Source organism: Ranitomeya imitator, chromosome 5 (genome assembly GCF_032444005.1).
Source record: "Ranitomeya imitator isolate aRanImi1 chromosome 5, aRanImi1.pri, whole genome shotgun sequence".
NCBI lineage: Eukaryota > Metazoa > Chordata > Amphibia > Anura > Dendrobatidae > Ranitomeya > Ranitomeya imitator.
Genome location: NC_091286.1, coordinates 315,299,981 through 315,579,606, shown reverse-complemented (window position 1 = coordinate 315,579,606; position 279,626 = coordinate 315,299,981). Strand labels below are relative to the sequence as shown.

At 43.8% G+C, this 279,626-nt stretch overlaps 3 protein-coding genes across 6 annotated transcripts; 2 read left to right on the top strand and 1 right to left on the bottom strand.

Moving 5' to 3' along the window:
* The first annotated feature begins 51,428 nt into the window (after positions 1–51,428).
* Positions 51,429–51,791, top strand: LOC138637744 (uncharacterized). The gene has a single exon (XM_069726656.1). It carries the CDS (start codon positions 51,429–51,431, stop codon positions 51,789–51,791), a length of 363 nt encoding a protein of 120 aa, XP_069582757.1.
* A 4,450-nt stretch (positions 51,792–56,241) lies between these two features.
* Positions 56,242–252,751, bottom strand: USP45 (ubiquitin specific peptidase 45). Of its 4 annotated transcripts, XM_069726318.1 has the most exons (19): positions 252,302–252,353; positions 234,227–234,329; positions 230,348–230,492; positions 230,054–230,223; positions 223,737–223,840; positions 222,169–222,269; positions 176,368–176,504; positions 150,627–150,719; positions 147,416–147,546; positions 101,141–101,228; positions 82,440–82,521; positions 82,055–82,146; positions 76,712–76,768; positions 69,444–69,569; positions 65,292–65,922; positions 64,253–64,350; positions 63,996–64,082; positions 63,199–63,352; positions 56,242–58,251 (listed from the first exon to the last, which is right to left on the bottom strand). In XM_069726318.1, the coding sequence occupies exons 4-19, from the start codon at positions 230,129–230,131 to the stop codon at positions 58,121–58,123; spliced, it is 2,190 nt and encodes a 729-aa protein (XP_069582419.1). In that variant the 5' UTR covers positions 230,132–230,223; positions 230,348–230,492; positions 234,227–234,329; positions 252,302–252,353; the 3' UTR covers positions 56,242–58,120. The 4 variants fall into 4 exon arrangements, with proteins under 4 accessions (XP_069582419.1, XP_069582416.1, XP_069582417.1 ...); XM_069726315.1 differs by lacking the exon at positions 230,348–230,492 and having other exon boundaries at positions 252,302–252,751; XM_069726316.1 differs by lacking the exon at positions 230,348–230,492 and having other exon boundaries at positions 252,331–252,456.
* On the top strand, positions 252,531–265,480 carry LOC138637539 (thiosulfate sulfurtransferase/rhodanese-like domain-containing protein 3). The gene is made up of 4 exons (XM_069726319.1): positions 252,531–252,728; positions 259,414–259,587; positions 261,981–262,140; positions 264,688–265,480. The coding sequence occupies exons 1-4, from the start codon at positions 252,641–252,643 to the stop codon at positions 264,752–264,754; spliced, it is 489 nt and encodes a 162-aa protein (XP_069582420.1). The 5' UTR covers positions 252,531–252,640; the 3' UTR covers positions 264,755–265,480.
* The last annotated feature ends 14,146 nt before the right edge of the window (positions 265,481–279,626 follow it).

The following is a 279,626-nucleotide window of genomic DNA, read 5'->3' as shown; positions in this document are numbered from 1 at the left end:
TGATCTGTCAAGACCACCACGCGATGCTTGGCTCCTTCAAGCCAATGACGCCACTCCTCGAATGCCCACTTCATGGCCAACAACTCACGATTACCAACATCATAATTACGCTCAGCAGGCGAAAACTTTCTAGAAAAGAAAGCACATGGCTTCATCACCGAGCCATCAGAACTTCTTTGCGACAAAACAGCCCCTGCTCCAATCTCAGAAGCATCAACCTCAACCTGAAACGGGAGCGAAACATCTGGCTGGCACAACACAGGGGCAGAAGAAAAACGACGCTTCAACTCCTGAAAAGCCTCTACAGCTGCAGAAGACCAATTGACCACATCAGCACCCTTCTTGGTCAAATCACTCAACGGTTTAGCAACAGTAGAAAAATTAGCGATGAAGCGCCGATAAAAATTAGCAAAGCCCTGGAACTTTTGCAGGCTCTTCACAGATGTCGGCTGAGTCCCATCGTAAATGGCCTGGACTTTAACAGGGTCCATCTCGATAGTAGAAGGGGAAAAAATGAACCCCAAAAATGAAACCTTCTGAACTCCAAAGAGACACTTTGACCCCTTCACAAACAAGGAATTCGCACGAAGGACCTGGAACACCATTCTGACCTGCTTCACATGAGACTCCCAATCATCCGAAAAGACCAAAATATCATCCAAATACACAATCAGGAATTTATCCAGGTACTCTCGGAAGATGTCATGCATAAAGGACTGAAATACTGATGGAGCATTGGAAAGCCCGAATGGCATAACCAGGTACTCAAAATGGCCCTCGGGCATATTAAATGCTGTTTTCCATTCATCACCTTGTTTAATACGCACAAGATTATACGCCCCTCGAAGATCTATCTTGGTGAACCAACTAGCCCCTTTAATACGAGCAAACAAATCAGACAGCAACGGCAAAGGATACTGAAATTTGACTGTAATTTTATTAAGAAGGCGGTAATCAATACAAGGTCTCAAAGAACCATCCTTCTTGGCCACAAAAAAGAACCCTGCTCCTAACGGTGATGACGACGGGCGAATATGACCCTTCTCCAAGGATTCCTTTATATAACTCCGCATAGCGGCGTGTTCTGGCACAGATAAATTGAACAATCGGCCCTTAGGAAACTTACTACCAGGAATCAAATTAATTGCACAATCGCAATCCCTATGAGGAGGTAGGGCACTGGCTTTGGGCTCATCAAATACATCCCGATAATCCGACAAAAACTCTGGAACTTCAGAAGGAGTGGAAGATGAAAAAGACAAAAATGGAACATCACCATGTACCCCCTGGCAACCCCAGCTGGACACAGACATAGATTTCCAGTCCAATACTGGATTATGAACCTGTAGCCATGGCAACCCCAAAACGACTACATCATGCAGATTATGCAACACCAGAAAGCGGATATCCTCCTGATGTGCAGGAGACATGCACATGGTCAATTGGGTCCAGTACTGAGGCTTATTCTTGGCCAAAGGCGTAGCATCAATTCCTCTCAATGGAATAGGATACTGCAAGGGCTCCAAGAAAAAACCACAGCGCCTAGCATACTCCAAGTCCATCAAATTCAGGGCAGCGCCTGAATCCACAAATGCCATAACAGAATAGGATGACAAAGAGCAAATCAGAGTAACAGACAATAGAAATTTAGACTGTACCGTACCAATGGTGGCAGACCTAGCGAACCGCTTAGTGCGCTTAGGACAATCGGAGATAGCATGAGTGGAATCACCACAGTAAAAACATAGCCCATTCCGACGTCTGTGTTCTTGCCGTTCAGCTCTGGTCAAAGTCCTATCACATTGCATAGGCTCAGGCCCATGCTCAGATAGTACCGCCAAATGGTGCACAGCTTTACGCTCACGCAAGCGTCGATCGATCTGAATGGCCAAGGACATAGACTCATTCAGACCAGCAGGCATGGGAAATCCCACCATGACATCCTTAAGGGCTTCAGAGAGACCCTTTCTGAAGATTGCTGCCAGGGCACATTCATTCCACTGAGTGAGCACAGACCACTTTCTAAACTTCTGACAATATATCTCCGCTTCATCCTGACCCTGACACAGAGCCAGCAAGACTTTCTCTGCCTGATCCACTGAATTAGGTTCGTCATAAAGCAATCCAAGCGCCAGAAAAAACGCATCAACATCACGCAATGCCGGATCTCATGGCGCAAGGGAAAATGCCCAGTCTTGAGGGTCACCACGTAACAAGGAAATAATGATCTTTACTTGTTGAACAGGGTCACCTGAGGAGCGAGGTTTCAAGGCAAGAAACAATTTACAATTATTTTTGAAATTCAAGAACTTAGATCTATCACCAAAAAACAAATCAGGAATTGGAATCCTAGGCTCTGACATCTGATTCTGAACCACTAAATCTTGAATGTTTTGTACCCTTGGAGTGAGATTAGCCATCCAAGAGAACAGACCTTGAATGTCCATGTTTACACCTGTGTCCTGAACCACCCAGAGGTAAAGGGGAAAAGAGAGACAAAACACAGTGCAAAGAAAAAAAATGGTCTCAGAACTTCTCTTATCCCTCTATTGAGATGCATTAGTACTTTGGGCCACCTGTACTGTTATGACCTGGTGGTCAGGACAATAATGGACCTGGTGGTTAAGAGTACACGGAATGACCTGATAGTTACTGATAATAAAGGACGAGCTCTGGGACGTGGGAACTCTGCTGACCGCAATCCCTAATCCTATCAAACACACTAGAAATAGCCGTGGATTGTGCCTAACGCTCCCTATGCAACTCGGCACAGCCTAAGGAATTAGCTAGCCCTGAAGGAAGAAAAATAAAGCCTACCTTGCCTCAGAGAAATTCCCCAAAGGAAAAGGCAGCCCCCCACATATAATAACTGTGAGTAAAGATGAAAATACAAACACAGAGATGAAATAGATTTAGCAAAGTGAGGCCCGACTTACTGAACAGACCGAGGATAGGAAAGGTTACTTTGCGGTCAGCACAAAAACCTACAAAAAGACCACGCAGAGGGCGCAAAAAGACCCTCCGCACCGACTCACGGTGCGGAGGCGCTCCCTCTGCGTCCCAGAGCTTCCAGCAAGCAAGACAACAAAAAAAATAGCAAGCTGGACAGAAAAATAGCAAACCAAAGAAATACAAGCTGGAACTTAGCTTCTGCTGGGAAGACAGGTCACAAGAACGATCCAGGAGTGAACTAGACCAATACTGGAACATTGACAGGTGGCATGGAGAAAAGATCTAAGTGGAGTTAAATAGAGCAGCCTGCTAACGAATTAACCTCGTCACCTGTGGAAGGAAACTCAGAAACACCCACCAGAGGAAGTCCATGGACAGAACCAGCCGAAGTACCATTCATGACCACAGGAGGCAGCCCGACAACAGAATTCACAACACAAGTCCATCTCCAAAGACCTGAATGTTCCTGTGTCTACCGTGCACAGTGTCATCAAGAAGTTTAAAGCCCATGACACTGAGGCCAACCTCCCTAGATGTGTACGGAAAAGAAAAATTGACAAGAGATTTCAACGCAAGATGTGCGGATGTTGGATAAAGAACCTCGACTAACATCCAAACAAGTTCAAGCTGCCCTGCAGTCCGAGGGTACAACAGTGTCAACCCGTACTATCCGTCGGCGTCTGAATGAAAAGGGACTGTATGGTAGGAGACACAGGAAGACCCCACTTCTAACCCCGAGACATAAAAAAGCCAGGCTGGAGTTTGCCAAAACTTACCTGAAAAAGCATAAAACGTTTTGGAAGAATGTTCTCTGGTCAGATGAGACAAAAGTAGAGCTTTTTGGGCAAAGGCATCAACATAGAGTTTACAGGAGAGAAAAAAAGAGGCATTCAAAGAAAAGAACAGTGTCCATACAGTCAAACATGGCCGGGGTTCCCTGATGTTTTGGGGTTGCTTTGCTGCCTCTGGCACTGGACTGCTTGACCGTGTGCATGGCATTATGAAGTCTGAAGACTACCAACAAATTTTGCAGCATAATGTAGGGCCCAGTGTGAGAAAGCTGGGTCTCCCTCAGAGGTCATGGGTCTTCCAACAGGACAATGACCCAAAACACACTTCAAAAAGAACTAGAAAATGGTTTGAGAGAAAGCACTGGAGACTTCTAAGGTGGCCAGCAATGAGTCCAGACCTGAATCCCATAGAACACCTGTGGAGAGATCTAAAAATGGCAGTTTGGAGAAGGCACCCTTCAAATATCAGGGACCTGGAGCAGTTTGCCAAAGAAGAATGGTCTAAAATTCCAGCAGAGCATTGTAAGAAACTCATTGATGGTTACCGGAAGCGGTTGGTCGCAGTAATTTTGGTTAAAGGTTGTGCAACCAAGTATTAGGCTGAGGGTGCCAATACTTTTGTCTGGCCAATTTTTGGAGTTTTGTGTTAAATGATCAATGTTTTGCTTTTTGCTTCATTCTCTTTTGTGTTTTTTCATTTAAGACAAATTAAATAAAGATAATAATACCAAAGAATTTGTGATTGCAATCATTCTCAGGAAGAAACTGAGTATTATCTGACAGAATTGCAGGGGTGTCAATACTTTTGGCCATGACTGTATAAAAAGGTTCTTGCCCAGCGCAAGGCGGGCTGGATTGTTCGTGTGGACACTATGGCGCCCAAAGGACTCAATGAGTCTCTTAGCTTCTCCTCTTTCCTCTAAAACGATATTGTGGGTCTTGGTGGTACCGTGGTTTAGTTTTTGGCGGTCTACCAGACTCATATTATTATGACTTTTTTACTTTTTCTCTTCTTCTATGTATGTGTTTTCTGCGTTGGTTCTTTCTTGGCCCCTCCTTTGTTCTAATCTCCCCTTTGAGTGAGCTTCCATTTTGGGATGTTCCCCTTCTTGTTATGGTTTTAATTATTGTTTTTATTCTCACTTTATTACTTTTGTATGTTTTTTAGCCATATTCACCTAAGGATTGAGTCACTGGCATCCACCATATACTCTGTGATCATTGTTTACCGGGATGGACCTCCCTCTCAAAACATCTTGAGGACGCCTTCTCTTCATCTATTCTTTTTAACAGATACCGATTATGAAAGTTTGTGCGGCATATTTTGCTTGGACTATACCATCTTATTGATTTATACGCCAGAGTATATCTGCCGCTCGCATATGTAATGTCACCATCTTTTTGCATTTTGTTTTATGTGACGGTTCATGGGGCTGTTGTACTGGCATATATTGCCTGAATTATATCATTTGTATCTACTTATACTTGTGGTTCTTATATATTGACATGTCGGCATTTATCTCTTGTTCATATCAGGTATCTGTTATATCTTTATATGTGGGAGGCCCTTTTAATTCAGTAACCGGTTTCCCGCGGTAGTGCGCATGCGTCGTGTTCCTTCCCCTGTTCCCTGTCGCAGCGGCGTTTCTTTTGCATCGCGCGTGCGTTCTGGATTTTTTCCAGGCGCTCCCGCGGTGCATGACGCCTTCTGCGACGCGGCACTTGGCATCGAACACGCGCATGCGCCGCACACGCCGCGGTTATTGGCTGGTCACTTAGCATGTGACCGATCACATGGTGGTGTGCCGGCCTTATTTAAAAGCCGCCCGACTCATCCAGCATCATCCCCTTGATAAAGCTAATCAATTTGTGGGCGAAACGCGCGTCGGGGGTTTTAGGAGACCATAATGGCACAGTGAGTAAAACATAAAAAAACTTACAGCGGGACTAATGTGGTCTTTCTCCCAGCATATTAAAGAGGCAGTAATGGCACAGCGAATATAAAAATCGTAGAGCAGGACTGCCACAAGAGATTGCCATGACGTGGCGGGGTGGCTCAAAGAATTGATCAATTGTTTGCTAAATATCTCATTTTGATATACAGTCAGAATTTAATATGCGCATTTGCGCTTTTCTAATTGCGTTCTGACCACAAGCAGCGCTGGCTTCTCTCTTTTTTGTCGTGTTCCTTCCCCTGTTCCCCGTCGCAGCGGCGTCTCTTTTGCATCGCGCGTGCGTTCTGGATTTTTTCCAGGCGCTCCCGCGGTGCATGACGTCTTCTGCGACGCGGCACTTGGCATCGAACACGCGCATGCGCCGCACACGCCGCGGTTGTTGGCTGGTCACTTAGCATGTGACCGATCACATGGTGGTGAGCTGCAGCATGTGCTACATGTTCACAGATCGACCAGAAGAAGAATCCAATTTCACCTGTCAGAAGTGTAGACTAGTGGCCCTTTTAGAAGAAAAGGTGCGGGGTCTGGAAGAAAGAATAGCAACTTTGAAACTCATCAAAGAGAATGAAGACTTTCTAGACAGAACAGAAGCATCTCTACTGGTCACAGAAGGTGCAAAAAGTGTCAGAGAACCTCCAAAAGCAGATGAGTGGAAGCATGTGACCAAAAGAAGCAAGAAGACCATGGAGAAATCACCAACCACACAACTGAAGAACCGATATCAAATCTTTGTAGAGGATGAAGATGGCACACCTAAGAATGAAGCAATACCAGCAAGCAAAAAAGAAAAGGGCACACAGCAACAAGTGACAGCAAAAAGTACAGCCAAGAAGCAACGAAGAGTGGTGGTGGTGGGAGACTCACTACTGAGAGGCACCGAAGCAGCTATCTGCAGACCGGACATAACTGCAAGAGAAGTATGCTGCCTTCCAGGTGCGATGATCAAGGATGTGACCGATAGGATACCAAAGCTCTTCAGCTCCAAGGACGTCCACCCATTTCTTCTGATACATGTTGGCACCAATGACACGGCAAGGAAGGACCTACCGACAATCTGCAAGGACTTTGAAGAGTTGGGGAAGAAAGTAAAGGAACTGGATGCACAGGTAGTTTTTTCTTCTATCCTTCCAGTAGATGGGCATGGCACCAGGAGATGGAACAGGATCCTTGATGCAAACAACTGGCTAAGACGATGGTGCAGACAACAAGGATTTGGATTCCTGGACCACGGTGTGAATTACTGGTATGATGGACTCCTCGCCAGAGACGGACTACACCTCAACAAACCTGGGAAACACACATTCGCCAGAAGACTCGCTACACTCATCAGGAGGGCGTTAAACTAGAAGAAGAGGGGACGGGAAGAAAAACATTAGACTCGAACAAAGACGACCCAGGAAAACATACTCAGAAGGGAGGTAAGAACATTTCTAAAACAATCCACAGTGAGGAGATTGGAACAAAACAAAATCCTCTAAACTGCATGCTCGCAAACGCCAGAAGCCTGACAAATAAGATGGAAGAACTAGAAGCAGAAATATCTACAGGTAACTTTGACATAGTGGGAATAACCGAGACATGGTTAGATGAAAGCTATGACTGGGCAGTTAACTTACAGGGTTACAGTCTGTTTAGAAAGGATCGTAAAAATCGGAGAGGAGGAGGGGTTTGTCTCTATGTAAAGTCTTGTCTAAAGTCCACTTTAAGGGAGGATATTAGCGAAGGGAATGAGGATGTCGAGTCCATATGGGTTGAAATTCATGGAGGGAAAAATGGTAACAAAATTCTCATTGGGGTCTGTTACAAACCCCCAAATATAACAGAAAGCATGGAAAGTCTACTTCTAAAGCAGATAGATGAAGCTGCAACCCATAATGAGGTCCTGGTTATGGGGGACTTTAACTACCCGGATATTAACTGGGAAACAGAAACCTGTGAAACCCATAAAGGCAACAGGTTTCTGCTAATAACCAAGAAAAATTATCTTTCACAATTGGTGCAGAATCCAACCAGAGGAGCAGCACTTTTAGACCTAATACTATCTAATAGACCTGACAGAATAACAAATCTGCAGGTGGTTGGGCATTTAGGAAATAGCGACCACAATATTGTGCAATTTCACCTGTCTTTCACTAGGGGGACTTGTCAGGGAGTCACAAAAACATTGAACTTTAGGAAGGCAAAGTTTGAACAGCTTAGAGATGCCCTTAATCTGGTAGACTGGGACAATATCCTCAGAAATGAGAATACAGATAATAAATGGGAAATGTTTAAGAACATCCTAAATAGGCAGTGTAAGCGGTTTATACCTTGTGGGAATAAAAGGACTAGAAATAGGAAAAACCCAATGTGGCTAAACAAAGAAGTAAGACAGGCAATTAACAGTAAAAAGAAAGCATTTGCACTACTAAAGCAGGATGGCACCATTGAAGCTCTAAAAAACTATAGGGAGAAAAATACTTTATCTAAAAAACTAATTAAAGCTGCCAAAAAGGAAACAGAGAAGCACATTGCTAAGGAGAGTAAAACTAATCCCAAACTGTTCTTCAACTATATCAATAGTAAAAGAATAAAAACTGAAAATGTAGGCCCCTTAAAAAATAGTGAGGAAAGAATGGTTGTAGATGACGAGGAAAAAGCTAACATATTAAACACCTTCTTCTCCACGGTATTCACGGTGGAAAATGAAATGCTAGGTGAAATCCCAAGAAACAATGAAAACCCTATATTAAGAGTCACCAATCTAACCCAAGAAGAGGTGCGAAACCGGCTAAATAAGATTAAAATAGATAAATCTCCGGGTCCGGATGGCATACACCCACGAGTACTAAGAGAACTAAGTAATGTAATAGATAAACCATTATTTCTTATTTTTAGTGACTCTATAGCGACAGGGTCTGTTCCGCAGGACTGGCGCATAGCAAATGTGGTGCCAATATTCAAAAAGGGCTCTAAAAGTGAACCTGGAAATTATAGGCCAGTAAGTCTAACCTCTATTGTTGGTAAAATATTTGAAGGGTTTCTGAGGGATGTTATTCTGGATTATCTCAATGAGAATAACTGTTTAACTCCATATCAGCATGGGTTTATGAGAAATCGCTCCTGTCAAACCAATCTAATCAGTTTTTATGAAGAGGTAAGCTATAGACTGGACCACGGTGAGTCATTGGACGTGGTATATCTCGATTTTTCCAAAGCGTTTGATACCGTGCCGCACAAGAGGTTGGTACACAAAATGAGAATGCTTGGTCTGGGGGAAAATGTGTGTAAATGGGTTAGTAACTGGCTTAGTGATAGAAAGCAGAGGGTGGTTATAAATGGTATAGTCTCTAACTGGGTCGCTGTGACCAGTGGGGTACCGCAGGGGTCAGTATTGGGACCTGTTCTCTTCAACATATTCATTAATGATCTGGTAGAAGGTTTACACAGTAAAATATCGATATTTGCAGATGATACAAAACTATGTAAAGCAGTTAATACAAGAGAAGATAGTATTCTGCTACAGATGGATCTGGATAAGTTGGAAACTTGGGCTGAAAGGTGGCAGATGAGGTTTAACAATGATAAATGTAAGGTTATACACATGGGAAGAGGGAATCAATATCACCATTACACACTGAACGGGAAACCACTGGGTAAATCTGACAGGGAGAAGGACTTGGGGATCCTAGTTAATGATAAACTTACCTGGAGCAGCCAGTGCCAGGCAGCAGCTGCCAAGGCAAATAGGATCATGGGGTGCATTAAAAGAGGTCTGGATACACATGATGAGAGCATTATACTGCCTCTGTACAAATCCCTAGTTAGACCGCACATGGAGTACTGTGTCCAGTTTTGGGCACCGGTGCTCAGGAAGGATATAATGGAACTAGAGAGAGTACAAAGGAGGGCAACAAAATTAATAAAGGGGATGGGAGAACTACAATACCCAGATAGATTAGCGAAATTAGGATTATTTAGTCTAGAAAAAAGACGACTGAGGGGCGATCTAATAACCATGTATAAGTATATAAGGGGACAATACAAATATCTCGCTGAGGATCTGTTTATACCAAGGAAGGTGACGGGCACAAGGGGGCATTCTTTGCGTCTGGAGGAGAGAAGGTTTTTCCACCAACATAGAAGAGGATTCTTTACTGTTAGGGCAGTGAGAATCTGGAATTGCTTGCCTGAGGAGGTGGTGATGGCGAACTCAGTCGAGGGGTTCAAGAGAGGCCTGGATGTCTTCCTGGAGCAGAACAATATTGTATCATACAATTATTAGGTTCTGTAGAAGGACGTAGATCTGGGGATTTATTATGATGGAATATAGGCTGAACTGGATGGACAAATGTCTTTTTTCGGCCTTACTAACTATGTTACTATGTTACTATGTTACTATGTTTAGCAATTAAGGCCACAATTACTGTCTAGACACTAGATAAAGACCACCAATGGCTACAAGAGGGTGGGTGTGTAGGGTATATATACACTGGCATAGATGAATTCCTCAGATTTTCCTTGTGTTTCCAGCATCAAGATGGAGCGTCCTATGGAGAGTATCTACATGAATATGGAGTTGGATTTTGCCTTGGCTAATGCTTATGCTATTGCCTATTACGAGCAAAGGAAAAGGGATAAACGGAGAAGGAGTCATCGGCGCTTTTGGCTACACCCTATCGTTGAAGTGCGGGAGACCCGTGGAGCCTACCATTGCTTGTTTGGCGAGCTAAATGGCAATCTGGAAAAATATTACGAGTATACCAGGATGTCTCAAGACAGCTTCCGCTATCTGCTGCGTCTGGTGGAAGGAGCCATTACCAGGCAGGACACACAGCTCCGGAGATCAATTTCTGCTGAGGAACGGCTGTTGGTGACTCTACGGTACGTATGTAGCTCTGAACGACTGATATGTTCTTCCCTTTTTTTTTTTTTTCTTTAAAAGTTGTTTGGGGTTGGTTGGGTATGGTAAATGTACAATGTACTTTAATTTAATTTCTTTATTTTTCATCTTGGCAGTTTCCTGACAACCGGAGAGACCTTAAGATCCTTGCATTTCCAATTTAGGATTGGAGTCTCCACACTTTCGGGAATTATTGCCGACACATGCCGCGCTTTGTGGGACAATCTCCGGGATGAATTTTTACCCCTCCCTACAACAGACATATGGGAGGCCAACGCCAAGAGATTTGAACAAGTGTGTTCTTTCCCTAACTGTATTGGAGCAGTGGATGGGAAGCACATTAGGATTATAAAGCCAGCAAGAAGTGGATCTCTTTTTTACAACTACAAAAAATATTTTTCCACCGTGCTAATGGCAATTGCAAGTGCGGACTGCAGGTTTCTGGCTGTGGACATTGGAGCATTTGGCCGTGCAAATGACTCGCGTACATTTAAGGACTCTGATATGGGCCAAAGGTTGTATGGGAACAATTTTAATTTCCCCAAGCCACGGCCTCTTCCCAACACCGAAGGCCCGGCAATGCCATCTGTTGTTGTTGGGGATGAGGCATTTCAAATGTGTGCCAACCTATTGAAACCGTACTCTAGTCGGGGCCTGGACCACACCAAAAGTATTTTTAATTACAGACTGTCCAGGGCCAGAAGAACTGTGGAGTGCGCCTTTGGCATCCTGGTCTCCAAATGGTGTATTTTAGGATCCGCCATTAATCTTAAAATTGAGACAGTGGATGAGGTGGTGAAGGCTTGTGTGGTTCTCCACAATTATATTATGGCCAAAGAGAGACTGAACGTGGAACTCGATGAACCCATACCAAACCCATTGCCCGATTACCAGGATCACCCTTTGAGAACAACTGTTGAAATAGCGCAGATGAGGGATCGATTTTCATCCTATTTTGTATCTAATGTTGGCCGTGTGTCATGGCAAGATACAATGGTGTAGTGCTTATGTTTTGTACTCTCATACTTTGTTCAGCTTTTAAATCTAAAAATAATATCTTTACAGTGCAAAAAAATAATATGTATAATGCTAAAGATTGATACACTATTATGTCGAAAAAAGGTCACCAGTAAAGGTGCCCAATGTAATGTTGTTACATTTGGCAGCTACCTATATGTAAATATTTTTTTCTTTTTGACTAAACTTACTCTATTGTGCCCTTTTAAAAATTGCTATCCTTTTTTAAAAAATTTGTGTTTAACCCCTTCATGACCCAGCCTATTTTGACCTTAATGACCTGGCCGTTTTTTGCAATTCTGACCAGTGTCCCTTTATGAGGTAATAACTCAGGAACGCTTCAACGGATCCTAGCGGTTCTGAGATTGTTTTTTCGTGACATATTGGGCTTCATGTTAGTGGTAAATTTAGGTCAATAAATTCTGCGTTTATTTGTGATAAAAACGGAAATTTGGCGAAAATTTTGAAAATTTCGCAATTTTCACATTTTGAATTTTTATTCTGTTAAACCAGAGAGTTATGTGACACAAAATAGTTAATAAATAACATTTCCCACATGTCTACTTTACACCAGCACAATTTTGGAAACAAAATTTTTTTTTGCTAGGAAGTTATAAGAGTTAAAATTTGACCAGCAATTTCTCATTTTTACAACGAAATTTACAAAACCATTTTTTTTAGGGACCACCTCACATTTGAAGTCAGTTTGAGGGGTCTATATGGCTGAAAATACCCAAAAGTGACACCATTCTAAAAAATGCACCCCTCAAGGTGCTCAAAACCACATTCAAGAAGTTTTTTAACCCTTCAGGTGCTTCACAGCAGCAGAAGCAACATGGAAGGAAAAAATGAACATTTAACTTTTTAGTCACAAAAATTATCTTTTAGCAACATTTTTTTTATTTTCCCAATGGTACAAGGAGAAACTGAACCACGAAAGTTGTTGTCCAATTTGTCCTGAGTACGCTGATACCTCATATGTGGGGGTAAACCACTGTTTGGGCGCACGGCAGGGCTTGGAAGGGAAGGAGCGCCATTTGACTTTTTGAATGAAAAATTGGCTCCACTCTTTAGCGGACACCATGTCACGTTTGGAGAGCCCCCGTGTGCCTAAAAATTGGAGCTTCCCCACACGTGACCCCATTTTGGAAACTAGACGCCCCAAGGAACTTATCTAGATGCATAGTGAGAACTTTGAACCCCCGGGGGCTTCACAAATTGATCCGTAAAAATGAAAAAGTACTTTTTTTTCACAAAAAAATTCTTTTAGCCTCAATTTTTTTCATTTTCACATGGGCAACAGGATAAAATGGATCCTAAAATTTGTTGGGCAATTTCTCATGAGTACACCGATACCTCACATGTGGGGGTAAACCACTGTTTGGGCACATGGTAAGGTTCGGAAGGGAAGGAGCGCCATTTGACTTTTTGAATGAAAAATTATCTCCATCGTTAGCGGACACCATGTCGTGTTTGGAGAGCCCCCGTGTGCCTAAACATTGGAGCTCCCCCACAAATGACCCCATTTTGGAAACTAGACCCCCCAAGGAACTTATCTAGATGCATATTGAGCACTTTAAACCCTCAGGTGCTTCACAAATTGATCTGTAAAAATGAAAAAGTACTTTTTTTTTCACAAAAAAATTCTTTTCGCCTCAGTTTTTCATTTTCACATGGGCAATAGGATAAAATGAATCCTAAAATTTGTTGGGCAATTTCTCCCGAGTACGCCGATACCTCATATGTGGGGGTAAACCACTGTTTGGGCACACGGCAGGGCTCGGAAGGGAAGGCGCGCCATTTGACTTTTTGAATGGAAAATTAGCTCCAATTGTTAGCGGACACCATGTCGCGTTTGGAGAGCCCCTGTGTGCCTATGCATTGGAGCTCCCCCACAAGTGACCCCATTTTGGAAACTAGACCCCCCAAGGAACTTATCTAGATGCATATTGAGCACTTTAAACCCCCAGGTGTTTCACAGAAGTTTATAATGCAGAGCCATGAAAATAAAAAATAATTTTTTTTTCCTCAAAAATGATTTTTAGCCTGGAATTTCCTATTTTGCCAAGGGTAATAGGAGAAATTGGACCGCAAATGTTGTTGTCCAGTTTGTCCTGAGTACGCTGATACCCCATATGTGGGGGTAAACCACTGTTTGGGCGCACGGCAGGGCTCGGAAGGGAAGGCACGCCAATTGGCTTTTTAAATGGAAAATTAGCTCCAATCATTAGCGGACACCATGTCACGTTTGGAGAGCCCCTGTGTGCCTAAACATTGGAGATCCCCCACATATGACCCCATTTTGGAAACTAGACCCCCAAAGGAACTAATCTAGATGTGTGGTGAGGACTTTGAACTTCCAAGTGCTTCACAGAAGTTTATAACGCAGAGCCATGAAAATAAAATAAAAATTTTATTTTCTCTAAAATGATTTTTTAGCCTGCAATTTATTATTTTCCCAAGGGTAACAGGAGAAATTTGACCCCAAAAGTTGTTGTACAGTTTCTCCTGAGTACGCTGATACCCCATATGTGGGGGTAAACCACAGTTTGGGCACATGTCGGGGCTCGGAAGTCAAGTAGTGACATTTTGAAATGCAGACTTTGATGGAATGCTCTGCGGGCGTTACGTTGCGTTTGCAGAGCCCCTGATGTGGCTAAACAGTAGAAACCCCCCACAAGTGACCCCATTTTAGAAACTAGACCCCGAAAGGAACTTATCTAGATGTGAGGTGAGCACTTTGAACCCCCAAGTGCTTCACAGAAGTTTATAACACAGAGCAGTGAAAATAATAAATACGTTTTCTTTCCTCAAAAATAATTTTTTAGCCCAGAATTTTTTATTTTCCCAAGGGTTACAGGAGAAATTGGACCCCAAAAGTTGTTGTCCAGTTTCTCCTGAGTACGCTGATACCCCATATGTGGGGGTAAACCACTGTTTGGGCACACGTCGGGGCTCAGAAGGGAAGTAGTGACTTTTGAAATGCAGACTTTGATGGAATGGTCTGCGGGCGTCACGTTGCGTTTGCAGAGCCCCTGGTGTGCCTAAACAGTAGAAACCCCCCACAAGTGACCCCATTTTGGAAACTAGACCCCCCAAGGAACTTATCTAGATATGTGGTGAGCACTTTGAACCCCCAAGTGCTTCACAGACGTTTACAACGCAGAGCCGTGAAAATAAAAAATCATTTTTCTTTCCTCAAAAATGATGTTTTAGCAAGCAATTTTTTATTTTCTCAAGGGTAACAGGAGAAATTGGACCCCAGTAATTGTTGCCCAGTTTGTCCTGAGTACGCTGATACCCCATATGTGGGGGTAAACCACTGTTTGGGCACATGTCGGGGCTCGGAAGTCAAGTAGTGACGTTTTGAAATGCAGACTTTGATGGAATGGTCTGCGGGCGTCACGTTGCGTTTGCAGAGCCCCTGGTGTGCCTAAACAGTAGAAACCCCCCACAAGTGACCCCATTTTGGAAACTAGACCCCCCAAGGAACTTATCTAGATATGTGGTGAGCACTTTGAACCCCCAAGTGCTTCACAGACGTTTACAACGCAGAGCCGTGAAAATAAAAAATCATTTTTCTTTCCTCAAAAATGATGTTTTAGCAAGCAATTTTTTATTTTCTCAAGGGTAACAGGAGAAATTGGACCCCAGTAATTGTTGCCCAGTTTGTCCTGAGTTCGCTGATACCCCATATGTGGGGGTAAACCACTGTTTGGGCACATGTCGGGGCTCGGAAGTCAAGTAGTGACGTTTTGAAATGCAGACTTTGATGGAATGGTCTGCGGGCGTCACGTTGCGTTTGCAGAGCCCCTGGTGTGCCTAAACAGTAGAAACCCCCCACAAGTGACCCCATTTTGGAAACTAGACCCCCCAAGGAACTTATCTAGATATGTGGTGAGCACTTTGAACCCCCAAGTGCTTCACAGACGTTTACAACGCAGAGCCGTGAAAATAAAAAATCATTTTTCTTTCCTCAAAAATGATGTTTTAGCAAGCAATTTTTTATTTTCTCAAGGGTAACAGGAGAAATTGGACCCCAGTAATTGTTGCCCAGTTTGTCCTGAGTACGCTGATACCCCATATGTGGGGGTAAACCACTGTTTGGGCACATGTCGGGGCTCGGAAGTCAAGTAGTGACGTTTTGAAATGCAGACTTTGATGGAATGGTCTGCGGGCGTCACGTTGCGTTTGCAGAGCCCCTGGTGTGCCTAAACAGTAGAAACCCCCCACAAGTGACCCCATTTTGGAAACTAGACCCCCCAAGGAACTTATCTAGATATGTGGTGAGCACTTTGAACCCCCAAGTGCTTCACAGACGTTTACAACGCAGAGCCGTGAAAATAAAAAATCATTTTTCTTTCCTCAAAAATGATGTTTTAGCAAGCAATTTTTTATTTTCTCAAGGGTAACAGGAGAAATTGGACCCCAGTAATTGTTGCCCAGTTTGTCCTGAGTACGCTGATACCCCATATGTGGGGGTAAACCACTGTTTGGGCACATGTCGGGGCTCGGAAGTCAAGTAGTGACGTTTTGAAATGCAGACTTTGATGGAATGGTCTGCGGGCGTCACGTTGCGTTTGCAGAGCCCCTGGTGTGCCTAAACAGTAGAAACCCCCCACAAGTGACCCCATTTTGGAAACTAGACCCCCCAAGGAACTTATCTAGATATGTGGTGAGCACTTTGAACCCCCAAGTGCTTCACAGACGTTTACAACGCAGAGCCGTGAAAATAAAAAATCATTTTTCTTTCCTCAAAAATGATGTTTTAGCAAGCAATTTTTTATTTTCTCAAGGGTAACAGGAGAAATTGGACCCCAGTAATTGTTGCCCAGTTTGTCCTGAGTACACTGATACCCCATATGTGGGGGTAAACCACTGTTTGGGCACACGTCGGGGCTCGGAAGGGAAGGAGCACCATTTGACTTTTTGAATAAAAGATTGGCTGGAATCAATGGTGGCGCCATGTTGCGTTTGGAGACCCCCTGATGTGCCTAAACAGTGGAAACCCCTCAATTCTAACGCCAACACACCCCTAACCCTTATCCCAACTGTAGCCGTAACCCTAACCACAACCCTAACCGCAACACACCCCTAACCACAACCCTAACCCCAACACACCCCTAACCCTAACCACAACCCTAATTCCAACCCAACCCTAACCCTAAGGCTATGTACCCACGTTGCGGATTCGTGTGAGATTTTTCCGCACCATTTTTGAAAAATCCGCGGGTAAAAGGCACTGCGTTTTACCTGCGGATTTACTGCGGATTTCACCTGCGGATTCCTATTGAGGAATAGGTGTAAAACGCTGCGGAATCCGCACAAAGAATTGACATGCTGCGGAAAATGCAACGCAGCGTTTCCGTGCGGTATTTTCCGCACCATGGGCACAGCGGATTTGGTTTTCCATAGGTTTACATGGTACTGTAAACCTGATGGAACACTGCTGCGGATCCGCAGCCAAATCCGCACCGTGTGCACATAGCCTAATTCTAAAGGTATGTGCACACGCTTCGGAAAACGCTGCGGATCCGCAGCAGTTTCCCATGAGTTTACATTTCAATGTAAACTTATGGGAAACAAAAATCGCTGTACACATGCTGCGGAAAAACTGCACGGAAACGCAGCGGTTTACATTCCGCAGCATGTCACTTCTTTCTGCGGATTCCACAGCGGTTTTACAACTGCTGCAATAGAAAATCGCAGTTGTAAAACCGCAGTGAAATGCGCAGAAAAACCGCGGTAAATCTGCCATAAATCCGCAGCGGTTTAGCACTGCGGATTTATCAAATCCGCTGCGGAAAAATCCGCAGAGGACCAGAATACGTGTGCACATACCGAAACCCTAACCCTACCCCTACCCCTACCCCTAACCCTACCCCTACCCCTAACCCTACCCCTAACCCTACCCCTACCCCTAACCCTACCCCTAACCCTACCCCTACCCCTAACCCTAACCCTAGTTCTAACTCCAACCTTAGTGGAAAAAAAAAAAAATTCTTTATTTTATTATTGTCCCTATCTATGGGGGACAAATGGGGGGGGTCATTTACTGTTTTTTTATTTTGACCACTGTGATAGATTATATCACAGTGATCAAAATTCACATTGGAACGAATCTGCCGGCCGGCAGATTCGGCGGGCGCACTGCGCATGCGCCCGCCATTTTGGAACATGGCGGCGCTCGGGGAAGAAGACGGACGGACCCCGCCAGGATCGGTAAGTATAAGGGGGGGAGATCAGGGCACAGGGGGGGAGATCAGGGCACGGGGGGGCGTCGGAGCACGGGGGGGGAGGGATCGGAGCATGGGGGAGAGTGATCGGTGTGCGGGCGGGTGGATCGGTGTGCAGGGGGGGTGGATCGGTGTGCAGGGGGGGTGGATCGGAGCACGGGGGGGGGATCGGAGTGCGGGGGGGTTTGATTGGAGCACGGGGGGGTGTGATTGGAGCACGGGGGGAGCGGACAGGAGGACGGGGGAGCGGAGCACAGGACGGAGGGGAGCGGGCCACAGATGGGGGGGCGATCGGTGGGGTGGGGTGGGGGCACATTAGTATTTCCAGCCATGGCCGATGATATTGCAGCATCGGCCATGGCTGGATTGTAATATTTCACCATTTTTTTAGGTGAAATATTACAAATCGCTCTGATTGGCAGTTTCACTTTCAACAGCCAATCAGAGCGATCGTAGCCACGAGGGGGTGAAGCCACCCCCCCTGGGCTAAACTACCACTCCCCCTGTCCCTGCAGATCGGGTGAAATGGGAGTTAACCCTTTCACCCGATCTGCAGGGACGCGATCTTTCTGTGACACAGCATATGCGTCACAGGTCGGATTGGCACCGACTTTCATGACGCATACGCTGTGTCACAGGTCGGGAAGGGGTTAATAAACAATTTTACAATTCACAAAACTCCATTTGCCTACCAACAGCTGTCGTCAAAAATGTTCAGAGGTGATCACCATCTCCCATATTTACTCTGCTAAAACACCGTACTTTTTTGACATGGCCGTGTGTTCGATAGTTGAGCGAACTTCATCGGCTCCCTCCTTGGCAAACTGTCAAGCTTCCAGACTAGTTGGCTAGGGAACACGGCTTCATTGAGCGCACTGGCTGATCAACAATTTTCACCCACCGCAGCAGCATGTGTGGCGGGAGTGTGACAGGCACTACTCATGCATGGCGAGGCCAACAAATCGGCTACAGTTGTTCATGTGTTGTGCCAGTCACACATCCTTGAAACATCTGACAGCGGTGACGGACATAAAGCAGATCAACCGCACCCATTGAGCCGGGTCCATATGCAAGTAGTTGAAAAGTGTGTCTCTGATAACCCACTGTCATTGCTGGATCGGCGTATTAGACGCCAATCCAGCAATGTGCTTGTACCCAGGGTAAAGACCGGGTTTACAAAGCGCAGTGCTGCGATAGTAAACCCATATTTACCCTGGTTACCAGGGTGATGCCGGGGGATTTCGGCATCGTTGAACACAGTTTCAACAATGCCGAAGTCTTTACCCTGATCGTTGGTCGCTGTAGAGAGCTGTCAGTGTAGCTCCCCAGCAACCACACAACGACTTACCAACGTTCACGGCCAGGTTGTATCGCTGGTCTTGATCGTTGTTATTGTTTTAATTACCTTTCCTGTATGTGGACAATGTCATTTTTGTTTTTTGACCACCTAAAAACTATACTTAAAAAGGGACAAAATAGTGTCTGACATTGCATATATGAGGTATATAAAACACTAAATGTGTGTAGACGTCGCACGGTGTGAGTTGCCGATACTACAGTTGCCAATAAAAACCAAAATTGATAATAAAAAAACAATTTTATTTGGGGGAAACAGAAAAAAAGGGTGGAATAAAACTAGGGGCTATCAACTGTAGCAACTAATGGGGATTGGTAACTCCCTGCTTCCGAATGGCGAGAGGAGGAAGCAGAGGCTATAGAGGAGCCATAGTCCAGTAGACTCGAGGGCAAGTCCAAGGCATCATCATCATACTGGGGGGAAGATACTGCAACCACTGTAGGGGAGGGAGAGGCAAAACTAGTCTGCTGGATCGTGACTGGCTCTGGCTGCTCCTGCTGCGGCTAGACCCTGGCCGCGTTGAAGGTGTCTGTGTTGGAGCAGCCAGAGCCGCAGAAGCTGTTCTCCTTCTCTTCTTCCTCCTTCTCGCTTCTCCGGCGGCGGCTTCCCCAGCAGGACGGGTACGGGAGGTTGAGGGCCTAGCAGGAGCAGGACTTGGCGGATCAGTGTGGTACTGTCTGAGGTGGCGTCCCTCAGCACGCGGACCTCGGTGGAGTGGATGGAGTGGCTGTGCAGCAGGAGTCGGAGTCATGGTAGACAGCGACGGCACTACGGGCAGTGCAGTCGCTGACTGCATGATCCGAGCCTGCTGAAGAGCACTCATGTAGGCATTGTTGCAGGCCTGCATCACCGAAATCTGGAGTTCCGGCGTAAGGTGTTCCACCATGCCCTTTGCAATGGCACTAAAAAAATGTTTTGCCGGCCTCGAGAGCTCGGATTCCATTGAATCAAGGCGCCGGTCGATAGTGGCCAGACCATTCTCCATTCTATCTCCCAGCACCTTGAAACAATTCTGGAATACCTTGCCCAAATGAAAATACTCGGGCATTAGCGGCCTGTCTGCGGCCCGCTGTCGCTGGCGTGAATAGCCGAAGGAAGGAGCGACAGAGGCCTCGGTCAGGGGAACACCGGATGGACCGGCTGCCGGTTCTCCAGAAGGTTGTTCAAGCCTGCTCTCGCTGTGGGATGGCTGTGACGGGTCAGATGGCGATTCATGAAGGCCCGCTCCAGAGGGCCTATCAGGTTCGAGGGTGCTGCTGTGAGTTCTGTAAAAAGAAGAGGAAATCATTAGTGTGGAAAAAATACCATCACATACGCCAACTCCTGTAATAAAATAAGGTTAACATTGCATTACACAACAATAGATTGCAATCCTCTGTCTCTATTTGTCTGTCCTTCAATCATTCGCTGATTGTTATCACCAGCTGCTGACGAGACCAAACTGCGAGTGGCCTAGTGCAGAAGAAAATGAGCGCTCCTTCCCGCTGCCAATGCCTTTTCGCCCACATAGTGAACACTGTCATCGCCGAACACACGGCTGGCGTTTAAATTTTTTTCTAAATAAAAAATTGGTGTCATAAACTCTATAGTATTGACGCTGCCTATGCCGCATCAATATTAAACAATTTAAAGTTACTTTGATCTTTAAACAAAAAGAAATGCTATGCTTGCACGGTAGTTGCATTTCAGACAGACAACTACCATTCTTTACGCTGATCGCAGGACCTGCCATGACGCCACGCCAATGTGATTGAGACGTAATCACAATTCATGCTATCAGACCTACACTGGCTCGGAACGGAACATGTCATGGACTACAAGGACTCACGCGGCTAACTAATAAAAAAAAATGGATGTGCAATTTACCATGGCACTAGGGAAAAAGTACTGTGGATGACCAATATACTACGTGTACTACGTGGATGGGCTATACACTATGTGGCTGGTCAATATACTATGAGGATACGTGGCTAGGACATGTACTATGTGCCTGCGCAATAAACTTTGTGGCCTCGCAATATACTAGGTGGGTGCGCAAGGTTATACGTTATTGGCAATGTACGATGTGGATGTGTAATGCTATGTGCCTGTGCAATATGGTATGTGGGCATGCATATTGTGCAGTACCAGATACGTTAAATACTTACTGTCGGCGGGCAAGGATCGGTCTCATGAATTGCAACGCCCTGCTATATTTGTAGCGAATGGACCTTCCCACTGCAGCACCACTTCGAACCTTCTCCTCTTGACGAAGGACCTTATTGAAACGGTCCTTCATGGATCGCCATCTGGTCTTCAACTTTTTGACTGTGAATGCAAAACCAAAAAACAAAAATAAAAGGTTAGATATTTTACATCTCAATATGATCACACAACCGTGTGCGATGCAAAGTTGAAGGCGTTGATTGCATCGCACACGGTTGTGTTCCTGGCCAGATTGGTCTGATTGGAGTTTAACAAATACTTACCAAAGTTTGATTTTTCCGTAGTGGATGCGCTGTCAAAGCCATCCCACAGCGTTTTTGCCACCTCTACCCACATCCGCCTCAAAACAACCTGGTCCGCATGACGGGGGTCACGGGTGTTCCACAACGGCCCACGCTCCTGTATGCTGGAGATTAGGAGGTCCACGTCTATCGACTCGCTGGTCCGTTGTGAAACCTAGAATAATAGAAAAACATAAAGGATATGAAGGCTTGTACAAATTTACATCAAACACCACCACCACCCAACACCACTCCCCGAGAAGAAAAGGAATTAAGAATAATGAAAAAAAAAATTTTGTTTTCAAGAACACTAACTTGCCGTCTTGCCGCCACAGCTTGTCCCCGATGTCGCTGGTCCTGCTGTGTCCCTTCCTCCTCACTTGCAGAAGACTATAAAAATAGATTAAAAAAAATTAGTGCCAAGTCTGCAAATGACAGTGAATAATAAGCATCTGTACATAATTACTCACTGAACTCCCCTGCGCCGAGTGGCTTGATGGTGAGTCCGTCGCCATTCTTGCAATTAAAAATTCTGCAAGGAAAAATTTAAACAAATATTACACTATTTCAAAACACAGCCACATACAAGAAAAATAGAAAAGAAAATAAAAAAAATAAAAAAAAACATCATTATATAACGGACTGTTCACTCATAGGACAATGCAAACTCAACTATCGCTGATCATACCACAAAACCAAACATTGTAATAAAATTTAATAGCAGATACGACACAATCCAGAGTATAGGAAAAGGTGTCATCCAGAATAGACATAAATAAATAAAAATTTAACTACAAGAGCCCCCTATGTACAAACCTCCCCCTCCCCAAAACAAATTAACCTTTATTGTGTACAACAAAAATAAAAAAAAAATACAAAGGGCCAAAAAATACCAATCTAGTCTAAAACGCCATACTTTACAATAAAATATAGCAAGACATGAGCCAAGAAAACGCCAGACGGTTACCCCCAGAAATAGAAACAAGAATAAACACATACACCAGAAATATACAATAAAATTGAAAAAACAAAAAGGAACAACCGCATGATAACTGAACAACCCAAAATACAAACCAATGCAAAAAAAACAAGGCCGGAGACAAGAAACGCCATCATATCAAACGCCAGAAATACATAAAAATAACAAATTTTCAATAAAAGCCCACATTCGCATGACCGTACAAAAGCACAGACCAAATATTGCACATCTTTCATTCAAAAATCAAGAAATAAAAACACAGAAAAAGGCAATGAAAAATTATGATACTTACAGGTTAGAAAGCAGATCCTCACTGGTGTCTCAGGTGTCTGATGTGTCCTTGTGTCCTGATGGCAATTTAAAGACCATGCCAGCCCCTTTTCTTTATATATGTAGTGTCTTGTAGGGTCTTATCAGTGTCTACACACAGTCTAGACACTAATCCTATTTTTTGATTAAAAGAACGCATGCGTCGTACAACGCACAACAACGCAAGTACATGCGTCTACTGCGTCGCCAATGCAATTCAATGGGTTTTTGGATGCATCGACGACACAAACACGACGCAAGTGCGACGCATGCGTTTTTTTAAAAATTTATGACGCCAGAAAAATGCAACATGTTGCGTTTGCCGCGACATGACCTGTGCGCTGAAACGACGCATGCGTCGCGAAACGCACCGAAACGCATGAAAAAAAATGCACATGCGTCCCCAATGTTAAAGATAGGGACGCATGACGCGTGCGTTGTTTTGCGGCGACGACGCAGCGTCCAAAGACGCGAATGTGAACGTAGCCTTAGTGAGGTCAATCATGCTATGAAGAAGGTGTCCCTTATTTAAGGGTGAAGTCAGGACATGTTGTACATGCATTTCTCCTTTAAAGTCCAAGAAATATGGGTCATTGGAGACATTGTTCAGAAGAACTACGTTCTTAGATTAAAAAGTTTATTGGAGAGGGTAAAACTTATAAAGAAGTGCAGACAATGATAGGCTGTTGAGCTAACATGATCTCCAATTCTTTAAAATAGAAAGCCAAACCAGAGAGATGTGGAAGAAAATGGAAGACTACGATTGAAATGGACGGAAGCATAGCCAGAATGGCAAAGACTCAGCCAATGATCAGCTCCAGGATGATCGTGACAGTCTGAAGTTACCTGTGAGTACTGTGACAGTTAGACATCATCTGGCCTAAAGAGAAATGGAGAAACATTTTGTGGACAGGAATGCTAAATCGTCATAAAAAATAGTACAGATTATGAGTTTGTAAAGACAAATGCAGACACTATTTTTTTTAACAGCCCAATGTTAATATTTTGCTATTTTCTTTAAAGTAGTTACAAATTTTACAATAGACAAATATAGGGAGGTCCCAACACAACATACTATAATTAGGATAACTGTTTAACATTGGCCACTACTTTAAAATAGTATTTTACAGTTGAAACTAGAAGTTTACATACACTATATAAAAAAACACATATGCATGTATTTCTCAATATCTGACATCAAATCAGAATAAACCTTTCCCATTTTAGGTCAGTTTGAATTACCATAATTATTAATATTTGCCAAATGCCAGAATAATGAGAGAGAGAGAATGTTTTAAGACATCTTTATTACTTACTGCAAAGTAAAAGTTCACATACATTTCATTAGTATTTGGTACTCTTGCCCTTAAACTGAATGACTTGGGTCAAACGTTTGATATCCTTCCACAAGCTTCTCACAATAGTTGGTCAGAATTTGGGCCCATTCCTCCTGTAACTGATCCAGGCTTGTAGGTTGCCTTGTTCGCACCTGCCTTTTCACCTTTGCCCATCAATAGGATTGAGATCAGGGCTTTGTGATGGCCACTGGAAAACAATGACTTTGTTATCCTTAAGCCACTTTGTTACCATTTTGGTAGTAGGCTTCGGGTCATTGTCCGTTTGGAAGACCCATTTTCGCCGAAGCTTTAATCGCTTTCTGACATTAGACGTAATAATCCGTCCATGTACCGTGGGTCTATCTGACCAGTGATGGATTATTACGAGTGCACGATCGCCCGCGCAAACAGGTGATGCCCAGGCGATTGCCGCCGGGTGTCAGCTGATTCAGAAAGCTGGCACTAAGTGCCAGGAGTGGTCTCGCACCGCTTCTGGCACGTCTACCCCCGAATGCTGATATCAAATGAGATCGCAGCATTCTAGGAGCCAAAAGAGGGCTGACAGCCCCTCTGCCTTTGGATCGGAGACCCCGCTGCATGATGTGGGGTCCCAATCTTTGCTGTGATGACACGACGTCATCATGATGACATCCGGGTCACCAGAAGTAGGAAACATGCTGATTATGCATAGTGCACGATCAGCATGTTTCTCTGTCAGTGCAGAGCTGTCAGTTTGTACAACATGGAGATGCTACTGCCCATGCTGTAGATCACCATGCTGTAGAAGTGATCAGCCTGCTAAAAATGATAATCCCATAGTGGGAAAAAGTAAAATAATTGTAAATTTAAAAAAAAAAAAAAATCATAAAAAAAAAAAAAATATTGTATCTGTAAATAAATATTTGCATGAAAAAAATCCAAACAATAAAAGTACACATATTTGGTATCACCGCGTCCATAACGACCCGACCTATGAACCTGTCCCACTAGTTAACCACTTTATTGAACACCATAAAAAACACAATGCTTTATCATCATACCGCCAAATAAAAAGTGGAATAAAACGCAATCAAAAAGACGGAAATAAATAAACATGGTACAGCTGAAAACATCCCGCAAAAAAAGCCACCATACAGCTCCATCACCAGAAAAATAAAAAAGTTATAGTCCTCAAAAAAAGTGATGCAAAAATAAGTATTTTGTCTGTAAATTTGTTTTTATTGTGTAAAAGCGCCAAAACATCAAAAAAATATAAATGAGGTATCGCTGTAATCGTACTGACCTGAAAAATAAAACTGCCTTATAAATTTTACCAAACGCGGAACGACATAAACACCCCCCCCCCCAAAAAAAAAAAATTTCTGAATTGCTGGTTTTTGTTCATTCTCCCTCCCAAAAATCAGAATAGAAAGCAATCAAAAAACGTCATGTGTCTGAAAAGGTACAAATAAAAGCGTCAATTCGTCCTGCAAAAAACAAGCCCTCACAAGACTCTGTGGGCCAATATATGGAAAAATTAAAGCTCTCAAAATACAGTGATGCAAAAACTATTTTTTGCAATAAAAAAAGCGTCTTTTAGTGTGTGACAGCTGCTAAACATAAAAATCCAATATAAATTTGGTATCGCTGTAATTGCACCAACTGTAGAATGTAAAGGTACCTTCACACTAAACAACTTCACAACGATATCACTAGCGATCCGTGACGTTGCAGCGTCCTGGCTAGCGATATCGTTCAGTTTGACACGCAGCAGCGATCAGGATCCTGCTGTGATGTCGTTGGTCACTGCAGAAAGTCCAGAACTTTATTTCGTCGCTGGACTCCCTGCAGATATCGCTGAATCGGTGTGTGTGACGCCGATTCAGCGATGTCTTCACTGGTAACCAGGGTAAACATCGGGTCACTAAGCGCAGGGCCGCGCTTAGTAACCCGATGTTTACCCTGGTTACCAGCGTAAACGTTAAAAAAAACAAACACTACATACTTACCTTCAGCTGTCTGTCCCCGGCGCTGTGCTTCTCTGCACTCCTCCTGCATCCTGTGTCAGCGTCGGCCAGCCGGAAAGCAGAGCGGTGACGTCACCGCTCTGCTTTCCGGCCGCTGTGCTCACAGTCAGTGCAGGAAAGCAGAGCGCCGGGGACAGACAGCGGAAGGTAAGTATGTAGTGTTTGTTTTTTTTAACGTTTACGCTGGTAACCAGGGTAAACATCGGGTTACTAAGAGCGGCCCTGCGCTTAGTAACCCGATGTTTACCCTGGTTAACGGGGACCTTGGGATCGTTGGTCGCTGGAGAGCTGTGTGACAGCTCTCCAGCGACCAAACAGCGACGCTGCAGCGATCGACATCGTTGTCGGTATCGCTGCAGCGTCGCTCAGTGTGAAGGTACCTTAAGCCCGCAAGGGCAGGGTCCTCGCCCCTCTGTATCAGTCCGTCATTGTTAGTTTGTTTATGTTAAATATTAATTATTCTTATTTTTATTCTGTACCGAGCACATGGTTTCTTGCTGACATTATCCAAAGCTATTTCTGTGTATGTAGCTCAGAGTATAAGTTAACGCCATATACAGGGAACACGTGATCAGTGTTGAGCATATATAAACGTCTCTTAGGAGGGGGTGGGGGGCTTTTTGTCACGTGGGACGGTCACCTCCCTTCCTTCACCATCATTCTCCATGGACATGAGACAAGACACGAGGAACAACAGCTGTTAGCTACTCCATGCCATGATGACTTCAGACTTTCACACAGACAGATGACTTCTACCTTTTAAAGATGAGTAACAGGAGAAGCGCTGATATCTACACATGGACACTCTGTTTGTAATTGTTTCATCTACCTTTTATGTTTTTGCTGCGATGGTGGATAACTCAATAAACCACTATACTTTCGTCAGAATATCATGACATTTTTCTTTTAAGAATAACGCACCTGGTTAAGTCTTGATTAGATATTTTTGCGCAATGACGATTTTTAACATTTGGCCTAGCCAGCCAGTTTTGATTTTTTGTGCTATTTTTGCGTGAATTTCCTTCTTCTTGCACACGGGGGAAGACAGAAGAGTTCCGCTAGATTGTGCAAGTATTCAGGAATTCCACTTCAAAATTTCAAGTCACAAAGATCTCACAAGAACCTACGAATGACGGAGACTAACAGGTGTTGTACGGATTGACAGCAAGCACTGGTAGTGCTGAAGATAGATGAGCTAAAAATAGCCGTGCTGAAGTCCGGAGCCCAGCGTTGTAAAAGCAAAGGGATTACAAGCTGAGATTTCAAGGTAAGACAAATGGATTTGATAAATTCATATGCTAAATCAAGTCAGATAGACTTTGTAAGTTTGTACGGATCAAGCTTAGAAATATTTTGGTCTAATTTATTTTCAGAATGCAGAACTGCGAATTTGAATTTAGATTGTAAGCTAATGTCTAAGAAAAAAGAAAAAGAGCAACTTAAAAATATTTTACATATGGTTTATGTATTTAACGAGTTTGTGACAGAGAAGTCCAAAAAAGACAGTGTAGAAAGAATTTTTAAGGAAACTAATGATGTTCCCAAGATTGACTGTAATGAGAAGAGTGAGAAAGATGTGACGCACGTATCTGTAATGACGATGACCACCCAAAGTGACATTGACTTTGTGACACAAGATGAAAAACAAGATGGAGGAAGTGAAGGAGACATGACAATTGACAAAGATGATCTACGAGGGACAGATGTACCATTGCCCTTAAAAATAGACGACTCAGAGGCCCAACTCCAACTTAAATCTAGGAAAATCCTGCTAAAATTATGCAAAATCATTCCTGCATATGATGACAAAATCCATGTGTGCAGAAATTCAGAGATATTTGAAAGTTTTGCTGATAAGTTTGATTTGACTAATCAGGAGAAAAATAATTTGTTTAAAATTTGGCTGCCAGTAACTTTTATGAGAAGATATTCATTAGAAATGCAGAATGAGGAGTATGAAAATATGACTGATGTAGAAAGATTAAGAATTTTGATTTTCTGTGGATTGAAAGAAAATTATCCAGATCTTGATATTCTTCTAAAATTGAAGATTGGCCAGGAAGAATGTACGTTTACTTTTATGGCCATTTTTGAAAGGATTTATAAATTGGTCTGTACGAATTTGAATCAACAATCCATGATAAATTGTTTTGTAAACAAATTTAAATTCTTAAATCCTGTATCTCGTATAATTGCTACACAGAAAAATTCTTTATACGAATGCGCCCAATCCCTTGATTTTTCTAGAAAACACGAGAATCTTGAAAGGAAAACACATTTTACTAAGTTTTTGAAACCAGTCAGAATTCAATCTTATCAAAAGCCAAAATCAAAATCTCCAAAACTGATCCAAAATCAAATCTATGAAGTACGAAGAAAATTACATATTTGCTACAAACCCTATGAAAAGATTCAGGAGTCTATTAAAGAAATTTCTCTGAAAGATTTAAAATCTGAAGGCTCAGATCTGTCTGTAAAGATGGCGGAGACTGACAGACGGAAGCAGGTGAGTATCCCAGGGGGAGCTCAGCTGAACACTCCATTATCACAGCAGCTCTTCAAAGAGTCCATAGGGTTAAAACTGACCTTACTAAATACAGCATTTCAGATAATCGACAGAGAGTTACATTTTGGGATAGGAATTGGCTAAATATGTAATTATATTATATGATGAGTTATACAATGTATTATTTATTAAAATGTAATTATTCTATTTCAATATAATTCTGCAGTTATATATATTAATATAGTATACAGTAAATACTGTAGCATATTTGTATAAATAGAGATTATATTAACTGCATTTTTATATATATAGTGAAATAATTAAAATATACTCCAGTAAAAAATATTTAGAATTACAATTAAATACATTTATTAAATATATACATATGTATAAGATATTTAAATTATTTTGTTTTGAAATAAATATGAAATTAACCTTTATCTTTCATTTCCCTTAGAATTTTACTTTCAAAGCGAGGATTGAACAAAAAATACCTGTTTCATGAATTTATGTCTTATTCACACAGGAAGTTATATTAACTGCATGATTTATATATATATATATTTAACACTTAAAATAATATATCTAATAACCTAAAAATGTGTGTACTACATGTTTTTCTGTAACATTATGTTTTTTTTTTTCCTCCCACTGCATGGTGCATGGTGTGACATATGTGAGTTAAGAAATATCATATAGCCTTGTTTTTTAATTTTAGGAATTTTCCTCAGCCTATACATTCAAATGGATTCCTGTACCGAAATAGCGTTGGAACATTCAACTCGGGTTTCTTGTAAATGGAGGAGTCCTTTCTATAGGTTAAAACATACTGTTAGATAATATTTGGGGAATATTCAAAGGAATATTAGAATACTAAATTTAATAGATTACAATGCGCATTTATTGATAATTAGGATACAATATTTTGGGTTAATATACATGTTTTTTATTCTTTGTATGTGAAATGTATTGTGAACGTCTATGTGAGTCACATGTGACAGGTGAGAGAACATATGAGCAGCTGCTGAGTGAACTTGACATGAGATGTGATGTAAGAGTGACCAGAGCGTGGTATGTGGAATGTGGATGCACAGTTTGACTGAGGCCTCATGATTTATGGTATGTCAGAAAAAAAACCCAACAACTGTGTGTTTAAAAAAAATAATAATAATAGGATCCAGTTAAATTATTAGAATATTAAGATATATTTAAATATTATTATTCAACATGTAAGCAACATATATTTCTTTAGTTATTATTATTATTTAATAAGTACAATAACACATCAATATGGTTTATCAAGGAAACCTACATTTAGAACATTTTTTCCTAATGATAATTTTTTCATATTTCAGTGTTTTTTTATATTTACAGATGAGTATACATCTTCAAACAAATATATGGCACAAGTTGATATGACAGTTATAAAAATAATCATTTTTCACTTGGGTTTTTACAAATTAATTTTTTCATAAAATAATATTTTTTGATATTAAGGGGGAAATGTGTTTTTGATCCTGATCACATCATCACATTTCATCAATACCTCTTCTTCACACATTTTAATAAAGAAGAAATATTAATAAGGTATTATTGGGTACAATAACAATAAATATTATAAATATCATTTTTTTCTCTTATGAAGGGTATTCTATGCAAAGTTGCATAATTTCAATATTTTGGTAATCCAAGGTTATGACAACATCTACAAAAATATTAAGGGAATGTGTTACTGAGACATAATCTCAGCATTTGTCATCAACATATAAAGGCCTTATTTTTATTTTTTATTCTCATTTTTATTTTTCATTTTTTTTCCACTTTTCTTTCAATTTTTATTTTTCATTCTTATTTTTCATCAAGGAAAAATCAATATTTAATAGAGTAATGTCTACAAGCATATTGCTTTATCAAATATAGTGATCATATGGTTTCATTATATAAGAAATGTTTCAATTCCTGAGTTAAATACAACAATTCTTTCACTCATTCATTCATTTATTCATATATATACTTATTTTGGTTCATGACTATACATACTTACATATTATTGGTCTACTGAACATAAATTAATAAAGTTTTAATAATAAATATCAGCACTTGTTACATAAAAGACACACTGACATCTATGGGTTCAAAAAGAAATTACACCTATGACATAAAAATGTCCAATCACATGAAGAATATGGTAAATAATATATCATTTATTGTTATTATTATTATTATTTTATTTTCTAAATATAAATTTCATATTAATATAATTTAATAATTATATGGATATTATTGATTGCTATGGTACGCTGTGATGTTATAAGTTAGGGAAAAGAACCAGATTTGGTATAGAATAGGGAATGAAGACTTCAATCAAGATACCGGAGATACGTTAATAAAGACTTTACATTTTTCTAAATTCAATTGATTCTTAAAAATTGCAAGAAGAAAAGCCGTTATCCAGAAGTTCCACAAGGTAACAATGCTATGATTTCTGAGTAATAATAGACTGTGTCAAATACAATTCATGTCACCATTCACAACTACAGCATCCATCACTGACAACTGAGTACAGTATCAAAGATGAACTGTGTTATTACGTTCTTATCACGATCCAGTGGTTTCCTATCACCTATAAGACTTCCATGAAAGCTGGTGAACACTCAGGTAATTGTCAGGACGCTACAACCCTGACATGTGTCCTGTGCACTAAGGACTGGTTATGGTGCTATGTTTGGCAAGGAAGAGTCAATGTAACCCTTGCTGTGCTGACCAAAGACGTCACACCTGTTCCAAGACCAGTGCGGACGATATGAGGATTCCAGATGATTTCCAAGGCGAGCCAATGTAAGTCCAGGTTTCTAAAGGTGACACTGCACAGATATTAAAGCTTCATTTCATCTATGAACTTTGTTTTCTTATCAACATTTGAATTTATGGACTTTGATTGACACATGACACAAGGTCTCTACATATCTACATGCTATCATCTATTACAAAAGACATATTAAAGATTGTTTGAAAGAACCAAGAAGAAGAACCAAGATGAAGACCAGATGACATCAGATGACATCACACCTGAGATGCTTCAAGTAGATATAGGGAAGTATAATATATATTTTATATGAATATTAGTCATGGCTTACCATAACATGAATTACCATAACATGAATTTACATATCATTATATTATTGAGAACATATAACAATATTATTATTGATATTATTTATTACATCATTTTGCCAAAGAAGAAAGAAGATTTTATTAATATTTTAATTTGAGGGTTCCAATCAATGTCTGTCACCCTCAAAAGGGGGAATTGTTAAATATTAATTATTCTTATTTTTATTCTGTACCGAGCACATGGTTTCTTGCTGACATTATCCAAAGCTATTTCTGTGTATGTAGCTCAGAGTATAAGTTAACGCCATATACAGGGAACACGTGATCAGTGTTGAGCATATATAAACGTCTCTTAGGAGGGGGTGGGGGGCTTTTTGTCACGTGGGACGGTCACCTCCCTTCCTTCACCATCATTCTCCATGGACATGAGACAAGACACGAGGAACAACAGCTGTTAGCTACTCCATGCCATGATGACTTCAGACTTTCACACAGACAGATGACTTCTACCTTTTAAAGATGAGTAACAGGAGAAGCGCTGATATCTACACATGGACACTCTGTTTGTAATTGTTTCATCTACCTTTTATGTTTTTGCTGCGATGGTGGATAACTCAATAAACCACTATACTTTCGTCAGAATATCATGACATTTTTCTTTTAAGAATAACGCACCTGGTTAAGTCTTGATTAGATATTTTTGCGCAATGACGATTTTTAACAGTTTACTGTAAGTGATATCTGTAATTTGTATGTAACCCCGTCTCATGTACAGCACCATGGAATCAATGGTGCTATATAAATAAATAATAATAATAACAAATCAATGCACAAAAAAAAGTAAGTTTTCACTCAGATCCATCATCTGTCAATGAAAATATAGGGGGATTCCGTTACTGGTAGTACAAAGACTGTAGAAAAGCGGTATGGCCCCCAAAAAATCCAGCAAATTTTGCACTCCCAGATACAAATGCCCCTTTCACTTCTGAGCCCCATAGTGTGCCTAAACAGTAGTTAGCGTCCACATTTGACATTTCTGTAGAAATGAGAGCTAACTTAATTTATGGGGTTCATGTCTCCACGAGCACAAGCTAGGCACAATGTATGGGCACTGTAACATATAGGCACTACAATTTATGGGCACTGCAATGGAAAATTTACAGTTCTCACTCGGCATCATTCACTGCTGCTTGTTTCTGGCAATCAGCCATGGAGTTAAGATGGTCACTGCAGCTGTAGACAAATTCCCTAGAAGGGGTGTAATTTCCAAAATGGAGTCAATTAAGGGGGGAGATTCTGCTCTTCTTTTTGTTCTCCAAGAGTCAAATAGTGCTCCTTTCCTGTGGCTAAGCAGTAATGTGTAGACAAAAATGTTGTATTTTCATATTCAGCAGAAATTGTGGGACAAAGTTTAGTGCCATTTCACCCATTTCCCCTTGTGACACCGTAAAATCTGGGGTTAAAACAATTTTTGTGGTAAAAATGTAATTATTGTTTCTTCTAGTTGGTAAAATGAGGTCATTATGGGGAAGTTCTGCTGTTCTGGCACCTCAGGGACTCTGCCAATGCGACATGGCAGCTTCAAAAATTTCAGCAAAACGTGCACAATATGGCGCTCCTTCCCTTCTGAGCTTTGCACTGCCCTTCGAAAGTAGTTTTCAATCACATATGGGGTAACTGTGTAATTAGGAGAAAATGCTTCTAAGTGACTGATAGTACAAAGGCTTTGGAAAAACCCTATATTTCCTCACCTCCCCCTCCCCCCCCCCCTCCAAAAAAAAAAAAAAAAAGAAATCCGGCTAATTCTGAACTCCCAAATTCAAATGTCTCTCACTTTTGAGCCCCACAGTGTGCCCAAATCCAATTTAGCATCCACATGAGTGGCATGTCTGGCATTTCTGTAGTGTAGAGAGCCCGCTTAATTTACAGGTGCATGTCTCCAGAAGCACAAGCTCGATATAATGTGCGGGCACTATACTGTATTGGGCACAACAAAGACAGATTTACAATTTTCACTTGACAGCATCCACTGCTTTTTCTTTCTGGTAAACATCCATGGAGTCAAAATTGTCACTACACCTGTAGATAAATTCAGGTGCAATCTCAAAAATGTGGTCACTAGACAGGGGTTTCTGTTCTTCTGTCACTTAAGGGCTTTGCATATGGAGTCCACAAGCTATTTTATGATAATTTCTTCTCCAAGAGTCAAATAGCATTCCGTCGCTCCCGAGTCTGGCTAAGTGGCTAAGCAGTACTGTACAGCCAAATATGGGTCATTGCCATTTTTACCTATTTCGCTGTGTAACAATGTAAAATCTATTGTTAAAGCAACATTTTTGCAAAAAAATTTAATATTTTTTCACTTTCCAATGATATAACATTCTGTGAACCACCATTGGTGTCAATAAGTTTACTGCACCCTTAGATGAATTCATTGAGATGTGTAGTTTGTAAAATGGGGTCACTTATGGGGGGTTCTTCTGTTCTGGCACCTCAGAGGCTTTTCCAGTTGGTCATGACATCCCCAAACCATAACAGTTACCGTATGTACTCGAGTATAAGCCGACCAGAGTATAAGCCGACCCCCCTAATTTTGCCACAAAACTCTGGGAAAACTTAATGACTCAAGTATAAGCCTAGGGTGGGAAATGCAGCAGCTACGAGTAAATGTAAAAATAGATACCAATAAAAGTAAAATTAATTGAGAAATCAGTAGGTTAAGTGTTTTTGAATATCCATATTGAATCAGGAGCCCCATATAATGCTCCATAAAGTTTATGATGGCCCCATAAGATGCTCCATATTAAAATATGCCCCATACAATCCTGCAAAAAAAGTTAATAATGGCCCCATAAGATGCTCCATAGACACATTTGCCTAATATAATGCTGCACAAATGTTGATTATGGCCCCATAAGATGCTCCATAAAGATATTTGCCCCATATAGTGCTGCACAAACCTTGATTATGGCCCCATGAGATGCTCCATACAGACACTTGCCCCATTTAATGCTCCACAAACGTTAATTATGGCCCCATAAGATGCTCCATAAAGATATTTGCCCCATATAGTGCTGCACAAACGTTATGGCCCCATAAGATATTCCACACAGACATTTGTCCCATACAATGCTGCACAAACACTAATTATGGCCCCATAAGAAGCTCCATAAAGATATTTGCCCCATATAGTGCTGCACAAACATTGATTATGGCCCCATAAGATGCTCCATAAAGATATTTGCCCCATATAGTTCTACACAAACGTTGATTATTGCCCCATACAGACACTTGCCCCATATAGTGCTGCAAAAATGTTATGGCCCCATATGATGCCCCATACAGACACTTGCCCCATACAGTGCTGCACAAACGTTGATTATGGCCCCATACAGACACTTGCCCCATATAGTGCTGCACAAACGTTGATTATGGCCCCATACAGACACTTGCCCCATATAGTGCTACACAAACGTTATGGCCCCATAAGATGCCCCATGCTGACACTTGCCCCATATAGTGCTGCACAAACGTTGATTATGGCCCCATACAGACACTTGCCCCATATAGTGCTACACAAACGTTATGGCCCCATAAGATGCCCCATGCAGACACTAGCCCCATATAGTGCTGCACAAACGTTGATTATGGCCCCATACAGACACTTGCCCCATATAGTGCTGCACAAACGTGATGGCCCCATAAGATGCCCCATACAGACACTTGCCCCATTTGCTGTTGTTGCGATAAAAATCAAAAAAATCACAATCACATCTCCGTCGCTCAGGCCCCCGTCACTAACCACGTCACCGCACCCTCTGACCTCAGCGTCACTGCAGAAGATGCTGAAGACGGAGAGGTGCCCGGAATGAGGAGCAGGTGAATATCGCGCAGCGCTCCCCCTCCCCACTATACTCACCTGCTCCTGGTGCGGTGCAGTTCCTGCTTCCCCGGCGCTGCAGCTTCTAACTGTACTAAGTGGTCACCGTTACCGCTCATTACAGTAATGAATATGCGGCTCCACCCCTATGGGAGGTGGAGCCGCATATTCATTACTGTAATGAGCGGTACCATGTGACAGCTCACTACAGGAAGCTGGGGTGCCGGGAAGCAGGGACCTGCAGGGACCGCACCAGGAGTAGGTGAGTATGATTTGACAGCCCCCGCTCCCCTTCCGACCCCTGGGTATGACTCGAGTATAAGCCAAGAGGGGGACTTTCAGCCCCAAAAAGTGGGCTGAAAATCTCAGCTTATACTCGAGTATATACGGTAAATCTGCACTATAAAGTGGCACTCCTTCCCTTCTGATGTTTCCACTGTGCTTGATGTAGGGTATTGACGCACTCAGGAGAAATTGCACAACAAACTGTGTGGTCCAGTTTTCTTATTAGCCTTTATAAAAATTTATGGGGCTAAAACATTTTAGCAGTGAAATGTAATTATTCTTTCTTCATTGCCCAATGGTACAAAAAATTCTGTGAGGCACATGTGGTATCAAAATGCTCACAGCACCCCCAAGATGAATTCATTGGGGCTGTATTTTGTAGGATGAGGTCACTTACAGAGCAGTGGTCCCCAACTCCGGTCCTCAAGAGCCACCGACAGGTCGTTTTCAGGATTTCCTTAAGGTGATGGAATTCTTGCCTTTCCAGGTAGTGCAATTATCACCTGGGCAATGCTAAGAAAATCCTGAAAACATGACCTGTTGGTGGCTCTTGAGGACTGGAGTTGGGGAACACTGGTATAGAGGATATTAGCCAGAAAGAGTACTGCCGAGAGCAGGCGCTCAAACAGGAACAAGAGATACAGCAATACTAAGGACATACTGAAAACATGTCCAGTTGGTGGCTCTTGAGGACCGGAGTTGGGGAACACTGCTTATAGAGGGTTCTGCTGTTGTGGCATCTCAGGCATTCTGCTAATGTGACATGGCACCTCAAAGCATTCCAGCAAAATCTGAACTCTAAGGCCGGGGTCAGACCTAACGTATAAAAATACAGTCCATTTTTTTATGACCGAGATACACAGAAAAGTTCCTGAACAGTGATCCGTATCCGTAATCGTTGCGATTTTGTTTTCACCAAAAATTATCTGTGGGACATCCATATGGCATCCGTACGGCGAGATTTTCTCGCCGGCTTGCAAAATGGACATAGAATGGATCCATGGGCACAAATCGTGAAAACATATATACAGTATATATGTCAATGAGACACACACACATATATATATATATATATATTTCATACAGAGCTAGATAGCAGAAAAGTCGGCAATTGAATTACTGGCCCGCCAGGATATGAGACATGGTTTACATACAGTAAACCATTTCATATCTGTTATATTTGTACATATCCCTCACTAATAATGTTAGTAGTTTGTGTGTGTAAAATTTGGGAGCTCTAGGTGTTCAAATAAAGGGTTAAATCACAGAAAAAACTGGAGTGGGCTCCCGCGCAATTTTCTCTGCCAGAGTGAGAAAGCCAGCGACTGAGGGTAGATATTAATAGCCTAGAGAAGGACCATGGTTATTGCCCCTCCTCCCCCCCTGGCTAAAAACATCTGCCCACAGCCACCCCAGAAAAGGCACATCTGTAAGATGCGCCTATTCTGGCACTTAGCCTCTCTCTTCCCACTCCCCTGTAGCGGTGGGATATGGGGTACTAAGGGGTTAATGTCACCTTGCTAATGTAAGGTGACATTAAGCCAGGTTAATAATGGAGAGAGGTCAATAAGCCACATATTCATTATTTATCCAATAGTAATAAAGGGTTAAAAATACACATACACATTATGAATAAAGTATTTTAATGAAATAAACTGATGACCTTTGTCTTCTGAAAAAAAGGAAAATAAAAAGGCAACACTATCCCATACCTGACTGTACAGCGGACATGTCCCACGATGTAAATCCATCTGAAGGGGTTAAATACATTTACAACCAAGAGCCTGCTAATGCAGCCGCCCTGGCTGTAAAAACTGGGGAATGAATGGAATGCAGCGCTCAGCTGTGATCAGAGGTATAACACATTTGCCTCCGGTCACTGGTGTCGACAGATGGGACTACTGCTCCCATCATCCGACGCCTGATGGTGCTAGAAACAGCGAGAGCAGAAGCGGCTGATGGGAGTATTCATCAGCCAGCTCCTAGGCTGTAAATAATTTAAAAAAAAACGGAGTGGGTCCCCACACCGTATTTTTTTAAATTATTTAATTTAAAAATAAAGTAGGGGGATCCCCCCCCATTTTTGACCATCAGCCTTGCTAAAGCAGACTGCTGGGGTTGGTATTTTCAGGCTGGTAAGGAGCTATAGATATTGCCCCCCAGCCTAAAAATAGCAGCTCTCAGTCTCCCAGAAAAGGCGCACCTATTAGATGCGCCAATTCTGGTGCTTTGTATGGCTCTTCCCACTTGCTCTGTAGCGGTGGCAAGTGGGTTCATATCTGTGGGGTTGATGTCACTTTTGTATTGTTCAGTGACATCAAGCCCATGGATTAGTAATGGAGAGATATCTATAAGACACCTCACCTACCCATTACTAATATTATAGTCGCATGGTAAATAAAGACACAGCCAGAATAAAGTTTTTTAGTTGAAATAAAACAAAACTTACTTTTTTTTATATAAAATAACAAATACAGTTATACTCACCTAACGCTTAATTCCATCAAATCCCTCGTCTCCTGTAAGAAGACAAAAATAAAAAACAACAATATCACCCATCTCTCCGTTGTTCGGTCCCAAGCCATAATCCATGTCTGGGAGATAAACAGTTTTAAACCTGGATGGTAACAAGACGCTCCCATGTGCCCAAACAGTAGTTTACCCCCACATATGGGGTATCAGTGTACTCAAGAGAAATTGCACAAATTATATGGTCCATTTTTTTCCTGTTACCTTATTAAAATGGAAAAGTTGGGGCTAAATCAACATTTTTGTACTGTAGAAGTATACGGCACTCCCTGGTTTGGAGTTCAGGTGCCTGATTAGAATTCCAACCTGTGTGTAAGTGAAGAACTGGGCACTCAAATTTGCAGTGAAACAAATTCTTAATAGTGTCAAGGTGAAAATATATATCTTTATACACTTTTGTACTTTTATATTTTCTTATGCTGTGAAACAAAAAGTTTTTTCCCTTTGCTTGCTAATGCAAATGTAACTGTATTTAACATGGCTGCCAGTATTCACCTTTGCCCTAGTTCTGCCTCTGATGAGAAGCAAGTTTCACATTCCAGAAGCTAAGTATCATTTCTGTTGAAGTCGAAACTTAAAGTGACGTGGAGAAAGGAGGATCCATCAGATGACGTCAGGACCAACCAGAGAGACTGAATACTAGACATATTGCTTAAACCTCGCCTAACCCCGCCCTCTGCACACCTTCCCCCAGTAGACCATATAATGTTGTGTGTCAGGAAATAAAGAGTTCAGTTGCTGTGACGTTGCTACACCTTGTAGACACACGAGCATGCACTGAGTTTGAACCAGCCTTTGTCTGACTCATTCTTATCCGGTACCAATGCTCACATAATCTAATTTGGAATGACTGGTGAAGGAAGGATATTGTCGTGACGACCCCGAGATTTTGGCGCAACCAACGTGGGGAGTGGCCCGCGATCCGAGACCCCCTGGACCCATGCCTGGACGTCCGTGGATGACACTCGTAGTGGCTGACCTCGAGGACTGATCACCCTCCAAACACGGTAAGTGGAGATCATACACTCTGTGTCACACTTGCTAGTGTTTCAGCCGTTATTGGTTAGTCTGTGGTCTCCTCGGGTCTGGGGAGTGACCGGTTGAGTGGTGAGACCGAGCGCGATCCCGTGCCATGCTTCGAACCAGCAACTGAGAGACGTCTCACTCTGCGCGTCCTCGTGTACACACCTCCTCCACCGGTCATTGTACTCCATTCAACCACCCTACTCGTGACTATTGTCTAGTAGCGAAATAGAGTGAAAGATTGAGAAGTTTGTGGATTGGGGGCGGCTTAGAGGAAGGGTAGGAGACGCAGCCTCTGTGATATTGTACCAACTAGGTAATTAAGACGTCCCGAGAGGGGACCACCTGTATTTCTGTGGAGGGCTCTCACTAGGAGACCGCCTCCCGACTGTTTAGAATATCGTGACAGGGCAGACTGTAATCACTGGTGTTCAGGTTAGGGAAATATCGAGCGCGAGGCTCTTTATTCACGTTGAACGAGAGGTTCCGTGTTTAGGACACAAGTGTTGTTGTCGCTGTCAGCGATCCTGAGCTGCAGCAGGGCGTAGTATTCTGTGAGTCATGTTGCGTCTCTTAAAGCAGAAGTCCGTGCCCCACAAGTTAGATGAGGATGCTGTGGAAGTCAAGACATTAGTAGAGTCACGGGAGGGCAAGAAGGCAGTCAAGAATGTTGAGAGGTTGTACAAGCATGTAGGATTGCCCTCGTCAGGGAGATTGCAGCTGTCTACATGGCGCAGTCTCATAGAAAACAAAAAGGGCATTTTGAAAGATAAAGGATTGTTAGAACAAGCGCAAGCTCATCTGCGAGTTGCGCGAGGCTTAAAGAACGAGGGATGGAAAGAGGTTGATGGAGAGGGAGGATCAGAGGATGCAGAGCCCGTGTTTGGTTATAAAATACCTCAATTATTGGTTTTTCTAAGGTGTTCTGGCATATGAATTGTGTGAAGGTTTCGTAGAAATTAATTGAGTCTGAGAACTGCTGTATTCTGTTACTGTGTGTAGGACACCCGATGGGGGAGGGAGTCAAACAGCTGCGCTATTGTTTTTCTTCTTTCTGTGTTGAGGAATGCTGTGATGTTCTGATCTGTTCTGTGTTTCTGGTATGGAGGGGGCGAGTCGCTGTTTCCTCTCGGAATTTTCTATCCTTGTGTAGTATGTGCAATAGTACAATATTGTATTGAATTAGAAAGAATTATTGTAAGTTTAAAGTGAAATATGGTGTCTTGTTTTAGAAGGAAACTTGTAAGAGATCGTTTGGTTATCAGTGTAATTGAAAGATTGGCAAAAGATTCATCTGCTTCAAGTTGAGTGGTTGATATATATATAGCAAATTAAGGATTAACAGAGGACGTGAATTCGGATCTGTTTTTGTTACGTTGAAAAAAGGAAAGTTGTCTATTACTATGACAAAAAACTGGATGTTTGTGGTGCAGGAAGGAACTGAGAAAGTGACTGAGATTAATGTGTTGGGAAAGCAAACAATAAGAAATTTGGTACAGGGAGGCTCCCTGTTAGGTAATCTGGTCCCTCCCCAGGAAATTAAGCCTCTTCTCCCGACTGTAAGCTCTATGCCACTTAACTCCAAAGCTCCAATATATCCTGGACTGCCGAGAAGTTCTATGGGCGTCTTATGGTAGTATTTACAGATCTGTGGTTTTCACTGTATAATAAAGCCCATTCACACGTTTTTGTGGTAGCTTTGATGTCCGAGCTTTAAATCTGAATTGAAAGAGGCAATAATGTCAGTTAGACCCGACATCGAGAATTCCACTCCGGACGATGCATTGAAAAAAAAAAAAGTAGTACAAAGTTTTCAGAAGAACTTAACCCATTCTGTATCAGCAGTAAAATTAGAGGTTAAATCAGCAGCTGCAGTGATTTTTTACTCGCTCTCTAGCCCCCGCAGCTTCAAGGACACAGCTCCCTTCCTTATCAGTGGCCCAGGCTCCAGCTCCAGCCCCCCTCCCTTACACAAATCCAGTCTCATACTCCAATATCCATTTTAACCCTATGTCTGGAAATCTCCCTCCCAAGCCTCGCTATGTCAATTCTCAGATCAAGAGCTTGTTTTAATTAGAGTAGATGGCAGACCCAATAAATATACTCTCACAAAACCCATCCCGGTGGGACCTTTCCCTGAAGTTATTGTTCAGTTCGTAATCTCTCCCTCATGTCCGGTAAATTTACTGAGGGCAGATTTATTATCACAGTTCCGCTCCAGAGTATAATTCCAAGATGATGGTCGAATGGTATTTATGTTATATAACCCCTATGCAGATGAATATAATGAGATGTGTATCTTACATGCCCTTTCCCAATCAGTTTGCAAAAAAATATGGGCGAGTGTTTTTAACCCTGGCAGTTAGAATATCCTTATGTCACGCTGCTTCAGTATGTGGGTAATCTTTTGTTGTGTGCACAGACAGAGCAGGAAGCCATTGTTGCCACTGTTAGCCTTCTCAAGTATCTGGCAGATCTGAACTGTCGGGTTTCGGCCTCGAAACTTCGGTTCTGCCTTGGTCAAGTGATATTTTTGGGTCACTGTCTCCTTCAGGGTGCCAGACACCTCACAGACGAAAGAAAAATAGCCGTCAGCTCCCCTCCATTCCCAAAAGATGAGACTGAACTCCAGCGTTTTCTTGGACTATGTACTTATTGTTGTCAGTGGATACCAGACGCATCTCGCATAATGCTACCTCTCTACAATACCCTGAAAGACGGTTCAAGATATGATTTTTGCAGATTCCACACTGGATACGCTGTTACTACGGAAGATACTGTAGTGCACGGAGCTGCACTCTCTCCCTGTCAGCACAAGAAGTAGAACGTCAGGCTCTGTCTACGGCATGTGTTCTGGCCAAAGACAGGCGGGCTAATATATACACGGACTCACAGTATGCATTTGGTATTGCTCATGATTTCGGAGCTCTATGGGCCAATCTAGGGTTTATTACTACTGCCGGGACTCAGTGGAGAATGCTGAAGCTGTTAAAACTCTCATGGACTCAATCAAATTACCTACCCAGGTGGCCATTACCAAAGTTAAGGAGCATGGTACTATGGAACAGTCCACAGACTGTTGGTAACGCCTTTGCGGATATGCAAGCAAAAAGCTGCTGCTTTCCTACCCGTTGAACTGACCACACGCTCTCAGCGTAAACAGTTACAAGAAACACTGACTCTACAGGAACCTGATGATCTATGCCAGACTGAGGTTTTCTGCCGGACCCCGCAAGACCGCTTAATGACGATGCAGAGAATGTCTCCAAAGGAAGAAGTGAAGCAGTGGAAGGCTGATGGAGCACGTATGGACAAAGGTCTCTGGAAAAAGGACCAACTTGTGTTTCCCTAAGCGGATGTACCCTGCTATTGCCACGTGGGCACATGGGCCCACACACCGAGGAAAGAACAGGCCCTTGACCTGGTACAAAAATTCTACTGGACTCCAGGTATTTCTACAGTCCTGACAGCACTCAACCATGCATGTAATATCTGTCAGACCTGCAATCCCGGTCAACTTCAACGTGTACCACCGAAGCATCTTGCTAAGCCCGACTATCCTTTCCAAAAGCTCCAGGTGGACCACATCACGTTGCCTAAGTCTGGAAGGTATGAATATTGTCTGGTGGTTGTCGACATGTTCTCCAGTTGGCCAGAAGCATTCCCCGTTACCAACGTGACTGCAAAGACCACAGCAAAGAAACTGGTGATGGAAGTCAAATGCAGATATGGTGTTCCAGAAGTTGTTGAAAGTACCAAGGCCCGACCTTTTCTTCTCATGTGTATCAGGAGGTTCTGACAATGCTTGGATCCACTATAGCCCTCCATATTCCGTACTCTCCACAATCCAGTGGGAAAGTTAAGAGGCTGAACGGCACACTGAAGGGACAATTGACCAAAATGATGCAGGAGACTACGGCTCCATGGCCAGGGCTCTTACACATTCATACTACCCCTATTGCAAAACATGGCCTGTCCCCATATGAGATATTGTTTGGTGCTAGGATCTCAGTTGCAAATTTCCAGTCTCAGTAGTTGTCAGAAGAAACTGACCGTGCTGTTCAATATGTTATTCAGCTTAGTAAAAATGTTGCTAACACCCATGTTTTAGTTTCTTCTTCCATTCCAGATTCAGCAGAAACCGACACTTGTCACAATTTGAAGCCTGGTGGTTTTATGGTCGTGAAAAGCTATGTCAGAAAACACGGACTAGAACCCTTGTACAACGGTCCCTACCAAGTCTTCCTCATCACTCCTATGTCAGTAAAACTTGAAGGAAAGAGCACCTGGATCCACGCTTCACACTGTAAAAGAGACCGGACCAGCGCTTAGTCGCAGCAGTGAATAAAGAAAAATGTTGCTGTTGATTTTGGTCCTGGGGGCCATCCTCGCCCCTACCTCTTCGGCCCCTATTGTAAATAAGAATTCCGGTGCCACTATTCTCTGGGTAAATCTAACAGCCCCGGTAAATATCTGGCGATTTGATTTCTGCGATGTAGTCAAGTGCCCCGAGACTCAACGGGTGGTAGAGGGAATCATCCAGTATTGTATATGTGTTACCAGAGGTAACAATTGTACTAGGAAGATATTTTCATAATGTGTTTAATCGTGAATACTATGGGAATTTGGGCCATATACAGCTCCAGGATATTAGCCTCAAACCAACAAAGGCCTCCGTTACCAGTACAACTAAAACAGGCCTAGGTGAGCGTTTGCAAATTATAGTTAACGAAGTAATCCCCATTCCAGGTCTCAGTTGGCAAGAAGTTTTCTCCATAGTTAATTCCCACGACACTACAGGTACACCAGTAGGGGTCTTCGAGACAGGTTTCTGCAAAGAGAACAGTTCCCTAGATACTGACTTGCTAGCTAATCATACACAGTATATGTACGACATTTATTGGTTATGTGGAGATGGTAAGCTCCGTCCTAGGTTGTCTAATGCCTGGACAGGTCAATTTACCCTTGTTAAACTAGCTATGCAGTTCAAGATTTTACCTTGGGATCCGGAGACACCTGATGAATATACCAGAAAGAGGAGAAGTCTCGATCAGCTCCATATGAGTTATGAAGAAGATCCATTAGTATATGTTGATGCTATTGGAGTGCCAAGGGGAGTGCCTGACCAATTTAAAGCCCAGAACCAGATCTATGCTGGCTTTGCTTCCATAATCCCACAGATGCAGATTAACAAAAATTTTGATTGGATCAATTATATATATTACAGTGAACAAAGGTTTGTCAATTTTACCTGTGATGCTTTCCAGGGTATAGTTGAGGAATAGCGCCCTAACACTAGAATGACCCTCCAAAACCGACTAGCCCTTGATATGATCTTAGCTGAGAAAGGAGGAGTCTGTGGGATGGTGGGAGAGGAATGTTGTACATATATCCCTCAGAACTCTGGGGTAAATGGAAAGACCATGATAGCCCTTAAAAAGATAAATGGGTTAGCAGCAGAATTAAAAACTAATGCTGGAGTAGACACATCATTCTTTTCCGGTTGGTTGGGTGGGCTCAAAGGATTTCTTCAACAAGCTTGTCTGGTATTGATTGCCATTCTTGTAGTTGGAGCGATAATCCTCTGTTGTGTTATTCCCCTGTATAAAAAGGTTATCACTGAGGCAACTCCGACTGGCACCTTCCTCAACCAAGAAGTAGACCCACCAGAGTACGATGGTACTGATCCAGGGGAGATCCCTAAGTACGTCCCCCTCAAGAAATTAAACAATACCCTCTATTCTCAGATGTTGCTAAGAGATTTAGTTTAGGGACAGCGGGAGAACTCCATATGGACAGCCTCGAAGGATCTTTCTTTTTAGGGAAAAACTTAGTGTTTAGGGGGGATTGTCAAGGTACACTTTTGTACTTTTATATTTTCTTATGCTGTGAAACAATAAGTTTTTTCCCTTTGCTTGCTAATGCAAATGTAACTGTATTTAACATGGCTGCCAGTATTCACCTTTGCCCTAGTCCTGCCTCTGATGAGAAGCAAGTTTCACATTCCAGAAGCTAAGTATCATTTCTGTTGAAGTCGAAACTTAAAGTGACGTGGAGAAAGGAGGATCCATCAGATGACGTCAGGACCAACCAGAAAGACTGAATACTAGACATATTGCTTAAACCCCGCCTAACCCCGCCCTCTGCACACCTTCCCCAAATAGACCATATAATGTTGTGTGTCAGGAAATAAAGAGTTCAGTTGCTGTGACGTTGCTACACCTTGTAGACACACGAGCATGCACTGAGTTTGAACCAGCCTTTGTCTGACTCATTCTTATCCGGTACCAATGCTCACATAATCTAATTTGGAATGACTGGTGAAGGAAGGATATTGTCGTCAGGGCCGGCTCCAGGTTTTTGAGGGCCCCGGGCGAAAGAGTCTCAGTGGGCCCCCCCCCTTTAACACATACCCGATTTATGATGCACAGATATGGCAGAGAAATGTATAGTACAATGCCAGATTTCACTTCTTACATGAGTGACAGCTATTGTAAATTCTGCAGTGTATATATACAGGACAGGAGGAGTGGTACTGTGCAGTGTATATATACAGGAGGAAAGGTGCTGTGCAGTGTATATATACAGGAGAGGTGCTGTGCAATGTATACATACAGGAGGAAAGGTGCTGTGCAGTGTATATATACAGGGGGAAAGGTGCTGTGCAGTGTATATATACAGGAGAGGTGCTGTGCAGTGTCGTGAGCAGGGCGTTGTTGTATCAGAAAATCTTTTCTGTTTTGAGTTTTTCTATGAAACAAAGACTTTTCTACATAAACAACGTTGTTTGGTTTTGCGGCCCTAACAGATCTGTGCTACAAAGTAACATCGCTCGGGCATTAATGAGGGACCTGATGCTGAATCCTTTCCACAAACCCTAATGACCCAATTAGTGCCCCGTCATTAGAAGCTCATTAAACGCCTCCCTGTCCCGAGCAATCATGTACAGTATGGGGGGATCCTGCAGCCCACCCGTGACTGCTCCATACCATACACTGCCCTCTGTCGCACTCACTATTATCCTGTGCATTTCTCCTTCATCGTTACCCCATGTTACACTTGTCACCCCCCACTACAGAGTAGCAGGGCAGCCAATGTCACCCCCTCCCGGACCCTAATGGCAGCAGGAAATGTCTGCTCCTCTATTGGGTTGGAACCTGATTTAATCAAGGAATAATGTGGATTTGTTGCCGGTGGCTGCAGGGGAAGGGTTAAGTGATGCCATGTCCTTGGTGGGAGCAGTGGCAGCTGCTGGGACCTGGACAGACACAACCAACGTTGCTGTGACTGCACAGTGTGACCTGGAGGAGAGAAGCTGAGACTCCGGAGCAGAAATCACCCACATGCCAGCACTGGGCAGAGTCCCTCCAGTCACCAGCCTGGGGCCACGGGGCCCCAACCTACAGCCCACATGGCAGCAGCTCCCCTTCCTCCTGGCATCTGGTTAACCCCATTTATGCGGGTCAGATTGTTATATTTAAGCTTTAGCTATAACCTTCATACAGATGGGAAGGGGTTAAGCTTCTTCCTACCCCACTGGTGCAGGTTTGGTGCAGCATGCATGTATTCTGGGGTTCTGGGAGAGCTGGGTGGCTGCAGGCTGCACCCCACCAGCTGCTCCTCCAGACATCACCCACATTTTTAGGCAGCAGAGACAGACAGCAGCAGACTGAGCCACAGGACCAACTGCAATTATTGCTGGATACCTTTGCACTCTGGTAGGACTAGCTCCTCCGGAATCTTCCTGATAAGTTCAGCTCAGCAGCACTGTCTGCAGCCAGCCAGGGGCCAGAGCAGAGAAGTGCTCTCTCCGCCCACAAACAGTCACGCTGGCTGCCTTCTCTTAACCCCTATGTGTGCCTGCCTGGCTGCACTGACTGAGTGAGAAGATGCTTGTGTCAGAGCTGGCACATAGGGGTTAAGAGAACGCAGCCAGCAGTGACTTTGTGGGCGGAGAGAGCATGTTATCTCCTGCTCTGCTCTCCCAGCTGCTAGTGGGCCCCCCTTTCTTCCCAAGGCCCCGGCATTTGCCCGCTGTGCCGGGTGCTGACGCCGGCCCTGATTGTCGTGACAACCCCGACAATAGCAATCCAAATAGTCATAATTGACGTTGCAGTCTTAGGATCTGGACCTTCAGAATAGTTTGCTGTTTGGTGTCCTCTTGTATTCTGCCAGTGCGAAACACTGATGGGAACACGACATACGGCGCTACAGAAATGCACTTTTCCCACATTTTGTGGCAAAGTGTTCATTTTTAACTTCCACACTTCTTTAATTACTTTGAAGTACATGAATGGTTAATAAATGTCTTGAATGTGGTTTTGAGCACTTAGAGCAGTGTCACGTTTGTGTATTTTCTGTCGCATTGGCCCCTCAAAGTCACTTCAAATATGATTTGGTCCCTAAAATTGGTTTTGTAAATTTTGTTGGAAAATTGAGAAATTGTGGATTAATTTTTAACCCTTCACACGTTTGCCGAGATCACTTTTTTAAATTTCTCAGTGCAAGTCTGAGACTTAGAATAATGCTTCATAGGTTTAATCTGAGTCTCATATGACAAAGTAACCCCCTCTCCACACAGTAGGCATTGTGTGATGGGGCAGATTACAAATGCGGTCACGTGAAGCTAGAACAGACCGAAGCACCGCTGAAAATGGCAGTTGATAACAAACGGTGAGCATGTTACTACTCATACATACTCACAAACTTCTACCAATTGGAGAAATAAAAAGTTACTGAAGCGATTCTTTAGGCTAAGTGCACACGTTGCAGAATTGCTGCGGAAATTTCCGCGGCAATTCCGCAGCTCCTGCCGCATGCAGAATTAGCATGCGTATTCCTGCTAAACATTAGCGTTTTGCAAGCGTAATTAGTTACAGATCGCTTGGAAAACTGATTGACAGGTTGGTCACACTTGCCAAACATAGTGTTTGACAAGTGTGACCAACTTTTTACTATTGATGCTGACCATGCAGCATTAATAGTAAAAAGATCTAATGTTAAGAATAATAAAAATAAATAAAATATGGTTATTCTCACCTTCCAACGACCCCCAATCTCCTCAGCGGTGCACGCGGCGGCTTCCGTTCCCCGGGATGCAGTGTGCGAAGGACTTGGGATGACGTCACGTGACCGCGAAGTCAGACTCTGACTTGCGGTGGACACCGTGTCCTGCCTTCCTTCTCCCTCCCGCAGCCTTTTCTGTGATTTGATTGGCCAGTCTACGGCCCTCCACTATATTACCATCATTTTCTCTTATATCCCTTATGCTGATGCAAATGGCCTTTATAAGGTTTTACAACCCTACACACCCATTCTTTGCTATCATTAGCACACTGATGAAGGTCCTTGCAGACCGAAACGTCTACTATTGTATGTATTAAATACCCCCGTTTTTGCATCACATTTATGGAGTGTGCAAAGTATAATTATTTCAGAGAGCCTGATGACACTTGTGCATGGGTCTTTAATCTCAGTAGGTGTTGTGTGTATACATGGTGAACTCCACGAGTACCAGACAGTGGAGATCTCATTTGTTACTCCCTGCAGGGAAATTAAACATGTGGTGGGGGTAGTGAAGACCCTTCTTTATGGGGCTGTCCTGGGAAGGGATTTGCCCCTCTTCTGGTCGCCATGGAAAATTAAAATTAACCCTCCCTGGGTAAATGTTATTCTGGGTGCAGAACCCGAAGATCACAAATAAGGGATCCCTGCCGTAGGGGTCACCAACCTAGGGACAGAGTGTAACCCCGATAGGTTTTCCCTAGAGGCATTGGCAGGAGAGGTCAAGGAGACCGCATCGATCCCTGTGTCCCCTTGTACGTTTGGGACAGCTCAGCTCCAGAATCTTACTCTGATCCTGGCATGAGAAAGAGTAATTGAGGTAAATGGGGTGGCTCAGCAACCAGGTACGGAGACGGTGTTCCCACATATAGTCATCAACCAGGTGTTACTATAAAGGGTTAATAAAATCCAGGACGAGGTGGTAGAACTGGTAGTGCTCCAATCCTACCATCAGGCAGTGCTCGAAATGGCTAACACCCATAAGCTGGGAGGGCACGTGGAAGCAAAAAAGATGCGGTAGCACATATTGCAGCATTTTTTTGGCCTAGGGTATATGCTGAGGTATGGAAGTATTGAGAAACATGTCCCGAATGCCAACTAACCTCACCCACCACAAAGGCATTATAGAGGTACCTTTTGAGTGGATTGCGATGGATCTGGTAGGGCCGATAGTAAAATCTGCCCAGGGCCACCAACACATAGTAGTGGTCGTAGACTGCGCCACCCAGTACCCGGAGGCCGTTCTGTGTCGGCACACCTCACCCGGGAGTTGTTTGCCATGTTCTGTCGCCTTGGGCTACCGAAAGAGATCCTTACTTTTCAGGGGACTCCTTTCATGTCCAAGGTGATGAAGGAAGTGTGCAAGCTTCTAAAAATAAGACAGCTGCGCACATCTGTGTACCAGCCCCAGACTGACGGACTAGTCGAGCTCTTCAACAAAAACCTCAAATCCATGTTGAATAAGGTAGTGTCCAAAGATGAAAGGGATTGGGACATGTTGTTGCCCTATTTGATGTTCGCCATTTGCGAAGTACCGTGGGCTTCCATGGGATTTTCACCCTTTGAGCTACTGTATGGCAGGCATCCTAGGGGTCTGCTGGACGTAGCCAAAGAGATGTGGGAGCAGGAACCTATGCCACATAAGAGTGTCATTGAGCACGTGGCCAATATGCAGGACCGGATTGCAGCGGTTATGCCTATAGTAAAAGAGCATTTGTTGGATGCTCAGGCAGCGTAGGGCCGCACAAGTAACAAAAAGGCCAGGGTTCCGCTCCTTTAAAGCAGGAGATCAGGTTTTAGCCTTGGTACCCACCGCCGAGAGCAAGCTTATGGCCCAGTGGCAAGGGCCACATGAAGTTCGGGAAAACTTGGGGGGGAAGTAAACTACCGAGTTTACCGGCCTAGAAAAGAAAACCTGAACAGCTGTATCATGTCAATCTGTTGAAAACGTGGAAGGACTGGGAGTGTATGCTTATGGATGTGACTCCAGACATTACATCTGGGGACCCTCCATATTGGGCCGGACGGAGGCCGAGAGAGAGGTAAAGATAGGAGACATGCTCTCGAAACAGCAGTGTCGAGAGGTGCGGAAATTAGTACAAGAGAATAAGGATGTATTGTACTACCCAGTCATCTGTACCTCTGTCAACCAGCATGACATTGTCACTAAGCCTCATGTAAGGGTATGAATGAAATCATATTGTGCGCCTAGGTCTGGAGACAAGCCATCGCGAGTAAGGTAAAACAAATGCTTCAGCTAGGAGTAATTGAGGAGTCCTGGAGTGACTGGGCAAGCCCCATTGTGCTAATCCCGAAGCAGGACGGATCATTACGGTTCTGTAATGATTTCCGTAAGTTAAACAAGGTGTCGAAATTTCGATCTTTATCCAATGCCCCGGGTGGACGAGCTGATCGAGTGACTGGGTCAGGCCCAGTAGTTTACCACGCTTGATCTCACCAAGCGTTATTGGCAGGTGCCTCTTACGGAGTCAGCAAAAGAAAAGACCGCCTTCATAACACCGGAAGGTCTGTACCACTATGTCGTCTTGCCCTTTGGAATACATGGGGCACCAGCCACGTTCCAAAGCCTGATGGACATAGTGCTAGAACCCCATCGGAAGTATGCATCAGCGTACTTGGATGACATCATCTTTAGTACTGACTGGCATACCCACTTTTTCCAGGTACAAACGGTAGTATTCTCTCAGAGCCGTGGGCTTGATGGCAAATCCCAAGAAATGTGCAATAGGGTTGGAGGAAGCCCGCTACTTAGGATACGTGATCGGGTGTGGGGTTATCGAACCTCAAATAAATAATATCGAGGCCATAGAGAATAAGCCCCGACCTGTTACCACCAAACAGGCGAGAGCACTTCTTGGCATTGTTGGGTATTACTGGAGGTTTATACCTAATTTCTCTGGGAAAACAACACCACTAGCCGATCTCCTAAAGGAGGAAAAAAAAAAATTGGTCACGGTGCAGTGGAGCCCTCAAGCGGAGGAAGCATACCGGTCTGTGAAAGTGGCGCTGTGTGGACAACCCATCCTCATCAGCCCCAACTTCAAGAGAGACTTCATTGTGTAGACGGATGCATCTAACATTGGCCTAGAGCGGTCCTGTCGCAGGGCAGGTGAACGGAGAAGAACATCTGGTCACCTACCTAAGCAGAGAACTCACACCGGCCGAGAAAAATTATAGCGTAGTGGAGGAGTAGTTGGCCATTAAGTGGGCCTTGGAGTCACTACGCTATTATTTGCTAGGTGGACCGCTTCACTTGGTGACAGATCATTCATCCTTGGACTGGATAAGAAGTGCCAAAGGGAGGAATGCTCGGGTCACCAGATGGTTCCTGTCCTTGCAAAATTTCAAATTCACTATGTAATATCGCGCAGTGAAGTCGCAGGGAAATGCGGATGCCCCGTTACGGGGCCCCTTCAGGGTGACAAGTGTTCAACCCCACAAGATTGAATGGGGGAACATGATAGGCAGTGAGGGGGATCATATGCGAGGGTCGATATTAATCCCCCAGAATGCGTATAGAAGCATAGAGGCCACTGGAGTGCATTGCAGTCACAGGCATAGCTGTGATTGCAGTGCAAAATAATAGTTTGGACTAGGGCAAGTTATTTGCCCAAGGCAGATTTAAGAAAACCCGGCATGGGCTTTTATTTTTGGAGCAAATTTTTGGTAGTGAGGCAGTTCGCTCCCTCCAGACTGGATCTTACAAGTGGGCCCATGGTCGCAGATTCTATTTAAAAAACCCTGCAGCAAGGGTTGGGTGAGTCAGTTTTGGTTTGCAAACTACAGGGCAGGTGGCTCTGCAGCGTCCAGCTGGTGTGAAGAAGCATGGAGCCAAGTGAAGCAAAAACACCTCGCATGACACGGCGGTGCAGTCGTCCACAGCAATTGGTCTCTGATACGTACGGTCTTGACTCCCTGGCTGTGATCCGGTGGATACCATTTGTTTTTCATTTGTAAGTTTTGGACATTACCCCTTCATGACCTTGGGATTTTCCGTTTTTCAGTGTTCGTTTTTTGCTCCCCTTCTTCCCAGAGCCATAAATTTTTTATTTTTCCATCAAAATGGCCATGTGAGGGCTTATTTTTTGCGAAACAAGTTGTACTTTTGAACAACATCATTGGTTTTAGCATGTTGTGTACTAGAAAACAGGAAAAAAATGTTTTTTGATTGGCTTTTTTACTAGGTTCACTAAATGCTAAAACTGACCAGCCATTATGATTCTCCAGGTCATTACGAGTTCATAAACACTTAGGTTCTCTTATCTAAGTGGTGAAAAAAAATTCCAAACTCTGCTAAAAAAAAAAAAAAAAAAAAATGCGCCATTTTCCGATACCCGTAGCGTCTCCATTTTTCATGATCTGGGGTCGGCTGAGGGATTAATTTTTTCCGTGCTGAGCTGGCGTTTTTAATGATAGCATTTTGGTGCAGATACGTTCTTTTGATCGCCCGTTATTGCATTTTAATACAATGTCGCGTCGACCAAAAAACCTAATTCTGGCGTTTCATTTTTTTTCTCGCTACGCTGTTTAGCGATCACGTTAATCCGATTATTGACTGATCATGCACAATAGTGACAGACTGAGTAAATTAACTTAAGTAGAGTAAAGGTACCTTCACACTGAACGATATCGCTAGCGATCCGTGACGTTGAAGCGTCCTGGCTAGCGATATCGTTCAGTTTGACAGGCAGCAGCGATCAGGATCCTGCTGTGATGTCGTTGGTCACTGCAGAAAGTCCAGAACTTTGTTTCGTCGCTAGACTCCCTGCAGACATCGCTGAATCGGCGTGTGTGACGTCGATTCAGCGATGTCTTCACTGGTAACCAGGGTAAACATCGGGTTACTAAGTGCAGGGCCGCGCTTAGTAACCCGATGTTTACCCTGGTTACCAGCGTAAAAGTTAAAAAAACAAACACTACATACTTACCTTCCGCTGTCTGTCCCCGGCGCTGTGCTTTCCTGCACTGGCTGTGAGCGTCGGCCAGCCGGAAAGCACAGCGGTGACGTCACCGCTGTGCTTTCCGGCCGCTGTGCTTACACAGCGCAGAGAAGCAGAACGCCGGGGGACAGACAGCGGAAGGTAAGTATGTAGTGTTTGTTTTTTTAACTTTTACGCTGGTAACCAGGGTAAACATCGGGTTACTAAGCGCGGCCCTGCGCTTAGTAACCCGATGTTTACCCTGGTTACCGGCATTGTTGGTCGCTGGAGAGCTGTCTGTGTGACAGCTCTCCAGCGACCAAACAGCGACGCTGCAGCGATCGACATCGTTGTCGGTATCGCTGCAGCGTCGCTCAGTGTGAAGGTACCTTAAAATCCAGCTCCATTACTCCAGAATACTTTGCAATGACTGCAGCGGTGTCTGTTCATTACAATTGAAGGAGCAGCACTGGAGCATAAATTGCCTTTTTATAGACTAAAAAACTGTGTAAAGAAAACCATTATCCATTTGCACATTATATTATTTCAATGGAGATGTATTTTAAAGGGAGTTGGTTAGCACTAAATGACTATTCAAACCAAGTACAAGTGCTCGGTGCACCCTTGGCATAGCCAAACATTTAAGTGCATCTTTCCACCTACTTGTTTTCCATCTCTCTCTCTCCTTTCTTTGGCTCTATAAAACCAGAGCTGTCAATCAAAAGGGAGGGGTAGAGACAGAGGGAAACAAGTAGGTGTGAAGGTGCACGTAAATGTTTGGCCACACCAAGGATGCACTGAGCGCCTGTACTTGGTTTCAACAGTCAATCAGTGTTGACACGGCCCTTTTGAGGGTTTGTGACTACAAGATTCTTAGGTCCATGATATTTAGACTGTAAAGCTTGAGGATTTGGCTTGACTCTTCTGACCATCTGGTCTTATCTCACTGATAATAAGCTATATAATCATGTACTACTAGTAGATAGATGATTTAGACATTTTGACTTTATCACTTTTTTTTATAAAGACAATTGTTAAATTTATTGTAAACTGTTAGGACATAAGGAAATGAGAGAGTGGAGAACAACTGCTCCTGTGGATTCATTATCCGCCATGTGATGCTTTAATTCCTCAGCAGATGATCACTGGTGTTTCGAAAGCTGGATATCAGTGATCTGCTGACCACAAGACCACCTTCAATACCTAAAACAGAAGTCAAGGTAAGCAATTCAAAATACCAAGGCCGAGAAAGGCTACAGCCTCGCTCTCAAAATAGATGCATAAATGCTAAATTTATATGAGCTGATGGAATACTCCCATATATATGAAAACCAGAAGAAATGGAGTGAATGAAAACCTTCAAGAGTATCAAAATCCAAAAAGTTTTATTGAACAAAATAACATACATGAAGTATAAGCCATACATACTGGCAGAAGGAGGGGAATAGGTGTGGAGACAGAAAGGGAGAGAGACAGACACAAAATAGTAACCAGAGGTAAGTAAGGTCACAACCCATGTAAAAAAAGTATAAGGACATAGGTAGTAATCCACCGCGGTTAGTCCAGCTTACCCATTGTATCTGGTAGTGTCAGTGCGTCCCCCTGCTGATCCCCTAGGGACTAACCGAGGTCGATATACGAGTCTGGTGTTCCATTGAATGCTTAATTTTTTGACTATTCACCAGTCTCTTTGCACCTTTTACTACCTATGTTCTTATACCTTTTTTTTTTACAATGGGTTGTGGCCTTACTTACCTATGGTTACTACTTTGTCTCTGTCTCTCTCCCTTGCTGTCTCCACACCTATTCCCCTCCTTCTGCCAGTATGTATGGCTTATTCTTCATGTATATAATTTTAATAAAACTTTTTGGATTTTACTACTCTTTGTGGTTTCCATGTACTCCATTTCTTCTGGATTTCACCTTCAATACTGAAAAGTCTACTTTTCATCACCTTCTTTCTTCTCAGGTGGTGAAAAGTAGACAAAACAATGGACTACTTTTAGACATGATTAGAAATAAAACACATTGCACAAACGGTAAGGATATTGATTTATCTTTGTCTTGTAAAGAGTTTCTAAAACGGTTGCCGATCAAAAATCCATGTTGCTTTTTTTTCCTCCCTGTTCTCCAGACTGAATTTTGTTTTAAAAACTGCAGGGCCTTTACTCACCCTCCACAGGTCCTGCGATGAGTCTCCGCCACTTGTAAGCGCTGCAATGTCTGCAGCGCTTACATGATGCCACCAACGCTGCAGCCAGTAACTGAACAACGTCGGCCAGTTGATTACACAAGTTGAGGAGCTCAGTTAGAGGCAGCACAGTGCTGTCGACAAGACATCAATGGTGAAGACATCAATGCTGCAGACAACAGTCACTGGGAGCAGTTGTGAAAGCTTAGTGCTTGATACAGCGACAGTGAGTAAAAGCAAAGTTTGTTTTTTCTACAAAAAACTGCAGCCGATGAATGGAGTTTTGGACAACCAGAAAACCCCTCTAAATTATTATACCAAGATCCTGCAAAAATGTTCTGCCTCTACTCACATAAAAAAAATGAACACATCACAACATTTAAAATGAGAACCATACATCAGATTTACTTGTCAAATATAGAATTTTATTTACACGTTGGCGTCTATTGTATTTGCGTCATGTGACAGGTCAAGAAAAAAAACAGCAAATTAGACAACAATGTAAACACAGAATTTGCAAAGTTTACATACCACATCTAAAAATAAATAGCACTTTTGAGATAATTATATTTAGTTTCAAATAAAATATCAGTTCTTAAAAACACAGCAGTTTTCATTGTGCAGGAATAACATTGCTTACTAATTACATATCTTTCAGTTTAAAAGGATTAAGGCGGAATCAACATCCTGGGGAAACCCTACTGGACAATATAAAAGGGTTCCCCTGCTTGGGAACCCCCTTAGTTAGCCAAAACAGTATTTCCTAGCAGCACTGCCCATGGTTCCACACTGCTTTTGTGCTTTCCAAAGAAGATTAAGTTTGGCTCAGAACATCAGGAGGCCAATTCAAACTATTTTTGCCAATTCTGGTGTAAAACGGTTCTAAATATTTCTGATTAGAGAAATAGAGAAATCTTCTTGTGGTGGTAGCAAACTTATTAAGAGGTGCAGTCTCTTCATTAGAGTGAATCTATCAGTAGGATTAACTCACCTAAGCCTTCTATTTGATCATGCAAGTCAAAAAAGTTTGAATAAGATGATACCTTTATATTTGCAATCTGATGTAAACGCAAATGAGCAGTTAAGATCTACAGGAGCGACAGAAATCTTCCCAAGAGTCTACCTTTGGGGGCGTGTACTTCTTCCCCCTGTATGACATTGACCAATCATAAGAAGGCAGCAACATGCAGTAGAAAAGACAACAGCAACTACATTAGCCTAAAGCAGGTATCTTAGTGTGATCTATAATCTGCTGGGAAAAGAGAAGAGAGGAACGGGACAGTACAGCAGAGCTGAGGTCACTTCTATCAGTTCTCCACCAATAGTGCTGTTAGCTGTACTGCCTCTCTAGCCCCAATAAAGGCTTTTGGTATGAAAGCTGAAGAAGTGTTAGTAATCACACTTCTTTCCAGGCACTTTGTAATCAAAAACAGGTCTGCAGTGAGGAGAGTAAACTGTAATTAAATGTATCACAGTGAGAAACCTTCTCTAAGCTATTGTGGTGGGGTGGTATTTTTTCCCTTGCATGTTTCTGCTCTATGATTGGTCAACATCATACAGTGACAAGAAGTACATGCCGTCAGAGGTAGACTATAGGGAAGATCTCTGGAATAAGACATCGGATTACAGATATCAAAGTATCATCTTATTCAGCTTCTGATGATCTGCATGCCCATATAGATGGAGGGTAAATCATAGTTTTTCCTCTAGTGCTTCTACATGTAAAATCCATGTACAAAATAGGCTGAACCTGATGATTTCAGTGGGACCAGCAGACCTTTCAATATGAATGGAGGCCTACTGACTCTCCTTCAACACAGATCTTATTATAGAGATGGCAGAATTTTCTCCACAACTATAATATACGTGGAGGATGTTGAAGATGGCGTAGATATACTAATACAGTTTAAATTAAAGGCAGCAGGCAGAACAATTAATCCCGTGGCACATACTGTGTGATAGACTTGGTGCTTTTTGATGGACAATTAGGGTACATTTACTTACAGTAAGCCAAACTAACATAGTGTAAGTCAGTATTTTACACCCAAATTGTGGTACACAGCACTAACATCTGGTGGATTTTAAGACAAAGCTTAGCCACATGCCTCGGCTCTAGTCCAGTGCGAAAAGTGTGGCATGAACACGGATTTCCACATTTCTGGCATATTCACCATAGTGCACTTGTCCCATTGTTTCATGCGGTCAGATGAACAGCAGCCTTTTTCCCTTCTTTGCCTGTATTGTAAGGTGCACACCAGGATATGTAATCTGTAAAACTAATTTTAACACAGTCTTTCGTAAAATAAAAGATATGCTTGTGAGCTGAGAACTCTGGATTCAGAAACCACTTGTACATGTGTATCGCTGACATACACCCACTGGCTGGAAGGTGACATAGCTCCGTCCTTTGATACTACAAAGCAAAGAAAATGGCAAGTAAAACTTTATTCCTCATTTTGACACAAACAAACGTGAAGTTCAACGCTGGCATATACTGGGCATATGAAAATGTCTTTAGTTTCCAAAATATAGTACAATATTGACACATCTAAGAAGTGCCTTCCTGTGACATCACACTAGCGCCTTGTGGAAGCCCTGATTGACCATATATTTCTCTTGCATGTGTAACATTACATGCCTGTTATTCAAATTGAAAACAAATATTCAAGATAAATGCACAGGCTGTGCCTAACAGAGTGAAAGCAGCTTTTTCGTTATCACTGTGGCTCATGTAGGGTCAAGCATAACATCGATTTGCATTTTCCGTTAGACAGCCACTTTCAGAACCTACTGTAGGTGTCACAACGCTGCTGTCTGGTATCCCAGGACCAGGGGCTCCTTCCCTATCCCTAACGATATGGGCGCCCTAGCTTGCCCTGTTCCCCAAATTACTTGTGATGGCGAAGACACCAGGGCCATGTACCTTGCCTTAGCACTTGAATCCGCCCTCGGTTTGTAACCTTTCCCCACCCAGGGAAGAGGGGGTAGTAGTGTACCATAATTCATTAACCAGACTAACAAGGTAATACGAACAGGAATAACAGAAAATACCAATCATACAAATATACACACACATACAACAGAGGAATGCACCAGGGAGTGGAGGATGGGGTAAAACTAAAGTAGGACAAGAAGGCAAATAGCACACACCCAAAACCTAGCAACAGACTCGGATAAATCCACCAAACACCTTCTCAAACAACACCAACAAACCACCAACTCCTAAACATGCCGAATGATACTAGCTCTAACAATGAGTGCTTGCCAGGGCCCAGATTATATAGGAGATGGGAGTGGCAAACCGTGAACACCTGAGCCTTCATGCAGGAAAGTTTCCAGGAGCGCCACTGTTTAGGTACATCAGGGGGTCTCCAAATGTGACATGGCGCCCACTATTGATTGATTGCAGCCAATTTTGCGTTCAAAAAGTCAAAGTCCCATCTGAGCCCTGCCATGCGCCCAAACAGTGGCTTTTCCCCACATACTGGGTATAGGCATACTCAGGAGAAATTGCACAAGACATTTTGTGGTCCATTTTCTCCTGATACCCTTGTGAAAATAAAAAAAATTTGGTTCCAAAGTAAATTTTTTGTGAAAATAGTAAAATGTTAATTTTTTCCTTCCACATTGCTTTAGTTCTTGTGAAGCACCTGAAGGATTAATAAACGTCTTGAATGTGGTTTTGCGAACCTTGAGGGGTACAGTTTTTAGAATGGTGGCACTTTGGGGAATTTTTTGGTACATTGACCCCCCAAACTCACTTCAAATGTGAGGTGGTCCCTAAAAAAAATGGTTTTGCAAATTTTGTTGGAAAAATGAGAAATCGATGGTGAACTTTTAACCCTTATAAAGTCCTAGCAAAATAAAAAAGTATGCTCCCCAAATTGTGCTGATGTAAAGTTGACATGTGGGAAATGCTATTTATTAACTATTTTGTGTGACAACACTCTCTGATTTAAGGGTACAAAAATTAAAAGTTTGAAAATTGCAAAATTTTTGCCAAATTTCCATTAATAAACGCAAGTTATATCAAAGAAAATTTACCACTAACATGAAGTACTCACCAGATACAGTTGTGCAACAATGCTGAAACACACAAGAGCTGCTGCTCCACGTGGAGAGCTAATTCCAGAGCAACCCCTGGAAAACCAGTAGTAAATGTGCATAGGAGACACAGGAATGTGTGGGCACTGGTGATATTGGGGATATTACTTTGCATTTTTAGGATACTGCTCATTAAAAACATATTTTGTGCTACAAAAATGATAATGCAGTTCTGACCCAGTTTGGATTCTTCAGTTAATTACCTATAGGAACCAAACTGACTCCAAACTTGTATTTTTATGCAATGAAATACTTGTTTTAATGACAGTAACCTGAAGAAGGAACCTGACTAGCTCCAAAGCGCGAGTACTTTTGTGGATTATTCACAAATCTCAAGGCAAGATATACATATGAATAAATAAATAAATCAGAAAAAAAATTAAAAAGACAGAGAACGATTTCTCAACCATCACCACTATGTATACCAAAATGGACAAAGTGACAGACAACTCGGCTATTGCAAGCAAAGGAACGAGAACAAAAGAACCGAAATAATGCCCAATAATTTGCTGAATAGTGATATTTATTAAGGTTATGGAACAACACAGGGTAGGGGGGGGAAACACAATACCAAAAAGACTGCACTATGCCAGGGGACGAACAAAAACCGATTTCAATAAACTGGTAACACATAAAACTGAATTGATTAAAGTATTTAATTAACCCCTTACCGGCATCGGACGTACTATACCGTCCGATGCCGGCTCCCCTGCTTTGATGCAGGGCTCCGCGGTGAGCCCGCACCAAAGCCGGGACATGTCAGCTGTTTTGAACAGCTGACATGTGCCCGTAATAGGCGCGGGCAGAATCGCGATCTGCCCGCACCTATTAACTAGTTAAATGCCGCTGTCAAACGCAGACAGCGGCATTTAACTACCGCTTCCGGCCGGGCGGCCGGAAATGACGTCATTGCCGACCCCCGTCACATGATCGGGGGTCGGCGATGCTTGTATATTGTAACCATAGAGGTCCTTGAGACCTCTATGGTTACTGATTGCCCGTCGCTGTGAGCGCCACCCTGTGGTCGGCGCTCACAGCACACGTGCAATTCTGCTACATAGCAGCGATCAGCAGATCGCTGCTATGTAGCAGAGCCGATCGGGTTGTGCCTGCTTCTAGCCTCTCATGGAGGCTATTGAAGCATGGCAAAAGTTAAAAAAAAAAGTTTAAAAAAATGTGAAAAAAATAAAAAAAACATAAAAGTTTAAATCACCCCCCTTTCGCCCCAATCAAAATAAATCAATAAAAAAAATATCAAATCTACGCATATTTGGTATCGCCGCGCTCAAAATCGCCCGATCTATCAAATAAAAAAAAGTATTAACCTGATCGCTAAACAGCGTAGCGGGAAAAAAACTCGAAACGCCAGAATTACGTTTTTTTGGTCGCCGCGACATTGCATTAAAATGCAATAACGGGCGATCAAAAGAACGTATCTGCACCGAAATGCTATCATTAAAAACGTCATCTCGGCACGCAAAAAATAAGCCCTCAACCGACCCCAGATGATGAAAAATGGAGACGCTACGAGTATCGGAAAATGGCGCAATTTTTTTTTTTTAGCAAAGTTTGGAATTTTTTTTCACCACTTAGATAAAAAATAACCTAGTCATGTTTGGTGTCTATGAACTCGTAATGACCTGGAGAATCATAATGGCAGGTCAGTTTTAGCATTTAGTGAACCTAGCAAAAAAGCCAAACAAAAAACCAATGTGGGATTGCACTTTTTTTGCAATTTCACCGCACTTGGAATTTTTTTCCCGTTTTCTAGTACACGACATGCTAAAACCAATGATGTCGTTCAAAAGTACAACTCGTCCCGCAAAAAATAAGCCCTCACATGGCCAAATTGGCGGAAAAATAAAAAAGTTATGGCTCTGGGAAGGAGGGGAGCGAAAAACGAACACGGAAAAACGAAAAATCCCCCGGTCATGAAGGGGTTAAAGGCAAACTCATGTCGCTCATTAACCCCTTTACCCCCAAGGGTGGTTTGCACGTTAATGACCGAGCCAATTTTTACAATTCTGACCACGGTCCCTTTATGACGTTATAACTCTGTAATGCTTCAATGGATCCTGATGATTCTGACATTGTTTTCTCGTTACATATTGTACTTCATGATAGTGGTTAAATTTCTTTGATATTACCTGCGTTTATTTGTGAAAAAAATGGAAATTTGGTGAAAATTTTGAAAATTTCGCAATTTTCCAACTTTGAATTTTTATGTAATTAAATCACAGAGATATGTCACACAAAATACTTAATAAGTAACATTTCCCACATATCTACTTTACATCAGCACAATTTTGGAACCAAAATTTTTATTAACCCTTCTGGTGCTTCACAGGAATTTTTGGAATGTTTAAATAAAAATGAACATTTAACTTTTTTTCACAAAAAATGTACTTCAGCTCCAATTTGTTTTATTTTACCAAGGGTAACAGGAGAAAATGGACCCCAAAAGTTGTTGTACAATTTGTCCACAGAATCATGCGAGGTCTTGTTTTTTGCGGGACGAGTTGACGTTTTTGTTGGTAACATTTTCGGGCACGTGACTTTTTTTGTTCGCTTTTTATTCCGAGGCAGAAACGCCGGCGCATGCGCGGTGTCTGGTTTTCCCAGACGTGCATTGCGCCAGATCGCGCCCGAATTCCTGCGCATGCGCAGTGCCGCCGAGAACAGATTTCTGGCGGGACCGCCCACAAGATGGCGCCGTGCTTTGCCGCGCATGAGCGCTGGTTCTCAGAACCCCCGCGTGTCCCAGCGGCGCAGGCTAACGCTGGGAGGCCGCACTGGCGCTACCTCCTGCTCCACAGAGGGCCCCCCCTGGGATGCTGCTGCTGCATATTTTTTATTACCCGGAGAGGCGGCCGTGCTTCTCCTTGCCGCCTCTCCCCGCGCACCCTATGGCCCCTGACCTCAGCGGTGGCACCTCAGGACACCACACCAGCCGAGACAGGGGTCTGAGTCGGACTGATTGGGCCCGGAATTCCCACGACGAGGTAGGTCTTCTGTAGGTCTCCCATCAAGGACAGGAAACCAAACTGATGCGGGAGAGAGGTACCGCCTTTTTATCTGTAGGTTTCCTGTCCTAGGTGGGCGGATCCCCTCTCTCCGTGGTGCCGTCATGGGGGACAGAGAAAATTGTTTGATTGCTGCTTTATCCTCAGCATGCACACTTTGCCAGGTTTAATAACCTTAATAACCATATTATAGTGGCTGTGGGGTTCAGTAGTCGATTTGGATGTATACTGACCAGATGAATACTTGACGCCACTGATGTTATCCAACTCCCTTTTGGAAGGTATCCGGATCTTCACATATGCAACATAATGTCCTCCTTTCATTGACCCGCTGTGCTCTACTACTCCATAAAGACTGTACCGAACCTGTTTTTCTTCTGAAATATTCTATGTAGGTGCAAAGATAAAGGTTAGCTCATGAATAAACAAATCACTAAAAGCATCAATAATGGGAAACTAAATGCTAATAAATGTGCTAATATGTGAGACACTTGTAGACAGGCTGTTCAGTTTCTGTTAGCTTTCCCACACAATACACCACTGATCGGACATGTGATTTGGCACCAAGACAAATTCACATCACTTTTGCACTTGTTCCCGGGGTGATCCTTAATTTTTTAACCACAATATCTGGATGTGGGATTGTTAAAAAAAATAAATAAAATAAAGTCCAACTAAAACCTTTATGTGATCTAACAGTGTAATTTACTATTTAGTCATAGGTCAACGCCTATAAACTCCTTATATGTTTAAAAACTGCATATATTCACCAATATCAGGAACGTTTTTCGGGGGTCAAAGGCAATTCAAAAACAAGGCAATTTCAGGAAACTCAAATTCTAGTATCCTCTTTTTCCATTGCTGGGCAGCGTGTATCGGACATAGGTGCCATATTTAGATATTTAGTTACCACTGCCTAAAATTGCAGACAGTAGGTAGATGCTAAATATGCCCTTCTCCATTTTATTCACCAAAGCGCACAGTATAAACTATCAGTTTGTGTTTGATATAATGTGTTAATATGCCATACCTTGCAGGTCACAGAACAAAATGGAGCCAGGTCGAATATAAAGGGAAAGTCCACATGCCTATTGATTTTACGGAGCGTTAACCCATTCTGCATCAAAACAAAATTTCATTCCTTGTTAGTTTCAAAGGAGGAACAATTTAAAAGAAATCCGATGATGTACAAGCTACACTTTGTTTGTCGTTTCATTTTAGTGTACTACAATTATACCAATATATATTATGGTGTGTGCTCCAATATAGCCAAAGACTACATCTTACCTGACAAAACCTTTTCAAGTGCAAAATGAGATTGGCCGGCACTGCGGATATTAGGAGCTGTTTTCGAGCATTGGTATACACACTATCACGCCTCTCGTCTAGAAGATGTGAAAAAAAAAACTTTGGTCAGACAAATGATTGTGCACATTGAAAATGCATACTTGTTAAGAGAAAAAAGTCTCCCCGAGACCCAATATTCTGTAGAGCATAGTAAATGGGTTTTTATTTGTATCCTAGGAAGTCATGGAAAGGGAACCTGTCAGCTAATTCATGCATCCCAAACCATGGGCAGCATGAATCGGAGCCAGACATGCTTTTCTCAAAACCACTCTGATGACGTTTCAGAGAAAACCGTTTATAGATCCCTGTATCATTCTAGTTGATAGACCATTTCTTCCTATGTTCACACATGGGAGAAAAGTATCAATCACACGGAGCAGAGAAGACTGATCTTTAAAGTATGTTTTCCCTAAAACGCAAGAACATTAGAGGAAATTGTGCAAACAGGCTCCGGTTCATGCTGCATGTGGTTTGGAATGCATGAATCAACAGACAGGTTCCCTTAAATGAGATTTTCTGGAACCTGGATATGGATGGGCCATCTTAAAGAGTAGGCCATTAATATAACATTGGTGGGGATGGGGTGGGGGTTCCTGGCTCCATTTCAGATCAGCTGGGTGTTACACTGAGACCACCAAATTTCTTATTTTTTCAGTGATCGTTTCAATAGGCAAAACTCTACATTTTGTACCCCTACAGGGCTTGGCGGGGAATAGAGCAGGAGTGACAGAGGCTTCATATCTACAGCCTCATTTACACATCAATTCAAACACGGATTTCTTAGTAACAGAGGAACCGACTGGCTATATAAAGTTGTTGCTGGACTTGTCGTTGAAAAAGCTACATGTGCTTGTAAATAGTTTAGGGGGTGAGATTCCCTTTAAGCTTTATTTATAAATCTGGAAATCTCTACTCTAGGACACATGGTTTGGCAGAATTGAGAGCAGCTCTGTAGGGCCCTGTGACGCAGCCCCGTTACCTGTAGAGGGAGCCTTCCTCTGATCTTCCATCCGGTTTTCAGCGCACGTCTCACACAGCAGCTTGTTGTTCCCCATTAAGAGCTCGACAGATGTGAACTGGTAGAGACAGGACTGGACAGAGCATTCTTTGGAGCTGGTTACGTAGCCCTGGGAGAGTGTTTGGAAGGCATTTTGTGGGTTCGGGGATGGCACACACTTTGCATGTGAACAAGGCTGATGGTTTGTGCTGATCCCATCTTTACAGGATTCCAAATTCTCTGCCATTTCATTAAGGTTGAACTTGGCTATAGAGCCAGTGACTGCACCAAGGCCAACGTTGCCATTAGTGGACTGTGGACTGTCCACCGATGCACGCGCTTTACGATTATTACATTCCCGCTTTGCATCCATCTGAATGAATGACATTTCCCAGTCTGAAGCCTCACTATCCGCATCTCCACTGCTCTCGCCATCCCTTTCACCGCCATCTGACTGGCTGCCAGTCTGTACACTCCTGGAAGAAGACTTTAGTTCTGGTAATGAACCATCTCTTCCATCCCGCTCAGACTGATCCTCGCCTTCCTCGGTATAGTTACTGTGTCTGTTCTCAGAACTACATTTTTGTGACGCTTTCTGTTCTTTTAAGTTATTCTAAAGATAAATTAGATACGGTGAATATTAGCAAGTTTCTTTCAAATCAGAACACAAGTGCAAACATTAGGGTAAGAACATTTTTACATAGCCTGAGGAATGCATTTACGTCAAACTAAAAGAGGAGGTCAGCCGACAAGCATATTTAAAGGCAACCTCATCTGATGTAGGGGCAGACTGCAACGTGTCACTGGGCTGCTTGCTGCACTGTTTTCTCTGCTGAGCCCTGTATAACCCCCTGACTGGCAGCTTTCTACATACATTATATATATACATACATACACACGTATATACAGTGTTCATGAGAACAAATATGGAGGACTACATGACAGTAGCGTTATTATTTCTCTAGTAATAATCTCCTGCTGATTTGATGTTATCAAAACTACAGCTAGCATCCCAGTAAGTGACACATCACTTGAATCAGGGTCCCTTGTGTCTACATTATACAACAATCAGCTCCACCTACAAACCATATAATTGGTCTACTACAATACACAACTAAAATTTAAATATTTTCATTGAATAATATTAAAACACAAAATTTTAAAAATGATTACAAAAGCAGTAAAAAATAGAGAATTCAAGGATTCATAAGCACACCTGCACAACCCGGATTGAGTTTAGGGATTCAAGTCACTTTGTACAAAAAACAGTAATTCCCCCCAAAATAATCTGGTATAAAAAGGCAATGTCAGGGCTAAACTGTCCCAGCGAGTACAATCAAAATAGTATTCTACGGAGTATAATAAATACCATGATGTGTCCAGTTGAATAAGTAACCATGACCGTACATGGCAGAATGACTAAGTGGTTGACCCATACTATTAGTAGATTCCATTCAGCCCTTACCAATCAGAGAGTACTAGTGCTGGACCTGAAGGTTGTCTACAAATATTAATATTTATTAATTACCGTAAATACAAATTTCCCATGAAATATCTACCCATTACACCATTTGTTTACAATGGTTAGACAGTTCCTAATGGAAATATAAGAATAAACTGACAAATGGGTGTTCCCATTCCATAACCATGTCAAAAGGGCATAGTTCCATACACTCTGTCATTGTCTAATCAACAGCAGAATGTTGGCACTATATAAAGTGGCATGTGAAAGTATTCATCCTCCCACCCCGGCATGTTTCATGTTTTGCTACCTCACAACCTGTAATCTCACTTGTTTTTTTGGAGGGTTTGCATCAGTTCAAGTAAAGAACATGCCTACAACTGTGAACATTTGGTTTTCTTTTCATTGTGAAGCAAACAACAAATAGAACAAAGTAACTGAAAATTTCAGTGTGCATAAGGCCAGGTTTACATTGCGTTAACAGCAGTCCGTTCAACACATGCGTTAACGGGCTGCTACTAACGCAAGTGCCGACATTCCATCGCGCTAGTGCAGATAGAGCTAGCAGATGCTCTATCTGCGCTAGCAGTGACGGACCCGGAAATGCCGCAGCCCCCGACCCAGGGTCCGTCACTCAATGACGGCACATCGCAAGCGCACGCCCATTGTGGGCGTGCGCTAGCGATGCGTCCGACATTGGACTTAATGGCGGCGTTAACGGGCTGCATTACAGCGCGTTATGCCGCGGTGTAACGTAATCCGTCTAACGGACGCCACTAGCGCAATGTGAACCCAGCCTAACTATTAACCCCCCTAAAGCCAGTACTTTATAGAGCCTCCTTTTTCAGCAGTTACAGCTGAGCTGCAAGTCGTTTTGGGAAAGTCTCTATGAACTTTCCACATCTGGCCACTAGGATTTTTACCCATTTGTCAGAGCAAAACTGCTCCAGCTCCTTCAAGTGAGATGGTTTCCTTTGGTGAACAGCAATCTTCAAGTCTTACCACAGAGTCTCTGTTGGATTAAGGTCTGGGCATTCACTAGGCCACTCCAAAACATTTACACGTTTCCCCTTAAACCACTCGAGTGTTGCTTTAGCAGTATGCTTTGGGTCATTCTCTTGTTGGAAGGTGAACCTCTGTCCCAGTCTCAAATTACTGACAGACAGGTTTTGCTTAAAAATACCTCTGTATTTTGCACTATCCATCTTCCCCTTGATTTGGACCATTTTCCATGTCCATGCTGCCGAAAAACACCACCACATGCTGCCACAACATGTTTCACTGTGGAGACGGGGTTCTTGGGGTGTTGAGCTGTGTTGGTTTGATGCCAGACATAGTGTTTACCTTCGTGGTCAAAAAGTTCAATTTTGGGCTAATCTGACCACAGCACCTTCCTCCATACAAATGTCTCCCACATGTCTTTTGGCAAACTCAGTATGAACCTTACAATTTTTGGTGTAAGGCTTTCTTCTGCTCACTCTTCCATAAAAGCCACCTATGGAGTGTACAGCTTATTGTGGTCATATGGACAGATACTCCAGTCTCTACTTGAGAACTTTGCAGCTGCTTCAGGGTTACCCTCTGGTCTCTGTGCTGCCTCTCTGATTAATGTTCTCCTTTCCCAGACAGTGTTGGTCGGCGGCCCTCTCTTGGCAGGTTTGTTGTGGCACCATGTTTTTTCCATTTGATAATAATAGATTTGATGGTGCTCTGGGGAATCATCAGAGATTGGATTTTTTTTCTTTTACAACTCAACCCTGACTTGTACTTCTCAACAACTTTCTCCCTGACTTGTGTGGAGATCTCCTTGGTCTTCATGATGTTGTTTGGTTAGTGGTGCATCTTGCATAATGGTTTTGCAACCTCTGTGGCCTTTCAGAAAAGGTGTGTGTATACTGACAGACCACGTGATACTTCAATTGCACAGAGGTGGACGTCCTTTTACTAAGCATGTGACTTATGAAGGTAATTGCTTGCAGCAGATATTTTTAGGGACTTCACCCCTTTTGCGATGAATACATATACACATGCCAATTTTTAGTTACTTGATCCCATAAATTGAATTTATAACTATTTTTCTCAGTTTACTAACTTAGACTATTTAGTGCTGAGGTATCACACACAAATCGGATTACAAAAATGTCTAAACATAGGTTGCAATGTAACAAAATAGGCAATAAACCAAGGGGGGGAGGGATGTATATAAAATCAAAAAAAGTGGAATGGCACCAGGTGTTTCCTCCACAAATAAAACAAAACGTGGAGTTTGCCCAAACCTCAAGCAACCAGCGCTGGAGTATGGATCAAAGAGACTCAGATGAGAACCACTGCGGCATGCAATAAGCAAAAGCGTTGGGGTGGTGCACAACATAAATAGCAATGTTAATCCAAAAATGAAGAAGAATGAAGTGGCACTCACCCGATGTTGCTATATGAAAATGTCCTTTATTCAGAGCATACACTCACAGACATATAGTGGAAACGGCCGTCGTCCTCTTGCCTCCTCCTGCACCTCTCTCCTCACCAAGCCGCCTCTCCACTATATGTCTGTGAGTGTATGCTCTGAATAAAGGACATTTTCATATAGCAACATCGGGTGAGTGCCACTTCATTCTTCTTCATTTTTGGATGTATATAAAACGTTGTTATACAAAGGTATGAAATATCCTTACATTGTTATTCACTTCAGGGTCTGTCTTGTGCATCCTCCCTGGTGAGTTGTCATTACAAGGATATGATATACTATCTTGAGTCATTTTGGCTTTCTGTCCTTTTCCAAAGATTACAGGTTTGGAGACCTAAGTTAACATCATAAGAGAGAAATATAGTTTGCCGTTCACTGAACAAAAGAGAAGAGTGAGAAGAGTAGATTGGCATACTCTGAAGACACGTGGTGCTAGAAAAGTGAGGACAAAAAGGACACAATGGGCATGTAAAGAACATAATACACTTTCAAATTAAAAACCCATTTTTGGCTGTACTCCTGCAGTGTTCCTGGGTAGACTCACATTGACTTCTGCAGGACAGAAAGATGGTGATGCTAATGTAATATTAACTGCAGCTCTAGGCGATGAAAATCATACTGCACAAGTTCTTGCAGAGCTCTTCCATGCCATAGAGGTACACTTGTTATGGCTACAGGTGGTGTTAGACGATGTTGAAGCATCTTGGTTATACAGCATACCTCAACAAGGCCCTCTATTTTACTCAGTCTGCTTTCCTCTCTAAGTACAGCTCACTTGGTGCAGTACCCGTGCCCCCGGCCTGCCTAGTCTCTCTTCACCGATGGTTCCAAATTCAGCCTACAAGCAGCCTCTATCCACTTTTTCTCCTGTAACGTCTCAGGGTTCCCGTTTTTTTTTTTATCAGATAAATTTTTATTGAACATAATAAATGTTATCTATTCATACAACAAAGTGCATTTGTGTTTTTCATTTTAACAAGAAAATATACCCCTTCTCCCCCCTCCCTCCTTCAGATAACCAACCCCAACTTTCCCCCCTCCTCCCCAAGAAGATCATTTTTATTACAGACAAATTGTATTATTAACATTATTTACCACAACCTCTTAATCATTCCCATTTAGCCATGGCTGCCATAGCTTTTGAAAAAACCCCATCCTATTCCTCTTGGTATAAATGCTTTTTTCGAGCTGGACAATATGATTCACCTGTGCGGTAAATTCTCGTCTGGTTGGAGGTTCCTCCCTAATCCAGTATCTCGCAATCACTTTCCTTGCAACGAAGAGCAATCTAGCTATTGCCATTTTGGCAGTTTCATCGGCCGACAACTCCTCCACATACCCAAGTATACAAACCACTGGATCCCTGGGAATCGCACATCCATAAAGCACTCCAATTTGGTTCAACACTGCTACCCAATATGAAAAGAGCCTGGGGCACACCCACAACATGTGGAGCATACCCGCCTCAGTCTGAGTGCACCTAGGGCACTCAGAATCCAATCTCACTCCGGCTTTGAACAACAAGTCAGGTGTCCTATAGGCCCTATTAACCACATACAATTGCGAGAGTCTCCCAGGCTCACTCATTGACAATTTAGGTATGTATTCCAGAATAGACCCCCATTTGTCATCGTCTATTTCCCCCAGTTCGGCCTCCCATTTTCCTCTAGCTTTAATCGGGTAATCCTCCAAGAATGTGTGTAGTAAATCCCCATATACTTCCGATATAGCCCCCTTTGTTCCATTGTTATTTAGAATACAGTCTAACATGAGATCTTTCTGAACCACTATGGGCCCCCTCTTCCTCTGTGCCTGAAAAGCGTGCTGAACTCTCCTATATTGATACCATTTTAATCCCGGAAACTGAAATTCCTGCCGAAGCGCATCATAAGATCTAAGACTCCCACTGTGAATCAATTGTCCTAATAGCCTAATACCCTTTTCTCTCCATTCTCCCATTCCTTCCATATGGTTAAATTCTTGAAGAGATGAGTTATCCCAGATAGGTGAAAATTCCGTGAAGCCCCCAATTCCCCTAATACGCTTCAGCATCTGCCATACTCTATGAATTAAATTCATGGTGGGAAAGCCATTCCCCAATTTCCTAAATAGTCCTGATTCCAGACCCAAACTCAAGGGCCATACCCCGCTAATATGCACCAGACTACTGTGACCCATTTCTTCCACTAACCCTTTCCCCCATCCCCTAAGATGTTGGCTCTGTGCAGCCAGAAAGTATAACCATGGGTTGGGTAACGCAAGCCCCCCCTCATCTTTGGGTCTCTGCAAAGTCTCCTGCCTAATCCTCGGGCTCTTCTTTCCCCACACCAACTCTCCAAATATCGATTTCAGCTTACGGAATGTTCTCATCGGGATCCATACCGGAGAATTATGTAGGACATACAGGATCTGAGGCATCACCACCATCTTAAGGAGATTTACTCTTCCTACCACTGACAAATTTAGCTTACTCCAAGCTGAGATCTTAGTGCGTATCTTAGTTACTAAAGGCTCGAGATTAAGTTCCTCAAATCTAGTTAAGGGAAGAGCTACCTGCATCCCCAAATATTTAAACTGAGTGACCACCCTTAATTTTGTATCTTCTTCCACCTCCCTTGTACAATCCACTTCTCTATCTATCTGCATAACGCTCGATTTGTCCCAATTAATAACTAGCCCTGAAATTTGCCCAAATCTCTCGATTAATGCTATTACATTTCTTAGTGGTTCCCCAGAGCTCTCAAGGAAAAGCAGTATGTCATCTGCATATAAGGCGATTTTTTCCTCCATCTTCCCATATAAAAACCCTTTCACCATTTGAGACCGTCTGATAGTCGCTGCCAGCGGTTCCACCGCCAAAGCAAACAGCAGCGGGGACAACGGGCACCCCTGCCTTGTACCTCTAAAAAGCTGAAAGCTGTCTGACATCATATTGTTCACCCTGATTTTGGCCACCGGAGAGGAGTATAGGAGTCTCACCCATGACACAAAGACTGGCCCAAACCCACAACGACTCAGCACCGACCACAGGTATTGCCATTCTATACTATCAAAGGCCTTGTGTGCATCGAGGGAAACCACCACTCTCTTGCCAGCATTATCAGCCGGTATTTGCATATTAAGAAATAGCCTTCTCAAGTTAATGGCAGTTGATTTATTAGGCATAAAGCCTGATTGGTCCGAATGAACCACTTTTTCTATCACCCGGGTCAGCCTGTTCGCCAGGGCCTTAGCCAGAATCTTGACATCTGTCGTTAGGAGTGATATCGGCCTATATGACTCCGGCAATCTTGGGTTCTTGTCTGGTTTGGGGATGACCACAATAATGGCCTCCCTCATGGAATCAGGCAATATACCCCTCTCCAGTGACTCCTCAAAGACCTCCAACAACTGAGCCATCAGCTCCTCAGCAAAGTTGCCGTATATTTCGACAGGAATGCCGTCCGCCCCCGGCGCCTTCCCTCCCGCCATGGACCTCAAGGCCCCCTCCAATTCCTCCACCGTAAACGGCCTATCCAACCAGTCTCTATCCTCTGTCTCTATTCTAGGCAAGTCTGCCACCTCTAAGAACCTGTCAATTTCTTCTTCTCCCTGTTCCAATCGTGATGTATATAGTTTGCTGTAAAAACCCTTAAATCCTTCCATAATTTGGGCCCCCTGTGTAACAATACTGCCATTTTCCAATTCTAGGGCATGTACATGTGCCGATTCCCTTTGCGCCGATGCCACCACCGACAGCAGATGCCCCACTTTCTCTCCCTCCGCATAAAATGCCTCTCTTTGGAAATTCCTTGTCCTTTCTGCTCTACGTAAGTGTAACTTATTCACCTCCTCCTGAGCCTTCTTCATACGTTTTATGGTGTCCTGTGAGCGCAGATCATTCAATGCAGCCTCCGCTACCTTCAATTCTTCCATTATCGCTTTATCAGATTCCCTTGTTCGTGTTTTGTGCCTAGATATCTCTCTAAATAATATCCCCCTCAAGAATGCCTTCATGGTATCCCACACCACATATTTCGCTGCACTACCTTTATTAATTAGAAAGAACTCCTCCAGCTCCTCCCCTATCTTTCCCATATCCAGAATTTGCAACCAGAAAGGGTTAATTTTCCACCCCCGCTTAGCTATCTCCCCCAGGCTTTCAATTTTCAGTGTTACCACAAGCGGACTATGGTCCGAGACTACCCTAGCCATATACGCCACCTTCTCCACTAGCCCGTCCATTCCTTCATTGCCCAGGGCCAAATCGATGCGAGACAACGAGCCATGTGTCGCCGAATAGCAGGAAAAGCAGTACGTGTCAGTGTTACGGACTCTCCACAGATCCCTCCATGCTACTTCTTTCAAATAACTACCAAACGCTGTCTCATTCCCTTCCGCCCTCAGCTGTGCGTGTTGACCCTTATCCCAGTGATCGTTAATAATGTTATTGACATCTCCCAATATAAGCAAAGGAACTCCTCCCCATCTACCGGCTATATTAAGAATTTCCTGCAGTTTTTTCCCCGAGTACGGTGGAGGAATATATACCGACACTACACATATCAATTTAGCGAATACTTTACACACTAGGAATACATATTGTCCATCACTGTCTATCGTCACCTCCACCTCCTCAAACGGTACGTTCGTGTGCACCAGAATCGACACCCCTCTAGCATAGTTCGAGAACGTCGCATGGTACGCCCTCCTCACCCATCTTTTATGCAGTATATCCACTTTTTCTTTTACTAAATGGGTTTCCTGAAGGCATATCAGCGAGGGCCTCTGTTTCAAGATATATTGCAAAATCGCCGTACGCTTTGTATTGTTTGATAGACCTCTAATGTTCCAGCTCAAAATTTTAACTTTATCTCCCATCATATTGCCAAACAATGAAAATATTCTTCTCCCATCCTTTGATCTTCTTCCCCCCTCCCCTAAACTGACCCCTCCCCCCCAAACCTCCCCCCCATCCCTCATTATTACAAATTAACCTAAACCTTACCTCTCCCTCCCTCAATAACCTCCTCCCTCACAAAACTCCTACTCCCTCTCTATATGAGAAAAAGGGGAACGTACTAACACTCCTACCAGTGACTTAGAAGCCGACACTCACCCACAATAAATTTCCCACTATCCAACAGTCGTTCCCCTCCCCCCGCCCATCTGAAACATAATGTAAAAACAGTTGCGCCGCCGAACACAACCAAAGCGCACTAGTCCTTCAAAACAAGTTACTCCAGTATTCTGTCACAGTGAACCCGTAGCTCAGTTAATTCTGTCAGATGAACACTTTAGACAGAAAATCAATCCTGATCCTCCTCAGCGGTTCCCTTTCGCTTCAATACGCTTCGCGTTCAGATCCAACCAGTGTGACACTTCCTCAGGGCTCTGGAAAAAGTGGACCTTATCCATAGCCACCACGCGTAGTTTTGCCGGATACATCATAGAATAAGCCAGGCCCAGTTCACGCAGACGTCTTTTAGTCTCTCCAAACTTCATCCTAAGCCTCTGCACAATTGTGGAATAGTCAGGATAGATGGATACTCGATTTCCATCGATGGTTAATTCCTCCATATTCCTGGCCTTCCTCATCAGAATATCTCGGTCTCTATAATTCAGGATTTTAGCCAGAAAAGTCCTTGGAGGGGATCCAGGGGGCAAAGGTCTGGACGGCACCCTGTGCGCTCTTTCAACCGCGAATAACTTAGTGAGACTATCTCCTCCCACCTTAGTTTTCAACCATGTTTCAATAAATTCCGTGGGGTTGTTTCCTTCTGCCTTTTCAGGCACACCAACAATTCTCAAGTTATTCCTACGTGAGCGGTTCTCCAGATCGTCAGTTTTAAGCTCCAACTCTGAAATGCGCTGGATGTATTTTTTCTCCCTTTTAGTCATTTCGGCAATTTGGTCCTCCGCTCCCCCTACACGTTCCTCTAACAGTTCAACTCTCCCCTCCATTTTGTGCATGGCTGAGCGAAACGAGGAGACCTCCCCCTTCAGGCCATCCACCTGAGCAGTTAGGGTTGTTAAAGCAGTCTTGCAAGACAATATAGCAGAGAAAATGTCCCTCAGGGTCGGCTCCGCAGCCTCATCAATACATACAGTTCCCAGCTGTGCTGCACAATCCAGGGCCAGCCCAGCCCCCTTATCTAGTGGGGCATTGCTTATGGCTGGTGTTATGGTGGGTGCTAAGCAGGATTCGCTCTCCACCACCTCCCTCTGTGCCCCAGCCTGCTCACCCGTCTGCTCCACTGAGTCCACTGCTCCTCCTGTCACCTTTCCTTCAGCTCCTTGCATCATCCGTCCTGCCTCCTCTGTTCTGGCAAACTGCTCCAGCTTTGCTAGTATTTCTAGCCGCTTCTGGTAAGCAGCGCCTGCCTTTGCCGCCTCCTCCGCTGCGCTGTCGGCGCCATCTTGGGAGCGCGTGCAGCCGGCCACCCCGGCTTCTTTCTGCCTTTTGCGCGTCATTTTCCCCCGGCTCCTGCAGCGCGCTTTTCGCTCTCCCTGCTCCCCGGCCACTCAGGAGCTGCTCCTCCGGTGTTTGGCGTTCGGCGGCGCCTTCAGAATCACTTAAATCTCCGTTCGGGCAGCGGGAGAGGTCCGGCAAGCGTCCTCTCACATCTCCTGCTAGGCCACGCCCCCCTCAGGGTTCCCGTTAACCCGCACCTATACCTCTTGGACCTCTGAGTCAGGACCATGGAAGCTGAGCTTGACTGTGTTTCCAGACTTTCTCCTCTGACTACCCAGCGGTATTCGTATCCAGACAGCCACGTGTTCTATCCAGTTGCAGGCTTGCTATCTGTATCTTGTTTTCACACACACACAAACTGCAGTCTAGTCTGTCACGCTCCCCTTATCTGACTTGACTCCAGTTAATGGCCGTTTGTGAACGATCCGGTACAATTAGACGGCTCCCATCTATGAACCATTGGAACAGGAACCCCAGTGAGAGCTACTTACTGTCTCCAAATGGCTCTCAGTGGGGTAAAATGACAATGATCAGCAGACAAAACTCCGCCAACCCAGCCATTTCATTGGTTAGCTGTAGGTGTAAGGGACTTCAGATACAAGTGAGGGTGGATTCCGAGGGTGTTCGTTTGTGGTGAACTTATATGGGCAGCATGTATCAGGTACTGGCTGTGTTAAGTCAGCCATTAAGTCAGCCAGGTAAGTCCGACTCTGAAACACTACGGTGTTTGAGAGAAAAACATACATTAAGAGCTGCTGGTGACTGAGCGGTGCTGTAGAATAGTCAGACAGGTGCGTCCCTGGCAGCTTCTCCCAGTCCAGTGCCCTGGATTAACAGGGCTCCGTCTACGTGTGCATACATACAGAGACCTGTCAGTCCTGGCCAGTGGGCAGTGAGTAAAACGCCACAGCGTATCAGAGCTGCACGCGGATTGGACAGCACATATCAGCTGACAGGTTCACATTACGTAACATTTGCTAAAATACACCACACGGTGGAAATGAATGAAAAGTTTCACTTACCCTTCCCTCTATAATTGGCAGAGAAAGATCAATAAATGCCTCTTTCACAAAAGAAATCTAGAGGAAGGAAACCACAAATCGTATTTATAATCTTCTACTCAACGCTCATTTGCAAAACTGATTTCAGCAAAATACATAATAAATATGGTTACTGTTCATTTCATACTTATAGACAATATTTACCTGATAGAAAAATATAATGTAGCACTAGACTCAGGTTTCTTACTTGTTTTCAAGAAGTCCAGTCCAGAGTCAAATACAAACCACCCCAAAAAGTGTGTCATTGCCCCCTAGTAGTCCTGTTGTCACTCTGATGGTACATCCTGCGGGATAGATACTGACTGGATTCTCCACTGCTTATTACAGTAGCTACATTGTCAAAATCTCATACACACTGCAGACAAAATCCACAGATGTAAAGTGGGTTTCCAGTTTCAGAAACCCCTGTCCTTAGAAGGTTTGTTTAAGGAAAAAAACACAACCAAACGGTGATTTGTTCAGCCTCGGTCACTGCTCCTGGTGTATGTCACTGTCTGGCCTGCTGATGTCACGCTAACAGCGCTGCAGCCAATAACCAAGCCTGATCCAGGAAGTGGGATGGGAGGAAGTGTGGTGAGGTGACGTGCTGCGGAGCTAAAATTTGCATCATGTCAATATCAGACAGTCAACACATACGTTCCATGGAATTCATGACCAGAGCCTCACATAGCCCATGTCCCAACACAGCCTTATACGTGTGTTATGGGTGGTGTCGATGGTTCCTGAGGCAAATTTACTTAAAGAAGACCATTTACCAAATTGTTCATGTTGAACAGGACACATAATCTAACAGTGGCCACAGAGCAGAATAAAACCTTTTTTTTTTATTTTGCCTACGCGTTGTAGATATATTGGTGAGCAAAATATTTGACACCTAAACAGTTAAAGGGAGCCTGTCACCAGGTTTGACAGATATGCGACATGGCCACCACCTTTCAGGCCTGATATACAGCACTCCATAATGCTGTACACAAGTACTCACCTGCAGGGCTCTTTGACCTTTCCCGATGCATGTGTACTGCAACACATTGCTCTGACCTCATCAGGGCAGAGAAGTATGCCTCCACAGAGGTGTGATGCCCGGGGAGACTGCAGATGATGTAGTGACGCGTTATCTAGCACAGCAGACCTGAGTGTGACTAACTGACAGCTTTCAGTGGTCAGTGCTGGAAAGAGGGGCAGTACTGAAGAGTTGAGTCTCATTACAAACACTTCTAGTAGCTCTCCTCTCATATACAAATGATCTTTATTGTCAGGATCAAATACACATTAGCATTGCTAAAGCAAGTAAACTGCTGAACTGTCCCTCCCTGCACATTGACTGCTGTAGATTAAAGTTGTCAGTTCATCAAACTGAGGTCTGCTGTGCGTCAGCACATCACTATGTCTCACACAGAACCTGTTAGTTCTGCTAGCTATAGTGGGGTGGGGGTGGGGTGTTCTTTTTCCCCTTGTATGTGGATGCCTGGTTATGATTGGAAACACTGGCACTATGAGAGGAGATCTACTAGAAGTGGTTGTAGTGAGACTCATCTCTGCAACACTATCCCTTCCCCCACACTGACTGCTGGAGATGAGAGCTGAAAGCTGTTAGCAAAATGGAATCTGCCAGGAAGTTTTTGTTATGGAATCTTGGAGCTGTGTAATATAGGGGCATAGAGCCTGATTCCAAAGATGTATCACTTACTGGACAGCTTGGGGTAGTTTTACTAGAATCCCTGTTTTCTCTGCTGCAGATGTAGCAGTAGTCAGGATTCTAAACTGTCTTTAACCCCACCCACACCACTGATTGGTATCTTGCTGTGTACACTGTGCATTCTCAGCAAGATGCCAATCAGTGGTGGCAGCAGGGTTACACAGATCAGCCTAAAGGTACCTTTACACTAAACGACTTACTGTCACTAAATGGTATAAAATATCATATACCCTAAGTAGTTTCTCTTGTTAGCAGGCTGCGGGCTAAAAAGCCCCCCTTCCCTTTCACTCAGCCAAGAGCTGCCTTGCCAATGTACATGGGGGAAGAGCGTTTTATTGCCTAAAGGAATTTTTACAACCAGGTTAGAATCTTCCTCCAGCAAGAACTGGATTCTAAGTCTCTAGAATACATGGAAGTTCTTTGTTTTGTTTTTGTAAGATATTACGCAAACCGTTTACGTTAAGAACACGAAAATATATATTCTTAATCTCCCTCGGTGGATCTGCCCATCCCTCTAAACACGGGCTTCTAACTCCATCTGGTAAAGACATAGGGATTTCTCTGTAAATATGTATCCCAGATAGGACATATTTGATCTCATTAGAATGCCCACGTTAAGCCGAGATGAATGCTGGGTTTGTTATGACTATGACATGTTTTGTAGCTAAGTTATAGAAAGTAGATAAATTTAAGGTTGAAGTACTCAGAATGTAGAGAGAGGAGGGTCTGGATAAGCCAGCCTTTCTGTGATGTCACTAGCTGCAGGTTTTAAGTTTGTGTCAGGCTCCCCAGCAGTTCCTCTTCTTGTCTTTTTCCTGGAGAGCCCTGAGCACGTTCAATGAACTGGGACGTATGGAAACTTCACTAGCCTGGTTGTCTGCAATGCTTTGAACATGTGAGTGTTATCTTTACTCCTGTAATCCCTTTATGCTATAATTACCTTGTACATATTTGCAATTGTCTCATTTGTAACATCTTTGTAAAATATTTTGATAAAACACTGCCTGAAACTTTTCATGGGGTATATTATTTAATACTAGTTCGTTCTCCTGTTCTAAACCGTACCCTAAGTCTCCTGAAGGGAATTACGTTACTGTTGTTTTTGGGTTAGCTTCGGACCCGTTTAATCGAAGCTGGTGGCAGCGATAACGTGCAGGCTTTTGGGTGATGTTGCAGCGACTGCGGCATTAATAATTATTGTTCCTGCCTGAGTGGGAGTAGTTTATCGCATCGCTGCAGCGTGCCCAATAGCTAGTACATAGCAGGCAGCCTGTCTGGCGACTAATTACCCACGGTGCAGTACCTAATCTGACCTGAGTGTAAGGGGGGCGCCAGAGAGCTGCACATGTTAAGTGGAACTGTAAGCGGGATATACATAAATCCCTGCAGTTCGTGGTATATTGAAGAGCAGTGGGATACCTAGAATAAGCCCCTGCTGTAAACTAAGAGGTCAATAGCCTTGTGTTTTTTCATCACATTGTGGAGTGGAGGGATAACTAAGATAAGCCCCCCTGCACATGTGATAGCCGTCTGTTGGCCTAAAGTCACTCCGATCCGTGACGTAAGGGTGACGGTCACGGTGTGAATCGTGACAGGTATCTTCCTGTGTACACTATGCATTCTCAGCAAGATGCCAATCAGTGGTGGCAGCAGGGTTACATAGATCAGCCTAAAGGTACCTTTACACTAAACGACTTACCAACGATCACGACCAGCGATACAAACTGGCCGTGATCGTTGGTAAGTCGTTGTGTGGTCGCTGGAGAGCTGTCACACAGACAGCTCTCTCCAGCGACCAACGATCAGGGGAACGACTTCGGCATCGTTGAATCTGTCTTAAAGGGACACTGTCACCTGAATTTGGAGGGAACAATCTTCAGCCATGGAGGCGGGGTTTTGGGGTTTTTGATTCACCCTTTCCTTACCCGCTGGCTGCAATATTGGATTGAAGTTCATTCTCTGTCCTCTGTAGTACATGCCTGCACAAGGCAATCTTGCCTTGCACAGGCGTGTACTATGGAGGACAGAGAATGAACTTCAATCCAATATTGCAGCCAGCATGCAGCCAGCGGGTAAGGAAAGGGTGAATCAAAAACCCCAAAACCCCGCCTCCATGGCTGAAGATTGTTCCCTCCAAATTCAGGTGACAGTGTCCCTTTAACGATGCCGAAGTCCCCTTGCAGCACCCGGATAACCTGGGTAAACATCGGGTTACTAAGTGGAGGGACGCGCTTAGTAACCCGATATTTACCCTGGTTACCATTGTAAAAGTAAAAAAAAACAAAAAAAAAAACACTACATACATTCTGATGTCTGTCACGTCCCCCGCCGGCGTCCACAGGGTTAAAACTGCTTTCGGCAGGAGCGCTGCTAATGCACGCGCTGCTGCCGAGAGTTTCCCTGCACTGACTGTGTCAGCGCCGGCCGTAAAGCAGAGCACAGCTGTGACGTCACCGCTGTGCTCTGCTTTACGGCCGGCGCTGACACAGTGGACACCGGGGGACGTGACAGACATCAGAATGTGAGTATGTAGTGTTTTTTTTTTGTTTTTTTTTAAACTTTTACAAATGGTAAAGAGGGTAAATATCGGGTTACTAAGCGCGGCCCTGCGCTTAGTAACCCAATATTTACCCTGGTTACAAGTGAACAGATCGCATAGCGATGACAGCGGGTGATCAGCGACCAAAAAATGGTCCTGATAATTCCCCAACGACCTCCCAGCAGGGGCCTTATTGTTGGTCGCTGTCACACATAATGAGATGGTTAGCGGGATTATTGCTACGTCACCAAAAGCATGACGTTGCAACGATATCGTTAACAATATCGTTATGTGTGACGGTACCTTAACTGGTCTGCAAGTGAGACCTAATCCAGCAGTGATAATCTCCTGCTGATAAAACACTGATAGCATTGAAACTACAGCAAGCTGCTGAGCAAGTGACCCATCCATGGAATCAGGCTCTCTGCCCCTACATTATGCTGCTCTAAGATTGAATAATAAAAACCTACTGACAGGTTCTCCTTAATAACACTCAAGTCTGCTGTGCTCCAGCATGTCGTCACTATGCAGTAAGGAGAGTAATGCTTTGGCGGGTGAGTATTCTTTCCACATTGTGATTAGTCAGTGTCAGAAAGAGGAAGGAGTACACTCCACAACTAAATTTCACTGGTAATACTTACCTGGATTTAGATAACTGTTGAGGTGCCAAATACTTTGATTGCAAATATCTACGCAACTGAGTCAAAACTAATGTAAAAAAAAAAGTTTTATTCTGCTCAGCAGCACCTATTACATTATGGGCTCAGTTCAACATGAAGTTTGGTGAAAGGTCCTCTAAGTCTTTAAAATACTGTAACACTGATGGTCTATCAGAAAAGGGTTCGGTCACAGTAGTCATGGACAAATGGAAGCCATAATGCTAACATATGATGTGGATGTCGCTATAATGCCAAGCTCAGGTTCATTGCTGATATAATGTCATGTATGGCTACAGAAAGTAGCTTGTGGCTCTGGGCATTATGTCCTTTTCCATACCAAGTTATGCAGTCATTACTCACACTTATGAGATGCTCCTCTCTGTTTCACACATAGAATGAGATGTACTTACTTTCTCGCATTCTTCACACATGACTGTGCTGGTTAATTCTCCCACAAATATTCTGTCAATAAAATTAGCTCTGATGCCTTCTCTTCCATACGCTAGAGATGCACAAAAATACTGGTGGTCAATAGCATAGAATATCTGCAATACTATAGTATAGATTCACATTATGTGTTCCAGAAAGTCTGTGCACTAACCACTAGATGGCACTAAAGAATCACTAGCCCATGTCCAGGAAGCTATGCCAGTGCCAAAAATCGGAAGGAATCAACCGACTACAACTTGGAAGTGAATCATGAAAAGCAGCAAGTCAACGATGTCATCCTGGTAGTGACAAATAAGTATATATATATATATATGTGTGTGTGGGTTTATTCAGATGACACAGTACCTTTGACTTTTCTCTTTGTATCCTCATCCGCAGTTTTAGTAGTTGGGTTGTTAAATGCTTTCAAAATACCTGATTGTATACGCTGCAAAGTCAAGAAAGTGCTGGTGAGAGCATGCTCAAAGTAAAACACCTTAAGATAAGACGTCAATTTAAAGCATGGAAGGGTGCAAAACTTCATTTTGGTCATTTTCTCATAAAAGGTGCCAAGACATTTAGGAATGGTGCTGCTCGCCCCAAGTGATTCTCTGTAGGTTTATTGCCAGCACACTCTCAGTTCCCATTGGCTTGTGTTTTCTTATGCCATCCTTGACACATCAGAAATGACAACTCGCCCGCACAAAGGCCACAGTGACCCACCTAAGCCAATGACTAGCTGAGCAAACATTTCCGGTCTGTTAAGGATAGGACCAGGTAGCACAGACTAGCATGACCACCAGATTGGGACTTCGAGGGATATCTTATAGTGCAGATTATTTCTTTTATTATTTATAATTGCAGTAAGCTCTATTATGAATAAAAATTGTTAAATGGAAAACCCCTTTAAACAGGTGGGTAAGGTTTTGCACAAAAGTCGGCAATCAATTTGTGACTGCAGACTTGTAAAGCCTCACAGCACGCACACACAATGTGCACTGTCAGGATTTTCTGGTGCGAGTGGTCATGTGATCTCAACTATGTCCGACTAGACGTGTGCAGCCTCGCTCAATACAAGTGAACTGAGCCAGGCCCTGCACAAATCGGTCGAAATGTGGATGTAAGGATGCATATCGCACACTTGTGGTCACATGACCGCCTGGTCTTGCTGCTGGCACCGGAGAATCTCGACAGCGCACACTGTGTGTGCGGTGAGGATTCACAAGTCTGCAGCTGCATAGAGTGACTGTAAACTGGGATGCCAAACCTGGACAATTAACTTAAGTATTTCACCCTTTGTACAGAAAATATATACAGTGCAGTATTCCAAATAGGTACCCTATCACCACCTGCATAAAACAGGTTTCCTGACTGGCCATGGCGGTCTCAAGCCCCCGAGTTGGGATGTCACAGACAGTTTGGGCATTGAAATCTGCAACGCTGCCCGGCCATCTTATTGAAAGTGCGTCTCCATTGCGCAATTGACAGCTCAATCTGTTACAGATGTGCTGCTGCACCCTCTGTCAATCAAGGAGCTTGGGAATGCTTACAGCAGCTGCTCAAAGTATTGTGACCGATGATTGTAATCGCCATTTACCTTGAAAGTAACACTATCTCTGCAGGTAAAGAGCATTTTCCAAGATGACAGGCTAAAGTAATTTGTGTCCCTTTCAGCATGTCATGGAGGCTCGAGACAATACTGCAATGTCACAGATTTCGACTAAGTCTACCTGGATTCAGGCCACATTAACTGTCGGGAAAGTATTTTTAGGTATTATTCAGACATCCATGCTTGTTCACAAAAATTGGTATGAGTGCCATCAGTATAGAAGTCCCATCAATGTTTGGTCAGTGGCAGTTTTAGGGCTCATTCAGACATCAGCGACTTTTTAGCAGTGTTTCTATGCCTAAACCAGGAGTGTCTCCAAAGCACATAACAGGGGTGAATCCCTCAATTATCGTTTATCTCTGTAAGTTCCAGTTCTTGGTTCGGCCTACAAACGTCTGAATGAGCCCTTACCATCATTGATTTTCACATCTGGATAAATTACAAGCTGTTTCTATCCTTTGCAATGTTAATAATGAATATCATACGGACGGCACATTGATGGCATCTGTGTGCAGTCCGTGATTTTCACAGACTTATGTATTTGTACTTACTGTTTTAATCTGTGCGGCTGGTAAAAAAAAAAAAAAAAATGAACATGTCTCCATGATTTTTGCTTGGAAATCCTTTCTGCAAAATAACACGGACATTTGAACAGTCCATAGACTATAATGGGTTTTTGTTCAATCTGTGAAAATCACAAATCAAACACATACATTCGAAACCAGAAGTTTACATACACTACATAAAAAGACACATACACATGTTTTCTCAATATCTGACATGGAATCTGAATAAACCTTTCCCGTATTAGGTCAATTAGGATTACCATAATTAATATTTGCCAAATGCGAGAATAATGAGAGAATGTTTTAAGGCATTTATATTACTTATTGCAAAGTCAAAAGTTTACATAAATTTCATTAGTATTTGGTACCTTTGCTCTTAACCTGAATGACTTTGGTCAAATACATGGGATATCCTACCACAAGCTTCTCACAATAGTTGGTCAGAATTTGGGCTCATTCATCCTGACAAAACTGGTGCAACTGATCCAGGTTTGTAGGTCCCCTTGCTCACACCTGCCTTTTCAGTTTTTCCCTATACATTTTCAATAAGATTGAGATCGGGGATTTGTGATGGCCACTCCAAAACATTGACTTTGTTATCCTTAAGCCACTTTGTAACCATTTTGGCAGTATGCTTCAAGTCGTCGTCCATTTGGAAAACCCATTTCCGCCCAAGCTTTAACTTCCTGGCTGATGTCTTGAGATGTTGCTTCAGTATTGCCACCTCTGTGTTTCACAGTTGGGATGGTGTTCTTTGGCTTCCAAGCTTCTCCCTTTTCCCTCCAAACGTAACAATGGTTATTATGCCCAAAAAGTTCAATCTTCGTTTCATCAGATCACAGGTCATGTTTCCAAAAATTAAGGTCTTTGTTCCTGTGTGCATTTGCAAATATTAATCTGGCTTTTTTATGTTTCTTTTGTAGTAACAGTTTCTTCCTGGCAGCGTGTCTTTCAGCCCATGTTGATACAGTACTTGTTTCACTGTGGATATTGACACAATCTTACCAGCTTCCGCCATCAACTAAACAAAGGTCTTTTGCTTTTGTGCTTGGGTTGATATGTACATGTATATGGACCAAAGCACTTTCATTTCTGGGACACAGATCTTGTCTCCTTCCTGAACGGTATGATGGCTTGATGGCTGGACATTCCCATCTTGTTTGTACTTGCATATAATTGTTTGTACAGATGAACGAGGCACCTTCAGGTATCCTGAAATTGTCCCCAAGGATGAGTCAGACTTGTGCAAGTTCATAATTCTCTTCCCGATATCTTGGCTGGTTTCTTGAGACTTTCCCATGATGCCACACAAAGCAGCAGTGTTTTTCAGGTGTGCATTAAAATACATCCACAGGTGTATCTCTAATTAACTCAGATGTAGCCAAAAACCTTATCAGAAGCTTCCAAACACATGACATCATATGGGCAGTCCAGAATTGTATAAAGGCATAGTAATCTTAGTGTATGAAAACTTTTGAGTTTGCAGTAAGTAATAGAAACTTAAAACAGTTTCTCTCATTATTCCGGCATTTTGCAAATATTAATAATTATAGTAAACTTAATTGACCTAGTACGGGAAAGGTTTATTCTGATTTCATGACAGACATTGAGAAAACCATGTATGTGTATTTTTATATAGTGCATGCAAGCTTCTATTTTCAACTGTACTTGAAACACAGATGTTTGATTGAGGTCTTAGGGACATCTTTTTCAGTGAATTTTGTGTCATTTTTTTCACTTTATTTAGTTGTTAAAGTTGGAAAGTCTTTTCCAGCAGAAATGCCTCAAGGACTGAAGAGCTTCTTTTCCACATGAACCCCTCCACCCCCAGCACATTGTGCATTTCAGACACAAGGAAGCTTATTCAGTTAGTATTAGAGAAGAATCTGCAGTAAAAATCCATGTAATACATTATGTGCAAACGTGATCTTATATTATATACACACACACACACACACACACACACACAGAACCTGTATATAAACACACACCCATACATACAGTTGTGGCCAAAAGTATTGACACCCCTGCAATTCTGTCAGATAATACTCAGTTTCTTCCTGAAAATTATTGCAATCACAAATTCTTTGGTATTATTATCTTCATTTAATTTGTCTTAAATGAAAAAAACACAAAAGAGAATGAAGCAAAAAGCAAAACATTGATCATTTCACACAATACTCCAAAAATGGGCCAGACAAAAGTATTGGCACCCTCAGCCTAATACTTGGTTGCACAACCTTTAACCAAAATAACTGCGACCAACTGCTTCCGGTAACCATCAATGAGTTTCTTACAATGCTCTGCTGGAATTTTAGACCATTCTTCTTTGGCAAACTGCTCCAGGTCCCTGATATTTGATGGGTGCCTTCTCCAAACTGCCATTTTTAGATCTCTCCACAGGTGATCTATGGGATTCAGGTCTGGACTCATTGCTGGCCACCTTAGAAGTCTCCAGTACTTTCTCTCAAACCATTTTCTAGTGCTTTTTGAAGTGTGTTTTGGGTCATTGTCCTGCTGGAAGACCCATGACCTCTGAGGGAGACCCAGCTTTCTCACACTGGGCCCTACATTATACTGTAAAATTTGTTGGTAGTCTTCAGACTTCATAATGCCATGCAAACGGTCAAGCAGTCAAGTGCCAGAGGCAGCAAAGCAATCCCAAAACATCAGGGAACCTCCGCCATGTTTGACTGTAGGGATTGTGTTCTTTTCTTTGAATGCCTCTTTTTTTCTCCTGTAAACTATATGTTGATGCCTTTGCCCAAAAAGCTCTACTTTTGTCTCATCTGACCAGAGAACATTCTTCTAAAAAGTTTCAGGCTTTTTCAGGTAAGTTTTGGCAAACTCCAGCCTGGCTTTTTTATGTCTCGGGGTTAGAAGTGGGGTCTTCCTGTGTCTCCTACCATACAGTCCCTTTTCATTCAGACGCCGACGGATAGTACGGGTTGACACTGTTGTACCCTCGGACTGCAGGGCAGCTTGAACTTGTTTGGATGTTAGTCGAGGTTCTTTATCCAACATCCGCACAATCTTGCGTTGAAATCTCTTGTCAATTTTTCTTTTCCGTCCACATCTAGGGAGGTTAGCCACAGTGCCATGGGCTTTAAACTACTTGATGACGCTGCGCACAGTAGACAACATTCAGGTCTTTGGAGATGGACTTGTAGCCTTGAGATTGCTCATGCTTCCTCACGTTAATGTTTTGTATTCTGATTCAAAACTATGCCTCCAGGACAAAATAAACAGTTAGAAATATATATATATATATATATATATATATATATATATATATATACACACACATGTATATATATATATATATATATATACACACATGTGTATATATATATATATATATATATATATATATATATATATATATATATTTATTTATTTATTTATTGTCACAGGGCAGAAATAGGAAAGCAGGAGATGAGGAATCTGGGCCCCTAAACTGCCCCTCAGGCTAGGGGAGGCCCTGTCTTTCCTTAACTTGGGGGTACCCTTGAAGGTAAGGAGGCCCAAGTCACCGACCTGCCCCTGTCTCCTGTTAAACCCTGTACTAAACCCCCAACCCCCACCCCAGGGGGGTGAACAGTGTAAACAGCACCACAAAGCAAATAAACAGGAATAAACAATATAAGAGTGAGGGGAACACTATACCAAAAGGTGAATGCACAAACTACAAAATAACAGAACTCAGAACTTAGCTTGTGCACGCCGCTGCAGACTCCACAACAAAAATAGTACAGCAACTGAGCTCCAAACACCAGACTTGGCTGACACCAGGGAGCTGCTACTGCGAGGTTGGTCTCCTGAAAGGAACTGTATAACCAACAGTCAGCTGAAGCACCAGGTGACCTTATAAAGGATGGTGAGAGTGGTCACAAACATCAGCTGACCCAGCAGCAATGCAATAACACCAGCGGCCACTCGGGGGAGAAAACTGCATTAACCCCCAATGACCAGAAAGGAAAAAAGGTTTAAATCTGAGGGAAACCAGATCTGCCACAGATCCAAACATGGATCGTGACATATATATATTTTAGTCCTGAAACAAAACAGAGACAGATTATAGGCCTGTTTCAGACCTCTTTCTAATCTGGCCAGGGCAAATGCACAGTCCTAAATTAAGAACGTGTTGCTCAGACTTCCAATCCCCCACCTTGTTCCAGTGGTGTCCACCAGTACCATACATGATTGTGTCAGCAAATTAGTGGGCTCAGCGTTCAGATGACTAATGCAACAAGACGCATCAATTCTAGATTTGGATGAGGCCACTTGAACAGCAGGGAATTGGAAAGAAATGTAACTGCGCATTCCATGTATATAATGATCCCCTCTACCAAGTCAGTTTTGAAAAAAGGAGTCGAAGCCCCTTTAACGCCTTAAAAATTACAATGCTCAATATTGTACTGCACGTGGTATGAAAAATTAAATGCAGACTGATGACTCATCCATCACAGAAAGATACCTAATATAGGGCTCTTATTACATCATAGTGGTAGATCCCCTTGAAAAGTCCACACCTCCATCACATATTTCATCATTTTTATGAAAAATAAATATTGTAGCATTCTACGCCTTTATGAAAATTACGGACACAATGAAGAAAACTTGACAGAGTGCATTGTATTCAACTACAATGCAGTCTGTCAAATCTGTGATGGAGGTGTGGACCTTTCAAGGGGATTTACCACTATGATGTAACAAGAGCGCTATATCAGGCCACAAATAACTTTAGAAATCATGTCTGTATTACAAGTAACTGGTAGTGATAGAACAATGTTTAATCCCGGTGCCAATGTACCAAGACTGGTCCTGGAGCGCCATCACTCATCCCTGCATTTCGTTTCCATCATGCCCACAGCGGTATGATTGACAAACAGTGGGTGCAGGGAGAGCATGGATGAAGAATTCGATCTTCTCTTCCTCTCTGATCACGCTGGTTTGTCAATCATGCCGCCGTCATTGTCATACAAGCAAAATGCAGCAATGAGTGATGGCGCTTCCGGACCAGTCTGAGTACATAAGCATCGGGATTAAACATGTTGCAGTTCATGAAAAAAAATAAGTAAATAAAATGGTAAGCTCCCTTGTTACGAGAAGCGTGTAGAGCAGTTACCAACAATAACTATGGCTCTGGAGCCCTATCCTACTGTGCCATGTTGTAAGAAACAAGATTTCCTTGATCTGCTGATCAGGGCGAATCCCAGAGGTGAGACACCACTGATCAGCAAGTTATCAGCTACCCTGGATGTGGGTGATAACTTGTTTTCACTAGACAACTCCATTATTCGTACAAGGACAAAAACAGTAGGTAGCAGGGCTTTAATGGGTGTGTGGTGGGCAGAAAGCCTGCAGTGGCATTAGCACTTGTATTCTATGTTCCAGAACCACATAAAATCTCTCCCATTACACACACATGAGATCATTAAACAAATTAGCACACAATAAAACTATTGCCTATATGTTCATAAATAATGACCATTAAATACTGGTGGCAATTTCACCATAATGGAGTGTAGTTATTCCATCCAAAATCACTAATCTATGTGAAGCTCATATTGCTTCACCCACTCATTCGCTTTCCCTAGAATCTGACCATTTACCATTTTACTACTGGTAGGAAATATCAATAGAAGTTTTTTCCTCCCCAAGTAGTCTGTCCCAATGCTTTGAACATCTGCAGAAGCAAAGAGGCAGCCATATCCGGCCACGTTGTAAGAGAATCTGAGAGCAACAAAATTGCTAAATGACATTTACGACCCCAATAGTCAATATCATCAGTATCGCCTTACTTGAGAAGCCTTCAGACTGGCGAAATTTCGAAAAGATTTGCTATACCTGAACTACCTTCCAATCTGAGCAGACAGAACAGAAGACTAGTAACACACAATGTGAACCTCGTGCACGCGAGATCTTCATAAGATGAAGCAGAGGAGGAAACCTTGTGTCACAGACTGTTTCGAGACCTATTCCATGGTCAGTCTTGTGAATCTTCAAAGCAAAATAGGGTCGCACAACATCAAGTAAAACAATAGATTTTCTAAGGTAAAATGTAGCAGAGCAACTAGTCTTAACTGCAATCTAAGCCTTCTTCAGAGAAGCTCTTACACTTGTGTGACAAGTGGCCTCTGCAGTGCGTATAATAGCTTTACAAGTAAGACATAGAAACAGAACAGGCATGTGGAGTTTCAAGGAAAGCAATTATTTAGTGTTATGTTTGGTACAATACAGCTAAGGGTCAATTGTCACTTACATTTGAAACCTCGGGTCTCAAGGTCTGACACCTGGTTCAATTTGCTTATTTATAAAAGGGAAGACCTCAAGACCTATACTTGGAAATAAAAGGGATGCTAAATGAAATCAGAATCTGCTTGTCCTCGTGCATAGAGGTGTATGCCAGGCATGCAATCTTCAAAATTGGAGTTTGGGTATAGAAAACCATCCTTTATGAAAGGAAATTGCCTGTCTTGCTCATAAAGTAAAGTGCTGAAAATACATATAAATGGAGTGGTAGCTGATTGTACTGATAAAGAGAGGATTATATGTAGCTACAATATATCACAGCATTGTATCTGCCCCTACCAAACCTTGCCAGGTAACGTCGGTGTAATAAGTACTAAGCACATTGGACCCAATCAGAAGAGTTTTCTCCACATTTCTGGCAGAAAAACACTTTGTAAAGGTTGCAAAATTTAGAAACTTTTGGAGAATGCTGTTGTGTCTGGATTGTGTAAATTTTCACCAAAGTCCCAGCAAGAGCTGCCAAAATGGGTGGAGCACGGGCAGCTCGTGGCGAAGCTCACCCGCCTGACAAAGTTTCCAAAAGTTACATCACCATAGTGGCGTACCTTAAGCCCGAAATGAACTCCAATCCCTCACCGGAGTAACATTTCTGGTGAGGCACATGCCAATGGTAAGTTTTGTTTAAACCATTAAAGAGGTTACGGGGGACTTATTTTTTTCTACTATTGGGTAAACCAAGGAAAATAGTTGAAAACTACTTACCTGTTCTGTTGTGCGCTGATCTCTCCTGGGTCCAAGCAATCACAGAACTGCTCCTGGTGACAAATCTTTCACTTCATGTGATGTCACGACAGAGCAGTTTCTTCTCTTCCGCTCTGCTCTGTTGATGGGCAGTCAATGCTGATGTCAAGTTGATTGACAGCCAGCTCCCTGCTGTGACTTAAGGTACCGTCACACTGGACAATATCGCTAGCGTCCTGGCTAGCGATATCGTCCAGTGTGACACGCAGCAGCGATCAGGCCCCTGCTGTGATATCGCTGGTCGGGGCAGAAAGGCCAGGACTTTATTTGGTCGCTGGCTCTCCCGCTGACATCGCTGAATCGGCGTGTGTGACGCCGATTCAGCGAGGTCTTCGCTGGTAACCAGGGTAAACATCGGGTTACTAAGCGCAGGGCCGCGCTTAGTAACCCGATGTTTACCCTGGTTACCATCGTTAAAGTAAAAAAAACAACCACTACATACTTACCTACCGCTGTCTGTCCCCGGCGCTGGGCTTCTCTGCTCTGGCTGTGAGCGCTGGGCAGCCGGAAAGCACAGCGGTGACGTCACCGCTCTGCTTTCCGGCCGCTGTGCTCACAGTCAGTGCAGGAAAGCACAGCGCTGGGGACAGACAGCGGTAGGTAAGTATGTAGTGGTTGTTTTTTTTACTTTAACGATGGTAACCAGGGTAAACATCGGGTTACTAAGCGCGGCCCTGCGCTTAGTAACCCGATGTTTACCCTGGTTACCCGGGGACTTCGGGATCGTTGGTCGCTGGAGAGCTGTCTGTGTGACAGCTCTCCAGCGACCAAACAGCGACGCTGCAGCGATCCGGATCGTTGTCGGTATTGCTGCAGCGTCGCTTAGTGTGACGGTACCTTTACACTACCTGAGCTGGCACATCAACAGTAAGGAACTCTGCACATGACTTATTCTGAGGGCCTATGCAAGGTATCAGTTTCACTAGCAGATTTATCCCACTACAATTGCCCATGCAATTTAAACTACACTAATTTAGTATGCCTACGCTGAGTAGGCAGTGGAGAGCCAGTTGTCAATCAACATGATTTATGCAGTGATACCCCATCGTCAGAGCAGAGCAGAAGACATGAGACCTACAAGAAAATCACAGGGGTTTTCAGGCACAAAACAAAATCTGGCTATTCTTGTCATAAGTCCCCAGGCCCCCATTACTTACAGTAGATATAATTTGGGTGATTAGCTCCCCTTCAGCCCTCCTTGTGAACAGTTATGGTTTACAGCCTGAACTTCCAGCCAGCTCTTCCTTTGTGCTCACACACTACCACCCTATGTATCCAACCCACTCCACTTCAATTGAACCATCCTGAGACTCTTATATAGTCTCATGATGGATAAATCACAGATTCTCCTTACTAACATTCCTCCCACTTGACCTAATATGTACTGCTCTGACACTCCCACAGTTAATAATATTCCAGGTGCTGGAAATAGCACCACACAGGCTCTGGATACTGTAGGGAAGTAATGAATCAGAGTATTCATGTATTCCAATGCACTCTGGCATTTTGAAAGCCCAGCCCCATCCCCTTTGTCCAAGTCTAAAGTTGATAAGATTACCTGTTCTATGTAGAGCCTGCAATGTTTCTGTGCTCTCCCTCCCTGTACATTATACCACCTGCTGAGGCTTACTGACCATGTCCCCTAGACATCACTGTTTAGAGCTCACTGCAGAGCTGTTGGCTTAAGGTACCGTCACACTAAGTGACGCTGCAGCGATACCGACAACGATCCGGATCGCTGCAGCGTCGCTGTTTGGTCGCTGGAGAGCTGTCACACAGACCACTCTCCAGCGACCAACGATGCCGGTAACCAGGGTAAACATCGGGTAACTAAGCGCAGGGCCGCGCTTAGTAACCCGATGTTTACCCTGGTTACCATCCTAAAAGTAAAAAAAACAAACAGTACATACTTACCTACAGCCGTCTGTCCTCCAGCGCTGTGCTCTGCACTCCTCCTGTACTGTCTGTGTGAGCACAGCGGCCGGAAAGCAGAGCGGTGACGTCACCGCTCTGCTTTCCGGCTGACCGACGCTCACAGTCAGTGCAGGAGGAGAGCAGAGCATAGCGCTGGAGGACAGACGGCTGTAGGTAAGTATGTAGTGTTTTGTTTTTTTACTTTTAGGATGGTAACCAGGGTAAACATCGGGTTACTAAGCGCGGCCCTGCGCTTAGTTACCCGATGTTTACCCTGGTTACCAGTGAAGACATCGCTGAATCGGTGTCACACACGCCGATTCAGCGATGTCTGCGGGGAGTCCAGCGACCAAATAAAGTTCTGGACTTTCTTCCCCGACCAGCGACAGCACAGCAGGGGCCTAATCGCTGCTGCCTGTCACACTGGACGATATCGCTAGCGAGGACGCTGCAACGTCACGGATCGCTAACGATATCGTCTAGTGTGACGGTACCTTTAGGCATTCATAGAACAAACACAAAATCCTTTGCTTTAAACAGACTGTGGCAGAAATTAAAGATGTTGTCCACTACTTTAACATTGATGACCTACCCTTATTGATTTGAATAGAGAGCAGATGTGCAGTACCAGGCCGCAGCCACTATCAGTTGACAGAACAGATCCATAACTGAGCACCTCCAGCAGCCAACGGCACCTAGAACCAGAGGTGTATCTAGGCTTTCAAAATTCAGTTTGGTGCCCCCACCCCCATTCCCCTAAGCACATCTGTAATTTGCACACTTAGTCACATGGCGATGAGCTGCTCTTCCTAATTCTCTCAGTGTTAATGAAAAATTGAGATAAGCACGGAGACAAGCTAGTTGCCACATGACCGTAAGATTGAAAATCGCATATGAGTGAAGTGGCCATGTGATGACTGCTGGAACCAGCAAGCAGAGCTGAATCCTGACAGTGACAATTTTACACGCTGTTAGGATTGGAATCCTACTCCACATATTGTGTTGTTCCCTTCTTGCTTCCCAAACTTGTGTCCTCAAATCTTTCCCCATTACACTAAATCTCCCCCAGCCCCGTTACACTAAATCTCCCACACACAGTAAATCTCCCCCCCACACACACAGCAAATCTGTACCCTCCCCCCCCCCACACGCAGTATATCTCCCCCGTTACAATTAAGGTACCTTCACACTGAACAACATTACAACGATAACGATAGTGATCCGTGACGTTGCAGCGTCCTGGATAGCGATATCGTTATGTTTGACACGCAACACGCAGCAGCGATCAGGATCCTGCTGTGACATCGCTGGTCGGAGCTAGAAGGCCAGAACTTTATTTCGATGTGTTCACTGGTAACCAGGGTAAATATCGGGTTACTAAGCGCAGGGCCGCGCTTAGTAACCTGATGTTTACCCTGGTTACCATTGTAAATGTAAAAATATCAGCGCCGGCCGTAAAGCAAAGCACATCGGTGACGTCACCGCTCTGCTTTACGGCCGGCGCTTACACAGGATGCAGGGGGAGTGCAGGGAAGCGGATGCCGGGGGACGTGACAGGCACCGGAATGTGAGTATGTGTTTTTTTTTTTACATTTACAATGGTAACCAGGGTAAACATCGGGTTACTAAGCGCGGCCCTGCGCTTAGTAACCCGATGTTTACCCTGGTTACCCGGGGACATCTGCATTGTTGGTCGCTGGAGAGAGCTGTCTGTGTGACATCTCTCCAGCGACCACACAAGGACTTTCCAACGATCACGGCCTGGTCGTATCGCTGCTCGTGATCGTTGCTGAGTGTGACGGTACCTTTAATCTTCGGTGTCTTCAGCTCCACTAGTGTGGAGCACTTACCAATATCCTTAGTGCTTCTGCATGTCGAGTGATATCTGCAGCATGATCACATGGCCTGATCACGCTGCTGACGTTGCCCTGACCTGGTGGTCAGAGCTGCAATTGTACTCGCATCTTAAAGACATGAATACAATTGTTTACTGGGACTGGCTCTCAGTTTGGGGAGCAGAGAAAGGCTGACTCCCAGTCCGGGGGATGACAAAATGCAGTTCACCGGGAAAGACAATTTGGACCGCCGCTTTATGCGACACGACAGCCCCCCAGAAACACCTCTGCCTAGAACAGATGATTGATGGGGTTCTAAGTGTCACACCTTCACAGATCACATGTTGATGGCCTATCCTAAGGATAGGTCATCAATGTTAAAATAGTGGACAACCTCTTTAAGGAGCTGGAGCTCACATCATCAAATGTCAGAACTCCGCACCAGAGTAGGTAAATTATGAAGCTTCTTCACACGTGATAGGCTTTACAATGTTTTAATAATCTATGTGACTAGAAAACCCCTTTAAAAGAAACTGCCACCATTGCGATACTTTTCTGCTTCTATACTTGCCAAGGCTGTATGTACTAGCCCTAGGCAAATATTTCAGTTTAAAAAAAAAATAGTGTAAACTGCTTAATGACTTCAGTTTTTGTGTTTTTTTCCTCAACTTCTTCCAAGAGACATTTTTTATTTTTTCCATCGACATAGCCATATGTGCGCTTGTTTTTTTTTGTGGGATAAGTATGAAGTTTTGAGGGAGAAAAAAATTGGTGCAGTAAGATTGTGAGAAAAATGGCATTATGCCATTGATATTTGTGGTTTGTTGCTTACGGTATTAATTCAGGTCAGTACGATTACAGCAATACTAGACTTGCAAAAAAATTAAATACATTTTTATTTGTGCGGTTAAAAAAATTGATACCAAAGTATCTGGGCAGATAAAGAAGAATAGTTCAAAAATAGATTAGATTAGCTTTAGGTTATCAATTGCAGGAGAGGGAGATAACTAGAAAAGAAAAATTATTTGATAATAAAAACAAACAAAATGATGGCACCCTTTAAATCTGCAGGGCAGCGATGGTAAAGTAACTCTTCTCATATGTTTTGCTGGGAGTCATGGCCCATTGGTGGATAACTTTCTTTCCTCTGGTTTTAAAGTCAAAAACTACAAGGGATACAAATCGATAGCCAAGTCACTAAGCTGAACATTAATGGGGTTTAGGGCTATAATTAACTCCCTCTGGTGGGATTAGGGAGTTAAACCATTTATTTAGGTCAAACACAAAAAGCTTTGAATAGTAATGGGGGAGGGAGAGACGTGCAGCGGTAACAAATATAGTCCATATGAATGAAAGCGGTAAGGACAATACACTGGTGACAGGAGTCGTCCATAAACCCTAGTGTCATCTGTCGGGCTGGAACATGCTGTCACCATATAAGCAAAGACAACATGGACTCACACAGCAACACAAGGACAACGCTATATATGGGGAAAATCAAATGCAAAATTTGTGAACTAGCATAAACCGTACACTTAGCTTTACACATTGGATAGATTTTCATATTTGATGAAGAATAAGTTGGTATGGGAGCTTACGGGTTACTAAAGGCAGCACGACGGCCTCATATTATATTAACAAAAAAATGTTATTATATCTCACAAACAGGTAAAGCATACAGGGAATCTTGAAGGGAGTTGTCGACTAATAAAGTCTTCTGCTACCCACAATATACGGTAGGTGATAATTTGCCGATTAGTTAGTGTTTCACCACTTCGACCTTCGCTGATAGGCATATCGGGGTATTTGATGCATTCTACTTAAAATTCTGGGAGTTGCTCAAACTTTTACGTCTCATTCACATATCTGGTTTTCTTCATCTCATTTGTGAAAAAAGATAATTATTTGTTCAGGGTGGCAGATGCATTTCTTTTGGACAGCGTTTCAGTTTTTATCTGCTTTTCACACATGAAAATAAAAAATGATGAACAATTTTCAAAACTTTTTCATCCGACTTCTCAGTGAAACATGGACAGCTCTCGGATGACACACAGATGGCACCCAAGTGCTGTTTTTTCTTTTATTCATGCTTAAAAAGGTCTATCGGGTTGGTAAAAAAAAAAGAAAGCAGATAAAATTATAATAAAAAAAATAACCATCTTGCTGCCAAAGGAATGTACCGGTCAGCACTGGCATTTTAATTTTCATACCATTAAACTGCCCAATTAATGCAGTGATCCAATAACACACAATTATAAATTCTTTAAAGAAATAGAAAATGATTCTGAGGTCGTATTAAATCTAAGCACATTATTTCCAAGGTATCAGCCTTACTAATGATTAAGTCTCTGCACTCTGCCACTAACATTGTACAGCGAGCAAATAAAACAATGGTAAACTACACAACATGACGGTAAATGTCTCTAAAAGCATCCTGGTGGCAGACATATTGCTGTGGGCATTGTTACATCAAGTAACACATGGTCGTGACACTCCACTACAATTGCATGGTTCACAGCTGTGGATTTCCCATGGAAGACAATGCAGCCACAGCCAAGGTACTGCTGGGTAAGATCGACAACTGTTAATGCTTAAGTGCCCCAGACCTGACATCCTAATTTTGTCACATAGTCTATTGCCATGAAAAGGGGGTTATGCGGGGAAAAAAAATTAAGAGCAAAGCTGAGCTTTCAATAGTGCTGCTCCCCTGCTGTGCTGCCCTGGGGGGATACAGAGGATGCTCATACTAATGTACCATTATTGTAAAACAGGCTCTGTAATTGTGGCAGAGGGTGGAATCCAACCCTTATCTGACCAGTATTGGCAATGTCTCCAACACACGCACAAAGCCCCCTTTCAAATGACTCATACACGGGTGAGTGCAGAAGTTTAGCATGTAGTTTTCTGACAGACGTCAAGACCACTGGAAGCATAAATAGGGTCACCAGCAGTTCTTTTCCTCAAGTTCACAAAGCGTGGAGGTGACCTCTGTATAGTGGGTTTATACAGCTATTAGCATGCCTCTTGTCAGATCATAGAACGCAGCCAGATGATAAAACAGGTGTATTTATTCACCTACCATGTCATCATGGGTAAATACCAACAACTGGTCTGTGTGATGCAATTACATATAGATTTGGGGGGTTAAAAAAGAGGCAAATGTGTCCTCTACTGTAGAATATTTTAACTTTACACCAGGGCTGTGGAGTCTGTGTCCAATTTGATGGAGTCGGAGTCAAAGTTGGTATAAAACGGACCGACTCCTAAAATATACACTGCTAAAAAAAATAAAAGGGAACACTAAAATCCCACATCCTAGATATCACTGAATGAAATTTCCCAGTCGTAAATCTTTATTCATTACATAGTGGAATGTGTTGAGAACAATAAAACCTAAAAATTATCAACGTAAATCACAACTAATATCCCACGGAGGTCTGGAGTTGGAATGATGCTCAAAATCAAAGTGGAAAATGAAGTTACAGGCTGATTCAACTTAAGTGGAAATGCCTCAAGACAAGGAAATGATGCTCAGTAGTGGGTGTGGCCTCCACGTGCCTGTATGACCTCCCTACAACGCCTGGGCATGCTCCTCATGAGGCGACGGATGGTCTCCTGAGGGATCTCCTCCCAGACCTGGACTAAAGCATCCGCCAACTCCTGGACAGTCTGTGGTGCAACGTGATGTTGGTGGATGTCCCAGATGTGTTCAATTAGATTCAGGTCTGGGGAATGGGCGGGCCAGTCCATAGCTTCAATGCCTTCATCTTGCAGGAACTACTGACACACTCCAGCCACATGAGGTCTGGCATTGTCCTGCATTAGGAGGAACCCAGGGCCAACCGCACCAGCATATGGTCTCACAAGGGGTACCTAATGGCAGTCAGGCTACTTCTGGCGAGCACATGGAGAGCTGTGCGGCCCTTCAAAGAAATGCCACCCCACACCATTACTGACCCACTGCCAAACCGGTCATGCTGAAGGATGTTGCAGGCAGATCGCTCTCCACGGCGTCTCCAGACTCTGTCAGGTCTGTCACATGTGCTCAGTGTGAACCTGCTTTCATCTGTGAAGAGCACAGGGCGTCAGTGGCGAATTTGCCAATCCTGGTGTTCTGTGGCAAATGCCAAGCATCCTGCACGGTGTTGGGCTGTGAGCACAACCCCCATCTGTGGAAGTCGGGCACTCAGACCATCCTCATTTGTGCAGACACATGCACATTTGTGGCCTGCTGAAGGTCATTTTGCAGGGCTCTGGCAGTGCTCCTCCTGTTCCTCCTTGCACAAATGCTGAGGTAGCGGTCATGCTGCTGGGTTGTTGCCCTCCTACGGCCCCATCCACGCCTCCTGGTGTACTGGCCTGTCTCCTGGTAGCGCCTCCAGCCTCTGGACACTACGCTGATAGACACAGCAAACCTTCTTGCCACAGCTTGCATTGATGTGCCATCCTGGATGAGCTGCACTACCTGAGCCACTTGTGTGGGTTGTAGAGTCTGTCTCATGGTACCACGAGTGTGAAAGCACAACCAACATTCAAAAGTGACCAAAACATCATCCAGAAAGCATTGGTAATGAGATGTGGTCTGCGGTCCCCACCTGCAGAACCACTCCTTTATTGAGTGTGTCTTGATAATTACCAATAATTTCCATCTGTTGTCTATTCCATTTGCACAACAGCATGTGAAATTGATTGTCAAACAGTGTGGCTTCCTAAGTGGACAGTTTGATTTCACAGAAGTATGATTTACTTGGAGTTATATTCTGTTTAAGTGTTCCCTTTATTTTTTTGAGCAGTGTATAACGCATTGGGTTCAGTAGTTCAGTGCAGGATGTGCTGTAAATGTTTTCATAATTTGGGAAAGTTCTGAAATGTCCTATAAATGTCTGTTCTGCACTTTATGTCCATGCTCAGTAGTGACCAGTGCTGTGGAGATGAATCTGTGCTGCACTTCATGTCCATGCTCAGTAGTGACCAGTGCTGTGGAGATGAATCTGTGCTGCACTTCATGTCCATGCTCAGTAGTGACCAGTGCTGTGGAGATGAATCTGTGCTGCACTTCATGTACATGCTTAGTAGTGACCAGTGCTGTGGAGATGAATCTGTGCTGCACTTTATGTCCATGCTCAGTAGTGACCAGTGCAGTGGAGATGAATCTGTGCTGCACTTTATGTACATGCTCAGTAGTGACCAGTGCTGTGGAGATGAATCTGTGCTGCACTTTATGTACATGCTCAGTAGTGACCAGTGCTGTGGAGATGAATCTGTGCTGCACTTTATGTACATGCTCAGTAGTGACCAGTGCTGTGGAGATGAATCTGTGCTGCACTTTATGTACATGCTTAGTAGTGACCAGTGCTGTGGGGTCGGAGACACTGAAGAGTTGGAGGTTTGGCTTACAGACTTCATAGCCCTGATTAACACCACAATCCTCTCTATCCAAATTGGTGGCGCATTATCCGTTAGTTATTGACAGGACTCAAACATGGGACTAAACAGGACATTAGATAGTAACAGTCTTTATTAATATATATTTCAAGCTTTATCATACTGTTTTTCTATTTTCTCCAGCAAGATTTACTCCAGTACTACAGATACTAAATATGAACTATAATCGTAAAATTATAGTCCATTTACACGGACTGACACGACCGCCAATTAGTAAAATTTGACGGTAATGTAACTGCTTGTTTATATATTCATACCAAAGCAAACAAAGTGCACAGAGCGATCTATACTAGATAACTCGGTGTGTATAGGCCGCCATGGTTCTCAGCAGCGTGAGTCCTGTTTACACAAAACGATGCACCACCATTAAAATTATCTTTTATGATGCGCAAAAAAAAATAACATTATCGATGAATGAGCAGTTTTCTTGATCATCGGGTGATGACAGCATGATATACATTGACATGATCTTAACAGCACTCATTATTATCCTGCAGTATAAATGCCCCTTCACTAATTTTGCATAAGCTTCTATCCGCATGTAGCATAAATCATTCTGTATTGTGATCTGTAAAGTGATCAATAACAATCCGACAATTAAAGGGCCTTTATGTACAAAATCCCCCCAAAAAAGCCACTTACCTTTGTTTCTTCCAGACGCAAAGCATCCAGCAAATAGTGAAGCAGTTCTTGGCTATCTTGCTGCTGGAAGGTTTTAAATCGAGGGGCCCTATATAAGAGAGAAAGGTAGATGGCGCTACATCAAGAGTATGCGTGATGTATTTAATAAGAACATAAAGATCATCACAAATGTTAAAGATGTTTCAGCTGTTGTACAGCTGCAGACTTCAACATTATTCTGGAGAGCCAAAATATTGCAGTCAACTAACATAATTGTGTAAAAATGAAAGAATTAAATTCAATCTAAAAACAAAGATTTTTCACAGGTTGCAAAACTGTATAAATAAACATTCACATTAACCCCTTAGTGATGGAGCCACATTTTTGAAATCTGACCAGTGTTACTTTATGTGGTAATAACTGTGCAACGCTTCAACAAATCTCAGTGATTTTGAGATTGTTTTTTTGTGACACATTATACTTTATGATAATCCGTCGTTTTGGACAAAAAACGGATCCTCCAAATGTGCCCGCAGGATGCGTTTTTTTGCCCATAGACTTGTATTGCCGACGGATCGTGACGGATGGCCACACGTCGCGTCTGTCGTGCACTGGATCAGTTGTGTTTTGGCGGACCGTCGGCACAAAAAACGTTCAATGTAACGTTTTTTTTGTACGTCACGTCTGCCATTTCTGACCGTGCATGCGTGGCTGTAACTCTGCCCCCTCCTCCCCAGGACATAGATTGGGCAGCGGATGCGTTGAAAAACTACATCCGCTGCCCACGTTGTGCACAATTTTCACAACGTGCGTCGGTATGTCAGGCCGATGCATTGCGACGGCCCCGTACCGACGTAAGTGTGAAAGAACCCTAATCCTGAATTTAGCCCCAACCCTAACCCTAAATTTAGCCCCAACCCTAACCCTAAATTTAGCCCCAACCCTAACCCTAGCCCTAACCCTAGCTCTAACCCTAGCCCTAATTTTAGCCCCAACTGCTCTTCTCCTGTCGGCCGGCAGATGGCGATAGATGGCGGGCGCACTGCCCATGCGCTCGCCATTTTCTTTTCCCCGGCAGCCAGGAGGAGCAGCAGGAGGATCCAGGGACACCGGTAAGTATAATAGGGTCCCCGAATCCCCCTATTTCTCTGTCCTCTGATGTGCGATCACATAAGAGGACAGAGAATTACACTTTGATTTTTATTTTTTTTTTGCGGTCGCTGGTAAACAGTTAATTACCGGCGATCACAAAACAGGGGTCGGTAAAACCGACCCCGATCATGTTCTTTGGGGTCTCAGCTACCCCCGGCAGCCGAGACCCCAAAGATTCTCCCGGTGCCGGCCGGCGCACTGCGCCCGCCATTTTGAAGATGGCGGCGCCCACCGGGAGCCACGAGGAGCACCGGGAAAGATAGGTGAGTATCGGGGGGCTATCTGGGACCCCTTTTCTCTGTCCTCTGATGTGCAATCACATCGGAGGACAGAGAAATTAAAAAGAGATTGCGGTTTTTTTTTTTTGCAATCGCCGGTAAACGGTTAATTACCGGCGATCGCAAAAGCGGGGTCGGTAAAAACCGACCCGAATCATGTTCTCTGGGGTCTCGGCTACCCCCGGCAGTCGAGACCCCGGAGAAAATCCGACTCTGGGGGGCGCTATTTACTTTTTCCACAGCGCCGTTAATTAACGGCGCTGTGGTTTAAGTACCCTTAGCGGCCGCCGTTAAAAGGCGTATCGGCGGTCGCTAAGGGGTTAATACAGATGGTCATACCACAGCAAACCATTAATAAATAACATTTCCCTCATGTCTGCTTTACATCAGGACCATTTGTAAAATGTTCTTTTATTTTGTTAGCATTTTAGGAGGTTTAAAAATGTAGCAGCAATTTTTCATTTTTTTAAGGAAATTTACAACATTTTTTTTTTAGGGAACTATCCATGTTTGAATTGACTTTAGGGGTCTCATATATTGGGAAAACCCCAAACGTGATACCATTTTAAAAACAGCACCCCCTGACATATTGAAAACTGCTGTCAGGTAGTGTATTAACCCTTCAGGTGCTCTACAGGAATTAATGCAAAGTGGTATGACAGAAATGAAAATGTGTATTTTTACCACCTAAATGCCGGTAACTTATGAACAGGTTACAACAGCCGACAGACTCTAAGGCCACTATTTGGTCGTGAATTGCCATTGCAAACATCAGGGCCACACAATCATGATCTGAGGGCACCAACTGGGATAAAGAGTAATCCCCCACACTCTGTTAACCATTTATAATGATGTAGTCACTATTGACAGCAGCATCTAAGGGGTTAAACAGATATGTGCAATGCAAACACTGATCGTGGCTGATACAGCAAGTTGTCAGCTATAGTGTACAGCCGACAGCTGCTGTATTGTCTCCTGTATGGGGAGGCTATTCTCTTATATCTCAGGTCAGTTAAAAGACGTATTGGCTGGAAGAGGCGAACCCCATTTTGGGGATTTTGTGTTAAATTATGTCCAATTTGCTTTTTTTTTCTCTCTGTGTTTCGTGCACTGTTCCAATAGACACAAAGGAAATACACATGTATAACAAAACATGTGTAATAGCAATAATTTTCTGAGAGAAATACCGTACTTAATTTTCTAGAACAATTTCAAGGGTGCCAACACTTTCGGCCACGACTGTTAGGCCTTCAGTGTAACAGCACATGTGCAACAAAAGTGTGTGACGTAGCCAATCATCAATTCTAACGGACAAGCCGTGAGCCAGAAGTTCGGGGTCAAGCACCAAGAGTGTACATCAAATTCAGAAAGACAGGACAAGAGAGTGAACAGGTCACAGTCCAAGGTCAGAAGTCCAAAACTTCATGAATTGAGACAAAGGGGCTATGTAAATGAATAATAAAAGGCAGGGTCTGAAGTCAGGCAGCAAAATATTAACACAGCAGAACACTAAAGTACAAGGAACGCACTCCGACAAGCAAAAGATAAGACAGATAATGGTCTGACCATTACCAGCCATCGAAATAGCCAGGGAATGACCCTGAAAAGGTGACTGGGCTCCTGGACAATCCTAACTTTGTACGGGGTCAGCCCAGCATGCCCCAGCTACTGATTGGGTGGCTGGAATATCCCTAATTAGCATGAGGACAGTCAGCATGCTCCAGCAAGCTATCTTTCCTGATAGAGCGGCTGGCTTATCCCATACACAATACTGACAAGCCCAGCACGCCCATGCCATCTGGGCGACTGAGCCATCAGTCACTGTGCCCCTAGGAAACAGTGAGCAGGGGTTTCGTGACAAATGTATACATAAGTACAACAAACATATGCACAAGTTCTCCCATGTTGAGACTAGCTCTTCTGCAGAAAAACAACTAGTGAAAGAATGACAGTCAATAATAAGTGAGGCTGTGAGCACAGGACAATGGATTCTACCTGCATGCTCCTCCTGCGTCTATCATATTTTAGCTTCAATGATTTAGTGAGAAATATGAAAAACAAAACCATCACCACGGGGTCATTTCTCTGTATAACTACACCACACTGCTATAAAAGGTGAACGATCGCACTTGTAGAAGAATCGAAGATACCATAAATCATCATGAACTAATTACAGCTTTTTTTTTAGCAGACTAGAGATTCTAAAGAATAGATTCTGAACATTAAAAATGTTCAACAGATTTTTAAGGGTTGTCCAGCACCGCTCACCTCTCAATGTAGTAGTGAGAAGAACCAGACACCTCCCAACACAAAAGTAAGTTGTTTCTCCACATACAATACCTGATGATCGAGCGAGCTTTCCTATTGATATCTGTAGATGTGACGGAAATTGACCTTGCCCTTCTGATGCTGAAGTGAGAAGGGACAAACAAACATACTATTTCCTGAATTAGTTCAGAAAAATTGTTGCAACTAATTGTTCTCCAGGGAAGATTCATCAAAATGAGCTCACGGCAAAGAGGAGCAGTTGCCTCAGGTGTCTAAGGCCACTTTGACTTGTCAAGGAAGATTTCCATTTCAAATTTAGATTGAATTTGCCACATAATTCGTATCAACACACTGAGGTCTTCAATAAAATGGGAAAATTAATAAATAGATAAAAATATAACGTTAGATTTACAACAAGACACAATAGTTCATTTTAGGCTTTGTTTCCAAATGTAACATCCCATGTTGGGTTCTGTACACCAGCCTGTGTCAGGGATAGTACCAGACAGTATTAGCTGTGATTTGCAGAATCCTGACAGCTAAAAGATGTGCTCTCTTCTCTCCTTGAAAATATGCTCGAAGCAAGATGCTTGACGAGACTGGACTGCTGGGGTGGTGGGCGAGTTGACCGCTCACAGATGTGAGGACATATGGGAGCCAGTGCCAGTAAGCTACAACCTGTTGTACAGTGTCAGCAGTATAATGACAGAACAGGTTGCACCGCGTCTCATGGTGACACGAAGTGAAGGGCGAACGTCATTGAGAACTGCATGATACAGTCTCTACTCATGTTAGAAAGTCTATTAAAGAAGCACTCCCATCAAAGTTTTTATCCTTTTACTATATTACAATCATCAAATTATATGGCACTGTGTACTTAAAATTGCTCATGGTGCTTGAAGAAATCAGCGTTCGAGGGTTTTGCTCCAATTTGCTGAAAGTCGACAGCTAAAAGATGTGCTCTCTTTTCTCCTTGAAAATATGCTCCAAGCAAGATGCTTGACGAGACTGGACTGCTGGGGTGGTGGGCGAGTTGACCGCTCACAGATGTGAGGACATATGGGAGCCAGTGCCAGTAAGCTACAACCTGTTGTACAGTGTCAGCAGTATAATGACAGAACAGGTTGGGCCCCGGCTAATGGTGACATGAAGTGAAGGGCGAACGTCAGTAAGATACATGCGATCAGCTCTTCATGTTCTCTTTGGAGAAAGAGAATCCAAAACTCCATTACTTAAAATCTACAGAAGAAGCAAGTGTAAGAATGGCGCTAGTAGAAGAATTTGATTACATTTAAGCCATGAATGAGAAAGCAATGATATTTGTTAGTTCTCGCTTAGGAGTATTGTATTAAATGTGTCTAACATAACTGGCTTCAAATGGTAAATTATACAGAATGGCACTTCTACGCCAAGTAATGCAAGACAAAACAATATTTTTATGTTTTATCCTGGGATGGATCTATAGGTTTTATCGCTACCAGTATAGTGTGCATAAACTAAAGTATATGTCATATTTTTATTTAAATTGTGACTCCTGAGCTCTCGCTATACAATTAATTCCAACTTCAAATCCAGCATTGTCAGGGAGCAATAATACAATTAAGTCCTTACAAATGTCAACATTCCATGTGCACAAACCCATACAGCGATGCATGGACGGCACACTTCATACAGTGGGGGGTGGTTCTAGAAGAGGCCGAATTTTACCCAATGTAGAATAGTTAAATGTTTATCACCCAAGCGTAAAAGGAACTGAAAACTAACTAGAGGTAAAATTAGAAGTTCTCCTACAAATTACATTTATCACCTATCCCCCAATATCACCATTCCTTGTACATGTAATTGAAACTGAACTAGGCAGCATGGTTGCATATGCACGCTACGATTCCATTTATTGTCAATGGAATTAACGAAAATAGCCAAATGCACTACCCGCCTGTCTCCATCAGAAAGCAGCTATTAAAATACCATTACAAAGCAGCAAACAAGCATTTCAAGCTGCTGGTGCCTCTGGAGTCCCACAAACCTCAAGGCGTCGGATCTGCGAAAGGCTTGCTGTGGTGCATAAACTACTTGTCGGCCACCCCTAAACAGTGTTCACAAGCAGAAATAGGTTGCAGTGGGCCCAGACACACAGTCAGACAGATTTTAAAACAATCTTGTTTTACTGATGAATGGAGTTGGATGGAGATGGATGAGTAGTGGATGGTTGGAAGCTGGTCACCATGTCTCAATAAGGCTGTGACATGACAAAGGAGGAGGAAGTGTAATGTTTTTGTCTGGAATCATGGGGAGAGAGCTGGTAGGTCCCTTTAGAATACCCGAGGTTTGTGAAAATGACCTCTGAAAAGTATTTAGGCTAAGTGCACAAGTTGCGGATCTGCAGCTGCTTTCCTTGCATTGCACAGTACCATGTAAACGTATGGAAAACAAAATCTGCAGTGCACATGCTGCGGAAAAAAATGCGCAGAAACACAGTGTTGTTTTTTCCGCAGCATGTCAATTCTTTGTGCGGATTCTGCAGCGGTTTACACCTGCTCCATAATAGGATTCCGCAGGTGTAAAACCGCAGGTGGAATCCGCACAAAAACCATGGTAAATCCGCAGCAAATCCACAGTGCGGTTTACCTGTGGATTTTGCAAAAACAGTACGGAAAAAGCCACACACCAATCCACAATGTATGCACTTAGCCATAGAGTTTCTGAATGACCACTTTCTTCCACGATGCAAAAAGAAGAACCATGACATTCATAGCAAAATCATCTTCATGCATGACAATGCACCATCTCATGCTGCAAAGAATACCTCTGAGTCATTGGCTGCAATGGGCATAAAAGGAGATAAACTCATCTTCCACCATCTTCCCCTGACCTCAACCCTATAGAGAACCTTTGGAGTATCATCAAGCAAAAGATCTATGAGGGTGGGAGGCAGTTCACATCAAAATAGCAGCTCTGGGAGGCTATTCTGACTTCATGCAAAGAAATACAAGCAGAAACTCTACAAAAACTCACAAGTTCAATGGATGCAAGAATTGTGAAGGTGATATCAAAGAAGGGGTCCTATGTTAACATGTAACTTGGCATGTTAAGATGTCTTTGATTGAAAGCGCTGTTGGTTTCAGTAAGAGTGACCTGTTTATGCTGCAAGTTCCCCAAATGGCCATTTTCAGTTCTTTACAACCTATAAAATGTTTGGAAACTCTGTTGGGGATAATAATTTGGAACAGTGCATTTTGAGTTTTTTTTGTTTTGAAAAAAAAAATACTGTTATTATTGGGAGATTTGTCCGATAAAATTTGATTTGTACTCTAACGGTTGATGATTAGAACACTAAACGGATTAATTTTCATTGATCATTTATGGAAGTCAGAGAAAAATAGCAATTGGATAATAATTTTGAATGTGGTTTATGATGGTTATTTGTGTGAAAACCACTTTTATTCTAGGTTGCTTAATTTATACCATCAAGAATTGCAACCAAATACATTCAGTATATGAAGATCAATATTTTTTGGGCCACGCCCACGCCACATAGCAACCAATCACTAAGCATCTTTAATTTCTCCACAGCTCTTTATAAGAAGTGGAGCTGTAATTGGTTGCTATGAGCAACAGTTTTCCTTGTAGACAGTTGTGGTAACGGAGGCCTATTATTCTTATAATTTCTATGGTGTTATTGTCCTTCTGTAAAGTTGGAAATAACATAATTCAGACCACCCTCTGACACAGACTGCAGGGGGAGCAGTATCACACAAGATAGGATTAACACACAGCCCAGTATCACAAAGGATAGGATTAGATACACAGCTCAGCAGACAGCATCACACAGGATAGGATTAGATACACGGTTCAGCAGACTATCACACAGGATAGGATTAGATACACCGCTCAGCAGACAGTATCACACATGATAGGATTAGATACACGGTTCAGCAGACAGTATCACATAGGATTAGATACACAGCTCGACAACAGGATATGCCAAAGGAGAGTACCTTTCATTCCAAGAATTCCTCTCATTCCATCTGATTTGCCTTTCGATTTTAAACGCGTCCAGTTTCCACTTCGACTGGCATTTGCAATGCCCATTAACAAGGCTCAGGGACAGTCCTTGAAAGTAGTAGGGATCGATATGGAATCTCCATGCTTTTCTTATGGTCAACTATATGTGGCCTGTTTAAGAGTTGGAACTGCCAAAAATCTGTTCATCTTTCCACCGGTAGGAAAAACCAAAAATGTTATCTAAAAGGCTCTTGAATGAGTTAAAAATAAAATACTATGGGGGCGTGGCCTAGCGAGCGATGTGAGCGGACGTGCGACGGATCTCTCTCCCCGCACCGCTCCTAAATCCTCACCCTTGAAGGCGCCGCCGAGCGCCGAAAACCGGGCGAAGTTGCTCCGCAGGACCCCTGGACACGGAGGAGAGTGCCGGAGGCAGCGAAAGGAGAAGAGCGGTAATGCCGCGCAAAAGACAGTCAGCGCCCGCGGCTGGCGCGAAAATCCAAGATGGCGCCGTGGCAGAGGAGGAGGCGGCCAGAGCCAGCACCGCATACCGCCGGAGGCTTGAGGTAATCGCCCGGCTGGAGCGGTTTGCTCGGACAGAGGAGAGGGGTGCCCTGCTGCTGGGCCCTGAGGGGCCAGATGAGGAGGAAGTCCCGCAGAGACAGGAGAGAGGAGGGGATGACACCCTCAGTGTGGTGGAGGAGCGGCTTTCTCCAGGGAAGAGGCAGGAGATGCGCAAGAGAACTAACATGTCACCCACCGCCAGTCCAGTGCAGGCTAAGGACTCTGAGGGTGCGCAGCAATCAAACGTGGGGGAACCTACACTGCAGGACATTTTCTCAGTCGTTATACACTGCAAATCTGCCCTGGCTGCGCTGAACCTAAGGGTAGACGATTTAACAGTTGAAATGAAGTCCCTTAATTCTGCTATGCGTAAAGTGGAGAAAAGAGTGGAGGTGGTGGAGGAGCGCGGTGTGGAAGATCAGACAAATGAACTGTTGAAAAGAGAAAAGAGATACATTCAGCGCATTGCAGAACTGGAATTTAAAACAGATGACCTGGAAAATCGTTCCCGTAGGAACAATCTAAGAATAATTGGGGTGCCGGAGAAGGTGGAGGGGAATAATCCTACGGAATACATTGAGGCATGGCTCAAAAACTCGGTGGGAGGAGCAGACCTTACCAACCACTTTTCCGTGGAAAGGGCCCATAGAGTCCCCACCCGGCCCCTGCCGCCTGGATCCCCCCCTCGAGCTCTGCTGGCAAAAATTTTGGACTATCGGGACCGGGAAACCCTACTAAGGAAGGCCAGGATCAGTGACGGACTGAGCATAGACGGAAATCGGATCTCCATTTATCCGGACTACTCGGCATCGGTGCAGAAACTGAGAATGAGGTTCGGCGAGGTCAAGAGGCGGCTCCGAGACCTGGACCTAAAATATTCGATGTTATACCCGGCTAAGCTCAGGGTGGTGGCGCTGGACCGTGTTCATTTTTCCAGAACCCGGAGGAGGCTATGCACTGGCTAGATACCAATACTAAGAAAATTGGCGTGGATCGGAGCCGATGAGACTGACGCTGAGACTTCGTCACTCATTTGTTTATACCCCCTGATGGTGATTTTTGAACTTGTCTTACAGAATGCACCCAAAAGTTTGAAATAGTGTGCTCGGCGGCGCAAAGAATATTTCATGTTGATAGCGGTGGGAGGGGGAGAGATGGACTGCAAGGGGCTCAGTTCTAGGTTGTATCAAGAGCTCTCAGTTCTCATACAGAGAAAGAAAGTTTGTACTAGTTGAATTCTATTGAGTTTTAGATGGGGAAGTTGGGAAAGGGGGATGGGAGGGGGTGGGGGGGTGTCGGGGGAGACCTGAAGGAGACTGCTCTAACTCATTGTTTTTTCTCTAGAAAATGGGAGGGGACGTTAATATTATAAGCTGGAATGTTAGGGGGTTAGCGGACGCCACTAAGCGCGCGGCAATATTTCAGTATCTTCTGAAACAGAGGCCCTCGGTGATCTGCCTGCAAGAAACCCACCTAGTGGAGGAAAAAGTTGATATATTACAGAAACGGTGGGTGCGCAAGGCGTATCATTCGACGTTCTCTAGTTACGCGAGGGGAGTGTCAGTCTTAATTCACACTAATACCCCATTTGAGGAAGTTGAGGTTAAAATTGATACGGATGGTCAATACGTATTGCTAGTGTGTAAAATCTTTGACTGTTTAATGTGCATAGTATCATTGTATATACCTCCGCCATACTCTGGAAGGAAGATCCAGGACATATTGGAGGCTATAAGAGGTTGGGATGGGATCCCCCTTCTGGTGGTGGGTGATGTAAACAATATAGCAAATGACCACTGGGACAAGAGTAACCACGCATCACAGCGCAGGGATGGTAATGACACTCCCTTTGGTAACTATCTCAGAGAAATTGGTTGGATTGATTTATGGAGGGTCCGCAATGCCAATACATATTCCTATTCCTGTTACTCGACTACATACGGCTCGATGTCAAGAATTGATGTTGCCTTGGGTAACGATAGGATGAACGAACTGTTAAACGGGGTGGAATATAATCCCAGGATTTTATCAGACCATAGCCCAGTTCGGGTCTCTCTAAAGTTGTCAGGTCAGGTTGGTTTGAGGAGGGCGGGTTGGAAAATTCACCCAGTCTGGCTACAAATTTTGGACATGGCAAAGGTGGGAGTAGAGATAGAGGAATTTTTCAAAATTAATGAAGGGAGCGCGGAATGCCATGTAGTGTGGGACACCATGAAAGCTTATTTAAGGGGAATTTTGTTTAGGGATATCTCAAGACATAAGACAAGGACCAAAGAGCGGGATCAGGGCGTTTTAGAGGAGTTGAAAGCAGCAGAGGCGGCATTGGGGGAACATCGTACCGGGGAATCTCAGAGTCGTATGAGGGCAGCTCAGCGGGAGGTCGATCAGTTATTTTTGAAAAAGGCGGAGAGGTTGAGGGCCTTCCAGAGAGAAACTTTCTACTCGGAGGGGGAGAAAGTGGGGCACTTGCTCTCGGTAGTGGCATCCGCGCAAAGAGACTCTTCACATGTTTACTCTATTAAGACGGAGGAGGGAACGTTGGTTACTCAGGGGGAGCAGATCCTGGAAGTGTTTAGGAAATTTTATGGAAAATTATATACGTCCAGTGTGGAGAAGGGATCCGAGGATATGGAGAGGTACTTGGAAGAAATTGATATGCCCCGGTTGAGTAGAGAGGAGTGTGAATTATTGGAGGAACCGATTGGGGAGGAGGAATTGGGGGTGGCCTTGGCAGGTGTTGCGGGGGGTAAGGCCCTGGGAGCGGACGGCATTCCAGCTGAGGTTTATAAGACCTTGAAAGAAACTCTGTTGGCCAGGCTGGTGGGGGTGTACAATAGCTCGCTGGAAAGAGGGGAGTTGCCTTTGTCGATGACAGAGGCTATAGTGGTGGTTATCCCTAAGGCTGATAAAGATCCACTGATGCCAGAATCCTATAGACCAATTTCACTATTGACTGCCGATATTAAGATTTTGGCAAAAGTCTTGGCAAATAGGTTGAGTAGGGTGATAGACAAATTGGTGCACCCTGACCAGTCAGGCTTCATGCCTAACAAGTCAACGGCAATCAACCTGAGAAGGTTGTTCTTAAATTTACAAATCCCTTCAGATAATGCTGGCAAACGGGTTGTGGCATCTTTGGACGCCCACAAAGCCTTTGACTGTGTGGCGTGGAGTTATCTGTGGACAGTGTTGGAACGTTTGGGGTTTGGACCTAGGTTCATCTCATGGGTGCGGCTGCTGTATTCTTCCCCGGTGGCAAAGGTAAGGGTGAATGGCGTCCTCTCTGAGACTTTCTCTTTGTCTAGGGGGACTAGACAGGGCTGTCCTTTGTCCCCACTGCTTTTTGCCCTGGCGGTGGAACCCCTTGCTGCAAAAATTAGAGGTTCCCGGGAGGTGAGGGGATTTATGTACGGGGATTCGGAAGAGAAGGTAGCGTTATACGCAGATGATATTTTGCTCTTCTTGGAGGATTCGGGGGAGTCCCTGACAGGGGCGGAGGCCATTATTGAAGAATTTGGGAGCTACTCTGGCCTGAGAATCAATTGGGAAAAGTCCAATATGATGTTAGTGGATGGGGATTATGAGAATAGTGCTATGAGGGAATCTCATGCAAAGTTGAGGTTGGTGGATAAATTTAAATATTTGGGGATTCAGATTGCGTTGCCTCTGACGAGTTTTGAGGAACTAAATTTGGCGCCACTATTGCGGAAGATACGTATTAAGGTTCAGGCGTGGAAAAAGTTACACTTATCGGTCATTGGTAGAATAAATCTAATAAAGATGATTGTGATGCCGCAACTTCTCTACGTGCTGCACAACTCCCCTATATGGATATCGCAGAATAGATTTCGGAGGATTAAATCTCTATTTGGCGAGCTGATTTGGGGAGGGAAAAGTCCTAGATTTAAACAGGAAATCCTACAAAGACCAAAGACGGAGGGGGGAGTGGCACTGCCCAACCCATGGTTATATTTTTTGGCTTCACAATGTCAGCATTTTAGGGGATGGGGTGTGGAATCGGGTTGGGAGCGGACACCCTGCAGTCTGAGGAAATTGATTGGGTCAAGGGTACTAGTTGAGGGTTTGGAGGGTGGGCATTTCCGAGAGAAGGGGACTAAATTTTGCACTGTTAGGCTCATCCATAAGGTCTGGGACAAAGTTAAAGGAATTAGGGGTGTGAGGGCACTTACTAGGTTTTCGCCCATATGGAATAATTGTCTCTTGCAGGAGTTTAGACAGATGGAGGGATTCCATGTTTGGAAGGGAGCGGGAATTTCTCGGATAAGCCAAGTTTTGCACCAAGGTAGAATTAAGAATTTTGAAACACTACAGGAGGAATTTCAGCTGCCAAGCTCTGAATTGTACCAATACAACCGCATCTCTCATGCATATCGGGCACAATGTAAGAAGGGGCCTATGGAGATCCAGGTGGATCTAATGCTAGATTTTATCCTCATAGGGGAAGGCACGAAGGGGGTGATCTCAGGAATATATGAATTTCTTCTATTTTCCTTTTTAGAGGGGCACCCTATCAGAGCTAGAGCAAAGTGGGAGGCAGACCTGGGGGTGATTGACGGCGATCAGTGGGACTCAATATTGGAATACGTGCCCAGGATCTCGATGAGTGAGCCTGGGAGGCTGTCACAGCTGTTGGTCATTCATAGGGCTTATAGAACTCCGGACATGTTGTATAAAGCTGGTCTGAGACCTAACTCCGAATGCCCTAGGTGCTCGCAGTCCGAGGCGGGTATCCTCCATATGATGTGGCAGTGCCCCAGGCTGTCCTCGTTTTGGATCGTGGTGCTAAATAAAGTGGGACTAACATACAAATGTTCGATACCACGGGATCCTTTGGTATGCATATTGGGTTACGTAGAGGAGATTGTAACTGATAACTCGTACAAAACAGTCATTGCAAGATTGCTGTTTATTGCTCGAAAGTTGATCGCTAAGTTTTGGATAAGGGTAGAGCCACCAACGAGAAGAGATTTCATGACACAAGTGTACTATATCGTGGCATTGGAGAAGAGTATTTATTCTAAAAGAAACAAGATGGACCTTTTCAACAAGTTGTGGAACCCTTGGCTCAAGTCGGCGTGATCTGGAGATTGTTTTCTAGTTTTTTGGGTACTCTGCCCCCGTGGGAGCAGTATTGACATGACACCTTCTTGTTCTTGGTTAAGGATAGACGTTTGGGAAGATCGGAGTGGTTCTTCTTGGGTCTCCGGGGATGGGGGGGAGGGGAGGGGAGGGAAGCTGGTTTGGGATTAAAAAGTTTATTGAAAATGCAGAACATATGTATGTACTGTTTACAGTAATGTAATCTACTTATATTTTTCTTACTGTTTGATAAAAATATTTGATTAAAAAAAAAAAAAAAAATACTATTGGGGGGTGGGGGCGTGGTTTGCAGGGGACAGCAGCAGACTTGTTCTTGCAGAGCTCCTGGAATTCCCCAATATGAAGCTACTATTGACATATGCAAAGTGGAATTTATTAACTAAAAGTCTTGGACATTCATCTGGATCATGCCAGCAACTATGAAAATGAAGAGTAAAGTGGATTTCGCAAAGAAAACAGGTTCTGCAGCTACTTTGTCTGCTGTTAGGCCACCAGGCAATATGGTCGCCACACAGGAAGACCTGAGAGGAAAATGCCACGAAAACGCCGTCACCCCCTGGAGCAAAGAAAGCTGGAGCTCTGAAGCATTTGGTCCCCACAGGATAAGCTACACAGACCTGTGTGAAGAGAGCTCCTTCTGCTCCGGTGTCAGGGAGGAACTCAGGAGTTCCCCCTGACAGTCGGGACTCAGGATGGAGAAAAGGCAGCGGCCGCGCGGAGTCATCATCGGCTGCTGTGAAGGAGAGGTGCCGGGTGAGGTCAGCAAAGACACCGGCGGAGAGCGGGGACCAGATGAACGGAATCCAGTGTGATGTGGAGATATCCCCGCCGACTTCCGGTGAAGACACAAGAGGCCAGGCAAGTACTGCGGTGTCGGCGAGGGAGGAGAGCGTCTCGTCGCTACGGGATCTGCTGGTGCGGATTTCCCTCTGCTTCGGTGGAAGGGAGTTTCTTTGGGGCTCAGCCAGATCGCAGAGACATGAGTGAAAATTTACCTCATCATGAGGCGGGTGCAGTGGGGGAAGGAGAGGATCAGAGTGGTGTGGATGTGCAGCTGCTGCTAGAGGTGATGAGTAGAACACCACTACAGCCATATGACGCCACACAGCCTCTTTATATTTTAGGGAGGTGTGCCACCCTTAAACCTCCTCATATCACCCAAAAAATCACTGGGGAAATACATGGTGACCCTGACAATAAGGGGCAACCAAGCAGAAGCCCATCTTAGAAAGCGGCTTTAGTAATACATTGGAATGGCTGAGACCAGTCCTCTTATACACCAAGGGATTGTGCCAACCCTAAAGCTGCAAATATTATCCCCAAAACTAAAGAAAGGCAATACCAGAGTATTACCGAAGACATGGACTATGCAACAATTTGGCTGACTCTCCTACTGATAGTACTCGGCTAAATACTAAAACCTTGGATTATAAATCTATGCCCTCTATAAATGAAAGCGACCCTTTTAAACAAAAGTTGGCATATCAAAAAACCATAACAGATGAAACCAGGCTTCTCTGTGTTAAAACCTTAGAAGAATAAATTTAAAAAAATCTCCTAATTCTACCTGTACTATGGAACCAGTTAATAAAAATAGCTTAGACATAGATGATCAAACAGATCAGCTGGATTTAAATCATGACACAGATAACTCTTCTAATCCAATGGAAGGGCTAGAGAGTTTCTACTCAGAAGAGTTTACTGAAATGTAGGGTTCCTCTGAATATGGGGATAGTGATTTTACCACTGATACAGATTCTGATGAAATTTCATTCCAACATTCTTCCTCAGAGAATTCTATTAGTCATGAGATTCATGAGCCCATAGGAAAATCCCTACTTCAGCCAAATAAAATTCATTTGGGTCAAGAGGAATTTGGAGAGGGACTTGGGGACCATATCTCCAATATTTCTTTAATAGACAACACACCAGCTTCTGACTACCCATCAGAGTGCTTTATGATTAATATCTGTAGAGCCCTTTTAACATCGGCAAATATCTTGGGAAAGGGTACTAATATATTTGAAAATGAATTAAAAATATCCAATCCTCAACAAATACAGTAAAAGACCCTAAGTCTTTTATCAAGAAGCTCTTTAAAGATACATTATATTTCATAGTTAAAGACTCTAACAAACTCTACCACGGTCTCTGATGTCCCTCTTCAAGATCCAAAAATAACAGATTCTTTATACAAAAATCATCAGATTTCGCCTTGTATTCATGCTCAAAGTCTACCCATACTCTCGGATTCTCTGGAGAAGATTCAAAAAGACATCATCTGCTTTAGAAACTGCATGGCTAATTATGAAGATTTTAAATGGAACAACAATATAAAAATCAGGGGAATTCCGGAGTCGGTCCATCCTTCTCAGCTAAAGGACTATATGTCTACAATGATTCTTCACTTACTACCTAAAAAAAAACAAAAAAATCTGATTGAGAAGGTTTTCAGAATTTGAAGGCCGTTCTCTCTCCCTATTAACATTGCTCGAGATGTTATTGTGTCTTTTTATCCTATTGGGGTAAAGAACGATCTCCTTATGCTGACAAGAGACTCAAAACTTCTTCCATCTCCGCACAACAATTTCTCTTTTTTCAAGGACCTGTCTAGAGATACCCTACAAAAACGGAAATTATTCTCTCAAACCACACGGGAACTCTTATGTGCTGGGATATCTTACCAATGGACTATGATGTCCAATCTACAAGTGAAATTCACGTCAACGTTATTCACTCTCTCGTCTCCGGAGGAAGAAATTGACTTTCTTAAAAGAACAGGAATAACATCTTCTACGGCCTCTCCTCTCTGTTTTCATTAAACATGTGTCCCACTTGAAAGGATATTTATTCCACTATATTTATATATATAGTATTACTGCTATAATACTAAAAGAACCGGACTTTTCCCTCCAACTAGTCTTAGGCTCACCTTAAGGTGTTTCCAGACGCGACAGGTTCTGATGTTTACTCGATATATGTATGTTACTCATATATTTCATAATACTCTGTACTATGCTTATGCAGCATCAATAGTAAAAACATATGTTAAAAATAATTGAAAAAAATAAAAAATCATTATATTCTCTCCTTCCGGCATCCGCGGCAGCCTTTCCCGCTCCTCGCAACGCTCCGGTCCCAAGAATGCATTGCGGCAATGACCCCAGATGACATAGCGGTCTCGTGAGACCACTACATCATCACGGGTTATTGCCGCAAAGCATCACTGGGAACCGACCTGGCGGGAGCATCACTAAAGGCCTGGGCTGGATCCGGGGGCCGCCAGAAGGTGAGTATATAACTATTTTTTATTTTAATTATTTTTTTTTTAACAGGGATATGGTGCCCACATTGCTATATACTACGTGGGCTGTTATATACTACGTGGGCTATGCTATATACTACGTGGCTGTGCTATATACTACGTGGGATGTTATATACTGCGTGAGCTGTGCTATATGCTACGTGGGCTGCTTTATACACTGTCGGCTTGTGTTATACACTACATGAGCTATGTTATATACTGCGTGGGCTGTGCTATACACTACGTGGGCTGTTCTATATACTACGTGGGCTGTGCTATATACTACATGGCTGTGTTATATACTACGTGGCTGTGCTATATATTACGTGGCTGTTATATACTACGTGGGCTGTGCTATATGCTACGTGGGTTGTGCTATATACTATCTGGGCTGTGTTATATGCTACGTGGGCTGTGTTATATATTACGTGGCTGTGGTATATGCTACGTGGGCTGTGTTATATGCTACGTGGCTATGCTATATTTCTCTGCTGTATCTGTGCATCATGAATCGTGGTATGTGTTAAAAAGGGGGGCCCACTGAGACTCCTTTGCCCGGGGCCCTCAAAAACCTGGAGCTGGTCCTGGCTTCACTGATTGGTCGCGCCCGGCCGGGCGCGACCAATCAGCTACATGCTGCAAATTGACGCAGGATTTGAACCACGATTCGCTAATTGGTTGCGCCCAGCCGGCCGAATCCTGTGTATTCATTGCATTATTCTTAAATCTTCATAAATAAACTACATACATATTCTAGAATACCCGATGCGTTAGAATCGGGCCAACATCTAGTGTGTGTATGTATATATATATATATAGAGAGAGAGAGAGAGAGAGAGAGAAAGTGAGAGATTGCCTTTTCACAGTTTGGGACAGTATTCTTGCATTCCATCAACAGGTTGGAAGGGAAAAAAAAAACACCTGAGTTGGCTCTTCTTTCTCAGTCTGAGCTCCTTGGCAGGGATAAAACAGCCTCTACTGAAATGCTGTGGCCCATGCTGTGATACTGTTTTCAACCTATGTAACTATGTAAAAGACATGGGTCAATCAAGTTCAACCTTTCTCCACCAGTTATACATTCTCTATTACTAGATTATTTATAACCCACAATGCCATTGGTTGAGATAAAAGCATCAAGTACTTTTAGAAAAGCTGTTATAGTGTCTGACATTACTGCCTCTTGTGGTCGGCATTCCAGTGTCTGACTGCTCTTACTGTAAAGAAAAACTTTCCTATTTATCTGCCAGACTGGCCTTTCCTCCATACGTAATGAATGTCCCCTGGTCCTCTGTATGGTCTTTGGAAGGAATAAATCATTGGCCAATTCTTTGCATTGACCGCACATGTATTTATACATATAAATGAGATCACCCCTGATGCTTCTTTTTCTAAGCTAAACAAGCCCAAATTTTCTAACCTCTCATTATAGGAGAGGCCTTCCATACCTCTTAATAAACTAGATGCCCAACTACGAACTGATTCCAACATCTCAATATCCTTTTCATTGGACCCAATATTCAAGACGTGGCTTTACAAGTGATTTATAGAGGGGTAATACAATTGGATCACAGGATTTTCTCTCTCTTAATACAACCTAAAATCTTGCTTGCTTGCTTGCTTGGCATTGACTACTGCTGCTCAGCTTACTTGTAACCAAAATACTCAAGTCCTTCTCCAGTTCTGTAATGCCTAGTATTCTTCCACTTAATGTATATGCAGCAGTCTGATCATTCTGGCCTAGGTGCATGAGAGATCCCCAATAATTTATGTATACAGAAATGAGAACACAGGGTTAACAGCATCATCTGGATAGAAAAACTGATGGCAAACAATAATGATCACCTATGTTGACCTTTAAATCATCCAATGTTTGTGGTTCTATTGTGCAATTAACCTTGAGATCTCACTAGGTGGCCCAGTGGCATTGTTTCTACACCTGATCACCTATTCTTTCTTCTCTTCTTCTACGCCTCTTCAGTTTTCTGAATATATATATGTAACACACACACATATACAGGTGCTTCTCACAAAATTAGATCAAAAGTTAATTTCAGTTCTTCAATACAAAACGTGAAACTCATATATTATGTAGAGTCATTACAAACAGATCGATCTATTCCAAGTGTTTATTTCTGTTAATGTTGGTGATTATGGCTTATAGCCAATGAAAACCCCCAAAGTCATTATCTCAGTAAATTAGAATAAAAAACACCCGCAAAGGCTTTCTAAGTGTTTAAAAAGGTCCCTTAGTCAGTATCAGTAGGGTCCACAATCATGGGGAACACTGCTGACTTGACAGATGTCCAGAAGTCAGTCACTGACACACTCCACAAGGAGGGTAAGCCACAAAAGGTCATTGCTAAAGAAGCCGGCTGTTCACAGAGTGCTGTATCCAAGCATATTAATGGAAAATTGAAAGGAAGGAAAAATTGTGGTAGAAAAGGGTACACAAGCAACCAGGATAACAGCAGCCTTGAAAGGATTGTTAAGAAAAGCCATTCAAAAATTTGGGGGAGATTCACAAGGAGTGGACTACTGCTGGAGTCATTGCTTCAAGAGCCAACACACAGACGTATCCAGGACATGGGCTATAAGTGTCGCATTTATAATAATAATAATCTTTATTTTTATACAGCGCTAACATATTCCGAAGCACTTTACATTTTACACACATTAGCATCGCTGTCCCCGATGGGGCTCACAAACTAAATTCCCTCTCAGTATGTCTTTGGAATGTGGGAGGAAACCAGAGTACCTGGAAGAAACCCACACAAACACGGGGAGAACATACAAACCTTGCAGATGTTGTCCTTGGTGGGATTTGAACCCAGGATTCCAGGGCTGCAAAGCTGGAGGGCTAACCACTGAGCAACCGTGCTGCATTTCTTGTGTCAAGCCACTCACGATCAATCGACAAAGCCAGAAGCGTCTTACCTGGGTTAAGAAGAAAAAACTGGACTGTTGCTCAGTGGTCCAAGGTGTTGTTTTCAGATGAAAGTAAATTTCGCATTTCATTTGGAAATTAAAGTCTCAGAGTCTGGAGGAAGAGTGGAGAGGCCACAATCCAGGCTGCTTGAGGTCTAGTGTGAAGTGACCACAATCAGTGATTGTTTGGGAGCCATGTCATCTGCTGGTGTAGGTCTACTGTGTTTTATCAAGATCAATGTCAGCGCAGACGTCTACCAGGAAATTTTAGAGCACTTCATGCTTCCCTCTGCCAACAAGCTTTTTGGAGATAGAAATTTCATTCTCCAGCAGGACTTGGCACCTGTCCACACTGCCAAAAGTACCAATACCTGGTTTAAAAACAACAGTATCACTTGATTGGCCAACAAACTCCCTGACCTTAACCCTATGGGGTATTATCAAGAGGAAGATGAGAGACACCATACCCTACAATGAAGACGAGCTGAAGGCCCCCTGAGGAAGTCTAGGGCGAAACGCGAGTCTGGGCGCGTGTGTGAACATATGGAGAAGGATATGGGTAAGACTGTGTGATGGGAACACTGGTTTGTGGATAGAAGGGGGCTCCCTTGCTATGCGGTTGTGTCCGATTTAAAACTGAGAGATGAGAATTTCTTTATACTATTATATTAGCAAGTGGACTACAATTACTGTGGTTATTATGCACTGGCACTTTTGACAGACTGGTTGTATTGGCCCCAATCCTTCCATCATCTTACCTATGATCTCCCTGTGGTGCTACACATTTTACATCGTTGCACCTGTTCCTTATATTCAAATTGCTCTATTAATAATAATTGGATCTTGACTGGTATATACATGTAATTCATGATAAACGTTTTATAAGTATTGAATAAAATAGATTTTTGCTTTTACCTTTGTGTGAGTATATGCTTCATATTATGTTTTGGATATCAAAGCAACCTGGGCTTCCATAACACCTCAGCAGTGCCACAGGCTAATCGCCTCCATGCCACGCCGCATTGATGCAGTAATTGATGGAAAAGGAGCCCCGACAAAGTATTGAGTGCATTTACTCAACATATATTTCAGTAGGCCAACATTTCATATTTTAAAATCATTTTTCAAGATGTTATAAAGTATTCTAATTTACTCAATGATGACTTTTGGGCTTTCATTGGCTGCAAGCTATAATCATCAACATTAACAGAAATAAATACTTGAAATAGATCACTCTGTTTGTAATGACTATATAATATAGGAGTTTCACTTTTTCTATTGAAGAACTGAAATAAAATAACTTTTTGATGATATTCTAATTTTGTGAGCTGCACCTAATATATATACATACACACTATATATATATATATATATATATATATATATATATATATACACACACACACATTTTATATATATATATATATATATATATATATATACAGTTAGGTCCATATATAACAACATATACAACATTTTTCTAATTTTATTTATAGACATTACCACAATGAATTTTAAACAAAACAATTCAGATGCAGTTGAAGTTCAGACTTTCAGCTTTCATTTAAGGGTATCCACATTAAAATTGGATGAAGGGTTTAGGAGTTTCAGCTCCTTAACATGTGCCACCCTGTTTTTAAAGGGACCAAAAGTAATTGGACAGATTCAATAATTTTAAATAAAATGTTCATTTTTAGTACTTGGTTGAAAACCGTTTGTTGGCAATGACTGCCTGAAGTCTTGAACTCATGGACATCACCAGACGCCGTGTTTCCTCCTTTTTGATGCTCTGCCAGGCCTTCACTGCAGTGGTTTTCAGTTGCTGTTTGTTTTGGGGCCTTTCTGTCTGAAGTGTAGTCTTTAACAAGTGAAATGCATGCTCAATTGGGTTGAGATCAGGTGGCTGACTTGGCCATTCAAGAATATTCCACTTCTTTGCTTTAATAAACTCCTGGGCTGCTTTGGCTTTATGTTTTGGGTCATTGTGCATCTGTAGTATGAAACGAGGACCAATCAGTTTGGCTGCATTTGGCTGGATCTGAGCACACAGTATGGCTCTGAATACCTCAGAATTCATTCGGCTGCTTCTGTCCTGTGTCATATCATCAATAAATACTAGTGACCCAGTGCCACTGGCAGCCATGCATGCCCAAGTCATCACACTGCCTCCGCTGTGTTTTACAGATGATGTGGTATGCTTTGGATCATGAGCTGTACCACGCCTTCGCCATACTTTTCTCTTTCCATCATTCTGGTAGAGGTTGATCTTGGTTTCATCTGTCCAAAGAAAGTTCTTCCAGAACTTTGCTGACTTTTTTAGATGTTTTTTAGCATAGTACAGTCTAGCCTTTTTATTCTTGATGCTTATGAGTGGCTTGCACCGTGCAGTGAACCCTCTGTATTTACTTTCATGCAGTCTTCTCTTTATGGTAGATTAGAATATTGATACGCCGACCTCCTGGAGAGTGTTGTTCACTTGGTTGGCTGTTGTGAAGGGGTTTCTCTTGACCATGGAGATTATTCTGCGATCATCCACCACTGTTGTCTTCCGTGGGCGCCAAGGTCTTTTTGCATTGATGAGTTCACCAGTGCTTTCTTTCTTTCTCAGGATGTACCAAATTGTAGATTTTGCCACTCCTAATATTGTAGCAATTTCTCGGATGGGTTTTTTCTGTTTTCGCAGCTTAAGGATGGCTTGTTTCACTTGCATGGAGAGCTCCTTTGACCGCATGTTTACTTCACAGCAAAATCTTCCAAATGCAAGCACCACACCTCAAGTCAACTCCAGGCCTTTTATCTGCTTAATTGAGAATGACATAACGAAGGGATTGTCCACACCATTCCATAAAATAGCTTTGGATTCAATTGTCCAATTACTTTTGGTCCCTTTAAAAACAGAGTGGCCCATGTTAAGGAGCTGAAACTCCTAAACCCTTCATCCAATTTTAATGTGGATACCCTCAAATGAAAGCTGAAAGTCTGAACTTCAACTGCATCTGAATTGTTTTGTTTAAAATTCATTGTGGTAATATCTATAACCAAAATTAGAAAAATGTTGTCTCTGTCCAAATATATATGGACCTAACTGTATATATATATATATATATATATATATATATATATATATATATATATATATATATATATATATATATATACACACACACACACACACTATATAATTGTCTAAAGTTCACTTCCATCTTTCTGTCTGTCCTTCTGTCTGTCCGACACGGATATTCATTGGTCGTGGCCTCTGTCTGTCATGGAAATCCAAGTCGCTGATTGGTCGTGGCAAAACAGCCACGACCAATAAGCGACGGGCACAGTCCGGAAGAAAATGGCCGCTCCTTACTCCCCGCAGTCAGTGCCCGGCGCCCGCATATGCCCCTCCAGTCACCGCTCACACAGGGTTAATGCCGGCGGCAACGGACCGCATTATGCCGCGGGTAACGCACTCCGTAACTGCTGCTATTAACCCTGTGTGTCCCCAACTTTTTAATATTGATGCTGCCTATGCGGCATCAATAGTAAAAAGATCTAATGTTAAAAATAATTAAAAAAAACAAAAAACCTGCTATTCTCACCCTCCGTCGACCGATGATGCGCTCGCGCCTGCCGCCATCTTCCGTTCCCAGGGATGCATTGCAAAATTACCCAGAAGACTTAGTGGTCTCGCGAGACCGCTAAGTCATCTGGGTAATTTCGCAATGCATCCTGGGAATGGAAAATGGCGGCAGCCGCGCGCGTATCGCCGGAGTTTCGGTGGATCCCAGGGGGTGAGTATATAACTATTTTTTATTTTAATTATTTTTTTTAACAGGGATATGGTGCCCACACTGCTATATACTACGTGGGCTGTGTTAGATACCGTGTGGCTGCTATATACTACATAGGCAGTATTATATACTATGTGGACTGTGTTATGTACTGCGTGGGCTGTGCTATATATTACGTGGCCACTGTTATATACTGCGTGGGCAGTGTTATATACTACGTGGCTGCTATATACTGCGTGGGCTGTGCTATTTATTACGCGGCCAGTGTTATATACTGCGTGGCCTGTGTTATATACTGCGTGGGCTGTGTTATATAGTATGTGGCTGTGTTAGATACTGCGTGGCCACTGTTATATATTGCGTGGCCTGTATTAACGCATCGGGTATTCTACAATATGTATATAGCAGCCACATAGTATATAGCACAGGCCACGTAGAATTTGTCTGCTATATACTACATGGCTCCTATATACTAGGTGGCCTGTGCTATATACTATGTGGCCGCTATATACATACATAAATACATATTCTAGAATACCCGATGCGTTAGAATCGGGCCACCATCTAGTATGCATCATGCATGTATATGTATGTGTATCTACTATATAATTGTCTAAGGGTCACTTCCGTCTTTCTGTCTGTCCTTCTGTCTGTCTGTCACGGATATCCATTGGTCGCGGCCTCTGTCTGTCATGGAAATGCAAGTCGCTGATTGCCAGCTACCTCTCATGGCTGCCGCGACAAATCAGCGACGGCCACAGTCCGATTAGTTCATCCCTACTCCCCTGCAGTCAGTGTCCGGCGCCCGCTCCATACTCCCCGCAGTCAGCGCCCGCTCCACACTCCCCTCCAGTCACCGCTCACACAGGGTTAATGCCAGCCGTAACGGACCGCGTTATGCCGCGGGTAACTCACTCCGTTACCGCCACTATTAACCCTGTGTGACCAAGTTTTTACTATTGATGCTGCCTAAGCAAGATGTAATGTTAAAAATAATAAAAAAACAAAAAATCTGCTATTCTCACCTTCCGTAGTCCGACGATGCGCTCGCGCCTGTCACCAACTTGCGTTCCCAGAGATGCATTGCGAAATTACCCAGAAGACCGCTAAGTGATCTGGGTAATTTTGCAATGCATCCTGGGAACGAAAGATGGCAGCAGCCTCGCGCGCATCGCCAGAGGTTCGCTGGATCTACGCTGGATCCCGGCGGGTGAGTATATAACTATTTTTTATTTTAATCTTTTTTTTTTTTTTTTAACAGGGAAATGGTGCCCAAACTGCTAAATACTACGTGGGCTGTGTTAGATACCATGTCGTGGCTGCTATATACTACCTGGCCAGTGTTAGATACTATGTGGGCTGCGTTATATACTACATGGCTGCTATATACTACGTGGGCAGTGTTATATACTACGTGGCTGTATTCTATACTGCGTGCTATATACTACGTGGCCACTGTTAGATACTATGTGGGCTGTGCTATATACTACGTGGCCAGTGTTACATACTACGTGGACTGTTATATACTGCGTGGCTGCTATATACTGCGTGGCTGCTATATACTGTGTGGACTGTGTTATTTACTGCGTGGCCTATATTAACGCATCGGGTATTCTAGAATGTGTATGTATGTATATAGTAGCCACATGGTATATACCACAGGCCACCTAGTACTCCTATATACTACGCGGCCTGTGCTATATACTATGTGGCTGCTATATACATACATATTCTAGAATACCCGATGCGTTAGAATCGGGCCACCATCTAGTGTGTGTGTGTATATATATATATTTGCAAAAAGTGAGAGCAGCACAGGAAAACAAATTCAGAGTGCAAAGCCTCTCAGGCATGTACCAAACCTTATAATAAGAGTCCAAAAAGCCAGAGGCAGCACACCATTGCAAATAAGTTTCAAAAAGTGTTCAGGTTTTAATAGCCCATCATGGCGACGTTTCAGCTCATGGAGGCTATATATATAATAGATACTACATTTTCAAAAATTATTTATATAGTATGAAGTATAAGCGTCTCATGCAGATATGGACACACATATGCTTCCGAATGCTATCAGTGAGATTATATAGCATATATAAATGGTTATCTGAGGACTGTTTTGCCATGCTGGACACATTTGGGCACATAAATAATCAACTTCTCTTTGTAATTACTGACCAATGACATTCCAGATGTGCTCAATTGGAGACAAGTCCGGAGAAGCTACAGGCCATGGTAGCACATTTAGGCCAAGCAGGCTGCTCACAGTAGTACCAGCAACATGTGGCCTAGATTTGTCATGTTGAAAAACGACTTCTAAGTCACTCATGTTCCCTCGTGAAGATCTCTTTATGGCGTGCCCATGTAGTCACTAGAACAGTCCTTGGTAGAGATGAGCGAACAGGACACCTAGTGTCCGGTTCTGAACTCCGAACATTGAGTTCTCCTGGAAGTCTGTTTTAGGTGAGAGAGAGAGAGGGACAGAGAGAGAGAGAAAGTTTGGGTTCTCATTAACTTCTATGGGTTCAGGTTCAAATCTGGTTAGGGAGGACGAGGGAGGGAGAGAGAGAGGGAAAGATAGAGAGTTTGGGTCCCCATCAACGTCTATGGGGTTCGGGTTCAAGTTTGAGTAGAGTTCTGGTACCCGTTCTGGACTTTGGACTAAAGTTCACTCGAACCCGAACATCCACAATCTCTGGCTATAACTGCATCCCAGGCAAAAGCGGGATTCATTGCTGAAGAGGACAGATCTCTATACCATCCACCATTGCGGTCAGCTCTGCACCATGGCCTTTAAGAGCAGTGGCATGAGGTCAAAAGAACACCTGTACATGGACGTCTGGCTAGGAGCTTAAAGTGTAAATGCTTTTTGATGGCTTGACGCATTAGGTTTTTTTATGTGATGTCTAATTTCAGTTGATTACAGAACAGATCCCTACGTGCCGTTATTCCAATTTGATAAAGCCATATGTGCAATGCTGTTGATGAGACGTTCCTGAAGGAACGTCACCTGGGTCCTACTCCCAAGATTTTAGTGCGGCTTACCATAATTTATGGTAATTGGACCCCTAACTCTTCCTATTAGGTACACTAGCAGCTCAGGATTAGATTGATTTGGCGGTGGAAGTCATATTATGGCCATTTCTCTAAAGTGTCCCAGGAACCATTTTGAAACACAACGCCAGGCTGCATGTTGCTCGTGTTACTATGAGCAACCTGAGAGGCTGAAAAGTGCTACCATAGCCTATGCCTTCTCCAGACTTGTCTCCCATTAAGCACATCTGGGGCATCATTGGTCTTCAATTGCAAAGTGAGCTATAAGTACCGGATGTTGATAATTTGCGTGCCCAAATGCATTCACTGTGGCAGAATATTCCTCAGACTTTTCCTTCTTGGTGTTGGAATTCCAATATTAAGGAGTGTATTATTAGGAGTGTAGTGGATTATTTTCTTATATACTGCTTGAATATGGGATTTATAGACTTTCTTGCAGTAAACGTTCGTTAACCGCTGATAAATGTGACTTGTCTTATACAATGGAACTGTGATTAGTAATCTATTATTCAAATCAACTTAAGGTTTGTGGCTATGCAGCGATTTTGACCACGATATGTTTAACAACTACGGTAAATAAAACGATATTTGAAAAAAAAAAAAAAATCATGACAACTGTTATAGTCATACGAGTTATTGCATTGTCTACTTTCTTTAAAAGCCAGAGCTAATTAAAAGAGCAACAGTACAAGTCAGTTATCTAATTATTAAGACATAAAACCATAATGGTGGCTTCTTGACTAATTGATCCTATAGGTTCCATATTCAGATAGTTTCCATATTCCTAATCACAGAGAATCACAATAGATGTATATTTAAATGCAATGTGTAAAGAGGAATTCCATGTTGTGATTAATTCATACTAGGAGACAGAGGCATATCTTAACATTATTAGTCTTGCCTGTATTCCATTTAAGGAAGCACTCGCATCAAAAGTTTTATTCTCTTAATACATTGCAGTCATCATATTATATGGCACAGTGTACTTACAATTGCTCATTTTGCCTTTGTACCCAGCCAATTCTTCTATTTTCCATTAGGCCTTTGACATCATGTGATTAAAAACTTACTAGGTGAATCATTCTAAGCTCTATGTAGAAACAGGAGGTACATTTTCCCTGTCATAAGTCACAGAGTAGAGAAAAGAGAAAAAATAGCTGGGTAGAAAGGCAAAATGAGCAATTGTAAGCACAAAGTGTAATTTAATATGATGATTGCAACATATACAAATTTATAAAAATGACACAAAGGATATGCATTTTTAAACATGTCGTTAACGATATTTGTGATTCTTTAAACAAAAAAAGACTCCTCTTTTACAGATTGTTACAAAAAGATGTTTGTTTCTTTAAAAAAAAAAGAAGAAAGAAAAAAAAAGATTTTGCAACTATTGCAATTCTTAAAAATAGCCGAATCATTAAACCCTGCCCACAAGGCAGGAAAAAAACAAACACAGGAGAGCACAAATAAACTGCAAAAAATGCAAGTAGAATATTGAATGGGGTGCAAACAAAAAAAAGGCACAAATCAAGCAAAATTGAGACAAAAAAAGGAGTAAAGGCAATGATGAATTGAGTAGAGTAGATAATGATCCCATGCATCTCACACGGAAAAAAGAAAAATTGTCATTAAAGTCATGTGGGACATTAAACAGCAGTACTGAGAAGTGTTGTTCCGAATCCAACACTGTGCAGCAGTGTCTGTGCTTTCCTTTCTCTCGCAGCAGCTGCTCCCTCCTTCAATATTCTCAAACATCTATAAGAAGCAGCTGTAACCTGATTGCTAAGGCTGGTTTCACATTTGCGTTTTTTGCCGCAGCGTTTGTACCACATATAAACGCATGCGTCGTGTTTTTCTATATTTAACATTAAAAACGCATGCTTTTTTTTGTTCGCGTTTTGCCGCGTCTTTTTGTCGCTTGCGGCTTGGCGCGGAAATGCAACATGTAGTAATTGCTAGAGGCGTCTATTTGCCGCCAGGAAACGCATGCGTTCGATTGCACACGGTTTGCGTAAAAAAAAGCATTGCTGTCTATGTAAACGCATGCACATGCGTTTGGTTGCGTTTTTGAACGCATGCGTTTCAATAGAGAAAAACAAGTCTCGACACTGATAAGCCACCCCCCACCATCAAGATGATAAAGGGATCCAAACCCTAACCCTAGCCCTAAGCCACCATCAAGGTGATAAAGGGATCCAAACCCTAACCCTAACCCACCATCAAGGTGATAAAGGGATCCAAACCCTAACCCTAACCCTAAGCCACCATCAAGGTGATAAAGGGATCCAAATCCTAACCCTAAGCCACCATCAAGGTGATAAAGGGATCCAAACCCTAACCCTAGCCCTAAGCCACCATCAAGGTGGTAAAGGGATCCAAACCCTAAGCCACCAGCAAGGTGATAAAGGGATCCAAACCCTAACCCACCATCAAGGTGGTAAAGGGATCCAACCCCTAACCCACCATCAAGGTGATAAAGGGATCCAAACCCTAACCCTAACCCACCATCAAGGTGGTAAAGGGATCCAAACCCTAACCCTAACCCACCATCAAGGTGATAAAGGGATCCAAACCCTAACCCTAGCCAGGGCCGTATTTGCCACTAGGCACTCGAGGGCACGTGCCTAGGGCGGTGACGATGCGGGGGGGCGGCACCAGAGCAAAGGTTTGTTTTTTTTTAATTTATTTATTTATTTTTTTTAATAGTCCGGGTCCCGCCCACCGAAAAGCAACCCACCCTCCCTCCCTCCGACCAGACCTCCCTCCGACCAGACCTCCCTCCATCCCACTAGCCCTCCGTCCCTCCCTCCAACCAGCCCTCCCTCCTACCTACATCTTCTGGCTGCTGCGGGGCTCTCGGATCCTGCATTGTCACGTGAACGGCACAGGTTGCTGGAAGAGGAACACGTCACACTGCAGGCCCCGCCCCCTCCTCGCTGTGGCGCCAAGTTCAGTTCCTGCCTAAGTGACGGAGTAGCTGCGGGGGAGCATGGTGCGGATTGTTGGGTCCAGGTCAGTTGTACAGTGCTTGGTGAGGAACTACTAGTCCCAGCATGTCCGGCAGCTTCAGCGCTAGCAGGAGAGGCTGGGCTCACTCTGTGCAGACTACACAAGATTATGCTGAGAGGGGCCGTGTCCCTCACCTGTTAGTGTTGATGCTGCGGTCTGCTGGGAGGGAAGGAGCATCTGATCACATCACTGATTCCCTCTGCTGCTGCCTGTGCCATGAGGATAAGAACAGAGGGGGAGGTGCTGAGAGGGACATCGCTGAAGCAGGACATTAACCATGTCCTGATCACTATAAGGGGGCCTCAGCAGTGTGTGTCCGCCCCTCTAAACGTTCCAGCATCACAGCATGTCTTGTTTTTATGATTCCGGAGCTGCTTTAGAACCATTTGTCGCACCCTGCCTTTTTATTCTGTAGCTGCAGGATAACTACAAGTTACAACATGTCCTGTCATTCTAATTATGGAGATGTTGTAGGACTGCAAATCCCAGCATGCCCTGTGGTTGATACTTTAGGGACTGCAAATCCCAGCATGCCCTGTGGTTGATTCACTAGGGACTTTTCTGGCGGTGTCTTTTTCTTTTAACCCCTAAACAACTGTAGGATTAGTAATGGATAGGTGTCTTATTGACGCCTCTCCATTACTAAAGCCACTTTCACACATCCGTTTTTCTGTTTCAGACACAATCTGGCGAGCTTTGAAAAAAACGGATCCGTTTTTTTCTCAGAGTTGCATTAGCGCCAGATGTCTGTATGTGTGTCACTGACGTGTGTATATATATAATTTACTAGATGGTGGCCCGATTCTAACGCATCGGGTATTCTAGAATATGCATGTCCACATAGTATATTGCACATCCCACGTAGTATATTGCCCAGTCACGTAGTATATTGCCCAGCCACGTAGTATATTGCCCAGCCACGTAGTATATTGCCCAGCCCACGTAGTATATTGCCCAGCCATGTAGTATATTGCCCAGCCATGTAGTATATTGCCCAGTCATGTAGTATATTGCCCAGTCACGTAGTATATTGTCCAGTCACGTAGTATATTGTCCAGTCACGTAGTATATTGCCCAGCCCACGTAGTATATTGCCCAGTCACGTAGTATATTGCCCAGCCACGTAGTATATTGGCCAGTCACGTAGTATATTGCCCAACCCACGTAGTATATTGCCCAGTCACGTAGTATATTGCCCAGCCCACGTAGTATATTGCCCAGTCATGTAGTATATTGCCCAGCCATGTAGTATATTGCCCAGTCATGTAGTATATTGCCCAGTCATGTAGTATATTGCCCAGTCATGTAGTATATTGCCCAGCCATGTAGTATATTGCCCAGCCACGTAGTATATTGTCCAGTCACGTAGTATATTGCCCAGCCACGTAGTATATTGTCCAGTCACGTAGTATATTGCCCAGCCACGTAGTATATTGCCCAGTCACGTAGTATATTGTCCAGTCACGTAGTATATTGCCCAGCCCACGTAGTATATTGCCCAGTCATGTAGTATATTGCCCAGCCCACGTAGTATATTGCCCAGTCACGTAGTATATTGTCCAGTCACGTAGTATATTGCCCAGCCCACGTAGTATATTGCCCAGTCATGTAGTATATTGCCCAGCCCACGTAGTATATTGCCCAGTCACGTAGTATATTGTCCAGTCACGTAGTATATTGTCCAGTCACGTAGTATATTGCCCAGTCACGTAGTATATTGCCCAGCCACGTAGTATATTGCCCAGCCACGTAGTATATTGCCCAGCCACGTAGTATATTGCCCAGTCACGTAGTATATTGGCCAGACACGTAGTATATTGCCCAGCCACGTATGTCACAGGTTAAAAAATAAACATACTCCCCTTCGGATCTGACGCAGGCGATGAGCGCGCGGCTGCCGCCATCTTCCGTTCCCAGGATTCATTGCGAAATTACCCAGATGACTTAGCAGTCTCGCGAGGCCGCTAAGTCTTCTGAGTAATTTCGCAATGCATCGCTGGGAACGGGAGATGGCGGCCGTTGCGAGCGGCTCTGCGGACAACGGAGGGCGAGTATAGCAGGTTTTTTGTTTTTTTTATTATTTTTAACATTAGATTTTTTACTATTGATGCCGCATAGGCAGCATCAATAGTAAAAAGGTGAGGACACACAGGGTTAATAGCGGCAATAACGGAGTGCGTTACCCGCGGCATAAGGCGGTCCGTTACCGCCGGCATTAACCCTGTGTTAGCGATGACTGGAGGGGAGTATGCGGGTGCCGGGCAGTGACTGCAGGAAGTAAGGAGCGGCCATTTTCTTCCGGACTGTGCCCGTCGCTGATTGGTCGTGGCTTTTTTCCGCGACCAATCAGCGACTTGGATTTCCTTGACAGACAGAGGTCGCGACCAATGAATATCCGTGACAGAAGGACAGACGGAAGTGACCCTTAGACAATTATATAGTGTGTATGTGTATATATATATATATATATATATATATATATATATATATATATATATATACACACTTATATATACTTATATACACTATGTATATATACCTATCTTATCTTTTCTATTCTAACCTGTCAGTGTGATTTTACTGTACACCGCACATAATTTGCCGGCTTTTCAAAGGATGCCGGTGCACAAAAATCAGACAGCACTTGCATGGTGCGAGTGCTGTGCGATTTTTTTTTTTTATTATTATTTTTTTTTTCTTCTCGCACCCATTGACTTGCATTGGCGAGTCTCGGCTGATATACGGGTGAAATCACTCGCGCGGATAATACGGCCGAGAAAAACAAACGATGATGGGAGTTGCCCCATAGACTAATACTGGTCCCAGTGTTATGCGTTTATTTTTTTTCTCGCATAGCACTTGTCCGTATTCCTCGCTAATGTAACTCCAGCCTTATTCATACTCACCAATGGGGGAGGCCGCACTAATAGTGCCTAGGGCAGCAGAAACTCTAAATACGGCCCTGACCCTAGCCCTAACCCACCATCAAGGTGGTAAAGGGATCCAAACCCTAACCCTAACCCACTATCAAGGTGATAAAGGGATCCAAACCCTAACCCTAGCCCTAACCCACCATCAAGGTGGTAAAGGGATCCAAACCCTAACCCACCATCAACGTGATAAAGGGATCCAAACCCTAACCCACCATCAAGGTGATAAAGGGATCCTAACCCTAGCCCTAACCCTAAGCCACCATCAAGGTGATAAAAGGATCCAAACCCTAACCCTAACCCTAGCCCTAACCCACCATCAAGGTGATAAAGGGATCCAAACTTTAACTCTAAACCTAACCCTAGCCCTAACCCTAATGTGAAAATGGAAATAAATACATTTTTTTATTTTTCCCTAACTAAGGAGTTGATGAAGGGGGATTGATTTCTATTTACAAGGGGTTTTCTAGTGGATTTTTATGATTGGCAGCTGTCACACACTGAAAGATGCTTTTTATTCCAAAAAATATTTTTTGTGTTACCACATTTTGGGAGCTACAATTTTTCCATATTTTGGTCCACAGAGTCATGTGAGGTCTTGTTTTTTGCGGGACGAGTTGACATTTTTATTGGTAACATTTTCAGGCACGTGACATTTTTCATTGCTTTTTATTCCGATTTTTGTGAAGCAGAATGAGCAAAAACCAGCTTGTGAAATTTCTCATCATGCATACCAAAAGCGAAAACGCAGGAAAAAACGCATGTAAACGCGTACAAACGCGGCTTTTTTTTAACCGCATGTGACAACGCATGCGTCTAAAAAACGCTGCGTTTGTATGCGTTTTCTTCACCACTTGCGGATGCGTTTTAAACGCTGCGGATTTAAACGCAAATGTGAAACCAGCCTAAGTGAGTTTGAAAACCAGTCTCATCTCTGCCTCTATCAATATTGATTTTACCAGTGAAATTAAATAAACGATTAATGCAGGAGGCAGAGGAAAGTTAAGAATAAAAGGAATGCTTCTGTAATAACATAAGTTTACCGTTTTTGAGTTACTCTTTAAAGTCAAAGCACCAGGAACACCAGGACATGGCTGCAACTGCTCTGCAACCTACGATCCCTAATGTTTTTCCAAATGTGTAAAGTTTTTCATATTTATCAAATTGTCTTTGGAAGCCAATTATTGAAGTTTTCCAAATAAATATTTTAAGACAGCAGCTATCATCACAGTAGGGGAAATTTGGTAGTACATGGTGACCAATTCAATTTATGGCTGCACTTGTATCAATGAGTCTGGCGGAACAGAAGCCCTTGTACAAAATTCTGGCTCAGAGCAGAGGGTGCCAAGTATGAAACCCCACACTATGTTGTCAGAAAAAAAAAAAAAAACAATCGTGCATAAGAATGGGATGGCCTACATAAGACAATACCTGTCATCCTTGGGCCATACCATTAAACAAATTTGCAATATAGAATTTAGAATTTTTCAAAGCTCCCTTATCATTCGCATCTTTACAGTTGTCAAAGGAGTTTCCGATTAGACTACATGGCTTGAAGAATGAATAGATTTGTACAAAAAAGTCAACACATTTGGGCTGCATTAACGTTACCTTTTAATCAATTAAAATATATAGCAATCGTGGGTTTAGGTCTTAGTTGGCTCACAGCATGAAAAGGTTAATATATGTCAAGCACTATCTCTCCAGATAAGTAAAAATGAAAATCTGCGCTCCTGATATTCAGAGCAGTGGAAAACAAACAGACGGGCCCTGTAGCGATATATCCAATCTGTCCCAGCAAAACGTCTGACAGCTGCAACACTAACAAAATTAACAGTGGATGAATTAGTACCAGACGCTAAACAGTTGCCATGGAGAGAATCATCCTCCTAGTTTTAGGTTCCAGCATGGCAGGGAGTAGGAGCAGAAAATCCGTAGAGGAAAAACAAAATTGGCTCCCTTAATGATGTCTTCATCCGTTGAGTGTGTGGGACTGAATATTTGCAGCCCATGTAACAAGACACTAAAATCTCAGTGTTATTTCAAATGTGTAAAATAATTACATTATTGCTATTAATTAACAGTCTACAGCAGAATTACTGAAGAAGCTCAATATGAATACCACACAACTTGAAAACAAATCACTAGACCCACTTTTATTCAGAAACCTGATATTTCTCAATTATGACATGATCTGGATTATCACATGGAAAAGTTTATAAAACTTACTGATACAGGTAGACACTCCATGATTTAACCCCTTAGTGACCGAGCCAAATTTTTGAAATCTGACCAGTGTCACTTTATGTGGTAATAACTCTGCAACGCTTCAACAAATCCAAGTGATTTTGAGACTGTTTTTTCGTGACACATTATACTTTATGATAATGGTAAATTTTGTTCAACATTTTTTGTGTTTATTTATAAAAAATATCAAAAATTTGAGAAAAATGTTAAAAAATTAGCACTTTTCTAAATTTGAATGATTATCCCTTTAATCCAGATAGTCATACAACAGCAAACCATTAATAAATAACATTTCCCACATGTCTGCTTTACATCAGCACCATTTGTAAAATGTTATTTTATTTTTTTAGCATTTTAGGAGGTTTAAAAATGTAGCAGCAATTTTTCATTTTTTCAAAGAAATTTACAAAATTTATTTTTTTAGGGACTTATCCATGTTTGAAGTGATTTTAGGGGTCCCATATATTGGGAAACCCACAAACGTGATACCATTTTAAAAACAGCACCCCTAAACATATTGAAAACTGCTGTCAGGTAGTTTATTAACCCTTCAGGTGCTTTACAGGAATTAATGCAAAGTGGTATGACAGAAATGAAAATGTGTATTTTTACCACCTAAATGCCGCTAACTTCTAAACAGATTACTACAGCCGTCAGACTCTAAGGCCACTATCTGGTCATGAATTGCCATGGCAAACATCAGGACCGCAAAATCATGATCTGAGGGCACCAACTGTGACAAAGAAGAAGCCCCCACACTCTGTTAACCATTTATAATGATGTAGTCACTATTGACAGCAGCATCTAAGGGGTTAAACAGATTTAGATGGTGCAAATACTGATCGTGGCTGGTACAGCAAGTTGTCAGCTATAGTGTACAACCGACAGATGCTGGATTGTCATCTGTATGGGGAGGCTATTCTCTTATATCTCAGGTCAGTTAAAAGACGTATTGGCGGTCATTAAGGGGTTAATGACTTCATAAAAAATGTTTGTTTTGTTTTTAGTAGACCTGCCTGATTAGAAGAAGATCCCATCTTTGGTACCGATACCCTACTACAAAAGTAGAAAGCAAGTAACTCTCGCCTCTCTTTCCGTATCTCTTACTGACTTGTATGAAGCATGCGGTGATTGGGAGTTTGGAGCCTGCACCCATCGAGCATTCATAGCAACATCACATCTAGCATGGAAGTCCCAGTTTGGTCACTCTTCAATCTCCTGCTTCTCACCAACAGAATATCAGGGTTAAAGCTACCAGAGAAAAGCAATTTTACTGCATCTATTTTAGTCTTCAAGTAGCCAAATCGGGAAGTGAAATCTGAAAAAAGAAGCATCAGGGAACAAGTGGATTTACCTGCTCTACTGAAGGAGTTGGCCTACTTCTAGCCATATTCCTACAATGCCATCAACTGTTGCGTCCTGAACTAAGCAATCAGAAATGTGCCTACTGTTTACCCCATGCCCCCAGGTCAGTAATGTCAATTCTGGACAGCAATGTTTAAAGCAATTAAGTTAACGATGGGCATGAGATTTACTCAAGTGACCTCTTCTCTGAATCCGTCCGCTCTTAGGTGATTAAATACTTTGGTGCATTTGCAGATATCTGATCAATTATGGATCACAATCATTGGCCTACACTGTCTCATACTTTCACCACTGAACCCAGCAATCGCTTTAAGCATATGTAAACAATGATGACGAATGTAAGCATTGCTTAAGGGACCTGACAGCTGAAAGATTCTACAGGCAAATGGAGTCATTTGCCCCATTCACATGTAAAGCGCCATGGAATAAATGGAGCTATAAAAATGTATAATAATAATAAATTGAAAGATGTGGTCTAACATTTCAATAAATATTTTTAAGACATGAATACTTGTCATATAATACAGGAAAGATATATATTTTGGTACCTTGTTAGCCAGTGGATAGAAAAATATTTAGAATTGAGAGTCCTCAGTGGTTGATACCTTTTAATGGCTAACTGAAAAGATGGTAACATATTGCAAGCTTTTGAGACTACTCCGGCATAAACTAATAGAAATTCTGAAGAATCACATAGTTATGCAAAACATAGCACTGAAAAATGCCATAGATAAGACAGGTGACATGAAGCAGAATTACCATTATGTGAGTGATAAACAGTTATGTCCGTAAATATTGGAGGAGTTCATAGATAAGGAGTGTGAATGTTTTATTGTCCTCCGACTGGGGTCTGGTTCTGTGTTATGACATATAATAAACAGAGGTATACTCACATGTTAGCACCACCGCAGCTGGCTCTGGAGGTCTACGCCGGCTTCGAAAGTGAGGTCTAATTCCTACAGAAGTTACCAAGACTGGTGCAGTTCCTGTAATCACCTGACCACTGTAGCCAACCACACTCTACAGTGGTCCTGGTGACTTCCGAATGAAGCAGAAGTCACTTTCAGAGCCAGATCAGACCTTAGTAGCCAATGGATGTGCAGGGGAGTTATTCTCAAAATAACTGACCATGGGGAGCCCATCAAACACAAGAGCAAGGCTCTGCTGCCTCATCTTGAATGAAGCGGAGGTGTGCGTGCTCAACTTCTACTCCATTCACGGTCTATAGGAATGCCAGAGCCTTGAAAGTTTGAAAGTGTCGGGGAGGTCTGCTTATCACTCCGCAAGGACATTTTTAATATCCTCGTAGAGATAACAGCTGCAAAGAGTCTATGCAGCCGCAAGAGAGACAGACAGATTGAAGACGGTTTATTATGGCCTCTGCCTGCCTGACCGCTGTGTACACATAGCTGAATAAGCGATAGGTACACAGGCCAAGAGCGAGTAATAGTGCGTCCGCATCCCATCCCAGTGATGATATGATAGCAGGCTGCCAGGAAAGTGCAGTCTTCCCATAGCCAGATCAGCACTGAAAAGAATACAGGAGGTGAAAATTGCCCTATAACTAATATGCCAACTCCAGTTACAAGGGAAATCGGCAATTTGAGAAAATACATTGTGATGTTTGAAATGCACCCCAAAAAATCCCTATCTTTTATTAACTTATGGGAGGCACTCTATTTGAAATAAAATGAAAAAATAAAAACAAAACAAGAAAAGGCCTCTGCGAGCCAATACTGGAGTTTCTAGCTCTGACGATAAAAACAAACAAACAAACAACTAAATATCCCACATAAAAAAAACATTTTAATGTAAAGGGTTATTAGGGGTATTTTAGTTTTAACTTGATCCATAAAAAAAAAGAAAACTACAAGCATATTTAATTTTTTTTCTTTACATTTGTACTCAATTTCACCAACAAAATAAAAATATGAATATAACAATGACAGAAATTCATAAAAAAAATAGGCATAATGTATATGAATACCTGAATAAGCAAAAAGCAAAAAAAAAAAACATTTTACAGGTCCTAAAATTGTATGTACGTGAAAAACGAAAATGAACAGAGATTAATGCTCCAGTCTTGAACTAAATAAGGACTGCACAATCTCAGATTTTGTTGAGCGTTTTACCTAAGTGGGCAGCACAGTAGAATTTTACATTTTTTGAGCAGCTTTGTATTTCTCATGAAATATACATCTTTCCTTCTAAATGACCCATAGACTGTCTTGTTCGTCATGCATTGAGATCCACCTTTACACTTAACAAAAGAACAAACTCTATATGCCTTCTTAGTCAGAATGATATTATACCACTCAGTGATAAAATCAAAGGCTGTAAACACTGACGAAACTTCAGAATCTGAAAATTGTTAATTAATGTTAGTTATACAACACAATGTAGATAGATGCCAAGACCATCTCTGCTGCTTTTCCCTCACGACAAGTAAAGGCTCTCGCAACACATTGCCTTCATATACAAGGCTAGTCCCTCTGGTATACAAGGAATGTAATGCTTCAGCAGCTAGTGAAAAAAATATGTATGCCTCCAAAGGCCGAGGAGCAACAGACTGACATTTGCTGGCCAACTTCTATCTAATGTGAGCAGGCGGAAGTAATAAAACCTCCTGCTAACCCTGGTGGGGACTGCAGCTTGCTGTGGTGGGGGCACTGTCACTGTGCCATTTCACCGCGGTCTGTTCAGCATTGGCATCAGACAGGCCTGGTGTGCAGCTTGAGACTTGTTCAAATCAAAGATACAATTTTGAAGAGACCAGTTGCAACATACCACTCATATGGGTGACAGGGTCACAACAGGACCAGGGCTGATAGTATTAATGTAATTACTCAAATTTTGTAACAAAGATTATATCGCACCATTATCACTTATCAATTCTGCATGAACAAACTAATGTAGTGCAGTACAGAATGGGCAACGAGGCCGGGACTGCCCCTGTGCAGGCAAAAACGGACATGGGCCACAGCACTGTGGCCCCTACATTCTCAGGAATGGCGGGCATCCCAGAAGTCATATCCCCATTGATTAGATAGCGATAGCATATCTTGGCAATGTGACATTTCTTTAATGGGAAAACCCACATTAAATTTCTAATGAAAGATACAGGCTACTTTAGCCATAACAATGAAAATCGTAGACAAAATTCTATTCTGGCATACACAATGTCAATGCAGAATAAGGACAGGGCTCCCCATAGAGAATGCAGATACGGTTTAATATCATCTCTGCCTTCATGATTGCTGTACAAGGGCAATGTATACAGATTATCAGAGCTTTCTTCTTCAGTCCCAGCAACCATGTTATTGCCAGGCCCAGAGGGAGAAGTCACAACTAACCTAACAGATCCAGATGAACACCGATGTGCAGCAGCAGGCCGAATTTACTTTGTAAATGTGGCTAATAAACCAGCCCCAGTTACAGGGGAAATCAGCAATATATACATGTATTTAAATGTTGACATGAACCCAAAAGTTTGTTATGACCTTATGAGGGGTGATAATGTGTGAAGTTAGTGTACAAAACATGTTTTCAGAGGTCCTTGGTGGTCATCCAAAAAAGAAATATCTAAAAAAAAAAACAAAATCTGAAAAACAGACATTTACCGTATTTCCTTTTTCTTTATAATTTTCTTAGATATTGGCAAGTAAAAATTGAACTCTTAGCTTACTTTCTCCTCCTTTTAGAGGTAACTGAAGTGTAACTGTCACTTTATAAAACGTTTTATACATTATAGGCTCTGTACATTGATGCTGATTAGTTGGGGTCCAGGTCCCTCCACAGAGTAGTGTACGGGCTGAACAGAATATCTATGGGTCCATCCATTCACTCTCACAGAGCTGTGTATGGAACCATATACAGTACTTACTATTAAGCCCGTACACCACACTGTACACGCTGAGCATATTCCGAGCCTATAAAATTTATACACTACCGTTCAAAAGTTTAGGGTCACGCTGACAATTTTGTGCTTTCCCTGAAAACTCACACTTTTATTAATCAAATGAGTTGCCAAATGAATTTAAAATCTAGTCCAGACATTGACAAAGTTTGAAAAAGAGATTTTTATTTGAAATAATAATTTTCTCCTTCTCCATTTGCGGCAATTACAGCACTGCAGACCTTTGACATTCTAGCATTAATTTGCTGAGGTAATCTGGAGAAATTTCACCTAATGCTTCCAGAAGCCCCTCCCCCAAGTTGGTTTGGCTTGATGGGCATTTTTTGCGTACCATACGGTCAAGCTGCTGCCACAACAGCTCAATGGGGTTGAGATCTGGTGACTGCACTGGCCACTCCATTACAGATAGAATACCAGCAAACACAAAGTACCATAAGAACACTGGAGTGATGGTTGTTGGAAATGGACCTCTATACACCTATGAAGATATTGCATTACAAGCCAGACATTTGCAGCTAGAATAGTCATTTACCACATTAACAATGTATAGAGTGTATTTCTGAATCATTTGATGTTAGCTTCATTGGAAAAAACTGATTTTCTTTCAAAAATAAGTAAATTTGTAAGTGACTCTAAACTTTTGAACGGTAGTGTATATATAATTCCGTGCCCCAACATGTCCGGTTATTCACCACATTTGGATCCTTCAAAAGAAACTTGAAAACCCACCTCTTCAAAGAAGCTTACAGCCTATAATGACAACACGGCCACCTCAACACCATCGGATCTACCGCAACCTCCTTCCCCATAATCCTGTAGAATGTAAGCCCGCAAGGGCAGGGTTATCTCCCCTCTGTATCAGTCAGTCATTGAAAGTTTTGTTTAATGTAAGTGATACTTGTATTTTGATGTAACCCAGTCTAATGTACTGCACCATGGAATTAATGGTGCTATATAAATAATAATATATACACACACACATACATACATACATACACACTGTATATATATTTTAGTAGAAGAAATTAAATTGCAACCCTCTTCAGAGTATAAAATTCAGAGACTATTTCTAAACACAAAAGTAACAGCAAAGTAGTGAATAGCATAGTCCTATGTACGAACAAAAGCTGTTTCGCACCGAGCAGGTGCTTCTTCCTGGTCTCTGGCTGTTGTCCGTATATCGGAGTATGCTATTGACAAACAACCTTTTACATTTATTTATTTAGAAATAAAGTCTCTGAATTTTCTGCACAGATGAGTGCTGTGATTTCATCTCTTCTACAATACTATTGGACTTTCTATGTATTCATTGCTGAGCACCATCAAAAGGGAATGTGATAACATGGTTTTTGTGGAGCAGTGATATTCTTTCTTTCTATTGAACGTAGAAGTATAAATTCAATGATGTGCCATCAAAAATGAGGAGTACAACCTGGGAAAGGGCTAATGTCTTCGATTATGCCCCTGTGGAGATATGTGCATAGTAAAGTGACAAATGCCAATTCCTACCTCCTATATTGCTTGTATACAGGAACATAAGGCCATATATGTATTACTTTATCTGTCCTGTCCTAAATCAGTTTAAGGGCTGAGCGGGACCAGGTCCCAAACATGGACACACAGCTAGTGGGGAGCTTTTATAACAGGTAAAACCCAAGACAAGAAATCATAAACATCTACCCTGTTGTAATTAAATAAGTAAAAGCAATAGTGCATATAAACAACATTGGGTACTTCGTAAACACTGCTTTTTATTTTTAAAAAACAAAAGGCGTAAAAGCATTTTACATGCATACCAAGTTTTACTCCATTTTTTTTTCGGTTTAGTTTTAGGTTTCTGCATTTAGTGCAGGTTAGGGTGTGACACGCCTTCCTATGTGCTCGATATTACATTTAATAGAAACTTTTTTTCGGCTTTGTTTCAGTTTAACAGCCTTGCCCCATTAAGAGTTGGAAGGTTTCTTTTAGACTGGTCACAAACTTACTCTGTGATGTTACCAGTTTCTTACATGAGGCAACACGTCTACAGTAAGTAGCTATGTGGGAAATCTGTTTCTGAACAACCTGCCGACTGAAGGATCGCGAATGGTTACCCTTGGAATAAGAACTTCTGATATGGCCTTCCTATATGAATGCTACCAGGACAAATAGGATTCTAAGTGATGCCCAGAATGATTGGGTCACTGCTTTCATTTAATCAGGGAGATCTCTACCCATGAATATCCACCTCCCAATTAAAGTCAATCAGCCAGAGCCAAGATGTGGCTTCTCATACACAAACACTTTCCTAATTTTAGTGAGGACCTGGAACCATTAGTTAAGGACATCAGTGGAGATTCCAGTTCAGAAGATCTTATTGTGGAAATAGCCGATTAAGCTTCTTAAATAATTTCTAGTTAAAGCCACTGATTATTCTGAAGACTACTGTTACCATTATGTTAATTTTTATTGCCTGTAATTTTAGCAAAGCACACCCCAAGTGCACAATTTATTAGCAGCAGTAATTTTTAAAAGAAGCTATCCGCACAGTGTCACTTGACCTGAACCAAACAAGCACCAATAAAGCACTATTGCTTGGCAGCAGAACCTCTTAAGAGAACAAAACGTCCCACTCGGTCAGGAAGAACCACATCTGTGTGCCGGCAGAGCACATAATTAGGTTGGTGATTAAGTGATTAGCCATCTTCTGCCCAGTTTTGTTGAAATAATAAATTAGGACTAACAAGCAGAATGAACTCGGTACACAAGCTACAGAAGAGCTATTCAATGACTACATGCTCTGGTAGTTTACATGAAATGATCACCACCAGGCCTGGCCAAGGAAAAAATCAGAAGCTGACATTTACACAGTACTTTACAAGGTATTTAGTGCTAACATACAATCCCAAGCTACATGCTACACCATGTTGTAAATGTGGACGGGAGTAGTGATGAATACTGTGGAGAGTTGCTTACATAAAGAAGTATTCAGACAAGCACTGTACAACTCAAATGTGTTCATGCTCAATCAGTTATGAGTCTGAGCTTGTTCTGTTTTTCACAGACTCAATGCGGAAGACAAGTACGAAAATTGGGCAAAGGTAGTGATTCTCTATACATGGAAACACAGTCCAAGCAGAAAATAATGAATTGGTTCATTGAATTTCAAGGGAATTAGTCACCGGATTCATGGTGCCTGAACCATAGGCAGCATAGATCAAAGCCAGGCTGTGAGATTGATGCCAAGTATATTTTATTTGGAAACACTGCAATGTTCAGAGAAAAGATACTTTGAAAAGCTGACTGGGGACTTTAGGGAGAGACCTGACTAGTCTGGTGAAACTCCCGCATGGTTTTCCCCACAGGTCTCGCCCATGTGTATACACAGGGAAAGTCCAGTCAATCAACTGGAATGAGGCAGGAAGAAGCTGACTGGAGGCATCACGTCTCACCCTATGGTCTCCAACCAGCTTTACAAACTATGCTTTCAGAGGAAATATACCTGGAGCAATCATGTAGCCTGGCTTTAATTCATGCTGCTCATGGTTCGGCAGCAAGGATCCAGTGACAGGTTCCCTTTATTTGGTCTGTTCTGTATTTCACATACACCAACTCTGTAGTCACACCACAAGAAAAAATGGCCCAAATGCTAATCTAATAAGGTCCAATGGCTAGTTGGATTATGCACCATAACCATTTGCCATTAGATTACCGTATTTTTTGGACTATAAGACGCACTTTTTTCCTACAAAAATGTGGAGGAAAATGGGGGAGCGTTATAGTCCAGATGTACCCGCTTTGGCTGTGGTGAGGAGGTGGGGGAGCAGCAGGTCACAGAAGACAGGGTTCGGCGGCTGCAGCTAACTCCTGTGCCTGCTGCTAAAGAGAAATTAATATTCACTGCATTCCACACCCAAGGGCGTGGAGGACAGTGAATATTCACTTGTCTTTAGTAGCATCCTGGAAAGGATGGCCCCATTCTTATTCTGGTGTGATTGACTCCATCACAAAAACATTAAAAAAAAACACATTACACTTACCTTCCTGCGCTGCCTCGCAGAGTCTTGTTCCGGTGCTAGCAGTTGCATTATGCTTGTAAATAGTGCATGGCAGTGACGTCATGCGTGCTTACAAGCCGAGAACAGCTGCTGGAATACTCACTGCTCTGCACGCCGGGACTATGTGCGTGGAGGGCAGTGAGTATTCATTGCTCTTTAATAGCGGGTACAGGGTCAGCCGCATGCGCCCTACAGCTGCCGGGCTTTCACGGGTCTCTGCTACTAAAGACAATGAATATTCACTCCATTCCATAGGTGTGGAATGCAGTGAATATTCATTACCTTAAAAAACCGAAACAGCCCGGTGTGCAGAACAATGAGTATTCCGGCAGCGGTCCTTGGCTTGTAAGCAGCGCATGACGTCACTACCATGCACTGCTTACACGCACGCATAAAGCAACTGCTGGAATTGGAACAAGATGCTGAGAGGGAGCGCAGAAAGATAAGTAGGATGTTTTTGTTTTTTTGCATTTTTTAAATGTTTATTCATACAGGGATAAGGATGGGGCCATGCATACCAGAATGTGGATGGGGCCAATCATATCAGGATGAGGATGGGGCCATGCATACCAGGATAGGGATGAGGGGACCATTCCTACCGGATGGGGATGAGGGAGCCATGCACACCAGGATAGGAATGAGGGGGCCATGCACACCAGGATAGGGTTGAGAGGGGCCATGCATACCAGGATAAGGATGAGGGGGGCCATGCATACCAGGATAATGATGGGCCATGCATACCAGAATATGGCGACGCTCTCCTCTGCTCTGCACTACTAGCGCTCAGGATCCAGCGCCGTTACTCCCTCCAGGCTTTGTGCCTCTCCTCTGGCGCTTCACCTTCCTTTGTGATCCTGCAGCAGACTGCAGCTCCTATATCCCATGCTCTGGCTGACGCTCATTCAGGCTTATTAGCTTCCTCATCCAGTCAATGTCTAAGAAACGCTCTGACGAAGGTCTGGTGTGGACCGAAAACGTTTAGCGGTTTTGTTTGTCTGGATGCATCAATAAACTAAGAAGCTTTTCTTCTCAAAAATTGAGTGCCAAAGTTTCATTCACCCTTAGAGGATCAAAGCTATGACTATGCTGTCAGTAGTGGATAGTTAGTTGGGAGAGGGCTCCCAATGTCACCCCCGTGATAAGATCATGGGATGCCAACAGATTCTCATAAAGCTCACAAGGCTGCTATTTTCGCACACCTATTAGACCATTGTAGAGTCAGAGCCGAAGTATTGCAGTGCATGATATGAAAGATTGGGCTTCTACAAGCTCAAGTACCAAATCTGATCTCTAGGCAGGAAAGAATCTGCAGAAAAAAGCATGTTTTCCTTGGTTTTTCTAGTATTTTTTGCGCTTTTTTTGCGGCAGTTTTGGCATGCTAGATTTGTCTCTTGTGTATGCTCATAAAATTTAGTATTCAAAAAAGTCATATTCCAAAGAATGAGGTTTTAACACAAAAAACATGATACCTGCATTTCTTCACCACCCATTTAAGTCAATGGGTGAAAAACTGAAAAAAGTTTGAAAGAAGCAAAATTCTCTATGTCTAAAAAAAACATGCAAAGCACAAATTACTGATGACAAAAAAACAATATGTGTGCATGAGATTTCTGAAATCTCTTTAGCTTCTATCGTGCTGTAAAAAGCAGCTGAAAATTAGCATAAATAACGCAGCAAACACGCCTAGTGTGAACATAGCCTAAGGCTTAGTTCACACATGCGTTTGGCTGGTCTGCGTACTTCCTTCATTAAACTCCGCCTACTTCCACATGCATCCTGCGTACCTATCTTTAACATTGGGTTCACAGGGAACTGCGTTGTGTGCAGATACGTCCGCATGCGGCATTTCGACGTGCCCGCCGACCGCACGGGAACGCAACATGTTGCGCTCCTGTGCGGAAGGCAGGCACGTCAAAACGCAGCATGCGGACACATCCGCGTACAATGCTTGTCCCTGCATATCCAATGTTAAAGATAGGTACGCAGGACGCATGCGAAAGTAGGCGGAGCTTAAGGGAGGAAAACGCAGCCATAGCCAGACCAGCCAAACGCAAGTGTGAACCCGGCCTAAATCTGCTGCATAAGTAGGACCTGAGCCGGCACAGCCTGTTGGTCTGTAGTACAGCAAAAGTGGGTTCCAACACCATTTTTACATACATTCTCTTAACAGAAACCAAATTGTCAGCAGAAGGAACAACTTGTAAATTATTTTAGAGAGGCCTGGCTATTGATAGCCTAAAGCACGCTTCACGTCATATTTCATTATCTGCTCCTAATCATGCATGTATACTCAGATGATGCTCATAAGATATGTGGGTGGAAAGGCTCTTTACATAATTACTTACTTTTGACAGAGCTGGCTGAAGAGCATTTTGGGAGTCAAGGGTTCTTTTCCAGGCTGCTTCATACTGTGCAAGAATAAGACCACTGCTGATGTGAGAGGACCAGGACTAGGGAGGGTGATCACTAACGGATCCTGAAGGTACAAAATATTATTGAAACACTGTAGTGAATATTTTGTTTGTATATCATCTGATGTGCATTGAGAAGGGTATGCTAATTACTGTACTTATGCTCTCATTCATATATTGATCGACTGATAGTCATGGCCGAAAGTATGTTGGCACCCTAGAAATTGTTCCAGAAAAAGTAGTATTTTGCCAGAAAATTATTGCAATTACACCTTATTTTTATGCACGTTTATTTCCTTGGTGTGTATTGGAACAACACAAAAAACAAGGGAAAAAAGCAAATTGGACATAATTTCACACAAAACACCCCAAATAGTCCTGACAAAATTGTTGGCATCTTACAATAAATTGGGGGTTAACAACTTTGTTTCACGCTTGTGATGCTGGTTCAAACTCACCTGTGGCAAGTAACAGGTGTGGGCAATATGAAAAACACGCCTGAAACCAGTTAAAAAGGGGAGATGTTGACTCAATCTTTGCATTATGTGTCTGGGATCCAAGAAGTATTGTTAGTCCTTGCGGAGAGTAACATGATAAGCATGTAGAGGTGAGGAGAATTAAAGCCGCAATGCTCCTCTGGGAAATATGCAAATTGTCTCTTCAGAGAGGAAGAGGACTACAACTCTAGTGCCACCTATTGGAAGTAGCAATCCTAACAGTTATTGTCGACCCTCTAACGAGCCTTGTCACATGACTTCACCTTGACATGCTTATCATGTCACTCTCCGCAAGGAGAAACGATATTTCTTGGATCCCGGTCAGACGCCTCTCTATCAGCCAAACCAGATCTCCACTTTGCAGTGATGAGGGGCAGTACCCCGAAACACAGTGTCTGCAAATTGAGATTCTGGTTTGGCTATTATCCTAAGTCATGTGACAAGGCTCGTTAAAGGGTCGACATTGACTGTTAGGATTGCTACTTCCAAGAGGTGGCACTAGAGTTCTAGTCCTCTTCCTCTCTGAAGAGACAATTTGCATTATGTGTCTGTGTGTTCTACAGTAAGCATGTCGAACAGAAAGACGAGAAGAGAACTGTCTGAGGACTTGAGAACCAAAATAGTTGACAAATATCAACAATCTCAAGGTTACAAGTCCATCTCCAGAGATATGATGTTCCATTTTCCACGGCGCATAACATAATAAAGATGTTTACAACCATACCACTGTAGCTAATCTGCCTGGCCATGGAAGGCAGAGAAAAATTGATGAAGGGTTGCAACGCAGAATAGTCCGGATGGTGAATAAGCAATCCCAAACAAGTTCCAAAGAAACCTTATTATTCAAGGTTTTCTATCCCTTATTATTACTTATTTAACCTCTTCCCGACATCTGCTGCATATATACTGCGCTGCATGAGCTGCGTTCCCGCAAAAGGACAACATATATACAGTGCCGTTATTTCCTATGTGACAGAGTCACGGGTAAAGTGATGGAGGGGAGATTCTTGTCACTGCGTATGATGGCGTAAGTAATGTAAAACCAGAATTGTTTCCTCCAGCACACTATGTGTTGGGTCAGTTTATTGAGAGTTATGTTATGGGCTGGTTTTGGTGGACCTCCATAGAGCGGGTGGAAGGGAAGGGGGTCCGTCGCATCTCCACATGAAGAGTCCTGACAGGACCTGTGTGATGTCGGGATCACGTGATCAGTCACATGATGTACAGTAACATGGTCTGGCTTTAAATAACTGAACTCCAGGGTTAGTCTGGGCTGTTGCCGGCCTGGAGAGGAAGATTCCAGGAGAGTGTTTGTGCACATAGTGCTTGTGCAAGGACATTGTTAACCCTGAGTGGGCTGACCCCTACTAGTGCAAGGACTGCACAAAGTGCTACCGTTTTTTGATTTGCCCAGAGGGCCATTGTTGTTTTTGTGCTTAAAACCTTGGATTATGCTGTGCTAATAAACAAAGTGCATCCTTAAAGGCGCAGTGTTCCATCGACTACCTCCTTGTCGAACCGAGTGAGCCAATCTACCACACCGGTCACTGCGCTTCATGACGCGGTGACCGAGTTAAGATGTATGAGGTTGTCCCTACAGATCGCCCCGGGTTGCTGTACCGTCCCCCTGCATCGGAGATTGCTGTGATGGGCTGATCAATTTTTACCAGCCAATCACAGCAATGTCACAATAAAGTTTGAAAAAAAATTATGTGACATGCTGTGATTGGTACGGTTTGAAATCGCACCAATGAAATCAGTCACAATGGATGGTGTGATCGCAACGTTACATCAGCTGATTAACCCCTTTGGTGCTGATTGTTCAGTAACTATTGTTCAGCTAATCAGTGCCAAAGGGGTTAATCTAAAATAGCGATCATAGCGCCATCGTTACCTCAGAGCTGGTGTGCAGAATGGTTGTATACCACCTGTTACCTGAGAGAAAGAAAATAATTGGCGGCCAGTGTGATCCTCATGCGATCTGTCTCTGGCCTCATGCAGTCTTAGGCTACTTTCACACTAGCGTTGTTTGGCGCACGTCGCAATGCGTCGTTTTGGAGAAAAAATGCATCCTGCAAATGTGCCCACAGGAGGCGTTTTTTTCTCTATAGATTTGCATTAGCGACGCATTGCCACACGTCGCATCCGTCGTGCAACGGATGCGTCGTGTTTTGGCGGACAGTCGGCACAAAAAAACATTACATGTAACTTTTTTGCGCGTCAAGCCCGCCATTTCCGACCGCACATGCGCAGCCGAAAACTCCACCCCCTCTTCCCCGGACATTACAATGAGGCAGCGAATGCGTTGAAAAACAGCATCCGCTGCACCCGTTGTGCTACTATCACACTGTCCGTCGGTAGGTCGGGCCGACGCATGGCAACAGCCCCGTACCGACGCAAGTATGAAAGTAGTCTTAGTCTCCCACTGCAGTGAGGAACATTGAGCTCTTGGGGCACCAGTTCTAGAGATATGAGATCAGGAAAGGGAATAAAAGCTCTACATAAAAAAAGTCCCATTTATTTGTTTGTACATATCTCCGGTAAATTGACCGCTTTATCTTTTTAGTAAATATTTTGGACAGCTCGCAACATTAATAAAACACTGGGACAATAAGGTCACAGCACAACATCATTGTAAATACATTTACCAAGGTTTCTTCATTAAGGCAAATCTTCAATTTTGATTCCTTTTCTTTCATTCCAGACAGCGCTTCTGTTAACATGTGTGTATGGGCAAGATTCTGCAAAGAGACAGAAGTCGTCATATGATCTGCAAAGCAATTCTCTCAATGACTGATAAGTAATCTTCCTTTTAAAAAGGTCATTAACATGTTTTTTAGAAAAATCTTAAAAATGCCAGCTCACAGGGAGACTGACCATTGTACATTCTGTCTGTGTATATATACAGCCACAAAATTTTGCACAGTCACATGTCTGGACCCCGAGAGCGTCATAGGCTATGTTGTGAGGTGAAATTTTAACCCCACGCTTTCCAATTCACCAAACAATTTTGCCCCTATCTACATAATGGGGTAAAGTGAAAGGAAAAGTGTTGGAGGCAAATTGACAACTGCCAGATGTGAACAAGGGGGACTTAAAGAATGAGAGCGATGGCGCCAAAGAGTATATACCGTACAGTTGCTAAGGTGGGGCCCCGACATGGGATACTCACCACACACGGGGATATAAACACACACAAAATGCGCCACACACTACCACGTGCTTGAACACATATTACCCTCAGCACACATTTCACCACACATACACCAACCTCGCCACATAAAAGTCGAAACACAAAAGTCGCCGCTCAAAACTCGCCACGCGCAAAACTCGCCACATGCAAAAACTAGGCTCACGCAAAACTCACCACAAGTGCAAAACTCACCTCATGGAAAACTCGCCACACGCAAAACTTGCACACGCGGAAAAATTGCCACATGCACAAAAGTTGCAACACATGCAAAAGTTGCCTCACACAAAACTTGCACATACTCAAAAGGCACCACACATAAAACTCGCCACGCGCAAAACTCGCCATGCGCAAAACTTGCTGCACAGAACTTGCTACACTAACCTGTCACATGCAACTCGACACACAAAAAGTTGCTACACGAATGTTGCCACACAAAACTCATCTCACAAAAGTCGCTACATGCATGTCGCCACAAGCAACTCAACACACACAACTTGACACATGAAACTCGCCCTAAAAACACACAAGTCTGGTATTATCCTTCAAAAATAAAAATCTGATTAATAAGCAGACAAACTACAAGAGCAACAAATGTACCATATAGGAAATACGGCAGCTGTCAGTCACAGGACCTGTCTATTATGTGTATGTGTGAGCCAATATATACTGCCAGGGGGAGGGCTTCCTGTTGGCTGGGGATTTATCAGGCTGCCAATTTAGCTTACAAATACTGAGGTAAAAATACTGAGCAAATAACGTGTGAACGAGGTCTAATACAGGAGGAGATGACACACAGGTAAATACTATATACAGAGGAGATGACACACAGGTATATTCTATATAGAGGAGGAGATGACATACAGGTACATACTATATACAGGAGGAGATGACATACAGGTATATACTATATACAGGAGGAGATGACACACAGGTATATACAGGAGCAGATGACCTACAGGTATATACTATATACAGGAGGAGATGACATACAGGTATATGCTATATATATAGAAGATGACATACAGGTATATACTATATACAGGAGGAGATGACACACAGATATATACTATATACAGGAGGAGATGACATACAGGTATATACTATATATAGAAGGAGATGACATACAGGTATATACTATATATAGGAGGAGAGGACATACAGGTATATACTATATATAGGAGGAGATGACATACAGGTATATACTATATACAGGGAAGATGACAGCAGGTATATACTATATACAGGGGAGATGACATACAGGTGTATACTATATATAAGGGAGATGACAAACATGTATATACTGAGGTGAAAATGAGAGGTGTGAGGTGAAAATGAAAAGGTGTGAGTGCAAAATGAGAGGAGTGAGGGAAAATAGTGGAGTGATCAGAAAATGACAGATGTGAGGTCGAAATGACAACTGTTAGGGAGGAATGAGAGGAGTGAGGGAGAAAATGAGAGATGTGAAGGGGAAAATGAAAGATGTGATTGCGAAAATGAGAGGCGTGATGGGAAAATAAGAGAAGTGAGGTGCTATAACTAACCACAGATATTTACTATGCCCAGGCAACGCCGGGCTCTTCAGCTAATATATACATGTATATACTAGCTATTGAACCCGTTCTACGCCCGGGTGGCGAGCATTTATATTGGTATATTGTCTCCATCATGGTATGTGCTGCTCCATCCTGCGTCCCCATCCTGTCATGCGCTGCTCCATCCTGCGTCCCCATCCTGTCATGTGCTGCTCCATCCTGCGTTCCCTTTCCTGTCATGCGCTGCTCCCATCCTGCGTCCCCATCCTGTCATGCGCTGCTCCCATCCTGCGTCCCCATCCTGTGATGCGCTGCTCCCATCCTGTGATGCGCTGCTCCCATCCTGCGTCCCCATCCTGTCATGTGCTGCTCCATCCTGCGTCCCCATCCTGTCATGCGCTGCTCCATCATGCGTCCCCATCCTGTCATGCGCTGCTCCATCCTGCGTCCCCATCCTTATGTGCTGCTGCATCCTGCGTCCCCATCCTTATGTGCTGCTGCATCCTGCGTCCCCATCCTTATGTGCTGCTGCATCCTGCGTCCCCATCCTTATGTGCTGCTCCATCCTGCGTCCCCATCCTTATGTGCTGCTACCATCCTGCGTCCCCATCCTTATGTGCTGCTCCATCCTGCGTCCCCATCCTTATGTGCTGCTGCATCCTGCGTCCCCATCCTTATGTGCTGCTGCATCCTGCGTCCCCATCCTTATGTGCTGCTGCATCCTGCGTCCCCATCCTTATGTGCTGCTGCATCCTGCGTCCCCATCCTTATGTGCTGCTCCATCCTGCGTCCCCATCCTTATGTACTGCTGCATCCTGCGTCCCCATCCTTATGTGCTGCTGCATCCTGCGTCCCCATCCTTATGTTCATGCTGCATCCTGCGTCCCCATCCTTATGTGCTGCTGCATCCTGCGTCCCCATCCTTATGTGCTGCTGCATCCTGCGTCCCCATCCTTATGTGCTGCTCCATCCTGCGTCCCCATCCTTATGTGCTGCTGCATCCTGCATCCCCACCTTATGTACTGCTGCATCCTGCGTCCCCATCCATATGTGCTGCTGCATCCTGCGTCCCCATCCTTATGTTCATGCTGCATCCTGCGTCCCATTCCTTATGTGCTGCTCCATCCTGCGTCCCCATCCTTATGTGCTGCTCCATCCTGCGTCCCCATCCAAATGTGCTGCTGCATCCTGCGTCCCCATCCTTATGTGCTGCTCCCATCCTGCGTCCCCATCCTTATGTTCATGCTGCATCCTGCGTCCCCATCCTTATGTGCTGCTGCATCCTGCGTCCCCATCCTTATGTGCTGCTCCCATCCTGCGTCCCCATCCTTATGTTCATGCTGCATCCTGCGTCCCCATCCTTATGTGCTGCTGCATCCTGCGTCCCCATCCTTATGTTCATGCTGCATCCTGCGTCCCCATCCTTATGTTCATGCTGCATCCTGCGTCCCCATCCTTATGTTCATGCTGCATCCTGTGTCCCCATCCTTATGTGCTGCTCCATCCTGCGTCCCCATCCTTATGTGCTGCTCCATCCTGCGTCCCCATCCTTATGTGCTGCTCCCATCCTGCGTCCCCATCCTTATGTACTGCTCCATCCTGCGTCCCCATCCTGTTATGTGCTGCTCCATCCTGCGTCCCCATTCTTATGTGCTGCTCCCATCCTGCGTCCCCATCCTGTTATGCGCTGCTCCATCCTGCGTCCCCATCCTTATGTGCTGCTCCATCCTGCGTCCCCATCCTTACGTGCTGCTCCATCCTGCGTCCCCATCCTTATGTGCAGGTCCATCCTGCGTCCCCATCCTGCCATGTGCTGCTCCATCCTGCATCCCCATCCTGTCATGTGCTGCTCCCATCCTGCGTCCCCATCCTGTCATGCGCTGCTCCATCCTGCGTCCCCATCCTTATGTGCTGCTCCATCCTGCGTCCCCATCCTTATGTGCTGCATCCTGCGTCCCCATCCTGTCATGCGCTGCTCCATCCTGCGTCCCTATCTTTATGTGCTGCTGCATCCTGCGTCCCCATACTGTTATGTGCTGCTCCATCCTGCGTCCCCATCCTTATGTGCTGCTCCATCCTGCGTCCCCATACTGTTATGTGCTGCTCCATCCTGCGTCCCCATCCTTATGTGCTGCTCCATCCTGCGTCCCCATCCTTATGTGCTGCTCCATCCTGCGTCCCCATACTGCTTCTGACCCGCTCGGCGCCGAGTGCTGGGGGGCCTGAGCAGGCGGGGACACCGGCGCGCTGTGGGGGTCAGGTGCCGGTATCGCCGCCAGCTCAGGCCCCCCAGCACTTACTATACTCACCTGTCCGGCGTTCCATCGCTGAGCGCCGCCATCTTCCCGGTCTCCTGGCCGTGACTGTTCAGTCAGAGGGCGGCGCCGGCGCGCATTAAGCGCGTCATCGCGCCCTCTGAACTGAAGGCCACAGACCGAAGACCGGGAAGATGGCGCCGCTCAGCGATGGAACGGGGACAGGTGAATATAGGCCGATACTCACCCTCCTGGCGGTCCCTGCTTCTGCGGTGGAGATCGCGGTGTGTGTAGTGTGAACGCACACCGCGATCTCCCGGGAGCGTCGCTCTGTGAGGCCCAGACTGCGCCGGCGCTTGCGCAGTCTATAGAGGCTTCGGACAGAGTGACGCTCCCAGCGTTATATTATATATATATATACAGTGGGGCAAAAAAGTATTTAGTCAGTCAGCAATAGTGCAAGTTCCACCATGTAAAAAGATGATAGGCGTCTGTAATTTACATCATAGGAAGACCTCAACTATGGGAGACAAACTGAGAAAAAAAAATCCAGAAAATCACATTGTCTGTTTTTTTAACATTTTATTTGCATATTATGGTGGAAAATAAGTATTTGGTCAGAAACAAAATTTCATCTCAATACTTTGTAATATATCCTTTGTTGGCAATGACAGAGGTCAAACGTTTTCTGTAAGTCTTCACAAGGTTGCCACACACTGTCGTTGGTATGTTGGCCCATTCCTCCATGCAGATCTCCTCTAGAGCAGTGATGTTTTGGGCTTTTCGCTTGGCAACACGGACTTTCAACTCCCTCCAAAGGTTTTCTATAGGGTTGAGATCTGGAGACTGGCTAGGCCACTCCAGGACCTTGAAATGCTTCTTACGAAGCCACTCCTTCGTTGCCCTGGCGGTGTGCTTTGGATCATTGTCATGTTGAAAGACCCAGCCACGTTTCATCTTCAATGCCCTTGCTGATGGAAGGAGGTTTGCACTCAAAATCTCACGATACATGGCCCCATTCATTCTTTCATGTACCCGGATCAGTCGTCCTGGCCCCTTTGCAGAGAAACAGCCCCAAAGCATGATGTTTCCACCACCATGCTTTACAGTAGGTATGGTGTTTGATGGATGCAACTCAGTATTCTTTTTCCTCCAAACACGACAAGTTGTGTTTCTACCAAACAGTTCCAGTTTGGTTTCATCAGACCATAGGACATTCTCCCAAAACTCCTCTGGATCATCCAAATGCTCTCTAGCAAACTTCAGACGGGCCCGGACATGTACTGGCTTAAGCAGTGGGACACGTCTGGCACTGCAGGATCTGAGTCCATGGTGGCGTAGTGTGTTACTTATGGTAGGCCTTGTTACATTGGTCCCAGCTCTCTGCAGTTCATTCACTAGGTCCCCCCGCGTGGTTCTGGGATTTTTGCTCACCGTTCTTGTGATCATTCTGACCCCACGGGGTGGGATTTTGCGTGGAGCCCCAGATCGAGGGAGATTATCAGTGGTCTTGTATGTCTTCCATTTTCTAATTATTGCTCCCACTGTTGATTTCTTCACTCCAAGCTGGTTGGCTATTGCAGATTCAGTCTTCCCAGCCTGGTGCAGGGCTACAATTTTGTTTCTGGTGTCCTTTGACAGCTCTTTGGTCTTCACCATAGTGGAGTTTGGAGTCAGACTGTTTGAGGGTGTGCACAGGTGTCTTTTTATACTGATAACAAGTTTAAACAGGTGCCATTACTACAGGTAATGAGTGGAGGAAAGAGGAGACTCTTAAAGAAGAAGTTACAGGTCTGTGAGAGACAGAAATCTTGATTGTTTGTTTCTGACCAAATACTTATTTTCCACCATAATATGCAAATAAAATGATAAAAAAAAACAGGCAATGTGATTTTCTGTTTTTTTTTTTTCAGTTTGTCTCCCATAGTTGAGGTCTACCTATGATGTAAATTACAGACGCCTCTCATCTTTTTAAGTGTTGGAACTTGCACTATTGCTGACTGACTAAATACTTTTTTGCCCCACTGTATACACATACATACATATATAAATATATATACACACAGTCTCATTCTCATCCAGGATAATGGGATCATTTTTTATTTTTTCTCACTTGTCATCCGTGTGCTGTCTGTGTACAATCCGTTCTTTTACTCAGCAGCTATTAATCATTTACAGGGCAATTTACAGTTTCCTAATCTACAGAATTGTAACGTATCCACAAAATCGGATGCCATACTGATGGTTGGTATGACATCTGATTTTTTTTCTCGCACCCATCCGATTTCGGAGTGAAATTGCAGCGTGGTACGTTTTCATATGTCGAATACAGCTGAGAAAAAATCCACAGCCTTGCACTCCCTCATTGAGTTTGATTGGTCCGAGTGCAAACCCTTTTTTTAGCGCTTTGCACTTGTCCAAGTTATACGCAGCAATGCGTGAGTCCTAAAAATCATAAAGTAGTAAATTTAACATTCTGAATAGGTTTAAAAAGTTATCAGTCCATGAAAATCAACCCTTCTCCCCCAGTTATACCTTCTCTATCACTACATTATAACCCCCAGTGTCAAATCATCCAGCCCTTTGTTGAAAGTTGTTGTAGTATCTTGCTTTGGCAACACTAAATGTATTTTGGTCCTGCCAATAAAGCCTATTTGAGTTGAGTATCTGCCATTACTGCCTTTCGTGGTCGGCATTCCACAGTCTGACTACTCTAACTGTAAAGAACCCTTTCCTATTACATTCTGGAATAGCATTTCCACCACATACTATATAATTAATGCCCCTGGTCCTTAGTAAGCTCTACTTAAGAAATAAGTCATGTGCCATTCCTTTGTATTGACCACATATGTATTTGTATAGCCATAGCCGAAAGAAGTGTTGGCACCCTTGAGATTGTTCCAGAAAGTGAAGTATTTCTCTCAGAAAATCATTACAATTATACATATTTTGCTATATATGTTTATTTCCATTGTGTGTATTAGAACAAAAAAAAAAAAAAAAAAAAGAGAGAGAAAAGAAGGCAAATTGAACATAATTTCACATAAAACCCTCAAAATGAGCAGAATAAAATAGTTGGCACCCTCAAACAATGTGGTTGCAGACCCTTTGGAATAAATAACTGCAATGAATCACTTCCAATAACGATCAAAAAAGCTTCTTACACCTCTCAACAGGAATTTTGGCCCACTCTTCCTTTACAAACTGCTCCAGGTCGCTCATATTTGATGGGTGCTTTCTGCCAACAGCAATTTTAACCCCTTTCTGACCTCGGACGGGATAGTACGTCCGAGGTCAGAAGCCCCGCTTTGATGCGGGCTCCGGCGGTGAGCCCGCATCAAAGCCGGGACATGTCAGCTGTTTTGAACAGCTGACATGTGCCCATAATAGGCCCGCGCCTATTAACTAGTTAAATGCCGCTGTTAAACGCAGACAGCGGCATTTAATTACCGCATCCGGCCGGGCAACCGGAAATGACGGCATCGCCGACCCCATCAAAGGATCGGAGGTCGGTCGATGCTTAACCATAGAGGTCCTTGAGACCTCTATGGTTACTGATCGCCGGTAGCTGTGAGCGCCACCCTGTGGTCGGCGCTCACAGCACACCTGATTTTCTGCTACATAGCAGCGAACAGCAGATCGCTGCTATGTAGCAGGGCCGATCGAGCTGTGCCTGCTTCTAGCCTCCCATGGAGGCTATTGAAGCATGGCAAAAGTAAAAAAAAAAGTGAAAAAAATAAAAAAAATATAAAAGTTTAAATCACCCCCGTTTCGCCCCAATCAAAATAAATCAATAAAAAAAAAAATCAAATCTACACATATTTGTTATTGCCGCGTTCAGAAACGCCCGATCTATCAATTAAAAAAAAGCATTAACCTGATCGCTAAACGGCGTAGCGAGAAAAAAAATTCGAAACGCCAGAATTATGTTTTTTTTGGTCGCCGCGACATTGCATTAAAATGCAATAACGGGCGATCAAAAGTACGTATCTGCACCAAAATGCTATCATTAAAAACGTCATCTCGGCACGCAAAAAAATAAGCCCCCAACCGACCCCAGATCATGAAAAATGGAGACGCTACGAGTATCGGAAAATGGCGCTTTTTTTTTTTTTTTTTTTTTAAGCAAAGTTTGAAATTTTTTTTCACCACTTAGGTAAAAAATAACCTAGACATGTTTGGTGTCTATGATCTCGTAATGACCTGGAGAATCATAATGGCAGGTCAGTTTTAGCATTTAGTGTACCTAGCAAAAAAGCCAAACAGAAAACAAGTGTGGGATTGCACTTTTTTTGCAATTTCACCGCACTTGGAATTTTTTTTCCCGTTTTCTAGTACAAGACATGCTAAAACCAATGATGTCGTTCAAAAGTACAACTCGTCCCGCAAAAAATAAGCCCTCACATGGCCAAATTGACGGAAAAATAAAAAAGTTATGGCTCTGGGAAGGAGGGGAGTGAAAAACGAACACGGAAAAATGGTAGTTACCTGCCGATAACAGTATTTCTCTGATCCCATGATGGCACCACGGAGAGAGGGGTCCGCCCCCAGGAACAGGAAACCTACAGATGAAAAAGGGCGTACCTCTCTCTCACATCAGTTGGATTACAGAGCCTTATACAGAACTTCAGCTGCAACTCAATATTTGCACAAATTAAACTTAACCTATTTAACTTAACAGAGGCACCGTGACTAAGATTAATTACTAGTACATTACCAAGTGCACACCTGTGTATGAAAAGGGAGGGAATATACGGGTGCCATCATAGGATCAGAGAAATACCGTTATCGGCAGGTAACTACCATTTTCTCTATCCCCATGATGGCACCACGGAGAGATTTGAATAGATAGAACTCTTAGGGAGGGGCCACTGCCTCTAGAACCCTTCGCCCAAAGGTAGGATCAGAGGAGGTCAAGTCTAAGCGGTAATGCTTGAAAAATGTAGACTGGGAAGACCAAGTGGCCGCTCTACATATCTGTTGTATTGAAGCGCCAGCTCTCTCCGCCCAGGATGATGCCACTGCTCTGGTCGAATGAGCTTTTATGTTCTCTGGGATGACTGTCCCACAGGATGAGTAGGATAGGGCGATGGCGTCTCTTATCCATCTTGCTAACGTGGCTTTCGATGCTTTTTGTCCCTTCCGTGGACCCTGGAAGCAGACAAACAGAGCCCTATCCTTCCTGCACTCCCTAGTGGCTGATAGATATTGGACCAGACATCTTCTTACGTCTAGGGTATGTAGTGTTTTTTCTCCCTCATTTTTAGGGTTGGGACAAAAGGAGGGTAATGAAATTTCTTGCGTTCTATGAAACTGTGACGCTATTTTAGGGAGGTAAGCCGGGTCAGTTTTTAGAATGACTCTGTCATCAAGTATCTGAGTAAAGGGCGGGCATGAAGATAACGCTTGTATATCGCTGACACGACGAGCCGAGGTTAGGGCCACTAGGAGTGAGGTTTTTAGAGATAAGATCTTTAAAGGAACTTCTGTCAGGGGCTCAAAGGGAGGTTTGGTTAGAGCGTTTAGTACGAGGTTTAGATCCCATGGAGGAGAGTTGTGGAGGGGAATGGGTTTGGACCTAGATGAGGCTTTAATAAATCGCATGACCCACCGATTTCTGGCCAAATCATAATTATACAGTGCTGCCAAGGCTGCTACCTGAATCTTTAGAGTGCTTGTAGCCAAACCTCTTTCCAGACCTTTCTGTAAAAACTCAAGGATTTTCCCTATAGGAATTTCCCCGGACGGGTCTGCCCCTGATACTGACATAAATTTTTTCCAAACTTTCCCATATATTTTAGTGGTTACGGGTTTTCTACTCTGTAAAAGAGTGGACACCAAGTTAGGAGAGAACCCTTTGTCCCTTAGCAACCTCCTTTCAAAAGCCATGCTGTCATGTGTAAATTTTTTACATTGGGGTGGAATACTGGACCCTGGGACAGAAGTTTCGGAGTGTCTGGTAGAACCCATGGACTTGATATGGACATCTTTCTTAGCCAAGAAAACCATATTCTGCGGGGCCAGAATGGCGCTATTAGTATCACTGTAGTCCCCTCCTCCCGAATTTTCCTCAGCACTAAGGGGATGAGCGACATTGGAGGGAACGCATAGGCAAGGTGATAGTTCCAAGGAATTGTCAATGCGTCTAGAGCTACAGGGTTCCCCCGGGGATCGATTGAGCAGAATGTTTTTACTTTGCGGTTTTGGCTGTTCGCGAATAGGTCTATTTCTGGTAGGCCCCAGAGATTCACGATTTGATCGAAGACCGACTGGTTTAGCTCCCACTCCCCCTGCTTTAAGCATGTTCTGCTCAGGAAGTCTGCAGTTTGGTTTTCGGAGCCTTTTAAGTGGAGAGCTGTCAAGGACTTTAGACTGTGTTCCGCTATGTGGAAGATGGATTGGGTTACCTCCATCAGATTTCGACACCTGGTACCCCCTTGGTGGTTTAGATATGCAACCACTACCTGGTTGTCCGAAAAGACTTTTACGTGATGACCGTGAAGGAGATATAGAAAGTGTGTTAGGGCCAGTTTTACCGCTAGCAGTTCTTTCATGTTGGAAGAGTCTAGCTCTTGACTTTTGTTCCAACTCCCCTGTGCCACTTGATCGCCTATATGTGCTCCCCAGCCCCAGGGGCTTGCATCCGTCGTTAGAATCTTCTCCGTCGGTAGCGCCCAAGGAACCCCTTTGGTTAAATTCCCTGGGTCTGCCCACCATGCTAGGGAGTGTATCGTGTTTGGTGATATACTTAACTGCCCGTCTAAATTTCCGTGCAGAGATATGCCTAAATTTAAAGTCTCCCATTGTAGATCCCGGGAATGACGTTGTGCCCACTGTACTGCCGGGATACATGCAGTCATAGAGCCCAGCAGGGACATTGCTCTCCTCAGAGTAGTGACTGGGGATACCGTCAGCTGCAACACTGCCTGTGTCATTTTTCGGACCTTCTCCTGAGGAAGATAGCATGTCTGCGTGATCGAGTCTAGGACTATCCCTAAGTACTCCTGTACCTGGGATGGCACCATCTTGGACTTGGGTATGTTTAGCAGCCACCCTAGACTCGACAGAGAAGCAATGACCAGATTCAACTGTTGTTCGCAGTGTTGAAATGAGTTCCCTACCACAAGGAGGTCGTCCAGATAGGGAACTATTAAGATATTCTGTTCCCGTATGTGGGCCATTACCTCTGACATTATTTTCGTGAATACCCGAGGAGCGATAGCTATCCCGAAGGGGAGAGCCCGGAATTGGAAGTGTTTTACTTCCCCCTGGATATTCACTGCCAGTCTGAGATATTTTTGATAATCTCTGTGGATGGGCACATGGTAATATGCGTCTCGTAAATCTAGAACAGTCATGAAACACAAGGGAAAGAGTATTCTCACGCAAGATTTTATTGTCTCCATTTTGAAATGTTGTATCTCCAGGAAACTGTTTAGTTTTTTGAGGTTTATGATCGTTCTGTACGATCCGTCCGGTTTCCTGCAGAGGAAGAGGGGAGAATAGAAACCCGTGCCTCTTTCCTGGTATGGGACTTCTTGCAATACACCTTTCTGAATTAGGTTCAGAATCTCCTTCTGGAGAGCTGACTGTTCGTGTGATTGTTTTTGAGGCGTTACCATGAAGGAGTTGCCGGGAGGGGTACGAAATTTGAATTTGAGGCCTTCTCGTATAATCCCTAGAATCCAAGGACTGTTTGAAATTCTTTCCCAGGCTGGAAGAAACTCGGCTAGTCTCCCTCCGACCCGGGGAGTACCTTCATTGGGATTTTTTATTATCTGGAGGGGGGGGGGGTTGTTGAACAAGAAGCCTCTGTTTTTGTTTCTTCTGTCTTCCCATCCATCTTTATTTCCTTTTGGAGGTCTTCTCCGCATGAACTTTCTGTTCCGAAAGGAGCGCCTATATGACTGGTTGGGGAAACCGGGGAAAGATTTCTTTTTATCTCCTGCTTTGTCGAGGATGTCGTCCAACGTTGATCCAAACAGGAATTCACCTTCGCAAGGTATTGAGCATAGCTTGGTCTTTGTCTGCAGGTCCCCCGGCCAGCACTTTAGCCACAGGGCGCGTCTTGCGGCGTTTGAGAAAGAAGCCGACCTGGCTGCTAATCTTGCTGAGTCCACCGAAGCGTCCGCCAAAAAGGCTGCCGCCCCTTTCATCATGGACACTGACTTTTGTATTGTCTCTCTTGAAACTTTCTCCTTTAGTTGGGAATCCAAATGCTCAAGCCACACCATTAAGGCACGGGCTGTGCAGGTGGCTGCGATGGCTGGTTTTAGACCCCCTCCTGCTGCTTCCCAGGAGTTCTTTAAGAAAGTGTCTGCCTTTTTGTCCATCGGATCCTTTAGAGTGCCCATGTCCTCGAAGGGCAGGGCGAATTTTTTAGAGGCCTTTGCTATGGCCACATCCAGTTTGGGAGCCTTGCTCCAGGATGAGCAGGCTGGGTCATCGAACGGGTACTTTCTCTTGGGGGTCAAGAGAACTTTTTTATCCGGTTTCTTCCATTCTTTTTTGATCAAAGAATTAATTTTCTCATTTATTGGAAATACTCTTCTTTTCTTTTGTTCTAGTCCGCTGAACATTATGTCCTGTGCTGTTCTTTTAGGACGTTCGTCTACCAGACCCATAGTTGTTCTGATGGCCTTTACCAGTGCGTCTGTCTCCTCGATGGGGAAGCAACTGCGTCCCCCCTCTGATGATAGTGAAGAGGTCTCGGATGTCGACGAGTCATTAGAGTCAGATGTTTCATTTTCTGATTCGTCTATACTGGATTCGGGAGACTTATGACCTGACCTATGTTTTTTCCTCGGAATTTTAATGCCTTTGAGGGCACTCTCCACTTGATTCTTTATTAGTGTTTTCAGGTCTGATGCGAACGCCGGAGATTCCTCCTGAATGGTTTTTTCTACGCAGGACCCGCATAGCTTTTTTTCCCATGAGGAAGGTAGTTTTTCCGAACATATCGCACACTCTTTGTGCTTTGATTTGCCTGTACATTTTCTTCCCTAGGAGAAAAAAGTAATCTCGTATTACATTATTACTTTCACGTAGATCACTCACCCCTTACGACTAAGAGATACCGTCTCTGGCCTCGGGACTATATCCACTGGATTCGTCACCGGCCGCGTATTTTTCCCAGAGACTCGGCTGCGTTGTGACCCTGAGCGTCCGCTGCTGCTGCTGCGCTGCTGGGAGGAAGCGTTTCCCTTGCGCTGATGCTGTGAGCGCGGATGCCGCAGTACTTGCTCAGGTGATGGTTGTGCACATTCCTGTGCCTCTTGCTGTTCTTTACCGCTCATAGTGGTTCCGCTCTGCGTTTCCAGCAAAGAGAGGGTTTCCACGCTTCCCTCTTAGAGAACGCTGTTTTTTAAACTTGCCGCTGGCAGAAGCGGTCATCTGCGCATGCGCGCGCGTCACTTCCGGTTCGCGGCACAGGCGTCCTATAGGGAAGATATTATCGGGGACGCCTGTGCGCGCGTTCTATCGTTCCGCCCTTGCCCGCACTTCGGGTTTGGGCGGTGGTGTCCAGCGGTGACATGAGGCGCTTTTGCGCGCTCTAGCGCTCCTGCGCCTGCTATGGTAGCATAGCCGCCGCTACCTCCATGTACCGATTAGCGGTACCGAGGCTGTATTGGTGACCACCGTCACCTGCCTCTTTCCTCCTTTTTTTTTTTTTTTTCCACTGGGGAAGGCAGGCTTGATCCTCTTCACTGCCTCCCCCTGCAACACTCACCCATAGGGCCCGCCGACCCCCGTGGTGGTGCTTCAGGGTCGGAAGAAAAGGGGGGAGAAAACCTGCTGGACCCAGCCGTGACAGGGCGCCCCCTGTCAAGAACCGACCGGCCAGCTCCCTGGAATCCCACGAAGAATCCTTCAGGTACGTGCTGTAGGTTCCCCGTCAGGGACAGGAAACCAACTGATGTGAGAGGTACGCCCTTTTTCATCTGTAGGTTTCCTGTCCCTGGGGGCGGACCCCTCTCTCCGTGGTGCCATCATGGGGATAGAGAAAACAAAAAATCCCAAGGTCATGAAGGGGTTAAGTTCTCTCCACAGGTGTTCAATGGGATTTAGATCGGGACTTAGGGTACCGTCACACTATAACATTTCGATCGCTACGACGGTACGATTCGTGACGTTCCAGCGATATCGTTACGATATCGCTGTGTCTGACACGCAGCAGCGATCAGGGATCCTGCTGAGAATCGTACGTCGTAGCAGATCGTTTAGAACTTTCTTTCATCGCTGGATCTCCCGCTGTCATCGCTAGATCGGTGTGTCTGACACCGATCTAGCGATGCGATCCAGCGATGCATTCGCTTGTAACCAGGGTAAACATCGGGTAACTAAGCGCAGGACCGCGCTTAGTTACCCGATGTTTACCCTGGTTACAAGCGTTAAACTAAAAAAAAAACAAACAGCACATACTTACATTCTGGTGTCCCTCAGGTCCCTTGCCGTCTGCTTCCCGCACTGTGACTGCCGGCCGTAAAGTGAAAGCAGAGCACAGCGGCTGTGCTTTCACTTTCACTTTACGGCCGGCAGTCACTGAGTGCGAGAAGCAGACTGCAAGGGACCTGACGGACACCAGAATGTAAGTATGTGCTGTTTGTTTTTTTTTAGTTTAACGCTTGTAACCAGGGTAAACATCGGGTAACTAAGCGCGGTCCTGCGCTTAGTTACCCGATGTTTACCCTGGTTACCCAGGGACCTCGGCATCGTTGGTCGCTGGAGAGCTGTCTGTGTGACAGCTCCCCAGCGACCACACTACGATTTACCTACGATCACGGCCAGGTCATATCGCTGGTCGTGATCGTAGGTAAATCGTATAGTGTGACGGTACCCTTATAGTTGGCCACTTCAGAGCTCTCCAGCGATTTGTTTCCATCCATCCAGGTGCTTCTTGAAGTATGTTTGGGGTCATTGTCCTGCTGGAAGACCCATAACCTAGGACATAAACCCAGCTTTCTGACACTGGGCGCTGCATTGTGACCCAAAATCCTTTAGTAATCTTCAGATTTCATGGGGCCTTGCAGACATTTAAGGCATCCAGTGCCAGAGGTAGCAAATCAACCCCAAAACATCTTTCAATCACTACTATATCTAACTATAGGTACTGCGTTCTTTTCTTTGTAGAATCGGTTTTGTTTTTGACCATCCGCCATCTTGTTGTGGTTTTCTGGCTGCTGGTCCTGGTGCTGGGTTGTCTTAGGTCAGGTGATTGTATCACCCTTTATTACCCAGCACCTGCATCCCATTCCTTGCTGGACAACAGTGTTAATCCGCTAGAGTTCTGGCTAGGTGCTTTGATAGCTTTCTGTGTTTGATATTGTGCAGTTCTGGGATCTCTGGTTCTGTTATCTTTGGTTTCTGTTTTCAGTTGGTTTCTGCAGCCGTCTCTGTGTTTTTCTATTAGGAGGTGACCTGTTTTAATACCCAGTCCTTAGATCTTTCAGGGACCTCCTTCCCCCTATCTATAGGTCTTCGCTGAGATTAACCTAGGATCGTCGGTGGATCTATTCGCAAAGAATGGGTCACCCACTCTATCGTAGGGTGTCAGCCTATGCTCAGAGCACGGTCAGTATTCCCCCTTCTATCCTAGTTCTGTGTTGCAGCTCCGTAACAATAGGCCTCAATTCGTTTTTGGTAAACAGAAGAATGATGTACTTTACCAAAAAGCTCTATCTTGTTTTCATCTGTCCAGAAGATGCTTCCAAGGAGTTTCACTTACTCAGATACATTTTGGAAAACTACAGTCTAGCTTTTTAGTGTCTGTGTCAGCAGTGGGATCCTCCTGGGTCTCCTGCCATAGTTTCATTTCATTTAAATGACACTGATGCACCCTTAGGCTTCTTTCACACTTGCGTCGTTTGGCATCCGTCGTTTTGGGAAAAAAACGGATCCTGCAAATGTGCCGACAGGATGCGTTTTTTCCCCATAGACTTGTATTAGCGATGCATCGCGATGGATGGCCACACGTCGCGTCCGTCGTGCAACGGATCCGTCGTGTTTTGGCGGACCGTCGTCACGAAAAAACGTTCAATGGAACGTTTTTTCGTACATCGCGTCCGCCATTTTCTACCACACATGCATTGCCGGAACTCCACCCCCTCCTCCCCAGACTTCAGAATGGGCAGCAGATGTTGAAAAACTGCATCAGCCCAGGTCGTGCACAAATTTCACAACGTGCGTCGGTACGTCGGCCCGACGCTTAGCAACGGACCCGTACCGACGGAAGTGTGAAAGTAGCCTAAGCCTGCAAGACAGCTTGAATTTCTTTGAAACTTCATTGGGTCTGCTAATTCACCATCGGGACTATCCTTGTTTTGCAACCTTTAATCAATTTTTCTCTCCCATCCACTTCAGGAGAGATTCGCTACAGTGCCATGGGTTGTAAACTTTTTGAATATGTTGCGCACCGTGGATAAAGGAACCACAAGATCTCTGGATATGGACTTGTAACCTTGAGATTGTTCATATTTTTCAACTTTTATGGTTCTCAAGTCTTCAGACAGTTCTCTTCTTTCTGTTCTCAATGCTTAGTGTGTCATACACACACAAAATGCCAAGCTTGAGTCAACTTCTCTCCTTTTTATCTGGTTTCCGGTGTGATTTTCATATTGCCCACATCTGCTGATTGCCACAGGTGAGTTTGAAACAAAGTTATTTATCCACATTTTTGGAACGGAGCCAACAATTTTGTGTGTTGCCCATTTTTGGGGTTTTGCGTGAATTTATGTCCAATTTGCCTTTTTCTCTTTTTTTATGTAAGAATACATGTAATTGCAATAATTTTGGTGGGAAAAATACTTCATCTTCAGGAACAATTTCAAGGGTGCCAACACTTTCAGCCATGACTGCATATGATAACTTCTCTGAGGCATCTTTCCTTCTGAGCTAAGCAAGCCCAACTTTTCTAACCTCCCATCACAGCCGAGGCCTTCCACCCCATTTCAGTCTTTAAAGGGAATCACTACGTTTTACCACGCCAGCTGAAAGCAGTATAATGTAGGAGCAGAGAGCCCGATTCCAGTGATGTTCACTTACTGGGCTGCTTGCTGTCATTTGATAAAATCACAGTTTTATCTTCTGCAGACCTATCAGCTCTCTGAATTTTCAGCTCCGTATAACCCTGCACACACCACTGATTGGCAGCTTGTTGTGTATACTGTACATAGGCAGAAAGCTTCCAATAAGTGGTGAGAGTAGAGTTATGCAAAGCTCATGAATATGCTTGAATACCTGGCAGCAGGCTTACTAGTCTTCTAATGATAATCTCTTGCTGATAAAACTGTGATTTTATTAAAAAAAAACTGCACTAAGTAAACCAGCAAGTGAGACATTGCTGGAATCATGGTCTCTGTCTCTATCTTATGCTGCTCTCAGATTAAGTACAAAAAGCTGGTTCAAGGTTCCCTTTCAAATGATTCAACTTCTCAATATCATTTTTGGAATGTGGGGACCAAAACGGAATCCCGTATTCTATATGTGTTCTTACATGGAATATATTAGAGGAGCAATAATACATTGCTATTACGGATTTTTACCTGTTTTTTGATACACCCTAAAATCTTGCTTGCTTTTGCAGCTGCTGCTTGACATTGAGTACTGCTGCTCACCTTACTTGTAACCAGAATACTCAAGTCCTTCTCCTGCTCTGCAATCCTTAGTATATCTTCATTTAACGTATACGTAGCAATCGGATTACTCCGTTCTAGGTGCATTACTCTACATTTATGTCCAGTAACCCTCATCTGCCTTTGCAGACATCTTATGCAGACAGTCATGTAATATTACACTGTCAAGATCAGTTGTTCGTATTCTGCATAGTTTTATTCATCAGCAAAGACTAAAACACACTCAATCCCACCAGCAGCGTGTTTTTGTTTTTTTTCAGTTTCTTCACGTATGCAAAAAGATGGTACAAGTGTCATCAGTGTTTTGGCTCCGATATTCATCAGTTTGGGCAGTGTCCGTTTCTACCAGTGTTTCATCAGTGATTTTCACTGCTTTGTGGATAAATTACTAACAAAGCTTCTCCTATTCATTACAATAGTAATCATGGACAGAACATGGTTCGTACAGGGATGTCAACCATGTGCTGTCTAGAACTTTCACGAACCCACAGACTTGCATTGGTACTTTCATCTGTGGTGCAGCTAAAAAATATATAAATGGACTGGTCGCCATGATTTTTCCAAGTATGCATGGTACGTGAACAGCCCTATAGACTGTAAGGCTATGTGCACACTTTGCGGATTCCACTGCGGAATTTTCCGCAGCGGAATTCCAAAATCTGCAGTGAAACCCGTCGTGGTTTTTACTGCGGATTTATCGCGGTTTTTACTGCAGTTTCTTATGCGGATTTTCATCTGCATTTTCCTATTGGAGCAGGTGAAAATCCTCAGAAAAGAAGTGACATGCTGCGGAATGTAATCCGCTGCGTTTCCGAACGTTTTTTTCTGCAGCATGTGCACAGCGTTTTTTTGTTTCCCATAGGTTTACATTGTACTGTAAACTCAGGGGAAACTGCTGCGGATCCGCAGCAAAATCAGCAAAGTGTGCACATAGCCTAAGCCGTACATGCTCTGTGAAAATCACAGATAAAAAAACGTGAATCATGGACAGCTGAATGAGGCTTAATAAAATGAGCCTAAACTGATCTTTGTGGTACTAGCCCCGCTAGAGAATGTGCCACTTACAACAGCTCTTTATTCCAGTGTCCCTAAGGCCTCATTCAGACGTATATACGTGATCTTTATAATCTATGGAGCAGTTTATATCTCAGTGGGGTTTTATTTGCAGACAGTATATCTGTTTTTGTCATATATCATACAGTTCGAGGAGTCCGTGTATAATAACATTGCAATCCATATGGTGTTCACTTTTTACTTGCTGATAGGTCGCCATTTATCCCAGACATTATCATCACTGTCCCCATTGAGGCTCACCATTTAAATTCCCTAGCAGTATATCTATGAAGTGTGGGAGAAAACTGCAAAACATGGAGGAAACCCATAGAAACAAGGGAAGAAAATACAAATTCCTTTGCAAATTTGCACTTCCCTGATCATAGAAACCTGCATGTTTGTTAGTTTAACAGTAAAAATGCATCACTTTTGCCTTGCAGATCACTAACAGTCCATATAAAAAGGTTGCCCATTCGATTGCCATTCTAGCTTCGATCACATTGAACGTTCATCTTGCAAAAAGTGGCATTACCAGTATTTTATGGTGTGGAGAGAAAGGATTAGCCAGCTGGCAGAATAACATTTCCAGGAACTGTTTTTTTTAGGAAATAATGAGCAATCTGGTCATGAAAGTGACATAAATCACAGCACTCGGTTTCTCCCAGGATTGTACCAACTAGGTTCTCTAGCACTCTGCGCCCCTCGTTATCTGCGTGTGTACCGCATGATTAAGTGCGCAAGAATCCTGCGCTAATCTTACCTATGCCCACACAATGGCTTCAAGTGCGCCAATACTTCACTTTTCATTGCTAGCTAGAAAGGAATTTGCTCATTTATGACATACAGAACAAGTAGGCATATTCATCTTGATTCAGCATGCATTGATTGATGTGAGGAAGAAAAGGTCGCCCTAATCAGCATAATGCACGGCCTAAGTAACAGAATTACACATTCATGGACCACTTTGTTACTGTTTTTATTTAGGATTTTACAACAATACATAATTCAGGTTAGTGTGCAATATTCTGAACTCTCAATATTATGTACAATTCAACGTTTAATAAAGAGAAAAGATTAAACGGGAGTAGTGTGTATGGGGGGGTTTAAACTACAAAACAAGGGATCAGTAACGAGGGGATTGTTAGGTCAAAAGGTATCAAGGAGGGTGGTGTTATGGTTGTGACTCCATCAGGGGTCTTAGAAATTGGTTATGGCATCAGATGTCCCAGGAATCCAGATATGCACAAATTGTATCGATGTGTTGCCGAGGGAGGCCGTAAGGTGATCCAGTGAGCGGCCTTCAGTAGCTCATATAGATCTAGACAAAATGGGGGGGGGGGGGGGGTCTGTTAGTTTCCAAGCTCTTCCTATCAGAGACTTAGTGGACGTGCAAAAGTACATAACCTGGCTGACCCCTTTCCACAGGGGAAAATATCTACATGCCGTGAGAACGGATCAGGATATCAACATGCCAACATATATGATATACATGTCCTTCTGTGGCATCAAGGCTTCAGTTTTTGATTTGAAGGGAGTTGGCCACATTTGGGGCCAAATTTATTCTTTTACTTAAATGCATGTATTGTGGGCTAAGAATTTTGTTATTGGCTTTAATACAAATTTGCAGAGTTTGTCTTTTAGAGCCTCTATATTTGCTATTGATGGGTGCAAAATGAGTTAAACGACAATCCATCAGGGACTTCATTCTGACTGGGAGCTTATAATTCTTCAATTTCTCTTTTAATTAACTTGTCACAGATAGCACTCATACCTATATAAGTGAATGGGGCCATGATTTCTTCCTCCACATGATCCAAGGAAAACTGCAGAGACCACGTTGGATATTAATCAGAGTGTGGAATCAATATCAGCAAGGCAAGCCAATGGGTCCGTGAAAAAAAATTAGACAACAGTTGGATGCCACCTGATTGCAATCCTATTTTAACGGACTAGTACATAGGATACGCTTTTTTTCTTTTTTTTTTTTTTTTTTACATACACTGAAAACTGATGAAAATCCAACAAAAATCACTGATGAAACGCCATCCGATTTTCTTGTACTTGATAAAACTTACAACTGACTGAGCCCTTACTTTGCGTTTTATATAGATTTCAAGAATGCTCCAGACTTACACTATATGCAAAACACATTTTATTTTTAACCAAAGTTTGCCTACACAGTATCTTTTCTATTTTATGCTCAAGTGGAGTAGTAGAGGTAATTTTTGTTGTATACAATACTGTAGTAATCATTGTAATTAATGCTCATCAATATCTCGTCACACGCATTCATGAATAATCCCTTGGATGATGTGGTTACATGATTATAAAACACTAGATGGTGGCCCGATTCTAACGCATCGGGTATTCTAGAATATGCATGTCCACGTAGTATATTGCCCAGCCCACGTAGTATATTGCCCAGCCATGTAGTATATTGCCCAGCCACGTAGTATATTGCCCAGCCACATAGTATATTGCCCAGTCACGTAGTATATAGCAGAGCCACGTAGTATATTGCCAAGCCACATAGTATATAGCAGAGCCACGTAGTACGGTATATTGCCCAGTCACGTAGTATATAGCAGAGCCACGTAGTATATTGCCAAGCCACATAGTATATAGCAGAGCCACGTAGTACGGTATATTGCCCAGTCACGTAGTATATAGCAGAGCCACGTAGTATATTGCCAAGCCACATAGTATATAGCAGAGCCACGTAGTACGGTATATTGCCCAGTCACGTAGTATATTGCCCCGCCACGTAGTATATAGCAGAGCCACGTAGTATATTGCCCAGCCACATAGTATCGACGGAGTATATTGTCCAGGCACATAGTATATTGCACAGCGACGGAGTATACAGCACAGAGCCACGTAGTATAGAGACGAGGAGTGGGAAAGGCGGCGGATGGTGAGTATAGCAGGTTTTTTTTTTTATTATTTTTAACATGACATTTTTACTATTGATGCTGCATAGGCAGCATCAATAGTAAATAGTTGGGGACATACAGTTTCACGCGGCCCGTTACCGCTGCCATTAACCCTGTGTGAGCGGTGAGTGGAGGGGATTATGGAGCGAGCGCCAGGCAGTGAGTGCAGGGGAGTAGGGTAGGGACTAATCGGACCGTGCCCGTCGCTGATTGGTCACGCCAGCCATGACAGGCAGTTGCCGAGACCAATCAGCGAATGAATAACCGTGACAGAAGGACAGACAGACAGATGGAAGTGACCCTTAGACAATTATATATATAGATGAATTAGGTGACATCACATTCCCAAGTCTAAAGTAGCAGGGTATATAGAAATGAACTGCTTAGGCTTCAAGTATCTTTCAATTCACTGATATTATGGATTCTGCTTTGTCCAGTGCAGCCTAATAGTCCCAGGGGCAGACACAACATTGGTGCAACTGCACAGAGGCCCAAGAGGTCACGGGACCCATTTCCACCTTCAAAGCAGGAGGAATTTTGTATTATGGTGAACTATTGGACTGCGAAGGGTCCATATATTGTTCTTGCACATGGGGACCTCTTCTGTATGTGTCCTCCAGTGATTAATCCAATATGTGGGTATCTGTCCCTACATTAGGGATATATACAGTGGGGAAAATAAGTATTTGATACACTGCCCATTGCATGTTTTCTCATCTACAAAGAATGGAGAGTTCTATAATTTTTATCGTAGGTACACTTCAACTGTGAGAGACAAAATCTTTAAAAAAAAAAATCCACCACAGCAGCACACAGGAGGATGTTTCCCCTTTCCTAATAGGAAGAGGAAATATCCTGCGCAGGCGTGTACTATGGAGGACAGAGAATGAACTTCAATCCAATATTGCGGCCAGCATGCAGCCAGCGGGTAAGGAAAGGGTGAATCAAACACCCGAAAACTCCACCCATATGACCGAAAACCGGTCCCGCCAAATTCAGGTGACAGGTTCCCTTTAATGCCTTTGGAGGATACAAGGCAAATTATCTTTATTCCTTCTCTGACTGATGTTAGAGTCCATTGGTCTGAACAGATCTTGTGTTACTGTGGAAGGAAGGTTGAGAATCAACCTCCTACTGTGTTGGTGCCATGGTTTATTTGGTCTCTGGGAATGGGGAAGAAAAAAAAATTCCTGCCTTTTTCCCGTTTTGGATAGCTTAGCAACTTGATTTGCCCTTTCCCTTGTACTGAGGTGTATCTTCTTCTAGGGGACGAAAGGGCCTTTTCCTAGTATTCCTAGGTTCAGGTAAGGTCTTCTTTTTATTCGAAGCTTTGTCTAGTGGTTTGTCAAGGGTAGGACCAAACATGTACTTGCCTTTGAAGGGGATAGAACACAACTTCATTTTTGAAGTCATGTCACCACTTCAGGATCTTAGCCAGAGTGCTCATCTCACAGAGTTCAATAATCCTGATGTTCTTGCTGCTATTCTTACGGATTCTGCAGAGGCATCTGCTAAGAACCCTGTTGCCTTCTGGAGAAGAGGTAGAGAAGCCAGGATGTCCTCTCTAGGGGTACCTGTGGACAGGTGTTCCTACAGCTGTCCTAGCCAAGGGTACATCGATCGAGCCACACAGTTGGATATGGCATTTGTATTTAATAAAGATGCCGATGTTTCCCATGATTTCCTCAGTAGACCACCCATTTTGCGTTCCAGAGGGTCCTTCAACTGTGAGGCATCCTCAAATGGTAGTGTAGTCATTTAGTTACCCGTGCAATCTGGACGTCGACCTTTGGAATCTCTGACTAGCATGCTGCTTTTTCGTCATCCACAGGGAACCTGTCCTTCATCTCCGCTGGAGTGGTTAACTTTTTTTTTTTTTTTTGGGGGGGGGGGTTTGGAACTTCCACTCCTCTAGCACCAGGTCCCAGATGTTTTTATGAATGGGAAACACCTGCTTCTTCCTAGAACGGAGACCCCCGAACATCTCTTCCTGTACCATCTCTGCAGTCTTCTCCTCCTCCATGGTCTTTCTTACTGCCATAAGGGGTTCCTCTATATTCCCTGAGGATAAATAATATCTCTCCTGTTGGGAGATCTCAGAGTCCAGGATTAATTCGCCTTCTTCCAGAGGTTCGTCTGGGATCGACATTTCATCCGGAGAGTCATCATTCCCTTCCTCCTCTAGATTAAGCTTCCTCCTTTTAGCTTCTGGAGGGACACTGGGAAAGGGCATGGGTTGGGAATAGGTGGCCAGGGAGGTTTTTTATCTCCTGTTGGATTAGGCCTTAATTTCTTCCATTAAGGAAGGTTGCTCTTCCCTGATGACGTTCTCAGTGCACTCATTTACACAATGTCTTCTTGTATGAAGAGGCCCGCTGTTTTGTACAGACTACACATCTCCGTAAAGTCTTGGACTTGCTTCCTGGTGCAGGTTTCTTGTCCCCCTACACGAAAGGGGAGAAAGGATAATAAGGCTCTAAAACCTGAACACAGGGAATGGACACCCAATGCCAGAGCAGTTACTGGGACCGGGAGGGTGCTAGAATCTGCAGACGCAGAGCGAGAAGAACCCGACATCCCCATGTTATTACCACAAAGTGGACCTACCTTTGAAGTCTTCCTCGTCCAGGGCTCCTATACAGGCGACCGGACTTCCAGCACCTGTCCTCTAATTAGAGGACCTCCTCCCTTCCAATGTCCAGGTGTGGTGGGAGGGAGTAGCAGCCGACACCATCTGCGCTGTTTTCCGATGCGTTCCAGCGTGCAACGCAAGAATCCCTGAATCCAGTATACTGAAGCTGGCTGGCGTGTGATGTCACTTCCTGCTGCTGGCTCCAGACCCGGAAGTTCTCACGCGTGCGCGCCCAGCGTGACGCGCTGTCTGGATACAGCAACGCCAGAGGAGGAGAGGAGGCTGGCGAGCTCGGAGAGGCCTCCAGCCAAAGAACCCCCCAGACCTTGCCCAAAGGGGCTGACTGTAGGGGGGTCCTGAGTCCAGACGGAGACGGGGCAACGCTCAGGGAGGAGAGGTAAGCTTACTCGGTCACCTGCTGCCCAGTTTGACTATTTTTCCCTCTGGTGACTGTGGTCGCCACAGCACACCGTGGATCATATCTTCATCCCAAATAGGGACAGGAAGGAACACTGAGCGGGAGGATGTGGGAGGGGTTATTTAACCTCTGATATTTCATGTCCCCATTAGGAAAGTGATAACATCCTCCGGTGTGCTGTCGTGGGGGGTTACTACAGAAAATAATCTAACTTTACACAAGTACATTAATGAATTATAAAATCCAGGAAAGATCCTCATCTTCAACAGATTTTTGGCGATTGGGACCATAACAGGTTGACACGGAGGTCCCTACATAGGTAAGCAACTTGTTGGTAGTACTATTTGCAGCACTTTATTTATGTTTGATTTTGTGGATCTGTCTCCTTTCCCAGCCTGATTGGGGTAGTAGGATTACTGCCCCTGGGTTTATTTCATGTTTCTTTTATGACTGCATTAGTGAATGTTTCATGAACCCACCATTACTCTATAGATTTGCCGCCTCTACCCTGCAGTGTATTTTGTTGTCATCTTCTTTACCCATTTGTGCTATGAATCTCTATTTAACTTTTTGATATGTGTATGCTGTTAATAAACTTTTTGACATATTTATAATGAGCCAGTGTCTGTCCATTTTATATAGTTAGTTACTTAGGCATAACACATTTATGTTTTCTTTTAGGGCATTTAACTCAGGTTTCGCTGTAGGTTCCCAGATTTTTGGCAATTGTTCAAGCACTCACCTGCATGACCGCATTAAAGAAACAAGTGTTGCCCAAGTTTGTTATTCCTTTCACAGGGACAGACGTTATATGAATCGCTGATTTCTCTCTAATAATTTCACCACTTTGTTCTTGTAAGCGAATGACCTTTGAGGAGCCTGAAAGTAAAACATAACGTTCTTAAGAGCAAATACACAGACAAATACATAAAACTTACATAAAGATCTGTGCACATAGGTCTTCCCCCATGTCCAACAGCATCCCATTACATCAAGTGCAAAAATTTCAGGCAGAGATGCCTGGAATACCCCAGTTATACATAACTTTGTGCGAGAATTTAGCTCACATTTGGAAACTTTATTTTGCTCATTAAAATATTCCTATAAACGTAAATAAATTCAAACAAACGTTTCATACAGAAACTTTAACCCCTTAGTGACAGAGCCAATTTGGTACTTAATGACCGAGCCAATTTTTACAATTCTTACCACTGTCACTTTATGAGGTTATAACTCTTGAACGCTTCAACGGATCCTGAGATTGTTTTTTCGTGACATATTGTACTTCATGTTAGTGGTAACATTTCTTCGATATAACTTGCGATTATTTATGAAAAAAACGGAAATATGGCGAAAATTTTTAAAATTTTGCAATTTTCAAACTTTGTATTTTTATGTCCTTAAATCAGAGAGATATGTCATGGAAAATAGTTAATAAATAACATTTCCCACATGTCTACTTTACATCAGCACAATTTTGGAAACAAAATTTTTTTTTGTTAGGGAGTTATAAGGGTTAAAAGTTGACCAGCAATTTCTCATTTTTACAACACCATTTTTTTTTTTAGGGACCACATCACATTTGAAGTCATTTTGAGGGGTCTATATGATAGAAAATAATGAAGTGTGACACCATTCTAAAAACTACACCCCTCAAGGTTCTCAAAACCACATTCAAGAAGTTTATTAACCCTTTACGTGCTTCACAGGAACTGAAACAACGGGGAAGGAAAAAATGAACATTTAACTTTTTTTTTGCAAACATCTTAATTCAGAACCATTTTTTTTATTTTCACAAGTGTAAAAACAGAAATGTAACCATAAATTTTGTTATGCAATTTCTCCTTAATACGCCAATACCCCATATGTGGGGGTAAACCACTTTTTGGGCGCACCGCAGAACTTAGAAGTGAAGGAGCGCCGTTTGACTTTTTCAATGCAGAATTGGCTGGAATTGAGATCGGACGCCATGTCACGTTTAGAGAGCCCCTGATGTGCCTAAACAGTGGAAACTCCCCACAAGTGACACCATTTTGGAAACTAGACCCCTTAAGGAACTTATCTAGATGTGTGGTGAGCACTTTAAACCCCCATGTGCTTCACAGAAGTTTATAACGTAGAGCCGTGGGAAAAAAAAAAAAAAAAAAAAAAAATCGCATTTTTTCTACAAAAATGATCTTTTTGCCCACAAATTTTTATTTTCACAAGGGTAACAGGAGAAATTAGACCACTTTTTCAATGTAGAATTGTCTGGAATTGAGATCGGACGCCATGTCGCGTTTGGAGAGCCCCTGATGTGCCTAAACAGTAGAAATCCCCCACAAGTGACCCCATTTTGGAAACTAGACCCCCCATGGAACTTATCTAGATGTGTGGTGAGAACTTTGAATGCCCAAGTGCTTCACAGAAGTTTAGAATGCAGAGTCGTGAAAATAAAAAATATTTTTTTTTTCACAAAAAAGATATTGTAGCCCCCAAGTTTTTATTTTCACAAGGGTAACAGGAGAAATTGGACCACTAAAGTTGTTGTCCAATTTATCCTGAGTATGCTGATGCCCCATATGTGGGGGTAAACCACTGTTTGGGCGCACGGCAGAGCTCGGAAGGGAAGGAGCGCCGTTTTGGAATGCAGACTTAGATAGAATGGTCTGTGGGCGTTATGTTGCGTTTGCAGAGCCCCTGATGTACCTAAACAGTAGTAACCCCCCACAAGTGACCCCGTTTTGGAAACTAGACCCCCCATGGAACTTATCTAGATGTGTGGTGAGAACTTTGAATGCCCAAGTGCTTCACAGAAGTTTAGAATGCAGAGTCATAAAAAAAATATATATATATATATTTTTCCACAAAAAGGATTTTGTAGCCCCCAAGTTTTTATTTTCACAAGGGTAACAAGAGAAATTGGACCCCAGAAGTTGTTGTCCAATTTATCCCGAGTATGCTGATGCCCCATATGTGGGGGTAACCCACTGTTTGGGCGCACGACAGAGCTCAGAAGGGAGGGAGCACCATTTGACTTTTTGAGCGCAAAATTGGCTATCGTGTTTGGAGACCCCCCTGATGTACCTAAACAGTGGAAACCCCCCAATTCTAGCTCCAACCCTAACCCCAACACACCCCTAACCCTAATCCCAACCTGATCCATAATCCTAATCACTAACCCTAACCATAATCACAACCCTTACCCCAAAACAACCCTAATGTCAACCCTAACCATAACCCTAATCAAAACCCTAAATCCAACACACCCCTAATCCTAATCTCAACCCTAACCTCAAACCTAACCCTAATCCCAATACACCCCTAATCACAACCCTAACCTTAACCCTAATCTCAAACCTAACCCTAATCCCAAGCGTAACCCTAATGCCAACCCTAACCCTAATACCAACCCTAATCCAAACCCTAACCCTAATCCAAACTCTAACCCAAACTTTAGCCCCAACCCTAGCCCTAACTTTAGCCCCAACCCTAACCCTAAGGCTACTTTCACACTTGCGTTGTTTGGCATCCGTCGCAATCCGTCGTTTTGGACAAGAAACGGATTCTGCAAATGTGCCCGCAGGATGCGTTTTTTGCCCATAGACTTGTATTGCCGACGGATCGTGACGGATGGCCACACGTCGCGTCCGTAGTGCACTGGATCAGTGTTTTGGCGGACCGTCAGCACAAAAAAACGTTCAATGTAACGTTTTTTTTGTACGTCGCATCCGCCATTTCTGACCGCGCATGCGTGGCCGTAACTCCGCCCCCTCCTCCACAGGACATAGATTGGGCAGCGGATGCGTTGTGCACAATTTTCACAACGTGTGTCGGTATGTCGGGCCGATGCATTGCGACGGCCCCGTACCAACGTAAGTGTGAAAGAAGCCTAACCCTAAATTTAGCCCCAACCCTAACCCTAAATTTAGCCCTAACCCTAATCCTAGCCCTAACCCTACCCCTAGCCCTAACCCTACCCCTGACCCTACCCCTGACCCTACCCCTGACCCTACCCCTAACAGGACTTTGCTCGGTAAGAGAGGCAAAGCTGAAATCTATGTTTTAACCCCTAACTGATGCAGTCTTCAGATTACGTAGGAAAAACCTGCTGACAGATTCCCTTTAATAGCATAGCATTGTTATTTGATTAGATCAGGCTTGAATTGGTTGACTACACACATTCCCCGTAAACCACCACTATATGATGTAGATGTATTTTACGCTAGTATAATTGTGCCACTAAGAGTAGACAGAGAATACACCAGTGACACATCTGGAAACATCACAGCATCTGGAGCACCAGATGTCCCTATATTTTTACTGTGCCAGCAGAATATCATTGTATGGTTATGTGCATAAAGGAGCAGCACATACAGCAAAGTGTATATGATACAATCTAATACATTATGGTTTGTGAATAGAAGCAGAAAAAAGAGGGTCAGTCTACAAGAAATCTAGATTAACGGCTTGTTCACATGTTGAGTTTTTGCCATTCGCAGTGCTTTACTGTACCGCAAAGGGAATGTGATTTCTGAAATCTTATGCGCATGTTCCTTATTTTTCCAGGTGCATTAGAACCAGCAAAGCATTTTGGTTTTTTTTTATCCCCATCTTCAGCATGACACTTCTTTCAGTGTTTGTGCAACGTTTTCCACCCATTCAAAGGACTAGAGAAAACACGTAAAAACTCATAAAAAATGTGCAGATTTTATCTAGCAGGTTTCCTGACAACTTTTTTTGCTGCTGAAAAATCTGCTACAAATATTAAATATTATAGTTTATAATAGCATGACCATCCCCCACAATGAAGCGTAACATGTGAAACGTGCGTCGGGGACTTAGGGGTGCTCTCCTTACTGACGCCTGCTCTGGTGCTTATTATCTGTATGCGAACTTCCAATTTCTGATACCTGCATATTTATCCAACATTTATTTGCAGATATATGTTCACTATGTATTTAACACTATGTAGTCATGATGGTTAACTATTTCATAGCATATCAGATGTTATCTATTGCATGCCTATCACCCTCCCCCACAAGAAGATTCAATCTCCTTAGATTTAGGATTAGAAGGTTATAATTATTTGTGGGTATGGGATATTTGATCTGCATTGTGACTTTTTAACACCAGAAACTTGGTAAATTTTTCTTTTGCTGTGACCACTTCTCACTTTGTTTTTATGTATTTTGGGATATTATCCACTAACAAAAGTGTATCTGCGTAAATCTGTAGCATTTAAAGACTCCACATTTAATATGGAGTTGCTTCCTAGGCCAGGCAAATTATGCTACGTCCAATTCTATGACTAATTTGTACCCAGTGAATTTGGGTTTACTAGTTTATATCGCATACAGAACTCTCTTGCATACATATATGGTGGTGCATGCATCCTGGGGGTTGCATCATTTTCCATATTACAAAACATTAGACTGCCCTACATCCCCTTATGAAGACATAATAAATAAATAATAATAATAATAATAATAATAAGTGATGAAAGTAGCAAACAAACCAAAAAGAACAAACAAGCTTTGTAATGTGAAAAAAAGAACATAAAAACACAACCAGTGGAGTCCAACTAGTATTTCTCTTCCAACATATTACGTATGCACATTTATTCAATTGTTGGAAATGTGGACATTTGAGCCACAGTCTCATTAACTTATAGCCTAGAGATAACACAGAAATTAAGATACTCCTTGCAGTCTCCGATTCTACTGGCAACTTCCTTGCTGTCGCGATCATTGCATTAAATAAGAACATTAGTGACATATTCAGACTAGGAAAATATTGATTAGCACAGCATGTCAATGCAAACGAGTTATGGACTTAATAAATGCCAGGAATGGGGACTCCTGAAATGTAGATTTTTGACATATGAGCTCACATTTGCACTAATGAGTTAAAGAGCGAGTCTCATTAAAGTGTTCTGGGGACATGGCAGGGACCAATTTACGTTAATAGAATGTTTATGCCAAGGGTTCTGCTGCACTGAAGAGCAGGGCGAAGGAGCCTCCTCCACAGGGAGTTCTCCTGAATTTCCTACATCAACCAAACACAAATGCGTAATTAAAGTTCAAAAAAGCTACATTTAATTAAAGAGGAATAAAACAAGACTGACAAGTCGCACAAAATATTTTCCGGCACACTGATCAGATCCGGCTGTCCAGGCAGACACATTTTCCCAGGTTACAGCTGCATCTCCATAATACCGTTTTAAAGGTGCACTAGAATTTGGAGCAGATTATTATTACAGAGCTTAATAGTTGCTGGCGGCGTGCAGCAGAAAAAAGTGTTTTTACAAAAATAAAAAACAAAAACACACTTTCAACTACCTTAAAAAAATATTGATTTACAAGTAAAAATACCTGAATAAATAATGGATGAAAATTAAAGCAGCACTTCCATCTTTTTTTCCCCATTAATATATTGCAGTCATCATATTAAATAATACTGTGCACTTACAACTGCTCATTTTGCCTTTCTACCCAGTTAATACTTCTGTTTCTGTTAGGTCTATGACATCAGATGATTAAAAAAATTGACTAGCTGAATCATTCTGCGCTCTATGTAGAAACAGGAGGTCAATTTCCCTGTATGAGGCATGAGTCACTGCAAAAATCCCTAGCAGTGTGGAGGAGCAGAGCACCTGGGGAACGATTCTGCAGGGACAAGAACCTTCCAGCTTCTACAAAGAGCAGAGAAAAAAGACAAATTAGCTGGGTAGAAAGGCAAAATGAGCAATAGTAAGTACACAGTGTTATATCATATGATGATTGCAATATATTGAGAGGATAAAATCTTTGATGGGAGGAGGGCTTCTTTAATGCTTGCTATTTTGGGTATTAATATGGTAAAGCAGATCTGGCACCAGGATCACTATACCAGAAGCAAACATTATTATGAAGACCTCTTAGACTTTTGAGGCTGATGTACTTGCTTTGAAAAAGAACATGAGAGAATGGCTGCGTAATCTTTATCTTAAAAAAGCCCAGCCACAGTTGGACTTATAGACTGCACTGTTGAATATCAGGATTATATAGCCATTTTGACATGGATGTTTAAAGTAACAACATCATCAGGCCTGAGAGATCTATACAATACTATAGGCAATTTGTACTGTAAAATTTGATGGCGGATCAGTTTTAAAAGATATGTGGAAATCTAAAAGAGAAAACACACGCACACACAAAAATACCCGTTAGTGGGACGAAGCATTATGCAATAAATCTTTTAGTGCACATTTGTAGCGGTGATTTTTTTTCCCCTGTTGTCTTAATTGTGGTATAGACAGATCAGTAATTTAAGCTACAGATCCAAAAGCTAACTGGTCCTTCGCTTAAAAGTCTCCAAGACAAAACCTTATTTTCTCATACTGACATACTGTGTAGTTGGTACGTGATGGCGATGTTGCCACTGCCAAACGCTAAGAGCAGCGTTGGAGACACGACAGAGGATGGATGGGGAAGGCGATTACAGAGCCAGCCAGGCCCAGCATGGTCTGAAAGGGAACAATCTCTTTGAAAAGTCCTACACACAAAGCATAAGGAGCTGCCACTATAGCCTAAACCAGTAAAAACATCTTATTGTGTATTAAAGGAGAAGCGAACATCAGAAGAAGAAAAAAAAAAAAAAATCACCAGTCTGAATCACAGTTTCTAGCATGCCCATGTAAAAAAACAAGTATGCTCGATATCTAAAAATGATTTATAGCAAAAAAAGAACATAATTCAACAATGTTTTTACCAGACGTATGTTGTTGTAAAAAAAACAAGTAAACAGTTAAATATAGACACATATTCACAATTTGTATGTATAAATCTCCCTGACCTCCGCAAAAGGTGGAATAAAAAAAAAAGGCAGAAAAATTAAGCCCCAAATACAAAAAAAAAAAAAGAGGCAACAGCTAATTGACTACCCGAACGAGAACAGTAAAGTAAAAAATGTGCCTTTGTCACTTTATAGTGTTAGGTTTTGATATTCTAGATCTATAGTAGTCAAACTAATAAAGAACACGTAAAATTACAAAAAAGTATACAAATCTAAAAATATAAAAAGAGGTATACCTGTTCCATACTGTTATTTACAGATAGATGAGAGAATTAGAAGTGTGTAAGTAATGGCAAACATCAGTGTTACACAGTTGTGGCCTCATCTCCATTGGCATTTCACAAACATCTGGGAATGTATCTTAAAGGAAACAATGTTCAGGAGCCATCTGGACAAAACTGCAGGCAAAATGAAATGTGAAGCATATGGAAAAGCAGATTTTTCTCTTCCCTGCAGCAGTACAGGATGACAAATGTCAGACTTCGATGTGAGCACGCTTGACTGTGCTATGCTTTGCAGCACCACCTGGCTCTCCTTGCCTGGCCACCAAATATGGACAGCATTGCCACAGCGGACCATGTCTTCAGGGGAAACTCAATAAACGCATTTCACTTCATAGTTAAATGGCAGCTTCACACAAGTACCAACATCCCATTTGTCTTCCCTGATGTGTGAAGCAATGAGGAAAAAAACAGACTAATAACAGCCTTTATTTTCTATATAGATCTACTAAAATGGAATATTTTCCTAAACTGCATAGGAAATATTTATGAGATACGTGTCCATTCTCCTTTTCTTGGTGTATACAGGACCTGTTTAATAAATGGTATAACATGACTAATATATATTTATATAGCATGATGTCTTGGTGGCGGTTTCAGGCAATGTTGCATTAATCTTTGAGGTTATATGCAGGTGGTCATTTATTGCGTGTAAGCAGGGCCTCAAACATGCGGCCCGCAAGCACCAGAGCTCCCGTGGTGATCGCGGCTCAGTCCCGGGCCACAGATGTCAACGACTCTGTAGTTAAATGTGCGTCCTTGGACGCACCATCTCTCTACGCCACAATATCAATACCAGCCACTGGCCATAGGCTGGCAGGACTGCTGACGTCGGAGGGCCGGTGCGGACAGCGTATGACGTCACTGTCATGCACCACCCAGGCTGCGGAGGAGAAGTGAACGCTGTTCGCTGACATAGCTGAGGTTAGGTGAGAGGGATTTTATTTTTGTGTGTATGTGAAGGGTGGCAGAATTGGGGAAATTACTACAAGATAGTAAACAGGAAGAGAGCATTACTATAAAAGATGGGGACATTACTACAAGATGCGGACCAGGATAGGACATCACAACAAGATGCGACCAGGATGGGGACACTACTATAAGATGGGGACAAGGATGGAGACATTATTAAACGATGGGAACTAGGATAGGACATTACTACAAGTTACTGACTAGGATGGGGACAGTATTACAAGAAGAGGACCAGGATGGGAACATTACTATAAAATGGGGACATTACTACAAGATGGCAACATTACAACAAGAAGTGGACCAAGATGGGGGAAACTACTACAAGATGAAGACATTACTATAAGTTGTTGGTCACAATTGTAATAGTGCTAATTGTAAGACAAAATTACTGTCAGGCTACTTTTACACTTGCCGGGTTTTTTGCGGCTCGTTATTGCGGGCCTTTTCTCGGGCCATATCGCCGCAAAAAAGGCGGTCTGCGACAATAATGGACCGCAAAAAACTTGCAGATCGCCGTTTTTCAATACTATGGAAAAAACGGCGTTCTGCAAAACCGGAAGTGACGGTGCACCGCAAAAAAACAACTTCCGTTGATTTTGGGGCACCCATAGATTTTCAATGGGGACCGTGTCTGTACGTCGTGAACAGCTGTAAATACGGCCCTCACGGTTATATGGCGCACCGTGGAAATTTTGCTGGCCGATTTTGTGGCCTCATAGAGATCTATTGGGGCCGCAAAAACGGCCAGGAAAAACACGGTATGTGTAAAAGAAACCTTAGGGGGGCACAAAAAGGAAATAAAAATTTGTAAAAATGAAAAAAAAAAAAAAAATCTAAATAAAAGTATGAAATATATATTTGTTTTCACACTAAAAATGCTGTTTTATGTATAAACCAAGTAACAAAAACAAATGCACGTTTGTTATCGTCATACCCGAATGACCCAAGATATAAAACTATACCATAACCCATACAAAAATGCCATTTAAAAATAAAAAAAGCCACAAATGTTTAAAAATGATCAAAGGGTGTATAGAAAAAATGATTGTATCACTGAAAAGGTCATCTTGTTCTGCAAAGAATGCAGCCCTTCAAATTCACATTTTTTTCTATGTGTGGCCCATACACCCAGCAGAGTTTGAGACCCCTGATCTAAAGCAGGAATAATCTTGGTGCACCTTCACTATGTTATCTATATTATAGGAAGGATTGATGATAATCAAGTTTTATTATTATTCTGTCATCTTTTCAGAACAGTTATGAAATCAAACTTAAAACTTTGAAGTGATTTGTCATCATCAAACACAAACTGAAATTTATACCAAAATGCTTTACTAATAAGTAAAAGTATTCAAATTCAATAAAAAAAGATGCACAATAACCAACTGTGTGGATTTTAGTAAAAACAAATGATCTGGCAATAAATGTAGCCCTTGCATTCACTGCAAGTCATAGTGCCATGTTCTTGACAAATGAACTTCTTGCAGTCACTGCAAACAAATCTCGTCTTTTTGTCCTTCGATCGAGGACAAACATAGCACCGTTTGCACTGTCCAGTAACACTGCTGGGGTCACTTGGAAGTGACTGGCCATTGTTTATTGACAATTATATTACAAAACCTGTGAATAAAACAGAAAATATTCAAAAAAATAATAATTTAGACAATAAGGTACTATGGGGTCAGGAGAGTCCCAAACACAGAAAATTGAAAATAACTTTGAAACAAAATTGAAAAACAAATTCAAAATATCATCAACATAAGAAGAAATATGTTACTTGAAAATACATAGAAGGTCAATGTCTGAGATTGTCCAGTTTTACAAATATTTCAATTTATTCAGCACTGGGGTCTATATGACAGCAGGGTTAAAAGGGAACCTGTCACCCCTCCCCCCTCCAGCGTTTTTAACTAAAAGAGCCGTCTTGTGCAACACTAATGCTGCATTCTGTGAAGGTGGCTCTTTTTTTGGGGTCCCTTTTAACGCTGCAATATTATTCTTTATAATTTGCCTGCCATACCTTTAGTCTGTCCGGGGGCACGTCTTTTCCCCCCAGATACAAACGTCTCCCATCCATCACTCAGCCCCTCTGTGCGCTGGCTCCTCTGCCTTCATTAACGTCCCCGGCGCAGTTTGTGCTGCCATTCAACTCACATCACATGATGTAATTATTCTCGCGCCTGCGTGTACCCGTGGCCTGAGATCCCACCCAGTGTGAATAAATCATAACTATACATACATATATCTAATATATATATATATATATATATATATATATATATATATATATATATATATATATATATATATATATATATATATATATATAAAATTGTCTAAGGGGTAGTTCCGTCTGTCTGTCTTTCTGTCAGCAACTTCCGTCATGGAAATCCCGCGTCGCTGATTGGTCTCGCCAGCTGCCTGTCATGGCTGCCGCGACCAATCAGCGACGAGCACAGTCCAATTAGTCCCTCCCTACTCCCCTGCAGTCAGTGCCTGGCGCCTGCATACTCCCCTCTAGTCACCGCTCACACAGGGTTAATGCCAGTGGTAACGGACCGCGTTATGCCGCGGGTAACGCACTCCGTAACCGCTGCTATTAACCCTGTGTGACCAAGTTTTTACTATTGATGCTGCCTAAGCAGCATCAATAGTAAAAAGATCTAATGTTAAAAATAATAATAATAAAAAAAAAAACCTGCTATTCTCACCTTCTGTAGTCCGACGATGCGCTCGCGCCTGCTACCAGCTTCCATTCACAGAGATGCATTGCGAAATTACCCAGAAGACTTAGCAGTCTCGCGAGACCGGTAAGTCATCTGGGTAAGTTTGCAATGCATCCTGGGAACGAAACATGGCGGCAGCCGTGCGCGCATCGCCAGAGCTTCGCTGGATCCCGCCGGTGGGTGAGTATATAACTATTTTTTATTTTAATTATTATTATTTTTTTTTTTTTAACAGGGATATGGTGCCCACACTGCTATATACTACGTAGGCTGTGTTAGATACCGTGTGGCTGCTATATACTACCTGGCCAGTGTTAGATACTGCGTGGGCTGTGTTTTATACTGCGTGGGCTGCGTTATATACTACATGGCTGCTATATACAATGTGGGCAGTGTTATATACTACGTGGGCAGTGTAATATACTACGTGGCTGTGCTATATACTACGTGGGCTGTATTCTATACTGCATGCTATATACTACGTGGCCACTGTTAGATACAATGTGGGCTGTGCTATATACTACGTGGGCTGTGTTATATACTGCGTGGGCTGTGTTATTTACTGTGTGGCCTATATTCTCGCAATGGGTATTCTACAATATGTATGTATCTATATAGCAGCCAAATAGTATATACCACAGGCCATGTAGTACTCCTATATACTACGTAGCCTGTGCTATATACTATGTGGCTGCTATATACATATACAGTCTAGAATACCCGATGCGTTAGAATCAGGCCACCATACACATACATACATACATACATACATACACACAATATTCATTAAAATAGTAGCATGTTGACTTAAAAAAATATCTAACACATTATGAGTCTAGCTGACTCTTAACCTTTCATGACATTTCCAATTTCCATTTCTGATATTTCCTCCCCTTCTTCCCCAAGGACATAACTTTTTACATTTGTCTGTCAACATAGACACATAAGGGCTTGTTTTTGTTTAGGGAGGAGTTGTACTTTTGAATTCCACAATTCATTTTAGCACACAGTGTACTGGAAAACAGGGAAAAATACTCCAATTGGGGACAAAATTGTGGAAAAAAAAAATCAATTCTGACATTGTTCTTGTTCTTTGGGAATTGTACAATCTGTGGTACATTTTGTGTGTGTACATTTTGTGGTACAAATGACCTCACAATATGATTCTGCTCATCAGTACGATTATGGTGATACCAAACAAGTCTAGCTATTTTATTATTTTAGCGGTCAAAAAATAAACAAAAAACTAACAAGTTTATTAAAAAAAAATTGGGGAAGTTGTGTCGCCATTTTCCGAGACCCGCAACATGATTATTTATTTTTATTTTTTGGTTGATTGAGCTGTGGGATGGCTTGTTTTTTTGAGTGGCAAAACCAAATTTTTATTGATACCATTTTGGGATAGATGTGATGTTTTTAAATCGCTTGTTGTAGCAGTTCAAAGCGACAACCCTCCCCCCCGCCCCGCCATAATTTTGCCATTCTTGATTTATTTTTTCATTCATGGTGTTTATCAAGAAGGTTAATAATGGTTGTATTTTGACAGATTGGACTTTTCTGAATACGGCGATATCATATATGTGTATTTTTTTCTATCTATTTTTAAAGGGGGGAAAAGTGGGGTGTTTTGAACTTATTTTTATTTTCATACTTAATTTATTTTTTTTTTTAACTTTTCACCGCTTTTAATAGTCCCCTAAGGGGTTGACAGTGGCTTTTAACCGGTTAACAACTGCAGACCGAGCTCCACTCTACCTATGATAGTCGGAGGCAGGTCCTGGCTGTAACACATAGCCATCACCTGCTGTGTATGGGCAGGCTCACCCAGTGAGTTCCATATAGCCGCTTCCGACATACACATACAGCTTATCATTGATATAGTTAAAATACAAAATTACTGGTATAAAAACACACAAAACTACTTGGTTAGCTGACATCACATACTGACAGAACCTGAAAAGCAAAATGTTAACCCTAACCTTGATACCTCCCAAGCATTATTCGTGCACAGTGGATTACCCAAGAACATGACTGAACAACATGCATATACACAGCTGTGGCAAAAATTAAGAGGCCACCACATCAAAACCCTGTCATGGGCAGCCCAATCTCCAGACCTGAACCCCATTGAAAACCTCTGGAATGTAATCAAGAGGATGATGGATAGTCACAAGCCATCAAACAAAGAAGAACTGCTTACATTTTTGCGCCAGAAGCAGTGTGAAAGACTGGTGGAAAGCATGCCAAGACACATGAAAGCCGTGATTAAAAATCATGGTTATTCCACAAATTATTGATTTCTGAACCCTTCCTGAGTTAAAACATTAGTATTGTTGATTCTAAATGATTATGAACTTGTTTTCTTTCCATTATTTACGGTCTGAAAGCATTGTTTTTTTATCATTATTTTGACAATTTCTCCTTTTCAGAAAAATAAAATACAAAATGTATTGCTTGGAAATTCGGAGACATGTTGTCAGAAGTTTATAGAATAAAAGAACAATTTACATTTTACTGAAAAATATACCTATAAAGAGAAAATCAGACAAGCTGAACATTTTGCAGTGGTCTCTTAATTTTTGCCAGAGCTGTATATCAGCAAACCTTCTTATATTACTGTGTAGATGACATGCTTGGCACTATGGCCATCTACCAAGTGCTAAGGTATTTGCAATAAGCAGGGACCCAGCATTTGCATCACTTATAAAAGGACTTGCTCCCTATGTAAAACTACGTAGCTCCCAAAGTCAGGAGTGTATAAAGCATAGGGACTGATTCCAACCCAAATTTATATAGTAGCAAATTGGGATCTAAAAAATAACCTTTATTGAACTACCGGTATTTAAAAAAAAAAATATATATATATAACGCTGGGACCATCACTCTGTCCGAAGCCTTTATAGACTGCGCAAGCGCCGACGCAGTCTTGACCCCACAGAGTGACGCTCCCAGGAGATCGCGGTATGCGTAAACACTGAACGCACACCGCGATCTCCAAAATAGAGGCAGGGACGCGCCAGGAGGGTAAGTATATTCACCTGTCCCCCGTTCCAGCGCTGCGTGCGGCTCAGTGTTCCGGGTCCTCTGCTGTGATGTTCACAGTTCAGAGGGCGCGATGACGCGCTTAATGCGCGCCGCCCTCTGACTGAACAGTCACAGCCAGAGGAGCCGGAAGAAGAGGCACGCAGCGGTGGAATGGGACAAACAGGTGAGTATAGCAAGTGCTGGGGGGCCTGAGCTGGTGGCGATACCGGCACCTGACCCCCACAGCGCGCCGGTGTCCCCGCCTGCTCAGGCCCCCCAGCACTCGGCACCCAGCGACGATAGGCGAGTATGGTATTTTTGATATATATATATATATATATATATATATATATATATATATATATATATATATATATCGCAGCAGCATACGGGGCATATATTATGGAGCATCTTATGGGGGCCATCAACCATAATGGAGCAGTGTACGGGGGCATATAATATGGAGCATCTTATGGAGGCCATCAACCATAATGGAGCAGTGTACGGGGGCATATAATATGGAGCACCTTATGGGGGCCATCAACCATAATGGAGCAGCGTATGGGGCATATGGATGGGAGCAGCACATGACAGAACGGGGGCGCAGGATGGGAGCAGCACATGACAGAACGGGGGCGCAGGATGGGAGCAGCACATGACAGAACGGGGGCACAGGATGGCAGCAGCAGCACATGTCAGAATGGGGGCGCAGGATGGGAGCAGCACATGACAGAACGGGGGCGCAGGATGGGAGCAGCACATGACAGAACGGGGGCGCAGGATGGGAGCAGCACATGACAGAACGGGGGCGCAGGATGGCGGCAGCAGCAGCAGCACATGTCAGAATGGGGGCGCAGGATGGGAGCAGCACATGTCAGAATGGGGGCGCAGGATGGGAGCAGCACATGACAGAATGGGGGCGCAGGATGGGAGCAGCACATGACAGGATGGGGGCGCAGGATGGGAGCAGCACATGACAGAACGGGGGCGCAGGATGGGAGCAGCACATGACAGAACGGGGGCGCAGGATGGCAGCAGCAGCACATGTCAGAATGGGGGCGCAGGATGGGAGCAGCACATGTCAGAATGGGGGCGCAGGATGGGTGCAGCACATGACAGGATGGGGGTGCAGGATGGGAGCAGCACATGGCAGGATGGAGCAGCACATGGCAGGATGGGGACGCAGGATGGAGCAGCACATACCAGGATGGAGACCATATACCAATATAAATGCTCGCCACCCGGGTGTAGAACGGGTTCAATAGCTTATATATATATATATATATATATATATATATATATATATACACACACACACACAGTATAAACAACATGTAACAGAAAGTGCAGTGTGCAGAAATGGATGCAACACCCAAGATACAATTAGAGAGTAGCGTCCTCTCCCTACCCATTTACTACACAGACGGTGGTACCTGCATATACAGTATATGATGGACTTTGTCAAAGAGAGAGTCACCCTAATCATAGGTACCAGCACCATTTAATGGTCACTGTAACACTGATTGAACAAGCAGGTGAAAAAACGGATCCCGGGCAGGAAGCAAAATGAATGAATGTTAAAGTAGGCAACTGCCGATGCCTCGTGTCTAGCAATGCCACACTGACATAGGTTAAAAGCCAGTTTAGAGGACTGATATGTATCATTTAACTGATGTATCTGAGGATAGGTTTGAAGCCAGGCCTGATTCAACAGCTCCACAATTATGGATCGATTTTCAATCATGGGGATCAAGTTGCGATCCCTCGTGTGAGAACATCAGAAATGCCTATTACACTTGTAAATGTTTGTTTGTTCTTTAAATTTGAAAATTTAAATAAAGAATGGAAGAAAAAAAAATGCCTGTTAAACCTAAAATGACCTTACACATAGTGACGCCATATTCATGAACACTCAAATGGTGTATGTATAGGAGGCAAGTGCAGAAGAGGATAGCTATACAATAAACTCATCCTAGTATAGTACAGTTACAGCAGAAAATAATAGGATTATGATGTCCAAGAAATCATTTACATAAAAAACCCTCAATAGAGGAGGACAGTAACACCATTTAAATCTGTGTCTTGATAATCCTCAATAAATAAAATGGAACATTCTCCCCGCTTCCATAGGGCTGCATCTTCTATTGCATACAAGTTGTCCTGTTGGCTATCATGATCCATGTTCCCCAGTAGAGGTCTCTTCATGCGTTTATTCAGGTATGATTCATCAGGGGAGCACAGAAAAATAGGGAACCTGCCATTTCCCCTGAGGAACTTCTGCTGCATGTGTTAGACAGTGCTGCCTCCATTTAAATTGTTGCACGCGCTTTGTGATTAACCACACGCGACAAGCTTCCAGTTCTTGGACCGCATGATTACAGCTTGGGCCGCACATCCGGCCTGTGGAACATAGGAAGTCAGCTTGGACCGCGTGCATCACACCCAGCTGGAGCGCTACAACATTAAGTGTGATACCAAGTGCTCGGTGTCATCAGGGGAGCGGTACTGCCCTGCACCAATGCTGACAAAGCCGAACAGATGTATCATCATCACAAATTGCGTTCTCTATAATGTTGAAGAGCTTAACAGGGTTCTTTATTTTAGCCCTGTAAATGACCTTCAAGGGCTTAGTGCAGAATCATTGGCACAGAGATATATTTCTGACAGGTTAAAAACGTTTTTCTACTATAAGGAGAAGAATGTGACAAAATTTCTACGACCCAACACAACGGGCCTTGGGGGAGAGGGGCAATGAGGAAAGAGAGGGGGGGCCATCAGTCCCTATTATTGGACTGGACTATACTGCATTCTACCCAACGCGGAGGCTGGCACCCTAAAGACCTGCGCATATGGCGCCCCCACTCAACGACCGCTGTCCCTAATAATTACTCTCCCTAATGAACGCCTACGTTACTGGGGAAAGGTCAGGAGTGGAGTTGACACTGATGCTGTCCGTTGTAGCAGGGTGTTCAATCGGTTACAGCTGACATCCACAGCACACGGTGCAAGCACAGCTTTTGAGCCCGAACCATCGCCATCCCATAATCATACTACAGCACTGTACGGGAACCACTGTATGGGTTTCCTGAACAGATCCATTCTGAAGAAACTCAGCAGTCTGTATAAGTAGAAAATATATATATCTGCTACAAACTCAATTAAAATACTGGTTCTTTTAAGTCACTGCTTTGTAATTCCAAACATTCCACTGGTAAAAGAAAATGCCAAATAAAATAAGATATTGCTGTTCAAAATCCTGCGCCCATCTCTACAATACACTTTTCATATACTTTTCATCTTATATTGACATTCCATATTTAGAGAATGATTATATATTCTGTCCTTGTGCTTTTTTCCAGATAAAGAAATAAACTGCTGCATCAAGGACAAACATAATGCTATTGAGCAGACCTACGCCGAAGGTCTTGTGTTCTATTTAGCCATCGCTACATACTTCAATTGAACAAAGAATTTACTTGCTCCATATAAAAAATATACAATAAACTACCTGAAGTCTTAACCCATGAGTTGAAGAAAAATGTTATTCAAAAGGCTAATATTCTAATATTTGCCAGAACTATGTCGCCACTGTTTGTGAAAATCTCAGACTCTTGACCACGACCATGCTACAGAATTTGTCAGTCACGTGGTGCTGGACAAGAGGCCTTTCTGTTACAATGACAGCAGGGTTTAGTAGATACTCCTAGCAAGGAATGATGCCAGCACCACATTTAAATCTCACCACTGCAGCTTATCACAGTGATTGGTCGCAGCAGACATATACGCTGTGGTCCTGACTTCGCGGTTCCCGCTTGTGAACATTCACAGGCAGCAGTGGCATAGAAAAAGCGTTAGGTAAGTAACGTTGTTTGTTATTCTAAGTAAGAGCAAGCCGATAGGTCTTTAAAAAGTATAGCCCTTTAAAGGGAATGCATCAGGTTCCCTTTCACTGCCCAAGTGTACCCCTGAAGTCATCAGTATCTCTGCAATCTGCCTATGGTCTCTTGGATGTCTCCCGCCTACCAGCAGTTTCCAGCATTCCGCCTACTTGTCTATGGTTTCCAGGACTTTTATTTGCCTTCAATTGTTAGCTTGCAGTTTCCAGAACCTTATTAAAATGTTAGTTTTCCTTCTACGCGTCTGCCTGCTTGCCTGTGGTCTCCTGGACATCTCCCGCTTGCCTACAGATTACAGCAACCAGCATTCCACTTAAAGGGAACCTGTCACCCCAAAAATCGCGGGTGAGGTAAGCCCACCGGCATCAGGGGCTTATCTGCAGCATTCTGTAATGCTGTAGATAAGCCCCCGATGTTACCTGAAAAAGGAGAAAAAGACGTTAGATTATACTCACCCAGGGGCGGTCCCGCTGCTGGTCAGGTCAGATGGGTGTGTCTGGTCCGCTGAGGCGCCTCCTATCTTCATTCCAAGACATCCTCTTCTGATCTTCAGCCACGGCTCCGGCGCAGGCGTACTTTGCTCTGCCCTGTTGAGGGCAGACAAAGTACTGCAGTGCGCAGGCGCCGGGCCTCTGACCTTTCCGGCGCCTGCACACTGCAGTACTTTGTCTGCCCTCAACAGGGCAGAGCAAAGTACGCCTGCGCCGGAGCCGTGGCTGAAGATCAGAAGAGGACGTCTTGGAATGAAGATGGGAGGCGCCGGAGCAGACCAGAGACGCCCATCCGACCTGACCAGCAGCGGGACCACCCCTGGGTGAGTATAATCTAACGTCTTTTTCTCCTCTTTCAGGTAACATCGGGGCTTATCTATAGCATTACAGAATGCTATAGATAAGCCCCTGATGCCGGTGGGCTTACCTCACCCGCGATTTTCGGGGTGACCGGTTCCCTTTAACTGCCTGTGCTTTCCAGTCCCTCAATTGCCCGTGTTCCACATGCTTCACCTAGTTACTGCACCAACTCCTGTGGTCCCTGTGACCACCCGAACCTTGGTCTTAGAGGATCCATCTCAACTAGTGAGCATACTTTACGTAACAACAAATTATGAAAACATCAACAGTACATGGACTGTCAGTCATGCCCATGTGGCATTTTCACTTAGGGGTATACTCAATTTTGTTGCTAGCAGTTTAGGCATTAATGATTGTGTGTTTAGTTGTATAGAGGGCACACCAAATTTACACTGTTATACAATCTGTACAGTGACTACTTTGTATTGTATCAAAGTGTTATATCTTCAGTGTTTTCCTATGAAAAGATATAATAAAATATTTACAAAAATGTGAGGGGTATACTCACTTTTGTGATATACTGTACAGCACATAGGATACACTGGGGCTGGATCATATACATCACATAGGAGAGACACTGTAGCTGGATTAAAGGAAAAAAAATCCAAACCTACAGGTTGATGTGGGAAAAAGTGATTGCTGCCCCCCCCCCCCCACTTAACGCATAAATTAACTGTGGTTTATCACATCTTTGGGAAGCTAATTTAAATTCCCTAGCCATACTCAGGTCTGATTACTGCCACACCTGTTCTCAATCAATCAAGAAATCACTTAACCTACATACTCTAGTATAAGCCGACCTGAGTATAAGGCGAGACCCCTAATCTTGCCACAAAAAACTGGTGGGAAATGCAGTAGCTACTGATAAATTTCAAAAATAAAAATAGATACCAATAAAAGTAAAATTAATTGAGACATCATAAGTTAAATGTTTTTTTGAACATCCATATTGAATCACGAGCCCCATATGATGCTCCATACAAAATATGCCCCATATAATGCTCCATAAAGTTCATGATGGGCCCCATAAGATGCTCCATACAAAATATGCCCCATATAATGCTACACAAAGGTTAATGATGGCCCCATAAGATGCTCCATATTAAAATATGCCCCATATAATGATGCATAAAGGTTAATGATGGCCCCATAAGATGCTCCATATTAAAATATGCCCCATATAATGATGCATAAAGGTTAACGATGGCCCCATAAGATGCTTTATATTAAAATATGCCCCATGTAACGCTGCTGAGGCGATTAACCCCTTAAGCCCCGAGGGTGGTTTGCACGTTAATGACCGGGCCAATTTTTACAATTCTGACCACTGTCCCTTTATGAGGTTAGAACTCTGGAACGCTTCAACAGATCCCAGTGATTCTGACAATGTTTTCTCGGGACATATTGTACTTCATGATAGTGGTAAAAATTCTTTGATAGTACCTGCGTTTGTTTGTGAAAAAAACGGAAATTTGGCGAAAATTATGAAAATTTCGCAATTTTCCAACTTTGAATTTTTATGCAATTAAATCACAGAGATATATCACACAAAATACTTAATATGTAACATTTCCCACATGTTTACTTTACATCAGCACAATTTTGGAACTAAAATTTTTTTTGGGTTAGGGAGTTATAAGGGTTAAAAGTTGACCAGCAATTTCTGATTTTTACAACACCATTTTTTTTTTTTAGGGACCACATCTCATTTGAAGTCATTTTGAGGGGTCTATATGATAGAAAATACCCAAGTGTGACACCATTCTAAAAACTGAACCCCTCAAGGTGCTCAAAACCACATTCAAGAAGTTTATTAACCCTTCTGGTGCTTCACAGGAATTTTTGGAATGTTTAAATAAAAATGAACATTTAACTTTTTTTCACAAAAAATTTAGTTCAGCTCCAATTTGTTTTATTTTACCAAGGGTAACAGGAGAAAATGGACCCCAAAAGTTGTTGTACAATTTGTCCTGAGTACACAGATACCCCATATGTGGGGGTAAACCACTGTTTGGGCGCATGACAGAGCTCGGAATCGAAGGAGCGCCATTTGACTTTTCAATGCAAAATTGACTGGAATCGAGATGGGACACCATGTTGCGTTTGGAGAGTCCCTGATGTGCCTAAACATTGAAACCCCCCACAAGTGACACCATTTTGGAAAGTAGACCCCCTAAGGAACTTATCTAGAGGTGTGGTGAGCACTTTGACCCACCAAGTGCTTCACAGAAGTTTATAATGCAGAACCGTAAAAATAAAAAAAATCATATTTTTTCACAAAAATTATTTTTTAGCCCCCAGTTTTGTATTTTCCCGAGGGTAAGAAGAGAAATTCGACCCCAAAAGTTGTTGTCCAATTTGTCCTGAGTGCGCTGATACCCCATATGTGGGGGGGGGAACCACTGTTTGGCCGCATGGGAGGGCTCGGAAGGGAAGGAGCGCCATTTGGAATGCAGACTTAGATGGAATGGTCTGCAGGTGTCACATTGCGTTTGCAGAGCCCCTAATGTACCTAAACAGTAGAAACCCCCAAGTGACCCCATATTGGAAACTAGACCCCAGGGAACTCATCTAGATGTGCTGTGAGAACTTTGAACCTCCAAGTGTTTCACTACAGTTTATAACGCAGAGCCTTGAAAATAAAAAATCTTTTTTTTTTTTTTTCGAACAAAAAATATATTTTAGCCCCCAGTTTTGTATTTTCTCAAGGGTAACAGGAGAAATTGGACCCCAAAAGTTGTTGTCCTATTTGTCCTGAGTACGCTGATACCCCATATGTTGGGGTAAACCCCTGTTTGGGCACACGGGAGAGCTCAGAAGGGAAGGAGCGCCGTTTGACTTTTCAATACAAAATTGACAGGAATTGAGCTCGGAAGGGAAGAAGCACTGTTTTACTTTTTCAACGCAGAATTGGCTGGAATTGAGATCGGACGCCATGTCGCGTTTGGAGAGCCCCTGATGTGCCTAAACAGTGGAAACCCCTCAATTATAACTGAAACCCTAATCCAAACACACCCCTAACCCTAATTCCAACAGTAACCCTAACCACACCTCTAACCCTGACACACCCCTAACCCTAATCCCAACTGTAAATGTAATCTAAACCCTAACCGTAACTTTAGCCCCAACCCTAACCCTAACTTTAGCCCCAACCCTAACTGTGGCCCCAACCCTAACCCTAGCCCTAACCCTAACCCTAGCCCTAACCTTAACCCTAGCCCTAACCCTAATGGGAAAATGGAAATAAATACATTTTTTTAATTTTTCCCTAACTAAGGGGGTGATGAAGGGGGGTTTGATTTACTTTTATAGCGGGTTTTTTAGCGGATTTTTATGATTGGCAGTCGTCACACACTGAAAGACGCTTTTTATTGCAAAAAAATGTTTTTTGCGTTACCACATTTTGAGAGCTATAATTTTTCCATATTTTAGTCCACAGAGTCGTGTGAGGTCTTGTTTTTTGCGGGACGAGTTAACGTTTTTATTGGTAACATTTTCGGGCACGTGACATTTTTAGATCGCTTTTTATTACGATTTTTGTGAGGCAGAATGACCAAAAACCAGCTATTCATGAATTTCTTTTGGGGGAGGCGTTTATACCGTTCCGCGTTTGGTAAAATTGATAAAGCCGTTTTATTCTTCGGGTCAGTACGATTACAGCGATACCTCATTTAAATAATTTTTTTTATGTGTTGGCGCTTTTATACGATAAAAACTATTTTATACAAAAAATAATTATTTTTGCATCGCTTTATTCTCAGGACTATAACTTTTTTATTTTTTCGCTAATGATGCTGTGTGGTGGCTCGTTTTTTGCGGGACAAGATGACGCTTTCAGCGGTACCATGGTTATTTATATCTGTCTTTTTGATCGCGTGTTATTCCACTTTTTGTTCGGCGGTATGATGATAAAGCGTTGTTTTTTGCCTCTCTCTTTTTTTTTTTTTTACGGTGTTTACTGAAGGGGTTAACTAGTGGGACAGTTTTAAAGGTCGGGTTGTTATGGACGCAGCGATACTAAATATGTGTACTTTTATTGTTTGTTTTTTATTATTTAGATAAAGAAATGTATTTATGGGAATAATATTTATTTTTTTTTTTCATTATTTAGGAATATTTTTTTTTATTTTTTTTTTTACACATTTGGAAAAAATTTTTTTAACTTTTTTACTTTGTCCCAGGGGGGACAATACAGATCGGTGATCTGCCAGTTTGCACAGCACTCTGACAGATCACCGATCTGTCAAACAGCGCTGCAGCGCTACCAAGTGCCTGCTCTGAGCAGGCACTTGGTAAGGCACCTACCTCCCTGCAGGACCCGGATCCGCGGCCATCTTGGATCCGGGTCCAGCAAGGAGGAAGGAGGTAGGAGACCCTCGCAGCAACGCGATCACATCGCATTGCTGCGGGGGGCTCAGGGAAGCCCGCAGGGAGCCCCCTCCCTGCGCGATGCTTCCCTATACCGCCGGCACATCACGATCATGTTTGATCGCGGTGTGCCGGGGGTTAATGTGCCGGGGGCGGTCCGTGACCGCTCCTGGCACATAGTGCCGGATGTCAGCTGTGATAGGCAGCTGACACCCGGCCGCGCTCCCCCCGTGAGCGCGGCCGATCACCAATGACGTACTATCCCGTCGGAGGGAATTAAAGCCCACCCCACCTCGACGGGATAGTACGTCATATGGGATTAAGGGGTTAAACAAAAAAAATGACATACTCACCTCTCGTCGATGCCCGCTGCTCCTCAGCATCGCCAGCTCTCTGCAGTGACTGTTTAGGCAGAGGGCGCACACTAACCACATCATCGCACCCTCTGACCTGAACGCCACAGCCAGAGGACCTGGAAGACAGCGCGGCGGTGGAACGGGGACAGGTGAATATTGCATGGCTCATCCTCCCCCAGTCCTACTCACCCTCCTGGGGCTGCATATCAGTCCTTGCATCTCGGACGCCGGCATCTCTTTTCCTGTCTTTCTTCCTGTGAATATGGGAGTGGAGACGCGTGCATATTCATTACTTTAATGAGCGCTACCACGTGACTGCTCAGCACAGGAAGAGAGATGCCTGCGCCCGAGATGCAGCGATGACACCAGGAGGGTGAGTATGATGTCTTCTGCTCCACCACCCCCTCTCCCCCACCGTCAATGACTCGTGTATAAGCAGAGAGGGGCGTTTTCAGTACAAAAAATGTGCTGAAAATCTCAGCTTATACACGAGTATACACGGTAAATAGGACCTGCCTGACGAAGTGAAGTGCACCAAAAGATCATCAAAAGCTAGACATCATACCGATATCCCAAAAAATTCTGGGACAAATAAGAAACAAAGCAATTGAGATCTATCAGTCTGGAAAAGGTTATAAAGCCATTTCTAATGCTTTGGGACTCCAGCGAACCACAGTGAGAGGCAATATCCACAAATAGCGAAAACATGGAACAATGGTGAACCTTCCCAGGAGTGGCAGGCCGACCAAAATTACCCCAAAAGCGCAGTGACGATTTATCCAAGAGGTCACAAAAGACGCAAAAACAATATTCAAAGAACTGCAGGCTTTACTTGCCTCAATTAAGGTCAGTGTTCATGACTCCACCATAAGAAGGATTGGGCAAAAATGGCCTGCATTGCAGAGTTCCAAGACTAAAACCACTGCTGAGCAAGATGATCATTAAAGCGAACCTGTCAGCAGGATTTTGCTAAGCAAACTACAGGCATTGTTACACTGATTAAAATGATACCTGGGGTGAAGAAATCCATCTTGTGGTTCTTGTGCAATCAGTGTTAGAAGTTTTCAGTTAATGAGATGCCCGTGCTCCAGGGAGGGACAGTAGGCAGTGTTTTATCTTCATGCTCTAAGCCAGAGAAACCAAGAAGAGACCTTCCCACAGGCCACCACGAAGCACAGACATGTTCCTCATCATAGAAACAGAGAGAAAGCAACATGCTGTTTGTGCTTTGGGGCGGCCCGTGGGCAGGTCTCTGTTTCTCTGGCTTAGAGCAGGAGGATAAGATTCTGCCTACACTGCACTTGAGTTATACAGCAAAACAATGGTCCAAAACACACCAGCAAGTCCTCCTCAAAAATGGTTTGAGAAAAACAAAAATAAGACTTTAGAGTAACCCAGTGGTCCCCAACTCCAGGCCTCGAGGGCCGCCAACAGTGAAGGTTTTCAGGATTTCCTTAGTATTGCACAGGGGCTGGAATCATCACCTGTGCAGATGATCACATTACCACCGATGCAATACTAAAGAAATCCTGAAAACCTGCACCGTTGGCGGCCCTCGAGGCCTGGAGTTGGGGACCCCTGGAGTAACCTAATCATAGCCCTGACCTTAGTCTGATTGAGATGCTGCGGTATGACCTTAAAAAGGCAATTCATGCTTGGAAACCCTTCAATGTGGCAGAATTATAACAATTCTGCAAAGATGAGTGGGCCAAAAGTCCTCCACAGCGTTGTAAAAGACTCATTGCCAGTTATCGCAAACACTTGATGCTAAGGCTAGGTTCATATTGCGTTAGAGCAATCCGTTTAGCGTCTAGCGCTAGCGGATTGCGCTAATGCAATGTTGTTTTATGGGGTCGCGTTAAACGTCCCCGCTCTCGCAGATCTCCGATCTGCGAGAGCGGGGAACGGACCTCGGGCGCGCCACAAAACACCGGCACATCGCTAGCGCGTGCCGAAAATGGCACGCGCTAGTGATGCGCGTCACCATTGCTGTTAATGGGCGCGCTAACGGACGCATTGCACGGCGTTAATTTCTCCATGCAACGCTGTCCGTTAGCGCGGTCACATTAACGCAATATGAACCAAGCCTAAGGGCAGCCCAACCAGTTATTAGGTTTAGGCACAATCACTTTGTCACACAGGGCCTTGTAGGTTTGGACTTCTTTTTCCATTAATAATAAAGACCTTCATTTAAAAACTGCATTTTGTGTTTCCTTGTGTTATCTTTATCCAATATTTAAATTTGTTTGGTGATCTGAAACATTTAAGTGTGACAAACATGCAAAAGAATAGGAAATCAGGAGGGGGCACACACCTTCACACAACTGTCACACAGGAGATGCTGGGGCTGGAGTGGAGCATATAGATCACAAAGCAGATGATGGGTCATATACATCCCAAAGGAAATGCTGAGGCTGCAGCATATATAGATCATATAGGAGAGGCTGGGGCACATACATTACATAGGAGATGCTGGGGCTGCTGTCTTCATGGGTGGGATGAGAACGTAGAGTGTGCAGATTCCACGTACAAAGTATGTTATTATACATCATTGGTCCGGAAAATATAATAACACCAATTTGTATTAAGGGCCCACTCCCAAATTCTTAGGATAACAGAGTGGACACAAATAGAAATTCTTCTTTTTATATAAATTGCCACCATTAAAATCATAGAGTAAATATTAATAAGAGTGCAGAATAAACAGAGGGACATCAGACCCAAAAATAGAATAAATTTGCTGTCCGGTAAAGAAGACAAGACCTACTCGGTAATATCTCTTATGAACTCACCCCTTTAAGATAGCCGAGTGCAATGCAATGCTGGGCACCATAAATATCAATAGTATTTGTCACAATGGTACACTAAATATGATCATAATAGATGTATTGTCATACTGGTACTCTAATCATCACTCATAGTGTGATGCTAACTACAAGTTGCTAACATGTACTTAGTCCTGCCAATAAAGCTCATTTGAATTTGAATTTGTGTCCCAGCATGCGCTGCAATCACTCATACGCATCCTCATTGACAGATTATGAACATGGTCATAATAAAAGGGTAATCCAAACAGACTAACCAACAAAATAAAGTGCAATAAAAGGATATTTTGCAGAAAGACCTGACAACTTTACCTAGATCCCTGTGGGGCAGAGGGACGGGACCCACTTCACTCCAATACGCTGTTAGGACTTCCTGCAATATATCCTTTTATTGCACTTTATTGTGTTGGTTAGTCTGTTTGGAGCTACCCTTTTATTATGACCATGTTCATAATCTGTCAATGAGGATGCGTATGAGTGATTGCAGCACATGTTGTGACACTATGAGTGATGATTAGAGTACCAATATGACAATACATCTATTATGATCATATCTATCCGTGCTTATATTTAGTGTACCACTGTGAAAAAATGCTATTGATATTTATGGTGCCCAGCATTGCGTTGCACTCTGCCATCTTAAAGGGGAGAGTTCATAAGAGATATTACAGAGTAGGTCTTGTCTTCTTTACCAGACATAAAATGTACCCTATTTTTGGGTCTGATGTCCCTCTTTGTTTGTTCTGCACTCATCTTATTAATATTTAATCTATGTTTTTAATTTTGGCAATTTAATAAAACATTGATTTTTAGAATTTCTGTGTGTGTCCGCTCTGTTATCCTTTGGTGGTACAAAGTATGTTCTAATGCAGGCACTGGCAAGCGTGCTGATGTAATCCTTCATTGTAGTAGTGAATGCTGCGTGTTGCTCACAATGTAAGGAGCAATAAAAGAGCTGGCAAAACGGGGCTTCCGGCCTAAGCATTGCGGTCACAGGGAATCAGTCTGGGGCCGGGGAAAGGGAGATCATAGCTTGTAAATGTCCTGCAGGTTGAGGGTACTCCACCACTGATTCAGCAAACCCATGCCCATCTCTAACTAGCACCCTTATCTTAATATTTGGGAAATATTCTGGGTTACAGATCAACCATGTTACATCTCATAGTCCCTTTGGACATCTTACCCAGAACTCTACATCTGACTTGTCTTTATAGTGATGTGATATAGCTTAATTATTGTACCTTGGAATAGAGATCAGAAGAAATATCCCCGATTACTATGCTCTTAAGACACAACACGTCGGATCCAAATATGTAATTTGGAAACTACTAACTTACCTCTGCTTAGCCCATTATTTATTTTCAAAATGTTATTTTTGCAAAAGATTTTATGCTATACAGCAATCTCTCATATCGGAAATACACTTTTCGGCAGAGACTTAATTTTGTAGTCATTTGGATGTTTTCTAGGTAGATTTAAATTCACATGGAGATTTATGCAAGAAGATTTAGGGGGCAAGGGTGCCCAACCAAGGCATATTCTTTGGATCTATAGACCATTCATTTCCATAATTGGATGTGCTAAAAGAGTTCTTGTGCTGAGATAATCGCAAAAAATGTGCCTCCCCCCCCCGCAGTCTACTGTGTAATGTCTGCCTGTGACTGTGCAAGAACATGATGTGAACACTCCTTCCCACTCCAGGAGTGGTAGCGAGAGAGAGAGTATACAGCCAAAACAGCACGGGATCGCAGATGCTGCTTTCTGTAAGGTAGAACACTTCCCTGCATGCTTCAAACCATGTTTTACCTCATAGAAAGAATCAGCTGTGATCCCGTGCTGTCCTGTCTGTATACTGTATCTTCCCCTGCCCAGGAGCTGAGGTATGATCACACCATGTTCCAGCACGGTCAGACACGGCCATTACACAGTACACAGCACCAGCACATTTATAAGATTATCGCAGCACAGGAAGTAATTTTTTTCCCAAGATGTATTAATTAAAACCTACTTTGTTCATGGCACAATCCTTTTAAAGGGAAGGTGCCACAATTTTTATCTTTGTATTAATAATTGATTATATAATCAATTATTTTTAGTACAAAATTAAATTCACTGATTTAACTGTTTTTTTTTTTTTTTTTTTTAATTATTTTCTGCAGCTACGAGGGGCTGCCACTTGCATTTGCTGGTATGTAACGACAATTACACACCTCAAATATAGAAACAGCCTGTACATAGGAGTCTGTGGTCGCTGTCCGACCACATCTCCTACACTGTGACTGGCTGCTGCTGTGACCTGGACAAGCCCCTTGGGGCTTGATTTCTATGTACGCTCCTGGTGATACCACCCAGAGCCGTGTATCTAACACCCATTACATTACACCAGTGCTCCCGTAGAGATAGTCAGAGCGGGGGTCACACATTTCTAAGGGAGCAATAGTGTAATGTGTGACCCTGCTCTATCCACTTCTGTGGAAGCAGTGGTGTAATGTGTGACCCTGCTCTGTCCACTTCTGTGGAAGCAGTGGTGTAATGTGTGACCTTGCTCTGTCCACTTCTGTGGAAGCAGTGGTGTAATGTGTGACCCTGCTCTGTCCACTTCTGTGGAAGCAGTGGTGTAATGTGTGACCTCGCTCTGTCCACTTTTACGGGAGTAGTAATGTAGTGGACGGAGCTGGGTCACATTACACTACTGCTCCCATACATATAGACAGAGCAGGGTCACATACAAAAGGCAGAGCGGGCTCACACATTACACCACTTCTCACATAGAAGTGGACAGATCAGGGTCACACACACCATTGCTCATATAGAAGTGGATGGAGTGGGGTCACCCATTACATACATTGGAAACTGCATATCTAATCCCATCCTCTGTGATACACTCCGCTGAGCCCTGTATCTAATCCCTTCATGTGATAGACTACACTGAGCCCTGTATCTAATCCCAGCATTTGTTAATCCAGTCGTAACTAATCGCAGCACGTGATACACTTCACGTATCTAACCCCAGCTTATGATATAGTGAGCAGCACCAACTAACAGAATCGGTGCTGCCGGCCGTCCTCGGTGACACCGTCTAGTTGTCAGTATCACTTTGTTGAATTTTTTAATGGGCTTCAATTTATGCTCATGTTAATTAGTAGTCAGTACACAGTGGCCATAATTTTTAATTTCACCCTTAAATGTTTTCAGTTTGTTTCTCAGTAGATTTGTACAGATTACAAGTAACATTAAAAGGTTCCAAAATTTCTGAAAGCATTAAGCTACTTACTGGTAGCGGCATTTTTCGGAGGCCCATGACAGCACTACGAGAGAGGGGATCCGCCCTTCAGGAACAGGAAACCTACAGATACAAAAGGGCGGCACCTCTCCCTATGCATCAGTTGTATTTCAGAGCCTGAGAGGACTACCGCGGTTAGTAGCACACAAATATACATTATATACAGTTTATGTACAAAAATAATCCATCATATTGAACAATATACCACACGTGAGATCTATCTATCTCATTATATATACTATAGGAAGTGCAACCCCCACGTGAATAGGGAGGGAACTAAGGGTGCTGTCATGGGCCTCCGAAAAATGCCGCTACCAGTAAGTAGCTTAATGCTTTATTCGGATTCCCATGACAGCACTACGAGAGAATTACAGAGATGTAAACTACCTTAGGGAGGGACTATAGCCTGCAGCACCCTTAACCCGAAGGTGAGATCAGAAGAGAACCCCAAGTCCAACCTATAGTGCTTGAAAAAGGTGGAAGGGGATGACCACGTAGCTGCCTTACATATCTGGTCGATCGACACTCCAGATCTTTCAGCCCAGGATGTAGCCATGGCGCAGGTGGAATGTGCCCTCAGATTCTGCGGAGCTGGACCTCCACCTGCAGTATAAGCCAGAGAGATAGCCTCCCTAATCCACTTCGCTAGCGTGTACTTTGAAACTCTAAGACCTTTCCTGGGACCTTGGAAGGATAGAAACAACGCATCCTCTCTCTTCCAAGCATCAGTGACTGATATATATTCTAATAGACATCTCCTAACATCTAATGTATGGAGTAACTCCTCTTTGGAATTAGAAGGATTAGGGAGAAATGACGGTAACACCATCTCCTGAGATCTGTGAAAATCTGAGGCCACTTTTGGTAAATAAGCTGGATCTGGTCTGAGGACTACTCTGTCCTGTAGAAATTCTGTATAAGGGGACAGCCTAGAAAGAGCCTGTATGTCTCCTACCCTATGAGCAGATGTAATTGCCACCAAAAACGCTGTTTTGAGGGATAGTAATTTAAGTGAGGCTGAATGTAAGGGCTCAAATGGTTCCTTAGTCAAGGCTGAAAGGACTAGATTGAGATCCCAAGGCATTGACCTATTCCTGTGTATAGGTCTGGATCTACTAGATGCTTTGATAAACCTTGATACCCAGTAGTTACCCGCAATGTTACAAGAAAATAGAGCACCCAGGGCTGATACTTGTACTTTTAGTGTACTTGTGGATAGATTTAGCTCTAGCCCCCTCTGCAGGAATTCTAGAATCTGGTTGATTGGTATACCCTCTTCAATATTAAAATTTGAAGAGGCCAGAAACTTCCTCCAAGTTCTAGAGTAGATCTTAGTTGTTAGGTTTGGAGAAAAACCTCTGCTTTTTAACAATGACCTCTCAAAAACCATGCCATCAAATGGAGACCCTTCACTTGTGGATGGTTGATCGGACCTTGATGAAGTAAGTCCGGAATGTCCGGCAGCACCTCAAGGGTCTTTGACGGACATGGTCCTGAGCCAGGAAAACCAAGCTCTTCTGGGCCAGAACGGAGCGATCAGTATGACTCTCGCTTGATCCTCCCTTATCTTTCTGACCACCAGCGGCAATAGATTGAGCGGGGGGAACGCATATGCCAATCGGAAATCCCATCTGATCAGGAAGGCATCCACTGCCAGTGGATATTCCCTGGGATTTAAGGAACAGAAATTTATCGTCTTTCTGTTGTGCTTGGTGGCAAATAAGTCCACTTCTGGATGACCCCACATGCGGACAATCCGGTTGAAGATCTTTGTGTTCAGAGACCATTCTCCTTGTTTTAAGGTGCTTCGACTTAGAAAGTCTGCTCTTATATTCTCTCTCCCTCTTATGTGAACTGCGGATAAAGATAGAAAATGGTTTTCTGCTGTCTGGAGCAGGCGATCTGCTACTTCCATCAGGGACTTGGAGCGTGTTCCACCCTGGTGATTCACATAGGCCACTGCCACCTGGTTGTCGGAGAGGATTTTGACATGGTGACCCTGTAGATATACGAGGAGTTCTTTCATTGAGAATTCAATTGCCATTAACTCCTTCTGATTGGAAGAGGCTGATGTTTGGGGATCCCATAACCCCTGGACTACTACGTCACCCATGTGTGCCCCCCACCCCGTGGGGCTGGCGTCCGTCGTAATTACCCGAGTCACTTGAGTCACCCAGGGAACTCCTGCTGACAGACTGTCTTCCTCTAGCCACCATTTAAGAGATGCCAGAACCTCTGGACTCAATGTCATCTGACCCTGCAAGGAACCCTGTAAGACTCTATCATAATTCTGTACTTCAAACTGTAAAGGTCTGGAGTGGAACTGTGCCCAACAGACGGCGGGAATACAGGAAGTTAGGGAACCTAATAAAGACATAGCCTGTCTAAGAGTCATGGTTGGTTTATTAATTGCTTTTAATACCTGTTGTTGGATATGGAGCAGTTTATCAGGTGGAAGACGGCATTGTTGGGACTCGGAATCTAACAGCAGCCCTAGAAATCTCTGGGTTTTTAGGGGTTGTAATCGGGATTTTTCATAGTTTATAATCCAGCCCAGATGTTCTAGTTTGGACATAGCTGTTTTTACCTGAGCAAGGCAATGGTCTGCTGAGTTTCCAACTATCAGGAAATCATCCAGATAAGGGATTATGAGGATATCAGATTCACGTAAGTGCGCCATGACCTCCGCAACAACTTTAGTGAATACTCGGGGAGACGTTGAGAGGCCGAAGGGAAGGGCTCTAAATTGAAAGTGTCGAACAATACCCCCCATAGACACCGCCACACGTAGAAACCTCTGAAAGTTTTCATGGATAGGAACATGATAATACGCATCTTTTAAGTCCACAACTACCATGAAGCAGTGTTTGAACAACATTTTTATTGCAGAGCTGATTGACTCCATTTTAAATGTGGCTTTAACCAGGTATTCATTAAGGGAGTTAAGGTTAATAATAGTCCTAAATGACCTGTCTGGTTTTTGAATCAGAAATAGAGGAGAGTAGAATCCACTCCCTCTATCTGACTCTGGGACCTCAATCAGCACGTTCTTAAGGCATAAACTCACAACTTCTGCCTCTAAAGCCGTCTGTTCAATAGTGGAGGAGCGTAAGGGGGTTAACATAAATTTATCCCGAGGCCAGTGAATAAATTCCAATTTCAGACCTTCTGAAATAATACCTCGGACCCAGTCACTATATGAGATGTTAGTCCATGCGGAAGAGAAGGCTGACAATCTCCCTCCCACAGGGATTGCTAGTCATTGGTCCGGTTTCTTAAGTTTTTTTGAGAAACGGCGGAACATGTAACCCGTACCTCTCCTGCTTCTATCCTCCCATCTAAAATTCTCTCTAGAGGGCGAGGATGCGCGCTTCCTTCCGCGACCAAATCTCCTCCTGTTGAATAGACGCCGATAAGAGGCTGATGACAAACTAGGAAATTTTTTCTTGTCATCTCCAGCCTTTTCAAGCAGCTCATCCAAGGTTGGCCCGAAGAGATATTCCCCTTTGCATGGAATAGCGCATAATTTGGACCTCGATTGAATGTCACCCGACCAACACTTCAACCACAGGGCTCTACGAGCCGCGTTGGAGAGTCCTGCTGCTCTGGCCGCCATTCTGACCGAATCGACAGACGCGTCCGACAGGAAAGCCGCAGCATCTTGAATCACCGGAAGCGCACTTAGAATAGAACTTCTGGAAGCGCCTTCTTTAAGCTGGGATTCCAACTGTTCCAGCCAGACCATTAGGGATCTGGCTGGCTGCCATCTCCCAAGTACCTTTAAGGAAGGTATCCGCCTTCCTGTCAAGAGGGTCTTTAAGGGATCCCATGTCCTCGAAAGGTAATGCGGCTCTCTTTGATGCCTTTGCCACCGCGGCATCTAATTTAGGGGCCTTGTCCCAGGTATCCACAGTCGTATCCTCAAAGGGATACCTGCGTTTTAAAGCTGGTGGTAATGAGCCTTTCTTCTCCGGTTTCTTCCATTCTCGGAGAATCAGGTCTTGAATTTTATCATTCACCGGGAAGGATCTACGCTTCTTGTGTTCCAAGCCACTGAACATTAACTGCTGACGGGAAAGCTGAGTCTTAGGTTCTTCTAGGCCCATCGTACCTCTGACCGACTTAACTAATTTATCCACCCGGTCCAGAGGCAGACAGAATCGGCCAGATTCCTCTTCTGATGACGAGGAAGAGAGATTTGAGCCATAAGAACCTTCCTCTTTATCTTCCTCTGACGAATCAGAGATCACCGAGGCTCTCTGTTTTGAACTTCCCGCCTGGGACATAGACCGCAGGGATTCCCTTACTTCTGTACGGATCATCTCACATAGATTAGCCGTAGAAGCAGATTCTTCCGCTACCTAGGGGAGGACAATAAGGGTGATACCATCTATCTAGCCTGTTGTCACTCAACCCCTCCACTCCTGTAGACCTCACCGTCTGTTGTATACAGGAGGCGCATAATTTTTTAGTATAAGAATCTGGTAACGGGACTTCACACAGGGCACACTCCTTATGTTTCGACTTTGCACTTCTCTTCCCCTAGAATGACAAAGTATAAGGGGCCTGCGTCACTGAGTGAGCATTCACGTAGATCACTTACCAGTGTACGCCAAAAAAGGTACCGGAACACGAGGGGGTTCTTTGCCAGTCGATGCTCTAGATCCCTGCTTGGACGAGCTTTTACGGCTGGACTGGTCACTCCTGGCATGCTCCTTCTCCGTGGGCTTTTGTCGCACCTCCTCCGGCAGCTGAAGCTGCCGCTCACCATCACTCTCCATGATGTAGATGTGACCAAAGGCAGAGCTCTAAATCCAGCTCCTGCTTAAATCCCCCTCAGATCCGGTCAGCAGGCTGCCTGGCGCCACTCTCATTGGTTCCTGCTGATGAGGCTACAGCTGGGGGGTCAGCGCAATGTGTGAGGAGTCCGGCGTTCAGGATCGATGGGCGCCGCCATCTTGGATGAACTGCGCATGCGCAGTCACCCAGAGACCCGGAAGCGCCTGCTGACTCTGCCCCCTCGACGTCACTGCACCCGGAAACGCTCCAGCTAACGCCGAGAGCGATGCAGGACGCCGAAAAGCACGCAGCAGCGCTCCGGATAGCGTTCCCCTCCTGGCACCGCTACCTCACCACCGCGCTGCACCACCACATGAACCGAAGGAGCGCTATACTTACCGGCGCCGGCGCTGAAGATCAGGAATCCTCCGGACTCTGCTCCCTGCTGTCTACGTCACTGACGTGCAGTCCAGCCAGGACCACCGTGACGTCTTCCAGGGGCTTCCGCACCGGCCGAGGTAGGAGACGCCCCCGCTACCTGATTCGGTCCGGCCGGCCTGGGATCCATTACGAGATTCATCTGTAGGATCCTGTCCCTTCAGGAACAGGAAACCAACTGATGCATAGGGAGAGGTGCCGCCCTTTTGTATCTGTAGGTTTCCTGTTCCTGAAGGGCGGATCCCCTCTCTCGTAGTGCGGTCATGGGAATCCGAATAAATTATTCTTCTTGGTATGGTTTTTTTTACATGAGAAAAATCATGCATTTTAATAAGGGTTTTGGAAGGGAAGTTATAACATTAGTCTAATATCAATAGTTTAATTTTACAATTCACATGATTAACACTACACAAAGGACTATGGATAGTGTTATTGCGGACACCTTGGCCTGGTAAGCCCGAGCTTCAAAGCTTGGTAGAATGGTGTTTTGTGGCCAGGCAGGACATTCCCTATTTACCATAGGGAGTGGGGTGTGTCACGCTAGTCACTTTTCATGGTCAAGCCATGAGTCAGAACAGTCAATGAGTCCAAGGTCAAAAGCCAGGAGGGTACGTCATAAATAGAAGAGAAAAGCGTGGTCAGGTAACATTCTGAGGTTAGAACACAAGGAGGAAAACAGATCAGAGCAGAAGGGGTTAAACAGATGGATGTCAGGACAAGGTCTAAGGTCAGGCAATGAAAGATCAAGCATACAGAACTCAAGGCACAGAGCGAACAAACCTCACATAGCTGAATGTACATCTGGCAGAGACCTGAGAGAAACAGCTCAGTAATGTAGCATGACAATCACAAGGGATAATGAACACTTGGAGACAGCCAGCACCTCCAAGTCTCAGATAGGATAGTCAAGCTATCAATCAACACACTGTACTAGACTGTATAACTGAACTATAAATACCTGCATCCCAGACACACTGAGGGGTGGAACCGTGACAGGGTGGTTGGCTGGAAGAAAGAAGGTATTTAAAGGGAACCCGTCAACTGTTTTGGCCGCTATAAGATGCGGCCACTGCCTTTCAGGGCTTATCTACAGCATTCTATAATGCTGTAGATAAGCCCCTGGTCCTTCCTGAAAGATAAGAAAAATAAGTTTTATTATACTCACCTGGGGAAGGAAGGGGGAGGGGGGGGCGGTCTGGTCCGAGGGGTCACAGCACTACCCATCTTCTTGCGACGCCACCCTCCTGCCTCATTCATAGCTCCCCGGCATCATGCTCCTGCGCAGGCGTACTTCTCTGCCCTGTTGAGGGCAGAGTAAATTCCTGCAGTGCGCAGGGCCTCTCTGACCTTTCCCGGTGCCTGCGCACTGAAGTACTTTCGTCTGCCTTCAACGGGGCAGATAAGTATGCCTGGGAGGCGCCAGACCAGGACCTGCGACTCCCATTGGACCTGACCGCACCTCCAGGTGAGTATAATAAAACTTTTTTTCTTATCTTGCAGATCGGATCAGGGGCTCATCTACAACATTATAGAATGCTGTAGATAAGCCCTGAAAGGCAGTGGCCGCATCTTATAGCGGCCAAAACAGATGACAGGTTCCTTTTAAAATACAAGGTGCTTGCCAAGTCCACAGTCAGCCTTTCAAACCTGTGATTTTAATATTGCCATCTAAGCCGTCCAGGAAACTTGAGCCCAAAACCAGTCATACAGAAGATGGGCTACACAATGGAAATGGGTTCTGCATGTGGGGGGTCAGCCAGAGCTTAATGTGATTCATAATACCCTTCTCCTACCCTCCAGAAAAACAGAAGAATAAATTTAGATGGAAACATTTAGGCATTTTTGTTGTTTCTCAGTCTTCATTTTAGAACCATTTTGCATATTTGTGTTTCGCTTTATTTTTCACTAATTTTCTTTTTATTGTGAGCACTGTATTTTTAATATTAAATCTTAACGCTTTAACAAGTTTGGTGCTTGTATGCTCTAAAGAATCCGTAGCCTTTAAGAAAGTGTAGCCTTTTGACTGTCAAACAGTAATGTATATTTCAGGGACTTAACCCATGTGTTTGAGGAGTGGTCACAGCATGTTGTATACAGGGTCGGACTGGCCTACCGGAGAAAGATGTGGGTCCAGTGTGCGAGCCCGCATCAAAGTCAGGGACACGACATATGACCCAACTATGTCATATTTTGTGAAGGAATTAAAACCTTTTCACATGAAGTTATTCACATATGAATGTTCAATATATAGCTGCGATGTCCCTGTATCACATGCCAACACTCAGTCACATGGCCATGCTGCTGGAGTTGATCTTCTGGTTGTTTGATGCCTCCTATTCCGAGTATTGGCTATATTCTATCTTTGCCCTCCCTGTAGTACAGAAGGTTACACATCATATAATTCTTAAAGGGGTTGTCCACTATTAGGACAACCAATTCTCAATCTGAATGTTTGAATCATTAAAATAAAAATACCTATGCTCACCACCGGCGGTGGCGCCACTCCAGTGGTGTCGGCATTCATGTTTTCGGGGCTAAAGGAAGGCTATGTCATGTCATGTGAGCCCTGCACCCAATCAGAGCTGGCATCACTATAACCGCCTTCAGACGTATACGTAATCATGGGGAACTAAGCAGGCAGCCGCATGTCTGACTTCCTGTTGATTACTTACATGTTCAAAAGGCGGGGAGTGCGACGCCAGCACTGATCGGGCGCAGGGCTCATGTGACATAACCTTACGTGAGCTGTGTACCGATACCATTGGAACGGTGTCAGCACTGGAGGCGAGTATAGTTATTTTTAATGTAACAGGGGCAAGCATTCAGAGTGAGAAGGGGTTGTCATAGTGGTGAACAACCCTTTCAACTGCACTTTCTGGTTCTCCTCTTTCTTCCCAGTCAATGGAAGGATTGTGTTTCACGTGCTGAGGGTCAGATAAATGGGAGTTAGGTAATCAGTGACACCTTAAAACTTGTAATAAAGTGACATGCAGACAATTATCATTAGGAGCAGTTACTGTGTATCTGAACAAAGGCTTGGCGCAGAAAAATTATAAATTTGAAAACTTTGGTTTAACTCCCCTAGAACTGAAACGTACTTGATCTTGGAATATAGCAAAATAGACGTACAGTTTTAATGTCAATTGTATCTCTATCATTGCTACGTATAACAAATTTTCTGAAGGTTTACACAGGCTGTGCTATCCATGATAGCCATATAAGCTTAAGATAGGACGTATTCTAGATTGAATAGAATAGTGTATGTTGTACCGGGCCTCACATTCATTCAGTGTAACAGATAGAAACAATCAGGTGGCACACTGTGTGCCTGACAAATGAACACGTCCTTGTGATGTCCCATGACTGCCAAAACTCTAATTACACCCGCCACTCCCTGAAAAGCATCATGGGCAGTTAAGCTCATGTACAACAACTTCCTGGGTGGCTCTCACTAGAAAGCAATCTTGCATTATTCTTCTAGTGTGACAGACAGTATGTATGGATTGGTGGGCCCGGAAGCCCACGGGATCAGCTGTGAGTCTCACAGCTGCAAGCATTCTTTTGGGAACCCAGCACTCGTTTTTATCCCTGCCGCTTAATGTAATTACTGAAGTCTCTCACGCAGCACTAATCTCATTTGCACATTTTTACAGCTGAAGGGAAAGGAATGGCTGAAATGCTGGGACCCAGCTTCCTCACTTTTACCAATGTCAATTTCTCATTTTTTAACAATGGCAAGGTCTGATTTGCTATTAAATAAATATATTAAAAACTAATAATATTTGCAATTTATAGATTTAAAAAATAGCAAAATGTTTTACATTAGAACATTAACCCCTTAGCGACCGCCGATACGCCTTTTAACGGCGGCCGCTAAGGGTACTTAAACCACAGCGCCGTTAATTAACGGCACTGTGGAAAAAGTGAATAGCGCCCCCCTGAGGCCGATTTTCTCCGGGGTCTCGGCTGCCGAGACCCCAGAGAACATAATTCGGGGTTTTTTTAACCCACCCCGCATTTGCGATCGCTGGTAATTAACCGTTTACCGGCGATCGCAAAAAAAAAAAAACGCGATCTCTTTTTAATTTCTCTGTCCTCCGATGTGATCGCACATCGGAGGACAGAGAAAAGGGGTCCCAGGTGGCCCCCCAATACTCACCTAGCTCCCCCGATGCTCCTCGTGGCTCCCGGTGGGCGCCGCCATCTTAAAAATGGCGGGCGCATGCGCAGTGCGCCCGCCGGCCAGCCCCGCGAGAATCTTTGGGGTCTCGGCTGCCGGGGGTAGCCGAGACCCCAAAGAGCATGATCGGGGTCGGTTTTACCGACCCCTGTTTTGCGATCGCCGGTAATTAACTGTTTACCGGCGACCGCAAAAAAAAAAAAAAAGTAAAGTGTAATTCTCTGTCCTCTGATGTGATCGCACATCAGAGGACAGAGAAATAGGGGGATTCGGGGACCCTACAATACTCACCTGTGTCCCTGGATCCTCTTGCTGCTCCTCCTGGCCGCCGGCAGAAGAAAATGGCGGGCGCATGCGCAGTGCGCCCGCCATCTGTCTCCATCTGCCGGCCGGCAGGAGAACAGCAGTTGGGGCTAAAATTAGGGTTAGGGGTAGGGTTAGGGTTAGGGGTAGGGTTAGGGGTAGGGTTAGGGCTAGGGTTAGGGCTAAATTTAGGGTTAGGGTTGGGGCTAAATTTATGCGACGTACAAAAAAAACGTTTCATTGAACATTTTTTTGTGCCGACGGTCCGCCAAAACACAACTGATCCAGTGCACGACGGACGCGACGTGTGGCCATCCGTCACGATCCGTCGGCAATACAAGTCTATGGGCAAAAAACGCATCCTGCGGGCACATTTGCAGGATCCGTTTCTTGTCCAAAACGACGGATTGCGACGGATGCCAAACAACGCAAGTGTGAAAGTAGCCTTAGGGCTAGGGTTAGGGTTGGGGCTAAAGTTAGGGCTAGGGTTGGGGCTAAAGTTAGGGTTAGAGCTGGGATTAGGGTTAGGGTTTGGATTAGGGTTGGTATTAGGGTTAGGGTTGGCATTAGGGTTACGCTTGGGATTAGGGTTAGGTTTGGGATTAGGGTTAAGGTTAGGGTTGTGATTAGGGGTGTATTGGGATTAGGGTTAGGTTTGAGGTTAGCGTTGAGATTAGGATTAGGGGTGTGTTGGATTTAGGGTTTTGATTAGGGTTAGGGTTGACATTAGGGTTGTTTTAGGGTAAGGGTTGGGATTATCGTTAGGGTTAGTGATTAGGATTATGGATCAGGTTGGGATTAGGGTTAGGGGTGTGTTGGGGTTAGGGTTGGAGCTAGAATTGGGGGGTTTCCACTGTTTAGGTACATCAGGGGGTCTCAAAACACGACAGCCAATTTTGCGCTCAAAAAGTCAAATGGTGCTCCCTCCCTTCTGAGCTCTGCCGTGCGCCCAAACAGTGGGTTACCCCCACATATGGGGCATCAGCGTACTCGGGATAAATTGGACAACAGCTTCTGGGGTCCAATTTCTCTTGTTACCCTTGTGAAAATAAAAACTTGGGGGCTACAATATCTTTTTTGTGAAAAAAAAAAATATTTTTTATTTTCACGACTCTGCATTCTAAACTTCTGTGAAGCACTTGGGCATTCAAAGTTCTCACCACACATCTAGATAAGTTCCTTGGGGGGTCTAGTTTCCAAAATGGGGTCACTTGTGGGGGGTTACTACAGTTTAGGTACATCAGGGGCTCTGCAATCGCAACATAATGCCCACAGACCATTCTATCAAAGTCTGCATTCCAAAAAGGCGCTCCTTCCCTTCCGAGCTCTGCCGTGCGCCCAAACAGTGGTTTACCCCCACATATGGGGTACCAGCATACTCAGGACAAATTGGACAACATCTTTTGGGGTCCAATTTCTCTTGTTACCCTTGTGAAAATAAAAACTTGGGGGCTAAAAAATCTTTTTTGTGGAAAAAAAAAATATTTTTTATTTTCACGGCTCTGCATTATAAACTTCTGTGAAGCACATGGGGGTTCAAAGTGCTCGTCACACATCTAGATAAGTTCCTTAAGGGGTCTAGTTTCCAAAATGGTGTCACTTGTGGGGGGTTTCCACTGTTTAGGCACATCAGGGGCTCTCCAAACGCGACATGGCGTCCAATCTCAATTCCAGCCAATTCTACATTGAAAAAGTAAAACGGCACTCCTTCTCTTCCAAGCTCTGCTGTGCGCCCTAACAGTGGTTTACCCCTACATATTGGGTATCAGCGTACTCAGGAGAAATTGCACAACAACTTTTGTGGTCTAATTTCTCTTGTTACCCTTGTGAAAATAAAAATTTGTGGGCAAAAAGATCATTTTTGTAGAAAAAATGCGATTTTTTTTTTCACGGCTCTACATTATAAACTTCTGCGAAGCACATGGGGGTTCAAAGTGCTCACCACACATCTAGATATGTTCCTTAAGGGGTCTAGTTTCCAAAATGGGGTCACTTGTGGGGGGTTTCCACTGTTTAGGCACATCAGAGGCACTCCAAACGCGACATGGCGTCCAATATTAATTCCAGCCAATTCTACATTGAAAAAGTAAAACGGCGCTCCTTCACTTCCAAGCTCTGCGGTGCACCTAAACAGTGGTTTACCCTCACATATGGGGTATCGACGTATTCAGGAGAAATCGCACAACAACTTTTGTGGTCTAATTTCTCCTGTTACCCTTGTGAAAATAAGAATTTGTGGGCGAAAAGATCATTTTTGTGTAAACAAAAGCGATTTTGTATTTTCACGGCTCTACGTTATAAACTTCTGTGAAGCAATTGGGGGTTCAAAGTGCTCACCACACATCTAGATAAGTTCCTTAAGGGGTCTAGTTTCCAAAATGGTGTCACTTGTGGGGAGTTTCCACTGCTTAGGCACATCAGAGGCTCTCCAAACTCGACATGGCGTCCGATCTCAATTCCAGCCAATTCTGCATTGAAAAAGTCAAATGGCGCTCCTTCACTTCTAAGTTCTGCGGTGCGCCCAAAAAGTGGTTTACCCCCACATATGGGGTATTGGCGTATTCAGGAGAAATTGCATAACAAAATTTATGGTTACATTTCTGTTTTTACACTTGTGAAAATAAAAAAAATGGTTCTGAATTAAGATGTTTGCAAAAAAAAGTTAAATGTTCATTTTTTCCTTCCACATTGTTTCAGTTCCTGTGAAGCACGTAAAGGGTTAATAAACTTCTTGAATGTGGTTTTGAGAACCTTGAGGGGTGTAGTTTTTAGAATGGTGTCACACTTGGTTATCTTCTATCATATAGACCCCTCAAAATGACTTCAAATGTGATGTGGTCCCTAAAAAAAAATGGTGTTGTAAAAATGAGAAATTGCTGGTCAACTTTTAACCCTTATAACTCCCTAACAAAAAAAAATTTTGTTTCCAAAATTGTGCTGATGTAAAGTAGACATGTGGGAAATGTTATTTATTAACTATTTTTCGTGACATATCTCTCTGATTTAAGGGCATAAAAATACAAAGTTTGAAAATTGCAAAATTTTAAAAATTTTCGCCATATTTCCGTTTTTTTCATAAATAATCGCAAGTAATATCGAAGAAATGTTACCACTAACATGAAGTACAATATGTCACGAAAAAACAATCTCAGAATCAGCGGGATCCGTTGAAGCGTTCCAGAGTTATAACCTCACAAAGTGACAGTGGTCAGAATTGCAAAAATTGGCTCGGTCATTAAGTACCAAATTGGCTCTGTCACTAAGGGGTTAAACATACTGAGAAACAAGACCAAATATTTACACTCCGGTACCTGTTTACAAGCTACATCAAATTTTAATAATGATTTCAACCAAACCAATGATGTTCATAAACCGCAGCACCCTAAAACGTTCTCTATTCTGCAAGATGAAAATGTCATGAATTGTGTATAATTAAAGGGGGTATTACACTTTCAGCAAACAAATGTCATTTCTCATATAATGAACAGCTGCACAAGTTTCCAATAACATTATATGGAGAAAAGTATGGAGCCACATACACATTACACCTGCAGGAGCTTTTATGACATCCCTTTCTAAATTCATAGGGAATAATATGGTGTTCTACTCAAACAGCTTCTATTCTTCTGAGAAGGGCTTCTTTAAGATTTTGGAGTGCGTCTGTGGGAATTTTTGCCTATTGACCCAAAAGATTATTTGCGAGGTCAGACATCAAAGTTGGATGACTGGACTTTGCTCACAATCTCTGTTTTAGTTCAATAGGGTTGAGGTCAGGGCTCTGAGTGGCCAATCAAATTATTCAACACCAAACTCACCCAACCGTGCCTTCATGGAACTTTATGCACTGTGGCACAATAAACTGTTCCCACAAAGTCAAAAGCTTGCATTTGTTCAAAATGTCTTCAAGCATTAAAATTTCTTTACACCAAAACTAAAAGGACAAAGGCCAAACTCTGAAAAGCAACCCTGTAGCATTATAGAATTAGAACTTCTTCTAACCCAAACTTTACAATTGGCACTTGCAGTCAGGCAGGTAATGTCCTTGTGAATTTCACCAAAACCCAGACTGCCAGATATAGAAGCATAATTTGACACACCACATAACATAGTAACATAGTAACATAGTTAGTAAGGCCGAAAAAAAGACATTTGTCCATCCAGTTCAGCCTATATTCCATCATAATAAATCCCCAGATCTACGTCCTTCTACAGAACCTAATAATTGTATGATACAATATTGTTCTGCTCCAGGAAGACATCCAGGCCTCTCTTGAACCCCTCGACTGAGTTCGCAATCACCACCTTCTCAGGCAAGCAATTCCAGATTCTCACTGCCCTAACAGTAAAGAATCCTCTTCTATGTTGGTGGAAAAACCTTCTCTCCTCCAGACGCAAAGAATGCCCCCTTGTGCCCGTCACCTTCCTTGGTATAAACAGATCCTCAGCGAGATATTTGTATTGTCCCCTTATATACTTATACATGGTTATTAGATCGCCCCTCAGTCGTCTTTTTTCAAGACTAAATAATCCTAATTTCGCTAATCTATTTGGGTATTGTAGTTCTCCCATCCCCTTTATTAATTTTGTTGCCCTCCTGTGTACTCTCTCTAGTTCCATTATATCCTTCCTGAGCACCGGTGCCCAAAACTGGACACAGTACTCCATGTGCGGTCTAACTAGGGATTTGTACAGAGGCAGTATAATGCTCTCATCATGTGTATCCAGACGTCTTTTAATGCACCCCATGATCCTGTTTGCCATGGCAGCTGCTGCCTGGCACTGGCTGCTCCAGGTAAGTTTATCATTAACTAGGATCCCCAAGTCCTTCTCCCTGTCAGATTTACCCAGTGGTTTCCCGTTCAGTGTGTAATGGTGATATTGATTCCTTCTTCCCATGTGTATAACCTTACATTTATCATTGTTAAACCTCATCTGCCACCTTTCAGCCCAAGTTTCCAACTTATCCAGATCCATCTGTAGCAGAATACTATCTTCTCTTGTATTAACTGCTTTACATAGTTTTGTATCATCTGCAAATATCGATATTTTACTGTGTAAACCTTCTACCAGATCATTAATGAATATGTTGAAGAGAACAGGTCCCAATACCGACCTCTGCGGTACCCCACTGGTCACCGCGACCCAGTTAGAGACAATACCATTTATAACCACCCTCTGCTTTCTGTCACTAAGCCAGTTACTAACCCATTTACACACATTTTCCCCCAGACCAACAAGTTTCCGCTGCTCTAGAGGCAATCCGTCTGACACTTGGCATTGTGCTTAGTGATGCAAGGCTTGCATGTGGCTCATAGAAGTCCATGCCATGTAGCCCTTACTTCAGTTTTGCGCTGATGTTAATGCCAGAGGAGGCTTGGACTCTAAAGATGAGTCCGCAGAGCATTGGTGACTTTTATGACTATGCACCTCAACGATCGTGACCTCTCTCTGAACTTTTATGTGGTCTGCCACTTCACGGCCGAGTTGCTGTGGAACATAAATGCTTCAAGTTTTCAATAATAAAGCTCACAGTTGATCATAGGAGTAAGGTGGAGGGAGACAAGCCAGGTCTGGCATGTCAGTATGAGGAGACAAACACCTTGCCAAATCAGATATCATACTTTGCACTGTCGGGGGAATGGGGCAATACCCCAAAAAACTGTGTCTGCAAATTGCGATTCTGGCTCGGCCTTTATCCCCAGACATATTGCAAGGCTCGTTAAAGGGTCGATATTGACTTGTAGGATTGATACTTCCTGTAAGCAGCACTACAGTTCCTGTCCTCTTCCTCTCTGAAGAGACATGGAATTGACTTATAATGGTGGCCTCCTATAACAGTATCACACTCAAAAAAGCACGGTGGCTCAGTGGATAGCACTGCAGCCTTGCAGCGCTGGGGTCCTGGGTTCTAATCCCACCCAGGACAACATCTGCAAAGAGTTTGTATGTTCTCTCCGTGTTTGCGTGGGTTTCCTCCGGGCACTCCGGTTTCCTCCCACATTCCAAAGACATACTGATAGGGAATTTTAGATTGTGAGCCCCATCGGGGACAGTGATGATAATGTGTGCAAACTGTAAAGCGCTGCGGAATATGTTAGCGCTATATAAAAATAAAGATTATTATTTATTATTTATTTTTAAAATGGAGACAATTTTTCATCAATATTTGTAAATGCAGACTGGCTAGACACTAGGCTGAATGACAAACCTGATGTTAATGATTAATAATGGAGTGCCAATACTTTTGGCCATATAGTGCATGCCCTGGCATTTGGAGAGAGCTTTGTCTAAGACATTCAACACTTTCAATGTATAATTAATTACTACTATTAGAGCAGGATGGTTTAGAAAAAAAATATGCAGGTGTGATGAAGCAGGTTTCAGTAGAATACCGTTACATTTTAACAAATTACTAAATGTTGTGACAATTTGTCTGAATTTGTTACCTTTGTCAGAGCGCGATGAGTGTTTCTGGAGAAAGTCCAGCATCTGAGCAAGAGCCTTCTTGTTGCAGTGAGTTGAAAGCTCCTCATCACATTCATAGCAACTGAAAAAAAAACAAATAAACAAAAAAGAAAACAGAAGACAAACCACAATATAAAACTATGATAACTGAAATCTTAATGACAGAGGTGCTTATTTGTCAACATAATGTCATATAGAGTTCAAAACCTGGAAACTCGAAATTTGGCAGCCCATGTTACTATTTGACCCCTTATGGTTTTGTGGAAAGAACTGGAGATTTTTAGCCACAATTATGGGATATGAATTAAAATAATTAGACATATGGTTAAAATATAGGCATAAAAACCAGTGTTGACCTTAAAAGGGGTTGTCCACTACTAGGACAACCCCCTTCTTGATCTAAATGTTTGGCCCCAATAAAATAAAAAAGCCTATACTAGCCACCTGTGCTGCCGATTTTCCAGCGATGTCTGCACTCGCGAACCCGGAGCTCTCGTGCGGTTGTTGCGACATGTGAGCCCTGCACCCAATCAGAGCTGGCGTCACTGTTCCCACCTTCAAACGAACTGAACATGAAGGAAAGTCCGGGCTGCAGCTGATCTCTGACTTCCACTTCATGTTCAATTCGTCTGAAGGCAGGGACAGGAATGCCAGCTCTGACTGGGCGCCGGGCTCACATGTCATACCATCTGCACGTGAGCCCCGATACAGCGAGTGCAAACACCGATGCAACAGCGCCGGCACGGGACGCTCGTATAGGCTTTTTTATTTTATTGGGGCCAAACATTTACATCAGCAAGGGGTTGCCTTAGTAATGGACAATCCCTTTACACATTTTTCTAAGTATATAATATACGATGGACTATGTTTAGACTAGGCCTTTGGGATCATATTGGTGGTACTGAGCTGGATGGTTACATCTAGGCACAAGTTAGTTTCAATCTTTCCAGCCCCTGAGCCTGTTCTGTACATCTCTCTTGCAAATCTGTATAATAAATATGAAGCCCTATGTAAGGTCAACCCCACTAGCATTGAACACATCATATAGTGTAGTCCTTGACGTAGTCGTGAAGAGCAATTGTCCTGCCGCTCCTCACCACACAGCCGCATGTGAGCAACCTAGCGACCAGTCACAGATAATGTGATTGACAGGAACAAAATAGCAATGTATACAATGCCACTTTTCCTGTAAAAGAATTACAGCTTGATGGTTGCCATTATAATTTATTGGGCTCTCATGGGTACCACTAAGGTCCCGAATTCACAGACCTTCCGTTTTAAACAGAAGTTACAACACAGGTGTGAACAGAGGCTAGAAGAAAAACAAAGAAAAAGTTGGCTTCAAACATCGAGCTCCACACCGATACCATGTATTCAATGCAGGCTGTGTACCACAGATTATTGCTTCCCCAACATGTTACTTCAATTGTAATCCCTTTTACTACTCTAGGCTGATGTGTTGAAAGTAAAAAAAAAGTCTTTCAAGAGAAGGAACTTTGCAAAACTAATATCACAAGTGGTTTTTTTAGCAAACCGATTTACTACTTACCAAATAACCCACGTGCTGAGATTAACTGCAATGCAATGAGGCTCATTGTGTGGAGATCGAAAATGCTTCAAGGAGTGCTGGCATTCAGAGGTAGCACTACAGCCCTAAATGGACAAAATGATATTCTCAGTTATATGGTCCTGGCAACAATATTTCATTAATATTGGCTGGTTGAGTAATAGAAACAAGCCAACGGACCTATCCTTTTATTATACACCACTGACCATAAGAAGCTGGTGGCTAGAAGGACCTGGGCTGACATCTCAACATTGAGACACAAAGTAAGTTTCCCTTATGCTGACTTTAAACACAGTAAGCCAACCTCTTTAGTGCCAATAACTAACTCGAATTGTCAGGATTTAGGTTAAGCTAAGCTTCAATGTCTATGATGTTCTCTTGGAATTACATCTACAAGGACAGTCCCCGAGAAGCACCAATGCATCGTATTCCAGACATACATACTGGCCAGACTGCTGGCCCAAGTACTCATGCTGACTGCTACACAGATCTCTGAAGCGGGCAGCTTGGGTGCTTAGATCCCCTGTCAGGCCAGAACTTGCTGACTTATCACAGGCACAAATTTTTCTGTATTACCCTCGTTTGAAATATGCAACAGTAAAATATTGCAATAGTTTTGGAAATAATTTCCAGCATCCATATACACAGTAACGTAAACATGTAATATCAGATATGAGGCCAATAATGGAAGTGTCAAAGAGCAAGATAAATAGAAGTGTGTGGAAGGTATGAGACCTACAAACAAGGGGTATCGGCCCATCGGTGGAGGTTACAGATAATCACCTAACACATTTCATGTACAGTGCTTGTAAAAAGACCGAGAGCGGCTTAGTGTACATTACAATTTGGAAAATTACACAGACTTTAAATGTTTTGGAATTTAAAAAAAAAGTTGAATATCTTTCTTACACAACTGAAAATAGAAGTCAAATCATTAAGCTCCACTGTTGGAGATTCTGATTTGTCAAGTATAGTGCAGTCATGAAGATCTTATGTGGATCAACATCCCCAAACACAACATGGCCCGATTCATAAATGCAATTCAGCCAGAAATATGGCACAAATTGCTTTGAAAAAAAAAAATGCTACATTTTTACACAACTTGAAATTGTGCAAAAATTTTTCGATTTTGGCGGTTTCATGCCAATTTCTCCCAATTCCGCCAAAATGGGTGGAGCTGGGACGACACACGATAACTTATCTAATTCAAGACAAGCTGAGGCAAGGCCTGGATTAAGCTTTCTGGCGTGGCACATGGAGGTGAACACATGGAGATGAATACCACTCGTCAGACGCTCATGATTCATGAAGATGGCTGCGCGTCTTAATGAGGAGAACCAAGACTAACTCCAACAAGCCATTTCTACAAAACTGGGGTGTCAAGACATAGAAGTATTTTATAAAATAGGGCACACAAGAATAGTCATTACATTTTTCTACTTTAACTGAAGTACATGTATAATTCTATAGAAAATATGCAAGCATAGCCGATTTTGTTTGGCTAAAACCCAGCAGCTCGGCCATGCAGAGGACACTTTCATCAGCTCAACAGACACTATTACCTATATTCAGGAAACAACTGATGAATGTGCATGCAACTAAAAGTCATGGATGTTTAACTATAATGGATACAAGGGGTTGCTGTAGCACCCCCAGAGCACATGGGGTCCAATAGGTCCTTCTGGCTTATATGAGAAGCAGGGGCTGACTGGCAAATTTTGGCCTGGGGGGCAAGCACACAGCAGTGGCCCATGAGTAGCGGCTCATCCTTAAAGGGGTTGTCGAATCTTATGCTACATGTCTACAGACACTATGTGTGAATCCTCATATCATGCGCTATGAAGATTCTCTGGTGCCGGCAACAGGTGGTCTTGTGACTGCAAGCATGCGATATATATATTCCCAGCCACATTTCGACTAGACTGTTTTGGGCCTTGTTCAATACAGTTGCATTAGGCCATGCAAGTCTAGTCGGCATGTGACCGCATGTATGCACTGTATAATGACACACACACAGCCCCACTGTATAATGACAGGCACATGCACAGCCCCACTGTATAATAACAGGCACACACACAGTCCCACTGTATAATGACACACACACACGCACAGCCCCACTGTATAATGACCCACACACACAGCCCCACTGTATAATGACAGGCACACACATAGCCCCACTGTATAATGACACACACACACACAGCCCCACTGTATAATGACACACACACACAGCCCCACTGTATAATGACACACACAGCCCCACTGTATGACACACACACGCACAGCCCCACTGTATGACACACACACGCACAGCTCCACTGTATAATGACACACACAGCCCCACTGTATGACACACACACAGCCCCACTGTATAATGACACACACACGCACAGCCCCACTGTATAATGACACACACACAGCCCCACTGTATAATGACAGGCACATGCACAGCCCCACTGTATAATAACAGGCACACGCACAGCCCCACTGTATAATGACAGGCACACGAACAGCCCCACTGTATAATGACCCACACACACAGCCCCACTGTATAATGACACACACACAGCCCCACTGTATGACACACACACGCACAGCTCCACTGTATAATGACACACACAGCTCCACTGTATAATGACACACACAGCTCCACTGTATAATGACATACACAGCCCCACTGTATAATGACACCCACACAGCCCCACTGTATGACACACACACAGCCCCACTGTATAATGACAGGCACATGCACAGCCCCACTGTATAATAACAGGCACACGCACAGCCCCACTGTATAATGACAGGCACACGCACAGCCCCACTGTATAATGACACACACACATGCACAGCCCCACTGTATAATGACACACACGCACAGCCCCACTGTATAATGACACACACGAACAGCCCCACTGTATAATGACACACACGCACAGCCCCACTGTATAATGACACACACGCACAGCCCCACTGTATAATGACACACACGTACAGCCCCACTGTATAATGACACACACGCACAACCCAACTGTGTAATGACACACACACACAACCCCACTGTATAATGACACACACGCACACGCACAGCCCCACTGTATAATGACACACACGTACAGCCCCACTGTATAATGACACACACACGCACAGCCCCACTGTATGACAGGCACACGCACAGCCCCACTGTATAATGTCAGGCACACGCATGGCCCCACTGTATAATGACACACACACGCATGGCCCCACTGTATAATGACAGGCACACACACGGCCCCACTGTATAATGACACGCACGCAGCTCACACACGCACGCAGCTCACACACGCACGCAGCTCACACGCACGCAGCTCACACGCACGCAGCTCACACACACACGCAGCTCACACACACACACGCACAGCCCCACTGTATAATGACATACCCACACAGCCCCACTGTATGACGCACATGTACAGCCCCACTGTATAATGACACACACACGCACAGCCCCACTGTATAATGACACACACACGCACAGCCCCACTGTATAATGACACACACAGCTCCACTGTATAATGACACACACAGCCCCACTGTATGACACCCACACAGCCCCACTGTATGACACACACACAGCCCCACTGTATAATGACACACACACGCACAGCCCCACTGTATAATGACACACACACAGCCCCACTGTATAATGACAGGCACATGCACAGCCCCACTGTATAATAACAGGCACACGCACAGCCCCACTGTATAATGACAGGCACACGCACAGCCCCACTGTATAATGACACACACACACGCACAGCCCCACTGTATAATGACAGGCACACGCACAGCCCCACTGTATAATGACACACACACATAGCCCCACTGTATAATGACACACACACACAGCCCCACTGTATAATGACACACACAGCCCCACTATGACACACACACGCACAGCCCCACTGTATGACACACACGCACAGCTCCACTGTATAATGACACACACAGCTCCACTGTATAATGACACACACAGCCCCACTGTATAATGACAAAATAGAAGAGAAAATCCAGCTTCCAAAAATATCCAATTTATTAAAGTTAAAATCCAAGGTCCAAAAACATGGTTCACAGGAGAGGAGATAGCAGCATGCTACGCGTTTCGAACACTAGGTTCTTTTTCAAAGCTTTGAAAAAGAACCTAGTGTTCGAAACGCGTAGCATGCTGCTATCTCCTCTCCTGTGAACCATGTTTTTGGACCTTGGATTTTAACTTTAATAAATTGGATATTTTTGGAAGCTGGATTTTCTCTTCTATTTTGTTCTATTGTTTCACGTGAAGACTGCACGGCATCCGGGCTTCCCCCACAACAAATGCCTAGTAGGTGAGCTGGTTTCTCTCCATTTTTTTTTTTTTTTCCTACTGTATAATGACACCCACACAGCCCCACTGTATGACACACACACAGCCCCACTGTATAATGACACCCACACAGCCCCACTGTATGACACACACACAGCCCCACTGTATAATGACAGGCACATGCACAGCCCCACTGTATAATGACACACACACAGCCCCACTGTATAATGACAGGCACACACACAGCCCCACTGTGTGACACACACACAGCCCCACTGTATAATGACACACACACGCACAGCCCCACTGTATAATGACACACACAGCCCCACTGTATAATGACACGCACACGCACAGCCCCACTGTATAATGACAGGCACACGCACGGCCCCACTGTATAATGACAGGCACACGCACGGCCCCATTGTATAATGATACACACACGCAGCTCACATACGCACGCAGCTCACACACGCACGCAGCTCACACACGCACGCAGCTCACACACGCACGCAGCTCACACACACACGCAGCCCCACTGTATAATGACATACCAATAAAGCCCCACTGTATGACGCACATGTACAGCCCCACTGTATGACACACACACACGCACAGCCCCACTGTATAATGACACACACGCACAGCCCCACTGTATAATGACACACACACGCACAGCCCCACTGTATAATGACACACATGCACAGCCCCACTGTATAATGACACGCATACAGCCCCACTGTATAATGACAGGCACACGCACAGCCCCACTGTATAATGACAGGCACACGCACAACCCCACTGTATAATGACACGCACACGCACAACCCCACTGTATAATGATGGGCACATGCAGCTCACACGCACACGCAGCTCACACGCACACACAGCTCACACACACACACACAGCTCACAAACACACGCAGCTCACACACGCACGCACGCAGCTTACACACACACGCACGCAGCTCACACACACACGCACGCAGCTCACACACACACTCCCCTCATACACACACACACTCTCCTCACACACACACACACACACACACACACACTCTCTTCATACACACACACACACACTCTCCTCATACACACACACACACTCTCCTCATACACACACTCTCCTCATATACACACACACACACACTCTCTCCTCATACACACATCACACTCTCCTCTGTGGTGCAGGGGCGGCTGATGTCCATGTGCAGCTCTTCAGTTTCTCCTGCTCAGAGCTCTGCACTGTCCCGGCACCTCCCCCGTCTCTCCTTCTCTGCCGGGATAGCAGATAAGAGCAGGAGAAGCCGGAGCTCCGGTATGCTGACCTTTCATCTTGGCTGCTGGCTCTCTCCCTCAGAGTGGCAGTGACGCTTAGGAGACTGCTCATCGCATACCCCTGTAGCCTGCATGTCAGGGCTGCTGGCGGGATGACACCACCGCGCACTACAGGTGCGCTATGTATTAGTCACTGCCAGTCCTCCAGCGGCCCTGTGCAGCTGCTTAGACACCGGCCCTTCTGCCACCCGGCCCAGCCCGCGCCTGATGAGAAGACAATTAAACACATGATAATTGGAGACCCTTTTGGAGATTTGGAATCGGGGCCTACGAATTTTGCGTCTTGCTGCTGGAGCAGATTATAGTTGTAAATTAGGTCATATGATCTAAAGGTGGACATACATAAGATAGAAATGCATTCTCTGCGTATTGCTCGAGAAATGAGAAAAAAGTGCATTTTAGCCACAGGTCTGAAATAGAGATCGCAGCACACTTTGGGGTTATTGTTTCTGGCAGGCATAATACAATGCATGAAAACCCATAAACCATAGGTCAGTGCAAAATAAGTAAATGAAAGCATTATTTCCAACGAGAAGCTGTACTTTAACTATTACAGAAATGGTGAATCCACAAGTGCATGGAAAAATATTTAGAATCCCCAAGTGCACGGAGTCATTTTCACCTGATGGCCGCATTTAAGGCAAAGCCAAACATCCACTGGAGGAGCAAACTCTCCATCCGTCGTCCTTCTCTCCTTCATGCAATCTGAGCATGAGCACCATACATTCTGAGACACGGCTTTCTTAACCTGAGTCACATCTACTGCTTGGCTCACATGATGGCAGGTAAGACCTGTAAAAGGAACAAGACATTTTCAAGAGCCACCCAACAAAACCACATTAATGATGTAATGATTAACACAAACTGTAACAGTGCTGCATTGTTTTCATTCATGCAACTGCAAGACACATATTACCTCTATTACAAGATCCGTTTTGGTGCAGCAGTAAGGAAATGTTCCTGTGCCGAGATAATCTTGTTAAATGCTGTTGGCTGGGGGTGTACCATTATAATAAAATCAGGAAGCGGTGATTTCTTCCAGGCACTGCACATCTCGGAGCCTGGAAGAAATCATTTGCATATAACATTATAAATTAATTTCTCAAAACCTATACTGCTGCAAGAATATTCACTGCCCCCCACGCCCATAGTCCCTCCCACCCCTATGCACTGAAGCAGGCGCCAAGAAATGGGAGGGACCATGGGAGTGGAGAGCAGTGGATATTCATTCTCTTTAATGGTGGACGCACCTGATCACCCAACAGCTGCAGAAAGCCAGCGGCTGCGGCTAAGTGTGCCCACTGTTAAAGAAAATGAATAGTCACTGCTCCCCACTCACATAGTCCCGGGCGTGGGGAACATTGAATATTCCGGCAGCTGACCTCGCTGTGTGGGGGCGAATGGCAGTGATGCCATGCACTGCTTACATCAGCAGCTGGCATAAGAACAGGATGCCACGCTGCGATTGAGTGAAGGGAATGTAAGTAGAATTGTTTATTTTTTTTTAATGCGTGCAGTGTCATGGGGGCCAAATATACCATGATGGGGGGAGCAATGTATACCAGGATGGGGATGGGGGAAGATCATGTATACCAGGATGGGGAGATGGGGGCCATGTAGAGTGAGGAACAAAAGGGTAACAATGTTTTGAACTTTTGACTTTCAGGCTCCATATCTCACCATCCACTACAGCTTCAAAAGTATGACTACCATAATTTTAAAGACAAGCATCCTGGCTATCTCATACATAAATTTGACTCAATTATTTTGCAAATGATTAGCATATGATGGGCATCGCTGGTCTGCGACTCCTCTATCAGCAGAATCACCATCCTGCCTTAAATTATGTGGTACACACATCCTACGTCATATACAGATCGCCACGAATTTTACACACTTTGGTGCGTCTATCAAGGGCAGAGCAAAGTCTTATAACACATATATGCTGACTTCACATCCGGTAAGTAGATGCTGGCGCAATACAGGACTCTGCTCATAGTAATACGGAACAAAGTGCACCTGAGTTTTAACCATGCAGGCAGTGGCGTTCATAGAATAACAGGGCCCTAGAGCAAAAGTTCTAAATAACCGCTCCGTCCCCAGCCCCAGCAATAAATAAATAAGAATTCTACAGTTAGGTACATTAGCATGTCGATCTCTGCAAGGAGAAACGATACTTCTTGGATAACAGTTAGGTACAGAAATATTTGAGCAGTGACTGAATCTTTGTGATTTGGGCTCTGCAGGCCACTAGTTTAGATTTAAAATGAAACAACCGAGATACAATTGAAGTGTAAGCTTTCAGGTTTAATTTAAGGGGTTGAACAAAAATATCCTGTGAAACGTTTAGGAATTGCAACCAGTTTTCTACAAGGCCTTCTCATTTCAGGAGATCAAAATTATCGTATTTTTTGGATTATAAGATGCACTTTTTTCCAAAAAATTTTTTGGGGGAAAACGGGGGTGCGTCTTATAGTTGGAATATACTTACAAGTAGTGTGGTGGCAGCAGGAGTCAGGCAATTATGCAGCAGTCCCGGTCCGACAATCTGAGCATGTGCAGTCCCCGACGACCATTTTCCCAGTAGGCCACTGCATTGAAACAATGGATGTGCGGGGGCCTCCGGGCTTTCACAAAATGCCGGAGCAGCCCCCCGCACCACAGAGCACCGCCGAACCAGTCTGGGATAGGAGTCATATCACCACCGAACAACCCCTGTGACCACGCTCCACCAGCGTTGCCGATCCCGCCCCCCGGTAAGCTGAATTCGGACTGTAAGACGGACCCCCATTAGACACATTAATTGTTTCCCTATTTTCCTTCTGGAAATTTGGGGTGCGTCTTATGGTCCAGTACATCTTAATAGTCCAAAAAATACGGTAATTGGACAAATGAACTTTATCATATATAACATTTTCATTTTTAAAACTTTGTAAAGAATCCTTTGCAGGCAATGAGTGCCTGAAGTCTGGAAGCCATGAAACCAAACACTGGGTTACGTCTTTGTGATGCTTCGTCAGGACTTTATGCAGATGACTTCAGTTGTTGCTTGTTTGTGGGTCTTTCTTCCTTAACTTTTGTCTGAAGCATGTGACATGCATGCTTGATGGTGTTGAGATCTGATGACTGACTTGGCCATTGCACAATATTCCACTTTGCCTTAAAAACCCCTGTGTTGCTTTTGCAGTATATTTTAAGTAATTGTCCATCTGTACTGTGAAGCATCGTCCAATCAACCTTGCTGTATTTGGTTAATCTGAGCAGAAAGTACAGCCCTTTACACTGCAGATTTCATCTAGCTGCTTCGGTCTTCAGTCACATTATCAATAAACACTAAATGACCCAGTGCCATTGGAAGACATGGATACCCACGCCATCACACATCCTCCACCATGCTTTACAGAGGATGTGGTGTCCACTTTCCATGTGGTGGTCTCCAGGAAAATGGACACCGAAGGTAGCGCATGCACGGGTAGATATCTCGGCTCCTATATCTCGTCTCCCCAAATCTCAATTACAAATGTGTTGCCTCTGGCGGCCATTTTCCCGGAGTCCACAGCAATGAAAAGCATTGAAAGTGCAAGGAATCCAGGATTTCACAAAATATCATCAGAGAGCCGTTTACTGATCAAATTAAATCTTTTTATATATTGACAGATTGGGCGATTCTGAAAGCAGTGATACCAAATATGTGTATTTTTTTTTATATATTAACGGTTTTATTTTGAATGGGAAAAATTGGAGGGGGGATTTAAACTTTTATATTTTTTAAAAGCTTTTTTTTAAATTTTCCACTTGCTTTAATAGTCTTGCTTCATGGGACACTATAAACTGCGATCATCCGAACGCTTGTGATACATAGAGCAGGGCTTCAGCCTTGCATTGTGTAGCAAAAATGTTCACCTTCTATAAGCGCCGACCGTTGGGTGACGCTCGTAGCAATCCGGCCATGACAACCACAGGGATCTCATGCAGGCCCCAGGTTGTCATGCCAACCCATCAGAGATCCGCGGTCATGTGACACGGGTGCTGATGGGTGGGATTAGTGACGCGCTTCCGGCGCAAGCATATTACATGCCGCTGTCAGAGATCGACAGCAGCATTTAATATGTTAAGAGCCGCGGGTGGATCGCGATTCCACCAGCGGCTGTTAGGAGCACATATCAGCTAATGAAATCAGCTGACATGCGCCGGAAAAGGTGTGGGCTCATCACTGGAGCCTGCAGCAAACGGGGAGCCAACCTTAGATGTACCTATATGTCTAAGGTTGGAAAGGGGTTAAAGGCAATCTGACAGCAGGTTTTTGCTAAGCAATCTGAAGACAGCAGGAGACAGAGGCGGAGACACAGATTTCAGGGACGTGTCACTTGTCAAAGTACGTGCTGTTTACTAATTGTGAAGAATTTATCACTAAGAGTAACATTGCTGGACTACACTAGTCTGACAACGCCCCCTCCTGTGAAAAGCAGCTCACTGTCTATAGACAATATACATACAGAGCCTGCTGTGGGCGGGGTTAGCTTTCTCAGCTCTGCTTCATTGCTAAATCTAAGTATTCTGATTGTGTGAGAATGGCTGCACCCAGTAAAGTAAGTGATACATCGTTGGATTCAGCTTCTCTTTGCCTACATCATGTTGCTCTTAGATGAGGTAGCAAAGACTTGGTGACAGACTCCCTTTAACAATTGTACATAAACAGCGCTACTCAGTCTATTTCACTTTATTCTATATTGGTCTTAGAATTATCATTCAACTTGTGGCTATTGACATTTATACAGTAGAACTTTGCTCATACCAATAATGTCATCTGAGGAATCTTCATCAGGGGGACGACTGGTCCGCCTACTCCTCCTCGTCTTTTCTGAGCTTCCCAGAGAACATGGCTCCTTTACTCTCATCTGCAGGTTTAAGACAAAAACAAAAAGGAACTTCAATTTGTCCACACAAGAAGTCACATGGACACATTTACTGACAGATTGCTAGTTCTTCATGACAATAAATGATGATCATTAGTAGTGAGCGAACATGCTCGGATAAAGTGTTATCCGAGTATCTTGGGCGCGTGCGAATAATATGTTCGAGTCCCTGCGGCTGCATGTCTCGTGGCTGTTAAGACAGCTGCAACACATTTGGGGACAGCCTGTTTCTTTGGCAATCCTTGCAAGCATTGAGGCTGTTAAACAGCTGCGAGCTGTCCACAGGGACTAGAACATATTATTCGAGCACGCCCAAGGTACTCGGATAACGCCTTATCCGAGCATGCTCGCTCATCACTAATGTTCATACAAGTCCCTATTGAGACAGTCGCCAAGGTAGTAAAGGTTATGGACTGGTTTATATTCTATGACTACTTACTGATTTTTTTGACCTCCTTCAGAAGGAAAATATTTTTAAAAACGCAATATTTAGAAGGAATTGTCCCATTAGCACAACCCTTGCCTAGTGATATATAGTGGATATCTGCAGGAAAGCATTTAAACTGGACAACAACTCTGTGCCACTATGTATTTCATTAGTCAGCCATTATATTCTCAGTCCTTGCTAGGAAATAAAGTTGTAAACATGTAAAACCCTTAAGACTTTCTATAAAATATGCATGCTCCAGTACATATAGTGCTGAGAGAGTTAGGCTTGGTTCCCAATGCGTTAATGGGAAAGCGCTAACGGACAGCGTTGCACAGCGAAATTAACGCCGTGCAACGCGTCCGTTAGCGCGTCCATTCACAGCAATGGGAACGCGCAGCACTAGCGCGTGCCATGTTCGGCACGCGCTAGCGACGCGCCGGTGTTTCCTGGCGCGCCGCGGGCGCTGCTTGCAGCGTCCGAGGCCCGCCCGCGGTCCGTTCCCCGCTCTCGCAGATCGGGGATCTGCGAGAGCGGGGACGTTACCGCGACCCCGGGACGCGGCCACATTAAAAACATTGCGTTAGCGCAACCCGCTAGCGCTAAACGGGTTGCACTAACGCAATGTGACCCTAGCCTTATCAGGCCATTCCAGGGCCGGGTTTTACGAGAAGTCGTAAGAGATGGGTGGGAATGACTGCTCACATATCCCAACCCCCGGGGCGTGGTTTGGCAGATAAAATGGAGGCCGAATGTTTCATTTAGTGTCTGGAGCTGGAGATGTGTGGATCGCCGGTGTTAAGGCCTAAAGAACTGGACCCTATCCTGAGTGGGTGGACCCGCTATATGTTGTATGGACTTTTTAGTTTATGCCGGAAAAGGCTGTTCTTTTGTTTTGCTATCCTGAGTGGTTTATGTACTTTGAATAAACCTGCCTGGACATTGCAGCAATACCGCTTCCTGTGCCTACCTCAACCGCAGCCAACTGAGTACAAACCGCCACTACATAAACACACACACACACACACAAGTGAGGTGCTTCTCACATAATTAGAAAATCATCAAAAAGTTAATTTATTTCAGTTCCTCAATAAACTTTTATATAGAGACATTACAAACTGAGTGATCTATTTAAAGTGTTTATATTTGCTAATGTTGATGATTATGGCTTACAGACAAAAATGAGTTTCTTTTTCAAATTGAATTTAACTTTTTGATACTGTAATATTCTAATTTTGTTAGAAGCACCTGCGCATAAGCATATATATATATCTATCATTGTATAATGTTAAAATTAAAGGACACAAACTTAAAAAAGATGGCAGCAATAATGCCAGACGTATAAGCTGTTTTCAATGAAAAGAGATCCGGTATTACCCATGAATTGAGAATTTTGAAAATGAATGAGCAGTCCTGGCCGAGAAAGAAGCAGACTTTTCTGATCAAATATATTACTAAGTTACTTATTGATTTATGAATTAAAAAGATAATTACTCGTTAATGCTAATGGCTCCATGATGGATATATATGCCATGCTGATCGGAGTTGCCGGATCCCAACTGACATAGATGCATGAAAATTTGAGGGTCAATAAGAACAGCATTTAACTTCTTTAATGCAGTGGTCATTAATGCCAATGGTAGCGTTCAGCATATCGACTCCACTACAGTCTATTGGCCAGGTCAGTGATCTATTTTAGCGAAGATGTAAAAAAAATAACTTTTACTTACTGTAGTTATCAATATAAAAAGGGTTTCAGTAGCCATCATAAAAAACGGTGCTCATGTGCTCGCGATATAAATATATTCAAAGGTGGACGCAAAATATTTTCTCCACAAAAAAAGGTTTGTGAGGATCAATTTGTTTTTCTTAGGCCCAAAGCCTTGTTTAGATACTTTGGTGCCCAAACCCATTTGAAATAGTATAATAACTCGTGGTTTCCATACAGAGGGTAACAGGGTTACAATTAAGGCTTAAGAGATGCTGCACAACCAGCTAGCATATCACAGACTGGAATTAGCCTGGCTTTAACAAAAGGTCGAAAACCAAAAAATAGAAATACCATCGGCAGCAGGTTTTTGCAGAAATAAAGAAGTTAAAACGTAACTTTTACTCTATAGTCTTAATAAAAAATAATATAGACGAACTGTGCCACTAAGGTGCTAGTGCTAACATATACCACAAACAAACACAGAAACAGACACCCCATAAAAAAGTTTTTGCCACAGACCCCTTTGTTAGGGCCACAAACTGGTCACCAATTTATACAGAGAGAAAAATCCACCAGACCACTAATGGAGTCCACCGTACCGTATAAGCGGGAACCTCCCCCTACCAAAGCAAATGCAGCAGGGATACCATATAGCACCGTGTACACTGAGAACAGTACACCATGGGGTGCCAGGTATAACGGGGTAAAACTTTTAACGGAGCTCCTCTATAGGGGGTGTACGACCAGTATAGGTGAAACCCAGAATGGCAATGTAAACATACGATATGCTAAAAATACCGCAAACATAATAACACAACGTAAAGAGCACGTTATTCTGAGGGACAGTTATCTCCCAAACAAAAGGCCAGACGAACAATAACACCGTTTCCCAATACTGGAAACTTATCACGGTGTGTGTCTAAAGTGCCATCTAGTGGGATTAAATCCTGTATTTCCTCAATCCACATGTACTCATATACTCATCTGCTGGTACTGAAGATTATCACAGTCCTCCTGCAGGTGTTAGATATATAGCCGGACCCTCTAGCGGTTCTTTAAGACATCCGCCCTATGATATCCGGCTAGAAGTATGCCTCCCGACGCGTTTCTTCCTGAGTGGATTCATCAGGGGATTATGGCATGATGATGAGCAATCACTAGTCTACTTACTGACGGCCGACCTTTATAACAAGAAAGCGCCGACACTCATGGGCGCGCACTTCCGGACGCCCGGGTTCCCACTTCCGGTCCAGGCGGGCGCGCACGCCAAATGGCGGCGCGCGCACGCCTGGCCGGCCCCAGAAAACCCGTGACGTGTTCAACCTCAGATATGTCAAGGCGCATGCACCAAATTGTGACGCGCACATTCTCCCCGGCAACCGAGACGCTCACAGTCAAAAAAGAGTAGCGTCATTTCCGGACCTTTGCCATTCCTGCATAATAGCACCACGGGGATATGTGCGTATGTATTCTTTAGGAGTGAGGCGCATATATATGGTCATCAATCTGTAGTGAACCATTCAACCAATGCTGCCCCCTTCTATTATAGGACGGGTAGAAAATACCCTAAAGCCGAAAAAAGTATGTACGGGTAAAGAAAACTATCCATAAAAAAACACTATTGTTACCGATATCAACAAAGAAGGCATACATAGAAATATTCATATCAGTAGAGACCCAAACCCAAAAGAAAAAAGAATTCATAATGCAATCAGAATAATGCCCGTTCTACACAAGGTAATACGGCGGACCCTCAAAGATGGAAAAGATAGAAAAGGGGGTGACACTACACTTACCCCTATTACACCCTCTCTATCCTGATCCCTACCTCACGCGGAGGTTGGCACCCTAAACCTGCGCAGTGGCGCCCCCACTCGACGGCGGCTATCCCTAAGTAAGTGATGCCCTGATACACCCTGTACCTACAGGAAGGAAGAAAAGCTTAGTTGGTCATTGAGGCCATGTGGTGTTGTGGTCTTCAATCGAAATATCCATTTGCTTTCTCTTTGCAAAATGTTCCTGTCCCAGTCACCACCTCTTTGGGACTGATGTACTCTGTCTATCCCCATGAACTTTACGGCCTTCAGATTGCCTTGGTGTACCCTGTTTATGTGGTTGGCCACAGGGGTATCTCTGCCTCTTATCGTGTCCCTGTGGTGTTCACCCACCCTCCTTCTCAACTCTCTACTTGTCTTTCCGATATACTCCAAACCACATTCCCAGTTCATCTTGTAGATTACTCCTCTCGTCTTACAGTTAATGAAATGGTTAATATAGAAGGTTTTTCCTGTCACATTACTGACAAACTCCTTTCCTTGGCATAGTGCTCCGCAGTATTTACAACTGCCACATTTATAACACCCTTTCACCCTCTCACCCAACCATGTGGAGTTCACTTGGGGGAGGGGAGAGGTAAAATGGCTGTGGACCACTCTATCTTTAATTGAACGGCCCTTTTTAAAAGTGATTTGTGGGGCCAGAGTAAGAACATCTTTCAGATCATCGTCCATCTGGAGGATTGGCCAGTGCTTTTTTAATATTTCCCTCATATCCATGGCCCCGTTGGTATACCTCGTGATCAATCTCACATGTTTATCCCCTTCTTTTTTAGGGGTGGGTATTAAGAGATCCTTTCTCTGTTTTTTAAGAGATGCACTGTAGGCCTCCTTTAGGATATTGTCAGGGTACCCCCGTTCTCGGAAGCGTGCTCTGAGATCATCAGCCTGTTCACAATATGTGGCGGGCTCAGAGCAGTTCCTACGAACCCGTAAGTACTGTCCTTTGGGTATACCTTTCCTGAGGGGAGCGGGGTGATTTGACTCCCACCTCAGGAGGGAATTTCTCGATGTTGGTTTTCTGTATGTACTCGTACTCAATTGGCCATCATTCCTTTTTTCAATCAGGACATCTAAAAATGGTAATCTGGTTCGGTCCATCTCATAGGTAAAATGCAGGCCTAGATCATTATGATTAAGTCCTCCTACAAAGGATACAAAACTCTCTTCACTGCCCTTCCAGATGACGAAAACGTCGTCAATGTAGCGAAGCCACATGACGACGCTATCCTCCGTGGACGATGTTTCACTGAAAACGATGTTCTCCTCCCACCAGCCCAGGAGCAGATTTGCATACGAGGGGGCACAAGGGCTCCTCATCGCGGTGCCCCTGAGCTGGTGGAAGTACACACCGTCAAATAAAAAATAATTTTTCGTCAGACAAAATTCTAGGGCCTTCAGTACAAAATCATTATGTCTACAGAATTATAGCCCTCTTGTGTTTAGAAAGTACTCCACGGCCATAATACCTTTACTGTGTGGGATAGAGGAGTAAAGTGCCTCCACATCTATGGAACACAACAACATGTCTGTGTCAAGCACCACACTTTCAAGTTTCAAGAGAAGGTCCGCCGTGTCACGTGTGTAAGAACTCAAAGAAACCACAAAGGGACGCAAAATACGATCCACGTACAACCCTATATTTTGTGTGAGGCTACCGATCCCCGACACTATAGGTCTCCCTTTAAGGGGGTGGGTGCCCTTGTGTATCTTGGGTAGACAATAAAAAGTCGATACCACAGGATGTGCAGGTGTCAAAAACTCCATCTCACTGGCGTCTATCAGTTTATCATTAAACGCCTCTGTTACCAAGGCTCTTAGCTGACCATGATACACCCTGGTGGGGTTTGTCTCGAGTTTTTTATATCCCATTTCTTCCTGTAGCAGGGAGTGACATAAGTCCCTGTATTGTACTGCATCCATCACTACTACATTTCCCCCTTTATCTGAGGGTTTAATAACCCTGTCCCGGTCTTTCTCTAGCTCACATAAACTCTTCATCTCCTTTTTTGTCAGATTATAGGGACCTCCCTTTTTCGGTTTGGATTCCAATTCAACCAGATCTCTAGTCACCAGATTCAAAAAGACATCAACCGGACTTAAGTCACCCATAGTGGGTGGCATGCGTTTACTTTTGTTTTTGAGATTGGTGAATGGACCTTCCCCTCTATCATTCGGGTCAATCTCACTAAGATGGTATAGGAACTTAACGTCACCCAGAAGGTCCTCATCTATGCCCAATTCTAGACACCGCTTTTTGTCTTCATTAATAAAGTGCTTTTTCCATTTAAGTCGGCGGATAAACAGGTTCAGGTCTTTCACTGCTTCAAAACTCTCATAGTCCGTTGTTGGGACAAAAGACAGTCCCTTACTCAAAACGGCCATCTGTTCGTTACTCAAGGCCCTTGAAGACAGATTAATGACCCGATTGTCTATAGGGGGTTCCGGGGGTTGAATCGGTTCCTCAGTGGATAACTGAGGTCTAAAAAACGATCCCCCTGTGGTGATCCTCTACCTGCTCCTCTCCCTCCACGTGCCCCTCCCCCTCTGCTCTTCGTTTTACCCTTTTGGTTTTTGAAACGAGTATCTGTATCTGAAAACTCAGTCTCTGAGGAAGAGAGGTCTGTCTCCTGTGGTCTAGGTGGTCTGGGATTAGGTAGGGAATACGCCTTATTGTCCCTAAAATCCTGCAAATCTGCTCCTGGGCTGGTGGGAGGAAAACATCGTTTTCAGTGAAACATCGTCCACGGAGGATAGCGTCGTCATGTGGCTTCGCTACATTGACGACGTTTTCGTCATCTGGAAGGGCAGTGAAGAGAGTTTTGTATCCTTTGTAGGAGGACTTAATCATAATGATCTAGGCCTGCATTTTACCTATGAGATGGACCGAACCAGATTACCATTTTTAGATGTCCTGATTGAAAAAAGGAATGATGGCCAATTGAGTACGAGTACATACAGAAAACCAACATCGAGAAATTCCCTCCTGAGGTGGGAGTCAAATCACCCCGCTCCCCTCAGGAAAGGTATACCCAAAGGACAGTACTTACGGGTTCGTAGGAACTGCTCTGAGCCCTCCACATATTGTGAACAGGCTGATGATCTCAGAGCACGCTTCCGAGAACGGGGGTACCCTGACAATATCCTAAAGGAGGCCTACAGTGCATCTCTTAAAAAACAGAGAAAGGATCTCTTAATACCCACCCCTAAAAAAGAAGGGGATAAACATGTGAGATTGATCACGATGTATACCAACGGGGCCATGGATATGAGGGAAATATTAAAAAAGCACTGGCCAATCCTCCAGATGGACGATGATCTGAAAGATGTTCTTACTCTGGCCCCACAAATCACTTTTAAAAAGGGCCGTTCAATTAAAGATAGAGTGGTCCACAGCCATTTTACCTCTCCCCTCCCCCAAGTGAACTCCACATGGTTGGGTGAGAGGGTGAAAGGGTGTTATAAATGTGGCAGTTGTAAATACTGCGGAGCACTATGCCAAGGAAAGGAGTTTGTCAGTAATGTGACAGGAAAAACCTTCTATATTAACCATTTCATTAACTGTAAGACGAGAGGAGTAATCTACAAGATGAACTGGGAATGTGGTTTGGAGTATATCGGAAAGACAAGTAGAGAGTTGAGAAGGAGGGTGGGTGAACACCACAGGGACACGATAAGAGGCAGAGATACCCCTGTGGCCAACCACATAAACAGGGTACACCAAGGCAATCTGAAGGCCGTAAAGTTCATGGGGATAGACAGAGTACATCAGTCCCAAAGAGGTGGTGACTGGGACAGGAACATTTTGCAAAGAGAAAGCAAATGGATATTTCGATTGAAGACCACAACACCACATGGCCTCAATGACCAACTAAGCTTTTCTTCCTTCCTGTAGGTACAGGGTGTATCAGGGCATCACTTACTTAGGGATAGCCGCCGTCGAGTGGGGGCGCCACTGCGCAGGTTTAGGGTGCCAACCTCCGCGTGAGGTAGGGATCAGGACAGAGAGGGTGTAATAGGGGTAAGTGTAGTGTCACCCCCTTTTCTATCTTTTCCATCTTTGAGGGTCCGCCGTATTACCTTGTGTAGAACGGGCATTATTCTGATTGCATTATGAATTCTTTTTTCTTTTGGGTTTGGGTCTCTACTGATATGAATATTTCTATGTATGCCTTCTTTGTTGATATCGGTAACAATAGTGTTTTTTTATGGATAGTTTTCTTTACCCGTACATACTTTTTTCGGCTTTAGGGTATTTTCTACCCGTCCTATAATAGAAGGGGGCAGCATTGGTTGAATGGTTCACTACAGATTGATGACCATATATATGCGCCTCACTCCTAAAGAATACATACGCACATATCCCCGTGGTGCTATTATGCAGGAATGGCAAAGGTCCGGAAATGACGCTACTCTTTTTTGACTGTGAGCGTCTCGGTTGCCGGGGAGAATGTGCGCGTCACAATTTGGTGCATGCGCCTTGACATATCTGAGGTTGAACACGTCACGGGTTTTCTGGGGCCGGCCAGGCGTGCGCGCGCCGCCATTTGGCGTGCGCGCCCGCCTGGACCGGAAGTGGGAACCCAGGCGTCCGGAAGTACGCGCCCATGAGTGCCGGCGCTTTCTTGTTATAAAGGTCGGCCGTCAGTAAGTAGACTAGCGATTGCTCATCATCATGCCATAATCTCCTGATGAATCCACTCAGGAAGAAACGCGTCGGGAGGCATACTTCTAGCCGGATATCATAGGGCGGATGTCTTAAAGAACCGCTAGAGGGTCCGGCTATATATCTAACACCTGCAGGAGGACTGTGATAATCTTCAGTACCAGCAGATGAGTATATGAGTACATGTGGATTGAGGAAATACAGGATTTAATCCCACTAGATGGCACTTTAGACACACACCGTGATAAGTTTCCAGTATTGGGAAACGGTGTTATTGTTCGTCTGGCCTTTTGTTTGGGAGATAACTGTCCCTCAGAATAACGTGCTCTTTACGTTGTGTTATTATGTTTGCGGTATTTTTAGCATATCGTATGTTTACATTGCCATTCTGGGTTTCACCTATACTGGTCGTACACCCCCTATAGAGGAGCTCCGTTAAAAGTTTTACCCCGTTATACCTGGCACCCCATGGTGTACTGTTCTCAGTGTACACGGTGCTATATGGTATCCCTGCTGCATTTGCTTTGGTAGGGGGAGGTTCCCGCTTATACGGTACGGTGGACTCCATTAGTGGTCTGGTGGATTTTTCTCTCTGTATAAATTGGTGACCAGTTTGTGGCCCTAACAAAGGGGTCCGTGGCAAAAACTTTTTTATGGGGTGTCTGTTTCTGTGTTTGTTTGTGGTATATGTTAGCACTAGCACCTTAGTGGCACAGTTCGTCTATATTATTTTTTATTAAGACTATAGAGTAAAAGTTATGTTTTAACTTCTTTATTTCTGCAAAAACCTGCTGCCGATCATATCACAGACTGGAAGAAATATATAACCACATATTTTGTACGGTTTGCTCTTTATCTCATTAGCTAAACCACTGATACCTTAAAAGGGAAACCAGACATATATAATTAATCTGGTACCCCTTTTACCCCTTCATGACCATGGGATTTTCCGTTTTTTCATGTTCGTTTTTCGCTCCCCTCCTTCCCAGAGACCTAACTTTTTATTTTTCCATCAATACGGCCATGTGAGGGCTTATTTTTTGCAGGACGAGTTGTACTTTTGAACGACACCATTGGTTTTACCATGTCATGTACTAGAAAACGGGAAAAAAATTCCAAGTGCGGCGAAATTGCAAAACAAGTGGAATCCCACACTGGTTTTTTGTTTGGCTTTTTTACTAGGTTCACTAAATGCTAAAACTGACCTGCCATTCTGATTCTCCAGGTCATTACGAGATAATATGTAATTGAAAACACAGTGTGCACAGTCACTATATGGTGCATAGACTAGGTTCCCAGACCATCAATACAAATAAAAAAGAAGTCTAGCACTCATCTTCAGCAAACGTGGAATAGATTTATTTGTAGCACTTGAAACGTTTCAGTCCAAAGGGACTTTCATCAGTCACGTGCTAATGATAGCCAATAGGGCTGTGTTCATGGGAAAAGAAACAGTACCCAATCAATGTACAAAGACGCCGCCACTCTATAGGGCACAAAGGATAGGAGTAATATAACTTAGGCAGAGTGCTAATATGGTGGGGCGATGACCGCAAGATTTGCGGTGGATTCCGTGTCTGGAGGTCGTGCCTCTTTTTCTCCTGTTACCATCATCCTCAGACTGCAGGTGTTTTACTTTATAGGTGGTCATCGCCCCACCATATTAGCACTCTGCCTAAGTTATATTACTCCTATCCTTTGTGCCCTATAGAGTGGCGGCGTCTTTGTACATTGATTGGGTACTGTTTCTTTTCCCATGAACACAGCCCTACTGGCTATCATTAGCACGTGACTGATGAAAGTCCCTTTGGACTGAAAACGTTTTAAGTGCTACAAATAAATCTATTCCACGTTTGCTGAAGATGAGTGCTAGACTTCATTTTCATTTTTATTACGAGATAATAGACACCAAATATGTCTAGGTTCTCTTTTATCTAAGTGGTGAAAAAAAAATTCCAAACTTTGCTAAAAATAAATAAATAAATAAATAAAAAATAATAATTCTCAATTTTCTGATATCCATAGCGTCTCCATTTTTCGTGATATCGGGTTGGGTGAGGACTAATTTTTTGCGTGCCGAGCTGACGTTTTTAATGATACCATTTTGGTGCAGATACGTTCTTTTGATCGCCCGTTACTGCATTTTAATGCATTGTCGCAGTGACCAAAAAACGTAATTCTGGCGTGTCAATTTTTTTTTCTTTTTTCGCTATGCCGTTTAGCGATCAGGTTAATTTTTTTTATTGATAGGATCGGGCGATACCAAATATGTGTATATTTGATTTTTTTTTTTTATTGTTTTATTTTGAATGGGGCGAAAGGGTGATTTAACCCCTTTCTGACATCGGACGTACTATCCCGTCCATGTGGGGTGGGCCCGTATGACCATGGACGGGATAGTACGTCCAGCGCGATCGGCGGCGCTCACGGGGGGAGCGCCGCCGATCGCGGCCGGGTGTCAGCTGCCTATCGCAGCTGACATCCGGCACTATGTGCCAGGAGCGGTCACGGACCGCCCCCGGCACATTAACCCCTGGCACACCGCGATCAAAGATGATTGCGATGTGCCAGCGGTGCAGGGAAGCACCGGGCAGGGAGGGGGCTCCCTGCGGGCTTCCCTGAGCCCCCCGCAGCAACGCGATGTGATCTCGTTGCTGCGAGGGTCTCACCTCCCTCCCTCCCTGCTCGAGCCCCGGATCCAAGATGGCCGTGGATTCGGGTCCTGCAGGGAGGGAGGTGGCTTCACAGAGCCTGCTCAGAGCAGGCACTGTGAAGCAGCCTGCACTGCTCTCAGATCGGTGATCTGACAGAGTGCTGTGCAAACTGTCAGATCACTGATCTGTGATGTCCCCCCCTGGGACAAAGTAAAAAAGTAAAAAAAAAATTTTCAAATGTGTAAAAAAAAAAATAAAAAAAAATATTCCAAAATAATGAAAAGAAAAAAAAATATTATTCCCATAAATACATTTCTTTATCTAAATAAAAAAAAAAAACAATAAAAGTACACATATTTAGTATCGCCGCGTCCGTAACGGCCCGACCTATAAAACTGGCCCACTAGTTAACCCCTTCAGTAAACACCGTAAGAAAAAAAAAAAAAAACGAGGCAAAAAACAACGCTTTATTATCATACCGCCGAACAAAAAGTGGAATAACACGCGATCAAAAAGACAGATATAAATAACCATGGTACCACTGAAAACGTCATCCTGTCCCGCAAAAAACGAGCCGCCATACAGCATCATCAGCAAAAAAATAAAAAAGTTATAGTCCTGAGAATAAAGCGATGCCAAAATAATTATTTTTTCTATAAAATAGTTTTTATCGTATAAAAGCGCCAAAACATAAAAAAATGATATAAATGAGGTATCGCTGTAATCGTACTGACCCGAAGAATAAAACTGCTTTATCAATTTTACCAAACGCGGAACGGTATAAACGCCTCCCCCAAAAGAAATTCATGAATAGCTGGTTTTTGGTCATTCTGCCTCACAAAAACCGGAATAAAAAGCGATCAAAAAATGTCACGTGCCCGAAAATGTTACCAATAAAAATGTCAACTCGTCCCGCAAAAAACAAGACCTCACATGACTCTGTGGACCAAAATATAGAAAAATTATAGCTCTCAAAATGTGGTAACGCAAAAAATATTTGAAGCGTCTTTCAGTGTGTGACGGCTGCCAATCATAAAAATCCGCTAAAAAAAACGCTATAAAAGTAAATCAAACCCCCCTTCATCACCCCCTTAGTTAGGGAAAAATTAAAAAAAATGTATTTATTTCCATTTTCCCATTAGGGCTAGGGTTAGGGTTAGGGCTAGGGTTAGGATTAGGGTTAGGGCTAGGTTTAGGGCTAGGGTTAGGGCTAGGGCTACAGTTAGGGTTGGGGCTAAAGTTAGTGTTAGGGTTTAGATTACATTTACGGTTGGGAATAGGGTTGGGATTAGGGTTAGGGGTGTGTCTGGGTTAGAGGTGTGGTTAGGGTTACTGTTGGGATTAGGGTTAGGGATGTGTTTGGATTAGGGTTTCAGTTATAAGTGGGGGGTTTCCACTGTTTAGGCACATCAGGGGCTCTCCAAACGCGACATGGCGTCCGATCTCAATTTCAGCCAATTCTGCGTTGAAAAAGTAAAACAGTGCTTCTTCCCTTCCGAGCTCTCCCGTGTGCCCAAACAGGGGTTCACCCCAACATATTGGGTATCAGCGTACTCAGAACAAATTGGACAACAACTTTTGGGGTCCAATTTCTCCTGTTACCCTTGGGAAAATACAAAACTTGGGGCTAAAACATATTTTTTGTGGGAAAAAAAAAGATTTTTTATTTTCACGGCTCTGCGTTATAAACTGTAGTGAAACACTTGGGGGTTCAAAGTTCTCACAACACATCTAGATTAGTTCCCTGGGGGGTCTAGTTTCCAATATGGGGTCACTTGTGGGGGGTTTCTACTGTTTAGGTACATTAGGGGCTCTGCAAATGCAATGTGACACCTGCAGACCATTCCATCTAAGTCCTCATTCCAAATGGAGCTCCTTCCCTTCCGAGCTCTCCCATCCGCCCAAACAGTGGTTTACTCCCACATATGGGGTATCAGCGTACTCAGGACAAATTGTACAACAACTTTTGGGGTCCAATTTCTTCTCTTACCCTTGGGAAAATAAAAAATTGGGGGCGAAAAATAATTTTTGTGAAAAAATATGATTTTTTATTTTTACGGTTCTACATTATAAACTTCTGTGAAGCACTTGGTGGGTCAAAGTGCTCACCACACCTCTAGATAAGTTCCTTAGGGGGTCTACTTTCCAAAATGGTGTCACTTGTGGGGGGTTTCAATGTTTAGCCACATCAGGGGCTCTCCAAACGAAACATGGCGTCCCATCTCAATTCCAGTCAATTTTGCATTGAAAAGTCAAATGGCGCGCCTTCGCTTCCGAGCTCTGCCATGCGCCCAAACAGTGGTTTACCCCCACATGTGGGGTATTGGCATACTCAGGACAAATTGTACAACAATGTTTGGGGTCCATTTTCTCCTGTTACCCTTGGTAAAATAAAACAAATTGGAGCTGAATTAAATTTTTTGTGAAAAAAAGTTAAATGTTCATTTTTATTTAAACATTCAAAAAATTCCTGTGAAGCACCAGAAGGGTTAATAAACTTCTTGAATATGGTTTTGAGCACCTTGAGGGGTGTAGTTTTTAGAATGGTGTCACACTTGGGTATTTTCTATCATATAGACCCCTCAAAATGACTTCAAATGAGATGTGGTCCCTAAAATAAAATGGTGTTGTAGAAATGAGAAATTGCTGGTCAACTTTTAACCCTTATAACTCCCTAACAAAAAAAAAATTTTGGTTCCAAAATTGTGCTGATGTAAAGTAGATATGTGGGAAATGTTACTTATTAAGCATTTTGTGTGACATATCTCTGTGATTTAATTGCATAAAAATTCAAAGTTGGAAAATTGCGAAATTTTCATAATTTTCGCCAAATTTCCGTTTTTTTCACAAATAAACGCAGGCACTATCAAAGAATTTTTACCATTGTCATGAAGTACAATATGTCACGAGAAAACAATGTCAGAATCACCAGGATCCATTGAAGCGTTCCAGAGTTATAACCTCATAAAGGGACAGTGGTCAGAATTGTAAAAATTGGCCCGGTCATTAACGTGCAGACCACCCTTGGGGGTAAAGGGGTTAAAGTTTGTTTTTTTTTTTTTTTTGTTTTTTACTTTTGCCATGCCTGAATAGCCTCCAAGAGAGTCTAGAACAGGGGTCCCGAACTCCAGGCTTTCAGGATTTCTTTAGTATTGCATCGGTGGTAATGTGATCAACTGCACAGGTGATGATTCCAACCCCTGTGCAATACTAAGGAAATCCTGAAAACCTGCACTGTTGGCGGCCCTCGAGACCTGGAGTTGGGGACAACTGGTCTAGAACCTGGCTCTGCTCTAATCGCTCCAGTGTAGTAGAATTACTATGAGCGCAGATAACAGGGTGGCGCTCACAGCAATCCGGCATCAACAACCATAGAGGTCTAACTCTTTAATAGACCTCTGGTTGTCAAGGCGACGCATCGATGACCCCCGATCACGAGACGGGGTCAGCGATGCACTCATTTCCGGCCCAATGGTCGGAAGCTCTAGTTAAATCCCGCTGTCAGATTTTGACAGAGGCATTTAACTAGTTAATAGCGGCAGATGGATCACGATTCCACCCGCCACTATTGTGGGCACATGTCAGCTGTACAAAACAGCTGACATGTCCCGGCTTTGATGTGGGTTCACTGCGGGAGCCCGCATCAAAGCGGGGGTTCTGACCTCGGATGTACTATCTCTTCCGAGGTCAGAAAGGGGTTAATAATGCAAGGGTCACGGGAAATGCAGCACAACATAACGTCAGCCATGCGTTCAGACTGCTAACAGGCAAGACTTCAGTGTCCTCACCAACAGGACGACGGACCATGCGGTCCTTCTCCTCCCTGTCCTCAGGCCATCCATGCTGAACAGACGGTATGACAGCAGTTGTGCATGTAGTACCATCTATAGCGCATGAAAGTAGCTCCTGATCTTCCTCCTCCTCTTCCTTATTGTCTACCAATCCACGTTGGGACATGAGGCTGGGATGTGTGTAATCACCCTGTATGGTTCCTTGCTCCATGTCCTCGTACTCCGCCTGCAATGCATCCTCTTTCATTGTGAGCAGAGAGCTTTTCAGAATGCAGAGAAGTGGGATGGTGACGCTAATTATGGCGCCATCACCACTCACTATCTTGGTGGAGTCCTCAAAGTTTTGTAGGATGGTACATATGTCTGACATCCATGTCCATTCCTGAGGTCTTGTGTGTGGAGTCTAAACTGAATATCGACGGCCTTGTTGATGCTGGTAATTAACAACTGCCCTCTTCTGCTCACAAATCCTTTCCAAAATTTGCAGTGTAGAGTTCCATCGCGTGGGGACATCACACACCAGTCGGTGAGCCGGAAGCTGCAAACGCTGCTGAAGCACGGCAAGGACGGCTGAAGCTGTAGCTGACTTTCTAAAATGGGCACACAGGCGCGTACTTTCACAAGAAGATCCGGCAGCTCCAGGTAGCTTTTGAGAAAGCGTTGAACAACGAGGTTAAGCACATGGGCCAGACATCGTACATGTGTGAGCTCACCTTGCCTCAGAGCCGCCACCAGGTTCCAGCCATTGTTACACACGACCATGCCTGGCTGTAGGTTCAGCAGTGTCAGCAACAAATCTGACTGCTCTTTCAGAGCTGTCCACAACTCTTCAGCATTGTTCGGTTTGTCACCTAAGCAGATTAGCTTCAGCACAGCCTGTTGCCGCTTGGCTGAGGCAGTGCTACTGACTAATGTGCTCATTTCAGAGATGGAGGCTGAAGAGGAGAAGGAGGTGCTGGAGCTGTAGACTGTGTGGGCAACCCTGATAGACGTAGGGCCCGCAATGCACGGCGTCGGGAGGACGTGTTCCATCCTAATGTCCGACTGGGTCACGGCTTCCATTATGTTAACCCAGTGTGCCACCAGTGAGATGTACTGTCCCTGCCCACAAGCACTTGTCCACGTGTCCGTGGTTAGGTGGACTTTCCCAGCAACAGCATTGTTAAGGGCATGGGTAATGTTCAGCTTCTTCGGCCCGGCTCTCTGCAGCCAGTCCAGCTCCTCCGGCCCGGCTCTCTGCAGCCAGCAGCCAGTCCAGATCCTCAGGCCCGGCTCTCTGCAGCCAGTCCAGATCCTCAGGCCCGGCTCTCTGCAGCCAGTCCAGATCCTCAGGCCCGGCTCTCTGCAGCCAGTCCAGATCCTCAGGCCCGGCTCTCTGCAGCCAGTCCAGATCCTCAGGCCCGGCTCTCTGCAGCCAGTCCAGATCCTCAGGCCCGGCTCTCTGCAGCCAGTCCAGATCCTCAGGCCCGGCTCTCTGCAGCCAGTCCAGATCCTCAGGCCCGGCTCTCTGCAGCCAGTCCAGATCCTCAGGCCCGGCTCTCTGCAGCCAGTCCAGATCCTCAGGCCCGGCTCTCTGCAGCCAGTCCAGATCCTCAGGCCCGGCTCTCTGCAGCCAGTCCAGATCCTCAGGCCCGGCTCTCTGCAGCCAGTCCAGATCCTCAGGCCCGGCTCTCTGCAGCCAGTCCAGATCCTCAGGCCCGGCTCTCTGCAGCCCGTCCAGATCCTCAGGCCCGGCTCTCTGCAGCCCGTCCAGATCCTCAGGCCCGGCTCTCTGCAGCCCGTCCAGATCCTCAGGCCCGGCTCTCTGCAGCCCGTCCAGATCCTCAGGCCCGGCTCTCTGCAGCCCGTCCAGATCCTCAGGCCCGGCTCTCTGCAGCCCGTCCAGATCCTCAGGCCCGGCTCTCTGCAGCCCGTCCAGATCCTCAGGCCCGGCTCTCTGCAGCCCGTCCAGATCCTCAGGCCCGGCTCTCTGCAGCCCGTCCAGATCCTCAGGCCCGGCTCTCTGCAGCCCGTCCAGATCCTCAGGCCCGGCTCTCTGCAGCCCGTCCAGATCCTCAGGCCCGGCTCTCTGCAGCCCGTCCAGATCCTCAGGCCCGGCTCTCTGCAGCCCGTCCAGATCCTCAGGCCCGGCTCTCTGCAGCCCGTCCAGATCCTCAGGCCCGGCTCTCTGCAGCCCGTCCAGATCCTCAGGCCCGGCTCTCTGCAGCCCGTCCAGATCCTCAGGCCCAGCTCTCTGCAGCCCGGTAAGTGGCCTGAAAAAGTCCTCAAACTGTAGAAAGCACGACTATACGCACTGCAATGTAACCTGACTTGCTGCTCATATCCTCAGTTCTTTGGCTACTTTTAACCGTTTCACTTTTCCAAAGGCGACAAGTGGTTACAATAAGTCTCTCGACCGTCGTTCTGGCATTTTCTGCTTGGAAGCCGCTCGCTATTTTATACAGCACAAGCTTTAAAAAAAGAGAAGACTGTTGGCAAAGATATCGCAAAAACAACTGAAAAGATGCAAAAAAAAAAAAATAAAATGGAAAAATAAGGATTTGGGAAAAATAAGCACCAGCGTCTCCTGAGCGTTCTTCTGCAGGTACGTAAGAGATGACGTGGGCACATACCCACCTTCTGCCCACGGTGACACTAAATGGCCAGGAATGGGTGGGCACGGATTTACAGGCGAAGGGGCCTATTAGAAAACTGTCAAAAATACAACAGAGGACATAATCTGAGGCAATGTCCCCCTGTGATTACAGACAGGCTGCAGTGCCTAGAATGAGCAGCTATTACATGGCATTCCCTGCGCCCCCATAACCTCTGGGGGTCTCCACCCTCTCAGACCTAGGAGCAGGTATAACCCGGGCACAGCGCCTACTTACAGCACAGCAGTCCGCTCCCGGCTGTGTACCGCCGCCACCCACGTGTCCTCCTGGGAAGCGTCCACACTGCAGCAATAACACGGCTACGGAAGCCGGGAGGGGCCGCGCCTCACACTGGAGCTGATGGATTTAGCTTTGACATTTCCCTGCCGGTGATAATAACAGCGCTGCTCGGTATGGACCGGCGTCCCCTGTAACAAGTCTCCGTGCAGCGGGGCCGGTGCTGGGTTATTAGTGCTATGGCTAACGTGACAGCTTGCAGGAATTTCCGGGGCGCTCCCCTCCCTCTCTGCAGCAGGACGTTTCCGCCCGGTGGAGGTGACACCAGTGACCGGCGCAATGTCTGCTTGGCTCGGGCGCTTGTGTGTGGCAGTGAGAGCTGTGAACAGAGCTGGCACCGTACAGAGGGCAGCAGCAGCTCGCCAGGGTGAGATTCCATGTATCATGTGCTACAAGTATGTGCTCGTCCCAGTGCCTGGCTCAGTTTTGAGCACGAAGCCCGGGTGCCGGCACATCCTTCCCACCGCCCGGAAAGCCCGGTGCCGGCACATCCTTCCCACCGCCCGGAAAGCCCCGGTGCCGGCACATCCTTCCCACCGCCCGGAAAGCCCCGGTTCCGGCACATCCTTCCCACCGCCCGGAAAGCCCGGTGCCGGCACATCCTTCCCACCGCCCGGAAAGCCCCGGTGCCGGCACATCCTTCCCACCGCCCGGAAAGCCCCGGTTCCGGCACATCCTTCCCACCGCCCGGAAAGCCCCGGTTCCGGCACATCCTTCCCACCGCCCGGAAAGCCCCGGTGCGGGCACATCCTTCCCACAGCCCGGAAAGCCCCGGTGCCGGCACATCCTTCCCACAGCCCGGAAAGCCCCGGTGCCGGCACATCCTTCCCACCGCCCGGAAAGCCCAGTGCCGGCACATCCTTCCCACCGCCCGGAAAGCCCCGGTGCCGGCACATCCTTCCCACCGCCCGGAAAGCCCCGGTTCCGGCACATCCTTCCCACCGCCCGGAAAGCCCCGGTGCCGGCACATCCTTCCCACCGCCCGGAAAGCCCCGGTGCGGGCACATCCTTCCCACAGCCCGGAAAGCCCCGGTGCCGGCACATCCTTCCCACCGCCCGGAAAGCCCCGATGCCGGCACATCCTTCCCACAGCCCGGAAAGCCCCGGTTCCGGCACATCCTTCCCACCGCCAGGAAAGCCCCGGTGCCGGCACATCCTTCCCACCGCCAGGAAAGCCCCGGTGCCGGCACATCCTTCCCACCGCCCGGAAAGCCCCGGTGCCGGCACATCCTTCCCACAGCCCGGAAAGCCCCGGTGCCGGCACATCCTTCCCACAGCCCGGAAAGCCCCGGTGCCGGCACATCCTTCCCACAGCCCGGAAAGCCCCAGTGCCGGCACATCCTTCCCACCGCCCGGAAAGCCCCAGTGCCGGCACATCCTTCCCACCGCCCGGAAAGCCCCGGTGCGGGCACATCCTTCCCACAGCCCGGAAAGCCCCGGTGCCGGCACATCCTTCCCACAGCCCGGAAAGCCCCAGTGCCGGCACATCCTTCCCACAGCCCGGAAAGCCCCAGTGCCGGCACATCCTTCCCACAGCCCGGAAAGCCCCAGTGCCGGCACATCCTTCCCACAGCCCGGAAAGCCCCAGTGCCGGCACATCCTTCCCACCGCCCGGAAAGCCCCGATGACGGCACATCCTTCCCACCGCCCGGAAAGCCCCGGTGCTGGCACAGCTTTCCCACTGCCCAGAAAGCCATTTCCATTGACCTCCTGGATTTTCCACTACTGATTGTTTCATGCTCACGGCTTATATCGCATGGATTCCAGAAATTACACCTGCAGACATCTATGGGCTCTGTGTACTCCCAATCTACTATATAATTGTCTAAGGGTCACTTCCATCTTTCTGTCTGTTTGTCACGGATATTCATTGGTCGCGGCCTCTGTCTGTCATGGATTCCAAGTTAATTGGTCTCGCCAGCTGCCTGTCGCGATTAATCGGCGACGGCCACAATCCGATTAGTTCCTCCCCTGCAGTCAGCGCCCGGCGCCCTCTCCATACTCCACACAGTCACCGCTTACACAGGGTTAATGCCAGCGGTAACGGACCGCGTTATGCTGCAGGTAAATCACTTTGTTACCGCCGCTATTAACCCTGTGTGACCAAGTTTTTACTATTGATGCTGCCTATGCAGCGTCAATAGTAAAAACATCTAATGTTAAAAAATAATAATAATAAAAAAAAATTATATACTCACCTTTCGCGACGCGTCGGTGACCGCTCCATGCAAGCGGCAGGTTCCGGTGCCAAGGATGGTATGGGAGAAGGACCTGCCATGATGTCACTGTCGTTATTATTATTATTTATTGTTATAGCGCCATTTATTCCATGGCACTTTACATGTGAGGAGGGGTATACATAATAAAAACTAGTACAATAATCTTAAACAATACAAGTCATAACTGGTACAGGAGGAATGAGGACCCTGCCCGCGAAGGCTCACAATCTACAAGGGATGGGTGAGAATACAGTATTCAAGGGTAGAGCTGGTCATACAGCGGTTTGGTCGATCGGTGGTTACTGCAGGTTGTAGGCTTGTCGGAAGAGGTGGGTCTTCAGGTTCTTTTTGAAGGTTTCGATGGTAGGCAAGAGTCTGATGTGTTGTGGTAGAGAGTTCCAGAGTAGGGGTGATGCGCGAGAGAAATCTTGTATACAATTGTGGGAAGAGGAGATAAGAGGGGAATAGAGAAGGAGATCTTGTGAGGATCGGAGGTTGCGTGTAGGTAAGTACCGGGAGACGAGGTCACAGATGTATGGAGGAGACAGGTTGTGGATGGCTTTGTGCGTCATGGTTAGGCTTTTGTAGTGGAGTCTCTGGGCAATGGGGAGCCAGTGAAGGGATTGACAGAGGGGAGAAGCTGGGGAATAGCGGGGGGACAGGTGGATTAGTCGGGCACCAGAGTTTAGAATAGATTGGAGGGGTGCGAGAGTGTTAGAGGGGAGGCCACAGAGCAGGAGGTTGCAGTAGTCAAGGCGAGAGATGATGAGGGCATGGACTAGGGTTTTTGCAGATTCTTGGTTGAGGAATGTACGGATTCGTGAAATATTTTTGAGTTGAAGTCGGCAGGAAGTGGAAAGGGCTTGGATATGTGGTTTGAAGGAGAGATCAGCGTCGAGGATTACCCCAAGGCAGCAAGCTTGTGGGACTAGGGAGAATGGGCAGTCATGCACTGTAATGGATAGGTTCATTGGGGGGGGTCGCGTGAGATGGGGGAAAGATGATGAATTCTGTTTTGTCCATGTTAAGTTTGAGAAATCTAGCGGAGAAGAAGGATGAAATAGTGGACAGACATTGAGGGATTCTGGTTAGTAGGGAGGTGATATCTGGTCCAGAGATGTAGATCTGTGTTTCATCAGCATAGAGGTGATACTGAAAGCCATGAGATTCTATGAGCTGTCCCAGGCCAAAGGTGTAAATGGAGAAGAGCAGGGGCCCAAGGACTGAACCTTGTGGGACTCCCGACAGATAGGGGGCGAGGTGAGGAGGTGGTGTGTGAGTGGTTTGACGCTGAATGTCCGGTCTGTTAGGTATGATGAGATCCAGGATAGGGCCAAGTCTGTGATGCCAAGGGATGAGAGGGTCTGTAATAATAGGGAATGGTCCACTGTGTCAAAGGCAGCCGACAGGTCCAGGAGGAGGAGGACAGAGTAGTGTTGCTTGCTCTTGGCGGTTAAGAGGTCATTGGTGACCTTAGTTAGGGCAGTTTCAGTGGAATGGTGTGACCGGAAGCCAGATTGTAAGCGGTCAAAGAGGGAGCAAGAAGAGAGATGGGAGGACAGTTCAAGGTAGACGTGTTGTTCCAGTAGCTTGGAGGCATAGGGGAGAAGTGATATAGGGCGATAGCTAGATACAGAGGATGGGTCAAGAGAGGGCTTTTTGAGGATAGGTGTGATGGAGGCATGTTTAAAGCTTGAGGGGAAAACACCAGTTGTTAGTGATAGGTTGAAGAGATTGGTTAGGGTTGGGATGAAGACTGTGGTGAGGTTTGGGATGAAGTGGGATGGGATCGGGTCAAGTGCACAGGTGGTGAGATGCGATCTTGAGAGTAGAGTGGAGAGTTGATTTTATGTAATGGTGGAGAAGTTGGTTTTCGAGGTGGAGGGCTGGGAAGTCGGGAGGAAGACCATTGAGTGAGGCCGAAGGAGGAAGTGAGAGATAGAAGTTTAGTGGCAGCTGAGAGGGAAGTGTCACAGGGGATGTTGAAGTCGCCCATGATGATAGTAGGGATGTCTGCGGAAAGGAAATGAAGTGGTCAAAGAAGGTGGTGGCTGGCCCTGGGGGGCGGTAAATGACAGCCAGTTGGAGGGGAAGTAGATGCGCACAGAGTGCACCTCAAAGGAAGGGAGGGTAACAGAGGGTGGAAGTGGGATTGGGGTGAAGGAGCAGTTATCTGACAGGAGAAAACCAACTCCTCCACCATGTTTGCTGCTGGGGCGGGGTGTGTGTGAAAGGTGGAAGCCACCGTAAGGGAGTGCAGCAGGGGAGGCTGTGTCAGAAAGGGTGAGCCAGGTTTCGGTGATGGCGAGGAAGGAAAGTTTGGTAGTAACAAAAAGATCATGGATGTAGGAAAGCTTGTTGCAGACAGAGCGAGCGTTCCACCGAGCTCCTGTTAGAGGGATTGGGGAAGCAGGGGCTGGGCAAATGGGTATAAGGTTAGAGAGGTTACGGAAGGTTGTGATAGAGCGTGGATGGGAGGTAGAAATGACTGTGGGAATATGGTGAGGAGGACCAGGATTTGGAGAGATATCACCATCAGTGAGAAGGAGCAGAGAAAGTGTTAGCAGGTGGGAGCAGGAGAGGGCATGAGGTGGCTGTCTGTTTGGAGACAGAGGATTGTATGTTAAGGAACAGTTCTGAGGAGGAGGTGAGGTGGATGGGGAGGATTGAAGAGGAGATGAACAGTTCTTTACTAGGAGTAGGGATTAGGGGAGTTTGCAGAAAGTGAAGGATTATAGGGGTGAAAGTGAAAACAAACAGAAACATTGTTTACAGTGACTGGCCAGTTACCTTCAGTTCCCTTCAGGTTCAATTCAGGTTTTAATTCTACTGTAATCCACACTTTTAGGACACACTTATAGGAATCACACTGCAGACTGAAGTCTATGCAATATATGTAAAACTAAGTGCATTCAGGTGTGAAGCAGAGAGGAGTGGTCTTTGCTCATCATGGTCTGAGAATTAAGAGTGGACCAGATGCATACAATCAAGCCTGAGTAAACCAGGTCATAAATAACACAGGGTAAGCTGGGGTTAGGTGAAAGGCATACCATGAGAATGCTAGAAGCAGAGGAAAGTCTGTGTGCAAAGCTGGGTGATGTAATATGTGCACTTCATAGACAGACAGCAGGAGAGCTGGGTGGATGAACATACCTGTCAGAAGAATAGAGATGCTTGTTAGAGTGCGATGGTGGCAGGTAGAAGTCATGTGACCGCGACATCATCAAAGGCCCTGCACGAGAAGGACCTGTCATGACTTCACGGTCATGTGACCGAACCGCGACGTCATCACAGGTCTTGCGCGAGAAGGACCTGCCATGACGTCACGGTCATGTGACCGAATTACAAGGGGACCTCGGAAGGTGAGTATATGTTTATTTTTTATTTTTGAACCTGTGACATATGTGGCTGGCCAATATACTACGTGACTGGCCAATATACTACGTGGCTGGCCAATATACTACGTGGCTGGGCAGTATACTACGTGGCTTTGTGCTGTATACTACGTCGCTGTGCAATATACTACTTGGCTCTGTGCTGTATACTACGTCACTAGGCAATATGCTACGTCGCTGGGCAATATACTACGTGACTGGGCAATACTACGTGGCTGGGCAATATACTACGTGGCTGGGCAATATACTACGTGACTGGGCAATATACTACGTGGGCTGTGCAATATACTACGTGACTGGGCAATATACTACGTGGGCTGTGCAATATACTACGTGGACATGCATATTCTAGAATACCCGATGCGTTAGAATCGGGCCACCATCTAGTTATGTATAACGTGTAAATTGTTGAGAAAAACTGCAAGACATTTGATTGTTTGTGCTCATAATTTGTATTTTATTAGCATAAATGCATAATGCATTTATTACACTTTCCCGCAGCATATCATAACAGAATTGGAGGATATGGCACCTAAAGGCCCAGAAATGTCAGAAATGGGTCAGTCATTCTATCATGTGGATCATAAGCCTTTAGTCTTTTTAATATCGATTTCCAATAAATAAGAATTGATTTTTAAGAAGTATGGATGTGCCGTGTCCTCCTTTCTCCTATGATGTTTTGAGTTGAAGGTCCACAACAGGAATGCACCTATGTTCTCTACAGATCAGTCTTCTTTGAAAAGGACAATTACAGAAGTTGGAAGGCCTATCTTTTTCCTTTGTACATTTTTTAGTATGTACGCCAAAACGTTTAAATCCCTTGATGTGAAGTTTGACTTATTTATGAATGAATTTCTGCTTAAAATTGGCATATTCTAGACCGCTCATAGCTTAAAAAGGTGTGGAACATCTCGAACGGTATACGTCAGGGGTGTCACTGCCTATGCAGAGCGCAGGACTCAAGATGAGCTTGTCTTGGCTTGCAGCACTATGCACAGGCAGTGACTTCATCTTGCTGAGATCTTTTCCATATGGATTGCTGCCTAAGCAGATCACAGCAGCTGATGAGCATCTCATGTCGACTGCTGCACTCTTCAGAGGCAGGACCTAAGGCCGGGATCACACATGCGAGAAACACGGCCGAGTCTCACATGTTAATACCCGGCACTCAGGAGCGGAGCGTGCAGCTGCATAGCAATACATGGAGCCGCACGCTCCGCTCCCAAGAGCTGGCGGCTCTGCCGGGTATTAACATGCGAGACTCGGCCGTGTTTCTCGCATGAGTGATCCCGGCCTAAAGACTACTGGCACTTTACCATAGGTTCGCAGTATAGGAACTTGTGGCACCAACCGAAGTGTCAAACCAGCCTTTGGCGGCTTTACAAGTTCTAGATCATGCTATTTATCTCTGCTCTTTATCTTGTGTGCTATGTCTCAGCCTGGAGTCCACAATGGCTTGCTGTCCGCAGCTTTTCTGTCAGCTCTGGAACAACCATCAACTATGAAGAACTGAAAAACTTGCTGAAAAAGGATGGCGTTGTACACATAGATGTTCGGGAGCCATGGGAAATTAAAGAATATGGCGTTATTAAGGGATCAATCAACATCCCATGTAAGTACGGTCATTTAAAGGGTAGGACATTTTGACACAATCACTTCTTTAGTTTCATGGACTTCACATGTAATATGGTTGTGCAGAAAGATGTATGCAGAAAAGGAAAACCAATCCAATTTAGTTTCTGTGGAGGAATCCCAGCCACCATGACAGTGCTCTAGTCATCAACAGTTGTCAGATGGCACATACAGCTCCGCTAAGAGTACGCCTCAGAGAGAAAGGTATTTTATGGTACCATTGAAAGAAAAAATAATTCAGCAAGAAACGCACCCTCAAATGGTGACATAAAAACATAACGTGGATTATAAATATATCAAATGTATTGGAAGGAGATGGTGCCAAAATAAATGTGTCCTAAGAGGTTTTGTGTCTTTAAATCTGACTTTGGATAAGTATCTCTCTTGCCCCTCTCCTTCCATACACGTGAACTTTCAGCTCAGCCGAGTATTCACATCTTTTCAAGGAGAGGGCCGCTGTCAGTGCTGAGTCGGGGGCTCATCGCATGCTCATCCTGTATCTGCACATTCAGCCAACTTTAATTAAAATGGTTGACCTTAGGATAAATAATCAATATATTAAGCTTAGTCAGTCCCCAGCTAAACATAATAGTAATTTGTTTCTATAGCACCAACATATTCCGCAGCACTTTACATTACGCAGGGGCTTATACACACAATTAAGACATTACAGAATAACACAGAATTCAGATAAGAGGAGTGAGGGTCCTGCTGGCGAGCTACAATCTATGAGTAATTAGGAGGATATGAAACTGTGGTAAAGTAAACTGTGCTGTAGTGGACGGTCCGGCCATCAGTATAATAAGGTATTAACATAACGCTGCATGAGCCGTCACCAGCCGGGAACTGGACAGTACAGACGGAGGGCTAACAAGTGCATTGAGGGGGTGAACAGATGCTACAAGGGACCAGATTCTGAGGGAAATGTTAGAAGGGCATAAAAGCATTATTATAATTATATTAGTGACGTGAGGTGATGGGCCAGTCTAAAGAAGTGTTTTTTTAGGGCACGCTTAAAACTGAAAGTGCTGATATTGGACTACTATGCATATCCTAATAGCGGAGGTTCAGCACACAGCACTCCCACCATCAGCTTTCTCCAGCCCTGATGGCGGCTGGATATAAACAGTGTTTGGAGCCAGACCAGCACAACTCTGTTCACTGTATGTGGTAGTAGTGCTGAGCAGGGCTGTGTCCGTAAGCCAAGCCTCCGACTTCTCAATTTCAGACTCTCCACAGCACTGGTCACTACTGAGCGTGTACATAAAGTGCAGCACAGATTCATCTCCACAGCACTGGTCACTACTGAGCATGGACATAAACTGCAGCACAGATTCATCTCCACAGCACTGGTCACTACTGAGCGTGTACATAAAGTGCAGCACAGATTCATCTCCACAGCACTAGTCACTACTGAGCATGGACATAAAGTGCAGCACAGATTCATCTCCACAGCACTGCCTCACTACTGAGCATGGACATAAAGTGCAGCACAGATTCATCTCCACAGCACTGGTCACTACTGAGCATGGACATAAAGTGCAGCACAGATTCATCTCACCTCCGACCCCACAGCACTGGTCACTACTGAGCATGGACATAAAGTGCAGCACAGATTCATCTCCTCAGCACTGCCTCACTACTGAGCATGGACATAAAGTGCAGCACAGATTCATCTCGCCTCCGACCCCACAGCACTGGTCACTACTGAGCATGGACATAAAGTGCAGCACAGATTCATCTCCACAGCACTGGTCACTACTGAGCATGGACATAAAGTGCAGCACAGATTCATCTCCTCAGCACTGCCTCACTACTGAGCATGGACATAAAGTGCAGCACAGATTCATCTCGCCTCCGACCCCACAGCACTGGTCACTACTGAGCATGGACATAAAGTGCAGCACAGATTCATCTCACCTAAAAGCCCAGATCCTTAATCAGGAACAGAACAGACATTTATTGGCGTTTATCCCATGTTCTGTGTTCCGGAGCCTCCCGGATTCCAGCATGCCGGAGGGTGATGCATTTCTGTTAATTGACAGTTCATTGTTGTATCGCCGAGCTGTGCACTCCCCGATGCCGCAAGCAGAGACAACTTTGTCTCTTCAGCATCACAAGAGAGAGCACAGGGGCCCCAAAGCTGGCCCTACAGAAGAGTCTGTAAGCTCTGCACTCCTTGCTGCTGATAGACAGCAGAGGTGGTCAGTAACCTTGGCAATGTGCAGTACATTATAAATCACATTTCCTCTGTTCTTGAGAACAGAGCGGATTTTTACTAAGAGGTAAATTGGATAGTTTCCAACGGTAGATTACTTCTGTCATCTGTATGCTGATAGTCATGATTACCTTTAACTATTTTTGTTTGTTTAGTGGGAGAACTAGGGGCCGCACTTCAAATGACTCCAGAGGATTTTGAGAAGAAATATGAAAAGAAGTTGCCAGAGAAATCCAACCCCTTGGTCTTTTCTTGTCTTGCTGGTATTCGCAGTGGAAAAGCTTTAGGTGTAGCAACTTCACTTGGTTACAGTAGGTAAGCGGTTCCCCAGGCGGGAAAAAAAGCTTTTTGTGAAATTCCACAAAACACCTCAAAAGATAGAAATAAGCGTCGCTATAAAGTGTGTATCATAATGTGGTCAACACAAATTGCTGGTGCTGACAGCTCAGCCATGTAGTTCCTGCCTTTCAGGGTTGGAGTGCTAATTGTGCCACTAAACACTTCACGATGAGGGACCATTTCTGTTTTTTTCCTCACCTTCTTCTAACACTTTCTATTTTTCTGTCCGCCTAGATGTGAGGGCTTGTTTTCTGCTGGACGCGTTGTACTTTTGAATGACACCATTCTTTTTACCACAATGTACTGGAAAATGGGAAAAAAATTATTCCTAGTGAGGAGAATCTGTGAATATAATGCAATTCTGGGAATTGTTTATACGGTGTACGTTGTGTGGTAACAATGACCCCACAATATGATTCTGCTCATCGGTACAATTACAGCGATACCCAACATGTCCATTATGTATATTTTAGTTCTCGCCAATTGTCAGAGGCAGGAAGATGGGCGAGAATATGAAGAATAGAAAATGAAGGTACTCAGCGCAGGAATTGGCCAATTTATGTGAGCCCAACAGCCAGCTTTTATCCCAGGAGAGGCACCATGTAAGGTTAGGGGTACACCTTGTCAATAGCGGTTGGGCTCACATGAATTGGCCAAATTGTGCGCTAGGTACCTTCAGTTTTTAAATGGTCCATTTAAACAGACCAATCACAGTTGTATGGCACAGAATAGTTAATATGAATGAACATTTCACTTGTTTGTTGGGTGTCTGCCGGCCAATAGGAATGAGCGCTCCTATGAATACTCTTTTCCTGATTATTGGCTCATCTAAATAGTCCCTATGTCTTGATATTGCATGGAACTGCATGCTTAGGATCCAAAAATGTGTGTACTACTGGGTCCATATTATTGAAGTATTATACCTCAGTAATGCAGTTAGCAGACTTAAAGGGAATCTGTCACCAGGTGTTTGCCAGCTCATCTATGAGCTGCATGATGAAGAGACAGAGACCCTGATTCCAGGAAAGTATCACTTAGGCTACTTTCACACATCAGGTTTTTTGTTTCAGGCTAAATCCGGCTCTTTGGAGAAAAAACGGAAAAAATAAAAACCGGAACCGGTTTTTCCCCCATTGACTTGTATTAGCGCCGGCTGGCCCAGCGTTTCTTCCGTTTTTTTTCCGGATCCGGCAAACATTCGATTCTGACGTCTGGAAAAAACGTCTACTGTAACATTTTTTGTCTCCGGCGAAAAAGCCTGAAGTGCCGGATCCGGCCCTTCCGGCTGTTTGCTAGAATGGAAGCCGGAAGGTGCTGGATTCAGAAAAAGCCAGATCTGGCGGCCTGATTTGTTTTTTTAAACTGAGCATGCTAAAATTTTTATTTTTTTTATCCAATAATCTAGATAGGCTAGCCGGATCCATCAAATCCGTTTTTCACAATCTGCGCCCGTATCCAGTTTTTCCAACATTCGCCGTATTTAGCCTGAAACAAAAAACCTGATGTGAAAGTAGCCTTACTGGGCTGCTTGCTATAGTTTTCATAAAATCACTGTTTTATCAGTAGGACATTATCATTAGAGGACTAGTAAACCTGCTGCCAGGTAGCCAAGCATATTCATGTGCTCCGTATAATCCAACCTCCACCTTTGTTCTGGCAGCTTTCTGCGTACACTCAGCATTCATAGAACTTTTGGATCTGCAGCAGATAAATGACAGCAGCCCAGTAAGTGACACATCACTGGAATCAGAATCTCTCCCCCTACATTTTCTCGGCCTGGCCTAGGGGCAGAGACCCTGATTCCAGCTTTGTCACTTACTGTTCTGCTTTGTGTCATTTTGATACAATCACTGTTTTCTCTACTGTAGAACTAGCAGTGCTGAGAATGCCGAACCCTTTATAATCACACCACACTACTGATTTGGCAACTATCTGTGTACACTATACATTGACAGAAAACTGCTAATCAGTGGAGGGGCTACACAAGGCAGTTGACTAGGAGGCACAAAAACTAGTCCTATAGTGATAATCTGCTACTAAAACACTGATTTGTTTTTTAAATGGCAACACCCATCCCCCCGCCACTGATTAGCAGCTCTCTGGGCCAAGTAGATCTACAGTAGAGAAAACAGTGATATCTATATGACCCTAACCAGCCCAGTAAGCGATCCATCACTGGAATCAGGATCTCAGCCCCTACATTAAGCTGCCTTCAGATTACCTTTATTAATAATAAAAATTAACCAAAGCCCTGATTCATTGGCGTGCCATACATCTGTGTTAATGAGGGGTATGCAGGAATAAGATGTGTCGAATTAATTAAGGGGCGTACACCATTTAATGAATTTGGTGCATCTTACCAGTGGCGCGCAGCTCTCCAGTCAGTAGTAACATTAGATTTCTCTCCAGTTTTCTGGCATAAACACTTTGATGAATCGGAGCACAAGTGTTTTATAACATAAATGGCACTTGCCAGTTCCTCGTACGATTTCTTACAAGACCTTTCTTTCTTTCTTTTTTTAGTGTTCATCACTATACGGGAGGCTTTGATGATTGGACAAGGCATGAGTTGCCAGAAAAACAATCCTGAACTTTTTCTTCAGCCACGTCGGCAATCAAATGTATGATGGCGAGTGTGAAACATTGCACTAAGGTTGATTATTCATTTCATGCTCCACCCTTGTATGAAAACAGGAGAAGACTGTATAGAAATCTTTTCTCAGTAGGAAAGGAACATGTACAGAAGATCCGGGTTTGTGACACTTTCCTAATGGATTATGTAGCTGGCTCTATTACTTTTCTTTTTTTTTAGTAGGATTTGCAGATGTACCGTAATTTTAAAAATGGCATCAGATCCCAGCAGGGAAGTGCAGGAAAAGGGAAATTTTTTAGCAAAGTGTATTTATGGTAAAAGGTTGCAATTGTTATGTGTCCTTCTATAGGACATTCTGTCCTGGTACTGTGGTGCACATAGCGGGACGCGGTTTATCAAAAGATTAACTACTGTGATCGTCACATCGCATGGACAGATTTGTAGCCGCTGAAAGTCTAAAATGTATAATACAATTCTATATGCTAAAATAAAACGCTTTAATGGTGCATATACACAGCAACTTGCAAAACAATTGTTGCATTTTTAGTGACCTATTTTGTTCCAAAAATGCTGCAGCTAAATTTTTGATAGGAAACGAGAATATAAAACACAGTAATTACAATGCATTTTTTTACTTTACTTGTACTTTTCGGTGATAGTGCCCTTTTTTTGGAGGTCAAAACAGCATCATTCCCATTTTCTGCCTTTTTTTTTTTTTTTTTTTTTTACATTACAAAGTCAAGTGATTTTACAAAGAATCTTGGATTCATATGATGTATACGGTAAATCACATGATTTGTACTGTTAAATGTATCTGAAAAAAGATCACCCAATTAAAATCCACAAAAGATAGTAAAAACAGCAAGGTCTAAGACTTTCTCCATAATACCATTTTTTTGTTTGTTATTTTTTAGTCATGCCATGAACTTAACGCATAAGCCTTTTTTGCTGTTCATTACATAAGTAGCATTTTTCTCCCTGTATTTTTTACGTTCTCTAAATAAACCTATAAGGGAGATGTGCTACAAATAGCCACCCCCAAAACTTGCTTAATTAAAAAAAAAAAAAATTGTAATGCTTTTCTTATTTCCATATACACTTTGATGTAACATTTAGCAACAGCATTTTTGGGCAGTGAAAATGAATGAAAAACTGTGTCGAACCATCCTAAGGCTGCATTCACACATCGGTGTGAAACTATGTGCTGTTTTTTTTTTTTTTTTTTTTTTTTTAAATCGGCCAGCTCAAAGACCAGTAACATTGAATGAATCTACAGGGTGGGCTACTTATAGGGATACACCTAAATAAAATGGGAACGGTTAGTGATATCAACTTCCTGTTTGTGGCACATTAATATATGGGAGGGGGAAAACTTTTCAAGATGGGTGGTGACCACGGCAGCCATGTTGAAGTCGGTCATTTTGGATTCAACTATTTTTTCCAATGGGAAGAGGGTGAAGTGACATCAAACTTATTGAGAATTATACAAGAAAAACAATGGTGTGCTTGGTTTTAACGACAACCAATCCACTTTTCAGGAAACTGTTCATGTTGGAATGCTTGAATCTGACACCTATAATGTGGTGGTGCACCATCTTGCTGGAAAAACCTCAGGGAACGTGCCATCTTCAGTGCATAAAGAAGGCGACACATCATCATGTTGGTAGTCGTGGGCCAGTTGAATGGCCACCAAGGTCTCCCAATCTGACCCCCATAGACTTATCTGTGGGGTCACCTGAAGGCAATTGTCTATGCTGTGAAGATATGAGATGTGCAGCATCTGAAACAACGGATACTGGAAGCCTGTGCTAGCATTTCTTCTGTGGTGTTAGTGTGTCAAGTGTGGGAGAAGAGGGTTGTATTGACAATCCAACACAATGGGCAGCACTTTGAACACATTTTATAAGTGGTCATAAACTTGTAAATAACCCATGAAAGAATAAAGTTACATTAAAACCAAGCACACCATTGTTTTTCTTGTGAAATGCTCAATAGGTTTGTCACAATACACTCTTTCCATTGAATAAAATAAAGTTGGATCCAAAATGGCTGACTTCAAAATGGCTGCTATGGTCACCACCCATCTTGAAAAGTTTTCCCCCTCCCATATATTAATGTGCCACAAACAGGAAGTTGATATCACCAACCATTCCCATTTTATTTAGGTGTATCCATATAAATGGCCCATCCTGTATTTATACCTTTGTGATAATCCATATGTCAAACCAGTGAGCCCCTGAGCAGGCGCTATTCTAATCTGTGTTGGGGATTAGACTCGACTATACAAGTTAATGAGGATCTGAGAGACTTTGCTTCCATGTCTTGTGGATCTGTTGCTTACGGATAAATATTTTAAAATATTGACTTCCAAAGTGCCTTTTTATTGGATGGGGAACAAGCACATATCTGCACTGAAAAAATAATCTGATGAGAAAAAAACGAATGCGACTGGAATGACACCTGAAGAAAAAGAAAACTGTCCATTTCTCACTGATGGTAAAATTCACAAGGATGAGTAAAGGTGGAAAAAAAAAAGTTTTTTTTACCTGCCAAAACTTCATATTGTACTAACCATGTGTAGCGTATTAAATATATCGTCATGTCACAATGTGTTTGAAGTTATTTGCCTTAAAGGGAATATGTCAGCAGGATTTCACACCCCAAACTATTTATACGCACATGTAGCTCTTTCAAAGACAAGTCCAGCAATTACCTTTTATATGGCCAGTCTGTTTCTCCATTATTAAAAAACAAATCAGCATTTGAATTGATATGTAAATGAGGCTGTAGCTCTGAAGCCTCTGTCACTCCAGCTCTATTCCCCGCCCAGCACCTCCTCCTCCTGTTTGACTGACAACCTCTCTATTGTGTGACTTCAGGCAAAGGAGCCATCACACAAGCAGGGAGATGCGGCAGTGGGCAGGGAATAGAGCTGGACTGACAGAGGCTTCTGATTAACAAATAGATCTTCACCTCCAATTCAAATGCAGATTTCTCAGTAAAAGAGAAACAGACTGGCCATGGCAGGCTATGTGCACACGCTGCGGATTTTGCTGCGTTTCCGCAGCTGCGGGTCCGCAGCAGTTTCCCATGAGTTTACATTATAATGTAAACCTATGGGAAACAGAAAACGCTGTGTACATGCTGCGGGAAAAAAACGCGCGGAAACGCAGTGTTTTATTTTCCGCAGCATGTCAATTCTTTGTGCGGAATTCGCAGCGGTTTTACACCTGCTCCAATAGAAAACCGCAGTAAATCCGCAATAAATCTGCAGCAAAAACGCAGCGTTTTTGCCCTGCAGATTTATCAAATCCACTGCGGGAAAAAAACGCAGTGGACCATTCTACTGTACTGTAGTTGTCTACTTTAATGGTCACACAACTGCTACATACCGCTTATTTCTGTCTGGCATTATTTGATTCCATTTGTTAATGAAGACAAACCTTTCTAGAAGAACCTTTTTCCATATTGTGTATGACAAACATGTCTGTCTGTTATTCATGTGCATTCAACTATAGCTTGGAGAGGCGGATGTTTTAGGTAGAGCACAGTAGGATTGGCTAGCTGTCACAATGTGTTTGTAAACCATGCACCAATGTTGTTAGTAACCACTAATTCCAATATTTTAGATCCTTTGTGTCTTTTTGAATCTCAAATCTTTTTCTTGTTCACAACTGTTGATTTGCACTTTTTTACTGTACTTAATATTCACAATTAAAGACTTTGTGAAGATCAATTTCTGGAGCAACTTTTGGACAATGCGAAGTATTAATATACTTTCATTGTTGAGACTTACTAGAACTAACAAATATGCCTAAATTCATTATTTGTTTCTTATGTCTTGATATTCATTGCTGTTTCTTGTGCCAAATTCTTCAAAAAAATGACACATCAAAGATGCTCCTTTTTCTTGTGTTTCCATTTTTTTTTCGGCCATACTGAGTGCTCTCCCGTGCTAGTAACAGACGTCGCTTTGCCTATACATCATGGAAGGGGCACTGAAGCAGGCTGGATCCAGTGATTCTGCACTGGCAGGTTATAAAGCATGGAGCCTGCTAGCTGCCAGCGCTCATTGCTTACATAACTGGCCACTCCGACTGACGGATGGCTGGCAACAAGCCGTAAACAATAGAAATAAAAAAATCTTTGTTCCCAAGATTAAAGAGGATTTTAAGAAGAGTTAAACTGCAATGTTGTATCCAAAAACTGGAATAAACCCATAGTAAATTAATACGATAAACCCATAAATAGCCTATATTTGTGACACTTCCACAATTGTATTATCCAAAAAACAATAAGGAGGCTTATGCCATAAAACAATTTGAAATACCGGATTACTTACCGGTAATGCTCTTTTATAGAGCCCACGACAGCACCCACTAGAGAGAGGGGATCCGCCCTTAGGAACAGGAAACCTACAGAGAGATAAAAGGGGCAGTCCCCCCTCGCTACTCAGTTGTATTACAGAGAATAGGAGGAACCGCCGCCATATTTTAGTTAATAGGCTCCGTAATATGTACGTATTTACAAACTTATATTATATCATCCTACTATTAAGAGCTCACCACCACCAAGGCACCTCATGCTACTATAAAAAGGGAGGGATGTGAGTGGGTGCTGTCGTGGGCTCTATAAAAGAGCATTACCGGTAAGTAATCCAGTATTTTCCATGCGCCACGACAGCACCCACTAGAGATATTTACAGAGACTATAATTTGGGTGGGTTCACCGTGTCAAGGACCGATATTCCAAAGGTTAGATCAGAGGAAGAAGACAGGTCTAATCTATAGTGCTTATAAAAAGTACTAGGTGAAGACCAGGTGGCGGCCTTACATATAAGGTCTATCTGTACATCTGCCTTCTCTGCCCAGGAAACCGACAAAGCTCTTGTAGAGTGTGCTCCCACATGCAGTGGAAGATTCTTTTGTTGAGCATCCATTCTCCTTGATGAAGGGTGTGGCGGCTGAGAAAAATCGGCGCGAAAATTGTCTATACCCCTGATGTGTACTGCCGATAGGGACAACAGATGATGTTCCACTAAATTCATGATGTCTGATGTAACGTTCATGAAAGTATGTGACCGCGTACCTCCTTGATGGTTTAGGTAGGCCACCGTGGTGGTGTTGTCGGAAAGGACCCTTGTGTGAGAGCCTCGCAGCTAAGGAAGAAAGTGGAGTATGGAATAATACATTGCTCTTAACTCTTTTACATTAGAAGAATTGTAAGATTCTGATCTGGACCAAAGACCCTGAACAATCTGCTCCTTAAAATGTGCACCCCAGCCTTCTGGACTAGCATCTGTGGTCACTATGTTTGAAGGAGATAAAACCCAAAGAACTCCCCTCGAGAGATTTTCCCAGTTCAACCACCAAGTAAGGGAGTGAACCACATTTAAAAGGTAGAAAAACTCTAATCTAAATGTCCTCTTCTAATACAAAACCCTGCAGTTGTCTAGTATGAAATTGTGCCCACTGAACCACAGGAATACATGAAGTTAATTAACCTAGCAAGGACATGGCACTTCTTAATAACATACGTTTTTCAATCGCTAGGTTCACCTTATTAATTATGGAGGTCTTCTTATCCTCAGGAAGCAAACATTCCTGGCTCACTGAGTCAAGAAGAAGTCCAAGAAATTTTTGACATGTTACTGGCTGGAGCCTGGATTTTTCCCAATTGATAATCCAGCCAAGTTTTTGTAAAGAAAACACAACTTCCTCCAACCTCTGTTCACATTGAAGGGGGGATTTCCCTACAATTAGTAGGTCGTCTAGGTACGGAATGACCAGTGTATCTTTTACCCGTAGAAAGGACATCACCTCTAATAACAATTTGGTAAACACTCTTGGGGCCATAGACAATCCAAAGGGCATTGCTCTGAACTGCAGATGACAGACCTGACCATTCATTATTACCGCCACCCTGAGAAATTGCTGGTGTGATTGGTGTATGGGAAGATGATAATAAGCATCTTTAAGATCCAAGACTACCAAATAGCAGCCTGGAAACAGATTTTTTTTTATAGCTGAACAAATGGACTCCATCTTAAAGGCAACCTGTCACCCCGTTTTTTTAGTATGAGATAAAAATACTGTTAAATAGGGCCTGAGCTGTGCGTTACAATAGTGTATTTTGTGTACCCTGATTCCCCACCTATGGTGCCGAAATACCTTACCAAAGTCGCCGTTTTCGCCTGTCAATCAAGCTGGTCTGGTCATATGGGCGTGGTGACATCGCTGTTACTTCCCCCAGATCTTGCATGTATTTCCGTTGGTGGCGTAGTGGTTTGCGCATGCCCAACTGCTGAATCCACTGCGCAGGTGAAGAAAAAACGCGCAATCGGCGCTATTTCCCTGGTGATCGGTGGGGGCGGCCATCTTAATGAGGCCGCGCGTGCGCAGATGGAGTCCTCTGCTGCCCGGGGCTTCAAGAAAATGGCCACGGGATGCCGCACGTGCGCAGATGGAGATCGCAGTGGCCATTTTCCTGAAGCCGAGTTCGCATAATAAATAATATTAAAGCCAGAAGGATGACAGCAAGTGGGGGCTTTTGGGACTCCTACTCCCATCATCTGACACTTGCTGCCAATAACAGTGACAGCAGGAGCGGATGATCGGGGTATTCCTCAGCCGCCGCCTGATAGAACGAAATGAATGAAAAACCCGGCGTGGCTTTCCCCTCCTATTTTCTTTAACCAACCAGGCAAAAGTCACAGCTGGGGGCTGCAACCCTCAGCTGTCAGCAAGGTTGGTTATCAAGAATAGAGGGGTGCCCCCGCTGTTTTTTTTTTTTGTTTTTTTTTTTAATTAAAGCAGCATGTGGTCCCCTTCATTTTTTTTCAACCAACCTTGCTAAAGCTCACAGCTGGGGGCTGGTATGCTCAGGCTGGTAAGGAGTCATTGATATAGGTCCCCCCAGCCTAAAAATAGCAGCTGCCCAGAAAAGGTGCATCTATTAGATGTGCCAATTCTGGCGCTTTGCCTGGCTCTTCCCATTTGTCCTGTAGCGGTGGCAAGTGGGGTAAGAGTTGTGGGGTTGATGTCACCTTTGTATTGTCAGGTGACATCAAGCCCATGCCTTAGTAATGGAGAAGCGTCTATAAGACACCTATACATTACTAATCCTATAGTTATATGGTCAATAAAGACACAAAGTCCTTTAATTGAAAAAAATGACAGACTCCTTTAATAATCTCAATTAAACAATACTTACGACCTTGCCTAATTCCACTGAAGCCCTCAATCTTCCTGTAATAAAGCAAAAATAAAAAACACCACTATCCCTCACCTGTCGGTCGTTCTTTCCCATGCCATAATCCGTGTCTGGGGGAGAAATAGTTTTCAATCTGGACGGTGCCAAGATGCGATCATCCAGGCTGAGAACCACTGGTGAATGAGCTGCTGTGAGAGCACAGAGGTTACAGCAAGTCACTGAGGCTGCGTTCCCAGCCGGGTTGAACTGCGGTGAGCTCCGGTGAGATCCCCACCAACACCGTGAGCGAAATGATGAGAGCCGTGTTCAGCACCCGGTGACAGGGAACAGCGATTACTTTAACACCTCTTCCCTGGCGCCGATGCGTGGCACACGAATGACAATCATCTGTGCTATCCGTGTGCGGGACGTCTTGTGGCCAGTGCTGACATTAAAAAACGGACATGTCTGCATATTTTGGTCCGTGGAAACACACTGATGTGCACAAACCCATTGACTTGAACTAATGGATCTACATGTGTGTGTATCCAGGGTGGGTATAAAAACTGCCACCACATGTACCGGAGACACGGACGTGTGAAAGAGGACTAAATTTGGTATCGCTGTAATTGTCCGACCCGAAGAATTAAGTCATCTAATCACTTATACCTAATCACTTAACGCCGTAAAAAATAAAATAAAACAAGTTCTTGACATGATGTTTTTTTTTCATTCTGCCTCCCAAAGATCGCAGTAAGGATCGGCGCACATTTATCCTGCGCTGAGTGCTTGCATTGGGCTTTCCATGTAAATCTTTTAAATACGTGATTCAGACAGAACCCCTGTCAGAAGAATCCCTATAGTGAGACAGATGGAGGCACTGTGGACGCCAAGTGACCTGTGGTCCGAGTTTGCATCTCGGCTTCAGGAAAATGGCCGCCGCGATCTCCATCTGCGCACGCACGGCATCCCGCGGCCATTTTCCTGAAGACCCGTGCAGCAGAGCACTCCATCTGCGCACACGCGGCCCCAGGAAGATGGCCGCCCCCACCGATGACAGGGGTAATAGCGCATTTCGCACGCTGTTTCTTCACGTGCGCGCAGTGGATTCGGAACTTGGACATGTGCACACCACTACGCCACCAACGGAAAGCTGGGGAAGAAAAGCGATGTCACCACGCCCACTTGACCTGACCAGCCTGATTGACAGGCGAAAACGGCGACTTTGGTAATGTATTTCGCAGCATAGGTGGGGAATCAGGGTACACTACATACACTATTGTAACGCACAGCGCAGGCCCTATTTAACAGTATTTTTATCTCAATCTGAAAAAACGGGGTGACAGGTTCCCTTTAACTTTAAAATTACACTTTCATATTCAATGCCTTTATAGCTTTTAGTTTCCCTTTTCTTATTTGTGCAACACAAGGATCATTTACCTTCTTGGACCAGCTACATTTCTAACATGCAATCGAATGTTAAAGGCAACAAATCCCTAGCCAGTCCAGGTATTTATCTCAAGCACACACCTGATGCAACTAACGGAGTCCTTTCCCTTGATTACTAGCCTATGGTGTGCTTGAGAAGGCACCCGATTTGCAAATGTGTGCTTTTATGTGGGATTCTGTTCAGGAGTTGAATAAGTCTGAGATTTATTGATTAATGCAAAGTGGCATTTTGTGTTTAAAAGGGATAGTTTGGGCATAGGATTTGATGATCTAACTAAAACATAGGTCATTAATAGATCGGTAGAGATTTCATACTTAGCGCCCCAGCAATCAGCTGATTTTTCCTATTGGGCACGTGTATGTAATGAATGAAGCTGTGCATAATTTGACATAAAATGAAAAACTGGCTGTGACATCAATGGGTTATTTGTGTAACGAGTAAAATTATAGATCTAAATCTACTTCTACTTTACAAAACATGTTCCATAACTGGTCTGGTTTCTTTTTCGGGTATAAACCATAATTTAATAATCATTTTAAGGTGCAAAGTTCACAATGTCAGCAAAGAAAGTCACACAACTAATCAAACTACAAATCATTCTAGTAGCACATCTATAATATAACGCTGGGAGCGTCACTCTGTCCGAAGCCTTAATAGACTGCGCAGGCGCGACGCTCCCAGCGTTACATTATAGATGCCGCCAAGAGCAAGGGGTCGAGAGCACAGGGAGATGCCGCCGAGAGCAGGGGGTCGGGAGTACGGGGAGATGCCGCCGAGAGCAGGGGGTCGGGAGTACGGGGAGATGCCGCCGAGAGCAGGGGGTCGGGAGCACGGGGGCGCCGTATGTGCGCCCGGCACAGAAAGTTTTTACTTACGCCAGTTCCGGCGCCATTGTCTTTCTCCTCCTGGTGCCGGAATCGGCGCCTGCGCAGTACGCGCTTTCCGGCGCCATTTTATTGAAGACACACTGCAGTAACAAATTGCTGTGCCATGAGGCTGTGGCACTTCATGCCACAGCCATTTGTTACTTACGGCATTTCCGCCGCCATTCTCTTTCTCCTCCTGGTGCCGGAATCGGCGCCTGCGCAGTACGCGCTTTCCGGCAGTGTCTTCAAGAAAATGGCGCCGGAAAGCGCGTACTGCGCAGGCGCCGATTCCTGCTGCCGGAATCGGCGCCTGCGCAGTCCGCGCTTTCCGGCGCCATTTTCTTGAAGACACACCTGCAGTGGAGCCGGACGATAGGTATGGTATTTTTTTTTTTTTTATATGGCAGCAGCATACGGGGGCATATAATACAATAGTGGCGCAGGATGGGAGCAGCACATGACAGAACGGGCGCAGGATGGCAGCAGCACATGACAGAACGGGCGCAGGATGGCAGCAGCACATGACAGAACGGGCGCAGGATGGCAGCAGCACATGACAGAACGGGCGAAGGATGGCAGCAGCACATGACAGAACGGGTGCAGGATGGCAGCAGGATGGGAGCAGCACATGACAGAACGGGCGCAGGATGGCAGCTGCGCATGACAGAACGGGGGCGCAGGATGGGAGCAGCACATGACAGAACGGGCGCAGGATGGCAGCAGCACATGACAGAACGGGCGCAGGATGGCAGCAGCGCATGACAACGGGCGCAGGATGGCAGCAGCACATGACAGAACGGGCGCAGGATGGCAGCAGCACATGACAGAACGGGCGCAGGATGGCAGCAGCACATGATGGAGACCATATACCAATATAAATGCTCGCCACCCGGGCGTAGAACGGGTTCAATAGCTAGTCTAATATATAAAGGTGTGTGTGTGTGTGTGTGTGTGTGTGTGTGTCCTGGATTGGCATCTGCACAGTCGCAGCTACAGCCACAAAATCTTGCACAGTCACATGTCTGGACCCTGAGAGCGTCATAGGCTATGTTGTGAGGCGAAATTTTAACCCCGCGCGTTCCAATTCACCAAACAATTTTGCCCCCATCTACATAATGGGGAAAAAGTGAAAGGAAAAGTGTTGGAGGCAAATTGACAGCTGCCAGATGTGAACAAGGGTGACTTAAAGAGAGCGATGGCGCCAAAGAGTATATACCGTACAGTTGCTAAGGTGGGGCCCCGACTTGGGATACTCACCACACACGGGGATATGAACACACAAAATGCGCCACACACTACCACATGCTTGAACACATATACCACCCTCAGCACACATTTTACCACACATACACCAACCTCGCCACATAAAAGTCGAAATACAAAAGTCGCCGCTCAAAACTCACCATGCGCAAGAGTCGCCACATGCAAAACTAGGCTCACGCAAAACTAGCCACATGTGCGAAACTCACCTTATGGAAAACTCGCCACACGCAAAACTTGCACACGCGGAAAAATTGCCACATGCACAAAAGTTGCAACACATGCAAACGTTGCCTCACACAAAACTTGCACATACTCAAAACGCACCACACATAAAACTCACCACGCGCAAAACTTGCTGCACACAACTTGCTACACTAACCTGTCACATGCAACTCGACACACAAAAAGTTGCTACACGCATGTCGCCACATGCAACTCCACACCCACAACTTGACACATGAAACTCGCCCTAAAACACACACAAGTCTGGTATCCTTCAAAAATAAAATCTGATTAATAAGCAGACAAACTACAAGAGTAACAAATGTACCATATAGGAAATACGGCAGCTGTCAGTCACATGACCTGGTGTGTGTGTGTGTGTGTGTGTGTGTGTGTGTGTGTGTGTGTGTGTGTGTGTGTGTGTGCTAATATATACTGCCAGGGGGGAGGGCTTCCTGTTGGCTGGGGATTTATCAGGCTGCCAATTCAGCTTACAAATACTGAGGTAAAAATACTAACCAAATAACGTGTGAACGAGGTCTAATACAGGAGGAGATGACATACAGGTACATACTATATACAGGGGAGATGACACAGGTATATACTATATACAGGTGAGATGACACGTATATACTATATACAGAAGGAGATGACAGGTATATACAGGAGATGACACACATATATTCTATATACAGGGGAGATGACACACACATATACTATATACAGGGGAGATGAAACACAAGTATATACTATATACAGGAGGAGATGACACAGGTATATACTATATACAGGAGGAGATGATTTACAGGTATATACTATATTTTTGGTTCTATAATTGTTCTCTTGTTTCTACAAGACTGGGGAGTCCACCACTCCTCTGTGGGCCATTTGCATAGAAGCGGTTCCACACTGGATGTCCACATGGATATTTTCTCTCTGAGCCCTGCATATACAGGTACTATACAGATGATCAGGTTTTTAATACATCAGATAGGGATTATATACATTAGATAGGACTGCTCTATTATGGGTATACCTTGGCGATTGGTGGGGCAGCTTAATATACATTTTTTTGCAAAAAAAAGTATTAACTAAATACCCTGTATTTTTTTCGTTTTTTGACTAGCACTTGCTCATTTACTGTGACTTCTTTACAGCAGAGTATTTTTGACCTCGCTGTGCTCTTTTTGTGTCTTCAGGTTTTTTGGTTCTATATACAGGAGATGACATACAGGTATATGCTATATATAGGAGATATACTATATATAGGAGGAGATGACATACAGGTATATACTATATATAGGAGGAGATGACATACAGGTATATACTATATATAGGAGGAGATGACATACAGGTATATACTATATATAGGAGGAGATGACATACAGGTATATACTATATATAAGAGGAGATGACATACAGGTATATACTATATATAGGAGGAGATGACATACAGGTATATACTATATATAGGAGGAGATGACATACAGGTATATACTATATATAGGAGGAGATGACATACAGGTATATACTATATATAGGAGGAGATGACATACAGGTATATACTATATATAGGAGGAGATGACATACAGGTATATACTATATATAGGAGGAGATGACATACAGGTATATACTATATATAGGAGGAGATGACACAGGTATATACAGGAGATGACACAGGTATATACAATATACAGGAGGAGATGACATACAGCAGGTATATACTATTTACAGGGGAGATGACATACAGGTATATACTATATACAGGAGATGACATACAGGTGTATACTATATATAAAGGAGATGACAAACATGTATATACTGAGGTGAAAATGAGGGGTGTGAGGTGAAAATGAAAAGGTGTGAGTGCAAAATGAGAGGAGTGAGGGAAAATAGTGGAGTGATCGGAAAATGACAGATGTGAGGTTGAAATGACAAGTGTTAGGGGGGAATGAGAGATGTGAGGGGGAAAATGAAAGGCGTGATGGGAAAATAAGAGAAGTGAGGTGCTATAACTAACCACAGATATTTACTATGCCCAGGCAACGCCGGGCTCTTCAGCTAGTATAAATATAAAATAATCTTTATATAGCGCCAACATATTCCGCAGCGCTTTACAGTTTAACAGTTTCAAAACACAACAGTCATAAGTAACAATGTTAACAATACAATAATTAACCCCTTTCTGCCATTAGACGTACTATTCCGTTCATGTGGGGTGGGCTTTACTTCCCAAGGACGGAATAGTACGTCATAGGCGATCGGCCGCGCTCACGGGGGGAGCGCGGCCGATCGCGGCCGGGTGTCAGCTGCTTTTCGCAGCTGACATCCGGCACTATGTGCCAGGAGCGGTCACGGACCGTCCCCGGCACATTAACCCCCGGCACACCGCGATCAAACATGATCGCGATGTGCCGGCGGTGCAGGGAAGCATCGCGCAGGGAGGGGGCTCCCTGCGTGCTTCCCTGAGACCCCCGCAGCAACGCGATGTGATCGCGTTGCTCCGGGGGTCTCTTACCTCCTCCCTGCAGCAAGTCCCGGATCCAAGATGGCCGCGGATCCGGGTCCTGCAGGGAGGGAGGTGGCTTACCAAGTGCCTGCTTAGAGCAGGCACTTGGTAACGCTGCAGCGCTGTTTGACAGATCGGTGATCTGTCAGAGTGCTGTGCAAACTGGCAGATCACCGATCTGTATTGTCCCCCCCTGGGACAAAGTGAAAAAGTAAAAAAAAAATTTTACAAGTGTGTAAAAAAAAAAAAAAAAACCTAAATAATGAAAAAAAAAAATAAAGAAATGTATTTATGGGAATAATATTTATCTAAATAAAAAAAAACACAACAATAAAAGTACACATATTTAGTATCGCCGCGTCCGTAACGACCCGACCTATAAAACTGGCCCACTAGTTAACCCCTTCAGTAAACACCGTAAGAAAAAAAAAAAACGAGGCAAAAAACAACGCTTTATTATCATACCGCCGAACAAAAAGTGGAATAACACGCGATCAAAAAGACAGATATAAATAACCATGGTACCGCTGAAAGCGTCATCTTGTCCCGCAAAAAACGAGCCGCAATACAGCAACATCAGCAAGAAAATAAAAAAGTTATAGTCCTCAGAATAAAGCGATGCAGAAATAATTATTTTTTCTATAAAATAGTTTTTATCGTATAAAAGCGCCAAAACATAAAAAAATGATATAAATGAGGTGTCGCTGTAATCGTACTGACCCGAAGAATAAAACTGCTTTATCAATTTTACCAAACGCGGAACGGTATAAACGCCTCCCCCAAAAGAAATTCATGAATAGCTGGTTTTTGCTATTTCTGCCTCACAAAAAATCGGAATAAAAAGCGATCAAAAAATGTCACGTGCCAAAAGTGTTACCAATAAAAACGTCAACTCGTCCCGCAAAAAACAAGACCTCACATGACTCTGTGGACTCAAATATGGAAAAATTATAGCTCTCAAAATGTGGTAACGCAAAAAATATTTTTTGCAATAAAAAGCGTCTTTCAGTGAGTGACGGCTGCCAATCATAAAAATCCGCTAAAAAACCCGCTATAAAAGTAAATCAAACCCCCCTTCATTACCCCCTTAGTTAGGGAAAAATAAAAAAAATTTAAAAAAAATGTATTTATTTCCATTTTCCCATTAGGGCTAGGGCTAGGGTTAGGGTTAGGGCTAGGGTTAGGGCTAGGGTTAGGGCTAGGGTTAGGGCTATGGTTAGGGCTATGGTTAGGGCTAGGGTTAAGGCTACAGTTAGGGTAAAGGCTACAGTTAGGGTAAAGGCTACACTTAGGGTTAAGGCTACACTTAGGGTTAAGGCTACACTTAGGGTTAGGGTTTGGATTACATTTGCGGTTGGGAATAGGGTT

Bases quoted from the DNA above. Each gene is read 5' to 3' on its own strand.
- LOC138637744 (XM_069726656.1), top strand. From the start codon at position 51,429: ATGGCAAATCCCAAGAAATGTGCAATAGGGTTGGAGGAAGCCCGCTAC.
- USP45 (XM_069726315.1), bottom strand. From the start codon at position 234,329: ATGAGAGTAAAGGAGCCATGTTCTCTGGGAAGCTCAGAAAAGACGAGG. The intron at 176,505-222,168 runs GTAACAAATTCA...TTTTACTTTCAG, and splicing joins CTCATCGCGCTCTGACAAAG to GCTCCTCAAAGGTCATTCGC. The intron at 64,083-64,252 runs GTAAGATGTAGT...GTTTTGATGCAG, and splicing joins ACTTGAAAAGGTTTTGTCAG to AATGGGTTAACGCTCCGTAA.
- LOC138637539 (XM_069726319.1), top strand. From the start codon at position 252,641: ATGTCTGCTTGGCTCGGGCGCTTGTGTGTGGCAGTGAGAGCTGTGAAC. The intron at 252,729-259,413 runs GTGAGATTCCAT...GCTATGTCTCAG, and splicing joins GGCAGCAGCAGCTCGCCAGG to CCTGGAGTCCACAATGGCTT. The intron at 259,588-261,980 runs GTAAGTACGGTC...TTGTTTGTTTAG, and splicing joins GGGATCAATCAACATCCCAT to TGGGAGAACTAGGGGCCGCA.